The 288,358-nt window shown below is 39.3% G+C and overlaps 6 protein-coding genes across 15 annotated transcripts; 4 read left to right on the plus strand and 2 right to left on the minus strand.

The window, feature by feature from the left end:
* The first annotated feature begins 2,827 nt into the window (after positions 1-2,827).
* KRR1 (KRR1 small subunit processome component homolog) lies at positions 2,828-7,557 on the plus strand. Of its 2 annotated transcripts, none has more exons than XM_058805174.1 (10): positions 2,828-2,937; positions 3,339-3,514; positions 3,988-4,122; positions 4,392-4,517; positions 4,612-4,695; positions 5,278-5,334; positions 5,811-5,981; positions 6,150-6,227; positions 6,357-6,450; positions 6,933-7,557. In XM_058805174.1, the coding sequence occupies exons 1-10, from the start codon at positions 2,844-2,846 to the stop codon at positions 7,073-7,075; spliced, it is 1,158 nt and encodes a 385-aa protein (XP_058661157.1). In that variant the 5' UTR covers positions 2,828-2,843; the 3' UTR covers positions 7,076-7,557. The 2 variants fall into 2 exon arrangements, with proteins under 2 accessions (XP_058661157.1, XP_058661156.1); XM_058805173.1 differs by having other exon boundaries at positions 2,832-2,937; positions 3,336-3,514.
* Positions 7,558-9,336: 1,779 nt separating this feature from the next.
* Positions 9,337-19,792, minus strand: LOC131558143 (glioma pathogenesis-related protein 1-like). Its single transcript, XM_058805757.1, has 6 exons — positions 19,428-19,792; positions 14,764-15,009; positions 13,252-13,361; positions 11,447-11,529; positions 10,289-10,315; positions 9,337-10,208 (listed from the first exon to the last, which is right to left on the minus strand). The coding sequence occupies exons 1-6, from the start codon at positions 19,605-19,607 to the stop codon at positions 10,057-10,059; spliced, it is 798 nt and encodes a 265-aa protein (XP_058661740.1). The 5' UTR covers positions 19,608-19,792; the 3' UTR covers positions 9,337-10,056.
* Positions 19,793-21,382: 1,590 nt separating this feature from the next.
* LOC131558215 (glioma pathogenesis-related protein 1-like) lies at positions 21,383-27,739 on the minus strand. The gene is made up of 6 exons (XM_058805843.1): positions 27,528-27,739; positions 25,158-25,403; positions 24,617-24,729; positions 23,821-23,903; positions 22,054-22,080; positions 21,383-21,969 (listed from the first exon to the last, which is right to left on the minus strand). The coding sequence occupies exons 1-6, from the start codon at positions 27,705-27,707 to the stop codon at positions 21,743-21,745; spliced, it is 876 nt and encodes a 291-aa protein (XP_058661826.1). The 5' UTR covers positions 27,708-27,739; the 3' UTR covers positions 21,383-21,742.
* A 5,866-nt stretch (positions 27,740-33,605) lies between these two features.
* CCDC107 (coiled-coil domain containing 107) lies at positions 33,606-41,561 on the plus strand. Its single transcript, XM_058805815.1, has 6 exons — positions 33,606-33,806; positions 36,239-36,444; positions 37,614-37,680; positions 38,805-38,895; positions 40,017-40,126; positions 40,730-41,561. The coding sequence occupies exons 1-6, from the start codon at positions 33,638-33,640 to the stop codon at positions 41,014-41,016; spliced, it is 930 nt and encodes a 309-aa protein (XP_058661798.1). The 5' UTR covers positions 33,606-33,637; the 3' UTR covers positions 41,017-41,561.
* Positions 41,562-44,086: 2,525 nt separating this feature from the next.
* On the plus strand, positions 44,087-70,929 carry CAPS2 (calcyphosine 2). The gene is given in 20 exon segments (XM_058805758.1): positions 44,087-44,164; positions 46,465-46,511; positions 48,032-48,077; positions 48,191-48,301; positions 50,951-51,067; positions 51,069-51,107; positions 53,387-53,506; positions 57,988-58,055; positions 60,428-60,547; positions 61,644-61,718; positions 63,252-63,347; positions 63,462-63,555; positions 64,803-64,918; positions 66,955-67,031; positions 67,509-67,663; positions 68,200-68,296; positions 68,299-68,321; positions 69,403-69,499; positions 70,755-70,820; positions 70,823-70,929. Coding segments are annotated over 20 exon segments (1,749 nt in total).
* An 18,378-nt stretch (positions 70,930-89,307) lies between these two features.
* On the plus strand, positions 89,308-190,297 carry KCNC2 (potassium voltage-gated channel subfamily C member 2). 9 transcript variants are annotated; one of them, XM_058805190.1, is made up of 6 exons: positions 89,308-89,524; positions 90,193-90,950; positions 179,930-180,860; positions 181,188-181,319; positions 183,251-183,418; positions 187,248-190,297. In XM_058805190.1, exons 2-6 carry the CDS (start codon positions 90,318-90,320, stop codon positions 187,382-187,384), a joined length of 2,001 nt encoding a protein of 666 aa, XP_058661173.1. In that variant the 5' UTR covers positions 89,308-89,524; positions 90,193-90,317; the 3' UTR covers positions 187,385-190,297. The 9 variants fall into 9 exon arrangements, 8 of the variants coding, with proteins under 8 accessions (XP_058661173.1, XP_058661169.1, XP_058661166.1 ...); XM_058805186.1 differs by lacking the exon at positions 181,188-181,319 and having other exon boundaries at positions 188,073-188,167; positions 189,192-190,297; XR_009274756.1 differs by having other exon boundaries at positions 181,188-183,418; positions 189,192-189,237.
* The last annotated feature ends 98,061 nt before the right edge of the window (positions 190,298-288,358 follow it).

A 288,358-nucleotide genomic window follows, 5' to 3' on the forward strand; every position in this document is an offset into this window, starting at 1 on the left:
TGAATTATCACAAAATCCCAAGTCGCTCTTTTGGATTGGAAAATGGCACGTAAGAAAGTGCCAAGTGGCTGGAGTCCTATCTACTGACTGGGAAATAATTACTTTGCTGCATAATAAAGAGGCACCTTCCTTCTAACAGCAGTGCTCTGCCTATTTATCGTATCATATAAATGTCTGTAAGGGAGGCTGTGCTGCTTCGTTCCTTCACTTTATTTTTAAGAGGAAAAAACCACTTGCACATAGACACACACACCCACACACAGAGCTGAGCCAGGTCCCCCCAAGCACAGCAATGGCTCCAGCAAGTGTAGGGGTCCTGCTAAACTAGGATCTGTACTACTCAGACAAAGTCTTTGAAGGAGCCCTGTGCACCTGGGTCTCTCCATCCCACACTGCATTGGGTAGAACACTGAACATGGTATGTGCTGCCAGTGAAAGGTGATTTTGGAAAACGTGTTGTTCCTGGAAGAGCTGGGAGGGCATGCACACCCTGGGGGAAGGGGTGGTGCAGTGATTTACAGCATGCAGCAGCACTGCATCCCCACCTGTGGTAACTGTGCCCCACCACTGCGGGGGCACTCACACTGTCCCTCCTGCCTGGGAGCTCAGCTTCAAACCACTGTGCAGAGGACCCTGCTCCTGTGGGGTTGCAGAATCCCTGTCCCAGTCACCTGGACAGCAGTGCCAGTCCCTCTCCCCTCAGTAGCCATTGTCCCTGTAGCTAGCTGTCATCAGCTTCCTAACCCCTCTGAGTGAGCAGTAGCTGGTTATTGCATTTGAGCTGAGATTAGTAAAAATTATATACACGTACTGCTGGCTGGAAAAGCAGAGAAGGTCTGTGGGAGCATCCTGATCCTATTAGGAATTTAGAGAAGTGGCTTCCTTGGATCCAGCCAGTCTGCAGATACTGAGGTAAGAGAAAGATGAGAAACTACTGTCTCCTTCAAAGAATCAGACAGGAGGGGCCTGAGGACCCCTCTCAAATCACATCTTCTGTTAGTCTGTTAGCATTACTGCCTCTATTTTCTGTTATTTTCAGTGTATCTGTCTTGATCAGGCAAAGAGACATTTCAGTGCAGCACCGGATCACAGAGGGTTGCCCATCGTTAAAAAAGAAGTCACAAGGCCCCTGTCCCTTGCCCCTTACCCCACACACCGTTCTCTTCTCCTCCAGCACAGAGGCTGGGGGCTCGGTGACCCCCCTGGAGCAGCAGCTGGCAGAGGGGCTGGGATGCAGGAGAGGACAGGGCACATGGGTAGGCTGTCACTGCCACTCAGAGGCGTGGGATGTACACACAAGCAAGCAAGCACACTAAATTGGACGTTGGCAGGCTGGAGGCTGCAGCCTGTAATTTCTCTTCTATGGATTGCAGCCCCTCTAACTCTCTCATCCCACCAGGAGCCTTACTCCACTCACCAGCGCTGAGGACATGCCCCTTCCACAGCCCACTCCCGTGATTTTTTCAGTGAGCTGCACCACAGGAGTCATCAGACACTAAACAAGAGCAGAACTAAACTAATTATCATCCTTCAAGCTCTTTCCAAATCTGTTTTGCTGTGCTTTCACGACACGTGTGCAGGATTCAGGTGAGAGACGCGCACCGTGCTCTTCATGCGCTCCACCGCGCCGCCTCCCCAGGCAGGAGCCGCAGCGCTCCCTTCGCATCCACCGGGTGCCTGTAGCGGGGCAGGAGCCCGTCCTGAGCTCAGAGGCTTTGCAGCGCTGAGGAGTGCCAGCCCGGCAAGCAGCCCCAGGAAGCTTCCGGGCCCAAGAGCTGAGAGAGGCAAATCTGCCTCCTTGTGTTTGTCCAGCGGCACGGAACCTTTCAATGTCAATGGTATTCGGCATCCCAAGCCCGGTGCCGGGCGGGGCAGGGCTGCGTGGGCGGAGGGGGAGCACATTCCCCACGGCCTCCATCCCTCCGGGTCCTGTCCCTCCGGCGGGCGGCAGCTCCGTCCGGGCGCTGGGCTCAGCGCGGCGGGCAGCGCCCTCTAGCGGGGCCGGCATGGGTAACCAGCCTCCCCAAGCGCCGCCAGCACCCTCTGCCAGGGGCCCCCGGGCTCCCCTTCCCGCTGCTTTCCCTTCTCCGGGAACCGCTCCCGGCCCCTGCCTGCAGGATGCTGGCAGACAGAAATTAACACGAATGGCTAAAAGCTTGCATCAGCTCGATGTCAGGCTCGCAGACAGAAAGGACTGGGAAGTCCTGTTCGTTGTGGGAGATGCGGGTGAGCAAAGGGCTGGCACACTGAGCTGGCGAGGAAAAACAGGAAGGAAGGTCCGAAGGAAAGGTTTTAGGAGGGTCAAAACTGATTTTTAAATTAGTATTTTATTCAGGTGTAGATCAGGTGATAGAAGTCTCTTCCTCATCATTTAGGTAATTAAAAATCGTAGATTGCAGGTTTTTATGAACAAATGCATTGAACACCTGCCAAAGACAACACTGTCCTGCCTCAGAGTGCTTTTGCTCTTAAAGGTCTCCTCCAGTTTTTCACACCACTGGCTTTTCATGGTCTTCATAGAAGACAGCGGAGGAGCCACACTCCTGCTCTTTCATTGAAGGAAACACTCAGGTACCGGTACAGGAAGGGGCAGGGAAGAGGATGAAGAGCATCCCCCAGAAAACCTTAAATTCCTTATTTACTATCCAGATTCATCAACTGAACAGTAGGTAATTCAGCCGAAGAACCGGGTCTCGCCAGGAGCCCGTTTCCTGTAGTTACGAGCTCCGCAGCACCCGGGTGTTTCGGCACGCGTTTGGGGCGCAGGCTCCGGCCGGGCGGTCCCACAGAGCGCGGGGGAAGCTCCGCGCGGCCCGGCCCCGCCCCTTCCGGCGCGCGCGGACATGGCGGCCGTGCCCGAGGAGCAGGCCGGGCCCGAGTCCGGCCCGAAGCACAGAGAAAAGCACAAGAACAAGAACAAGAAGAAAGCGGCGCCAGGTGAGGGCGGGATGCGGGACTGGCGGCTGGCCGGGAGGGCCGCGGGCTGAGGGGGGCTCCGGGGGCGCTGGGGAGGGCACAGGCGGCTGGTGGTGCTTGGGCCGCCAGCGGCGGTGCCGTGTTGTGGTGTGCCCGCTCTCGGCTTCCTCGCCTCACTTTGTGCCTTGTTCCTGTGTAATATACTTGAATAATCATCTTGTGTATACCAGATCAACAGCGCATATCTCAGCTGCGGATTTCTTCTTTTTTTGGTTCTTCTTTTTTTTTTTAATATATATATATATAAAGGATTTAAAGCAGTAATATTTCTAAGGTCAGAAGAGATGCAAACCGCACTCAACAGTGTATTAAATCAATCTTCTTATAACAATAGTTTTGTTTTTTTTTCTTTTTAATAGCAGTTGATGAATCTGAACTTCTCACTGTGCCAGATGGGTGGAAAGAGCCAGCCTTTACAAGAGAGGATAATCCCAGAGGGCTGCTGGAAGAAAGCAGTTTTGCAACGTTGTTCCCGAAGTATAGAGAAGCATACTTGAAAGAATGCTGGCCACTTGTCCAGAAAGCCTTGGGGGAACATGTATGAACTTTTAACCATTTTGATACTACACTTTACCTTTTGGGACATATAGGTCGTAATTAAGCTAATGAAAACAGTGCAAGTTGCTCTTCTAATACCATGTTCATGAATTTCTACTGTGCTTGCCTTTTGAATTAGCAGTGTCATTTTTTGTCATCAAAATCGGTGAAGAACTGTGTAGCCAGACTTGCGGTTCTTTGTAAATGCTGTCAGCACTGTATTTGTAGCAGCAAATATCTCATCATCCAAGCACTGACAGCTTTGCTGTGCTTGAATTCAGGGAGATGAGAGAGGTGGTGCTTTGGGCCTTGGACACATATTCAGGCTGGGTTTTGTCTCTGTGTATATGAATTTTCTTAAGCTAAAAGTCACTCAAGAAATTTTGCAAAATAGGTCTACCTTCTGTTAGTTAACTGCTTACTGCCAAAGCAGAATTATGATATTGATCTGGTGTTTCTTTTCAAATACTGCAGTATGTGAACGCAGCGCTGGATCTCATTGAGGGAAGCATGACTGTCACTACCACTAAGAAGACTTTTGATCCGTATGCAATCATTAGGGCTAGAGACTTAATAAAACTTCTGGCAAGAAGCGTTCCATTTGAGCAGGTCTGTAATAAATCCTGAAAATTTTTATCTATCATAATGCCTATCTTTTGTCTTAAATTCTATCACAATATTATACTTAAATTCAGTCATAATACTCATAAAATACTATATTTTAAAAATGTGGGAATTTCAAGTGAGTCAAGTAAAAGAAAATATATATTTAAAGTAAATATATCTGAAAGCAAAGGAAGAAGAATAAATTGAAGTATTCTCTTGATTGCTATGAGTAATACATTTGAATTCAGATGACATTGTCTGCATCTCTTTAGGCAGTTCGTATCCTTCAGGATGATGTTGCGTGTGACATCATTAAGATAGGCTCTCTGGTGAGGAAGAGAGAGACTTTTATAAAAAGAAGAGCACGGCTTCTTGGGCCAAAAGGATCTACTCTGAAGGTATTTCCTAGAGGCATAGTAACCACACAATACTGAGACCCAAATTTGTGTCATGTCTTCATATTATACTAATTTCTTTTCATTTTTGGTGTAGGCCCTGGAACTGTTAACAAACTGTTATATTATGGTGCAAGGCAACACTGTTTCAGCTCTTGGACCCTTTAGTGGCCTAAAAGAGGTAAGATGAGGTAGATGAGCCATTTGTGTAGCAAACAAATTTCTGTGCCCAGCTCGAGGGTGGGTGATACACAAAATCTGGCAACCTCGGCAGTATCTCACTGACTTTTCAGCTGTGTGTTAGTAAGCTACATTTGCAGGAATGTCCACAGTATTATCATCTTAGCTGCTGAATTTTGTTTAGACTCCAAGATCTTTCTGTCTTGGAAGAAAAATTATCTGTATATATTTTAATAACTATGTGGGAGAAGAATGCTTGTCAAAAGCAAGTTCCTCATGACACCATAAGATTCATGGTAACATGAAAATAATGTTTATGGGGCCTGCTGGAGTCTAATAGAAGCATGACAATAGTATTGGCATTTTTGAAGTGCTGTTCCTTCCAATTAACCCTGTGCTTTAGCTTCTTAAAGACTGGAATCAATGATCTTGGAGATCTTCTCCATCTTTAATGTTTCTGTAATTTTAAATGTTACTACTTTGGGGTGGCAGAGGAAGCACAGTATGTTATAGCTGATATTTTAATTGATTAGCATATGAAGTGCTTGATGAGCTTTCTGTTCTTCTTTTGTACTCAATACAGGTTAGAAAAGTTGTTCTGGACACAATGAAGAATATACATCCCATATATAACATCAAGGTTAGCATGGTCCACTGCATGTTTGTTTACAAGAAAATGCGATTTCTTCCCAGAGAGTTGTATATTAAAAAGTTACATGTTTCTGTGTGGTAATCTATTTTGAGAATTTCTGTAGTGTGCTGCTTTATAAAAACCACTGACTTTAATATCCTTTATTTTACTAGGATACGTTGCCATAACACCATAATGGCAGTATCTGCAAAATCAAAGGAAACTTTCTCTTTGATTGTTGGCTTGATACTTGCTCATTTAAACTGAAGGACCTTCTCCTGTGCATTCTGTCCCTGTTTTGAGACATCTTTCTGGTTCTGTTCATAATTAAGCCCCTCTGCTCTTACTGAAGTGAGATGTGCAAGGTTTGAATGTAGCATATTCCCTCTAAGAAAGTCTAGTAAACTTCTGTTTTGGATCTCTTGGCTTCTACTGTAATACTCTTTTTTTAATAACTTCTTTGTGATGTTCTGAAACTACTGAAGACTTTGATGATCAAAAGGGAATTAGCAAAAGATCCTGAACTGAGGACACAAAGTTGGGAAAGATTTTTGCCTAAATTCAAGCGGAAGAACTTGAAAAAACGCAAGGAGCCCAAGAAGAAAAATACTAAGAAGGAGTACACACCGTTCCCACCTCCACAGCCAGAAAGCCAGGTCAGTTGAATCTTTATTTGGTTATGCAGGAATATAGCACACCTGAAATTGTGTTCTTTGTAAAAAGAGGTGGGGAGGCCTTTTCTGTCACGTTCTGATTCCCTGATACTACAGGTCTGGCTTATAATGCCTAATTAATTAAGGCTTCTTGCTGCTTATCTTACACAGATTGATAAAGAATTGGCAAGTGGTGAATACTTCTTGAAAGAAAGACAGAAGAAACGCAAGCAAATGGAAGAGATAAAGGTAAAGTTGTATCAATCCAGGGTCCAGTTAAAAAGCATTTGATTGCTGACTTGGAATCTGATTATTTTTTTTTTTGTCCTTTTTTGCCCTCCTCTTTTGCTGCCTGACCTTTTTTATTGGTAACTTCAGGCAAAGCAAGCAGATGCAGTCAAGAGAAGACAAGAAGAAAGAAATAAAGCTTTTATCCCACCAAAGGAAAAGCCAGCTGTGAAAACAAAGAAAGGTAACCAATTTTTTCCTGTTGTAAAATCTTCTGTTGTCAATTTCTAAGCTGAGTGATTTTGCAAATACAGCCTAGGAAAAAGAGAGATCGTCCAAAAAGTCCTGGTGTTAAGATCCATGCCCAGAGATTGCCAGGGACAGTAGAAAGATCGTCTAGCCAATAATTTTATACCTATAAAATTCTCCATTGAAGAGTCAGTCTCTATTGGTTGTTTGAGCTTCATCAATTTTTGCCTTTCAGTTTTAAAGTGATGCTGCCATAACTTTTACATTCAAGTAAACAGAAAGCAATACTTAGTTGAAAAACTTACATCACAACTTTGGTACAAGATAGAGTAAATAGTTCTAACCTTTTCTAATAGTTCTAACTTTTTCTAAAGGTTATAGTAAAACCACACTATGTGCAGAGTAAGAGCTTATGTTCTCAAATGTTTTATTTTTTTAACTGGAGAAACAACAATCTTTGTATTTCTTACTGTGTAGCCTCCACTGAGAAAAAGATTGATATTGAAGCAATCAAAGAAAAGGTAAAGAATGCGAAGAAGAAGAAATTAGGAGCACTTCCTGAGGAAGAAGTAAAGTTAAAAATGGCAGCAGATGAAAAGAAAAAAAAGAAAAAGAAGTAATTCACCACCCAAGATGTTTACTTGTCACCTCTGATAATGAACATTTTTACACTGAAGATGGGAGATTTTTTGCTGTCAGTATAATGTGGACAAGAAAAGACTAAGTAAACGATCATTCTCTTTTCCTAAGTACAGTTTAATTAGAGGACCTACAATAGCTGTACAAGCTTGGCGAGGTTGGTGAAGAAAATCTGTGCTACTGTGTTGTTTGATGTAGTAAGAGAATGTATTTGGATAAAATCCATCTGTCTAAAGGAGGAGTTTAATGTGGAGTGTTAAACATTTGGGCCAGATAACTCTGGGAAGGTTAAAGCTCAAGGTAATTCTGTAAAAGACTACCAGACAATATGCAGCCTCAAATTGTGGTGATAACTTTTGCTAAGCAGGCAAGATTTATTACTATATAATGCTTTTATTTTTGTAAAAGCTGATTTTTTTTTCTGTGTGTCTTGTCTCAACGTTAATAAACTATTTTAATACAATGTTCTGAAACCGTAGTTAATCTACTGCACAACCTTCATTGTGTTGTCCAGGAAACCACTGATAACCTGTCATTTATTAGCATTATCGTGATGGATTTTTACACAGAATATGGTACAAAGCAAGTGTCTTTACACAGAGATTGTGCTGCAGGGAAAGCAAAAAGTTGTGTTATTTACCTTTAAATATATTCTTAGTTTAGTTCCTTCTTGCAAGAATATCTTAAAAAATTGTGTTCCTATTTTTTGTTTTTTTGGCACTTGCCCTGTTTTAAAGGAAGTTTAGAGGTTTTTCAATTTGCTGAAACTGTGAAATGTGATGAAATAAAGTGCACCAGCAGAGCATATATTGCTTATTTCATAGGTCTGGGATTAAAGAAACAAATGTATTGAGGGGGAGATAGAGCCACACTAATGTTATGATTCTGAGTGCCTTTGCTAGGGTTTGGAATTTTGATCACTGCACATGCAGTGGAAATGGTTCTAGAAGGATGCAGCTCTATGCCTTTTAGTGACCTTTTATTTGAAACTAGTAGGTGAAAACACTTTTTTTTTTTTGTTTGATAGATGCCACATTGTAAAGTTCGGGCATTTAATCCCCCTATGCCCGCAGGTTTTTAAGGGAAGGTCTTTCTTAGGATTTCTTAAGAGCTGCCTAAGTATATAGTTAAATGAAACTGTTAACATTTTGAACTTTCAGGGCTCTGCATTGCTTCTGTTTCTTCTCCTGGAGACCACACCTTAATTAAGCAGGAGAGAACTGCTGAGCTCATTTTAAGCTCCCCGGACACAGCAGTTTATCTTGTTCTCTTTCCTGCCTTCCTCTTTTCAGTAGTAGGACACTACCCCACATGGGGGACAGAGATTGTCCTGCAAGGTCTGCTGTGGAGCCCTGTGCAGGAGGAGTACCCACACATTGCGTCCTGCTGCCCAGGTGCCCCTTGTCAGCTGATTTTTAGTTGGGACTTTGCAGTACATGGAACTTGAGGCCTGGGTTTCACACAAGAAAGGAGCTGAGTGTGCTGTCTTGGCTATGGAGGCTCCAGCAGTCACCAAAGATGTGTATATATATAAAGATATTTCAAGCATGAAATTTGTAATTTTGTCCCCAGACATATTTGCATTTTGAAAAATTATTTATTCAAGGAATGTTGTGATATTGAAATGATTCTAGTATAAGAGTACTAGCAGATAATGATCTGGAAGTGTAATGTGAGAAATGTTGGGTCCCAGTTCCAGTATTTTCAGTTAAAATCCATGCCAGTAGTAAGGTCAGGGTCAGGAGTAGGCATGCAGAAACAGTGACAGGTATTGTGGTGACAGTACTGCAGAAATGAAGGGGAGAGAGGAACTTCCCCCACAGCAGTGTGTGCAGAGGGACAGGGTGCAGAAGCTTCTAAAAGTGTAGACAGGGATTGCTGTGGTCCAGCTGTGAGTTTGTGCAGCTCTGCTGCTTCCAGACTCAGCTGGAGCTGGGTGACTGTGGTTGGTAGAGGACATACCGAGCTGAAGGCAGCAGCTGTCCCCACAGCCTTCTGCCTGCTCCAGATGTGCAGGTTTCAGGAGATTTGTTCTTTGGCAGCTGTTGAACCAAACTAGTAACTATGGGCACAGCGTGATTTTATTTGGAGTTCCATGTTTCCCAGTATTGTTTCTAGTGTTGTGCAAGTTGGAGCTCAATCTGGATTTATTTTGTGCAACAGCAGTTAAGATTTAAGTCATGTTGCAAATTCATGACTGCCATACACAGGAATCAGGAAATAACAATTTATTGTTTGAAACAGCAGTAAAACCCCTATACTGAAAAAAATAAAAAACCACAACAGGAAAGATTGCAGTGATAGATAACCATGTAAACACAGGTGAAACTGTTTAGACACAGATGCCATGAGTTTAAAAACAATTTCTGAGCAAAGCAAAGTGCCAATGGCAAGTGCTCTGTGAGACTGGGAAGTGCGCTGCCTGCCCCAGGATGCAAATGCCAGAGGTTCACAGGGATCCAAAAATTCCTTTAAAAAAATTAAATTATACAGGCCACTCTGCATCTTGCTGTAGGAGTGCCCAAGGTAAGAGTGCAATAGGAATGAGACAGGTGCATACTCTGCCTGTGCTTTGGCTGTGGGCTGGGCCCTGACTCTGGGGCTGGACACTCTCCAGCCCTTCCTAAAGTGTGTTGGGCAGCTGCCCGCACCTTAGTGTGCTGCCTGGACAATGTGCCCCCATACCCACCAGATCACATGCACACTGCTCCACTTTAAAAATATTTTAACTTTTTAACTTTTAAAACAATTTTAACTAATTTTTTTTAACTTTTAACTGGTTCTGAGCAATGAGAAAGCTGCTTATCAGTGCTTGTAACTATGACCTGCAATGAAGATGTTACTTCTGTACTTGTAAATCACATTGCAAACAATGTCTCTACCGATGTTTGTGCTGCCTGTAACTTATGTGAATGGAAGAGATGAGTTGAGCCAAGTGCTCTTGTGGTCTTCTACATGTGTGCTACCCACTGGCAGGTACTAGAGACCAATATTTTGGTAAGAGCCAGGCGGCCACAAATGTCAGTATAAGGAGTATTAATCTTAAAGCAATAATGGAGATGCAGAACTCGTCACACGCAGGCCTGTCCCACTCCGGGTGCCACCTGGTATTCTCTGTAAACAAAACAATTCACTTGTTTTCAAGTATAACTGCAACAAGGGCAACAAAAGGAAACAATTCCAATGATACTTACCAACTACTTTGTCACGCTCTTCATTTTCTGGAGAGAGAAAAGAAGTAAACAGAAGCACACATAATTTAGAAACAATTTGACTCTAATGAAAAGGGAATGAAATGTGAGCATCACAATGGGCTTATAAATACAGCTGATGTGTTTCTTCTCAGGAAAAAGCAAAGACCTGCTGACTCTGGGAGAGCCCTGCAGTGACTCTCAGAACTCGGAAGAGGAGTGGTTTATCACACTTTTTTGACTTCTATCACCAGTGGCTGGTATAGAAAGAACTCCCCCCCGGGTGTGCTTCCCAAGATCACTGACTTTTGCCTTGTGGCCTGTGTTTTGAGAGCCTGCAACTAACATTAAACAGCTCTGTGAATCCAAGACTCCCTTAAATTCCTTAGGTACTGATGTTTTAACAGCATCTTCCCACTCCTTTTAGTTCATCAATAGTTAGAGTGCTGGGGAAAAGTGTGACCATACCCTCAGCTCCCCACAGGCCAATGGCTACAGCACAGTGCCTTGTCTTTATGGAAATTTCAGTTCTCCTTCCCTCCTGACTCCATACAGCCATTAAAAAGACAAGTGCAGGCATATCAGGAAGGCTGTCAGACTTGAGTTGAGCACTGCATCTCCATGAATGCACTTGCATGTCAGCCTTGTTCTCTCCCAGTGCTTAGGGGAAAGCAGATGGCCTGGCTGATGGTCATTGGAGTGAGCAGCTTTGGCAGTGCCATGGCTGCTCTCCCCACCCGCAGAGGCATGGCAGGGGCAAAGCTTGCTTGGAACTGCACCAGCTCAAGCCACAGCTCACACATCAGGTGTGGATAACCTGGAGCCCCCAGGACAGGTATCCCATTCTCTGCTTTCAGTTTCTGCAAGCAGTAATTTCTGGCAGGGGTAATAACACTTTAAACTGCAGCCACCATATCTCCTGTAACACAGCCTCCAGCACCTGAAGAGCAGACCCCTCCCATCACTCCCCAGGGTAGAAAACAGGCTCCTGCCTTCATCCCTTCTCTTTATGTACCACTACCCACTTGGCTTCTGACTGCAGGTTTTCAGCCTATATTTAGGAACAGGAGAGTTCTGTGCCTGCCTCCTGCCACTATCTTTTGTGGGCTCTTTCCCTTTCTACACATGCTTGGGGAGGATGTCTGGTTGTCTTCTACTTACGACACATTGTCATGGTACACGTCTCACCACCGCACTCACTGCATGCTGCTCCCGTCTTGTATGGTTTTACTGGGTAATTCCCACTGCAAAGGAAAACACCACTGCTCTCAAACAGCCCAAGGAAGATGGCAATACCTACTGCTAATTAGGTTTTAACCTGAGTTCTGCTTCACTTGTGTTGATAGAATGATGGGTTTTTTCAAGAGTCCCATCTGAGTGCCCTGTGCCCAAGACATGAAGAGACAGAAGAGATTAGGTGTACTGGGACACCCTGTTTAGGAATTTGGAGACAGCAGCTTTGCAAACCTGGGAATTAAAGCACTCTCAGAGCTGGGTAATTTGTGCATGGAGACTCTGGAACCTCACAGCTGGCTCTGGCTATGGAAGCAAGAGCAGGTTCAGTTACTGTGTATGTATGTGTGTATTCAGCCTTGAAGACGAAAGCTCTGGTGTTGGAGAACCATAGGTGGTGATTTCATCCATTTGTTGTTTAATATTTTGGGAGTGATGTAAGACTCTCTCCTGCTACCTCCCTCTACCTGTGGTGTGAGTGGGACCAACTACCTCTGCTCAGGCTGATACTGCACCAAACACAGCTTCAGTGCTTTGAGCAAAGTACGGCCAAAGCAAGACTTACAGCATGCCTCAAACTGCCCGTGAACACAGAGAGGGATTTTGTAAGCATGAAATCGCAGCAGTGAGATGAAACTTCATGGTAAAACCTCATTACTTTCAGCAAGGCAAGGCTTTCATTGCTTGGTCTAAGCTGAAGAGTACATTCACTTGAGGCAACTGTGTGTGAATCTTGCCTGGGCCCTTGGCAGAGCTGAAGCAAAGCAATGAAGCTGCTGCTTCTCAAAATCAACAGCTGGATGTGACATTCCTCCACTTGTTAGCATGCAACTGACCATTTGTGGTGTCCTCACCCAGCAGGGAAGGGCCCAGCTTTAAAGCCCTCTCTAGAGCACCTTGTCTCTCCAGAGAGTGCCCTGTCTGCTTTGCTGGATGCTGGTGAAGGGACCACTCCTCTTCCTCATGCCAACACAGGGCAAGAAATCCAGTGGGATTTTGGCCCTCTGCACATTTGGGTGTGGGGCTTCTGGGGAGAGCAGCAGCTGTGTCATTTCAAGATATTTACTCAGGGGTACATATTCTTCCAAGGATGAGACGTGGGCAAAAGGAATGCCAAATTTGCTTGAGCTCAAGGGCTGCCTGGCTTTGGCCCAACATGGCTTTGCCAAAGGCTTTTAAAGCTGCATTTATACTGAAGTAGTATTAATTAGCTGGAGAAGAGAATAATACATCTATCCTAGCTGGATATCCTACTGACTATGCACATGAAGGACCTCTGGATCAAATTTTGTCTTAAGCAGCCTCAGCCTCCTAAGCAGCCCTCAGCTGCTAAAACTGCAGGCTGCCAGCACTGCACACTTCAATGTTTATCCAAGCCATTGACTTAGGGCTTAATTCCTCAGGCACATGTGGGAATATCTTCAGACTTGGCAACTGTCTGGGGCCATCTTGGCATTTAGGAGCAAGGGATTAACTTTCAGATGATCATTTCAGTATTTGCATGTCAACATCTTATATTTAATCCTTTCTTCCAGTCCAGCTGCTTTTTGTCTCCAATATACAGCCCTCATCTAGCAAACAAAAAACAGCGGTTGGACAAAGGTGTACCTCTTCTCTATTTTGGAGACTATTTCCTCCCACAAAAAAAAAGTACTAAATGGACTGATCTAATAAATGTGTATGCTGTGGAAGGGAAGGGGTAGGACCCAAATACCCATAACAAAAAACCTTACGGTGGCCCATAGTTGCAGATGAAGTGTGCTGCATTGCGTATGGAGATGTGTTTCACCGTGGGACAGAAGTGCACAGCACAACCAACCTTGTAGCTTGTAGCCCAAACTACCTGCAAAGACAGATGGATACACTGGTGAGAAGGCTTTGATTCAGCACCTGAAGAGTTAGGAGAAGACATGCTCTCCCTTGTTTTATCACATACAAATGGAATGAGGAGGACTCGTTTGGCAGGCTTCACAGGGAAAAGCAGCAATAATGGATCTCATAAATCATAGTTTTTTCTGAAAAAAGATTGATTATTTTACCCAATTCACCATATATTTGTTAAAACTGTGCAGAAATGTCGCAGACATTTTTTTACAGAAATACTTTCTTTCAGATTTGTCTATCTTCTGAGAAGCAGAGGCTCCAGAAGAGAATGTAAACAATGATTATCAGCTGCTGTGGAATGCAATAGAATGCACCTGTGATTGGTTCGTGTTCTATGTGTACAGTTGAGAGCCAATCACAGGGCAAGCTTTCTGGAACACAAAGACACAGAATTCTCTTGTTTTTAGATTTTATTCTATTCTTAGCTTAGCTTAGCAAGCCTCTGCAACTTCTCTCTTTATTCCTATTATTATAGTTATAATGTATTATATATCATATATCAATAAATCCAGCCTTCTGATCAAGAAACAAAATTCTCATCTTTCTCTCACCCCAAGCGACCTCCTCAGGTCGCTGTAATACAGAAAGAAGACACAACTGGCTGTAACAGGTTGTTTTCCTTTCTTGCAAAGGAGAAAGGTGAAATTCACCTCCTTTGTTTCAACCTAATCCATTAGCATTCTTTCTTGCTGGTGGGAGCTGAGTTCACACCTGTGCAGAAAAGGCTGCACACAAGTTCAGAAAGCCCACCAGCTTCGCCTCATCTACTCAAGTCCTAAAAGCACATGTGTATCTCTGCAAAAAATATTAAACAGCCTCAGGTCAAAATTTAAGCCTAGAATTGCTGTTGCAAGCTGTCCTGCTATCCTATAGCTGTGGGTAGTGACTGCAGGGTTGCATAGCAGCTGCAGTCCGTTTCCTCCCTTTGCCTGCTTGCTTTGGGAATAGCAGTTGGACAAAGTGCGCACATGATGTTTGCAGACACCTCTTTTCATTATGGTACTTCTCCAGCCATTGGCATTTGAAGTCTGCCTGACAGAGCTGGGACCTCATTCTACTCATGCACTGCAGCTCACAGCCACTGCTGTTGTTTGTTTTTCAGCCACCTCTTGGCTAATCTGACTGCTTGATAGCTGCACTGTTTCCTTCCAAAAAAACCCATAAACTGCCACATTTTAAGTAATAACACAGTGACTCTTTTCCTCCCATAATTTGGAACGTAAGAACATCTTGTGCACACAGACATATAGTAAGACCACAGAACCTGGAAAGATTCACTGAATCTTCAACAGAAATGTAGAGGGTTTGTATCAAAATGGCAAAGCTGGTTCATGGTTTAGATGGAGAAATGCAATGCCTACCTGTGTATAGTGGCCACATACTCTAGAGCACTTATTGGTGTCATAATCGTAGAATTCAACCTCGCTGTACCAAGCGGAGAGGGCTCCTTTCACGGTAAAGGCAGAAGCTGAGCCAGTCCAGATGTTTTCTCCAGCAAAGGCAAATTTGGGGTGAACTTTCCCTCGCTCTTTCAGGTATATATTATGTTTAAATAAGCATTTCTTTGCCCAAGCTTTTGCAGTCTTTGCCAAATCTGGATCCCAACTCTGCAAAATAAAGACAATTAAAAATCACTTTGCTATTCTGGCAGTGCAGTAATTCAGAGCAGCTCTCAGGAAAAGCTGTGTCTCAATTGTGTAGATGCTTTTGGTTCATTCATTTTTTACTTCTGTGGAGACTTACAGAGCTACATGGTAAATCAGCTTATAGATTTGTTTCTGATTTGAACTTAAATTGCTGATTAAGCTTGAAGAAATTTTTTTTGGGTGGTGAATGATCTTGGCTGACTGGCTTGTTGGACACCAAGAGCTGTACATCAGCCAAACACAGTGTTTGTGGCACAATGAGCATTTCAAGGCTGTGCTGGCCATGACTGAACATTAATGTAAATTAAAATGAATTTACATGGAAACTGGAAAATGAGGGTTATGCCTACCATATCAATAATGCAAAAGTCTTGTGTAGCCTCATATTTGCTTAAGGCCATGGCTGGCAGGTCAGTTCACAAGCACACTGCGATGTTGGGGACAGTTTAAACTCAACCCTTGGGTGAGCATCATTGTGTTTGGTGGCTTGAAACCTGAGTGCTGAATTCATATTTGTGGAATGACTCATTCACTTGCTATTCAGTTTTAGAGAAAGTGGCTATTTAAGCAACTGAGTTATGTAAATGTCTTTTGTTTGCACTGGAGGTGGTGTCTGCTCTTGCTGGGTTTTCTTGTGCCCACACCTTGAGTAATTACAACATTGTACCTCCTGGTAGATACAGTACCACAAATGTATGCTTGTAGTCCTAGTTATACTTTGTGTTATGTAAATGAAGTTGTCCAGCACAGAACTAGTTTGTACTGAAGTTGTTTTTTTTTTTAAAATAAACTTTTTATTTTTCCTCTTCTGAATTAATTAAAATAGCTTACTTGCTTCTGCAAATGATGGAAATGCTAAGGAAATTGTTTTGAATGGATCAGAAATTATGAAGGAAAAGGTGCATTTTAAAATCTTTTTTGTAGATTTTTTGGTAGAATCTAACAAAGATAGGTTGTTGGATTTTATGTCTATGTTTTACCTAAGTAACTTTTTTTGTACCATAGCTAAGTCTGAAACAATGTGTATTGTTTACACTACCAATTGGTAATTAAAAACCACAAGACCATGCCAAAATGCATCTATGGAGATTTAAAAATATTTTTTAACCTATGTCTTACATTTCTTCCTTTGCCTAATGTTTGTGGAGGGTGTATTTTCCCAATGTGGCGGGGTGGACACTGGCTAGGTGCCCACCAAAGCCACCCTATCACTGCCCTTCTCACCTGGGGAGGGGAGAGAAAATGCAACCAAAAGGTCCCTGGATTGAGATAAGACAGAGAGAGAGATCATCCATCAGTTACTGTCATGGGCAAAACAGATTCAGCTTGGGGAAATTAATTGTATTTATTACAATTTTAAACATCTTCCCCGCACCTCTTCTTTCTCCCAGGACATAACTTCAGTCCTGATTTTCCACTTCCCCCCCCAGCAGCACAAGGGGACATGAATTGGGGGTTATGCTCTGTTCATCAAACACTCCCTCCTGCTCCTTCCTCCTCAGGGGGAGGACTCCTCACACTCTTCTCCAGCTCCTGTGTGGGGTCCCTCCAACAGCAGACAGTCTCCACAAACTTTCCAAATGTAAGTCCTTCCCAGGGTTTCAGCTCTTCTGCTCCAGCAGGGTCCCTCCCTCAGGGTGCAGTCCTTCAGGAGCACACTGCTCCAGAGTGGGTTCTCCATGGGGTCACCACTCCTGCCAGCAAACCTGCTCACTGTGGGCTCCTCTCTCCACGGGGCCACAGCTCCTGCCAGGTCCCTGCTCCAGCACAGGTTTCCCACAGGGTCACAGCCTCCTTCAGGCCTCCACCTGCCCCAGTGTGGGCCCTCCCCAGGCTGCAGGTGGATCTCTGTTCCTCCATGGGCCTCCATGGACTGCAGGGTCCCATCCTGCCTTACCATGGCCTGCACCACGGGCTGCAGGGGAATCTCTGCTCCAGTGCCTGGGGCACCTCCTCCCCTCCTTCTGCACCGACCTTGGTGTCTGCAGAGCTGCTCCTTTCACATGTTCTTACTCTTCTCTGGCTGCAATTGCTTGTGCACAGCCTTTCCCCTCCTTGAATGGAATATCCTAGAGGCACTGCCACTGTGGCTGAAGGATTTGGCCTTGGCCAGCAGCGGGAAATGACTCTGTGGGACATTCAGGAAGCTTCTGGCAGCTTCTCAGAGAAGCCACCCCAGTATGACCCCTCTGCTTTCAAAACCTGTTTGTGCAAACCAAATACACCCACAAAACTAGGACATAAATAATTTAGATAGGAACTCAGTACATCAAGTATGAAATTTGGGGCAGGGAGTCTTATTTCAAGTAAGTAGTTGGTATTTCCTTAGACACTTTTAAGAACAATGGATAAAATCTGTCATTGTACAGAACTTGTCTTCCAGTCCTGGAAGATAACTCAGACAGTTAAGACAGAAGCTTCATTTTACATCTTGTCAAGGCTCTGGGATGATCATTATGAAAGAAGTACAACAGTGGGGGATGCACCTTTGCATTTCATGGTCTTTTTTTTCACATTCTGCTTTTTAAGAGTCCATGCACCTCCTCCCCTCATCCTATAGTAGTAATAGGTTTAAACTTTGATAAAGGTATGAATAATACTAAGTTTAAAGTTGCATAGTAAGTTTAAATATACTTTCCATTTTGTGTGAATACTTGATCTGGCTGACAGATGAAAAGCAGTGTACAGAAATGTTCACAATGATTTTTAGTTTAACTGCAGTTACACTCCATATTTGCTTATAATAGTGCACTTAAAACAGAAAGATTGGACTGAATGGCATGCAAAGAAAATGCACAGGACAGGGAGATTTGCATATAGATATCACTGCTATTTAAGGAAACAATACTTACCTTTTTTTCTCCCTCATTAACTGCTTCTCAGTTTTCATTTTCATAACAAATTGCTTGGTGACTTAAGGAGGAAAAATTTAATGCATAATATGTGAAAAATGATGTAAGGCAGTACTAATTCAAAGGAGACTGTTATGAAGCCCTGATGAAACTGGTGAGACTGCTGTTTTTGAGGAGCCTTAGAACAGAACTAAGTAGTGCTTTGGGTGGATGAGAAAGGGCTCACATTTGTCAGGTAAAAAAATTTTAGATCAACATTCTCATTTTATAATACATGTATTACAAATGCCAATGGTTGTGCTTTGTTACTTGCAATTAAAGGAGTTTCTATTTTGCATTTTCTTTTAAAAACTACTTTTCCAATTATGAGAATGCCCTGAATTCAATCTTAATTTTTACATATCTAGGTGGAGAATTACTTCCAGCAAAAAAGAAGCTCCTTGTGAAATAAAAGCACCATTTTATTTTCTGCCTTTTGGAAGTGCAAAAGGCCACTCAAAATACTCTTTTCAGTTCTAATGCTTTTAGTTTTGTAATAGATTTTATCATGTATTGCACTGCTATCTCCACATTAAATAGTTCCTGGAAGAGGTCATATTTAAGACTAGGGATTTTGTGGTATTTTCAAAGAAACTTGCCATGATTCAGCTTCTGGTTTAGATGCAATTTATTTGTCTCTTTCTTATGCTTCCTTTTTTTTTTTCAGATTTCAGTTATTTACTTTTTCAAATGAAGAAATTAAGCACAATTTAAAAATACAAACACTGCACTTTTAACACATCCTAACAATATTTTGTTTGTTTAGGGCCAGTAAAGCAATGTAAAAAATAGAGAGTCCAAGGAACATGTTCTGAAGGCCAGGATGCACAGCTGAGGAGAGCTGATCTAAAAGATGCATCTAGAAGCGAAACTAAATATGTTTCCTGTCATGTTTGCAATTCAAGTTTTATTACTGTGCGGTTACGCCTCCTAAGTGGGGCACTTACCTTTTAGTGTCTGACAACCAGACACGGAAAATGAACTTGGTGCTTTCTGGCTTTCCCCGCAGGCCCAGCCCCTCGGAGCTGCCGCCCTGCTGGCTCAGGGTGAGAGCCCTGCAGGGAATGCCCAGGGAAAGCTCTCCGGCGCTGTTTGGCAACAGGATCTGCCCTCGCCGACCGAAGCAGGAAAGTTGTGCTTAGATGAGCACAAACCCCGCAGCCCCGGCTGCCGAGCTGCGTGCGGCGCCTCGCAACCAGAGGCTCCTCACACAACCCAGCACAGCAACCCCGCTGGGCCGAGGGCGGGCAGCCCTCGAGGGAGGGCTGCGGCTGCGGGGGAGGAACTGCAGTCACCCCTAAACTGCACATATCCCACCCGATAATTACAGCCTTCTTCTCTGCTTTGAAAAGCGGTCAGTCTTACGACCCCAGGTTTTTTGGGGTTGTTTACTGATTTTTTGCATTTGATAACAAAAGCAATCTTTGAGAATCATAAACAGCATCACAATGCTACAGATTTGTATGTAAGTCATGAAGATTCCCTTACCATCCAGAGCATGTTGCTGGCTGGTGGATTCACACTGGACCGCAATGTGTTGTGGGTTTCCACACATAGCTTAATAAACTCCGGATCCCGAGGATCAGGCAATTTCGACGGATCAAAAGAATCAGAGGAACAACAAAAGAGTAGTAAAGCCAGCGCACAGGTAGAAAATCTGCCTGTCATTGAGAAAGGGAGAAGGAGGGAGATGGTGCAAGCAGAAAGTCACCACGGTGGATCTAAGGGCATCCCTGGACGTCCCGAGCTGTGGTGCTGAAAGCCGGCAGGCTCTGTGCCCGGTTGCCGGTATTTACAGAGCTCCTGAGGGCGGCTGGGCGTGGCCTGGCCCTCAGCGCGGCCGCTGCGCACGCCGGGGGTGGCGGGGCGCGGGCCGCGGCTGCTGCGGGCCGGACGGGGCGAACCCCACAAAGTCCGGTGTCCTTTGGAGAGCCCGCCGCCTGTGCTTGTGCTGCCACTCGCTCTCTGTACAACACACTGCAATGGAACGCCGCCGGGAAAAAGCATCGGTGTCGGTCCTGCCCCCAGTCCCAAAGTCTGTTCATCTCTGCGGTTTGTGCACAGGCATCAAGGAAGTTTTCTTCAACCAGTTCCGTCACCGAGCACTTGCTTAAGGCATGCACTGCAAATGTCATTAGTCCTTCCCTTGCAGTCATACTTCTCAACGTCTGGTCTTTGAGCTTTAAAAGAAGACTGTTTCAGCTGAACGAAGTGGTTTTAGCTCAACCAGCAGCATTTTGCTCGGAAGATTTGAGGGCTGGACTTACCTTAGCCGTGGTAATTGAATACAAAGCTAGTCACAGGAAACTAGTCATATTTCAAAAACACTGTTATGAGAATAAGGAAGTTGAACTGTAAGATCACATTAGAGCTGTAGCAGCCTTGTCCCTTTCTTTTTTCTTCTTTCTTTAATTGTGGTGGGCAAATGTCTCTCCTGTCCTTTAGGCTTCTTTGTTACTATTTGTTTGGCCCCTGTAATTCTATTCATAGCAATCACTATGTATTGCAGAAAAGTTTTGGATAAATTTTCTTCTTTTGATGAAACTAGATGCTGTTAAAGCTGTTGCTTTTTCTCTTCCTTATATGTTTTCTTCCTTTCCACTACAACCAAACTGTTATAAAATAAAGCTGCCTTATTTGTTTATTTATTTAATTTATATACTAGTCATTCAGTGTCATTTCACTCTAATCCACATTTATTTATTTATCTATTTATTTACTGGTCATTCAGTGTCATTTCACTCTAATCCACCCCAAGAGATCTATTAACAAGAGCCTCAGTTGGGGCCCATTTTTATTCTGTGGGATGGCATGCTGCAATGTGGCTCAGAATTTGAGTCTGTGTTCTTAAAACATTAGAACAAAGACAAAAGAGAAAAAAAACAGCTTTAAATACTGATAGCACAGTTATGCATTGCTAATATCAGTCAGTATCTCCTGGCTTGAAAGATTCCACTCACTAACAAACTTATACTGGAAGAGTGGGGGTCAGGTTGAGGACTAAATGTCTAATAAAACAAACTGAATCCATCAGAGGCTTGGGCTTTTTAAATGAGGCTGAGATGTTCCGAAACCAGAATCCGTCCTGGGCCCATTTCATCTTCTGTCTGTTTCCTGCTACCCGAAAAGTCACGATGGCTGCCATCTACTCTCATTTTAGATATTTTCACTATCTCACATCCTAAAATTAAGGTTTCCCCATTGACACCCCACCTTAATCCTTACTCTGGCAACTTTCCCTTGTATTCTTCTTATGGAGAACAAGGATTAATCCTGAGAGGAGAAGAATGGACTAGTACAACTGACAATAGAGTAATGGACACTGAAACACATAGGCTAAATAAAGCAAAGGGCAAGCTTTACTCTTGTTGATAAAAAGTAATTTATACGGTTAAATCTCCATTACTTGGGGGAAATTGTGTCTGGGATAACTGAAGGTTAATGAAGATGAATTACTGCTTCTTTGGATATAGTATGCCACTGTAGACATGTCTTTGTGATGCCCCAGGCTTCCAGGAGGATTGTTAGCACATGGAGGAATATCTAGTCTCTGTGGTCCCTCTAGCAAATACCCCTAGAGCTAAGAGCCTCATACAGACATAGGAGCATGTTGCAGCTACTGCCAATAAATTATATTACCTCTATGCACAGCCATTTTTATCTTGCCTTGAGTAAAGAAGCACCTTTCCCATGCTGGATTGCAGGGATAATGAAAGATGATAAAATGTTTTTGTTTTTAAACATGTACCCAATGTGTGAGAGTAATACAACAGTAGGATCACAATCAGTCTCTTAATTGACCATTACTTATAAAAAAAAGTGTGCGGAAATTGCAGTTGTACTAGAAGTACAGCACCAACACTCAATACAAGAAGCAGTGGCCTTAAAATTAAAACACTAAGGCAGTATTGGTCACAAGAGGGTCGTGGATGCTCAGCAGGTGGGACGTGTGATGGCATGGGAGGCCTGGGGGGACGGGGCTGTGGTGGCTGGGGCTGTGTATCCCAGTCTGGATGCCAGCTGGCATAACCTAAAAGGCAGTGAAGAAACAGGTGTTAAGACCTAGTCTTAGCCATACTTACAGGAAAGCCATTAAGAACAATTTGATACGTACTTAGCAGCTTCTCACGTTCTGTATTTTCTGCAAAGAGATCAGAAGAGGAAAGTAATGTGAGTACCATGGAATGGTGGTTCTTGATGTAAAGAGGCAAGCCTTTGCACTGATTATGCCAGTTAATGCCTAGAACATCCTGCAAGGGGGAAGCAGGCCAGCAAGAGCAGGCTCCTAACTGGTGTAGAGTTCATATTTTTTATTGGATTGAAAAAGAAATGGAAAAAACCAGCTGTATCAGGAAGCATTTGTGTTATGGAGATGAGGGAATAAAAAATAACAAAACATGGAATTTATTTAAAATAGTTATATATATCAAATTTAAGTAGTTACAGACAGACAAATATAACTACTTATTTATCACAGAATTATGCCTTTACTAAAATTTTGATGCATTTGCAGGATTGCCTATGTGCATCCTATTGAAATTCCTCATTTGATCTATAGGAGAAAATGGTAAAAGCAAGTGGTAGGATCTAGCACTTAACTTTAAAATTCTCTGTTCCTCCTGTCCCTGTTCCCCCTAGTCATTGAGATATTTCTAGTTTTCCTGTGATGTGTCAGTCTGAGACTTTCAGATGAGTCAGCCAGGATATTACAGTAGGAAATAAGAGCACCAAATGCTCAATAATTTCTACAGCTGAATATGTCTAGAGCCTGGCTAGTAAAAACCATCCCCATTAAACCTCTGTATAAAATTCATATTTGATTTAAGACATTGCTGCACCTCCTTTAATTACTAAGTCCCAAACTAGGCAATGTTTTTAATAAGGTGAATTGACATAAAGGTGAATTGACTGGAAGGTCCACTGCTGTTTGGAGCAGACTCCGTGATGGGGTACAGGCTGTGTGTTTCCCTGCTGCGCCCACACCCTGACACAGAGACAGAGCCAGCACAGAGTCACTCTGCCTCTTTAGAGGGGAGGCAAGGAGGAGGGAGCAGGCTGAGCCCCTCACCATCACCCACTTCTCTCCCAGACCCAGGCAGCATGTTTGCAGGAACACCTCCTCCCCAGACAGGTTTTTACTCCAACCACACTCCTTTCATTGTTGCATCTGTGCAGGGTTTGGGAGTGGGCTGTGCTGGCTCTGCGCTGGCTCCCAGCACTGGCCAAAGATCCCACAGCTGCCACAGGCCTGCTCCAAGGGGGTTACCAGTCCTTTATTAATTGCTCCTCGAGATTTGATTAAAATCCCCTCATCCCCTGAGCCTTCCAAGCTCTGTTACAACTGTTCATTTAATTATTTTCCACCAGCACTCTGATAACACTGAGCATAGTAGGAGAAAGATTTACAAAAAAGCTCTTACTGCTGTTTTTCAGAAAACTGTGGAAGTTAGAAATAACTGTGGTTTTTGGTACAGTCTTATTATTAGCTCTGAAATACAGTTGTCTGGAAAATGTGTTAGGACACACTATCAAGCAAAAAAGCAGAAGATACATTTCCTGTTTCTGCTGAGAGAGAAGAAATAGTGAATATTTCCTGGGGCTAAAATTTTGGATTTGACTTACTGACCAGATAAAAGGGAGAAAATAGTCTCACTGGTACTTCCCTGCATCAGAAACTCTGGCTTCTTCCTCTGAGAGCTTTCAAATGCAAATTATTTCAATGATTTCCTTCTTACGGTATTCCTCCCAGAGTTTGGTACTGTTGTTGTATGGTGTGCTACAGACCCACTATGTGCTTAGTGCAAATTGACTCGTCTTTCCACTGCTATTTATGCCACTTTTGTTTCTGTGCAATTTTCTCACATGATCACTTTGGTCTTACCACAGAGCCTGTCTACACACTTCTCGTTACTGCATCTACTGCATGGTTGTCCTTCTTTATATGGTTTTCTTGGGTAATTCCCCCTGCAAAACAGGAACAGTATTTTTTTAGCTGTCATTGAAAAGCTGTCAAGGGGAGGGAATATCCTAATCAAAAAAATGGTCATTGCAATTTTTTGAAATTCCTTTTAAATCACATTAGAACTCTCACTGGCATGGGGAACAGTTGACTCCTGCTGCTGGAAACTAATGAGACTTCTCAGGCAATACTGTTTTATTGTAAGCATACAAGAATTTTACTTTAGCCCATCATTACCCATCTGATTATAAAAAACAAACCTGTAAAAAGTAAGTAAAAATACTGCAAGGTACCAGATCAGCTACGGGACTGTCTTCCTTTTACTTCTTAAATTGCAATGTCTTGTTTGAAATTTGTATAGGGCCAGAGAAAGATGTAATCTTTCTGAAACAGAAAGATTGCATCTTTCCCAATTTTCCTGCAGAGACTGAACTCATATTTTCTTCCACCATCTGCATTATGGTGAGTGGTGTCAGCTATGATCGTCTCTTCTGCTTTTTTTTTAGAATGGGATTTTCTGCAGTCCCAGCTATGTCCAGTAGGTTCTGTTCCCAATTGTCAGGGGAAGTTTCCCTTGTATAAGTGACATGAGGATGTAGCTTATTTTGAAATTTGTTAAAACTGCACCCATCTTTGTTGGCATCTGATCAAATATGTTGGGATATTTAAAGAAAAAAAAAACAAACTAAACAAAACCCAAATGCCACAATCAACTTACGCTGGCCCATAGTCACAAACAAAATGTGCTGCTTTGAACAGTCCTGGAAAATTTTCAACTGTACTGCAGAAGTGAACTGCACAGCCAACTTTGTAGCTCTCTGCCCAGACCACCTGCAGGACAAAGGGAAGTACAAAATGCACTTCAAATACTGCCAAAGCAACAGCATTAAGAGAAGGAGAAGGGAAGTAGCTCAGGGAAATTTAAATCAGCTCACACAGGAGTAACTTAACCTGAAGGGCAGCTGGGACAAATGACAGATTGACAGCCATTTTTTCACTTATCTGGCTACCCTTTAAATGTGAAATTGCCAGGGGATAATCCCTTTCCACCATTACTGGAAGTAGAACTTGAGATCCTTGGGGCTCATATTTATTTCCAATCTCATTCAACAATAAACTGTGGGCTGCAAAGCCCTGCTGTAATTCCTGTCCCAAAGCAATCTGTTCCAAGTCTGTGCTCAGATCTTCAGTGAAATTAGACTATATCTATATATTAGAATATATGTTAGACTATAAAGCACTGGGCATGAGAGACTCACCTGAGTGTAGTGACCACACATGTCAGTACATGTGTTGGTGCTGAAATCGTAGGTGCTGACTTCATTAAACCAGGACCTGAGGGCTGCCCCCACGGAGAAGATGTGGGCTGTGCCAGTCCAGATGTTCTCTCCGACAAAGCGAAAGGTGGGGTGCATTTTTCCTGGCATTTTAAGGTAGGGATTGTGCTTAAACTTGCACTTCTTTGCCCATGCTTTGGCACTCTTAGCTAAAGCAGCATCCCAGGACTGTAGAAAAGGAAGAAAGCGTACTATAACCTGCACTGCAGTGACTTAGCTGAATTCAGACATCTTTAAACAGAAACTTGTTAAACGAGTTCATTTCCCCTTTTCTGCTTCCCCATCACTGCCTTCAGTTTCTCTCACTTGACATTTCTACTCTCATAACACATTTCTGTCTTCTTTCTTCCTCATGCATGATCTATCCACTGTCCTGTTGTATCTGACTTGTTAATATATTTACAGCTGGAGTGCAATCTTTAAGCTGCTACACCTGGAGGGGGTAACTGTGTGAAATTTGCAGCTGTAGAGGGGCTTGGGGAACTTTGTGCCTAGGAGATGTTGGCTGTCCAGGGATTTGCACTTGGCAATTATTACCAGACCAGATAGGAATTCTGTTCTGCTGGCCAGGACAGAAGGAAGAGTCACAGCTGCTCCCTTCCTCAGCTCCTTCTGCCTCTTTTTCCTTCTCAGCAGATGGACAAAGCAAATAAAAGACTCACTCATCTCTGCTAGGCTGAGAAGGAAACACTCTCATACAAACCAGTCTGGCAGACTTGCAGATTTTAGGTTGACAGGTAAAGTTCAGTACAGGGAAATTCAAGTTAAGGGATGTGAAAAAAAAATGAGTTCATGTTCCTAATAACAGGTTTGCAGATGGCTATTACCACTTGAAAGTAGTAGACTAAAAAAAGCAAACAAGGCATTAGAAACTCTTTGCAAAGGAATGGAGAATAAAACCACATATCTAATCACACTTCTGCAGAAGTCCTGTTAAATGCTGGGTGCAGCACAGCACCCCACCACAGGAAACTAGAACTAGAAAGGCCAGAGAGAACTCGGAGCAGGATGATCATCTTCAAGTTCAGAGAGCTTTCACATAGCAACAGAGAGTGCTCTGCAGCTTCAGAGACACCTGGACATCTTGTGTGAAATAGGTAAATAAAAATCATCAACTTGAGTCTTCCAATACAAAGACCAGACAATATTAAGTGAAGCTAGGCATTAACAGGCCCAAATCAAACACAAGAAAACAGCTTCACACAACCTGTGGTTAGTCTCTGCAGCCCTTTGCCATGAGATGATAGAAATTATTAAAACTTTTTTGACCTCAAGGCTGAAAAAAAAATTTAAAAATTCCATTAAGAGCTTGTAAGTACCATGATTGGTACACCTTGCAAGTACACCTTTGATTCAAGAGGTTTAAATATATTTGTCCAGCTGTTATTCCAGAATTGCTGGGTCTTTGTTCTGAGCAGGTAAGTTTACTCTTTTGCACTAGCTTTTTAAAATTAAACATTGTTTTTAACATGGCAGGAAATTAAAGTCACTGGTACTCTGAATCTCATTCCTTTACTGTGAGTTTCCATTCCTAGAAATTATTCATACTCTGCATGTTGTTATGCATTTAACTTCCTTTCCAGCTATGCAGCACTGCTGGAGGGCTCAGAGGAGTGACATGCACTGCCTGGGGTTACCTCCCTCAGCCAGCTATACACATCTTTCCTTATGTATTCCACTGAACAACATGTGACTTACCCATAACCTGTTCTGATATTCGCTGTATTTGTGGCAAGCTCTGCTTTTCAGCCTAGATATTACTGTCCCTAGTCTTCAAACCCTGCTACAGCAAATGAAGATCAGGTATCTAAATGGCTGTCCTGGAAAATCCCTTTATTCAACACATGTTCTAAATTAGAAGAAACAAGAAGAGGTGATGGATTTTCAACAAATCCTGTTGCAGACTGTCTCCTCAGAAACCTTTTAAAAAGTCAAACAGCTTCCATGTATGAAACCTGACCTGATATAAACCAGATTACTACCTCTCTTAGAAAGAGGTAGATGACATACTGAGAACTGAACTTTATTTTTTGCAATACAGCCCTTTGCTCTGGCTGAAGTTGAGAGTAGCTAAATCTTGTGCTAAAAAAAGAAATTCCCTTCAAATTATTAAAAATTGAACAATACTGTGCTAATTAATGTATTTTCTATTTCATACAAAGAACCAACATATATGTTACAGAAATCATTAACTGAAGTGGAAAGAACATCACAGTAGAAATGAGAATAAGGTGGGCTAAATCAGCAGCCCAATCTATAAAAATTTCAAAAAGGTCCCAAACACCACCTTACCATGCGAAACATATTGCTGGCTGGTGGATTCACTTTGGATCGAAAGGTGTTGTGAGCTCTCACACAATCTTCAATGAACTTTGCATCTTCTATGTCAGGCATGGGATATTGCAGATAAGCATGAATGCAACTGAAGAAATCCAGTAAGAGCAATGCAGCAAAGAAAAATGTGATGTTCATAATTCACCAGTGTTTTTTCGTTTTAAAATGAAAAATCCCTTAGGTGGAGGTGGTACCGGCAAGCAGTTTTTCGGAGGTTGTCCCTGGGTGTAGAAGCGCTTGAAAGTGTCAAACAGGAAGGAAGAGCAATTGCTTAATCAGGTACGACTCTATCTGACATCACAGCTGGCAGTAAAGGGTAAAGTGTGAAACCTGCCATGCATATCAGCAAGGAGCAACACTCCAAGCATACCTCTGTCTTTTCTTTGGGTGTGCTCCATCCTGGGTGACTGCCAAACCACTCTGTGATTTTTTGTCTTATCTGAAGAGATGCTGCTGAACAGCTTTCTTAAAACCTGCATCAATCATAAAAAATGCAGCTTTGACAAAACAGAAATCTGCTATTTCAGCTGATTTTCCAATAGTGTTGCTTAGTCATACCAGCTTAGTTACAATTATGCTGCAGAACATCACTTCCATATTAGAATTACTCAAGAAATAAACAGAATTAGGATATCTGTGCTTAAGCAGGAGGAAAAAAATGGTTCCTGAACAGCACCTTGCTGCAGAACAGACATTCTAGCCTGGTTTGGTGTGTAACAAAAAATAAAATTTGGAAATCCCAGGCTCGAGTATGTGTTGATTCTCTCCTCCTTAGTTATTTGCTATTACCTGCTAGCCTGAAATCACTGGAGCAGCTTCCTGTGCTCCTAGAGAACAGCTACAAGATTAGCTCTCCTGGCATAACATTCCAAGTCTGAGCACTTCTCAGGGCAGTAGGATGGCATGTGTTGGCATTTATATTGTCTCCCCAACTGTTCTACAAGCTGGCTGAATTTTTTTTTCAAACCTAAGCCAAATTGTACAAATATGCAAGAGCATAAGAAGAACCATATGTTTTAAGAGCTATGGTCTTGTAACCCAGTTTTAGGTAGGTTTACAGGGAAAATTTGTTGCAAATAATTGCAAAATATGTTAATGGGTCTCATTCTCTGCTTAGTTTTGCTGGTCAGGTTTAATGTAAAACCATGATTATATTACAACTACATGCAATTTGCACAAAAACACCCATCACACTAAAACTGCACCATTTAACAGTACAGCGATCTTGCACTGATATATGCATGCAGTTGAAATTCTGTGTTTGGAAATGAATGGAGATTTTATGCAGTAGGAAATTTTGATCGGTCCAGGATAGTCCAGGTTATAAAATGCTTTCTTGCATTTCTGGCTCCATCTAGTGACTCTATCTATAATTAAAGCAGAAGTTCAGCTATGATATTTTCCCAATAAGAGAGTTTTAGACTTTTGCCAGCATTAATCAGTGGATCTTGACAATTAAGTTTTGGGATTTGGATAGCAAATTATAGCATTATAGCACATTTGGATAGCACAGTCTGGACAATACAAGCCATTGCCTATCCACAGATCTCAAGTGAAATTTAGCACCATGAGCTGGGTACATGCCAGAAGATTTACAGCCTCATGATTTTGAGAAATTCCCCATGCTTACATCCCACTTTTGCACTTCTGACCTGCTTTTAGTTCAAAATGGCTGGAAGAATAAAACCTCAGATTTTTAATTTTTCCCTAATGTTCTATTCAGTCAGAAGACTAAAAACTGGTGAATTACAGCCGATTACAGATATCCACGACGCCTGGGAATCTGTGAAATTACATTTAATCTTGTTCTCATCAACTTCCCCACAGCATTGTTCCTTTTGTTGGGGAGGTCTGACCTTGACTTACTAGGTTCATTTGGACAAATGGGGTGGATCTGCTGGGTTTTCTTATTCTAGCCATAGGATTAGGCAGCTGCAAGATCACTTGGTGCCTTCCAGACCTTTGAATAAACAAATATCCTGACATGCATTGCTGCTGCTATTACACAATGGCACCTCAGGGCACAAAACAGATTACGGGACAGGACAGTGGTGGTACTGAATTTCCACAAGAATTATTCTGTAAGAAACCATTTTGTGTTCATTAAAAGCTAAACAATCCTAAAATTATTTTGTAATAATGAGGCTGTAAACACTTTCACAATTAACAGAGGAGGCCATTAGTATGTGGCTGGACTGCAGATAGTTTTACTGTAATTTTAAAGTGATCTGGACGATTACTCCTGTAAATTTAAGTATGAAAGCTTTGGCACTGCAAAATTTTAGGCCAAAGAGCCTAACTTGCCAAACTTAAAGAGAAACAAGCATTACAGTTTAGACATCTGCTTTTTCTTAGGATATTCTTCCAATACCTTCTGCACATGACTAATCAAACTGTATTGAATTCAGGTAAAAATGTTTAATACTATACGTAGAACATCTGGATGATCATACGTTCCATTTCTGGAAGCCATGCAGACGTGGTAGCTTTAGTCAGTATGGGAGTATCTGTCCAGTAGGAAGGGTACAGGCCTCGGGCGGACACACTGACTCAAACATTCCCACAAGTTTATCTCTTCAATTATAAATGAAAGAAGCTGTTGCCTTCATCAAACATAACCATTTTTTAAAAAAGGATCTTAATTTTTAAAGTGGTGTTACCTGAATACTGCATTAAGGACTTAGCATTTCAGAGGCCTTTATGTAACAGCCTCACATACATTTTTGAGATTTCTACCATCTTGAGATTCCAGTGTTGTGGGTCTCTTAACAGGTCTACACAGCCCACCCATTTATGGGTCATAAATTTTACCCATTTTCAATTTTGTGTCTGTGTCTTCAAAAACACAACTGCTCTTGGATCATGCATGGTCTTTGATTATCAACTCTGATGACACAGGTATTTTTACATGTTCACAGTGTTTAACCCATTTACACTGCTTGTTCTTTCCAGTGATTAGTTTCCTTTGTAATTTTCCCTGAAATGTTGCCTGAAATGCATAAACATTTTGATATGACTTAACTGTGTATGACAGGAAAGGAGTAAACAATCAAGGGAAAGAAAGTTCAGATGTGAACATCACTCTAAGAGAAATGTGTAAAACCCTCCAGAATTCTATGCAGACAAGGTTGAATTGCAATTATTTAAATGTAATAACTACCTTTCTAGGTTACTTTTCATAATTTATTGTGTCACAGAAAAAATGAAAAATACTTCCCTATGATACTGTCTACTTCTAGCCTTCTAAAAAATCTACTGCCAAATAAACAGCAAAACTTAAATCCTCCAGCCTTGTTTTTGGTTTTGTTATAGGCAGAACCAGGGGCAGAAAACAAGAATTAACACTTTTAGAGAAATAAGCGAGAAAAGACAAAAAGAACTGAAAAGAAAATGCTCCATAAATGATTCTGGCAACTACTGGTATTTTCATTTCACAATCCAAAGCTTACTAAAAAAGAATCTCACAGACACCATTGTGTCTGGTAACACAGTGGTAGGCACAGTATTTTCAGCTGTAATTTACAGGGAGAGCAGTCTAAGCATCTTTGAACACTGAGATAAGAAATTTAAAAGCTACTTTTACTAGATAAGATCTACTTGACATTAAAATTATCATCTGTTTTAGATTAGTGAAATATCATGTATTTGCTCATAGATAAAACTGATTCTACTGCAAAGCTTATTTTTTTCAAGAATGAATAACTACACTTAAAATATTAAGTGTTCAAAAGAAACCTTTACGTTCTCAGCAGCATTAAGCTTCTGTGAATTACCACTGAGAAATTGGAATAGAATAAATTTTGTTGTTGATTTTTTTATTTTCTTTTTTATGAGAATTATAAATTTATTATTTAAAATAATTATTTAATATTTAAATATTTATTATTTATTTTAAAGAATTATTTAAATAAGGAAAAAAATTACTTTGGCTGGGCTTTATCCTTCTATCGACATTTTTACTAAGTAATACCCACAGATATTCTGCAATTACTGTGAATACTTTGAATAGCATCTCCAGAATTATAGGATACTGAACTGTGTGGCTTGGTAACTAGAGAACTGGAAGTTATTGTTTTATAAAGTTCATGTAGCAATCATGCAGTGAAATGAGAAGTGAGGCTTTCAGTGAGGTCGATGTGTGGACAAGAAGAGAGAATTATTGTACAAGGTACTGAGGTGAGCCAGTGCAGGGGTAAGGCAGTACAGTCATTGCTTGATGTTAAAAAAGACAGTGAGGTGCCAGTGGCACCCATATGGACACCTCTGTGTTATTTACAGATGGTACTGATTTACATGGTAGGCACTACCCAGGACACTTTACCACAGACAACTCTTACTTGAATGTAACAACCACAAACCTTAGTACAGTTCCACGCTACACAAATTAAAAATCTGACCTCACCATACCAATTTAATCAGCAACATCAAAAACTTCATAACCTCCAATACAAATATTCTCTCCAATGTGAAATTAGGATGGTACAGATGTTTCTTACTTAAGTATATGTTATCTTCAAAAATGCATCCATTTGTCTATGTCCTTGCAGTCTGTGCCAAAGCTGCATCTCAAGTCTACAAAGCACAAAAGGTGAAATAGTTGTGCAATATTGAGTTAGAACAAAATCTTAATCAGATAAAACCAGTCAGCAATAAGCAGATAAATATAAAACACTGGAGTTTCATAAAGAAATAGTTTCCCTTATTTAGGCAAGTACCTGTGGTTTACTTTAATTGACTTTTTCTATTGCAGCACAGAAATATAAACTAATTCAATTAGGCAAGTTTTTCCTCCTTTAACTATTGAAAATTAACTTTGTAAGAGCAATTGCTAGCAACTGAAAAGATATTTTAAATGCAGTTTTGTCTTCAGGCAAGGAATAGCTGGCATGCTAATTAAATAAAACTTTTTGGGTTTTATTGTTGAATAGGTCATTAAGGATTTTGAACTAATGCATAAAAATTAATTCAAAGTAAAAGGCACAGATATTTTAGATTCAATGGTACAAATATTTGAAGTATTTTTAAGAGAGTCTCTGGAAACAAATATTTACTCTTGCTACGGTATGGCTTTAAATACACATCAGGGCATTTTGCAATGAGGTAGAGGTACCAATTCCTGGCCAGTAACTCATCCTACTCCCTCTTCCTTCTTTGCAGCTGGTTCCCAAACATGAATGATCTTCTCTATCTGCCTTCCATTCATGACTGTTTCGGGAAGTTTACCATTAAAGTACCCAGTTTCATATATTAATAGAAGATGCTGTGATTTATTGCTTAGATTTACTGCTGCTTATACATTTCACTTCACTCTTAGTTTCTTTACAATTTACAATTGTAAAACTTTACAATTTACTCCGCTGGCTGCTGATACTCTTTCCTCCCTAAGGCCTTTGTTTTTTTTCAAGCCATGCTTTCCGTCATAACTTTTTCTGGGTTTCCTATTCCTGAGCATTTAAAACCGTGTGTGGTGTCCTTTGCAAACTTCATCACTTCCCAAATCGCCACCCCTCCCCTTATCTGCCAATCCAGCCTAAAACCCATCCAAGCAAAGGACGTTCTTTGCTGGATAAATGCGTGCTCCAAGTGCGCTCGGGATGCTCATCATTTAGCTGCCCGTTGCTAACATGTTCCTCTTGGGGCACTAGGCGGGCTAAACATCAAACAGCTGCTTTTTCTGCATCTTCTTCACTTTTGTTTAACCCTTTCCAGCAAAAATTTTCATTTGCCAGCGGAAATGCCCTTCAGCACTAGGAGTGCAGTCACACCTTTGCCCCTGAAGGAGTGCCCGGCAGCCGGGGCCGCGGGCGGCGCTTGGGGCTGTGCCGTGCCGTGCCGGGCCGTGCCGTGCCGCGCCGTGCTTCGGCCGCGCCGTGCCGCGCCGTGGGACGCCGTGCCGTGCCGTGCCGTGCCGTGCCGTGCCGTGCCGTGCCGCGCCGTGCCGTGCCGTGCCGTGCCGTGCCGTGCCGTGCCGTGCCGTGCCGTGCCGTGCCGTGGCGCGGGGCGCCGCCGGGGGCGCTGTGGCGCGGGGCGCGGCGCGGCCGCGGGAAGGCGGCGGGCAGGCGGCGGCCATGGCGCTGTCGGCCGTGCAGCAGGTGCTGGTCTCGGCCGTGCTGGTGCTCTGCGTCTTCGCCGTCATGCCCAGGATGTTCGGGGGAGGAGGCGGCGGGCGGCCCGGCCGGTCCCCGCGGGGCGGCAAGGCCGGCCCCGGCCACTACGATCCCCGTCAGCACGGCAGAGGTAGGAGCCGGGGCGGTGCCGCGGCCGGGGTTCCGTGCGGGAGCCGCCGCGGGCTCGAAGGGAACCCCAGGATCCAAGGGGGATGTGCCCTCGTCCGGCGGGGAGCTCCCGGTGTACGGGGGCTGCGGACGGAGAGGCCTGGTCAGAGCGCTTCGAGCTGGCCTGTGTGCGCCTGGAACACCCCCACCTCCTGCAGTGTTTTGCTGCTCTGCTTCGCCGGGGCTTTGGGCTCTGTCTGTGTTGTCTTACCGAAACTGCTCTTAAGTGCAGGAAGCGCCCGGTAATTGTTAGTGCCGAGCGGTGTGACCAGCAATGCCCGCAGGGCCGCAATCGAGCAAATGAACCGAGAGGTGTCACTGGGAAAAATCAATTGCAATCAGGAAGACGAGTGTTACTGTTAGTAAATACACGCACAGACATACAAAATCTGTCCGGCAGTATATTAGAAAAGAGTCCAAGATGCTTGTTTAGAAAATCAATGAATGGGTTACAGAGTTTACTACTTGTAGGAGCTGTAGTGGTATCCATGTATGTTAAGCCATGACAGTGCATGTCATGATTTAGCTCAAGGTCGAAGGGTACACCTTAGTTTTTGACAATCACTAAAGGCCCGCTTTTGTAAGGTAGCTCTGTGATTCATTGGTGATGCCTTCCGAGGTGTAATCCCCCAAATGTGTCTGTGCTTTTCCCTGCTGGCACAAAAATAGAGGCTTGAGCTGCTACCATGTTCTTCCCACCTCATATCAAGCTTACAGTGCTTCATAAGCTCTTGCCTGGCCTGTTTCGCCTGATTAGTTTTTATTTATATGGAAGCTGTACATTACCTATAGATCAAATTATTTTAAAACCAAATCCTAAAAAAGAAAATAAACACGTCACATGCCTGTGATTCTACTGAAGTACTGGCCCAGCACTGAATAAAATAAATTTCAGACAAATCTCCTATTTTCACCTCTCTGGGCGGTTCTTTTTCCTGGTTGGCTAGTAACTCCTGTTTCTTCTGTGGGATAAACTTGGTGCGGGACACTCGATCTCCACTAGGATTCAACATTCCTCCTCTCCACCCTGGCGGTGTTTCCCTTGCCATATTCTTATTTGTATGATCTGTAGAAAATTTGTTCATCTGTGATAGTAACTATTTTAGTAAAGCTACTCATTTACTGTAAAAACAAATAGAACTTAAAATAGGGGGAAAGGTGAGTGTAAATGTAAAACTATGAATCAATATGAAACATTCTGAAAGGTAGAAAAATATATATAATATAAAATGTGATTTCCAGATTAGTTAATGCAAGTTTAGTTAGTTTAGCAAGTCTAAATCTACTTGTCCTGAAAGGACGATGCCTGCCTGAATTTGCACTGAATGATGAAGGTAGCTTGAGTTCTGATTGTATCAGCTAGAGCATTGAGGTTTTGTGTAACATTAATTTTTTCTTTATCTGATCATGGCTGTACTTTGCGCACTTGAGTTACGTTACTGTGAGTTCCTGAAATGCCACTGTTACAGTATTAATTGATAAGCAGTGATTTGCATAATGGGCTTTTGTTTGGGAGTTTTTATAGAAAGTGAACCTTGCCATACCCATTCTCAGTTCTGATACATTAAGTTTTAATACTAGGCACTCATTTGAGACATCAGTGTAAAACTCCACAATCCCCCCTTCCCTGCTGTCTGTCTCTGCAAGCATCTGCATTCTTTAGCTGATGGTACTGTTCCATATGTGCATGCCCCATGAACCTTGATTTAACTACCAAATAACCTGTTTCCTGAGTTGAACAATGACATTGGCTGTTTTCTCATCTGCTCCCTGTTCTGGTAGGCAAATTACATGCAAAAATACTTCTGACTTCCAAGGTTGCATCTCTTGGGTATTGTATAATCTTCTTCTGCTAAATATTTGATTTGCAGAGGTACAGTACTTCTAAGCCTGTGGGAATATCCATGTAAAACTGAGTTTACTGTCAAAATAATGAAAGCAGTGTATTTCAACAAAACCTTTTTTTTCTGTCACCAGACAATTCAATTTCTAATTAACTCAGTTCCTTTGGTACAAAGAAAAAATAACTACTGTTTTCAGCATAATCAATAGTTTCTCTGAATATGCTTTAATTTCAAAATTTAAATTGTTTATTGTTACGTCTATCTTTCTGTGATTTGCTGAGGGTTTGCCAGTGTTGCTGTGAAGAAGCTTAAAAATTGTACATTAAAGAAACCAAGCTTGGCTTGAGAGTTTTTGCTGCTTAGATTTAACTGTGCATCCTGTTAATGTAAGAATAATTCTTACTTTTTAAGTGGATACAAGGCTGCCCACACTGTCTTAGAAGAGTGATGAACAAAGATGATTACACAACAAGAAAACAATTTCATTCCAGTTGTGGACTCCTGATTTTATTTCTTACTTTGTTGTCTTTCCCTCAATTTTATTTTTAAGGTAGTCCTCAGACAGTTTATCAAGTTCACCGGACTCCAGGAAATTCTGACAGTAATACTTACCAGAGTTTTCAACAGATGAGAAATGCAATGGAGAAAGAGATCAAAAGCGAGAGAACGAGAGGAAACGGTCGAGAGTTAGCATTCACCCTCATGCCATTGTATGCTCTTGGAGTGGGAGCGTTTGCAGCATACAAACTTCTTAAGGTAAGCCACAGGAAAAAGCGTTAAATTATTGTAGTTAGGGGGAAATGTAAATTCTTGGCTTGTCTGTTTTTCTAATTCTGAGCCCATGTATAGGGTTGTCCAAAAGCCATTTCTTGCTCTGTTTGACTTTGAATGTGAAGTCCAAAGTTAAAATGTTAGCATATCTAATTCTTCTGTATGAAGGCTTCTGGCTTAGGTATTATTAGGTGCTTGAAAAAGTGAGAATCTTACTCACCCTGCAGCCTCAAATGAGAATCTGAGAACCTGAACAGTGCTGCTACCTGAGTCTGTAACCTAAGTCTCATCAGTGTTCCACTTCCTTTTCATTCTTCAGAATGAGATTGAGCATGGGAAGGGGGCAGACAATTCCTGCAGAGCAGTGATCTTAGATAAGCAGTTAGGTGGAACAGTGAGTAGACTTGACCTTTTGTTTGGACTTCTCATGTGATCGTGCAGTTGCAACATGCAGGTTTATTCATGTTGTGGGATACCTTTTCTACTGTTTGTAAATTCAAAAAGGAGAGCACGTGATCGGTTGTTTTTTAAAAGGAATCAGTCTTGAAATGTATTATTTATAGTAAGAGATACACAAAGCTGAGAGTAGACCTGGAATATCATTGCGTGCCCTCAGGGAAAATACAAATAACCAGGAGTAACACTGGAGACAACATGCTCATTTCTGGAGTCAGTTCACATTAATCTTGTGTATGAGAAAAATATCACAGCTTAGGAAAATGAGTATAGAGGTTGCCCAGTTTAGTACAAGATTTAAAAATCACGAAAACCATATTTTGGGTGTTACAATTCTTTACACTTGGGCGTGTGGGATTAAAATGTAAATATTTTTATGATTGTATCTTTATTACTTTAAGAAATAAATTTTATATTGTAATTAATGATAGGAGACTGGATCAAATAACCTAGAAGGTTTCTTCTGTTTCTTTTTGAAATAGCAACTGCTTTCTTTTAGAGCTTTTGCCAGTCATGTTGTGTTTGCTTAAAATCAGAAATGTTAGTTTAAGACTAGGTGAGGCATCACTGGAGAAAAGTTTCATTAATGTAGCACATTTTTATGGTTGCTGTTTACTTTCACTAAAGTTCTAAATGCAGTTTTGCTTTTAGTACACAAGTAGTGATGAGGCTGTTTATCTTGATTGTATTTTTTAAAGATGAAGTCACATGAAGAAAGTAACTCCAAAAAGGAAAAAAGTACAGAAGACAAGGCAAAGGAAACAGGTAAGACCCATTCAGAATGCACATGTTCAACAAAAATGCTTATTTCCTACTGGAACAAAACATGTTTTCATTGATGCAATCCAGCTAAATGAAGGCAATCTCTCAAATTACTGAGAGCACTTAGGAATCTACAAATACCCACTTCATTATTCTATGTGTTTGAAATGCTTGTTTGAGGTTTGTTTTAATTCTCCAGATGTAATGCTCTTTAAAACAACTGTAGTAATGCAGTATGATTCTCTGCCTCTAAAATGTCTGATGTTTTTCTCACTTAAGATCTGTTCAGTTTTCTTCAGTTTAAATGGGATATAATTAAATAAAAATAAATAGGGTATTTAAAAATAAGATAATGATCTTGTTTAGAACTGAACCATATTGATAGTGGAACAGTGTGGCTAAACAATTAAGAGACCAGTTGTCATTTCTAGACCAAATGGCAAACCTATCACAAACATTCAAAGTTGATGCTGTTTTCATACCTTTTCCTCCTTGTAAAGACACATTTTTAGTGAATTAAACAACTAGCAGCATCTTTTGGTGTCTGTGTACACCAAGTCTGTAATGAGACTCAGCAGTGATTTGCTACACTGCCTACTCATCATCCCTGTGTGTTGCATTCTTCTTTCTTCTAAGTTTAATTGTATTTTCAGAGGAATGACTCCTCTTGATTCTAGTGCATTAAGCATTAAATATATTTGTAAGGTGTGAATAGGAAAACACATGAAACCATATTATGTATAAATACAGTACTTAGATCTCAGGAAGTCTTGCAGCTGCATAGTTATTGAGACTAGGAAGGTGAGCTGCACATTCTTGCTCAGTTTCTACAAAGTGCCCTCTGTTTGGGCACTATTGGGGATAGGTTTCTGGGTGGATGGGATTTCTGTTCACACATAATAAGGCTTCTGTTCTTACCCCCACCACTCCCTTTTCATATTGTCAAATGTTTTTGATGAAAGAAGCTTTCTGGTTTTTAATATGTCCAGTGAAAAATACAAATTAATATCCTATTGATATTGTAAAGACATTTTTACAATGCTCTTTCTCTCCTCATCCCTCTCTCCCTCCCCTCACACCTCCCTCTTTTTTTGTTGTGTTGTTTTGTCTGTGTTTGTTTTTGTTAGAGCATCAGCTTTTAGAACTGGAGCAACATCTAGCACAGACAGAGAAAATGTTAAATTCTTTATTGACTCAGTTGGATCCACTTTCAAACTGGTGAGTGTTTCTAAAAAAATCTCACTGTTGTTTCCTGTATATTGAAATTTGCCAAAATGTTAACGAAGAGTTCTTAAGATGATGCTTATATATAGGTAAGGAAAGTTTTAGGAACCTTCTTTGATTGCTTACTGTTTCTGTAGCTTTTTACAGGTGGTACCAATTCTGTCATTTGTGAACTTTTTCACAGACACCTCCCATCTCTTGTTCACCAAACATAAATGCAGAAGACATGATCGTGTTACTGTTGCTTAACAAGATGAACTTTAATATTGAACCAAGGAGACTAATAGTGAAAATATACTTAAACTCAGTAACATTTGAAAGCTCTTGTGGGAAATAGATTTCGGTAGTAGAGTGAGTTTCTTCTTTTAGATGTAATTATAAGTAAAAATAGTTATCAAGGTACAGCTGCTTATTTTTTGTGTTTTAAAATATATCTGTGAAGTGTGTGTATTCCAGTGAAATAGAACTTGTCTATTTTACTAGGACAAAGGAATCAGTAATATAAAAACTCCTTATAGTTTTAGAGAAGTTCTGTTCTTAAGAAGCCTTAAGAACTAGAACCTTACTGATCTACTAGAAATAAAAGTATCCTTGCAGTTAATTTCTAGACTGACATCCTTCACGATACACAGGTTAAAACATGCAGAATTTCCTGATGCCTTCTGCAGTGTGCTTCTGAACTGGATATGTGCTGAAACTATTAAACAGAAAAGTCACTGGCCAGTCTGCCTAACAAATTTCTAGTTGTGGTGGGGTGGAAAGTTAAAAAACCTTAAATTGGAAAAGCCTTCAAACTCTGAAGTTCTACATTGGGCATTGTTGTATTATTATGGATAGTAGTACAACTTTGCATAATTGTTACTTTCAGTAGTCATTACTCGACCTTGGCCATTGGGGCTCCCAAGCCAGAGGTCAGTGACATTCAGTAGTTGTGTGATGTAATGGCCTCCCCACTGCTCAGGAGACAGTTCTCAAAGGAAAGCTTGACCTAAACATTTCACAAACTTCACTATGGTACTTATACAAAGAAAGAAATATTGCAATGAGTGTATTATTATCAAACACTCCCTTCCAAGATAATCTTTCAGCTGTTAACATTTGTCTTATTTTTCTAGTGTCAATGCTTTAGCTTGTGAGCAGAAAGATGAAATAATGACACAGCTCCAATCAATTAGACGACTGATGAAAGAAAGTGGATTGGATAAATCAGAAAATAAGATGAAAGGTAATTTAATTTTCAGACAGATAGATAATGAAATAGTTTATATTTTAAAAGAATAAATAGATCTTACTATAATAATGTTCAGCTTCTGAATCTTGGGTAATTTGTGTGGAATTAGTTTTATTCTGGAGGAATACCATTCTTCTTATTTGAGATGTATCCAATTTCAAATTTTTGATACATCATGATTTATTTAAGAATAGCTGCTCAAGACATTGAACTGGGATGGACCACACAGTCACATTCTCTTTTGATAAAACAGGCTTTTGGAACATCAGTTCCTAAGTAGTCTGTTAGTACTGGAGTAACTTTAGGCAAAGGATTTCCAATTGGGGACCACAGAGGCTGTGACTAATGCTTACAATAAAACACTAAACAGCAAATTGTATGTTAGTTTCAACTGGAGACTTCAAGAGCTGCATGGTAGCCCAAGAGAAGTCTTAAATGTTAAGAATGGTCCATTAGAAATTTGGTGATTTTTTTGCGTTATTCGAGTCTTAATAAAAGAGAAAAAAGAATTTAAAAATACTCGACTTCTAACCTGACCCTGAAATTCAGAGCCTTACTGGTAAACTTTAATTTTGATTTTTTTTTTTGAATTTTAAGATCTTGGACACATTTGTGATGAGAAACTTGAAGATCTCATTCAGTCGTTTGCCGAACATTCTCAAGAGAAAGAAATGGACAACAGAGAAGATGACTGTAATGGAGATTTGGTTGAGGATATTGATAATGATTACAAAATAGAAGAGCATGAATTACATAGTGAATGTGAAATACATCAGTTGGAGCCAGATGTAGAAGATGAAGAAATGATAAGCAAAGATGCCATTGAATCAGAAGAGATGGGACTGAGGAGACGCAACAGATGTGAATGGAATCTGCATATGTAAAGCTTCCAAAAGCTTATGAATTCTTCTTATAATGTTGTATGCACTTTAAACTGAAATGAAGTTATGTGCACTGCTATATGCTTTAAAAAGAGGGGTGAAATACTGCCTTTGCTCCTATCTATGACAATTCTGTAACTGACTTCAGTGGCAGGAGAATTTTACTCAGGATGTTTACATATTTTTTCTATTTATTTTTTCCCTATAAAAATATTTCTGTACTCTGTATATAATGCACTGTAATTATATCTGATGCTTCACTAAAATATTAGAATATCTTCTAGTTGAGACTATAAAGAATAGATGTTTCATAAATGTTTTGTAACTAGAAAGCATTATGCCACTTGAACTGTGACTTTCTGGAGTTCATTAAAGAGCATGCACTGATGAATTCAGCTCTTGGTGGAAAAATTTTCTCTGGGAGTGTGAAAAGCAGTATGCATTAAGTCTTAAGTCTTCGATACTCATGCATAGTTAAGTTTCTTTATTTGGAGAAAGAAATTCATGGGCATTATATGAAAATAATGATGTCTAAATTTGCAGTCTCCTGATTAATGATGTTTAGTTTTGTTTGTCAACTTAATACCAAATGTATTACACTGGATCACCTAATTTCTTCCCCACTTGTCACTTGTTAAACTCAGGAGCTGTCTAATAACTGATTGATACCCATTAGTACTGTATCTCTGTTTCACATTTATTTTAATACCATAGAATGTGACCTTTTGATTAATTTCGATACCCTTTTTTTTTTTTTACATCAGAATTAACAGATGTGTTGCTATGTACCATTCAAGAACTGAGGGGTGTGGGATCTTTTTTCAATACATTATGCCAACTTGATAGCTGCCTTTTTAGGTCAGTATTAGGAAAAGCATTATTTTCCTTTGCCAGAATAATTTTTTTCCACCCTTTCAATATTTAATAACTTTTTTGTTCACTTAATACACACACCTATGGTACTGCCCGCCTTTAATGACAGGAATTGCCTTAGAGGTAGGTCTGATAGTATGGCACTGTTACATTTTCTGTTTTATAATTGCATCGCTTTTAACTAGGCCAGTTATGATGCCTGAACTCTTCTGGCATCCTTATTCTTACAGGAAAATAGCATGTGAATTTGTTTTTATGGAGGAAATGTACTGTACTTAAAGGGACTAAATTTATTATCATGTCACTCACTGAAATGGAATGAATTGTTCATTCTGGTGTAGACACATGGTATGTGTTTTGTTCTAAAACTGGATCACACAGGCTTGGAAGTAGCAGCTCATCCAGAAATACATCCTTAGCATCAGTGTGTTAGTAGTTTTGCACCAAGTGAGATTTTGCCTAACTTTGGAAAACTGATTGACTACAGAGCCAGGGTTTCTCAAGAAGTGGCAGATTTTTTCCCCAAGACAGAAGCGGTTAATCTGGTACTTTCTAAAATCAAACTCTATCCAAGTACCAAGATCCGGTACTTGGATGCAGTTCGATTTTAGAAAATAACTGCTGTTGCTCTGGGCATTCAGGACAAATGAAACTGAAAAAAAAAAATCAGTTTCACTGAGGCTTTTCTTTGAAATAGCTAATGTATTAAAGTGAGCTAATGTCAAAGCCATTGGTCTGCGGGAGCGATGGAATGGGAGCCAGGTGTGCTGGCTGCCGAGGTGTGTGCAGGGTACAGGTCAGTCCCGCTCCTTCCAGACACTGGCACCGGTGTCCTTGGCCGCGGCGGGCCCTTCCCCGCCTGGGGCAGTGTTTGGATCATCACTGCTGTGCCTTTCACCCCCGCCAGTCTTCGGAGGCTGCTGCCGCTCGAAGGAAGTCCTTGTCCGAAAGGCTCCGAGCTGCCTCGGGCTGATCGCTGTATTTCGGCCCCAGGCTACAGGCACGCAGCGTGCGCTCTCTCGCCGCAGTTCGGAGGTCTCGATTCCAGCTGCCGGGGTTTGCCGGGGGCAGAGCCCGCGCGCTGTGTAAGCGCCCGCCTGACCTGGCGGGGCTGCGGGGCCGCGGGGCGGGCAGAGCCGCCGGTGGGCGCGGGGAGGGAGGCACGGCCGTGCTCCGGGCGGGGATTTCCGCAGGAGCAGTCGGGAATTGCGGTTCCCGCTTCGCCGGGGCGCACCTTGCGCATCTCCGGTGCGAGGCCTGGCTGGGATTGGCCCCTCCGCGCTGCTGTAGCGGCAGCCCCGGGCCGGGCACCGTGGAGACGGTGCGGGGATGCGGGACGGGGCCGGCAGCCGTGAGCCTGGGACCGCTCCGGTGAGACACTGCCCCTGCCCGCCGGCGTCCCGCGCCTCTCCCGGGAAAATGCATAATTTCCGTGGAGCGGCTGAGCTCATAGTGTTTATTCCGCCTTTTGCGGCATGGGTGTTCGGTAAAAGTAATCTCGGCGTGTGCGCCATAAAGTACAACAGCGCTGTCTGCCCCCGGGTGGGAGGATGCTCCGTTCCCGGAGAGCCTCCTGGCCGTGCGCGGGCATTCTCCGTGCCCTGGGGAAGGGCTCGGCCGGAGGGCTGTGCGGGGCTCCAGCAGGCCCCGCTCCTGCTCGGGAAGGGAAAGGTGCCTGGGGAATGGGAACTGCTCAGTGCCGTCCGAATGATGGGCTTTTCGTTCGAACCTGGCTGCGTGGAGGGAGAGCCAGCCGAGCAGCAATGCTTGGTGGCACGGCAGCCTGGAGCTCTCAGGCTGGCAGCCCTGAAATGTTCCCAGGGCACTGAGCGATGGGGAGCCAGGCCGCGGTGTGAGCAGAGTAACAAAGGTTGGATGTTGCCAAGGGGTAACAAATTAGTAATACTGGGATGAGAATGTATCAATAAGTATAAGGGAAAGGAGGGAGTTAGGCTTGAGGCAAAAACATAAATTTGAACACAATATGATTAAGCGCTAGTAATAAAAGGCTGAAATTAAGAGGCTGTGAAAAAGAGAAACCAACAGCATTTCATAGCTTGCTTAAGACAATACCAAAATTCTTTCTAATGCAGTAACTTTTTTCCCCCCAGAAGTACTTAGATAAAAGAATACATGCTTTTCTGAATAGTATTTTCTGTTTTTCAGTTTATTTCTGAAAGCTGCCAGCCATTGAATTTGCATGGATTTGGAAGTTAAGGGAGTTGCTGCATCCCCTCGAAGAAAGGCTGAGTTGTCACTGAGGGGGAAGAAATGTCAGGTAGTCAATGGAAGGCTTGTGATTGTTTTTCTTCCTTACTTTGACATTTTAAAAATATTTTAATCATACTTCACGAGCTTCTTAGTTTGAGGTTAAAATCCATTCTATAGACGCCTTTTAAAATAATTATTTTTGTTGGAAAGGGATAGTTTAGTATGACAGCTTCTCAAATGAGGGTGAGAAATTCCAATATAAACAGCTGTCCAAGAATAACTGCTACTCTGAGTACTTAATTGGAATGTGGGGGATTTAAGAATGAGCTAGTACTTGCAGTTAAGAGCAACCGAGGCTTGAACATGTACTGTGTGTGCTGTCTCTGGCTGTTGGTGAAACTGGCAACAGGTGTGTCTGTGGTTTTGTTTTGCAAGACAGCAGTAAAGTAAAGCAGCCCCCATAATATAATTTGAAAAGGCATGATTTTATGTTGACATGAAAAATGAGTCTCAGTGCTCTGTGTTCAGTATAGAGGGAAATTATGTTTTCCGGGAATTCCTAATAGTCTATGCTTTAAAATAAGATAGGTGTGCAACCCTCACAGGTTCACTGTAGTAGAAGCTTTAGGGCTAGCTTTTGATAGTCCCTAGGAATATAATCTTGGATCCTGAGGGCCATTATTTTCCTTACTGCTCATGTAAATACTAATATTGTTAGTAGCAGTTGATTGTTCTCACAGATACTGTGTACTTTATGTCCATGAAAGAAAGTTAATTGCTAATCCTCCCTCAGCCCCCAAGCACCCATTTTACTTCCTTATTTGTTGTACGACCCCATTAGGAATTCTTGGAATTTGCCAAGTTGCTGGTCTTCTTTTCAGTTTGATTTGGAATGAAAAAAGACCTTTTGTGAACATTAATACACCAATGTTATAATGTTACTGTTAATGTTTTAACCAGATTTTTGAAAATTAAATACCTGTGGACAACAAGAACATTTGGGGCATTTAGTATAGGTTGTAAAAGGAAATAGTTTTGATTTTTTCCTCTAATCCCTCATCCCTTTTTTCTTTCTTTCTTGTGCAACTAAGTTTCCAAATTTAGACTCTTTAGTCCACATGATTTTTGGTGGTTTGCAAAAGTAAATTTTAAATTAAAATTATGCTGAAATCACGTGCTTCACCCCAGTGTTCACAATGTTTTTTGTTTGCTTTCTTCCTGATTTGTTGACTTCCAGAAAACGAATTATGTTAAGGCTTTAGCATCTAGGATTAGCTGTGTTCTTTGCCTCACCACAGTGAGAGGTACATGAAATATGTACAGAAACAAGAGAAATGTGGGATGTGATGCCTTGTTTTTGATGCCCTGATGGTGTTAGGTAGGTGACTACAGGGTGGGGTGCTCATTGCGTGCGGAGAGCTCTCACACCTGGGCACCCGGGCTCCTGCTGGAGTCACTAGAGGGTGGTGTTGCCGAGCTTGTGCTTCGGGAGCAGCCAAAGGCTGCGTGGCAAGGGAGGAGTTACAGCTTTGTGCTCGCTCTCAGATCGTGAAGGATGTTCGAGCACAGCTGGAAATAGGATTCTGCTCGGTTTAGGCTGTGATGCTGACAAGTGTGAAAACAAAAATGTTAGCCCTGGTTCTGAGTGTTCCCAAACAAATTTTTTTCAGACTGGGAGGCCAGTTAGGTGAATTGTTACTTTGTGCTTGCCCCAAGCAGCCTTCCCTACGGATTTGCTGCTAGCTGTTTTCAAAAGCCATAGGGGGATGGTGATGCTTTGGCTCGAGTCTTTTCTCCTGCTGTGTTCTTGCTCAGTTGAGTTTGGCGATCTGTGTGGTATTCAGCCTCGCAAAATAAATAAAGTGAACTGCCTGATGATCATCAGGACTGCTATAGTAAAGCTGAGATGAAACAGTTACACCAAATATCAGGGGTTCTTTGGGGTCTGAGCCTGCCCCTTGTGAGCCAGCTGCCTGTCAGTCTTGTGGTTTTGGTTTAAGGGCTGGTTCCCACCCAACAAGGACAATGTGACCTAAAGCCTTGTGAGCAGTGATGGTACAAAGCCTCAGGAGCACACATTATTTTTAATGTATTATTAATAGCTGGTGTGGATGCTGTCTAGATTCTTAATGGCTGGAAGTCCTACTGTCATGATGAATATTCAGTCTGCTAGTCTCATAATGTGTAAGAATTAGCTTTCAATGAGAAGTTTTTGTTTTTTTCCCCTTGTAAGTAGTGTCTTAGTCACGTATGTTGGACAGATACATTAAGCCTCTAATTTTAAATATTTAAGGAGAACTTGAAAAGGGAGAACTATGTATTTTAATCTGGATCCCCTAGGTATGTAATAATGTGTCATTCTTTTAGGGTTGGAGACCAAATAGACAGGCTACACACAGTCCTCACCCACCAGAGTAAGTCTGCTTCTATTTCTGATCAGCTTGTTTAATTGTGTGTATTATTAACACAATGCATTTGCATTTATAGTGACATGCAACTTAGTATCCCATGAAATTTATCATCATAGGTTTGTTTCCTGTGATTTATATTTGGGGTAGAATATTTGATGTATTATTTACTTTGGAATTAAGTTGATTTATGTTTGGCTGAGTGGAGGTTTAATTACAGAATGGGTAAAGATGGAAGAGACCACATTGGGTCTAACCCACTGGTCCGTCTGGTCCAACCTCCCTGCTCAGGCAGGGTCATCCCAGACCACATTGCTCAGGATTGCATCCAGATGGTTTTTGAGAGGGAGACTCCACAACCTCTCTAGGCAACCTGTTCCAGGGCTCAGTCACCTGTGGTGAAGGAGGTTTTTTCGGGTGGAACTTCTTGTGCAGCAGTTTCTGCCCTTTGCCTCTTGTCCTATTGCTGGGCACCACCAAGAAGAACTTGGCTCCATCATCTTCAGAGGGTGTCACTCAGAGCAAATATTTATGCATTGTTTTGCTTGAATATTTTTAAAGTCAAAAGGAGAAAAATGGTATTTTAGCTATTGACTGCTTTTACAGGTATTACAGTAAAAAATACAGAAAAACTGTTGTGAAGGGTTTTTACAAGCAATGGGAAATTTTGTTTGTGCTTTTAAATTTTAAATCCTTATAACGACTTTGGCACATAAGGAGTATCTACTCTTCCAAGGACCATGATTGATAGTTTAGCCAGTTTTGTTTACTGAAATGCCTTAGAGCCAATGCATGTAATTATTTTATAAGTGTTTCTGACTATGACCTTTGATTCTTCCAACCAAAGTCAAAACATTCAAATTTCTGTGTACTGTCTGTCATTATCTAATAAAAAAAGCCTGTAAGATAAGGAACTCTCTTATTCCGAGAAGATATAACAGAGTTACTTGCAAATCTTGGTGGTAAAATATAAAAAAAGTATGTATTCATGATGCTCTGTAATGTACCTGAAATAAAGGCAGAAGGCACAGAGATGCTTTGATGAATTGGAGATGTTTTCATTTCTTCAAGCAGAACAAGATACTGAGATATGGTTGCCTTCTACTGTGCTAATCTCCTATGGAAAGTTCACAAGATTTTCATCCCAAGTAGCAATTGCTTCCCTTTTGCTCTCTGTTGACTGATTACAGAGGGATGTTGACATGGATGTGCTGTGGAAGGCAAGAGTAGGGCACCCCTCATTTATGATCATGTTGCAGGAGCTCCTGTTGGGGAGTGAAGAGAAGCCAATGTGGGAGTCAAGAGGATCCTTTTCAGCTGACAGGACACTCTGCTGCTGGGGAAGAGAAGGTCAGTGGCACTTGCTGAGCTGAAGCAAGAGGGGCTAATAGAGATTTGCTGAGTAGCCCATATCCAGTTGCATGGATATTTTTGTGAAGGACCTAATAATAACTAATAGGCAGTGCTTTTATTGTAGTTAAAAAGTAAGGAAGTATTGCTGTTAAAATTGTTTTAACTCCTTGCAGGGTGCCGTGCCTAGATCTAGGGAGGCTGGGAGATTCTGATGAAGAGGTAATTGTAAATTAATTTTGTCTCAAAAAGGTTTTAGAATTCACGTTTTTCAGGATATCACTCTGAATATAAAACAATTGTGATTGCTTGTCCTTTTCTTCGTGTGATTTTAGGATGGGGACTCTCACATGCCGTACACTGCAAGTTCTTCTCATATGTGCCAGCAAGATTCATCTTCAGAGTGGAGAATGTCATTACAGACTCCATATGCACAGCATCAACATGTCAGTCTGTCACTACAGATATCTTTACAATATAGCCCTTTAGCAGTAATTTAGAAAAGCTTGTATATATATTTTTTTATCCAAGTTCTTTTGGTTGAGCTCATAAATACTTTTAGCAAAGTCCTTTTACTGAGATTCGTTAGAATATTTGGAAAAAATATTTTATTACATAGCTTAGCTCTTTGTTGATTGATGCACTTACCCTTTTGTTGTACTTATTTTTTAAGAGCTATATTAACAGTAGAAATAACAAAGATTAGTAGTAGTAAGTGTAAGATTGAAGACAAAATCCGTGTTTAAAAACACTAAGTATTATTTCTATGGAGAAGTAGTTACTTCTGGTGAAAAGAAAAATTTTGGAGTTACTTGCAGCCATTTAATGTTTTTTTTTTTTCCTTAGGGCTGTTGTCTTTAAAACAGAACTGGGACATAAACTTTGGAATTGTGTCTAATTTGTTGATGCACTTTTTATTGTTAAAATTTCCTCATCATGTCAGCTTTCCCCCGCCCCCAGATGACTGAGAAACCCAATCACCACTAGTCTTAGGTGCTTTTTAAGGAAAATCAGGAGCCCAGATGCTAATATTATGATTTACAGTACAGTGCAACATTGTTCATTATCAATATCCACTATAAAATTTTTAGAGTTAATTTAATTACTCAGTTATTGTACTTCCCTGAATGCAGGAAAAGAGTTCTTTTGAATCCTTATATCTGAATTAAGTATGAACAAAATAAATGTGACAATTTTTTATTTGATCATGATACATCTTATTTCCTGCTTTCCTTTAAACAGGTGTCAAGAAAATTGTGTCAGAACAAAATGGAGGTAAAGATGTTAAAAAAATACAGACTGACAAAAAGTCTTATCAGTTCAGTACTGTGGTATATGGTGTGAAAATGTAATATGTTATAATTTCTTTTATTGGAGAAACTATTAGCTTATTGGAGAAACTATTAAAATTAAATTGATTAAAATTATTTCAAAATATTTAACTTACGTACTCCTTGAAATAAATAATATAGTAACTTGAAGGGGAGAACTCCAGATTGGCTGGAGTTCAAGGTGAATCTGCCAAGATCACTATTTTGTATGTTCCTCTACATAACCAAATGGTTTCTCTACTTGAAAAACAATTTTATTTAAGTAAAAACTGAAATGGTGGGGTTTTTTTTGTCTTTTTAAAATAATGTACTAAGAATATACTAATTTTTAGAATACGTGCCCAACATAGGTATTTATACACGTCTCAAGATGTAACTGTAAACATTTAACTACAGATAGGTTATTTTCCTTTCTACTGCCTTGTACATGTGCAGTGCAAACTTGCTTCAGTTGTTATGGCCTTTTTGGGTCTGGATGCTTATGATTACACTGTTTGCTTTACCATTTTTTTAAAACAAAGTTTCTGTGTATAAACTCTGTCAAGCTGCAGGAGTGCTAGTAGAAGGTTGGTGGGGTTTTGTTTCTCAAGGTCTTTCTCCCTTTCTTTTCTGCTTTCCTTTGTCTTGTTGCTTCCTTTCTGCCTTAATTATGTCTTAAATACTGAATGCTCAAAGAATTGGAATGCATCTTCTGTTTATTTACCTTTTATGTCTCTCTTTCTCCCTCTTTCTCTCTCCCTTTTTTGCCTGACTTCCTACCCATCTTTTTTTTTTTTTTTTGTGGAGAAGATTTTTAAGGTGTTTTAAAATATTTTAATGTATTCCTCTGAGAGGCCTTTACTTCTGCATTTCTTGCTTCTGGGGCCCTGACCAAGCTTTCTCTGAGCCAGATAGATTCCAGCTTCTTCAGTAACTGTGTAAGTAAATCTTCCTAAAATAGGTCACTTTTGGAAGAAAAATTTAAATATACTCTTATAATTCAGGAATTAACCAGGGAAGGGATGTGAATCCTCCTTTGAAGGAGAAAGTTGGCTCTTCAAAAACATAAATCTTTTTGGGTTTTGTGAAATGGTTTTCTAGAGCAGGACTGTAACACTGTTGTTGCAAGATGAGTTGCAAGTGTTGAGTAGAGATGCTAGAGAAGGCCACCTTACTTTTCTTTTACTAGCACCAAGGGAATAGAAGTTAAATATTGAAGGTGTTAGTAACTCAGGGAGACAGAAGAAAATGGAATCTTGAACTTCTGTCATTGCTGCCCTTTCTACTGGTGCCAGCCTCTGTTGTGCAGAGCCCTGGAATGGATGTAAGGTTAGAAAGGTACTCAGCTGTGCAGCTGATGTTGTTCTAAGGAACAGTGTCCCAGTTCTCATTGGCCATACAAGAGTATTAGAACTTCCGACCAAAAAACATCCATCCATCTATTTTCAGCCTTCCAAAAATCAAATGTCAGAATTTCCATTTTAGTGATTTTATGAGACAGAACCACTGAATCTGACTTCTTTCTTTAAAAGTGATGCAAAACCATGTGACTGTGTATGTTTTAGATTAAAAAATGGTAGAATTTGAAGAACTCAATGAAAATTAAGCCTGAATGTGCAGTCCTGTTTGCATTTTTTCTTAATTTGAAGCATTGTGTCAAGAGGTTTTAGACATTAGACATTAGACATTTTTATAGGAACTAAAAAAATACTGTTCACATTCAATAGACCAGACAGAGGCTTTTATGTTAATTACTAATTGCTTTACCATTCTGTTTTGGAGCAGAGGACAAGACCAGAAAATCTGCCATCCCTCAGAGACAGATCCAAGTTGAAGCATGGTCAGTATGAAGCAGGTATGAAGGAAGAATATAAGCAGCATCCTCAGAGAATTGCAGAAAAGAAAAAAAGACCACCTCCAGTGTCCAGATACTTCAATAAAGGTAGCTGGAAATTAGAAATTGCATTTTTAAATAGCAGATATACATCAGTATTTCATTATACTGTTTGGAAAGGTTTGCACATGTATGTAATTAATTTCGTGTTTTTATTGTAAATTTAAACATCTGATGTTGAGGAGGAAATAAACTGTAGGAAGGTTGTTTCAGTTGTTGCAGAGAGAGAAACTGAAGTGCTCTGAGAATTTATGTATGGTTGTGTTCTCTGGTAAAAAGGTAACACTGGCCTTCCTAGTGCACGTCTAGCCTGAGCCTGAGGGTTAGCATGATTGGTAAGGGAGAACTTAAAGCCTATCAGAAGAGGAGAGACAGCAGAAAGATCTTAATAAAGTGTTATTTCCAAAACAAGAAGTTCATTCAAACTTTTTTAAGTCTAGAAGTACTTTAATTACTAATCTGTATATTGGGACTTAAAAAAGGAGAAATTAAAGATTTAATCTGTTCCTTAGAGGACTATTAACACTGAAAATGCAAAAGGACATGGGGTTAAAATAATGAAAGATATTATCTGTACTTTTTGCTTTGATATGGTATAAGATTCAGTACAGTTGGACTGTAAGCTGTACTAATTCTGCCAGGTTTCTTTTGTGTTTTCAGATTAAGGTGGAAAGAAGGTTAGATCAGTGGAGAGAAACTGGAAAACAGAGGGGTGAAAAACCCCAACTTTAATAGTGTTTGGATGAGATAGTAGAGGAGAGTGTTTGAACAGGGAAAGATGCATCATTGTAGGTGTAAGGAGGCAGGAAACCTAAGTAACAACAGCTGTGAGGACTGGTTCAGTGCTGGATTCTGCTGAGGGTAGATGACCATTTAAGAACCTTAATAGAAATTTAAGTATGCAAATGTTGATAGAACATACTGTGCTCATTGCTTTTCAGAGAAAAGGTTTGTGATGAATAACAATGAGTTTACTGAATTTACTTTCTTAACATTCAGTAGAATGAAAAGGGAAGGTTTTTCTGAAGAAAGATTGTTTCACATACTTGAGATAACTTTAAAAGAGCTTTCTCTTCAAATTGTGCCTCTAGTGATCAGATAAAGGAGGATCTGAAAAAACCTATTAATAAACATTCTGTGAATAAGAGGTGAATGAAAAAAAAGTTGTGGAGTTTTGTGGTTTAGTTTAATGTTTAGTGGCAGATAAGGTTTTCTGTTCTGTAGTTTGGAGGGTTTTTTTTTTGTTTTTGTTTTTTTTTTTTCCTTTTCTAATGATTCCACTCTAATGTACTGGTCTGATACCCATATCATCTGTTTTTCAAGGAGTGACTCCTTTATATGCACTACTGCAAGCCCATCAAAAGGGTATTTACAGGAACAGCAAAGTTATCTAAAAATGAAGAAATAGATGGCAAATGTATGCTAGGAGAGAAAAAGCAGGACTGTCTTTTTTTTTTTTTCCTGGTGATTTTGTGTTCCATAAAGATACTTGTTAAGTGCTAGAAGCATGTGTGTTAATTCTTCTCACAGATTTTAATATAATGTCTATCAGAACAATTTTTTTGTGTTAGATATTATCACTACCTGATTGGATGAATAAACAAAAAGATTTCAATGCACTTGTTTTGCTTGATTAGTGGAACTTGTAACAACTTCTCTTTTCTGTCAAGAAGGTGCTCATAGAGGAGATTCCTAAATCTGTTTCTGTCAAAACTTCCTGCATCCTTTTTTTTCACATCATCCCTGTAGGAAATATTTCTGTAATGCTCTGGGACTGGTTTACAAGTCTGTTGGAACCAGTAGCATGCTTTGGCTTTTCGCTGTCTAGGCTATATTTAACTTCTTCACTGGTCACAAAGCAGTATCTCTACAGTGAGCTTTGAGCTTTATACCTAACAGCAAATCCTCTGCTTCCACTTGGGTGTTCCTGTGCCGAACAGAAAAAGGATGAGTTCTTTGCTTCTCCTCAGAGATACTAAAGTCTGCTTTCTCTGACTTGCTGCTGTTTTTTCACAAAGCTTGTAGGAACACAGTATTTTTGAGATTTAAAAAATTTGTTATTTATTTCAGTATGAATGAAAACTGGTAAGTATTCAAAAGATACAAATCTTGCTCTCTAGTCTTTCCTTGTAAGTTCAGTAAAAAGCTAGGCTTAAAAAAAATTCTCTTTTAGTTAGCATGAAGTGGAAGAAGTAGACACATTAAAAAGTAAAGAAGAAAGTAGTATTTTTAAATAAATTCTTGAGGAAAACATATGTGGATTTTTTTAGTTTGTTTTTATTTAAATTCATTACATTTGAGTTATAAAAGAATGTATTTTTGTGTAGGGTACACAGCTTGAAGACGGACACGATGATTTTTTAACCCTTGATAAGAAAGCTCTCCTGCAACAATGCTATACAAACAAACCTTATAATATGCAGCACAACATAAGAAAATCAGAAGCTGTAAGTATTTGGACTGGTATTATGCTGGTATTATTGGTATGTATGCTATTAATCTCCACTTAGATGTGGAGAATGGCTTCCCAAAAGTTCAACAGAAGTTATGCCTTTGGAGATTTGGGTCTAGTATGTAATTGCATCCATTGAAATCATGTGAGTTTAAACATTTCTTTCAATGGGAGCTGAACTGAGCAATCCAGTGAGCATTTTAATATCTTATCTGCAGTGCTTGTATTTTATGCAGTCATCTATATAAATGAGAACACAAATTATGAGTAATATGTACAGATACCTTCATACAACTAAGAGAAACTGAGGTAGTTGAGTGAACCTAAACATAATGTTACATTCAGTGTCAGAAGTTGGACTTTGATGATCCCTGTAGATCTCTCCCTGCTCAGGATAATCTATGATTCTAGGATTTCCTCTGATCTGTAGCTTTTATCTGAGCCTCTATTCAATGGATTCCATAATTCCATCAGCTAGTATTAGATTGAGTCAGCAACAACTTCAGCTCTGTCTTCAAGCTCTAGGGATGGAGCTTCTACAGTGTCTCTAAGCAACATCTTCATGTACCTGCTACTCTCTGTGTGAGGAAGCTCTTCCTATTGTCCACACCAGTCCTGCCAAGGCTCAGTGTGCAGCCTTTACCTTCTGTTATACTCTGGGCTTCTGTCAAAAAAGTTTGGTTCTCTTTTCTCTGTAACTTCTCCTCAGAATGCCTTATAGCTGCTGGTCTGCAAATTAAACAAACCCAAGCTCCCTTAGCTGCTCCTTTCAGTTGCTTTTGCTCTGGTCTTTAGTCAGGTCCTTTCTGAGGGAAGGAGGGAGCCCTGAAGTCTGGAAACCACCATGGACTCAGTAGCATGCAGAGAGGGGAATTAAAACTTTCCTCACATGAATGTACCCAATACACTTCTTTGATTTATTACATAGATGTGAATTTTACTTTTTTTTGGGACTGAACAATAGGAGTCTTGCCCATCTGAGGCAGGCCTTGAATTTAGGATCATTTACAGGGATGAAGAACCTTGATTTGATATTGCATGATTCAGTATTTGCATATGCAGAGTGATGGCTTTTAAAACTGGTTTTTGAAGGGATTGCTGAAAAGGGTTATGCATTCTAACTTTCTCATGGAATAATAAGCCATGGGAAATGTTATGATTTTTTTAAAGTAAATAGTAATTAATTAATTTTATTTGCTCGTCACTATGCATTGAATTTTGCATCATTGCAACCATTTATTTGATTTCTATTCCTGTTGAAATGAATGCAGATATTGCTCTGCTGAGGTCACTGTTAATTTTCATGACAAGAAAATCTTTTGAGGAAGTACTTAAGCTTTTATTTTTAGAATAAATTAAAAAATCTATACTACTGGCTAAAGATAATGGAAAAAAATCTTGAAGTATCCCTAGAGTAATTACATAGTGCTAAAGCAAGTACAGTGAAAGCCCTGAGAAAGGGAGCAGTGCAAAACTACAAAATACAAGATATTCTGTAGCTGTCGTACATTAAAATTAAGCCAGCAGGTGTCTGAGCAAGATGTTACTGAAGCTCTTCAGAACCCTTTTGTTATTTGTTAGCACTCATGGTCAGCACAGGCTGACTCACTCTCTTTTGAGAACCATCTCAGGCTCTCCTAGGTCCAGCTTCTGGTAGTGGTAGAATACTGGAAAAAAATGGCAGTAGTAACTTCATGTGTATTTATTCCATTTTGTATATGTTACCTCGATGGTTGGCATTTCATTTTATCTTCCTGAAAATTTTGCTCAAGCCTACACAATGTTAACATGTCCTTTTACTGTAATCATTACCAAAAAGTCAAATGTTAAAGTAGAACTTCTCTTGATTTTTCTGCAATTTGGGATGAAAGTTTGCTAGTGGGGTTCTGCAGGGCTCCATCTTTGGCCTTGTGCTCTTCAACATCTTAAATGACTTGGGAGCAGGACAGGAAGGGATACTGAACAAGTTCACATATGATACAAAACTGGGAGGAGCTGCTGACTCCTTTGAAGGCAGAGAGACCTCAACAATCTGAGGGCTGGGCAATCACCAGACACATGAAGTTCAACACAAAGTGCCAAATTCTGTACCTGGGACAGGACAACCCTGGATGTAAGGACAGACTGGGGAACAAGATGCTGGAGAGCAGTGCCATGGAAAGGGACCTGAGGGTCCTGGCAAGTTGAACATGAGCCAGCAGTGCCCTGGCAGCCAGGAGAACCAGCCCTGTCCTGGGGTGCATCAGGCCCAGCATCACAGCCGGGCAAGGGAGGGGACTGTCCTGCTCTGCTCTGCACTGGGGCAGCCCCACCTCAAGTGCTGGGGGCAGTTCTGGGTGCCACAATATAAAAAAGACATGAAGCTATTAGAGAGTGTCCAAAGGAGGGCAACAAAGATGGGGAAGGTCCTAGAGTGGAAGCTGTATGGGGAGCAGATGATCTCCTCACTTGTTCTGTTCAGCTTGGACGAGACTGAGGGGAGACCTCAGTGTGGTCTTCAACATCCTTATGAGGGGAGCAGGAGTGACAGGTACCAATCTCTTCATTCTTATGACCAGTGACAGGACCCAAGGGAATGGCCTGAAGATGTGTCAGTGGAGGTTTAGGTTGGATATCAGGAAAAGATTCTTCTCCCAGAGGGTGGTTGGGCACCAGAACAGGCTCCCCAGGGAAGTGCTAACGGTACCAAACCTGACAGAGTTCAAGAAGTGTTTGGACAATGTTCTTGGGTACATGGTGTGATTCAGGGATGGTCCTGTATGGTGCCAAGAGTTGGATTCGATGTTCTTTGTAGGTCCTTTCCAGTTCAGTTTGTTCTGTGACTTTGAGATTCACAGTCCATGGCCAATAGGTGTCATATATAACCTCTGAAGGAGGTTGGTTTCCTCTGAATGCTCATATTTAAGGAACAACAGTAACTTCTTTTGCAGTGAGAGCTGCTACAAATTCAATGTTTGCCTCTGCCCTTGGCATTTTTGTAATTTCATAGCAGAGCTTTTGTCTAAGAACAGAATGGAAGATGTTTCATGAAAGATTACATTCAGTGACCTAATTCAACTGAAACAGGGTGTAAGGTTTTCTTTGTTTATTTTTTTAAAAACCAGATTCTTTTCAGCATGCTATCTGGTTTGGATTTGTAAGCTGGGTCTATGGAAAATGTTATAACAAATACTGCCCTATACCATCACCATGTCCTCCTTTAAATAATTCTTTTTGATACATCTGTTGCAACAGTTAATGGGTAAAGAATCAGTAACTCAGAATAAAGCACCCTGTGGTTTTTGCACCTGATAGGTGCAAAAATGAAACATGAAATCAAATGAAAAAGCCTCCTACCTCTTACAATTCCATATCTGCATGTATGTATGTATGTATCTGCATGTAACATTCCAAACTTAAAATCAGTTTGGAATAACCAACAGCTGGTCTGATGTTGCATTAGTCATTTGGACTTTTTTGATTTGGCTTTTTTTTTTTGACTAGTGCCAGTCAGTATTTATTTGAAGATTGTGAATTCTGCCCTTAACATCTCCATGCAATTAGGAATTCTCTTATAGGTACCTGGGAACTTTTCAGTTCTTCATCCACACAAATGCTAGATCTCTAGGATTTGCTTTGCACACAAGACCAATTAGAAAATTATCTTAATTCTTTAGTTTCAGAATATCTAAAAAAAAAGTTTGCATAAACCCCCTCAGTAACAATAATCTCTATTTTCTCATATATAAAATTAATTTTTTGGAATAAAAGGCATAATAAATGCAGTAAAAAACTTCAAGAATGTGGAAGATTAAGAGAGGTGCTGAGGCCTGGTTATTGCTGGTAGCCTCCATGCTATCCTGGATCATCCTCGTGTGCTTTGGTTTCTCTGTGTAACAGGTTATGATCAATGCTTGCACACTTTACAGTGAATGGCACAAAGTTATGGTTCAGTGTTACTTTAATAAAAATAAAAAAAGACCATGTTCAATCCCCTTTCCCCTTTAGGATGATATTTCCTGAAAGGTTTTTCAGATTGACCTGTCTCAGCAAAAAATTACTGTGGCATGCAGGAAAGAAAAATCTTGCAACTGAGACAAAGTCTTAAAAGATTTTTTTTTACTAAATATTGCTGGAGGTAAAGTTTTATTCTCTTAGTTGGAATCTGTGTCACCTGAAAAACCTGGCTCCTCCTCAGGCTCTATTGTACTTACAGAATGTATTAGAAACAATACAGAAATAAGGATTTTGTCTGTAAACTTAAATACTAGAATTCTCATATTTATTAAAACTAATATGCATAGAAAAATTGAGTGTGTAGCAGAGAATATTATATGTCTCTTTTTTATGCAAATAGACTCTATTAAAAATTTAAAAAATATTCACTGTGGCATGGGTAAGTTTGTGAGCTCTGAATGCTGTCTTAAAGGGTAACTTCTTATTTGAAGTGCCTGCTATTATATATTTCACTTGTTCTTAGCCAGTTTTTCATTGCAGGAGGATGTTGCTGCAGAGAGGAGAAAACAGGCTGTTGTAGAACAAGTTATAGTGGATCAATTATGTAGGTAAATGAATTTATAATGTAAATTTTCAAATTTCCCTACAGAAGAATTTAGATCCATTAGTGTTTGGCTTTTCTTGCTTAAGAGGTGTTTTGATCATCTTGTTCCAAATCTTACAAAGTCTTATGTAGTAGTATTATTTGCAAAAAATTCTTTAAGTGAAAGGCTTTTTAATGCAACTTAAAATATCAGTTTAAAGTGCCATGTGTGGTTTTTTTTTTCTGGAAGTAATTCCTAATTTTATGCTTGAACCTATTTTAAGGTCTTTACAATAGCACTAGCTCTCAAAAATAACCCTCTTGCACCTCAAGAAAATACATGGATTCCTGATCTTATAAATTACATGTACTTTCTACATTTATTGTACTTTCAATATTTATTCAATATTTATTGTACTTTCTAAAAATCTTAGCTTTATTAATATTTATTAATCCTTTATTAATACTGAAACAGCACCTCTCAGGCATAAAGGAGTATTATACCAATGCTGGGCATGTAGGAAAAAAAGGCACTATTATAAATGAGTTGGTCCAGGTTGTACAGTAACATCTCCTGCCTTCATTGCTATCCCTTTAGCTTGAAGAAAGCATTGCTTCTGTGCAGAAAGATCCCTCTATTTTAACACGCTTTAATAATTCAGGGCTTTATGCAAGCTGTCTGGTTATGACAATATAAGAAGATGCAAGCTAGTTTAATATAGTTTCATCTTACTTTATACTTACAAAAAATGATCTGTGGGTATGTCTAGATTATTTTGCATTCTGTGCATAGTTTACAGTCTCTGGAGTCATCTGCAGTGGTGTTCCAGCCCCTCAAATCCTGAGAATTTTAGGTTGAAATGTTGTTGCACTTCACCATTTTAGTTTTTATTTGTTTCTGTTACAGTGGCACTATATTGTTTGAAAGTCTATTAACACTTTTGCACTGTTTAAAAGCTGACATGACAAGAAGGTTGCCTGAGGGAAACAAGACTGTCATGAAACACAATATTAAATTCCAATTTTAATCCTCAGGATTAAAATTATGGAACTATGCAGGGTTGAAACCCCCAGTTTTCAGATAAGTGCTTGGCTTGTGTCATATCCCTTTAAAGATTATTACAGAGGTGATCTTAAAAGTATGCTGGTTATGTTGAAGTGTTGTAGTTCTACTGATGTTGCATTAAAAGTACAGCCTTGTCCATCTTGGATCATGGATGCCCGTTCTGTGTTTTTCCTCCTTCTGCAGCTTTGCCTTATTTTTTCCATGTCTTCCTTCTCCTACTCTGAGCCCTTCTGTTGATAATGTCAAAACAATATTCAGTAGTGCTGCAGCTGCATCAGGATGAAGTTTTAATATAAAGAATCTCTCTGTTTATGTTCCAAATATAACTCTGCCAGTACTTCTAAACAAATTGGAATCAGATATCAGGATGTTAATCGGAAAAGATTAGTTCAAAACTGTTGCATGAATAAAAGCTATTTAAGGAAATTCAAAGGTATTTTGAATATTTTTTTAGTAGAGCAAATCTTGCAATTAAATCAGTGTAACTGATGTGTACAAAGATGTATCTGTATAGATCAGAGAGCAAGTTTAGAAAACTATAATAGCCATGCAAAATTATTTTTTCCCTTCTGATAACCATTTCAATAGCATAATGAGCATCTAATTTATTTTTAAAGGTTCTCTTCTTTTGTTTACTTGTTGAACTGATACAGAGAATATAAAAATGTTCAAAACCCAGTTAGTCCATTCCTATTTGCTTGTTGGGACTTTGAGATCCTCTCAGCTGTGTAGTTAACACTTTGGGGGAGGAAGTGCCAATGTTTTTGTTGGATGACAGATTGGATGGGGCTCTGAGCAACCTGGTCTAGTGAAAGGTGTCCTGCCCTCAGCATGGCTTAGAACTAGATGATCTTTAAGGTCCCTTCCAACCTAGGCAATACTGTGATTCTGAGGAGATGTCACTGGCCAGTGCTAGTAAACTGATATCACTGATATTGGAGGGAGCCATGCTTAAAGAATATCACTGATGAAATATTACAGAAGTAGTAGAAATTATGAAAAACCCCACAAGCCTTCATAATAATAAGATTTATTTTATATGAAGATATATAAAATATACTTTAAATAATATGTATCTGCACTTAACATTACTACATAGCAGTGCATGGCCAGAATATTATTGCATATGTTTGATTTTGTGAAATAGACTTAAGAATTTGTAAAAATAAACAAAAAATTAGACCCACAAATTTATGCAATCTTAATGGATCACTCCAAGATTGTATTGCTGTATTATTCTTGGGTGTTTTATTTCCTGCATAAAAATATGTAGGACGTGAAATCCAGCCATACTATCAGTCAGAGGGTTTCTCACTGCTCTTTGTGGTCAGAGCTGTTATAAGTGATCCAGAGCAGTCCACACATTCTGATGCTTGCAAGGAAGCTCCAGGACTTTTGGGATTTGGGATGGCACCAATGCGTTTTAGAAAAAGGACCCTCCATGAAACAAAGTAAGTTTATAAAAGTAAATTTTCTGCTATATATTTTTTTTTAACTCTGTAAATTCTGTTTGCTTTTCCAAATGTTCTGTTTTTGGTTTGGATCCACCAGCTTCATGTGAGGCCTTTTTTGTAGCTTTCCTGTGATTGTTATTGCCTAGTGAGGTAATAGGGACCTTTTTCTGTGAATTCTCTGTGAATTATGATTGATTCATAGAATTTATAAAAACTGGGAGAACATTGTTAAGCTTATGTTGATATGATTCATCACAAGGATTTGCCAGCCTTTTCTAAGTGGTTGGATGCTTGCAATCCTTTCAGAGATTCCTATCCTTAGGCGCATAAATTGCATAAATATGCATCTGTAAATGCTAATGTAGACCTTCACAATAATCATACTTTTCTTTCATGTTTGATTTCTGCTGCAATAATTAACTCTATTGGCATTTAAATGACATTCCTGGACTGCCAGCATTGAACTAGTAGCTTCAAGGACTTAAAAAAACCTGAGGAAACACTGTGATCCATAAAATTAAATGAATCTGCAGGTCTGAGTTTTGTTCTATTTTTCTCAACATTCAGGCAAGAATTTCTGCTTTGTGCATTTTAACATCCTGCTCTTAAGTCTTCCTTGTCAAATGTCATCTTTGTATTTTTAAAGAAAGGAAAAAAAGACACAAATAACAGTCTCAATTTCTTACATCCATCACATAGACAAATCTTCATTTCTGGAACAAGTAATAGGGCCAATATAAAATATTTATGTGGGTAAAAATGCCCCCACCTGGATATTTTTGCAAGAGAATGCATTGTTTCATGGAACTGTGGTGGGTGGTAGAGGTAAAGGTTAATTCTTTATGTAAGTGTATGTAAACAAAATTTCCCATTCATATCTATGTTCTCTGTGAATGTACTCTCATATTATATAATAACAGAACACTTTAGAGCTCTGAGTTGCTTTCTAATTCAACTACAAAGGATCATCTCCTCAGCCAGTTGCCAAGGATACTGTATTTCATGGTTTTTGCTGTTGGAAAATGGTTGAGTTTTATGTAACAATTATCTGGGAGCATATAGGTATCATTAACATGCTGCATTATTTTCACAGAATAAGGACCAAATCAGGACTAACTGAGAACATGCTCTCCAGCAAGCTACGCCTCGATAGTAGGATTATATCGAGGTAATCACAAATTTTGTGAAGCTTTTCAATGCTCTCAATTTGTGAATGAGGATCACTATCTTGAACTGATTAATTGCACTGAATATTTCTGCTCTCTATGTTGAAGGAAAAAAATATGTGTGGGTGTCCATGTGTAGTACAAATTTTGACGTGGCTATTGGATAGTGGCTTTACAGTCCCGCTGTACAATGTTAAGATCTGTTAGTTGTGTTATGTTACCATCATACCCATAGCTCTACTCAGGACAGTTACCACAGGGGCTGTCTAAAATAGTGCTTTTAGCTGTTGCATCTCAGTTGTTTAAAATTATTTTAGCCTTATCTTAGATGTGACAACTACTATAAGTAGCAGTGGCTTTGCAACTTGTTCATAGCTGCTTATGTATTAAATTTTAGAACATTCTGATTTGAGTAGTGGTAGTATAAACATATTTTTCAGTTTTGAAAGAGATGCTTTTCTGCAGCTGTGAGCTGTATACTTGTTAGACACAGCTGAATATTCAGCAACATACTTTCATATACCTCAATGAATGCAGTAGTCCTGGTGTATGTAATCCTTTAGTTAATCAGTGAAAATTATATTGGCATACTAAAACATGAAGCCTTGAGAGGTGTTTTAGCATTATGGAGAATGGAATATTGAATTAAAACACATGACCGTATCCACAACTTGAATTTCATGGTGGGTTAGAGAAAATAGTCAAAGAGCTCTTTAAAAAAATCAATTGTACAGCATGCAACATTGGAAATAAAATGGATACTGAGAGCAGCCTTGAGGAGAAGAACTTGGGGGTGCTAGTGAATGAGAATCTCATCATGATCTGGCAGTGTGCACTTGCACCCAGGAAACCAACCATGTCCTGGGCTGCACCAAAAGAAACATGGCCAGCAAGGCAAGGGAGGGGATGTTTCCACTCCGCTTCTCTCCTGTCAGACCCCACCTGCAGCGCTCTGTCCACCTCTGGGGTCCCCAGCACGAGAAGGACCCGTTGGAGTGACCCACAGGAAGGTCACCAAGATCATCAGAAGGATGGAACACCTCTCTTAGGAGGACAGGTTTAGAGAGTTGAATTATCCAGTCGGGAGAAGGGAAGGCTCCAGGGAGACCCTCTTGCCTTCGACCCTTCCAGTGCCCACAAAAGGCTGCAGGGAAATTGGAGAGGGTATTTTTTTAAAGGGTGTGGAGTAATAGGACAAGGGGGAATGACTTCAAACTAAAAGCAGGCAGGTTTAGATGAGCTATTAGGAAGAAATTCTTTACTGTGAGGGTGGTGAGGCCCTGGAACAGGTTGCACAGAGAAGCTGTGGATGCTCCATGCATACAAGTGTTCAAGGCCAGACTGGATGGAGCTCTGAGCAGAGTGGTCTAGTGAAAGGTGTCCCAGCCCACACCGAGGGTTTTGGAACTTAATCATCTTTAAGGTCCCTTCTAACTCAAACCATTCTGATTCCAAAATAAACGTTACTTATGTTTGGGTTGAATTGGATTTATGTAGATGAAAAACATAAAGGTGCTTTTCAATTTTCCTTCTAGAAATGGTCATGATGCTTGTAGGGAGTTGATTGGATTTTTTTTCATGTGTGACAAATCCCTTACTGTGTATGAATTTTGACAGTTTGGAAAAAACAGGTAGGATTAATTACTTTTTAAAAGGGTTTTAGAAAACATATTTCACTTGTCCAAGCATCCAAGGAGCTTAAATAAATATAATTGTTTTAGTACCAGTTTTGAATTATTTCACAGGACAAATGCCTTGCCTTTCATTCAGAAGGGAGTTTATCATCATCAGCGTGGACAAAGAAAGAGAAAGGCTTATGATCTTAATGACTTCTACGTTGTAAGTATTCTTCTGCTGAATGTAATATTATTTCTTTGGTGGTAATATTTGTATATTTGAATTGTAAATTGTGATCTAGCCTTCCAGGAAGACCAAAGTCTTCCCCTTAAGTGACATTTTTTGAATTAAAGACTTTCAGAAGTCTGGATTGTTTTGTTGTCCCACGTTTTAGAGGTTCCAAAGTTAGGTTTCAGATGAAGCTGTACTTTGCAGTTCTCCCCCTAGAGGGCACAAGACTTCTGACAGTCTGGACCTTTTTTGGACGAAGTGATCCACTTCTCTCGGGAAGGAGAATCCTGAAAGAGACCCAAGTACTTGCTGAAAGTAAATAATCTTTGCAAGGTATGCTGGCAAACTCGAAGCAATGATTAAATATTTTTTAAACATGGAGAAATTGCAGATTAATTGTTTTTAATCTACCGGTTGAAATGTAAACAACAGCTGTTTAGAGCAAGTGTATGAAACAATGTTAAGCTTTGTCTGCCATCTAATCTGGTGGCTGATTAAAAATCATATTGCACCTTCTGTATTGCTGTACTTCTGTAATGGGTAAAGGGTTCATGGTTTATAAATACTTGAGAAAGTTTTCAAGTACAGACTGTTTTCACCAAATTCTTCAAATGCTCCTGCAAATCTGAAGTTTGGAGGAAAAATCATGTTTGTGAGAAATGTAGAAAGTAAATGATGTCAACATGAGTTTTAGTGTGTTTTGTCTAATCAAATGGCTATCCTAACTGCTTACACAACCACCTAAGAATTTAGAAGATGAAATAGATGAGTTATGATATGGAAGATAAAGTTACTTGTTGGGGTTTTCATGTTTTATTGTCATGTGTATTTCTGCAGCCTGCAGATGGAAGTGTGTTCTGAATAAAGACGCATCCTAAAGTCATCCATAAAATGTACTGAACTGAGTTCAGTACCTCTTTGGGTTGATGCTGTGTCTGTGAATCTCCATATCTGCTATCATGCTTCCTGGGCTGACATTAAGACATGCAGATCTCTCACAAAGTCCAAGTGGTTGAGACGCTTGCACAGGAACAGTGTCTCTGTCTCCTCCTTCCAAAGTCATGAGTTTTGGAGACTTTATAAACGAAGCCTGCCCAGATATTACAGTTAGAGCTACTGCAATTTTTATTCTTCTCGGTCTTCTTTGCTTTTAGTTTGCTGCTTTTCTTTATTTCCCCTTCCCCTCTATGTATGAAATACACAACCTATTTTTAAGTCATTGTGTGCTTTTCCAACAGGGAGCCAATCTGACTTTTCGAAGTGTCGATCATAACCTTCCAGAAAGTGTTAAGCAGAACCCTTTCTTCACCCTTCGTGTGATCAGTATTGATGAAGCAGCTATGGATTATCTAAAGTAAGTGCTCATAACTGCTTTTCAAATTTCATTTCCTTCCTTAAGCAAAAAAAAAAAAAAATTAGCTCCTAATACCTTATTGTTTATACTGCTTAAAGCAGAATCTATATTTAGGCTGTTGTTAAGGTAAATTAGTAATTGATATTAGAAGATTTTGCATAGTCCAGTATCTTCCTAGAATGGTAAGGAGTAATTTTAAAGAAAGGATGGAAATGTGAATCTGTTCTTTTGCTTTTTTTGAGGTCATTTATATACAAATCATATACCTCCTTTGTTTTAGTCTGGGCACTCTGCCTCTTGTCTTGTCAAGAGGCACGACTGAGCAGAGCCTGTCTCAGTTTTCTTTACTCCTTTCTGTCAGGTACTCACGTGTGCTTGAGGCTAAGACCCCTCAAGGCTTCAGGCTTCAGGCTAAACAGTTCCAGCTCTCCCACGCTCTCCTCATATATCTTATACTTTGATCCCTTCCTGATTAGGAAGAGAATAATTTTAATTTCAATTAAATATTCTCAGTATCTAAAGACTACTTTGTTAGCAGAACTTGACTATTATTTTCTTTCTGCAATTGTTTAGACACCTGAAGCTTGTTCTCAGATATGGTAATATTCACTTAAAGTCCCTTTAGACTGAAAGCTTTGCAAAGGAGCCATAGTAAGCTAACAGTGCATAGAACAGTAAATTCAAATTTAATTGGTTCTAGAACTGTATAGTTGTGTGATGCTTAGTGCTAATTGTTCCCTCTTGGCTAGGTTTCAGTGAAATAAAACACAATATAGTTTAATTTCAGCTAGTTTATGTAAGACATTTTACATCTCAGAAGCCTATAATTCAAGTAAAGCAGCTTTTTCTATCATTTGTGGCTGATCTTATACATGTGAAATTTGGAGTTGAATCAATGTTATCTCTGAATAGAAGAACCATAAAGAAGAGCAGCTCAATGGGTTGTAATTTTGGATTTTTTACTACCTGCGGTGGAATTGATTATTATTTCCTTTTTTATACTCTCTCTGTATTCTTTCCATTGGTGACTAAGTTTCAGTATATCTTTTTCTTCTGTATGAGGATGTTATTGAGCTCTCTATTCTCTGGTGCATAAGTCTTGAATTGAGTCCTCTTACCTTCATTACTCTACTGACAGAAAATCCTGTTCAGCTGCAGTCCAAAGTGTCTACTGCAGGTTCCCAGGAGCAGCTATGCCCTTCTGTCACAAACCATGAATCTTTTGGTTTACATATGTTCTAGAGGGAGTATTTGGTCCTCTGCAGGTGCTTGTTCACTTTCCAGTTTAGGTGATTTGATGTAGGTAAGCTTTTAGGGGCTTCATAATGGAAGGTACCCGAAGTGGAGATGAAAAGTCCTACTAGATAGCAGAGGATAAGTCTTTGGCCTCAGAAAGAAGTTTGTCATGCCAAAACACTGGTGAACAAGCAGCTCAGAGTTGACAGTAATGATTTTCCATTTTTTAAAATATTCTGATTAAAATAATTGTAGGACTTTGTTGGTTTGTTTTTTTGTTTTTTCTTCCAGTGGGTTCTTCCAAAATATTTTTTTATCAACCTCTCTAGTAATTTTTGATGAAGGCTTGTGGGAAACCCTTCTCAGAAAGGAACTTAGCAGAAAAAACTCCACAAAATTTAATCATAATTTCTAGATATACTTTTGGTCTACACCTTTGCTATTTGTGTTCTAAAGAGAGATTTGAAAAGTATTACATGTTATTTTCTTGTTGGTGATTAAATGTAATTGCTTCAACAAACTCTTCCTGTGGTATATGAGATTAGGATTGAACTAAACTTCTGGAGATTTTATGCATGGGAGGAATTATCCATGGTTAATGAATTAGTAGAGGCAGTTTGGTTAATATTGTTAGAAGAGAATTTCTGCATATCTGCAGCTGGTCAGCAAAAACTTTTGTGAGTGCCCTCTCAAACTTAAGCAATTGGATATTGTGTTTACAAGGGTAGTATATGAATTAAATAAAAAGTTGAGTATGTTGGCATTTTTTTACCAATCAACATTAATTTTGACTTCTGTAGAGCTTCCTCTGTGGAACTCAAGGAAGAGTGTTCCAGGCAAGTGGTTGATAGCAGTGAAGTTTTCAAGAAAATTCAAGGTTTGTATCTACCAGAACTCATTCAATTTTAGTTTCTCTATCTTTGTAGAATAAAGAAGCAGCTCTGTGTCTCATAATGGAATTTCTTTATTCTTCTGAAGCAGTTGTTCCAAAGTTGCTTTGTATGGTAATCATGGCATGTAATCAGTTCTCACAGAAGTAGGCAGTTTTACAGTCTGAACATATTGAGGGCAATAGCCATTTTTTCTTTCCTTATGTGGTCTGTTTGAAAAAAGTTTATTAGATATTGCCTATTAGACCTACTTTATATGGTTGTCACTCAAATGTTAAATAACTGGTGATTTACTTTTGGACTGGCATTTTTTCATCAAAGACAAGGGAGCCTGAATGCACGGGTATGTCTTTCTAACCAGCACCATCACATATAGATGTGGTGTTCTTTACTTCTCTATTGTCTCCATGGCAAGTGGACAACTTCAGGTAAATGTTGTGTCCTTTATTTCTCTAAATTCTCAGGTATATTCAGAGAAACACTAAGTAAAAGAGGAGTTCAGGTTATAACAGGATTAGGAAAGTATTTCCGACAAATGGACAAGAACAGAAATGGTTTTCTCTCTTGGGCAGCCTTGAAAGAAGCTCTAAAAGTTTTCCATTTGGAAATGCCTGAAGGGGTGAGTCTAGCTGGAACTAAATGTGGGTATTATCTTTCTTAATTTATGGAATTGCTCATTTTCTTTGCTTAAATCAACCTGGGTTCTGCATGTTTTCTTTAGGTGGTATTTTTTTTCCCTTATGATATATTGGCATTTCTGCACTCAGTACTATGAGAAGTTCTTAAAAATGGAAAATGATATATTTCAAAAGATGCAATCTTTTTTTACATCAGGACATGAAGAAGCAACTGTGATTGCAACCCATTTTTTCTCTTTAGGCTTTTAAAAATAATTTAGTTTATGCTCTCTACTTAGCTTTTTTCTTTGTTTTATATATTATGTTGTAAAAGTAGCTCACAGCTATCAGGACTGTGAATAATGTGAATTATGGTCATCAGTGACCACTGACGACATGCGTTATTTTAACAAATCTCTGAGTGAGTATGGATCTAGAAGTTTGGGGGTTTTGTGAGAATACTGTAATGTCCTATTATAGCAATTGTTCTATTTCAAGATATAGTGAAGAACTCTGGCAAAATATTTTTAAATTGCAGGACTTTGAATGAAACTTATGGCTTGTTCTTGATGACAGCAAGAATGATAAGGTCGACTATGGAGAATTTACTCATGCCATATTTGGAGAAATGAATGAATAAGGAAAACATTTGTAAGAAAAGTAAGTTTTATTGCAGATATTTTAAGTGTAGATATTTTGCAGTCTAAATTTGGAGCTAGTCACTCATCATATTCTAGTTGTTGGGTTTTGTTGTTATTTTTCTTAAGTTCTATACCTGGAAATTTACTTATTGAAGTTTCAGATCAGTTTATCAACAGAAAGGTAGATTAGTGGACTGCATGCTGTTCCATTGTTAAATTAGTTCATTTTAAATTCTAGAATTAATTCCTTTATTATTTTGAGTTTTCATGCATATGTGTTGTTCTTACAGTTCAGTCCCATGTATAAAGTGTCTGGCACCCTGAGACAATCTCTTCCAGAAGCCTGTTTCCTTATTCTGGCAAATGACAAATTTTGGCAAATCTGCATATGTAGACTTTCTTCCTGAAGTGCCTGAAATAGGATGCAGCAATACCTGTCTCCTTTGAGACCAACAGTAAGAGTCATTGTATTTGTGAGACATGTTGTATGTGAAATGCCACTTGTTATTTGGCTATAATGTAATGTGCAGCTGTTTGCAGTATCAGACACTGATCACAAACCAGCCAAAGGAGTAGCAACTGGATATCAAGATCAAGAAAAGTGACAAATACTTTCATGCTTTCTATCATGGAAGATGTGACTCTCCTAGCTTTATGTATGGAGCATGTGTATTTGAGTAAACAGAAATGCAAATGAAGCTGCTGTTAGCAGTGCTGGAGAGGCTGTGGGGAGGCTTCTGCCAGAATGATGCGGAATCTTAATAATTGGAGGAGGCAGAAGGGAAGCAACTGAACTTCTGGTTCTAAAGATGAGCTAGAAATTAGGGAGAGGAGACAATTTTTTTTTTTTTTTTTGTGTTGACCAGGGGACACACATTTGATTTGATGTGAAAACTGTTGAGGTAAAATAATCATGAAACTGCATGATCTAGAAGGATTTTCTAGTATCTGATGCCTTACATAAAACAGGTGAATTGACATCATCCATTGCACAAGATCTAAAAGTATGTGCTAGGTAGTTAAGTGTATTTGATCTTTTTATCTTTTCACTTTTTTATTTTCCTGAGATGCTAATATGAAAGTCTCTTTTTCCCCTGTAGGCCTATATGAAACTGGATTTCAACAAAACTGGGAGTGTGCCTATGGTAGATGTCAGAAAATGTTACTGTGCAAAGAAACATCCTCTAGTATTGGCAGGTAATTCACATGAACAAACAAACAAAAATCTGTAACTACAGAAATCTTCTTGTTAGCAGATATAGCAGATCCAGAAATTGGTTGGAAATATAAACTGTTTTCATATTTACTTAGACTTGAGCTGTTAGAGGGGAACTTTCTTCATCTGAATTGAGTCTCTCCAAACATAACTATAAGTAGTAATGTGTTCATATACACAATTTTAATACTTGCCCTTTATCAAGCTGCTAATACTGCCTGGATGCAGAGTACTTCTTTTTCCTACCTCTGTAAGCAGTTATTTCACAGCTTTCATCTGTAAGTTATCAGTGGCAAATATGATATTATCTTTCACTTAGTAGGATACTCTCATTTTCACATTACTGTTTTCCATCAAAATGTGCAAGGATTCTAACTGACATGGAATGCACTCAGCACCTGAATAATTTATTCAGAAGGAACTTTATTTCTGGGACAGGTTTGTCATCCTCTGCAGAGGAAATGCTGGTTTCTTCATTATTTTTTACAGGATTCTCAAAAATGTTTAAAGTCTGATATTGAAAAAATAGGAATTTAAATACTTGTATGTCTGTTTTAGAAAACAATACCTCTATGTAACAAACTAGTCACTGTGAAAGTCTCCATGATGTCATGACCTTTCTTTTTTACCTGTAGAAGAGAGGGGCTTTTTTATATTGCTAGTGATTTTAATGATAACACATGAAGCCACAGGGGGTATAGGGATAGAATATATGATTTTTTTTCTAATGCTGTAATGCCATATTTTTTGTACTTGTTTCCTCAAAGAAATAATCTTGATTATTATCTTTATAAAATTTCTAAGACACAGATGTAAATTGCAGAACACTTTTCAAATGCCAATTTCCATCTTAAAGTTTTCCCAGACCTTTGAAGGTTTATTACAGTAAACATGCACTTTCTTACAGGATAACTTGAGAATTTTAGTTTACAAATGCATTATGCAGCTTTTGCAGTCATTTGACAAAAAACATTTTCAAGCTCTCATAATTCATTGTGATTGGCTGACCCTGTGTTTTCTGTGGATACTTAATTCTATCATGCTATTAAAGTAAGGTAATTTCTACAGGTGGTAATAAGTGAACCAATGACTTAATTCTGAAATCAGAATATTGAATTTATTAATGAAAAAAATATTTGCACGCTAAAATTTGGAAGTTTCTTGCCTGAAATATATTAAATACTACATATTCACTCTTCTTTAAAATGTATTTAATAGAAAAATATACTTTCACAGGCAAAACTGCAGAAGAAGAAATTAAATCATCATTTCTAGAAGCATTAGGAGATTCCTGCAGCAACCCAGTGAAGTGTCCTATTCTGAGTTTGAAGATTACTATGAAGGATTAAGTTTTGGAATTGTGGGTGATGATGATTTTGTTAATATCCTAAGGAATTCATGGGGAATTTAGAGTGGAATATGACAAAAAAGAAGAAGGGACACTTTCTAAACAAGGAGTGACTAAGTAAGAGAGGATTTAATCTTGATGGGCATTACTTTATAATTGGTGTCTTAAACTGATATCAGGGACAGAAAACTTCAGACGCTTTCAGAATAATACATGGCAAATTTCATGGAGTGTCTGGTGAGTTCTGCTAGCCATTTTTCTAATAAAAATGCTCTTCATGTATTTTCACTGGAAATTATTAAGGCTGTTCCGCATACAAAAAGCCATTTAAAAAAATATTAAAATAAAGTTTCCTATTTTAAAATAAGAGGGAATTAGAATGCTAAAATGCCTGAAGGGGTATGCGCAAGAGAAAATTTTGTTTTCTGATGCATTGTGAAAAGCTTCGCATTTGACTGCGGAAATGTGAATGGTAGCTTTGCTTCAGAAATTTTCTTTTAACATTCTTTGTCTTGTTTATTTTTTCTCATGCTGGTACTTAGCTTGAAAGAGAGCAGGTCATCCTTTTCCAGTTTTGAGGATGTCTGCTGTACTGAAAGTGCAGAGATGTTCACAGCATTTTCCCCTTGGCCTGTGCACCCTCTTGACTGATCTTGCTTTGTCATTTTGATCAGGCATCTGAAGCTGAGCATTGGATCTCAAAGGTTTTAGTAATCACGCATTTATTTTATAATGCATATTTTTCTTTCCTGTATATTGCTAAATGGTTTAAAAAATAATTTATATTTAAATATCTGTTATCTTTATATTGCTGGGATTTTTAAGCTAAAACATAGCAATTATATATTTTGTCAAACTGATATATAGCATCCCCTATCTATTCTGAAAGTATAAAACAAAAAATATTTTTAAAAGGCCCAAAACAACCACCTCTGCAACCACAAAAATTAAATTATAAATTAAAATATTCTTTTCTATTTCAAATAGTTCTGACAGGTACGCTTTTCAATGTAATACATCTTGCTAATTCTGTAAAATTCTTTGTGTTAAGAAATAAAAATACACAGTTAATGAGAGAGAGACGTTGATTTTCATATGCCTGTCACTGAAATTAACTGTATGTTGAACTGCATTTCTTAAGCTTATGCAATTAAAATATATAACTTTCCTCTAAGCTTGTCTGCCTGGTTTTGAATTTATGGTCTGTTGTTAAAGCAATCTTCCTCTGAGACAGAATTTGTGTTTCATAGAATTAAAGGGCAGTCCTGGAATGGATGCTGAAATAAGGGGCTTTGGTCCCCTGTGGCTGGCTAGCATATTCGAGATTTAGTACTTCCTTGACATAAAAACTTGTGTGTTTTTATGTCTGGATTGTTTGACCATTGTATGGCCTCAAATGTAACAAGTATTGGAGGTTCTATTCTAAATCCTCAAATGAGGGATCTTGGGTGGGTTCTTTTAGGGCTGCAAAAGTCTGTACATGTTTTTTTACAGAGAAAAGCAGATTTTGTCAATGCATATTCTGAGCAAGAATTCTGACTCATGATTTTCTTGTTCCCCATTCTTGCTGGAATTTCTCTCACTGGAAAGGTTTTGTTAATTAGTATTCTTGGAACTGGTGATTCTGAGAAGGGCAGGTAATTCTGAGAAGGGAAACTTTAGCTGGTTGTAGAGGTTGTCTGTTCGTTAATGAGCAGACATTCAAATATCTGAAAAAATGCCAAGTCATATTTTTTTTAGTTTTTTAAAGAATTGTGCTCTATTTAGACTTTTTCACTTAGGCGAATTGTACCAACAGATAAAACTGTAGCTCAATTTAATGAATGAGAGTGATTGTGAAATGTGGTACTGACATATTTCTTTATGCAATGTTTAATTTTATTGTGAAGCTTTTAGGAAAATTGTTCCACATTTTCCTATGGAATAGAAAAATTCAAGACAAATAGATGTATGCTAAGTGGGCCCGTTTGTCAGAAGAAGCTGTATAAGTCATGTCTACTACAAATTTATTTTGTTGTTATCATGGAAATGAGGTGCTGTTATAAGAACATAGCTTTCATAGTCCTGTGGTTTTTTTTTTGTTTTTTTTTTTTTTTTTTTTTGAAGAAAGATCCTTAACAGGATAATCTAAGATAGATACTAAAGGCCAGAATTTTCCTGAAAATGAAAGCATTACTGTAATTATGTGAAACCTGCTAGCTATGTAATTTCTATTAACTACAAGGTCATTTACACAGGCGCTGCTTGACCAACTTTCTCTCCTTTTATGATCAAGTGACCTGCCTAGTGGATGAGGGAAGGGCTTTGGGAGTTGTCTGACTGGACTTGAGTAAAGTCTTTGGTGCCATTTCCCCCAGCATTCTCCTGGAGAGGCTGGATGCTCATGGCTTGGACAGATGCACTCTTTGCTGGGTAAAAAACTGGCTGGATGGCTGGGTCCAAGAGGGTGGAGGTGAATGGAGCCACATCCAGCTGTTGAACAGTCACTGGTGGTTTTCCCTGGGCTCGTAGTGGGGATAGTCCTGTTTAATACTTTTATTGATGATCTGTATGAGAGAATCAAGTGCCCCCTAAGTAAGTTTGCAGACTGTGTGGGAGTATTGTTCTGCTGGAGGGGAGGAAGGCTCTGCAGAGGGATCTGGGCTGGATCAATGGGCTGAGACCAATTGTGTGGGGTCCTACACTTGGGCAACAAGGCCAAATGCCAGGTCCTAAATTTGGGTCACAACAATTCCATGCAGCACTACAGGCTGGGGAGAGAGTGGCTGGAAAGTGGCCTGCTGGAAAAGGGCCTGGGGGTGCTGGTTGGCAGCAACCAAACAGGAACCATTGTGTGCCCAGGTGGCCAAGAAGGTCAGTGGCATTCTGGCCTGTGTCAGCAATAGTGTGGCCAGCAGGAGCAGAGCAGTGACTGTTCCCCTGTACTGGGTGCCAGTGAGGCCACACCTCACCAGTTGTGGGCCCCTCACTACAAGAAGGAGCTGGAGCATGTCCAGAGATGGGCAACAGTGCTGGTGAAGAGTCTAAAGAATAAGTCACATGAGGGGCAGCTGAGGGGGCTGGGGTTGTTTAGCCTGGAGAAAAGGAGGCTCAGAAGAGACCTTATTGCTCTCTACACCCACCTGAAAGGAGGCTGTAGCCAGGTGGGGGTTGGCCTCTTCTACTGGGTAACCAGCAACAGCACAAGAAGAAATGTGAGTTGTGAAAGCTGCAGTGAGGGGAGGTTAAGATTGGACATGAGGAAAAAAAATTCCACTGAAAGGGTGATCAAGCATTGGAACAGGCTACCCAGAGAGGATGGAGTAAGAAATGACTTAGCACACGGTGTTTAGTCAAAGGTTGGACTCTGCGATCTTTTACTGTCTTTTCCAACCTTACTGATTCTGTGATCAGTTGTTGCCTCATTAGATGTGATGTCTATGATGAATTTTTAATGGCATTCACAAAAGTCAATCTTATTTTGCCCACAGTTTCTCATTGTCTAAACTTCAGATGGTGGCAAAGAATTCAAACCAAATTCTTCCCAAGGGTTGCCCACCATGCTTACTGTGAGTAGAAAAACACAGTAACTATTCAGACCAAGGTCTGTGGTATCTGATTTTTTATTAAGAGTTGTCTCAATGGCCTGAATAATTGTGTTCTGACTTGCTCTTATGTACTTGTGAACATTTAATGAACTGAATTCTTTCCTTTAATCAATGCTTTGTAGCTTTAAAACCATCTGGGTTTACTGGGTTTAAAAACTACTGGGTTTACTGCCTTTAAATGCATTTCAATTAAAGCTTTCTACATTTGCTATCTTTTTAAGAATTGCCCATGTTTTCCAAATTAGAATGTGTTCTTACTTAAAGTGGGGTTCTCAAAGAAGATTCTTCACTGAAATTCACTGCTTAATAAACAGTTGTTGTCTTCATGCCACCATGATTTACATTTCTGCTAAAAAGTTATAGCAATTTGCTGTAGTTGAGAACATCAGAAGTGCATTATGGTGTGAATGTATTTTGTCGTATTAGATGTGCAGGCTCCCAGAAGACAAGCAGAAATTAGTTAAGTGATTTAACTCCTTATTCCTAAGGTCTAACTACTTCATTAAGTGAATATGCACTGGCACTGTAAGGTGGAATGTTTAAGAGCACTTTGAAAAATCGAAGCACAGGCACACAAAGAGCAAACCTGCAGTAGCTTCACTTTGTCTGCTAATGGAAATACAGCATCCTCACCATGTTTGGCTTTGTTGCTGAGAGGAGGCATTTTTACTGATTCACACTCAAAAACTCATTTCTCTTCCATAGGTTACTGCCAGGTGATCAAATTGTGTGCATGTTTGTGGCCAGAACAACAAAAAGATTAAAAACATATCTACCACTGTGCGTTTGTAGGGACGTGCTGCTTACTTTTGGAGTTTGGGTTTTTGTTTTTATGTGCATTGGTTATTTTGTTTGTTGGTTGGGATTTTTTGTTTACGCGTTTTTTTTTTTATTGTGTGAGAGTGTTTTTTGTGTTTTTGTTTTTTGTTTATTTGGTTTTGTGGTTTTATTTTTGGTTTGGTTTGGTTTAAAGCATGATATCTCTGCATAGTAAAAAAGCCTAGAACTGATTTCTGATATGTTGAAGAAAACAGGTAAGTTTCTGTGCCAGAAAAAAGGAAGGTAGAAAAATCACATGCTTTTTTTTCCTTGATACTCTAATAGTTTATCCTTCTTCTTTATACTTAGCAATTCAGAGAGCAAGTTAGTTCAGTACTTGCTTTTCATGTTGTTAACCATCTTGTCTTTGACAAGTTGAGTCAGAACTATTCAGTTGTAACCATCAGCTGTCTCCACTGATGCAAGAGGTCTGTTTAGGTATTTGTTTCACAGGGGACATTACATAATATTAACCAGATTGGAAGATACTTAGGAAAGAAATTTGCTAAGACATTATTTGTGTGATGACCCAAGGAAATATCTTTATTTTGTGACTCCTGTACTTTTGTGGTGTCCCTTTTTGACTGTGAGGAACTTGAGGCCTAAAGTTGATAAAAAATACCTTTGAGCAAAAAAAAACCCCCCGAAATAAAGAGATGCTTATCACAGGTTTCTTAATGTTTATTAGATCATCTGTTGTGTTTATCTGGAATTTGTAGTGTCTGACTACCTCTTTTCTGGGTATTTTTTTCCTCCTCTCTCATTTGTTACATATTGGGTGGAATTAATTGGATATGTGCACAGAAACTTCAGTATCAGCATTTGCTGCCAATGTCAGAACTTAGTGTGTCCAGTCTCCCCAGAGAAGCAGCTCCGAGATAAGAAAAGTAATAGTAATTTCTTTGTGGTTTGATTTTTTGCTCCATTCTCATGAAAGATGTTTAATATTTTAACAGCTTTTGTATGCTTTTTCTAAGTCCTGTCTTCTGACCTTCTACTGTAATTTCCACTCCCAGTTTTATAAGAAAAGAGGAACCTTATAAATTCTGAAAAATGAAGGAAAACTGGTTTTTAAGAAGGTGTGCTGGGTATTTAATTAATGAGAATTTAATTTAGGTATCTAATTAATGAGAATTCTCCCTCTAGACACTCAGCACGGCTTTCAAACTGCCCTTTTGAGTCATCTCAAAGGATCTCTTTCCCAGTGGAGCAAGACCTGCAAGGTTCTCCCCTGGGACAGCTGAGGCCAGCAGGCACAAGCCCTGGTGAGAAGGGCTGCCCTGGTGGGGGCAGGGGCAGACCTGCCTGCCTGTCTTTGGGGTTACATTCTTCTCCCTCAGCCTTGTTCACTTCTGCCTAGACCTGAGATAATAGTGTCACCTTTATCTTACCCCGATTTCCCTAAGCTTGCTTAACTCACACTCCAAAGTTCAGTGGTCAGAGCTTCTTTATACAGTTTTGTCAGAAAGGGCAAAAAGTGCTTCATAACAATGTTGAAGCCATCAGCTATAACATTTCAGTCTCTCACACCTTGGGCAGGGACACTTTCCACCAGACCTGGTTGCTCAAAGACTGATCCAGCCTGGCTTGAACACTTCATCCCCTACTTTTCCTCGTATTTCTGTTCTATGCCATGTCTTATATAAATCTCTCCATTGAGGAAGATCCATAGCCTCTCTGGCAGTCTGTTCCAGTGCAGCCAACCATAGTCAACCCTAACCATAGTGGCAGCTTGGGGTTGAGCCTGAGGACCCCAGGAAAGTGGGAGGCCCAAATTGGGAAGGTGTGAAAGGAGCAATGCTGATGCTAAGCCGTGCTCCCCTTGGCATGCTTTTTCCAGCCCAGGTATCCCTGGAGCTGTAGGCTCTGTAACTCTCTAAACCCTAGCACTAACCCTAATGGTGGCTGGGGGCTGAGGTGACATCCTCAGCACCCTGGGGGGCCCACATGAGGGCACAAACCTGCTTTGGGATGAGCATGCCTTAAATGATAACTGCTTTACACTGCTGTATACTTCACACGGGGAAACCCCATTCTGCTATAGCAAAGCACAGGTTAATATCAGTGAAAGCTAAAATAACAGCTTTGGAGATGTATCTTAAAGCAACCTTCCTTTTTTTCTTACAACTTGTGTTGAGTAAGTGAACACTTAATCACTCCTGTGTCTAATTCTGGGATCCTATGATTTGTCTTGGCATGAATTAAATCCTGCACTCACAGTGGTAAAATTATTCCCCTGAAGTAATTTCTTTTGACAATAGCATTTGCCTTGCAGATGCAGTGATTAACTGCAGGCTTCAGTTGTGAATACTGCAGTTGTTTTCATCCTCTACACATTCTTGAATTCTTCTCCGTTCTCAATGTTTCATGACCAAAGGAAATAGCAACAAAAGTTAAACCAGTGCTTTTATTTTTCCCTTAGAACAATAATTTTGCAAGTGCCTGATGTAGCAACACAGTTTAAACCAAGATATTCTGCTTTTTATGGGCTCAATATGCTTTTGAGAGGTATCTGTTCTAGATATTATTGTTGCATAGATCAAAGTAACCACAGGAAATAGGCACTCTAAAAATTCAGTTATTTATTTATTCAAACCAGTACAGTTAGAAGGGAATCAGTTGTCAGTGCCAGATAATTAACTTTCCATATTCTTCATGTTTATTTTTTGATACTTTTCCCCTTGTTTGAGACTATGTGATTTCTAAGTTCTCTTTCCAGTTTTATCTTGGTATGCCTCCAAACTTTTCTTTTGGGAGCATCCTTCTTGGAAATGAGCTTCTTCAGTAACACCCATAATGCTAAAATATGTTCAGAAATAATTCAAAATATGAACTAACATCCAGGAAGAAAAGTCCCTGGGGAAAAGGATAGGAGACAGGGCAGATAAAAGCCAATAGTAGCTGCAATGGCATTCCAAGTCTTTAATATTTTTTGTTCATTCATATCTTTCGACTTTCCTCTTCCTTCTGGAACTCCAGTCATAAAGAAAAGCCTACCCTGTAGTATTGGTGCATGTAAATACTCTTCCTTCGCATTAAGTCAGAAGAGATCTGCCTGGAAGAGATTTTACAAGGCTGTCTACTCCATTCTTCTGTATTATCTGAAAAACCCCCACTTGTGCTGCTTTCTCACTTGTGATGGAGACTCCACCACATTCCCAGGTAATATGTTCTGTTGCTGGTACAAGTTGCCTGTTGATTGACCTGAATATTTCTTGCTATGGTTTAAGCTGATTACAGTTACTGCTAGCCCATCCTTCCCTTATGTAACAGCTTTGAAAACTATTATTACATCCCCTTTGATCTGAAGTCTGCTAAATGTGGCTGTTTAGGAAAATTGCATTAACAGGACAGATTGAAGACCATTCTCATTTTCCCCCCATAAGTGCCAATGGTTACTTTCCTTGTGTTGAATTCAATGTTCTACACGAGGTGCGGTGCTCTGGTTAAGGTCCTGCCACTGAGGTACTTGCATTATGTAGCTTACTTTTATATCATATGTCTTTCCTCCCTCTCTCTTTCCTTTCACAACCTGGTTTTATTAAGTCTTGCTGACATTGTGGCTTTAACTCACAAATTTTCTTCTCAAGAACTGCTTTCTTCTAGCATTATTTCAGTTGAAGTGAAAGGGTGAATGCTACCATGCTTTGAGATATGAGGAGATGTTCTTGCTGGAAAATCTGGTGTGTGTGTCTCAGTTTTGTGGGAGCTTTGTGCTTATGCTTCTTTTCAGGCTCCTAACAGGTTTGCATCAGCTTTACCTCACTAGAAGTATTATTTCTCCTTCCCAGTTTAGCTTCATAGGATACATGTTAGTGAAATCCACAGCATAAACATGGAATCTTTAATGGAAAATAAAGAAGAACTGAACAGTTTTATTTTTTTCAATCCTTACTTTTTTAAGAGCAGGGCTAAGGGTAAAAGGAAGCCAGACCAAAATGTAAGGTGTTTAATAGCAGCTTTTGTCAGGTGCTGTATGTAAATAGTCTCTTATGCATTTAATAAATGTAATATAATTATGTGTGCAGGAATTTATTAGAATAGGTTTTACCATTGCTTATTTTTGATACCATATGGAAACGGAATCTATGGAAAATACTTTGTGTCAGCTGAAAATATCTTTATTAGACTTTGAGACGTGTAGTAATTCCTGTTGCAGTCTGATGCATAGAAATGCAGGTAAGACAAGCCAAAGCTTGCTTCTCTACAACCATGTTTAAGATGTAGGACGTCTATTTCCTGCTCCTCTCTTTTCTTTTTTTACTTAAGTTAGGCTGCCTCTAACTGGGTGAAGTGAAAGGTTTAATTCAGTGAACATAGTGGAGGACTGCTGTTTTCAGGTGAGATTTTTCTTCAGCCCCCTTGTCAACTTGCTACTGTATTAATGTCTGCAGTGCCTTCCTCCTCCCTGTGAAGTTACTACCATAAATAATACATAAATCTGTGAACTGCCTTTCACCCTGAAGGAGCAATCCACAAGGTTGCTTTAGACACTAGTCAGGATTATGTCAAGATTACTAACATTTTAGCCTTCTTTTTGGCTTAATTGCATTTTTCTCTCACTAAAATAAAAGGAGTACTAAAAACTCTAGCTGTATTAGTTCCAAATAACATGGACTAGAAACTGTTCCTTTGCATTTCTACTTCAAAGAGTCTACTTCAGTCTTTTTGATAATTTGTTAGATTGAATTGTACTCTTGGGCTGTAGAGACTATTTGATAGCAGCATGAATGTAGGTTGTGAATTCTTAACATATCTATGAGCAATTTAAATGTGGAAAAATATGTTTTTTAAAAAATCAATGCAGAATGAGGACAACATCAGTTTAGACTGAGTTTTAATTGCTGGTTTCTAATATCTGTCTTGACAAAAAGTGTTCAGAAGCATCAAACAAGAATTGGTATGATAGGTGTCAGTTTAGGGATCTAATAAAATATAAATGGAGGCTGGTGTCGTATCTGTGCTTCTGGAAATGCCTTATGTCCTCTCTGTAGCAGGAAGCTGATTGTCCTGTCACCAAAACAGGATGTGGACATGCTTTTCCCTTTAGAAGAGATGATGAACCAGAGGACTTCTTGCCCAGCTTGAATGCATTTTGCCTATGGGAAGGGCTGGGTGGCTGTAGGGTGGGAGATGGCACATGGAACTTCCCCAAGAAATTTTCAAAATTAGTATTAAAAGCTTAAGCCAAGGAGTTATTAAAGCATGTAAATGAACCTGATAAGCAGTGCTCCTTTTCCCCTCCCCCAGGATTTGCATAATATTCACATTAATTATGATACTGCTAGATTTTAAATTAGAGCTTCCTTTTATGGAGGAGGAGTACAAATCTTTTAGTCACAGTAGTGGGAGAAATTTAAAGGTATATTTAAGTCAGCAGCTCTGCTCTCAGAGCATCTTTTTGCATTTTTTCTTCTATTCTGCCTCCCCTTTTGCTGCTGAATCTCTTTGAGCTGGGACATCAGTGACTGTTTCATTAATGTGCTTTCTAGCTTTGAAGAGCCTAAAAGATGTGTCACAGCCTGAGCAAGACACAATGCACACCACTACATTGGGATATAATCCTTGCTTCAGAAAATTTAAAATATGAGTTGGAAAAAAATATGAGACCTGGAAGACATGAGGATGGGAGACAGGGATACTATGTTAATGATGCAAACAGCCCACTTTTAATGTAATAGCAAGCATCTCAAATTGCATCTTGCTTAACAAGTACCTATGGCAGCAATTTATAGTTGAAAAGATTACTGAAGAGTCAGAGCCAATCTTCAACTCCGCACAGTCTAGCAGAAACACTAAGATACGTCACTAGATAGGTAGGGGTTAAAAATATTACAAGGATTTTCTTTGTTTAGGCAATTTTCAAGCAGATATTTAGAAGCCATTATTTTTTAGAGAGGGCCTTTGAATCTCCCATGTGATATTTCCTGGCTGCATAAAATTCTATAAAAAAACAATTATTACATGATATGAGAATACTTTTTGTTACATGATATGAGAATACTTCTTCCATTTGAATACTGAATGCATGAGAATACTTCTTCCACTTTGACAGTGACATTTGTAAAAAAATCTAATAGGAAAGATTTTGCTGGCTTTGTGTATGTGTTGTTGTGAACCTTGATCTTGAGAAAAAGCAGATGAGGACCTGAGTGGAACACAATGACAGCAAGGGGCTTCCCTGTGCACAACTTGCAAGCAGCTGTCTTGCACATTTAAGTGGTGTTCCCAACTACAGCTGATTGACCTCTCTCTCTCTGCCAGTCTTCTTAAAGGCCAAATTGCAAGCTAAGTAGAAGGGTGAAAGTTACAGAACTGGCACCTTGAATTCCCACCAGAAGCTGGTAGGAAGTTTGTACCCATGCTGCATATGAGCTGGCATCTTGAAGTGAAAATGTCTTCTTAAAAAGGGGTATTAAACTTTCAGGACATTTTAGCCTGCGTGCTTTCAAGCTGGAGGGAAATGGAGGTTTTACAGCAATCCATTCTCAAGAAAAGGTGTCATGAGAGTTGTGACAGAGTCTCAGTTAGTCCCTGGCAGGAGTGTGCTGATTTAGGCAGCTGTTTTAGGGTACCTCTGTTGTCACACTCTTTAGGGTGCCTGCTTATTCCAAAGAAAAAGCAGAGCCTTCCAGAACTTTAAGGCACGTATTGTTCTCTTTCTGAATATGAAAAAGTTTATGGAAATCACCGCAGCGATAGTGACCAGCAAAAGTGAAGTGAGTATTTACTCTTTCTATCTGACACAGATTTAGAGGTTGATCCCCATTTCCCTGTTTCTATGGCTGAACGGATCAGATCAGTCTAGGACCTGTCTCCTACTGCAGGAGGTGTGCAGGGTCTCAGATAAGACTGTTTATGCCCTGCTGGCCCCATTCCTTCAGTCCAGGCACATCCCTCCACATCTCCACTTACGCCCAGGACAGGTAGGTGGCTGTGGCTGGTGTTTTGCTGGTTGTGTTGTACCTCCTGTCCCCAGGAGGTGTGCTCAACAGTATTTGCTGCAACAGCAGCCCTTCAGCCTGCACCTACTCCACCTTGGTCCAAACCAGCTCTTTTTTTTTTTATTTTAAGGAAGGCATACTTCTTCTAGAGCACTGCAGTTCAAAACAAATTGGGAAAAGATCTCAAGGGTATCAAATGTTGCTGAAATGTTTACAGGATCAGTATGGACATGGCAGGTCCTCTGACAGCTAAGTGTAACAGTCAGTGTGACCAATGTGGTTTTACTCTGTGACTAACTATATAACCTGACTTGTTGAAAGACATAGAGAAACTGCAGTTTTACAACCTTGTATTATTTTCCTACTACTAAGAAGGGCTACTAACTCACGGTTAGTTAGGCTGTTTCTGGCAAGTCTTCCCACCTCAGCATGACCTTGCACAGCTGTTTAAGGCTCACTGGCACCTTGTCTCTGAGGAGGAAATGCTGATGATGCTGTCTGCAGTGGATCTGGTGATTCCTATCTGGACTCCCCTGTCTGGTAGGGTAATGGTTCCAGTTTATGGGTCATAGCAGAAATCTGTAGCAGCACCTCTAACTTTGGCAGGCAAGACCTCAGCACAAGCAGAGGAGATGCTGTGTTTATCTCTTGAGAATGCTGTTCTGTTTCCATGGCAGTAGACAGCTCAGTCCAGATTTGGGCAATCTTGTCTGCAAAGTAGCACAAAAAAAATTGGAGAGGAAAAACTTGACTGCAGCTGAATGGAGGCAGTCAAAATTAATCAAGCTTGCATGCACTGAGATTGGGTCTGCCATGAGAGACTGCAGAAACTAAGAAGAAACCTCTTTGCTTCCCATACTGCTCAGGCATCTGATTTCAAATCTGCCTGCCTCGGTCAGTGATGCTCTGTGGGAGACTTCTGTGCCTCAAACTCTTGGAGTTGCCTTTCTAACAGGTAAACTATAGCTATTCACAGTGGGAAGACAAAAGTGTTGCAAAACAGAATTATTAAACTTTGCATCAATAGTAGAAAATTATTATTACAAAGTATCCTCTATACACTGATAATCAATTAAATCACTGCTGCTCCAGGGTTGCCTCAATGATCATCACTGCAAATATCTTCAGAAGATGATGTATTAAAGCACATGCCTGCATTCTTGAGGCATTTGTGTTATGGTCTCTTCCTAAAAATTAACAAAAAGAATGGAGATTGCTAGTCATGGGAAGGAGGAAGATGACAGATGAGGTTTCCAGTTGAACTTTGGTGAAACACAGAAACTAGGTGTAACAATGCCAGTCACCTGAAAACCTCTGTACTCCTTATAGTGTGTTTCCATTGCTTTTGGTAGCATGTGAGGGAGGGTGTGCTGACTTCCTCAAATAAATCACTGTCATATGTAGATTATGTCTCAGATTTGAACTGATTTTAGAAGATTAGTAAAAGTTAGAATTAGCTGAAAGTTAGAATTAGCTGATCATAAGACTCCTTCCAGAATATTTTATTGAATGGACCTAATCTTTTAAAAACACACACTAGCTGTTCAATAATTGCTTGGATATCAATTAGGTAGTAGATAGAGTGTATGCTGTATGATAGATAATTTAATTTACCAAAATACAAATTTAAAGGTCTCTTTTTCATTTTTTCCCCTACAAAATACATCCAAGTCAGTTCAATCACTTCAAAGACTTAGAAACTAAATATCACTTTAAATTTCTTTGCAAGGTTGTTTGGTGGTACATATACAGTCCTCTATAAACTGGGTGTTTCTTGATACAGTCTTTGCCAGTGAAATGAAACTGACAGATGTTTCAGAGCAAAGTGTGTTACAGATGTTCTTGTTTTGTTTAGGGTTGTTGTGGTTGTGGTTAGTTTGGGATGTTTTGGTCTCTGTTCTGATGAGACTTCTAAAATTAGTTAATAAGGCACTTCTGTTTAAACAAGTTTAGTTCTTTCTGAGCACGCTCTTCTGTAGCTGAAGAAACCTAATTGTCCTGCAATCTAGGTGATTGTTTATTATTTATATTATATGAATGCTTAAGACTTGCAACCAGATGAGGACCTCATTATAATGACACGAAGTTTTATTATTTATGTGTTGCCCAAAAACTTCAGTTAAAATTAATGAGAGGGATAATAAATGGAAAATCACAGAAATTTTAGAAGCAGAATTCCCCAAAATTTTCACGAGACTGACAGTAAACAGAAACTCCTCAAAGTTGGTGGAGGCTACCTTGGGTCTGCTGGCCATGCTATAAGACAAGATACACGGCTTTGGCATTTCCCCATTTTCCATCTGTCTGCACTTTCCAGATAGAAACAGAAAGCTTTATTCCTTTTGAATGAGGAAAGCTTGTACCTCAGAGCTGTTGGAGGTACTGCATTCATTTTCCTGTCTCTTGGGTCTCTGTATGCTTGACGACCACAATCCAAGACCTGTTTCTTTCAGTCTCCTTAAGTACTAAGAGCACCTGGAAGAAGCTCAGTCCATGTATTTACACTTGAACTAAGGAGTAAATGGCTGTGGAGGAGCTCAGTACTGCTCTCACTGCCTAATGAGTCTTTACAAAGACACTGTCTCGCTGAGAGGTGCCAGACCCTTAGAAGTGGCTTCATGTGCTGGCTAGTTACAAATGAGAAAAACACATCACTGACCTTTCCCTGAAATTGAAGGAAATATTCAGGATAGATAAAAAATTCATTTCAACTATTTTAGCACTGGACACTAAAAAATGTAAGTGTGGACAGAGCCTGAGGCAATATCTCCTTTTATAAGCAGAATGTAATATCCTAAAGCTCTTGAGAAAATCTGCATCCCACAAACATGAATCAGCACTGACGAAGACACTTGAATCACAGCAGAAGCAGGTGAGTAATCTTGCCTTCCACCATCTTGCATTGCTAATGCCTCTGGCATTGGTACTGGGCAGGAAAGGACACCCCAGGGTCATGAAGGAAAAAGGCAGTGACTTGAAGATTCTGGTGAGGACTGGGCAAAGCCCAGGTGCTATTTACCCCTGATCTAAAGGAACAGTGGAGTGGTGACAGTTTGTAAGGGAGAGTTTCACCAGGTGAGAGCAGGTACCTGTGAGAAGAGGCACCTTGGACCTGAACCTTTGTGAGCCTGGAGGAGGTGATCTATTGGAAAGGCTGCACTTGTCCATGTCTGTTCATGTAGCATCCCAGGGAAAACAATCCTGAGGTGGGGGATTTTCACCCTTGGACACCAACCTCTGCCTTTCTTTTGAAGAGAGAAACCCAAAGCCAGTTTAAATGTACACACACTTTAGAATTCCATCCCCACCACTGGGGGGGGGGATTATTAGGCAATGCAATTAGTGCTCATCTGTACTTTTTTCTACTGCGTCATCTCTTCTCAGAGGACCCCAGTCTTGTGTTCACTATTTTTAATTTCCTTGATAAGTGTAATATACAAGAACTTTTTCCAGGTTTTCATTTTTTAATGAGAGATACCACATTCCCCAGAATTTCACAGGGAGCTGAAATGTAAGAGAAAGCATATGAAGCACACCTGTCTGTATAAAGCCACTCATATGGAGAGCTCTTGTGTGCTAGTGAGGGACTAAGAGTAGGCTGACTTCATCCCAGCTTCCATATTTTGTACGTCTGTCTTGTCCAATCTTACTTTTATTCATATTTCTCTACAATAAGAAGTTTTTCAATAATTATGTGTTATTGATCAAAACAAGCTTCTGTCTCAACTGCCTTAAAAAATGCAATCCTATACTGGAATTTAAAAACAATAATAATGATCTTTCTGCTAGTTTTGTTTTGAGCTTCATCCAATTTAACTACACCATGGCTCCTTACAGTTTTATTTCAGAGATGTTTCCTTAATCAATTAATTCAGGGTTTTTTGCAGTTTCAGAGTAAGATTCTGACTGATCATCAGTGTACTTCAGTATAATGTGGCTGCCATGTTCTGCAAGATGTATAATGAATTAGTACATGTAATTGTAAAGAGTAGAGATGATTATAAATAATAAGGGAAAATAACAAAATACATGAAAGAAACAAGTAGAGGCTTAATAAAATGTTAATGACAGTGGATACTTAAAATTATTTACTTAATGATTGATATAAATAGATCATATTTTATCTTTTCACTGTCTTCAGTTATAATTTTTGATTGTAAAATTGATTATTTTTTGTTTCCCAATTCAACATCGTATGAATAACACAAAATAGTGATCTGCACTAGAAAAACTTGGTGGCTTCAACCCCTCATGTCCTCATCAGGATGGCAGATGTTATCTGGCCAGGTTATCCTTCCCAGGGACCCGCTAGTTAACAGGGACACATCTCCTCCAGAAGGTGATTCAGAGCGTGACTTTAGCTGAGGTAAACTGTGTTTGTCCTCAAATTTGCTTTTCTTTTGTGCAAATCCCTACTTCCATTTACTCTTGTTGTTAGACAGCTGGTAACCCAATGAGTTTGCATTACAGTACTCAAGCTTGCACAAAGAATGATTGCTCCTAGTAAATAAAATGCTCATTTGCCCGGGTTTTCTCACAGTGATCATTACATCTCATTTTATTGCTTTGCTGGTGAAAACCATAACATAGGACCTTTCCCTTTGTAAATGAATTATTAGCCAGCAGGAAAAATCAGTTGTCCACAGCTCAGTATCACTCAGTTCCTCAAATAAAGCCCCAAATTCTGAGCTACAGAAATGTTTTTACTTATATTTTAAATGAATATGTTTGAGCATGTGTGTAAATAGTTTTTGGGTTTGTTGGGGTTTTTTTCCCCTTTGTAGGCATATTTCATGGTAAGGCTCACTCCACAGACACATTTCTCTCTCTTACATATGTCTCATGCTTTCACTCTTACTGGAAGCACTGAGGAGTGCAAAAATTCAGGTCAAACTCTTGTAAGGAGGAAATTAATTCATAAATGTCACTATGTCTATGTAGGATATTGTGATTCAAGAAAATTTCAGCTCTGGAAAGTCAACATCTAACATAATTTCATCCTTCATTGAGAAGTCTGCCACATTATGAAACTACAAGGAAGAATGACACACAGAGAAATTAACAGCATTATATTTAGTAACAGACAAGTTATAGAATGTGAAATTTTTTATATGACTGAAGGACTATTATATTCTGGAAGAGACCATTCCTTTTCTTACCAACTGGAAAAATTCTTTCTATTGCTTATTCCCACCATGCAATAAAACCCCCTGCATTCTTCATAAGTCTGAAGTGTCAACCAGTTGCTCATAAAAAAATGCCTTTTTCATGGCAATGGCATTACAGGTATGACTGTAAAGATATTGTTTATGAGATGCAATCCTTGTTAGTCTCAAGTTTCTTAGGATTTTGGGTGGATTGTGAGGAGTTTTTTGCGGGGGTGGTTAGTGGGGCTGGGTTTGGGATGGGGTTGTTGATTTTGGTATTGTTGGGGCTTTTGATTTGTTTTTTGTTTTGTGTGGGTTTTTTTCTGGAGGGGTCAGCTTCTTAACTTGGGCACAGATGTGGGACCTGAGCAGATGGTGACGGTTCAGAAGGAAGTCCTGGTACTCTGTGATGATACAGTTTGTGTAGTGTTTTGGCAGCTACTGCCACCCTATGGTTTTCCATAATGGATGAATGCTGCAGAGCTTTAATGTGTTGCATTTCTCCAGAAACCTCTTATAGGTCAGAGAGAAGACAAAGGATATTCCTTTTGTCTTACTCACTCCTTCTCTATGTCCCCTTTTCAGAAAAATCCCATCTGCAAAGAAAATCAAGTACGGCATGAGAGGCCATAGGTGGCATTAGGATGGTAGAATCTTTTCCACTGCATTTACAACTATGTAATTGAATATTAATTTTGGTTCCAAGGGTTTTCTCTAACTGATTATATCTGCTTTGGCAGGATAGATTTTACTCTTTTTATTTAAGGAACTTCAAAACGCACATCTGGAGAAAGCTTCCAAAACCCATTTCTTAAAGTTACTGCTGCTTTGGGAGCCTGTGTTTACATCATGGATGCCACATATAGACAGATCTGGGTTAAAGCAATCTGGTCTAAGCAGAGTGTCCTCAGAGCATAGCTTCCAGCAGAGCTCTGCCCTCCAGACACCAGCAAGTGCCCAGCCACAGGCTCTGATGCGGAAGGAGGACATCTCACACACCATTATTCCACTCATTGCCTTCCTTCAGGCCAGGAAATACCCTTTGCGTGGAGAAAGACTTTTTTATTCTTTTGAGGAAGCAGCAAGAGGGATCACTTCTCATGTTGTATATCTTCTCTTTGGGACTGGAAGCTTCTTTCCCTTTTACCAACCCGGCTGAAACCAGGCAGCAGTGTAGGCTGTAGAAAATAACTCAGCTGGCTTGGAGGCAGAGATATGGACTCTCTCATATATTATAAGTGCACAGGCATCGGTTTCCCTCCCATATTATTGAGGACTCTCAAGTTCCATCCCCTCTGCCACGCCCAACCTCACACCTATGGAGCGCACGAACTCTGAAGTGCACCCACGGCTCTTTATCTTTCTTAGCCGACATGGGAACTGGATGTCCTCTCCTCAAGCCGGATCCCCAAACCCCGCGGCCGGCCGGCTCCAGAGCCGGTTCTGGGGCTCCCCGGAATCGGGGCACTCACTGCCCGCCGCAGCCGCGGTGCCGGTACCCCCCGGCATCCCTGCCCGCCCGCCGGGCTCTGCGGGCGCTCCTGGGGCCGGGCAGCTCTGCGGGCCTCCTGGGGCCGGGCAGCTCCTCTCCAAAGCCACCTGTAGCTACGGCTCATTTCCCCGCATCTCTCCGAAAAAGAGCTCTTCTCAGCCTCGCTCCCTTCCCGCGTGCTTTACTTGAGTGAACCAAATGTCCATGTATCAGGAGCGGAGGTGGTGCCTTTTGGGAAATATGCAGCGTTTGTGTTCGCCGTCGCCTCCGTGCGCCCCCCCGGCGGGCAGTGCGGGACCGGAGGGGTGTGTAGGGCCGGCTCGGCCGCCCTGCCCCCGCCCCGGGGCGGAGCTGCGGCCCCAAATGAGGTGCGATTTCACCTTTGGGCTCGTCTTCCCGGAGCGCCACTGGAATCACGGCCGTCCCGGTCCCCGCTCATGGCTCTGCGCTCCGCCGGTGGTCCCCGCTGCCAGCCCCGACGTGGAACGGCCGCATGCCCCCTGTAAAATGCGGGGAGCGGGATCTCCGCGCGGGCAGCGGGAGCCGCTGTTACGCCTGTCGGAGTTGAGCACGGAGGGAGGTGAAACAGCCACCTGAACGCGGAGAAACACCCGAACCCACAACAAGTAGTCTCGCCTGGCAGAAGCCGCTGTCGCTGCTCCGGCAAAGGTAGCGGCGGGGCGGCGGGAGGAGCGCGGGGCTGGCGGGGAGCGGGAGGCTGATCCCACCTGCCCTTCCCCGAGATGCGCGCTCGCCTTCGTGATTTGTCTGAGAAAGTAGCGAGCCGAGCTCCACACAGATAGCTTTTCCCAGAGTATGCCTGCTGCCTGCGCTGGTGGGGTGTTCTGTATTTCTTCCCAAAAAGCAGCCCTTTCCTCCCTCCCACGGTGGGGGTGGGGAGGAAGAGAAAAATATCTAAGCCTTCTTTTTTCCCCCTGGTTAAGCTGTTAGGACAATAAAAGATAGATGCCCATTAAATAATTAACCGTACACTTTCTGTTCCATCAGCTCGGTTCACACAGCCCCGCGAGGGAGAAGGGGGTGGGGACGGTGGCGGATCCATAGGCGGTCGAAGCAGCGGCAGTGCCATTTCGGTAGCCTGCTTCCAGGGGAAGCGGGAGGCAGCCCGGAGCTGTGCCCGGAGCGGGCAGGCGGCACAGCCCTTCGCGGCAGAGCGAGCGGAGCTGGCCGGCGGTGGGTGCCGGGCCGGGCCGGGAGGGCTCTCCCGGAGTGCGGGTCCGCGGGAGGGGTCTGGGACAGGCCGTGACCGCGGGGAACGGTCCTCCTGCGGTGGTGCTTGTGGGGCTTCTCCTCGATTTCTTCTGTTTGCGTTTAAGGCAGAGGCTCGTTCCCCGCGGACCTGCCGGCGACCGGCTGCCCCCCGCCCAGCGACCGGCGCGCCCCCCTCCCGATCCGCGCCGCCGCCTCCCGCGCTCTCCCCAGTCATGTCCCACCCGGAGCGATGGGGAAGCTCGAGGACAACGAGAGGGTGATCCTCAACGTGGGGGGCACGCGGCACGAGACCTACCGCAGCACCCTGAAGACCCTGCCGGGGACCCGCCTGGCCCTGCTCGCCTGCGAGTCCCAGAGCGAGTCCCCGGGCGGCGAGGAGCCGCCGCCGCCCCCCAACCCGCCGCTGCCTCCGGCGGGCGGCTGCCCGGAGCCCGGCAGCGGCTGCAGCCCCCGGGGCAGCGGCGGCGCCAGCGAGTTTTTCTTCGACCGGCACCCGGGGGTCTTCGCCTATGTGCTCAACTACTACCGTACCGGCAAGCTGCACTGCCCCGCCGACGTCTGCGGGCCGCTCTTCGAGGAGGAGCTGGCCTTCTGGGGCATCGACGAGACCGACGTGGAGCCCTGCTGCTGGATGACCTACCGTCAGCACCGCGACGCCGAGGAGGCCCTCGACATCTTCGAGGCACCCGACCTGCTGACGGGCGAGCCGCCCCCCGACGGCGACGACGACGACTTGGCCGCCAAGAGACTGGGCATCGAGGACGTGGGGGCGGCCGCCGAAGGCAAGGGCGGGCGCTGGCGGCGGCTGCAGCCCCGCGTGTGGGCGCTCTTCGAGGACCCCTACTCGTCCCGCGCCGCCAGGGTAAGCGCCGCCGGCCGGCGCTCCCAGCGGGCGCTGGGGAGGCCGCGGGGCTGCTGGGGCCCCCGAGCGGGAGCCGGCATGGCGGGGAGGCTGCCCCTCTCCGGGCGTGACTGCAGAAGGGATGCTTTGGTGGGCCGCTGCAAGGGGGACATCGGCCCGCGTGGGGTGGTGATGCTTGAACCCGGTACAGCTGCAGGCAATGTCAGGCAGCACGGGGCTCCCGCTGTGCCAGCATCCTTCCCATGGGAGTGTGTGGGGCTGAGGAGGGAGCTGTGCCCCGAGAAGCCTGCAGGGGAGCCCAGAGTCACCCCCTGGCCTGTGTGGGGTGTGGAGGGGGTGACTCACTCACTGGTGGACCTGTTTGTGTGTGGGTGTGAGCAGGAGCAGCCCCAAGGCATCCTCATCCTCCCTGAGCGCCTGCGTGAACGTGCCTTTGGGGCCGGGGCAGTGGCCTGAGGTCTCGGGTTTGGGGTCAGGTGGTGACAGTGACACCGGAGAGCGACCTCAGTCCGTTCTGAGCTTTGCTCTGTCTGCACTGGTAGGTGATCCTGGTTCAACAAAGCAAATGTGACAGGGGGTCACCCTGGCTCTTCCTCCATTGATTTCTCAGGGTGACCCTGACTGGCTCAGTGACTGAGGGACTGGGGAGAAGAGAGTAAGTGATCATACTGACTTTCTTCTACTTAGATAGGGGTTTTAGTTTTATGCTCACTACTTCATACTTCGATGAGTTGGATTTTAGTTCTGTCTTTTCATTGCAGTTGTCAGGGGTGATGAGGGTTTGCTTTCTAACTCAGGGCTTTGTAGCAAACAAATGGTTGTAATTCCTTTGAGAGAAATATGCAGTGGTGTCTCTAATTTAACCAGAACAGCAACCACCAGCAAATCCTCTCTCCAATACAAGACAAAGGACTTGTAACAGGAAATGCTTGATTATAAAATGGCAATAAGTATTTTGTGGCGTATTTATCAGGATTTCCATGAAGTATTCAGAGCTAAACCTCATTTTGCAGAAAGTGTAGTTATGGTGGGTGTAATCTCCTAATCAGTTCCACTTATGCTGCTGGCAGTCTCATAGATGTGCACTTAAGTTTGTGGTTTAGTGATTTCTGGAATTGTACCCCATGGCATGATGCAGTTTCTGCCCGCTCACCCTATGAGCTTATTGAGGTAAGTTAAACTGAAAGTAAAGGTCCTCACACTTACTATTGTCACTTACAGAGTGCCAACGTTGTTTATGTTTTTGAAGGTTGCGTACCAGTATGTTTTCCCTCAACAGCTGGCTCCAGTTGATTCTTAAAGTATGTTTTTAATAAAGAATGGGTTCTGAAAAAAAGTTACCAGAAGTGTCTATCTTTGCTCCTAAGTGCATACCCACATCTCAGCTGTCGGGATCCTAAAGAAAACATAGCTGTCACTTACCTGACAGACTGTAGTGTGAGCAGTGATTGCCCTGCAGGTTTTCTTTCACCTACTGTCTTGTGGAAAGTTGCTGACAGTGTCAAAACTGCAGCTTTTATGACAGAGAATCTTCCTGCTCAACTTTTCTGGAGAACTGAGGAGTACGGAGTAAGTGTTAAATGGAAGATACCAGGAGAAGTAGGAAGGTAGGCATGCTGTTGTGCCTTGGAGTTGAAGTTGGCTTTTCAGTCAGGAGCTATAGGCACTTGCTTTCCAAATTTTCCATCTGTACTAGGTCATCCTGAGCCATTAGTGGCTTGGGTGAAGATATTTCAAGTTTACAAAATGAAAACTGTAATTAATACTATAGTAGGAAATTGCAGCACTGCAATATTAATCTCTTCGAAGACAAGAGTATTTACCTTTTTATAACTTAACTGGTTTTAAAGATTTTATTGTGATTTCAAACCCAGGCAGCCAGAATAAGGCAGTGTCAGAGCCATAATAACAGCGCGTCTAAGTCTATAATTTCATTTTCTGAAGATCTACACTTGATCTTTCAGGTAGGGAGATAATTTCGAGAATTTCTGGTGAGTTTTAAAGCATTAAAGTGAATTTGTACTTAAGGACTCGCATGCACTTAGTAAGCACTCTTGAGCACAGTAATTTAAGGTGATGGTAACCTTAGTTTGGAATGAGACATTATGTTTTTCCACACCTGAAACGAGAGCCCTTCTTTTCCCAGTATTCTGGCAAATACACTCTTGTTTTATGTCAGCTGAGATGATGACTAACTCTGAAAACATTTGAGTGAAATCCTGGGCTTACTGAAATCAAGACAAAACTCTGTGAACATCAGTCTTTGCCTCACAGTGTTAGTTACTGACTCATACACCGCTGAGATTATGGTGGGGCTGCTTAGTGGTAAACTTTCCTAAGAACTGTGATAATTATTTTCTTTTAGCATTACTGATTTAGGTTCACTAGTGTCTTTTTTTGGGAATTATGATGCTGATAAAAATAGGATATTTTCTGTTAATGAAATGGTACTTAATATTTGTGATTTTCTTTATTTGAAACTGTGATCTCTAAAAATAGAAATTTATAGAAATTCAAATATAAGTTGCCATGGTAACCTCTTTGGGGATAGTGCACGCACAAGATTATTCTAGCAAGACCATCCAGTGATGTTATATAAATAGTGGAACTAGTTTGTTGACAAGAAGGTTTAGTTTAGTCGAGATTCTAAAAAAATTCAACTTTTAGTGCATGCAGTTTGGTAGTCAGATAGTGACATCTACTAAACATGGGGTTTGTAAATATGAAATACAATCCATGTATATATGATTGCTTTGAAACCTGCAACACTTCCCTTTGTTTCCCAAGTTTAGCAGTTAGGTCTGAATATTATTTCCATTCTCATATTATCGTTTTGGATTTCACAGACCGTGAAATGAAATTAGAGTGCAGCCGTACTCCTTTCACTCCACACATAATGGAACGATCATTCACAAAAGGCTGTTTGACACAATGTTGTTAATATAGATGTGGAAATCTACTGGCATAAGGTGCTCTCACAGGAGGAGGAGTGCTGGGTGACTGAATCTTTGTGTGTTGGTTTAAACCTGTCTGAAACAGACAGGTTTATCTGACTAAAACCTGTGCACTGTTTTGTTGGTTAATATCTGTAAGTGATTTTGGTGTCCAGTGGCTCCTAGGTGCCAGGCACTTGTTTGCTTTAGTAAAGTGCAAAGAAACATCTAAGTAGTTTGTAAGAAAGCACAAGAGGCAATATTAAGTGCTGAGTTCAAAAAGTGTCTGCAGGTGTCCAGCGGGGACTGGAATGCCAGTGCTCATCTCAAATATCATATTTCAAAGTAATTACCTCTAAAGCCTTTTTACTTTTGAATAATAGCTGTAAAATGATGCTATTTAAAGATGTAATTAGTATTTGTCATTGATTTTTCCTAAGAATTATAGATTACTCCTGTACTGGGTGCAGGAATGCAAAAATGGCCCTGAAATGCACCAGGTCTGTAGCTATATATCCTTAATGTTTTGGGAAGACTGTGAATCTCTTAGTGGATGAGGGGCCAGTGGGGTGGTTAAGCAGTTTGGGAGTCAGCATGGCCCAGGGCACTTGAGCTGGCACTGCTGTTTGCAGCAGCTGAAGGCAGCTTACACAGCCCCTTTGATATGGTTTTTATCTCTAGGAAAGATCATCATTACTTGGTGTACAAGGAAATACAAATCCTAATTAGCAAGTATTTGTCAAGTTTGCTGTAAGTAAAATATTCACTGCAATGCAAATAAACCCACAATAGTCTTGCAGTCTAGGCATCAAGATATATCTTGAAAGTGTTCTTAAAGATACTGATGCTGCTTCATAGTGACATGGGGAGCTGTATTTGAGCAGTGGGTGGTATTTTTGGAGGGAAAAAATACCACCCCCTCTACTGCTTTATATGATATATAGTTGTCAGAGATTCCTTTCAGTGACCCATTGCATCTCCACCAGCTTTGGACATTTGGTGAGGTGAAGAATCAGCTGAAATGAGTGGAGTGGGAGAGGGGAAAATGTGGTTTTATAGATTCCCTCGAGGCTAAAGATACAGAAATTATGTTGGAGAACATTCTTAACAAAGATAACTTAGGTCTTTATGTGGTGGCTTGCTTATGTTTTCTCCAGGTACCTAGATACCTGTTTTGATACCTGTCAAGAAAGCCTTGATTTAGGAAGCCTGTCATGTACTATGGTGAATGATTGAAGTGAGTTATATTTTTAGGGCTTTGCCTGTTCTGATGAAAGACAGGTTTTATTTTTGGTGGAAATAACACTGCTGCATCAGTCTGAAATACTGTGAATGGAGTGGTGGAGGTACATTGATCTCAGAATATATGTTTGTAGATTAATAGTGAATAGCAAAGGTTTGCTATCTTAACTGATAGGAAGCCCTTTAATACATAAATGGAAATCTTTACTCTGTCTTTTATTCAATGAGGAAAGCAGGTATATTTTAGATTTTACCATTCAATTATTAGTTAGGCAGATATCTGTCTAATAATGGCTCAAGGGAATTAGTTAAGGTTGACACCTCAAAGAGTGTATTCCTTTTGTTGGTAATGAAAACACTGGATTTATTTACATGTGAGAAAATATTCAATTACATTAAATTAGTGAGAAATAGTCATTCTGCTTGAAGCATTTATGCTATGGGAGCTGTCTTTTTTAAAGACACATCTAGATATGTTCCTAATGACAAAAATCATACTGCATTAGTGTTACAGATATTCATACACTCTGTAGCTTCATGCATACAATGCCTGCCCAAATCACATTGTAAGTAATTTTTATTAATTTACTTCTGGCATGCTGGCTTTTAAAATTTTGACTGGAAATTTAAGCTTAATACATGATGTATAATCAACAAGCTTGATCTGCCCTAAGTGTAAATGGTTTCTGATGGTACTGACATCAGAGAGGTAAAATCAGCAAGATTTCTGCCTTCCTAACTTGTGCCTCTTCCTCTACAGCTGTTCTGCCTGATGCTGCTAGTGTTTCCATGGAAACAAGCCAGCTCTTCTCTTCCTCTTCCCATTGAAAACAGCCTTCTCACTGTCACTTATTCATCTGGGAAACGGATTTTGTCATGGCTCTGACATAAATGACACAGAGATGATCTGTCCTATCATTTCAGAAATAGATGCTATTAGATATGTGCATACAGCCAGATTGTCCTTCAGTGACTCTAAAATAATTTGGTTAATGGACTCAGGTTGAATTTGCTTTGGTGTAACTGGGAGTGGAAATCAGCTAATTAGACATAGCCCAATATAGTAACGGTGTGAGAAATATTTTAAATTGAGAAATCTGGCAGACAATGTTCTCTTATTTAATGTAGTTATTATAGATAGTAGTATTTGTCATGTTTGTTTACAGTGATAAAATTCTCAAATGCTTTACTTGGAGGATGAGAATTTATTCTCAAACTGATTAAGATGGTGGTGGGAGGAATAGCTCACAACTTGGGATGAATATTGTATAGGTTTCAGTGCTACTGTCAGATGAGGAATCAGTTATCATGCACATCATGTGATGCAGTCAGAATATGAAATAAGTGATGCAAGAAAACTGGTATCTTCAAGGTCCTTTTAAGGTGTTTGGTACTTAGTCCAAAGTAAATATACCAATCAATACCCTGTGAAGAAAACAGCATTTTTGCTTGATTTGGAAAATTTGTGTTAAGTCATAATTGAAAAAGTTCAGAACTGAGACAACTTCCATATCCTTGATTAATATCCTTCACTGTAGGGACTTTAATATACTATAAGAGAAGTATGTAGAAAATTTGCCTATCCTTCTCTCCCTCAGTGATCATTGGCAGAATATTATTCTTTTCCTATGAAGGTGTCTTGCAACTGGGGTAGAAGAATAAGAGAAGAGGAAAGGCTCCCTCTGTAAATTTTTAATGTTTTAGTAATCTGTTATAAAAGTGGTGTCCAGTAGTTTTAAGATGGAAGAAACAAGTTCTTCTCATGATCAAGTGCTGTTTCAGCACTGTTCATTTCTCCAGAGATGGTTCCTGCTTGTCCTGTGATTCAGATTCGTGGCTCGTCTTAGGGAAGGAAAGTTTCCTTCAGCCATGACTGGAAAGAGAGGGTTTATGCTCTTTATATTTAGCATCCAATGGAGGTAGTGTGGTCCCTTTTAATTTTAAACTTATCTTGAGACCTCACTTCTGTCAGCATGGTTTACGTAAACTTACTGATTCAGTGTAAAAATTTGTGGGGATTTCTGCAGAGTTTCAGTGGTGGATTTTTTTTTTTTTAATTGTGAGTAAATTAGTTCGGCAAATTAAATATGGGTATAGTAATTTAGAATATCAAGCTATCAGCTGTCAGTCTACTTAGTGTATTTCTTATAGTTATACAGTTCCTTTACATACTCTCGTTCTTTCACAAGTGCACACTTTTCCAGTATAAATCACTAATTACACAGGAATAAAAATTTTATTTTAAAGAAATGTTAAGCAAGACTATTCAATGATTTTATGTGGAGAGGAAATAGGGGAACTATGTCCACTCTTACGTGTGATCTTGCTTCCAAAGAGCCTTCTCCCTGACGTGAGGGCTGAAACACCAGGATATTTCACACGTCAGAAATAATTTATTCTGGTGAACAAAATATTCAGTTGGGGTAATGTGCAAGGACATAGTGGTATAAATTTAGCTTGGTGATATTTATCAACGTGATCAAAGGGATTCAAGTTGTACTGATGACCTGGTACATTTTTTCCCTGTAGTGGTATACATGTGTATATGTTGATACAACTAAATGGTAATTTTGTCAGATGCTGTAGAAATAGCTGTAGAGAATGAGCATGAATCACACGTTTTTGGGGTTTTTTTTGTTTTGTTTTACTAATTTGTTTAATTAACATCTTTGTTGGTACTTTATGATGACTAAAGCAGTTTGGAAAGAAAAACTCCACTTCCATCTGTTAATCGGAAGTGTTAAAAATAGAATGCCATCTAATCACATGAAATACAATGTCTTGTGATTTGTCATTTGCTTTACAGATTTCCTGGCTGAAGTGGTGGCTTGAAGCTTAAAAATCAAATCATCTAATTATGTATTATAGTAGTGTGTTGTTATTCCCCCTGCTGCTTTTAAGTCGAAAATTCTGAGGTGTTGCTGTGGTTTTGGTCTTTTTACCAGTAGGTTAATTATTACAGTAATGTGATAATTCAGTTCTTTCTTGTTACAGACAGCCTTTTGTAGTTTCTTAGTGTTTCTAGGTGAAACTTAGATATTGGTTCTTTGATATATTCCAGCAAAAGGCTGTAAACAGGGAAAAGTCTCTTAGCCCAATGCAAAATAGTGTGGTAGAGTTCATTAATATGCATGATGTATGACACTCAATATGATCTAAGCTTGTTTCTGAAAAAAAGTGTAGTTTTAAATAAGTATAGTTTAAAGTGTTTACATTTTCATTAGTGTATAGCATAGAGAATTACATTTTTCCACTCTGCCTAGTCTTTATAAAAGGGTAAATATCCCTTGAAGGTTGTGCATTTGGCTTGGATAATTTTTAGAGTACTAAAGATATAGTAGATATATAGCAGTAAACTTCTTTTTAATTCTTATCCTAAGATAAATAATTCTTCTTTGGCAATGACTTTGACCCTGCTACAATGCTTGTTTTGATAAAAGCACAAGGCTGTTCCAACATTAGGGATCTGGTAGTACCTGGGATTTTAGAGCAACAGAAATCAAATGCTGAAACTCAGTTAATGGCAGAGAAAATTGCATTGGAGAAGATGAAATGTAGTGGAGTTGAGAGAGGGGGCTGTGGAACAGTGCTGTGACGTGCTGGGTACATGTTGTTGCCATAGTGCAGAGCACAGGCTGAGCCCCTGAGAGGTTTGCAAGGGGAACGTGTTGGTGCCTGCTGCAGCCCTGGGCGAGAGTTTAACCATCCCCAGCAGCACCCTGCTGCTGCTGCTGCTGCTGGGCACTCTTGAGGGGTGTCACATTCCTGTTGGCCTAAGTAATTTCTCAGATTGTGGATATTCACAGAATATATTAGGCTTTTGTATGCTGTGAACTAAAAGATTGAGGATAATCAAGTATGTAGTAGTTAATATTTTATATAAAGCCTGTGCAGTAGCAAAACTTTAATGTACAGGAAAATGTAAAAATGTTTTTGAAGTATACAAATGTCTTACTATAAATTTTCTTTAGTTCTTAGATAATATCAAAGGAGATGTCCTCAATAGTCCTTATTTTTACATAGGTATTTAAAAATTCTCTGAACTTTTCAAGTGAGCAATAGTCTTTATTGGCAGTTGGTAATCCTACTAATATGAATGGCAATTATGTTTAATAATTGGTTTCAGGAGTATCTTCATTTTCCCAGGATTAAGTGCTAAAAGCTGGAAGAGGTAATTTTGATATTTTTTATTAGTAGCATCAAAAGTGTTACACAGGTCTTTTTTGTGATAGGAATTTTTCAGTATTCTAACTTTAATCCAGATATGGTTTGGAGAAGAGCCTTATTTGTCCTCCTGGTTTCTGGTCTCATTTGAAAAATAAATTTTCTTGCATTTGCAGTTCTAGATCTGACACCTACTGTCAGATTTTCATTTGAATTTTAGAATGTAATTGATGCACAAGCACCTCTGAATTTCACCTTGAACATTCTTCTCCTGGTCTGAAAAATTAATTTAAAAAATGGTAAATAACTCAGTTGGGATGGAGTTATGCCTTTCTATAGCTTTCTGAGAAGAGAAAGTGGAGAAGGAGGTGCTGATCTCCTGATATTCAGTAACAGGATGTTGGAATGATGCAAAGCTGTGTCAGAAGTTTAGGCTGGACACTAGGAACCGTTTCTTTACCGAGGGGGTAGTCTCACCCACTGGAAAGGGCTTCCTAGAGAGGTGGTCAATGTCCCAAGCCTGTCAGCATTACAGAGGAATTTGGGCAGTGCCTTTAAAACCATGCTTTAACTGTGGATTCAGCTGTGAAATGGTCAAGCAGTTGGATTAGATGTTTGTTGTAGGACCCTTCCAACTGAAAGAATCTATCCTATTCTAAAGAAGTAAGTTCTGGTTTTCCAACCTTACCTTCTTTCCCTTACAATGGAAAATCAAGTGCTTTTATCTAGTAATGATAGTGTTTCATATTTTCATAGTTTAAAAACAAAAGTGTATATAGTAAAAGACATATAATAAATGACATCAACTTTTTTTTAGGGTAAAAATCAAACAGGGTAGGATTTCAGTGTAGGTATTCAACATCAGCTTTGCTGTATAACTCATTATCTCTTCATTATATGGTAATACTGTATGTTAAATTGATTTAAATTCTTAAGGCATCTTAACCCTTTGCCCAGTGAATTTTATTGCTGGCTGTATTAGAGATGGTTTGAATCTAGTTCAAATTTGACAATTGAGACTCTTGACAGCAAGACAGAGTTATTTTCCTGATTGCCTAGGTGATGTACCTATGCAGCTTGGAGAAGAAATGGCTGTGGTTGTCATTTGTCTCCAAAACAGGCATGTGAAACTAATAGTGCAGTGACCTGTGAATGGTCAATGAAACTGGTTTGATGCATTGCAGCTACAAGGTCTCCTTGGTTAGTCATTGCATTTTTAAAATTGGTGCTTTGATGGCAGAAAAAATGAAATGGGAGGAATTAAAAATGAAAATAAATATTTAATAACAGGGAAAATTGTGTCTTGGGAAAAAAAAGAGCTGCTACGGACTGAAGCAAAGTGTTTTCATTGTCTTGGTTTGTCAAATATAGCCAGCCAAACCTTAAAACTGGCAAAGATATTTATTTCAGGTTGCATGTGTGTTTCTTTTGACTGTGTTCAATGATTTCTTTTGACTATGTTCACTGTTTTAAGGATGGAAGATGCAGAGTTTTTGTGAACTGCAGGTTTATCTACTTAAACTTCTTGCTTCAATTGCCATTTCTCTTATGGCAGTTGTGAGATGGGAGCTTTGATCTTTCTGTCTTTTCAAAATTACTTCCCTAATGACTCGATTATGACATTTTTGAAACAGCTATGGTAAGTAGGTAGAGTCTGCACCTCCATTCAGGAGCTGTGACAGCAGTGAGTGTCTCTTAGAACTATCATTGAAGGCTCTCAGAATTGGTTCTTACTTGCTTCTTCACTCTTCAGCTGCACTGCATTGCATTCAGCATCTTGCACTGTCACCGAGCCAATGACTAGCTATTCTAGTACTTCTGAGTCAGTGTCCTTTCCAATGCTTTTATATTAAAATTTACCATTTTGCTATGGCTTGAAGTGCAATGATAGCTGTAGATACCTATCAACTTTAGTAGCTGTGTTAGGAGTTTTTCTTTGAAAGTGTGATAGCTTGTCTCACTTACTGAAATGAAAACTCTGCAAAATTCCAATGACTTTGTATTCTCAACAATTGAAAGACATTTAAATTTAGTATTTGGTAGCAGAAATGTACCCATTAGTTTCTAGAGAAGTGAAGATGTAGTTTATGTTGGGTTTGTATTTCATTAGAGCAACCTCTCTTGCAATGCAGTCCTGACAGATGTGTGAGATGAAGGCATTACTCTTTGAAAAGATATCTGCTTTCTTCAAATATCAAGAGCTAATTTTCAAAAAAGTGAAGAAATATTAAAATCTGATTTTGTACTGCTGCTGTTTGTATGCTCCTTGAAAATAAGGATCAGGAGGTGCCTGTTAGTAATTATAATGAACAAACTTTGCAAATCTTATTTTGTTTGTTTACTGGCAAAGCAATTTTAAAATAATAAGGTAATTGTTACAGTTTCCTAATCACAATATATGAGTAATATGTTGCCTCCAGAAACCCAAGCCTTGTCTGTGGTTGGGAAAGTCTTTGAAAAAGTGGAGGCTAAAGGAAAGTGTGTGACCTAAATTTTTCATTGCAATTCTACTGTTCAGACAAGTAGTGTGACAATTGTGTGCACTGAAGAAATGTGAAAATGTGGTGAAATGCAAGTGTCAGACAGGAGGGAGAATGTTTGGGATCCTAGTGCTTTCAGACTTCAGGTGATCTTATCCATATATATACAAATGTGAATGCAAGTATTTTCTGTGTGTGTATAGATGTATGTACATGCACAGGCGCACACATACGTTTATAAACAAATACATAGGTGTTTCTAACCTGTAATTATGATAGTCAGTAAGATTTTCTTTTAAATTTTTTTTATTTTCTAACTTGTCCTTGAAGATTTTAATGAAGGCTGCATCCTCTATTTTATTATTTATTCAATGTTCTTGCTTTTACATGTTTAATTCAGTTCCTGGCTGTAAGTTTGAGTGGAGTTTTGTGGACTGTATGAGTATCTTGCTTTTTTAGGCTATGATGAGTCAATCTTACTAGATATGCATCTGTATTACAATATTGGCATACAGTAATTAATCATGTTTGATAACAGGAGTAGTGTTCCATTTGTTATAAATGTTATCTCACTGAATGTGGGAGAAACCTGAAGGAGTTACATAACTTAAGACATCTTATTTTCTGTGAACTGCTATCTCATTGGTGACTCTCAGGGCTCAAAAAAGTTATTCTTGTTTGTTAAAACGTACGTTCATTATGATATTTTATAAGACATTTTAAGAAAGTCATGTCTCCCAGTGATGCAGCTTTCCCTCCTTCAGCTTTAGTAGGGGGATATAAAATAAATAAAATCAGATTTGACAGTCATTTACATCAGGTCATGTTGATAACACACACAGTGATTTTTCATCTTTGAAGAATTACAGCTGGTTTTATTATTGATCTTTTTTTTCACTTAGTTCTTTTTTTTGAAAGGAATAGTGGATCAGTTCAAGTTAAGTTCATACATCTCTGCTTCTTGTGAGGATTATTGACTAATGAGAAGCATAAAACTACAAAACTGACATTTAAGCAGAAGATGCAGAATGTCATAATACAGTGAAAGCTGGGAATGCTGTCGGGATTATGTGACAATGAACTCATTTGGTCAGGCTTGGAGGCACATTGCGATTGAAGAGGGATTGGGAACTAAAGTGCTAGCAGGGAGTTCTGGAAATCCAGGTTTATGTCTCCTGAGTTTCACCCTTGACTGGAAACTGAGAAGATACAACCACTCTCTTACCTTACAAAAAAAAAAAAACAAAAAAACAAACAAAAAAAACCAACAAAACCCAATTAGTGCTCAAATAACAGTTTCTAAAAAAGAAGGATTTGAATTTTTGTTTGTGACTGTAAAATATAGTGCAATGAGAGCTAAGGTAATTTTCAAAGAAGGTTGGGGTTGTTCGCTGGTTTCTGTGCCTGAAAATGTAAGTGTACGTAATCATTTAACAGTCCCTTTTTTCCTTCTTTCTTTCTGTTGTTATTTTTTTCATTCAGTGGCTCTGTGGTAGAAGCAACGTGTGACTGTGTAGCAATTTGAATGTATGCAGTAATGAGTATGAGAGGAAATCCTCAATGTATTGATAATAGTGTTTGCAGAGCAGAGTTGGAGGATGTAGGTGTACTCAGAGAAGAAGGCTTATATCTTACACCTGAGGGATACAGAAAAAACCCAAACATTCTGACTTCCATAAGAAAACAGTGACAATTTTGAGGCAAAGTCTACATGGAAAAAAGCTCTTCAGTCATGTTAGTAGTAGTTGCTTTGTTGGATGTAAACACAAGGAGACTGAATTAAAATCATGGAAGAGCAGAAAAGACCTTTAAAATCATGAGTTAAGGAGGAGGTTGGTACATACTGGTCTGCCATGATTTTTCTTCCACAATTTTAGTAAATAAAAGTTTGCAGAATTTGATACTGTTCACTGAATGTCTGCAAAGACCTTTGGTATTCAGCCTGTGCAGTGAGATTCTAGCACAACATAATGTAAAGTCTCAAAGTGAAAAATGTTGTTCAGTCTTTACAGTTGGCTCTGCTGTCAATTTGATCTGCAGTTTATTAGAATGATGAATATGTTGAATGAACTCATGTTGATTGTTGATTGTGTTCTGTAGCTGCTTTCTAGGGGATGTATTTCATCGGGCTTTAAAAAAAAAAAAGGGTAAGATTCCAAGGGCATTGTCAGTGTCATCAGTACTTACAGTAGCACCTAATTTTGTATTTTAGGAGCATTTGTATTAGTGACTGAAAGCTAGTTGCTATTCTTTGCTGCATTTTAATAGGTTAATAGTTTGTACTTAATTATATAGATCAACATTGGTTAAGCTTACAGCACTGTTATAATTGAGTTACTGTAAATTTTAGTATAAGAGTTTTTCAACAGAATTTAATCCTTAATTCTGAAATAAGACCCATCTTTGTATCCTGCTTTTCATGTATAAGAGCTGTAGCTGTAAGTTTTCTCCATAGAGATGGATTAATTTGTCCTATATATGGTGAATGCATTTTTATGAGCAAGATGTGTAATATGTTGCTTAACAGTTTATTGTAAAACAATGCCAAACATTTTGCTTATTGATCAGAAATGTGAAACATTATCTAATGTGAAAGCCATGAAGAGGAAGAGCATTGCCATCAAAATTGAAGTGGTGTTTTGAAGATTCCTGGGGGCACTTATACTTTGATATTTTATTTCTCTTTTCCCTCACAAGGGGAAACTATACTGAGTTACTATATCAGGAAATACATTTTAAGGAAGCTCTACTGAGTTATTACAGGAAATTCATTAATGGTTTAACTGTGATGTTTTCTGCTGGGGAGCAACGAAGCAAAACAAAACTAACATTGAGTTATGTCTGGCCAAGATTTGAGGATGTGCTGAAAGCATGTGACAGTATTGGCTGAATGAATTCCAGGAGACGGCAGTTGGCAAGCCCTGAGTCTGCTATGATCGTGGACAGGCAAGCAATTTCTTCATTCAGTTGATTGCTTTGGAACAAACAAGATGCAGGATAAACAAGTGAGCCCAGTGTTTTGTTCTACCTGAAATGATGGCTGCCTATACTTTTGACAGAGAATGGCTGTATTGTGGGGGTTTCTTCTGGGGCTTTTGAGGTTTGAAAACTCTTTTCTAGTGTGTTGTTAATAGCTGTGTAATACAGGGCTGGATTTCAGCATTGATGCCCAGTACAGAGTAATGCCAAAACTTAAACCAACATACAACATTTTACACTTAGAAATCAATGCACATTCCCAGTCAGTAAACCAGCTGTAAAGTATTTGTCAAGAAAAAATTTATGGCGCTATAACTTCATGTCTGTCACATGCACTTTCTATTTTGTTCATATACTGTGCTGATGTTGTGTGTTGTTCTGAATTTGGCAAAGCTGTTCTGAACCAGGAGTTTAAGGACAGATCTGGTTTCATGTTCATTGTGTATCTTAAAAATCCCCAAACCTTCCATAATAGGAGTTTAATGTGAAAAAATAGTTCTGTGTATTTCTAGTTGTCGTTGCAAATTTCTGGCATGAGTGACTAGTTTGACCCTGAAAAAGCTACGAGCTGGTAGCCACGATAATAATTTGTAGTGCGTTTTAAACTGAGGTTGCCACTAGTTGTTAAGAAATCTCTCTTTCACTCCTCTGATACTTATTAGAGTGAAAACCCTAATGGATGGATCTTCAAGGCTTACCTAGGTAAATACTCACCTTGCTTTTTGTGAAGAGTGGAGTTAATAGTACTGTTCTGTTGAGTCAAGCTTTTTGTGCTTAAAAGAAGTACACTGCTTCCTGCATTAGCCTGGCAATCTCTGGGTCAGGAAAGGATTTCCTAGAGTGTGCAGGGAATACTGGACAAAGTGAGCATTGTCCAATTGGTAAATTAAACATGCTAGAGGATGGAAGTGTGCCTATAAATAGGAAACCAATGTGCAAAAAATACATAAAGATCTGGAGGAGACATAATCTTAGAGGAGAAATCTAATTGGGGAATACCGAAGAAAAGTGATGCATTTGAAATGGCAGTTAAATAAAAAGAAAGGTCAAGAGTGAGAAAAGGAAAGGCCTGTTGGAGAGTGGTGTTTTGTTTGAAGACTATAAATTAAGTATAGCTCCAGAAACTAGGAACTGGTGATGCCCTGAAATGTAGGTTGTGTTGGTTATAGTTGCTTCTGGATTTGTTTTATTCTGCTGCCTAGGGAAGAAATAATTTTGTAGGGTGAAATATTTGCATTTATCACAATCCTTGGGAATTCTTCAGCTGATTAAAGTATTGGCAGGGGAAGAGAAAGGAGGAGGGCAGGGAGAAGCCTCAGTGTCCATTTGTACAAAGCTACAGTCTTAGGTTTTATTAAACAGTTGTTTTTTTACTTTTGAAAAGCAATATATTAAATCTTTGCATTTACCATGTATCTCTCTGAAAATATATCTGAATGGCAAAACTTCTGTGCACCACTGTAATGGGATCCTGTACGTGCATTTGCTTTTTATTTTCTGGAGAGTCCATAGCTCACAATCCTGATGCTGTGCTTAACAGCTCTCTATTAAACATGGTACCTGTTGTGCAGTATCTGTCACTTTTTAGATAAGACATTTTGAAGTTAAATATATAACATATGTAGCATTGAGGTCTGACTATATTAGATAAACTATGTAAGTGTGTACCTGTATGTAGCCACATTAAGAATACTGTTTAAGTGGTGAATTTCAAGAAATTGGAACATTGAGTTATTTTTTATTTCAGTTCAAAGGAAAGTAAAAAATAGGTCATGTAGGAAGAAGAGAGGCTAATAAGATAAATGTTTAATATTTGAACTTCAGGAAAACCACTAAGTGGCATAGAGTTTTATTTTTAATTTCAAACTCATTAGTTTTTACAAAATGGCCTTGAATAAAATTATCCTAAAGGGATTGTCTTATACATTCTGAGCTGATATACTCAAATGAAGGCTTTTTCTACATCTCACAACCTATTTTAGGGCTCTTGTTGAAAGAACATTGATAGTAAGAATGATGATTCTATTTTTTGTGGCACTAATCCATAGCAGAAGCAGTTCACTCTGAAATTCCCCTTGAAAATAAATTAAGACTCCTACAGGCAAGCAAAGGACTTCCAGCTCCAGATCACTAAGAAGCATGACTTCTTTACACAATATCAGAATTAGAGGGGCATGCCAAGTGAACAGTGAAGCAAACTGCCTCTTCTGTGTTGCTCTGAGTATAAAAAGACATTAAAAATCATAAACACTGTATAGAAAAAAATTCTTACTGCCACATTTTAAGTTTACAAAAAAAAAAAAAAAAGGACTCTCTAGGATACATTTTTATAATTTTTATTTTTTGGTTTAGGAGACTTAAGTGTCCATTCAGTTAAGATGAAGAGCAGTAAAAATCAAAAATGTAGCTTGGAGATTTGTAGTACCCCTTTTCCTGAATTATAAGTGATGGCGATTAAAGTGTCAGACAGTCTTGGTAATCTGCTTTGTCTGCATTCATAATCAGACTACTTCATGAAAATTTGAATTATTTTGGAAAAAACAGGAAGAAGGGGAACAACCAAATGTTTGAAAGCTGGTATGTGTGAATGATGATTTTATGACACCTTTTGTCAGAGGTTTGCTTTAGAATGCCTTACTGATAATTCTGTGGAAATGACAATTCTGCCCAGATGTGCAGAGTCAGAGACAGTTCTACTTCTCCACTAAATTTAGATTTTACTTAATTTTTTTTTAATTAATGCATATGAATCATCATGATTATATTTCATGAATTTGTTACATTTTGGAACAAACTAATTTTCTTCAAGCTGTTTTCTACTTTTTCTAATTCACTTATTTTTCTGCTTGGTTTTTTCAGTTTTTTCCCCTCCCTGTTATTTGAGGACTCTCTAAATTTAGGTAACCTTTTGCTCCTCTGGAGGAAGATTCATCAGCAAGGCTTCTTCCTGTAAGTGTGGGTTTTATATCTGTAGAGCAGTGGTGTATCTCATGAGTTCAGATATCTGATCCTGTAATACAGAATAAATGGGCAAAGTCCATACCCCATTCTTTTTCCATTTTATTGAGTATTGTTAAAAAAAGCCATAAATCTCTGCAGATAGGCTCACTGTTAAGTATAATGAACAATATTATTTTCTTTTCAAACACAGACTTAACAATCTTAAAACTGCAGAGAGGACTGCATCAAGTTTTTAATTCTCTCTGCAGATCTTTTATGTCCCTGTTACAGAATCCTCTACACAAAGTCTCCCTGAAAAGCTCTCAGATGTTGTGGTATATAATTTCTCAGTTGCATGGCCTGGAGGTGTAATTCAGTGCATCTAATATTAGGAATCTAAGTTCCCCATCTTTGTGATGATTTGAGGTACAGGCCTAGATGATTGAAAATAGCTGAGAGAGATGCATTCATTTGGACACAGTAAACTCTTTTGAGTGTTTTAAATATAATCCTGCTATATGTGTGACTGAAATGGGCAATTGAGCTCTCTGCTTCACTGGACTGCATTTGTTTTCCCATAGGCTCTACTAGTGTGAACTAAACAATGTGCAAAGTGAAAATTGCATTTGTGGCCTAAATGTAGAATTGGCACTGATCTAACTAAATTGTAGCTAAAGCTGATTTGCCTAAATCCATGTAGCAAGCTTCTATGACTATGCTTCAATCAGTTAAAGAGTGCCCAGTACTCATTCAACTTAGTTTGGCTTCCAAACCCATTTTCCCATACTTAACAGAGTGTACTGCAGGCTGTCTCTGATGTAAATAAGTTAGTTTGCAAATCAGTTTAGCTAAACTGGAGAAATTTCTCAGTGATTTCTGTAAAGGTCACTTGCAGTATTAAAGTGTTCTGACCCTTGTAAGAAATTCTAGAAAGCCACTGTTGCCTGCCTTGAACTATCAGTGTTGGTTCTGACTGCCTGAGATACAGACATGTCACCAGAAATGGTTTTCTTGAAGTTGGAGTATCTGAGTGAAATCAGGTTGAACTGACTCTTAGCTACTTCTGAGATACTTATTGCTTGTGTTTTGTACTTTTATTTTTCCAGCCCTTGCCATAGCCTCTTCCAGCTGTAGATTCCATGTACGTGCAGACTGATGTTGCCATATGTCTTCACATATTTGGCTTGTGTGTGTTTTGGATTGCACAGCATGAATCCTTGTAGGGAGAGTAATGAGTTCATAATGCAATTCACCGTCAAGTTTGTGACCTCATCAAAGTCTAGCATATTTTAGAGAGCTTGGATGTTCTTTTTTCAAGTCAGTAAAATCATCTTTATTCCATTCTTGCATATCTTCTTAATGTGGAGGAACTGTGACAGCTGCCAGCATGCTTTATTGCAATTTATAACATCACATAACCACCAATTGGTTTTTTTTTCACTCTTTGCATTCGTGCTGAATTCTGTCCTTGTTTGCCATGCCCTCCAAATGCCCAATAGAGCCATTGAATTATCTTGGGATGTGCTTTGGCTGCATGACCCCTGTTGGGGCAGACCTCTTAATCTACTGCTTTAATATTAGTGATTTCCATTCCCCTTGGCACACCCTGCATTCTGCATTTCCAAGCCAGGGAGCAGAGGCTGGGATGGCTGCATCATATGGGAGGATTTATATGAGGCTGGGATTTGTTCAGAATCAGCAGAGAAATTCCTGTAGTAAGTAGCAGGCTTGTGTTTTTGTGGTGGCTGGCAGCCAGGAGGATCACAGGGTGAGGGTCAATTTTCCTGAGGGGCAGTGAGAGCAGTACTGAGAGGGCTGCCATGGACAGCTGCCAAGGTAGACCTGTGGAAGTCCATGGCTTTGTTTTTCAGGCCTTTTTTGGTGACAGAGTAAGAGACAGACCAAAACACCAGCAACCATAAAAACTGTTTTTCTACATGAAGAAATAGCAGTCACAGTCAAAATGGACGACAGCACGTTTTGATTCTAAAGGGTATGTAAATAGTCTCTGTTCAAAGGGAAAGTAAAGCAGGGGCTCAGCAGGAAGCCTGGGAAGAGGCTGCAGTAGGCTCAACAGTGCTGAAGTGATGTTCAAGTGGAAGGCACAATGTGCTTATGCAACATCATGGTAGCTCAGTTTAGTTTCTTTTTATTTTATGAAGCTGGAATAATTCCCTAACTGTAAATTCTAGTTCTGCTGTTTCAATTTTTGGTACAAGAAACTATTGGGTAACTTTTTGATAGAGTAAACTATATTTTTGCCTATTGCCCTCTTCTTCATTAACTGTCTCCTTTGCAATGCTGTGTATTCCTGTTCATTTTGAGGAAATAAATGTGGCCCTCTGTGTTGAGTGGACTAGTAGGTTATACAATTGTAGCTTTTATATAATTTTCTGTGTCTTTCTCCCTGGGAAGCAGAAACACCAAGATCTTCAGAAGATCTTTTTGTTGTTGTAGGTAATGGACACGTACTTGTGGCTCTTGTGTATACTTACAATATATAGCCTTTAAATGTAGAAATTGCAGTAAAAGATACCTATTAAAATTGTACAGTTAGCACCCTGAATTAGGGTGCAGTATTAGTGAATTAGTGTTTAGCAGTAACACCATCCTATGTGTGTATTTAAGACACAAGATTGTAGTGCTGGGGATACTGTTCACTTAGACTATGAGGGCTGTTACTGCCTCTACAGTTTGTTCACCATACTCCATTGCATGATAAAGACATATTGGTAGGTAGTTACTAGTTTTTCATGTCCTTACATTTCCTTGAAAACTTTGCAATGGATTCAGTATGTGGTGTGAAAAGCAATGATCCCAGTGTGGACTTGGATTTGCTTTCATTTGGGAATACTGTGTTATTTTGTGTTAAAAGGGTTTCCCTTTCATTAGATTATATCTATTCTTTTTTTGTGGGAAGTGAAAATATTCTTGTAACTTTCAAAGCCATTGAGTAGATGAAAGGAACAGATTCAGTGATTAAATGAAGAACAAGGTGGTGCTGTAAAGATGACCTTGATTTTCTCATTATACATATTAAGCTGCCTTCTCAACACTGCTGTGGGCATCAGAATGATTTGTGTCCATCCCAGCTGACTTTTTGTTGGGGTTTACTAGTGTTCACACTGGTCTGCATGGACAGTTTGCTGCGTAGTGTTCAGCAGTGTCAGAGCAGAGTACAAATGCAGACTTTCTGCCAAAGACAGAGAGCTGCCCTCCAAATACTGCCAGAATAAATAAACAATCATGGAAAAACTGCTTCTGAAGAACTCAGCTCCCTATTGCAGCTTTGTTTTTCCAGAAGCTGGAAGCCAACACTTATTGTTTTAACTGCAGTTAATGACTTCACCCATTTCAGAGAAGACTGTCTCCTAGTTTTCTAGAAAGAGATTGCTTGTCTACATGTCATTGTAAATGCCAGAAATATGAAAAAAAACCCCTTGATTTAAATTTTAAAGCAACAGTTCTTGCCAGTGGGACCCTAACCTGGTCATGCAATGTGTGGCTGCTCATCATCACTTCAGCATCTTTTGTTTCCTATTTATATTATAGTTTCCAGCAAATAAGATGAATTGTGAGAACCAGGTTTGCTGCTTTACTGGATGGATGGTGGATGCTTATGTGGTACATTAACCTCATACTGATGTATTTCTTTAATTGTTTGTTCCCAAGTAAAGTAAAAATTATTACATTTTTAAATGTTTATGCTTACTGTAAGATCTGACCTAGAGAAATTGCTGTTTCATGATTTTGACCTGAGGACATACAAAATTCCAAGGTTTGGCTATTGCAGAGCTTATGTTTAATTCTGGGTCCAAAGTAATATTTTGTTTCAGGAGTCAGGCAGGGTAAACATTAATGTCAAGAGGCATGAACTATCTCATTTGCTTCAGTGATGCTGAAGCCCTGATAAGCATCAACATAATTAACCCTTTAACTGATTAACACATTAAAAGAAAAAAATCTTATTTTTCTAGTTATATAATCTTATAAAAAATGTAAGTCCATTAACTTCAAAAGATTGTAACTTAAGGACTTAGATTAAAACTAAATACTCAGATAGACTGATATCATAAAGAATAATGCATTCATTAATTAAATTGTGAAATTCTAGTATTATGAAGACAACACTACAGAACCTATGTGGCTTTTGTGTTGTGCTTTACAAAGTTTTGTTGTTTTTCTGTAAAACAGAATTGTCTTAGTATGCACAAAAACTGTATCTTGAATTGAACAGCTGTATAAATATTTCCTGATGACTTCCTTTCAACAGTAGGTGACAGACAAAAAAAAAAAAACCAATAAAACAACAAACCAAGACAAGAATAAAAAATACCTGTTTATATTACCCTGAGCTGTAAAAACACCACAGTATTCCCCTCTCCTGAGATTACACAAAGCTCTGTCCCTTGAGCTTTGCCTGTGCATTAGTGCTCTCTTCCTTCTGGTGAACCCCTTCTGGGTGGCTCTTCAGGGCCAGCAGCAAAGTTCCACCTCACAAGGACTTGGTGGCTGTCACCCAGGAACAGGAGTAGTTTGGTGATGCTGCTTTTCTTCCCAGGGCGTTTGTGTCATTGGGTGGGCCAGGCTCGTTGCATCTTCTGCATAAATCATTTGATCATTGCCTAAATTCCTGTTGAATATCTTTTCATCATAGCTTTTCCAGTGCCCATACCAAGGAGAGCAAAATTGGATTTAACTGGAGCTGGAAAGATTTAGTATCGGTTTAGTTTCATTTTAGTTCAGTGCTTTAGTCTAGGCAGAACAGATTCTAATGATACTGAGCTGAAGCCATAAGTAGGAAAGATCAAGACTTTGCTCCTGTCTCCTTGCATCTTTCCACATTCTGTGGAGTTGCCAACATACTTTAGGATTTAAAGTTCAAATTGCAGTTCTGTAGCCAGACAGTTATAGAATAAATAAATAATTGTTTTGGATAAGAAAATCCATGTTTCATTCCCATCCACGCTTGTTTCATGTTTAGTTCTTAATTGCAAGAGTATTTTGTCAGAGTTTTAAAAATGGTAGAAACTGTTAATAATTAGGAGATTATATATTTCTAGTCACAGAAATCTGAGAAATGTGCATTTGCATGGTATATGGAATAAGAGAGTGGTCTCAAATTATAGGTTAGGGTTTTGTGTTGTCTTGATTAATTTTTTTTAAAGCATTCTTGTCGATCTGTATAGCTGCTAAAACCACAAAGTGACAAAAGCAGCTCCCTGTGACTCCTGTGAGAGAATTGTTGTGAGCTAAGAGAATTATGGAGTCAGAATGGAGACTCAAGTTATTTGTGTTCATGTTTAAATAACTGTGTAAAAAGAGTGGTGTTGAAGAGAGCAATAGCTCACCAGGACGAGTTGGCTGGGAGGTTGGAACATTTTTGCTCTGCAGTCTCTATGGGCAGTCATGAATTCCTGCTCCTGGGTTTCTAGTCACGAAGCAAGCTTTAGGCTTTTTCACAAGTCTGAAAGGTGACTAAGGAGGTGCAGCATCCTATTGTTTTGGCCACATCAAATTCAGAATCATCATTTATGATTTCTGTCACACAAATAAAGATTTATAAGCCTGTTTGGCAAAAGAGAAGATACCAGCCAATTTGTACCTCTGTGTCTAGAATCCATATGAAAGACTTGCACTAGTTTATAAATAATCCAGTGAGGGATCTAAATAAGCACAGGGAAAATAGAAACATTTATAGTCTGTGCCTGTGCCAAAAATACTTCATCTTAATTGAGAGATCTGTCTTCTTATGGAAAATGGTAGCAAGATTTTTTACCTGAAATAAGATCTGAAAATAGATTCAGAAAGACTTGAAAATAATAACAGAAACCTTCTGAAATACCCTCCAAAAACCTTGACATCAACCAGACGTTATCTCCCATATATTTTATATTTGTTCAATTGTTTCTTCTTCTGAATTTGTCATGCCTTCTTATGTTGTGCCTTTTGTTGTTAGTGCTTATGCAGGAAAATGCCTTTTTTATGCTCTTAAATACTTTTCTAATCAGGGCTGTAATGCTAACAGTAATGAGTGTCTTTTATAGGTGGAAGTACATTCAAATGCATGAAAGGCAACTAAAATGCTGGGTAATTATTATTATTTGACTGGTAATAAGTTTGTCCAAACTGAAGCTTAGAGGAGATGGAATGTATTCATAAATTTTGTGTTGTTATTGTTGGATAATTTAGATCTGGGGAAAGAGAAACAATGGGAAGGGGCAGCATTTTAAATTTTTTTGAATCAGCTATAATTCTGAAATGTCATATTCAGTAGAAATCTCACTAAAAATCAGACAAAATTGTAAGATAGGTTTTAATATTTTGATATTGAAAAAAAACCCAACAAAAAACTCAACCCCAAATAAAACCAGAAAAATTTCCATTATGGACTGTTCTCTTTTAATGTTTAGGTTTTCTGTGTGCTCCTCAAACTGAGAAGCTCATTATTTTTGTTGTTGAAGTGACTGTCTCTGGTTAGGCATTTAAGGCTTTCTGGGGAACCAAGAAGAAAGCAGGCAGAATTTAGAGCTCTCTGGAGGACTTGTACAGTAGCAGCATTAAAAGGCAAACCACACTTGGATGTCATACACCCAAAGCAAAACCAACAGATTGCTCAGGTCAGAGAAGCTGGTGGTGTGGGTCCAGGCTGCCTGAAACGTGTACCAGGACGCCTGAGCCATGTGCACTTCAGACAACTTCTGTGTGGCTGTCAGGAGAAGGTTCATTAATTTCAGAATAATAGTTGTCCTGGGAAAGGAGAAGTGGAAATCTGGGCTAAGAATTTCAATACAAGTAAGAGATGTGAAAAGCATTTAAAAAAGAACCCAAAGCCTGGTATGGTTGGAGGTCTTAATGAGTTCATTAAATCTCAAGCTCAAGTAGAGGCAAATTTTAGAAAAATATAGATGAGATTTCTTTTATAAACATGAATATATTTCATTAAAAGCCTGTGTAGATAGATGTTGTGAGACTTTATGAACATCTGTTGACTTTTCCTCAGAGTTCATTATGCAGAAATATGCCTCTTCTGCTCATTTTGAAGTTTGGACATGAAACTTAATTGATTCATAAGAAGGCGACATGGATAATAGACTGCTATTAATGTGCATAACTTACTAAGGTGAGCTTTGTTCTGCTGAATTAATAAGTGAATTTTAGCAAAAATGGCCCAGTTGCCAACAGAAAGGGAATGGAATTCCTTTGTATAAATAAGATATAAACAAACTTTATCAATCCAGATTTTTCTCAGTGGAGGAGAATGACAGAAGTTTCAATATGAGAAATCACAACAGTTAATGTTGCTGTTAGAGCAGCTGTCCTGAATTAATGGAGTATGACTGCACACAGGCAAGGGAAGGGCTTTTTCTCTTAAAGAAGTAAATATTGTCGTTACAGACACCCCTGGGGAAAAACCCCACCGCAAACCAAAAAAAAAAATCCAGCTTTAGAGGGCATCTCTGCTATTTGGAATGCCTACACAAATTTTATTTTTATATGCTCCTGTAATTTGTGCCATGATGGATGTTCTTTACACTGAGAAGTTTGCATTAGTGCTGTTGTCCAGGTGTCACTGAGCTGTTGTACAGGTGTGCAGGCTTGTCCCTGCCCTGGCAATGGCAGCTGTCCTGCAGGGGCTGGGTTACCTGGTGCCGCTGGTGTGAGATTCTGCTGTTAAGTCCCACCTGGCTGGTGTGTTGGCAGCTTGCTGACCCATTTGAGTCTTTTTGCTTCTTGAGAACTTTGTAGACCTACAGTGAGGGATTTTCCTTTCCCTTTCACGGGAAAACTAGGAACTCCAGCCTATGTGCTCTCTCTTTACATGTGTTATGAAGTCTTTTACACAGCACTCCGTTTTGACTTGGCTTCTTTGGTGAAGCTCATCAGTCTCAGTTTCGTTTCCAAAGGTTGAATGACTATTTCACTTTAAAACTCAAAGCAGGAGAAGTACTATTTCAAGTAAATGGTATTTTCACCAAGGTGAAAAAGTTCTGATTGAGTCAGAAATTTAGACCAGAACTGTTCTTTGCAAGAGTAGTTACTGGTTGCAGGTAAATAAGCTTTTGAGGAGAAGGTTTGTACAACTTGCTGGCAGTTTCATACGAGAGGAATGTACTGCTATGTGTTCCCTGTGCAAGGAGCCTTTTACAAAAGTTTGACATAAAAGCTGTGTTGCGTGAAGGAATAACTACTAAAAAAATCCTAATCCTTAGGTACTTTAATTTTTTTTTATTATTAACAGAATTTTTCCCAGTCCTTTTGTTTGCTATACTGAGTGCTGTTTCTCAGTCACTGTAGTATGAGTTGAAATATGAGTTAACTCAGTTCAGTGATCTGTTTGACGGAGTAATGAAGATGGACAGAGTCTGAGGTGAAGGCCTCCTGTACAGGAACATCAGCAGGCACATATGCCCACCATGTAGGCTCATTTTGTTACTAATACTTCAGCTCACAGCACTGTCAAGGTTAACTGTCTTCAGCAGATGTTTTACCAGGAGTGCTACATTCCTGATGTTACTGAAAGGTTTTTGTTGGAGAGATACAACAGCATGTTTCCCTGGTACTCACAGTGTTGTAGAAAAATTCCTTTCAGAGCAATTCTGCTAAAGGGAGAGAGAAATGCTAAAGTGGAAGCATGTGTCTCGAATATTTAAGGTTAACAATGTCTTTGAATGATCAAAGCTGCAAATAATTCAATCCAAAGGGAAGGGGGAGGAAAGAAGCACTCAAGAAAATATCAAGTGGCCCCCGATACCTGTATGACCAGATATGTCATACAGATATATCTGTATGGGATAGATACCCCAGATGGGCTTTCTCAAATGAGCCCAGAGTTTGAGCAGCGGCAGGAATTTTTTGACAGCTATGCAGAAATAGGCAGTGTGATAATTCAGCTTGTGGTCTTTCTGCTTGGGAGTTTGAAACATGACCTTTATGTCCTGTTTTATTGGCTGATTTGGCTGCCTTACAAATTAATAATTGGCCAGATAAATCTGGATATTGAATACAATTGAACCAACAGTAGAGAGGGGGGTGAGCAGTGACCCACATAAGGATCTTTTTGAACTGACTCTACAGAATATACATTGTGGGGAGATTTTTAGAGCAAATTGACCCTCATGGTTGTTTTCTGTGTTAAGGAGACTTCCTCAGAGAAGGAAAAGCAGTAGGAAAAGCTGTGGTGAGGAAAGAGCACAAAGGCTAGTTGGAAATGTGTGTGGTTGAAAGGGCCAAATGCAGCATCTCTGCTCTTCCTTCTGGCCATCCCAGGAGTAGAAAGCCAGGCCAATTTTCTAGAGTGCTAGACAGAATCTGCTTCATAGCATTTCTAGTATGATTATAAACTGGCACTCTTTTTGGAAGAATGTTCTCTTGCACCAGTGAATTGCATTGGCTGCAATCAATAGCTTTTTTTACAATAGAATTGTATTAATTTTCTTAGTAGAAATGGGTGTTTTGCTCTCTGTTTCGTTTCAGGATATATCCAAGGCAGTCATTCTTTTGATCATGAGTTTCTGGCATTTAAAGAGTACCAAGCAGTCTAATGAGCAAGTGGGGAAAGCACTATAGAGCTCTTTCAATCCCAAGGAAACCAAGTTAATCATGGTAAACGATTTATTTGAAGAAGTCTGCCAAGGTAAAGGCACTTCTAGCTTATCTATTACTGATAGTAAATAGAACTTGAAAAAGCAGAGTTTTTATGTCCATCTATTCTATATGGAAACTACTTGTCATAAAATAATGGAAACTAGAATAAATGTTTAATTTTTCTTTATTTGGAACAGATAGAATAACAGAAGAACAAAAAGAGATGAAAAATGCATTTTTCTTAAATTCTCTCTGTTTATGTCTATCTGGGGTTTTATCAATAAAGTGTGTTAGTGTGAATAACAATTTACTAAGCCATATTTTTAGTGACTTCAAGAAAAGTTGGCTACTAATGATGGGAATAGAGGCTGGCAGATGACTACCCCAACTCCACAGTAACATTGGTTAAATCCGTCTTTTCTTGCTGTGTTAAATAGAGCTAATAATCTGAATATATTTTCTCTTCAATGAAGAGTGATAACTACTATAATTATTAATGCAATGCCAGTCACTTAAACATGTGGTATTTAGTATGAGTAATAGTCTTTCTTTTAAAACAATTTTTACTCCCACGGTCATAATTTCATTACTTCATGTCATGTTATTATTAAATGGAGTATATCTAAATGGTCTTTAAAAAAGATATTGCTGGCATTTCCAAATTAGTCTAGGTCTAATTAAACTTCCAGCATAACAGATCAGGTATTTGGGGTTTTCCAAGTTATCTTTTTTTTTTTTTTTTTTTTTTTAATAGCAGATGAAGTGCCAAGGGAACAGAGAGAGAGAGAGAGAAAGGCAAGTTGCTGTGACATTCTTTATTTGGTCAACCATGCCAGAGTCCTTTTCCCATGTGGTGGAAATATTAAATGCAAAGTGCCAAGTGTGTCAGGACACAAGAGAAAATTAAAACTGTTACATTTGAATGTCACTTGGGATGCCACAGAGCTTTATAAGGCAAAGTAAGTACATCTGATGTGTTGAAGCTGATGGGATTACTGGAATTGGTAAAAGTCTTGGAGAAGCCCGTTTTGTAAGTTAATGTTATTAATCACTATCTTCAAGCCTAGAGCCTGTTAGGTCTTCATTAGCAGACAAATAGTGAGGTTAGGTCCAAACATACGAGTACTGAATGTCCTCTTTTGATATACAAGAGCCAAATGGTCTGGTCCTCCCAATATCACAGTGGTAGAATGGCTTGTGTTGGAAGAGACCTTAAAGGTAATCTAGTACCAATGCTCTTGCCATGGACCAGGTTGCTCAGAGCTTCATCCAGCTGAAACACTTGCAGGGATGGGGCATTCACAACTTCTCTGGGCAACTTGTTCTGGGCCCTCACCACTCTTACAGTCAAGAATTTTTACGTCATTTCCAGCCTGAACATCTCTTCTTGTTTAAAACCATTGCACCTTGTCATTTTCCTGGTTAAAACCACTGCACTCCATCATTCGTGTGGGCTCCTTTCAGGTACTGGACGGCTGCATTTAGGTCACCTGGAAGTCTTTGCTTTGCAGGCTGAACAAACCCATTTCTCTTAGCCTTTCTTAATAGGAAAGGTGCTCCATCTCAAGTGCATCATCTAGAGCTTGGTTTTGTTGTACTGCATGAAATTCCTCTTGGCCCATTTTAAAAATTAGTTTTAGGCCTGTGAAACACGTCAAAAGAGTACTACCTCCAGTGAAATTGGAGGAGGGATTATTTACATGTTTTATTTGCTTGTGTCCTGAATGCAGCATGAGTTTCTGATTTGTGGTAGTTGTATTTTTTTTGGTCTGGATCAGATGCAAATATTGGGAATAGGTTTGAATTTTTCAGCACTAAAATGTTTGAGAATGAAACATTTGAGAAGGGAAATCATGGATCTTTTGCATACACAGTTCTGGAGTTAAGAGAAGCGTCACCTGATTGTCTTTATCTTGCATGCAACAAATAAAACTGCTGTCGCATGTGACTTTTATTCCAAAGGAAGAATTAAATGATATTCTGGCTTCTTTTTGCTGATGTTCTCCAAGGCTCAGAGTTGTAGTTTTCAAAGGAGAAAACCCAGAATTTGTGCCAAATTGTATTGAATGCCAATAATGTTTCAGCTTATTAAACTGCTCTGTCATTTCTGCTTGACAGAGGTCAATAGTCATTTATCACTCGTCTTATAAATTGCTGTAAACTGGGTGTAATGGATAGTTGTTAGTTTAGTGGAGAAACTCTTTGTTTACACCATAATAGAACCTGTCTTTTTTATTTACTGAATGTATCAGAAAGCTCTTATTACTTTAATTTATTTCAGGATTTTTTTCCTTCAGTATCATTATCCTTTATCAAGGAGGAAAAAAGTCTCAGTTTTGTATGCAAGAATTCCAAGGCTAAACTTTTGATAGAAATTCATGTTCTTAGGTTTTTGCTTATGGATCAGATGTTGAAAAATATTTATTCTTTTGACTATTCCGTTTAAAATTGGCTTGGGAGAATATTTTAGTTTTGTCAGTTTGAGGGGTCATGAAATGATTATTTTATATTAGTCCAAGTGCATGAGAGGCAGTTGCATAAGAGTTTGGCAAGGGGTTCTGCTGTGTATATCTGCAAACCTTTAAAAGTAAGTTAGTGTGGGATGGAAACCAAAATATGGTGCTATTTATGAGACAGAACAATTCTAGATGTAGTATCAACTTCTTGTTAAATATCACTGTCACAACCAATGGAGGTATTTCCTAGATCTGGTTAGGATTTTGATTGCATGCTCTTACTTGTTGATAGTTACTTGCATAATTTGATGATACAGTAATTTTTTTTTTTGCAATACTATTTATGTATTTATTTTCCTCTAACACTTGTAGGAGTTTGAGCCACATTTTTTTTTATTTTCCTCATGTAGCACAGCCGCGTTTGCAGTTCTGGCCCTGTTAAGATCATGAAGGTGCTTTTAAGTCAGAGTTGAGCCAGTAGGTTTGCTTATTGACTTCACTGTTCAGGCTAGCAGGAGGGCTGAGGTCATGGCACACATACTACAGTAATCAATGATCCAAATGAATTCCAGTGAAATCACAGAATGGTTGAGGTTGGAAGAGGCTTCTGGAGGTTGTCTAGTCCAAAACCATGCTTGAAGCAGGGCAGCCTGGAACTGGTTGCTCAGTAATGTATCCTGTTGAGGATATCAAAGGATGGGTGCTCCACAACCTCTCTGGGCTACATGTGCCAGTGCCTGACCATTCTTACAGTAAAATGCATTTTTCTTGCACTAAACATAGTTTCCTATATTCCAGTTTGTGCCAGCTTCTTTTGTGCTGTCTCTGGGCAGATATGAGAAGAGTCAGGCTTTTGTCATCATTCATTTTCACTGATGCATGACTGAGCTGGGACAGCCCTAAACTTGTCTTCAATCATTGTGATTACCTGCATCAAGTTTTTTGTATGGAGAGGCTTAAAGCATTAAGATGAAGATCTAGTTTTTTTCTAAGACCAGATGGGAAATCAGTATTCTTAATGTTCCATTTGGTGTGATTTACTAGTGTTGCATTTTGATGACTTTTCAGTGTTTGAAATAAATTATCACTTGTTTGATTAAAAATATATTATATTTATATATTTGGTATATTGGAAGAAAGGTAAATTTCTATTTCAGAGGAAGCAGTACCTTCTTATTGCACAAGCAGCTGGTTATAGTTTTCAGCTTGTGGAATACTGGGGTATTTTACTTTTAGCAAGGAAGAAATACAGCACGGAAAATAAAAAGTTCAGATGTCTACTTCACAACATGGGGAAGAACTTTACTAATCTTACCTGCCATACCAAAGGGTGAGAACATTTTTCTCTGTTAAAGCTTGTGTAGCCTTCATGAGTTTATAATTGCCTACTCTGAGCAATGCATGTGCAACCTCCTGTTTTACAGTGGAAAACATTTTAATAAATCCGCTTGAAGCATGAGCACAGCACACTAGCAATAAAAACCCATCTTGGATTAATAAAAAATGTTTTTGTTTATAGTTTCTGCCGTGCTGAGCCATTTCCCTGTTATGTAGAAAGCTTAAACAATTTGAAGCAGACTGGACTCAGAAACTGCAATTGCCTGTTCCCAAAGCCCAGGCCTTTTGATCTCTTGTATTTGGGGTCATCTGTGATCATCAGAAAAAAATCATATTGTCTGGACAACTTTTTTGGGTGGCATTAATAACTCTACCACTACTCTCTACCCTTGTTCCTAAGCTACTACAACAGTTCTTCAAAGCTTATTTAGCAATCACATTGCTACTTCTGTCCTCAAACAATTAAGGATATGTCAGTGCTTCTCTTATAAGTCATGGTTTTCAGGATGTCACAATGTTCTTTCTGCTCAGAAATATCATGGACAAGGTATATTAATAACAAGATTCGGTTTTAATTGATTTGTTCTGATGGAAAGCTCTTGATGACTTTGGCTTGGGTTCAAAGCTTGTGTGAATCCTGTGGGTTGCTGTGTTGCCTCACCCCAGCATGCAGTCCCAGCCTTCCATACATTGTCTTTCCTCTGGGAGGCTTTGCCTTAATGGTGAAATGATAAAAGGCTGCTGTGAGGGCTTTTCTCCTCTAAGTGCTTAGGTTAAGAGAAACAGCCACAGTTTCATTCCAACTAAATATTGAGGCCAGTTTAATGGAAAACAAACAGTTCTGTTACTAAGACATTCAAATGCATGGTTTGCTGATTTAACTAGTTCATGTTCTCTGTTAAAATAAAAATATTTATTTGTGGAATTGTTCTGCATCTCCAACAGCATTACAAATAAAATTTGTGTACTTGCTTTTCAGATAAGTAGAAAACATGGCTTGATAATTACTTAAAGAGGAAATAGCAGAATTAGATGGAAATATCATGGTCTGCTGGTTTTAAGCCTGCAGATTTGTATAGGGGCATGAGCCTTCATATAAATAATTTTTTGGTGCTCTAGTGGGACATACATGCTTTGAGACGATTCTTCCCTGAAAAGTAAATAAAAAAATAAATAAATATATATACACACACACACACACACTCAGACTGTCCCAGAGTTAAGGCAACAGGACGTTGCAGCTGTTGTACTGTAAGAAGTCTGCAGGCTTTGTGAAGGATAATTGCAGTTCTTTTGGGAAATAAAAATCCCCTCTCTTCAGAAGCTGCAGAATATATGATTAAATATCATGAAGCATTGCCTTGGATTATAACCAGTCTGATTGGTGAGCCTACAAATCTGGTCCTTTAAACTGCCTGCTGTTTGATTATAACTTTGTGTCAGGATTTGGGATTACAGCAAATGACTCCAAAGAGCAGAGTACCAGAAGTAGATAGAAAACAGCCCGTACACTTCAACATATTCCCTTGTGGCTGGTCAGGAGTGTACATGCATGTGTGTAAATGCTGAGAGGAGAGTGAGAACTTTGTTTTGAGGAAGACTAGGCATTCCTTGACTGTCTGCTCATCTGGGGGTAGTTGGGGATCTTTAAGGAAGAGGGCAGCCATGGGTGGCAGTGCTTAAAAGGGAGAAATGCTCAGATGCCAGGAGAATCTACATATCTTCGTCTTCCTTGTTTTGGTCACTGTTTTTATGCATTATGGCTTTTTTTATGGACTCTAGTGGCAAAATCATTGTTGGTTTAGGGTAGCTTAGGCTTTGCTGAAACTAGAACTCATTCTGTCCAACAACAAAGAAAAAAATTATTTAAGTTACAACTTGGTAAATTTATGGATGGATTTGGGTGATAACATTGCTGGAAATGGAAGCAGCTAGTCTGAGTTCATGGGTGTCCAGCTTGATAACCCCAAAGGAGATATGACTGGTATTGACAGTGTTTATCCTTTGTGTATGAGTCATTGCCCACAGCTTACTGGAATTGTCCCTGGGCCTTCTGGTGTATTTCCTGTCTTCTCAGGAATTTTCTCTTTTTTCCCTTTTTATTTTTTTTTATTTTTTTTCTTTTTTCCTTTATTTTTTCTTTTTTTCTTTTTTCTTTTTTTTTTTCCTTTTTTTTCCCCTTTTTTTTCCTTTTTTTTTTTCTTTTTTCTCTTTTTTTTTTTTTCTTTTTTTTCTTCTTTTTTTCCATTTCCTTTTTACAGGGTTTTTCTTTTTTGGTTTGTTTTTTTTTTTTTTTTTTTTTCTTCTCTTCTCTTTTTCCTTTTTTTTCTTTTTCTTTTTCTTTTTTCTCTTTTTTCTTTTTCCTATTTCCAGGGATTTTCTTTTTTGTTTGTGTTTTTTTGGTTCCTTTTCCTTTTTTACTTTTTTTAAGCATACAGGAGTGTCTGCAAGTAGGTAGATAGGAAAAACTGGTGGTATGTGTTGATGCTATGAGAAGTACGAGTATGTCATCGATCCCTGAACAGTTTGTCACGTTCACATGCTCAGACATGTCAGCACTGTTAAAGGTAGGGGAGTATTGTCACCCAGGTTTGAAAGTCAAGAGTGGGTCGGTCGGTCGGTCGGTCGGTTGGTTGATTGGTTGGTGTGTTATCATCTTAATTCCATTGTAGAATGGGGTCTGGGTCACTTCTTAATTTTTAGGTCTCTTCTAGGACAGAAGTGTGAGGTTTTTGGTTTGGAAAGGGTTTGTTTTCTTTTAAATCATATGGTAAAATGTTTGTTAGCAGCAGCATGGGGTCACATCTTAAAAAACATTAAATATCTGTTGTTTACTTGCCTGCAATACTAACACTTGCCTACTTGACCTCTGGGCTTAGGATCGATGGTGGTGGTAACATGTTCTGTTCCTGTGAATGGAGCTGGAGCAAGTGAGTCTGGCATTTCTGTCTTCTGAGTATTTGATTTTTATGATCTCATTAATATTGTTAATGCCTTTTTTTGTGAGTGGAGAATATAATGCAGAACATTGCTTTGTGCAAAACGTTATTATTGAAAAAATACAAATAGAAAAATCTCATTCTTTTCAGTTCTAAAAAACTACAACGTTCATGTGTAGGAAATACCTACAAAGGTCATTCAACATACTTTTTCCATCAGTTTGGAGTATTTGGTTTTTAAATGGTTTAATATTCAGTCCCTTTAAGCATTTGCTAATTTACTTTATGTTGACATAGTCCACAAATATTGTACCTTTTCATTCAGGAGGTGTTTTATTCAAACATATTAACGGATTCCCATGTTTAATGAGTTATTTTAAACTTCTCTTGCCATTATGTAGGCTGCAGCTGTTAAGAATTGACTAATATTACTCTTTTATGTACATCAGTGAAGGAATTGTTTACCTAAGTGGTATTGATCACCTGTCTGTGAGCTGTGGGAGTACTTATTATAGAAATTTTCTTTTGTCAAGACAAGTAAAAAACTGCTTCAAAACCTTCTGAATGGAGCACTGGTCCAGGCTGTGTTTGGAAATAAAGCTGCTGCCTTCAGAAGCTTTGCAGTATGCCACCATGCCATCTAACTATAAAAGCTGTGGTCCTGGAAGCTATCACCTCTCGCTCTGTTTGGGGTGTGGGAGGCAGCATCACAGGAGCTCTTGGGCTGAAAGAGAAGTGTGCTATGAGCTGGTGTGAACCTGCAGGGGTTGTGAAGGCCTCCACCCCAAGAGACATTACGAATTCAAGCAACATGGCTACTGACTGCTTTAACTCACTACAGAGCAGGCACAACCAACATGAAATCAATAGAGGATTTTTTCCACTTTCTTGAGCCTCACATTGGGCACCACTAGATGTGTTTGTTCTGGTTCAGGGCAAATTTTGGAGAGACCCCCCCCAAAGGGGCTCCTGTAGGAAAGCATATTCAATTGGCCCCTCCCCATCCGATCAGAAAAATACCTCCTTGGAGAGAAGTGGAAAAAACCCTGTTTATTAAACAATGAAACCTAAAAAAATATTAATCAGTAAAACCCATTGGTGCTCCAAAACAGATGACAAACTGAGAAAGTCCCCTCCCCGGGTTGCAGCTCAGCTCACTCAGTCTCTGATCAGTCCCTCCGGTGCTGGAAATGCCGCGGCCCAGGCCCGGCCCGGTGGGCCACAGGTGCAGCTGCCGGTGCTCTGCTGGGTGTTCAGTCCAGAGCAGGTTTGAACAGGTCCAAAGAAAAGGGAAAAAGAAAAATAACCCCACAGTCCAGGGAACTTCTTTGTCTCAGCTAGCTAAAACTAGAGAGCTCTGTCCTGCTGTCTGTCCATCTGCAGGCAACACAGTCAGGAGCAGGAATATGCAGGAGTGAGTGCAGTGTCTGAAGACGAACCGTGCGCTTCTTCTCTCCCCCCTTCACTCTCTGGAACAAGTCTTAAAGGTGCAAAACTTATTATTCAGCAGAACAGACGACTGGGGATAAAAGCATCACATAGTCAACCTAGGACAACATGCAGATGTCCTGGGAAGGGTCCCAAGGCTGGTCCTTCATTGGGGTCACAGGTGGGGCCAGGTCTTCTTGAGGCCTTCGTTGGGGCCAGAAATCAGTCTGGACATTGATAGGATAACCAGTTTAGAGTACTTATCATGGACGTCGTGTATGGCTAGATAATAGATAGTAATGGGAGAAGTGCAGATTTCTCCTGTATTCCTCATATGATTGAAATTCACATCTGAATTAGGATGAAGATATTTAACTCTGTAAGTTTTTCAAACTAAAGGTGTGCTAAAATTTTCTTCTCAGCTTACATTTCTTCATGTGGTTTTTATTTTTTACTTTACAATACTTGTTTTCCTCTAAATAAATGTTTTTTGCATTTTGCCCTGCTGTCTTACATAAATTCTGATGCTTTTAGCAGTATTTCTGCTTGAGTTGGAAAGACAGAGGAAATTCACCAGCCTTCTTTGTCTCTTTTCCATGTGATACAATGCCTTTTGTGACAGGCATTGGCGGAGAACCAAAGTGCAGAAAACTGTGAAATACATGAAAATCCTAAAGCCATCATATAAAAAATTGAATATCTAAGTGTATGAAGCTCACACAGCATATCATCCTGCTACATATTTAACAGTTTTTCCTGAGTAGTAGGCAGCTAGCTTTGGAAAGGCCATGAATATTTAATTCTGTGAGATTAAAAGTAACTATGTAGCAAACATATAAGACTTTTTGTTGTTTGTGGTTGTTGTTTATTGCTTTTATTTGTGTGTGCTTTGTTTTCATATGGATGAATCAGCATTTATCTCCCAAAACACTTCTAAAATTATTCCCATCAAGGTAGTAGTACTCACTGCTGAGGCAGACCTCATCAGCTGGAGCTTCCCTTTGTGCAGATGAGAGCTAAGATGCAGAGCATGACTGTTTCCTTAGTCTTGGGGCAGTTTGTAACAAATAAAAACAAAGGGAGTTCTGAAACTATAATGCTGAATTTCAGTATTAAAATACAGTTTGAACCCTTCCTGCTGCTGCAGACTGTAATCTTCTGTAACCTTCTGAACTGAGGGGAGAAGCAGAAACCTGGGATGTTGGCAAATGGTTTTTTTGACAGCAACTAGCTGGAGAGAAGTGAGCTGCCCTATATAAGCTGTTTGTCCTAGTTCTGGTGTTCAGACTGTTGTAGTTCTGCTAGAATATAGATGGAAGAGAAACATGATTTACAGGTAGAAATAAATATTTTGTGAAATCAGAAGGCACAGAGGGAAGAAATAAGAAAGGCTTTGGCTGTGTAAGCCCTTGACAGATGAGAAACAGTAACAACAGAGATAGTAGGTTGATAACAATTGCTCTGAATTTAATTATGTAGATCATCTAGACAAGTCAGAGAAAAGAATTCTTCCTACCTGTGGTGCAGAGTGCTGCTATGATGGATCATATTGTTTGATCTGGAGGAGGAGAGGCTTAGGCTGGTAAAATTTGCTGACATGCAGATTTTCCTTCAAGTCTATAGGTATGTTGGGGGAATACATACTCATTTTTGTCTGGGAAATTACTTTGTCACTATGCTAGAATTTATTCTGCTGCTTTTTGACAGAAATCTGATCAAATTATTGTAATGCAGTTTTAAAATACTGTTTTATGTCTTTTTTTTCTTCCCAAGGACTGTTGATTCTGTTGCACTCTGCCCTCATTTTTTTAAAAAAAAAGTTTTCTTTCTTCCCTCTGTCTCCCTCCCTCCCCCCCCCCACCCATCAATCTGCTTAGCTTACATCTCACTCTCATTTCTCTTTGTTAATCAGAGTTCTCTTTTCTGTGGCAAGATACCAGGGAAGGTAGCTGAACATGCCAGTACAAGTTCCCCTGATGTCAAGTCACATGCATGGTATCTAGAATGGAATGATTGCTCAGAAAAAATAGACATTATCTGAATGTAGTGTTGTTGGAGGCAGAGAAAAGGAAACCTTTCAGCAGCTGCCAACATTTATTTAGTACAGGTGCTGAAATCAGGCAATCAGTCTGCAGCTGTAGTTCTGAGGTGGCCAGGAGATCCCCTGTAAGGGGCCACCAACTTCCTGTCTTTTAAAAAGAATGGAAGAGATAGTAACTGGTATCAAATTCCAAAGTTGTCCCTTGGAGCAGAACACATGCAGTAGGACAGCCAAGGGCACCTGCACAATTCATGCCTGTTGAAGGGGGCATAAATCAGTGGAAAAGACAGTTTATACCAGCTGGAGAGTTGCCATCATTTGTTGTTTTCCTTCTGTAAGTCCTAAAATGTGCAGTAGTATTCTAAGTGTGTTATCCCTTAAAAGGAGTAAGCCAATACATGCAGAAGATACCTCCAATATCCATAGCTCCTCGTTTGAAACTGAGAATTTGGAACGCTGGTTAGTGTATGCTTGAGAGCACTTCAGGATAGTTTGTGCCTGTGCCTTGTGTGTAATAAAATGTGTTTGTTTACAGAGAGAGTAGTTGGAGGTGAGAAGAGGAGGTTTTGTGACAGCCTATTGAACAGGTAGTGTATTGAACTGTGTTTGGCAGAAGAAACTCCTGCTGCCTTTCTTCCAGTTTGTACAGTCTAAAGACGGCTGCACAAATGGGCCTGCACCTGCCTCCCTTGAAGGGACCTTTGCTTTGCAGATCTATCAGGAAAGATGAGAATTGCAATTAGAAATACACAAAGTGACTGCATTTTCCCATTTGCACTCTTGATTTTTCTTTGTTTATTTCCCTTCTGTATGTGTGCCTACCTTTCATGCAAGGGTGGTCATGAGGATTAAATGTACTGTCATGGTATTGCAAGCTGGGCAGGAACTCCTTGAGTCCTCCTGCAGTTTTTCAAGTCCTGATTGCTTTTCTTTTTGCACATAAGCTTGAAACTTTGCAGCTCTTCAAAGCCTTTAGGCTTTTTCCTCAGCATATGTTTATACCAGCAGAGTACCACTGAGTATTACTTCATTACTTTCATGCCCCCTAATCAACACTGTCTCTGAAGGTAAGACAGATGGAATTTGTTTGCTCATGAATTATGCAAAATTATAGTTTATCAAGTTCCTGCATTTTAATGGACAAATGAGCCAATGTCTTTTGTGGGTGAGCTGGGTACCACACAGTGTGTAGATGGACTACAATTGTTTCAATATGCCAACTGTGCTTTCAAGTACACCTGTTCTGCATTGTGGCTGTCAGCTGGAAAATCTAGAATCAGACGAGGTTTGGAATGAAAACAAACAAAAAAAACCCTCCAAACCAAAACAGAATGGCCATCAATTTAAGTCCAAAAACTTTTTTCTCAGCTGAAAGAAAGCACTTTTTCATGGAACTTGCTAACAGAAACAACTGTTTGTTGAGAAATATAAGTATAATTAGAAAGCAGAGTTTCATATTGCATGCTAATGGGTGATGAAAGAAGAAAATGAGAGAAATATGTGAAGTGTATTGGCACCACTTTAAATTTTGCAGACTGTATTGAGTCAGAACCCATTATGGCTTGAAATGGCAGTTTGTGGAAATTCCATTTTTTTAGTGTTCTGAGAGACAGAATATGAAGCTCTGATGCCTTTTTTTTTATTTAAAGGGAATGAACTGGAAAAGATAGGATGACAGGTGTGTTATTTGGCTGATGCCTGACTTTATTTGCTTTGCATACAGACAGGACATGGGCATCTTTTTTGTACCTGGACAAAGTTTGATGAAAGATTCTTTTAAAAATCATCATCAGTTTTGGTTTTGAGGGACACTGCACCAACCCAGTTTCAAAGTAGTAACCCTAAAGGTAGGAGGAATTGTATTACAGAGTCTCCAGTAGTGTAGTAAAAGGCAATAATTACTATGGCAGAATGAATCTTAAATTACTGTGAGTTTTCTTATAAACATGAAGAGTTAACAGCCATGTAAACTTAATGAAAAGAACCAGTACGTAAAGAGAAACAGGAAAAGTAGGTATTAGCAAATTAATGTTTAGTGGTTAGTTTTATAAATCCTCTTCTTCATGGTGCAGGAGAGTCAGAAACTGAAAAGATGAGCTAAGGTAAGCTTTTATATACACTAGTGTCAGTTCATTGACCTTGGTGTGATTGCAAAGCTGTAGCAAATGCTGAAATGTGGCTCTTAGAAGGGAGCCTGAGTGAAAAACCATTCCTGCACTGCTGAGGGCAAAGGCAGATGCCCTTTCCTGCAGGCATCAAAGACAATGTTAACAGTTACCTGTGTATTACCACCAGGATAGAGGTTATTATGACTGAAGAATAATAGTTGCAAGGAAGAATAATTTATCTATTTGTCATCCACAAGTTATAAAATGCTTTAGGAAGGTATTTAGAGCTAAGATGAAAAGCTTTGCTTTGAAATGAATGAAATGAAGATACTTAAAGGTTTTTTTTTCCTATGGGACTGATAAGCCATAGGAGAGGACAAGTAGTCCCAAAATAGTCAAGGATATCTTCTTCCTGGTTCTCCAGTCACTACTTTTTGGTGATTACTATTTCCAGTTGCTATTTTTATGCCAGAGAGAGTGATTTTAGGTGTTGATTTTGGGGATTTGAAATATTTTCCCCCCTTCGGAAGGGGAGTATTTTACTGCTGATACTGCAGGATGCATAAATGATGAGCACTGATGACAGCTGCTCACTCACATTTGTCATCATTATGTAAACTGCCATCTGCCAGAAATGGGCACTGTCCGAATAAAAAGCAGAGGAGCTCAGCTGAATATCAACCACTAGGCTGGGCTGAGCTTCAGCAGAGCTTGATCATAAAGATCATCTGGTCATAGATGCAGCTCCTCCTTCCTGTGGCTGGCTTTCAGACAGAGTTGGTGCACATTGTTTGGGCATTTTGAATGCCTTGCTTCTGGTGCTGTGCTCCCAAATGAACATTCCACAGTGAAGAACAAAGCTGATGATCTAAATTGTTTCCAACATTGCCACTGACCATGGTGGCCTTTATACCATGTTCACTGTGTACGTCAGTGCTATATTTGGGAGAAACATCGGATGACCTGGTTATTGCTTTTTGCAACAATAAAGCTCTGAAACCCTGCAAATAAATAATGAAAGCATTCTGTGGCCAGAAGAGAAGGAAAAGTAATGACTGATCTGAAACAGGACAATAGAACTGTTTTTTACTTTGCAAAATGGTGTAGCTTGGATACAAGATGGATCCATTTTTGTCCAGTTAGTAAGAGATTACACATGAGAAAATTCCAGTCAAATATATTTTTAAAAATCCCAATGACAGTTACAAATTTTTGGAGGATCAGCACAAGTTCGCAGCTGTGATGCCCATCTACAAGAGGGGCTGGAAGGATGATCTGAGGAATGACAAGCCTGTCAGCTTGACCTCAGTGCCAGGGAAGATCATGGAGCACATTGTCTTGAGTGCCATCACACAGCACGTGCGGGGCAAACAGGGTCAGGCCCAGCCAGCATGGGTGAATGAAAGGTAAGGTCCTGCTTGGCCAACACTATTTCCTTCCATGACAAAGTGACCCACTGAATGGATGAGGAAAAGGTTGTGGATGTTGTCAACTTGGACTTTAGTAAAGCCTTTGACAGGATTTCCCACAGCATCCTTCTGGAGAAAGGGATTCCTCGTGGCTTGGACAGGTGCTCTGTTTGCTGGGTATAAAACTGGCTGGATGGCCGAGGTCAGGGAGTGGTGGTGAATGGAGATACATCCAGCTGGTAACCCATCACTAGTGGAGCTGCCCAGGGCTCAGTGTTGGGGTCAGATCTGTTTAATATTTTTACTGATAGTCTGGGTGAGGGAATGGATGAAGTGCACCCTGAGTTACTTTGCAGATGATACCAGGTTGGGTGGGAGTGTTGATCTGCTGCAGTGTAGGGTCTGCAGATGGGGCAAGGCCAGTTGCATGAGGCTTGAGCAGGGGAAGTAGCAAGTCTTGCTCTTGGGTCACAACAACTGCATGCAGCAAACAGGCCTGGGCAAAGTGGCTGGAAACCTTTTCCAGTGGAAAAGGACTTGGGGGTGTTGGTGAACAGCAGCTGAACATGAACTAGTAACCAAGTAGCCCAAGTAACCAAGAAGCCCAGTGGTACTGGGGCTTGTGTTAGAAATGGTGTGGCCAGCAGGGCCATGGCAGTGATTTTCCCTTTGTGCTTGGCACTGTTGAAGCCACACCTTGAATCTGTGTCCAGTTTTGGGGATGCTTTTGTAAGAAAGACACTGAGGTGTTAGAGCGAGTCCAGAGAAGGGCAGCAGAATTGGGGAAGAGTCTGGAACACAAGTCTGATGAGGAGCAAGAGAGAAAGCTGGGGCTGTTTAACCTGGAGAAAAGGATATTCAGGAGAGATCTTACTGCTCTCTGCAACTACCTGAGAGGAGGTTGTAGCCAGGTAGGAGGTGGTCTCTTCTCTAGGCAACCAAGGATGGAATGAGAGGAAATGGCCTCAAGTTGTTCCAGGGGAGACTTAGATTGGATGTTAGGAAAAATTTCTTCACCAGAAGGGTTGTTAAGCATTGGAAACAACTGCCTGAGGAAGTGGTTGAGTCACCATCCCTGGAGGCATGTAAAACAGGTGTAGATGTGGCATTTAGGGACACGGTTTAGTGGTGAACTCCAGTGTTAGGCTAATGATTACATTCAATGATCTTAGAGATCTTTTCCAGCCTAAATGGTTCTATGATTATAACCTCTGTGCTGTTTAAGTGCTCTTTTGCAAGTTTATCTCCTTATTTTTAACTTGTAGCTACGTTAGCAGTAATCTAAACCCAGCAGGGAATATTCCACATTGGCCATTATACAGTAATACTGTGGTGATCAACAGCTGAGACATTTTTCTTCAGCAAGAGGATTTTGTTTTGTTCACGAGCATTAGGTTGCTGTAATGTTGAAAATTTTCAGTCAAAATTACTGATTGACTGTGAGTCTTGATTAAAAAATATTGCAACTTTGATTTTTCTCACATCCTGTGGGTAAGAGTCATCAGAGAGTAATGATGCCTGCCTCAACAATGCTGCAGCACAGTGCTTAAACAGGGCAGGAGACGAACAAGGGCTGAATTTTGTGTACTTGAGAGGTTTACTGCTCTGTGTTGACAGTGGCACAATATGGTAAATCCTTCTCTTCGTAACAGGCCATTTAAAATGTGATTAGTGCATTTAGTCAAAACCTAAATATAAATAGAAAATAACCATGCATATAGAAATGTTTGTTGTGTGTAGATTTTTCCCAGGAGCAACAAATTAGCCAGTAAGAGGTTTTGTGCAGTTTTGTGATGTTTATTAGTTACTGTGCCACATTGTACTTTAGGAAAAAAACACCTCTATTCAATTTGATGAAGCGGTAGAAGAACTTGTATTTGAACAGTTTGTGACTACATGTCCCAGATGATGTGTGCAGGGAACAGTAAATTTAATTTTTAGTTTAACTTTGCTTCATCAAATGCTTAATGCATTAGAAATAAAATAGATACATTAGAAATAAAAACGTTTTTTGTTGCAGTTTACACGTGGTCTCCCTTATCTGAGGGAGCAGATTTTGTACTAAGGAATTTGGAAATACAGGGACACCAGTTCAGGGTGCGTGGAGTTGGCCCTCTGGAGCTATGGACCACAGAGTCAGGTAGCACCAGTATCAACATCCGGTATGTCCAGTCTGTAGACTACAAACAGTTCTGTACACACACCAGCAAACAGCTGCAGATTTTCCCCTAAGCCTAGACTCCTCCTTAACCTCCTCTCTGTTTCCAGCAGTGACACGAAGTCTTCCTTGCTTACGCTTGCATTATTTATGTTTTGCTGCCAAGCCTTTCTCCTGGTTCTTCTTAATCCACCTTGAAAAATCTAGTTTTTTCCCCTCCTCTTTTGGCTTTGCTAGGAGGCAGAAAGCTACAAGTCAGCTATGTTTTCTTTTTCTGTATATAATGCAAATCTCTTTTACTGCTTTCCAAACTCAGTTAGCTTCAGGCATCAAGACTTGCCTGTATATTCTTCTGCTGGTGACTTGACTTTAATACTAAGTGTATCCACACCATCTTATTGGGTGTGATACATTTTTCAGTAGTCTGTGGCAGTCCATACTGTAATGCCTAAGCTTGGAAGTCTCTTTTGTCGTGTTAGCTTGGGGCTTAAGTTCATGCTCAGCCTCAAATTCTGTATTGTCTTATTTTATTCGGTTTGTTTCAAGGGATGTAGCCCTCTAATTGTGACATGTGAAAGGAGCCAAACTTCTGGTGGTTTTCCCTGGTTGGTACTGGTTGAAGGAGGACCTTCAACCAAAACATAGGCTTGGTGATTCAGACTTAAATCTTCCTAAAGTGAGCAGAGTATTTCAAAGCCTTTTTCACTTGCTATTTGCAAGGGATTTAGGATAAAAAGATGCATGAAACATCTGATATAGTAATTCTGCTAATGTAGTTCGCTGTCCTTGGGTGTCAGATACAGAAGTACCTTAATTCCAAGTGATTTTGCAACATTTATATTAGGAAAAATTTATATTTGCAGTACTTTTAGAACATTGAAAATAAACCTGTTCTCCTCCAACAGTTACAGTGGAACAGCTTCTTCTTTTGTGTTGAGTTTGGTTGTTTTCTTCTTATTCTTTTCCCTTTTAATTTTCACCTGAGAAATGATTAATAGGATTTGTTAAATCTTTCTGTAACATGAAACATTTGTTCTGATTCTAAGAAACTTTTAATTGTGCATTTGCTGTTGAGATAAAATAAGCAAGGGGAAAAATGGAAAACTGCTTTGCGGAAATGAACCTTATTACAGCTTTGAGGAAATGACACTGTAATTAAAGCTGAGACAGATATTCAAATCCCTTCTCTTCAGCTGTGCATAGCATGTTGAAAATAATCCTGTGATAATTTATCGTGTTGATGCTCTTTAATGGACAGTTTGTGGAGACAATTTGTACTTAATTCTGAGAGAGAAAATAGAGTATTTCTGTATATATTTAGACTTGAGTGGATGTTTGCAGAAAGTAAATTGGAAGCTGGCTTTAACTTCCTGTTTTGTCCCAAACTCTATGTATATTCTTTCCATGAATGCTCCTATAGAGTGGAATTCTGTCTTCTCTCAAGAGCCATAAAATCAGAGTTTGGGTTATAACATCAGTATATATGATATTTTCTAATGATGAATGATTACTTTGCCAGAGCAAAAGTGGAAAGGGAGCAAACAAAATAAAAACCCACCCCAAATAGATACAGTGGACTAGTTCTTGTGTTGCACACCTTACTGTACCATGATGAAACTTTCCATTTGGGATTTTGGGGGAAAAATAATTTTAAAAAAAGGATATGAGTAGTTACTAGCGTACTTGCTCTCATTTGCTCCCATCTCAGCCATGTTTACTATTGAGCTGAAAAAGCCATGAGATCAGACTTTTTTTTTACTTGGAAAGAAGAGTTGCTCTCTTCTGTCTTTCTTTTACAATTCAGTTCCAGTAAGTCAAGTAGATGTCAGTTCTCATTTTCACAGCCTTTCCATCCCTTTTTTAAAACCAGCAATATAATGCTGGTAATAATTTTTCCATTTAAGAAAAAAAAAATTAGAATAGACAGACAAAATATTGCAGAATTTATAACTTACTCAGACATGTTAGATAATTGGCTGTTCCCCTTGTTCTGGTTTACAATGCCTCATTTTCTCTTTTCAGTATTTTCTTATTGCAGCCTTTTTTTAATGCCTTCTTTTCATTTACCAACAAACACTATAGTTTTTCAGAGCACAAAGAATCATTTCAGGTTCTTTGAACACAATGAGAACCAAAACAACTCATAGCTGTAGCCTGCAGTTAGATTGTCTGTTATTTTTTTCATTGCAATTCCAGTTTTTTTTAGTTGCTTATATCTTTGTCAAAATCACTCCACACTGATAAGTACTAAACTAATTTGCACTGCAGAGAATGCAAATTTTATCAAGCACATTAATTTCCCTGGCAAAGGAGGGCTGTGCTTTAAAGGCTTTGTGCTTACATGAGGAACCCAGGTTATATACATGAAATATAACACATTTCATATATACATACAAAAATATACAGTAGTTGCAAAGATGGAAATATAAATATTTGAGGAATTTAGACATTTTTAAAAAGAAGTGTGAGTTTTGTGATAGTAAGTGAGAGGTTTCTGTTTTTAGACAGCAAGAGTAACAAATGCTATTTTCAGTTTTCTTTGCTGGTGTAGGGTCAGGGTTTCCAGCTATGAAAAGCATATAAGGTCTTCAAAGTGTCTTTTAAAAACTGTTTAAGTAGATAAGTGGTATCTCATATTAAGTTTGAAAACCTTTGATACCAGGTGTGCAGGCTAAACTAAAATCCTTTCAGGTGAGGGGAAGGGTGACTTTCTGGCCTGTGCTCTGAATTCATATAGAAAGTTTAACTACTAGCTTCTGACTGTGAAAATTCATGATATATTGTCAGATGCAGAGGTAAAGTAGAGAAGCAACTTTTTTTTTTCCTATTGCAAGCTTATGTTTAAAAAAAAATGTTATTTTTCTTAGCAACAGGAAAAATGAAAAAACAACTTATCATTAAATACTACATGGCTTAAGATCTTGACTGTGAGGAGCACTTACCAAAAAAAAAAAAAATCTACTCCTGCTTCAGCTTTAGTTATCTTTTGTGAGAATATTTTCACAAGTGCTTTTTGAGGAGAGCCTCCCCAGTACAGGTGCTGAGCTGGAGGGGAAGACCTGACCAGCCACTCTTAACAAGATGAGATTAGTAAAAGGGTAAGCTCCTGTCATCTTGATCTGTAAGATGAAATTTTTAAAGTTGTTCTAATAAAGTCTGTGAGTAGCAGCAGATAACTTATTTTCAGTTGTCAGTTTTGAAGTCACACTGAGATATGTAAGATTGTTCAGAAATAATTATCAATAGTGCCATGCACCAGAAAGGTCTGTGATGCTTCAAAGGGATGCACAAGCCCTGGAGGGATGCTCAGAGTTACTGCTGTGCGTGATTGCAGAAGAAAGTCATGAGGCTTGCACACTTCAAAAGTCAGGGCATGCAAAAGTTCAAGCAGCCCAAGCAAATTCTCCTCCTCCCTTCTGCTTGCTCATTATAGTGCATATAATTGCTCAATCAGTTTCATTTCTTTGGAGCATCTCCTTTAGCAATTAAGAGATTTGATGATCTAAGTATGAATGGAGTTCTTAAATTATATTTTTTGGTATTGAGGTTTTTGGCTAAGTAGAAATGCAGACTTTTTGTTTCATTACTGCTGCTTTGCCTTTACAATCAATTTTTTTTACTGTGATCTGATCTGTTAAAGATCTCTCCTGTGTATCAAAGCAAGATGCTGTTCTCAAATGTCTATATGGTGCATAATTTACTGGGTTTTTTTGGTCTATGGGGTAGCATTTTTATATGCTCCTATAGCTGAAAGAAAAAATACACATGAACAGTACCCTGTTTGCCAATGTTTAATCTCCTTACGGAAAAGATTTTTATTTCCACACAGAAAAGAAACACATTTCTTTGAAAAAGATAAGACTAATTTCTTCACGTGTCCAGAAAAATGACCCTAAGGAGATGCAGACACATAAAGGTTTAAGCCTGGCATAGTTTAAGCCCTCTCTGGAGTGTATAAAGGAAGCTGAAAATATGCTGATCAGTGTTACAGCTTTATAGTGTAAATAACCGTAAAAACAACAGCAAAAATGATAATAATGATGATGATACAACTGCTACTACTGTTGCTTTTTTGTTTTTAGTGAGAACACCCAGCTTTCTTTATTAGACAGACCAGTCTTTGCCTTTGGTTTCAGTGGTGTAAGGCCACATGTAGAAGTGTTCTGGACCTGGTCTTGTCTCTAGCAAAATAAAATCAATCCATTCTTAAATGTGACCTCAACAAAAACCCATGACTGCACTGCACTGTCTTCATCCCTGTAGAATCAAGTAGTTTCAATGTAATGGCTTCAAATAAGTGCTTTTTGACATTTCCATTTCTTGAAGAGCACTTTCCATAAAGATAAAGGCAATAAATGGGTTACAAATATTACCGTGAAGGATTTTTATGGTGAGGCAAAATAGTCTATATAAATTTTTATTGACTGATTATACTTTAGACAGAAGTGGTTGATGAAGTTTGATAGATTTGACATGTACTAATGACTCTAGATCTAGCTGTTGCTGACTTACTAGTTAGTAAAGATATACAGTAATGTCAAATCTGCAAATACAAGCTATATGAAAGTATTTATGTTCATAAAATATTCTATTCCCCTGCACACTGAGACAATTTACTTCCAATCACTGAATTGTGAGGTTTTGATGAGGCTGCTGCACTTAAGGCTCATATTTAAAAATCAAATAGTTGTGTTGGTTTTTACTCCCGTCTCCCTAAACAGAGAAATGTAAAACTGTGGTGAACTGGAATGTTAACAGTGAAAGAGAAGCAAGGCAGAACATTTTGAAAAAGCTGGTATTTATATTCATGAAAAATTATTTTAGAAGGAAAAGGAAATTGCTTATAAGAAAAACAAATAAGAATCAGGAATGATCTTTATTTGCAGCGCTAGCAGAAGATTTAAGAAGTCACTTGATATTTTTGCATGTTTTTGTTTCCATGTCTGTAAAATGGCATGATAAAGGTGTACAGGTAAGCTTAGTAAACTCAAGGCTGCAGAGCTTTTAGAGACCAGTGGATGTGTCAGATGAAAACAACTGCAATATCTTTCAACCTGAGAATTTACCTTATCTAAATTGAATTGATTACCATGCTACTTACTTTTTTATCTAGAGCATAAAGCTATAGAATGGCTCATTTTTGTAAGTCATAACTTTTATAAGTCATAAAAAAGGGGAAAAAACTAGAAATTAATGTCATTCTCATATCACATAAGACAGACCGCTTGGAAAGTCTATATTTAGTTCATTCCAACACTGATAGAATGTGGAATTCCTATCAGAAATGTGCAACAGCAACAATTTTCAGCCATTATCTAAAAATATAAAGTATTTTAGATTTTCAAAGAAAGTAAAACTTAAAATGCTGCTAGCTTTAACTCAAAAAGCTTATTTGGAGACCCTTGAATTAACTAACTTTCACAGATTTTTAATGGATGATCTGTTCTTCCTGGCTATCCTACCTGTTTGATTTTAGAAATGCTTTCAGGGTTCTCCAGACATCATTTGTTTGGGTTGATAGGGAGCTGAAGTTCTTTGGAAGTACTTTGGTTAAGATGATTGAAGAAAAGTGTTTGGCTTTGAAATTTGGATCTGGTTTAATTTCACATTAGAGCAGATGGTGAAAAGTAAATATCCTTCAATACAATTGTCTTCAATTAGTCATATTTTCTACTGGAAAGAAACATTATATTTTATAAAATAACTATCCCATTAGGACTGAGCATACCATTGGTTTTTATTTATTCTGGATTAGAACATTTATTGTCCCATGGTAAAATATTTAAGAGCCAGCCTGTGCAAATGAAACAAACAGCTAAAAATAAGTGAATAATGAATTAATCAGATGCATGTTACTTACTAAAGTGTCTCTAAGGATTTATTGCCTTAGTGAAAAGAAAATTAAATACCGTGTGTATTTTTCTGGTGGAAAATCATTCATCAGGAGATGCTGTCTTTGCCATGAGTAACCTCTCTGGGAACAAATACCAGCAAGAAAAATCTGAAGCCAAATTAGTTCTTCATCCAGGAAAAAATACTGAAAGTACCAGGATCAATCTTCTTTTAATTAAACGATACACTTTTACCAAGGTAGACAAGCACCTTATGTTTGAAAATTTTATCCCTAGCGTATTATTGTAGTTACTAATTTTGCTGTGCCAAGAAATATGGATTCATAAAACAAGTGAAAGGAGGAGGTTATTTGAGATCCAGAAAGGAATACTCTTCTAGTGTTTTCAAGTTTGCAAGAGCTCAAGGAACTTGTTTGCAGGGTGTTATATAAGAGAGAGGAATGAGCAACCTTTCAAAGCGCACGCCTTCCTAACACAAAATCAGTGTCTATTTCAAAACCAAGTAGTAACCAAATTCATTCCACCTTTTTCTCCTGTACTCAGCACTGGTGAGGCTGCATCTCGAGTCCTGTGCTCAGTTTTGGGCCCTTCTGCACACGAAAGTCATTGAGGTGCTGGAGCAGGTCCAGAGAAGGGCAGCAGAGCTGGTGAAGGGTCTGGAGCCCAAGTCTGATGAGGAGTGGCTGAGGGAGCTGGAGCTGTTTAGCCTGGAGAAAAGGAGGATCAGGGGAGACCTTATAGCTCTCTGCAGCTACTCGAAAGGAGGTTGTAGCCAAGTGGGAGCTGTTCTCTTCTGCAGCCAAGCAATGATGGAGCAAGGGGAAATGGCCTCAAGTTGTGCCAGAGGAGGTTTAGATGGATGTTAGGAAAAATTTTTTTCAATGAATGGATTGTCAAGCTCTGGGACAGGTGGCCCAGTGAGATGATTGTCACCATCCCTGGAGGCTTTTAAAAGAGGTGTGGATGTGGCACTTGAGGACGTGGTTTGTTTGTCGACTTGGGCCATACTGTGTTAATGGTTTCACTCAATGATCTCAATGATCTTAGAGGTCTTTTCTGACCTAAATGGTTCTAAGATTCTATATTGTACCTTTATGCCAAAAAGGATACCTTCCTCATTCCTGGCTGCAACTTTGAATGAGTTTTAGGTTATACAGTCCACATCTCTTCCAATGTATAAAATAAGAATGATAGGAATGAATCAGTCCAGTGAATTGACCCAGCCTCATGGTGGTAATCAAAGTGAATGTGCCGATTTTTTTTCTTTTTAATTTATTTTTTAATTTGAGGAGAGAAGCTGTGATTTTGATTGTTAGATCTGTTGACACGCTAATCTCAGTCCTTCAAAAGGCATCCCTAGACATCTGTAGTTTTGTATTTTTCCACATTGTCAACTCTTAAAAAAAAATTGATCAAGTGTGTCTGAGGCTTTTCCCTAGCTACTTGTCTTAACTGCTTTACTTGTTAGTTCTTACACTTTTTGCATGGCAACTTCAAAAGCTATTCCACAGTCCTGCCCAGATAAAAGTGGTTGTTTCATGGATGCAAAAAGCTGTCTTATCAGAGCTAAGTTGCTCACTGCAACTAAATCAGAATCAAGTATAAGAATTACATTGTAGGTAATAGGCTAAAGATGGTGTTATGAAGCTCTTTGACTTAATAAATTACAATCTCTGTTCCTTCCACTCTTAGAACTGTGGACATTTGATTCATTTATGTAAAAATTAGTTGAAGTAAATTATTTACTCTATTCTTACTTAAATCTAACCATGCAGAAGACAGAAATGTCTTAAAAGTTGAGACAAGAAAAAAATAAATTCCACAAACTTTGGCTTTAAAAATTTTTATTTCTGTCCTGTTTATTAGTGACTTTGGAAAATAACTGAACGAGTGAGCTTCAAGTTGGCTTTTCAAAATAAGAAAGCTATAGTTCCTGAAAAAAAAATATTATTTGCACATAAGCATCTTTGTCTTCACATAAAGGTCTGATTAGAGCAGTTTTTATTAGCTAGTCATATGTGGTTTCTTATATGAATTTTCTTTTGAAAGCAATGACTTACATTGAAAATCATGCAAATTAGAATGCTTTCTAGAGACCCTGTCCATAGAAATGGTAGTTATGAATTGTAGGTTAAACCATACTGATCTTATATTGTGTTACATAAAACTTTAGACGGCTATCCAGGCAGAAAGATTTGAAACACCATATGCATCATCTAGTGTGAATATGCATGGAAAATTAACTGAATGATAATCTAAGCTCATAGGCAATTGCCTGTAGTTACGTTTTTTGATGTATCCCTAGAGAAATTCAGAAGAAATTCATCAGGGGAAGATTTTCAGCTTTCTCATGAAGTTCTTTTTCTCCCCATTATTTAAATGCAAAAATGAGGAGGCAGATATCTGGGTGACAGCTATTGGAAATAGAAAATGAGAGCTTTTTATGAATGGGAGTAGGATTATTCTTGGCAATTTATGTCAGGCTTGTAAAACATCTTTCGCCTACTCTTTCAGAACTACAGTAGCAGATTCACACTGAGCTTGAAAGACATCTGGGCTTTCAATTATCTTTCTTCCTTTTTGTTCCTAATGGATTGAACAACATTTGGCGCTGTCTCAGGGTTGTTACCTATGCTGGAGAGCCACTGATTTCACCATGTTTCCGTTAACCTCATGGGGAATCAGGATGTGTCTGGTTTTTCTGAAGTTCCAGCAGCTTGGCTTCTGAAGGGAGTTACCAAGTCTCCTGTATTCTCCAGAGTGAAGATTAGGAAACAAATGGAATTGTTTATAGTACCTCTGAAATCTATGCAACCTTTCAGAAAAAAAAAAAAATAATACTGACTTTTGTCCTTTAGACCTTCTGATAGTTCATGTTCTACCCTCATTACAACTTCCAGGAGCTATTCCTGAAGCTTAACACTCATTTATTTGGCAGAGGCAGGTATATTCATTGGAATGTCACATGCATAAACCTCTTGTAAATCTCCTTGGTGATGATGATGATGTCATGATGATTCACATAGACACAGGTTAAAAATAAAACTAAGTGGAAATTGTAGATATTTGATTCCTAATTTCTCATATTACATGGCTTGTGGCTGGGGGCCATGCACAATTTTTTCCTGCAGTGGTATAAGTTGTCCAGTGATGTGCATGTGGGTCACTGACATGTGTTACTCTTCATACTGGTGGTAGAAATGGTCAATGAGCAAACCATGCTCTTTGCCTGGCGTAATCAATCTAAGCATTGTTTGTCTGTATTCCGTTAGTGTCTGCACTCTCACCACAGTCCATGGAAAGAGTTTCCAAAGGATATGAATCTCCTTCCTGAAATGCTGCCCCTCTCCAAAGACTGTGAAAGAGTAATTCTCCTCTTGGTTCCTCATCCAACACTCCCCATCCAGCATATCGCTTTCCTGAAGGCATCCCTAGTTCAGAATGATGTTTGACAAAAGTATTTGTGTTTCTCCTAACATACTGATTTTTTTTTTCCTTGTATTACGTGCAACCAAATTTATATTCAAACAGCCAAGGGTATATATTAGCCCTACCTGGATTTATACTATGAAAAATGCAACCCTTAGTATCTACTTTCTTCCTGCTGATTTGAGCTTGGCTGTTGTGGTACTTCAGGTTCTTTGACCCAAATCCATCCTGTTCCTTAGTACAATCCTACCTGCAGACCTACCCAGGCTAGAAGGTCAGTCACTTGGGTGTGTGCATGACTCCTTGGCTGGAAGTATTTGACATGTTTTACACTTGAGGTTTAGACTGTTCATTCAAAACTAAGTCTATTTGCAGCAATTAGGCTTTCCCCCATGGCTTCTCAGCAGCCTTTTGCATGTTGGTGATTCCAGCTGCTGGTAACCCTCTCTACAGTCACTCCCCTTCTTTGTTTCACACTGGCTTTCCTTCTTGAGGAAACCTTATGGAGGAGGAAAAAGGGAGAACCATTTTGTGTCTGGAAATGACAGTTTCAGGAAAAGTCAAAGCTAATTCCTGGACCCATTTTCAGAAAAATTCCCAGCTCCGCCTTCAGCCACATGGTGTGAAGGAATCTTTTATGCAGATGGGAAAGACTCTTTTAAAACACTGTTAAGCCTATAAACCAAACTGGATGATTTTTTTCTTTTGAACAAAGTTTTAGTTAGGATTTACTTTTATGAAGATTTCCTGAGGGCTGATATTTAGTTGAACTGTTGTCTACTGCAAAAGGGGACAACTGAGTGCTCTCTTGAAGTCCCTTAAGCAAATGTTAATTGTCTACACTACATAAGGACAGTAAGTGCTGGAGGAAAGATGCTGCCTGCAACCTTGTGTTAAATAATCAAAGATTGACTGGAACGCAAGGAAGGTAACCCTTGGCTAAAGTAAGACTCAAAGTGAGATGTTGCCTGTGAAAATCTGAGCTTAAAGCAAAAACACATGATGGTTGGGGATTTCTGCTAGCTAGAAAATCTTTCTAATAAGAAAACAAGGACAGGCAGGGTAGTGCTACTTTTAGCAGAAATTCTGCTCCGAGGCTCAGGCTTGGACTATACATGGAAGCTGTGACTTTCTGTCTCTTCTGTAAATTTTATTTAATGAGCTGTAAATGTTATGTGTGAATAACCATCTTAATGTTTCTGAGGCTGTCTGACACACCAAATACTTAGCTCACCCTCAGATAAGCCTATAGACTATGCAGATTCCATGACAGATTTCACATCTAAATATCTAAACATTGAAACTGAATTGAAAAGATCTGTAAAAGATGTATGAGTGTAGACTTCATAATTTTCATTTCAGCTGCTTTTATTCCTAAGAAAACACTTTAAAGACAAATTTCTAGGAATTATTTCAATGAGTATTTATTAGAATATGTGTCCATCTCTCTGCAGGCTGATACAGTTTCAAGGATTTTGAAAAATTAGCGGTGTTTTGGAGTGCAGTGCTAGTGCAAAACCAAGTATCAGTCAGACACCCTAAAGAGATGTAGGATTTAATGCAGCAAAAATATATACAATCAATGTGGAGAAATGGTTCAATGATAATTTTTCATAGCCCACGAAAATGTCTGTTTTGACTCTGCTGATATTTTTGGTAAGAATCATTAGGAACATGAGTTTGTATGGGTCCACCTATTTCACTGTCCAGGGAGAAAAAACACTAAGAAAATACACATAATCTGAGTAATCTTAGTTGAGCTTAGTGACTCTGTAGGAAAAATACTACAGGTATTAAGAAATAATTTCCTTTCCTTGCCAAAGTGCTGTGGAAAAAAATGGGTGTGTGAGCCCTTCCATGTTTTAACAAGTGTTTTATGTTTCTTTTTGAAATAGCCATGTGGTGTATCCAATCAGAAACTTAATTGAGTTGCTGAGCTTCCATGTGTACTTTCCCTCTTCTTAATGGCCTAAGAAAACTACTGACTTGCAGTCATTTGTTTGCAGACTAAAATAAATCAGTGTGGTAACCATTCCATGGTTACCTACTGATTTTGAGCATTTCATCTTGAATTGTAATGCACAATGTCTGCCTATGTTGGTCACGCTAAACTAATAAACTTAAAAGTTTCAGTAAATTAATTCTTAAGACTAGTGATTTATTAAAATGTCTATTGTTTTTTTCTTTCAACTCACATCAAGCAGAGAAGCTTCCAGATGAAAGCTGGTTAGCTCAGTGGTTGGGAGAAGTTCAAGGCCAGCACTGAAGTGTATGGCATGAGTCCCATGCCAAATGAGAACTCACAGAACTCACAAAAAAATTAAAGAACAGAAGTTGTAACCTTGGTGTACAAATTGCACAAGAGCATCTCTTAGCAACACAGCTCATAAAATAAGGAAGCTAATTTTTATATCAGCACCCAAAGTGCCTGTCACTCAGATATTGTGGCTGCATAGGGTAGTTCTGAGGCAGGACGAAAAGGCAAAATAGTTCCTGACTTCATTACTCGGCGGGAGGAGTGTTATGGAATCTCCTTCCTTATTTGGCTCATCTGGTCCTGTCTGGAACACAATAAGGCCCAAAATGTCAATCTACTAAGAAATGGAGGGAATGCTAATGGATCCAATTTCTTTATCATCCATAATCCTCAGTTCCTTCTAGCTGGTACATTGCCTGGTGGTTGCTGGTATTTGTATTGCATTTTCCTTTGAGGAGACACAGAAGAACCTCTGCAGCTGCTGAAGTTAAACCACCCTGGACTTAGTTTGTGGTGTTTCTACGGGTGTAAAATTTCTCCTGGAACTGATTTAGTTTGTTCCTTCACGTCAGCTTCTCCTTGCACTTGGCTTTGTTAACCTTTCACATAACAGAGAAAGGACATCTCCACCAAAGCTTCCCACTTCTCCCAGCTTTTCTCTGTAGAGCTCAATTAAGTTGTTCTGGGACCCTTCTGCAATGGCATAAAAAAATCTTTGAGATACTGCGTCTTCCATGAATGTATATTTCTCTCCACTGGTTATAAAGACAACCCAGATTTAGATATCTACAGATCAGGCATCTAAAATTAATCATTAATGCCTGCTGTATGCTGTGTGTGCTAATTGTCCTCTCTTTGGATTACACATAAAATTAGTTATAAGAATAAAGGAGAGAATAATCCTTCCAGATTTACTCTTCTAGTATCATTTCAGTGATGAGGTCTAAGGATGAAAAGGAAGAAACTGGTTGGCAGGCACAAATGCTGTGTTAGAGCACTGTCAAAGCCTTGCTTTACCTGACTGCAGAGAAAGCCTATTTTTAATAAGCTGGGAGGAAGGCAAGTTTCCATAGTGCCAACCTTCATGTGAACAGGTTCTAGGAATATGTTTTCAGAATGAGCATGGAGAATCCACATTCTAGTTTTTGAATATGTTAGCTCATTGAAAGTGCAAGGAATGTTGTCTTTATCAACGAGTTAGTGGTTGTGTATGTATAAATTCTATGTAATGCATATATTTCTCTATAAAAATGCATATATTTATTTATAACTCATAAATTATAACATATATGTAATTTTGGTGTATTTTAAAGAGAGAGAAAGAATCAGCTACTGTGTAGCTGTTTTAATTTCACATAATCCATGCAATCTCCTTCCATTCTGTTTAAGTAATAGATATGGTGTACCTTTTAAGCATAAAGCTACAGGGCTTAACAGATTAATTGCTGTAATGTAAAATGACTCCAATGTCACTGCAGATCACACTCTGTGAAAATTGCAACTAATTAAGGCTTGTTGGCTATCCAACTTGATGCAAGTAGAAATAGCTGTGCACAAAGCTCTATTTTTATAATGAATTAACTAAATAACATTTTCTCTAAGCTTTTTCAGAAATTTGTAACATGCTCCCATCAAATGGATATATTAATCTAAAATTTTGAAGCAATTAAGCCATTACTGCTTTCTTGGATTTGAATTATGCTAAAAACTCTTGGGGCAGAAACTTGTCACTTCAGAGTTTGTGAAATTCTGCTGTCATTGCAGTGAAAGCTCAGTACTACCACAAATGTTTTAATAGCAGAAGGTAGGAATCCTTGAATTTCATATATTTAGGATGTGTATTAAGAAATTTATTGAGGTTTTTACTTTGCTTTTTCTGAATAAGGCAAATTTTACAAGGACTTTCTTAAGGACTTTACAAGGACTTTCAACTTTTTATTTTCACAAGTACTTTACAAAAATGATATATTAATTTGCATCTTCCTATGTAGTAGAAGTCATAAAATCGTGAGATTTGTGCATTTGCATTTGAGATTTGTCTGAAGAAATTTCTCTTTGTACAGGCTTGTTTTCTTCTTTATGTAAAATATTTCATATTTTTCAGGGAAATAAAAAGCCCTTTAAAGTGCAAGGACAGTATAAATTAAAAAACAGAGAAACTGAATGTAAAGCCTAGAAACCATTTATGTAATGATCTGGGTGTGCACATCTTAACTTTTGAATGAGTCCTGGTAGTTACAGAGATAAAGAATTTAGTAGTAGTTGAATTGCAGGTTCTGAACACTTCTGTGCTGAATTGGTGGCAGTTCATGAAAATATTTAGAGAAACAGTTAACTGCAGTATTTGAGTATTTACAAATCCTTAATGTCTGCTTAGTAGCAGTCAGATAAAAAGATTATTAGATATGTGTCCCAAGCTTCTTAAAAAGATCTTAAGAAGAGTGGGATATGTCTTATTAAGCATAACTAATGCTGCACACACTACCTCTCTCTTCATCATATATTCAAATTTGCATGGTGTGGTGACATTTCAGTCTTGAATAAAGCAAACCTGTGCCTGATTGCATCCTGACTGTGGTACATTTATAGTGCTAACCCTTGGCATAATCTCTGTGATGTTTGCATGTTTAGGAGAGCTGCATGCATCTATTTTGTTTTCCAGCTTTCAGCTAACATTTTCAGGTTATTTGGGCATATGGAAAGGAGGCAAAACATACCCCAGCCTGATTGTTGTGAGGCTGCAGAGCATCAGGAACCTGGCAGAAATAAATTGCTGCTGCTTTCAGCATCTCACACATTGTTAAGGGGCTTGGGGTAGGTTTTCTCACTATCTTCAGCTCACCCTCTGCAGTCCAAGAAGCAAGGTGACTTTTGGGGACTCTCTCCTGACACCTATCCCAGTCATTATTTGCAGCTGAGTGACTTTTCCTAGCTGCTGATTCAGGCTGGTGATTGAAAAGCATTAGCTCAGAACATATAGTTTGTTCTAGAGGTTTATCTAGAGTAATTTGTACAATGCATAGTCATCCCTGTCTCATTTATCTAATATGGGTGGAAAGAAATTCAGATTATGAAAGTTGCAAGGAAATCTTGTGGCCACAACATTTTGAAAATAAAATACATTATTATTGTTTATGCTTTTGTTGTTCTTTATGCAAATTGGCTGATGAAAAATGAACGCAGTATATTTTTTTCTGTAGGCAAACTGAAATCCTTTACCCTTCATAACTCTAGCTCATCAGTAAACCTGAATGACTGTTTATATATTTGGTTTCTTTTCTGTGGTGTAGCATGGAGAATAGCAATGATAGTTACTGCTTTAATGAATATGTCACTACCTAATCACACTGCATCATATATGTTGAAGTAAAGTTAGAAGTACTTTGGATGTGGGTGCTCATACAGAGATTCCCATTTCTACCTTTCATTATATTTCACATCCAGGGAGCAATGTCCTGCACTGCCTCTCTGATTAATGCCATGATGGTATCCTCTTCTCTTTGCTGTACTTCTTCTGTCTTTAGATTTTCTGGTAAATCACATCTCCTCCCTTGCTGAACAAGCCTTTAAATTCTGATCTAGGAATCAGGAAACTCTGCAGCTGCCACATGGATAAGCTATGCTCAGTGCTGCAGCACATACCCTGTGTGCTCACTGCATGCACTTGGACTGTAATTCCTTGTCTGATTACCTGGCTCCCTTCACAGAGGAGCACTGGGCTCCTTCCCTTGGACTCAGACACATGTGAATCTCACCTCATCAAATGTTCTCTTTCTTATTGACCACAAACTCCTTTGCTGACAATTTTGGTGCTGTCAAGGAAACAATAGCAATAGTTTGCTTGTGTCTGTACTGTGTAGGCAGATCATCAACGAGAATACCAAATGCAGTCTGTTTAAAAATGATTTGTGGTATTAAGAATTGAACATGTCTATTTATCTATATTGACTAGATCAATATGTGATCAATATTATGTCATTTTATGAGTATAATTTCTGTCCTCATTTCCCCAAAAGTAACAAAAAATGAGTAAAAACAAAGCTGTTCAATGATTTGTCATCTATTCCATTTAATGCTACCAATAGATGTGTATCATACAGGCCATCTTTTGAATGTGTTAAGATTAAGTTTGTCATCTTGCAGGCTGTTCTGTTTCACCATAATGATGTATCATCTCATTGCTTTCACGTAGTAAGTGGTCATATTTCATAATGCTTTTGTTAATTTTTCTCAGACTTTGCCAGGCCAAAGTTAAAGCTCATTGATCTTCAAAAGTCACCTGGAAATGTGATGAGGACTTGTGTGTTTTTCAAAATTTCAGTAAGTCTAGAAATTAGATGCAATATTGTGCTTTTAAGGGCTTTGGTGGCTGGTAGAGCTCAGGAAGATGTAATGGGAACACTTAGGACCCTTTTCAGAAGAAATGCCTTTGCCTTTGGAGGAATTCTGACAATTTCAAGTGTTAATGCTACTGGGCATTTGAAAACACAATATTCTCTCATCTGTCAGATGACTGAATGAGGTACCTTTATTTCATAAGCACCTTACTCCTGTGCATTGGATAAAATTCATACTGTAGATAGTGTTGCTAAATCTTTGTCAAAGTTCTGACTAACTACCCACTTCCAGAAGGAATTATTACAGGGAAAGCCAGGTGTTACCACTCCTCATGTTGTCTATTTTTCAATTCCTTGTCCAGTAGATTCTGGTTCCTTTAAACTTTTCAGGGGAGTTGCAATGGAGGATGAGGGAAACAAAGAAGTAAAAGAATATAGTAAGGAGACAGTAGTCTTGTGAGAAGATATTAACTTTTTAACTATTATGCATGGATATATTACCCATACATCTGATTGGTTTGAAATAATATAATAGATATACAGAAACAAAACAATCACATTGCAAAAGCTGGAAAATATTGAGACAAAAAGTCACATGAGGTAGCAACTACAGGGGAGAAAGGAAAAGTCCTCCATCAATTTCTGAATTAGCAATCTGTTTTTCAAATAAAAATAATGGTATTTTTGGTAGAATCTAAACATTTTATTGCATTACATATGCCAATGTAATTTAGAAACAAAGTAGTTTAAACACCTCCCTCCAATTTTTCAGCTGCTGAGGAAGATCCCATATTTCTCTTAAAGGACTATTTAAATTATTTTAAAATTATAAGGGGAAGAAACTATAGCTGTTTTCTACCAAGGTTTGGCGATTGTGCTGAAGAAATCAGGCAGTGACACATGGAAAGAGAGCCCTGTATACAAATAAATCATTCTTGACATATCCCTTAGGCAGTTGGCTTTCTTATGCTCTGCAGTGCACTGGGATGCACTATTATTATTTCCCGTGTGATTATATGTGTGCATATGCTGTCACTTTCCATTGCTGGAATAAGCTGTTTGAGCTGGACTTTTTAAATATTCCCTCTTTATTCATCAATGAAAAGTCAGTTTGATGCAAATGAAGGCTTTACTGAATTTCATTAGCAAGAGAAAAAGTCTTTCTCTCCTCTGTCCCATCTCCAGTTGTACAGCTAAGGCAAGTCAACAACCTTTAAGGTGTTGCCTTAGATGCTGGAAGTGGTGTGAAGTAAAATTAAAAAGATGCAGCTTTAGCTATCCATCTCCCATTTGAAGGCCTCCAGTTTGAGTGTGTTGAGTTAACAGCTAGCACTGAAACCCAAAGGAGCTGTGTGAGTTTTCATTATCTCCCCACGTTTAGACCTAAGGAAAAATACCTTTCATGAAGCAGTGGGAAAGATAATTGTCTCTTGTAAATCACTGCATGATACCCTGTGCAGTTTTCAGGGTGATTTTGTTTGTGGCTTTCTGTCCTTCCAGCTCGTCTGCTTAGAGCCTGGTAAGATAACAATATTTTCACTGCATTAAATCAGGACTAAGACCTCTGTGACTCCTGGTCACAATCATCTCTGGTTTATTCTGGAGGGAAGAAGAGTCTGGTTACGTTTGTTTGTTTATGAATGCTGTTCTGTCATATTACTTTTGACAATTATAATTTCTCACTGGCTTTAAGTGCTTGTTGTAGGGGGCAACACTGTTTAGCATCCTTGTCAATACATGGAATATAACATGCTCAGTATTTTGCAAAACTAGTATTGATCATTCTGTGGCAGATTAATTATTCTGGTAAGCATTGCTGAAGGTTTTATTGCTGGAAATGGATCATTTTTTTGTTGATCACTGGGTGTTTCAGGATGTGTGTTGCTGTGGAAAGGCGCAGGCTGGCTACAGTGAGACAGGAGCAGCTTCTTAATGCAACAACTCTTGTTTGCCCTTAGGTTGCTCTTATTTTCCACCTCTAATCACAAAGTTGTGCGGGAAGAGAGGAGATTTCATCACCCAAATTCGGGCATTTCAATAACCAGCTCCAGCCAAGGGTTTATCAGACAAAGCCATATGTGATACTGGCCTGTGGCACTTCTGCTTTGTCATGGACCCATCATTTTCCCTCCGACTTTGCTCCCTTTGCAGTTTTGCCACAAAGCTTTGTGCAGCTGTGCTGTGAATTGGTTTTGGAAATGAATGACTTAAGAAGTGCGTGAGCTGGGAAAATTTAAGGCAGAAAAGCAATGTTTCTGATGAAAACACTGGCAAATTCAAAGGATCATCTGAGGAACCTTACGTTGTATGTGAAGAGAATGAGTGATTCCTTTATAATTCTCTTTTCTGTACAGAGGGAAGTGGCTGAAAGTTAACTGTGTTCACACGTTTTATAAAACAGCAGAGGAGCTGTAAGTATGAAAGCCCTGCTTTGTGGCTGTCATTATGGATTTTTTTTTAACAAGCCCTCCTTTGCTCAAAAAATATGTAGGATCATGTATCTTGTGCAAACCAAGTTGCTGCCAATGACCTGAGTACAAACGGGATGTTTTTCTTGCATTTATTTATTTTACCTTCAGTAGTTCACTGGTATCTGCTCTCTCTGTGCTTTGTGAGAGGAAATACTGTAACCTAAAGCTATTTTGTGTTTCTCCTTTAGCAATTCCTCATGCCGGAGACTTCTGAGGTTTTTCTTGTCCCTGGCTGTTGTGATGGCTTTTGCTGTTTGCAATTAATAGTCACTGTGCTTTGCTGCAGCTGCTTCAGAGCCTGCTCACTGAGCTGGTGCTTTGGGCAGAGGAGAAGTGAGAAGACGCAGCCTGAGGGGTTTGTCTTCAAAATGCACCTAGCACTTGGCTGGTGACTTCAATCAAGTTTATTTCAAAGTGTCTCTGACTAGCTGTGCAGGCCGTGTGAGTTATCGTGCCGTCAGATGTGCATGCTGGATCCGGCTCAGACCTCAGAAGGTTATTTCAGCCTTCTATTATTAAAGTGTTTAAAAATAAACTGTGGCTTTCAGCCGCTGTCCAAGGTGAGGGGATGGTCAATGCGCCCTTCCCTGCTGGAAGCACAGCTGAGAGCCAGGAGATTCAGCTCTTCCCAAATAGTCAGGAGGAGGTGAAGAAAACTATGCAGCTTCCTGTCTCTTCCCCATATTCAATATCAGACTTTGCATATTGGGATATCTCTTGCTAGGAAGGGAGACTGCTTTTGACTCTATGGGTCGCAGAGAGGTACATAGGAACTACTTGATACATGAAATTATGGGTCCATCTGGGTTAATATTCTTTCATAACTCAGATCAGCCAGCAGCATTTCTTCCTTCTCTGCTTTCTCCTTTTTTAACTGTGGGATCGGTCTTAAGACAGTAGAGGCATAGAGAGAAAATTGTTTCATATAGAAAGGGATACTGTTTTAGGATTGCAAATATTGTATTGGAACGTACAGAAGAAGCTTATTTGGAAGTGAGAAATATGCCTTTATGCATGTCTATACACAGATGGTAATTTGAAATTATTTAGTTTGAGATTGTATACATACTGTCACTTCAAATACATGTTCTATATTTTTACACAGAGAGGGTATGTGGAAAGTATGGTATATGGTATATGGAAAGTATAACTTTCTAATCCTTGTGGTTGTGTGTATGTCAAACAAATAATTCAGAAGAAAGTATTCAAGGCCAAGGCCTTCTAAACAGAAAGGTGATTTTATGGCTAGCCCCAAGCATGTGTCCTAAGAGAAATTGCAGAAATGAGTGTTTTCTATAACTCATTATTTCATAGTTTATTTCATAATGAGTATCATAGTGAGTCACCTGGAGTATGAAATTATGTAAAGCAACCATTTCAATACCAAAAAGAAAATGCAATCAAAGCAAGTATTTGAATATCTTCCTTCGTTTCTTGTTTAATGACAAATGGAACAATAGTTAAATGATATATCCACAATAGAGTCCAGTAAAATTGAAATTGTGCAAAAACCATCTGTTGTCTTTTGAAACTCTTTCTTAATGGTATCTTCATAGTCAATGGCAAAAACATTTCCCTGCCTCCTTTTAATTTTTTCTTTCACTTCTTTTGCCCATCTAACATCTTCAGTTTCAGCCCCTTAGTCAATTGGATGTTCTCAGAGTGGCAACGTCCTGACTTGCGTGGTCATTTGTGTAAGGCATTCCAGTTGGTGTCATGCCCATGTTCCTATGCTGTGAAAGACCTACTGTAAAGTGTAAACCTTACTGCTAAGCTATCTTACTCACCCATGGTAATGTACTCTGAGGGCCAGATGCTGACACATCATGGGCAATCATGTAGGTGTTCTGTGGGCTGAAGTGTGCCTTACCTCCTGTGTGCTTGTCTCATGGGACGTGCTTTTCACTACTCAAACTGCTGACTGCTCATAGCACGAACTTTCAAAATGACAGTCCTGGACTTGTACTGGTAGTTACACCATCTGACTCTGTGAGAGTGCCCCTTTTGCTGCATTTTCCCTTCTTACTGGCTTCTCCAACCTTTTTCCTCTTCACAGCTCCTTGACTATCAACAATCCCAATCTTGCATTGAGAAGATGTGCAAGAAAAATATAGTTCTGGAGAGGACTGTATAAAAACCAAGATTTTGTTGAATATTAGGAAAAATTTATTGTTTCATCTCTTCTACTCTCCCCTGCCTCCATATTTTAAGAGACAGATGCCTGAAGGTGAGGAGAAATTGCCTGTGAAGCAACAAATAAATTTGCCCTTTTAACTTGCAGAGGTGGAAAATACTGAGAAGGTTCAGGGAGGGCTTTGTCACGATTATCTTCTGAGCTTTGAACAGTGAAATATAGAGACTTCTCGGCCTTCTAACTGAGTGGTGGCAGATGAAACAAGGGAGGAATGCTGTTTTACATTATATGACAACATGCTTGATGGAATTCTTCCTTTCCATTGACTTTCTGCTGGTTTTGGTGGTGAGTCAACTTCAACCCCACAAACCCTGAGAAAGGTAATAATAAGTAAGCCAATGGAGCGTGCTGCAAATATCATAGCTCTTAATGTGAAATGTGAGCTGAACATTCTGATCTTTGTTCATTCAGCATGCTTGAAGAGCCTCTTTGATGTATAACATCTCAAGGGCAAGCACAATTTGATTATTCTTTTGATCTGCAAAAGGAAGACACCTGGTTTTATGTCTAGTTAATTACTGTTAAATATTTGTAAGCAGGGGGACACAGTCCATACAAGGGAGGTAAAATTAAGTCTTCTTGGAGAGAGAAAAAAAATTAATGGAATTATAAATGTATGGGAACTTTACAGTTAAAATGAAAATGTCACTGAAGAAATTTTCATTATCTGGAAGCAAATTTAAAAGTCAAACCAAACAATGTTGTGCCACCATTTACTTCCCTAAATTGAAGTTGCTTCTAGGTCTCTACAGCGTGTTGATAATTGATCCCTGTTTGGCATGTGAATAGCAAAAAATGAAAGCTGTAGCCGTTCAACTCACATGTAAACCTATCTGTTAGGACTCAGGCAGTTTTTTAACATTATGTGATGTCTAGGGATGAAGGACAAGGAGAGTAAGGCAACTAAATGCTTTAAGAATTCTGAGAACTCCCAAGGCGTTAGTTCATGAGTCAGACATCCTTTCCCCTTGGGAGGCTTACTGGTGGAATCAAATGAGAGCAGAGTGCTTGCTTTCTTTTGCACTATTGCTTCTGAAGCAATAGGGAAAGGAGTTAATCAGGTACTAAATTTTTGCTTTGATTTTCCTGTTAAACCAAGGAGGATTAGATTTTGGTTTTGCTTGCATTCATAATTCCATAGGAAGATGCAGTCTTTATATGTGTAGGCTAAGGAAGTAAAAATAAAAAGGGAAGTATCACAGATACTTTTTAATTATATGAAAACCATATTTATTTGTTAGAGAATGAAGAAATAATGCCTTCAAAGGCTGTCAAAATTTTTTTAGTTTTACTTAAATTTCGTTAATTTAAATGCTTCTAATTCCTAATTGCTAATAATTTCTAAGCTTTGAAGATTTAAAGAGCGCATTTTTGCTTCTTTTGAACTTTCATTATTATTATTTTTTTTCATATGTTCCAGAGCAAAAAAGAGAGCATAGAGGCTAGAGGTGCATCTGCCAGGCAAAAAATCAAAGTTTTCTCTTCATATGCTGAAAACCTAGGAGTATAAATAGATGTGTTTATCAGCAATTCCAAAGATCGGCAATGTGAAAACTTAACTTTTCAATCCAGAGGGACATTATTTCAGTTAATGCTTGCACTCAGTGCTTATAAATCTGCTTATGTTAGTTTATAACTGTTGCTATTTCTTACACAGGAAAAGTTCACCAAGCAACAAAATAATCATCTACCCGTTGTGGGTATATTGAAGTGGTTACTCTTTTCTATTCATCTGTTTATTTTTGCTGTAGTTGCATGTATATAAAATCCTGAAACAAGAAATACTAACTATACTACAGTAAAATATTTCTAATTTAGGAAAATGATTAACACATCTAGGAAACAGCACATTGGTTGTGAATATTCTTGACTAATTTTTTAGATATTTTGAAGGAGGCCGTTAATATTGGCCTCTGTGTATCCTGGCTGTGTATATGTATGTTGTGAAACAAGTTCATAAAACCATTCAAGAGGGCATTTTTTATAGAGCTAGAGTATTGTGGTATATATTTTTATTCTAAAATAGTTTTTCTATGATACCGTAATAGCTTATTTTTAGATACAATAATTGTAATAGCAGCTATGTAGCATTGCAAATCTTCAAAACATTGATACAATGGAGAAAACATGAAGAATATTTTTGAAAAATAAAGTGGGTTTTTTTTGTTTTTTCTCATCAAAGAAATTGTTTTGTCTGTAATCACTTTTCTCATCTTTGAATTCAGTGGCATTCTACCTTGGGAACATGAGGGAGAATTAGGCTTTGTTAGTAGTTCTGTAGTCAGAGTGGGAAGTAGCCAGATTAGGCTGGATTTGGGTAAACCAGAAAATATGTTGGGAGTTTTAGTGAGTTAGAGACATTCGTCTGAAAACTGATATAAGTGACTAGTGAGGGTACTACACCTGGCTGCATGGGATGGGAGGGAAACTCAGTCCAACCTCCTGTTTGTAAACTCATTTCACTTAATTGAGTGTCAGTTTCTTAATTTTTAAAACAAAGATGCAAAGGAGATGTGCTGTGATGGTTTTCGAATGTTTGTGGAAAATGTTTGTTGTGTCGCTCTTGCTCTCCGCAGCTCTCAGTGCCTCTGAAGAGCCCGCTCTGAGCCCTGAAGTCTTCTGAAAGGTTTCACGTGTGTGTGTGTGTGTGTGTGTGTGTGTGTGTTAAGACACCTTTGAATTTCCAATGATCTCTGAAAATCCAGTCTTGTTGGTGGTCTCTGGGGAGCCCTTCAGAACTCATGTTCTTTTAGTCATGATGTCTAGCTTGAACAGTAGCCAGGAAATCTCTGGCTTAATGGGTTTGCCCCTGTTAAATAGAATTTTGCTAGTGTAACAGGAAATGTCACTGGTCCCTGGGGTTATAAGCACTCCTTAAATCATACTGTACCAAAGATACTTTTCACTTAAACTTTCCTGTGTGCTGTTTCTCTAGAGCAAAATATTTCTCAATTTGTATTTAAAATAAGAATGTTTGTTCATTACAGTGCATTGTTGCCCTAAAATAGATGTTCATTTGTAGACTTATTAATAACTAATTGTTTCTCTACCCTAGGTTGTATAACTGCTTTTAAACAGAAAGAATTGGCCAGTCATTCAACCAAATAGACTGTATCTCAAGATCAAATTAAGATGTCACACTTTGTTTCCTGATGAAATTGCAATGTCATTCTATTGCTAAAAATTTCTTCTGATCTGGCTTTAACACTACATTGGGAAAAAGTATTTGAAAACCTGCTCTTATATTACAATTTCCTTTAATACCTAAGTTAGCAGAAATTTATTGGGACATAATTTTATTACAGTATTTAGCTACAGTATAACTATAGTCTGAGATACAACAAGCAGAATTTATTCTGTCGTGTTTCAGGATCTGAGGCAAATATTTAGATTTGAAATAAAAAAAATAATTAATGGACTTTCAGAGATATCTGAAGAATGTGATGCTGTCTGGTCATAATGAAATTATTTCCGAGGTAAAATAATCTCACTGATTTTTTTTGAATGAAAGTCTGTAAACATTTTGAATCTTCTCTCCATTATAAAATCTTGTATTCAGCGTTTCTGATTCTCCTCATGTTATGTAAACTTTACATCTGTACTCTCCCTCTCCTCAAAGCTAGGGTGACTGAAGCCTAAGAGCTCTAAGTACAGTTGCTGTCACTATCAGTATTTTGTCTTAAGAAATCTGCTCTCTGAAGTATCCTCAGGTTGTTTCAATGGTATTTGTATCCCAGATGCATTAGAAGTGAAGGTACATTTTCTCAAATGTTGGTGTGCGCAGATTTATTCAGACTGACTTACTTCCATAATCCCCAGTCAAATGTCCATTCCTGTGCCCTGGACAGGAGTTAGCATTCATCTGGCCCATAAAGGAGACCTCTTCATGGGCAGATGAATGCTAACTCAGAATTGCCCCACTCTCTCTGTTGACTATCAGGAGAGGCTAGAAGGTAGGAATTCTGTGCAGACTCATTGTAAATGTCAGAGAATATCTGTTTTTTGGAGCCCCAGTGAGCTTAAGGAGAACATAGACCTTAAAATTGCCCAAGTGGGGCAGCTCTTAATAAGGAGAACCTCTATGTTTCCTAGAAAATTATGAAGAACAATAAGGAGTCAGCTGGTAATTTTGTGCACCTCCAAGCTCAGAGGACAGATAAGAAGATTCTTTTATATCATAGCTTTGGTAATTTTCAGGACTGTAAGTCACATGGTCACATGTGACTATTACCTCTGAATTTGGCCTTATTAACCTAGGAACCTGAAAAAGATAGAGGTTTTTAGCTTGGAAGGAATTGGCACAGAGGTGCCAATTGAGAAAAATAGGCAAGTGCTAGATTTTCAATGCAAGCCTATTTTCCACTAACTTTGATGTGATTTATTATTTCAACAATAGCAGGAACTTACAAGATGTTAGAAAACATCCTTTAAAAACACCACTTTGAGATAACTTCCAGCCTGGTTAAGGATTTTTTAACATTTGCCACTCAAAGATGGTTTGTGCATGGACATTTTAGATACAGTAATTGTAATAGCAGTTATGTAGCACTTCATATTTTGAAAGAATTTCAAAGCACATTTTCATAGTATTATATGTGGTTTCAACTGCCCTATTTCAGCACTTAAGAAGCATACATCAAAGAGTTTTAAATCCCACCAATCCTACAAGCTCTGGTTCCCCCTTTCTACATAATTAAGTTAATCTTTCAAGGCAAGTTGACACATGTAGTCAATTGGTTACAGGGATTTTTAAGATCATATTTTGTATTCTTCTAACAGGCTAGTAACTATGGTGAAATCTAACTTGGGAAATTTTCAGCTTGCACTGACAGTTCTTCATTATTAAATTCAAAGGGCATATATGCTGATTGATTTCTGATTAAATCTGTGTCTTCTGGAATGCTGCATGTAGTTTATCTAGACAGTTTCTTTTACAGTCAAATATTAAGAGGGAATAATTCACTGTGTTATGTGCAATTATTTGAAATAATAGTGTTTTGAACAGTAATATTTCCAGAATTCCAGACATTGGCAATGTAGGCTGCAATAAAATGTTCATTATGGTTCATATTGTTATAATTTTCCTCCTATTTAGCAGCTTTCATGCATTATTAGTTGCTGTGAAATTTATAGGCAGCTAGAGAAGCAAACAGCTACCCAGTGTGGAGCATGAAACCTGCATTTAGTGACTGCTGGCATCTTGACTGATGTGCTATTATGCTGAAAACATGGTATATAAACAGTTTTCTGATGAAGGAAGAATCTTTAATTGGGAGTTTGACCAAGGTCAACTAGATATTAAGGAGAAGGTCATCAGCAGAAAATTGTTTTACCAATAAATGTCCTGGTAATCTGCAGAATGAAGTCAAGTACTTTACATGACTGATGGCCAAAAGGAAGAATGTAGTAGGGGCTACAAAGATAAAAGATTTAATATCATCACAGTGAGCTGATGGTGGGTCAGATGCTGCTGCTGACACACCACTTTCAATCTGGACTTCTGAAATTGCTAACCAACCTGGGTTTCTGTTGCCTTTGTTTTTCATTATTGCATAGTTATTTCCGCTCAGTGGTTTCTGGAGCACGTGTAGGTATCCATTTTTATCTCCGCTTGTTCCTGTATCCCTGTAGGAGCAGCATCCGAGGGAGGTGAGCCAGGAGGTGAGAGGGACTGGGAAGTCCCACTAGGGTCTAGGACCTTATGCCTGGGGCTGTTTGCTGCCCTTTGGCTTGCTGAACCACCATAACCAGCCTTTCTAGCTGGCACCAGGGGCACAGCTATGATGAAGGACTGAAGATACGGGACTGTTACATTCAGTGGAATTAGTCCAGGCTTGCAGTAGCTCAAGCGGCCTGTTGTTGACAATGGCACAGCTGTTGTTGCCATGGGAAATCAACTACATACTGGCAAGAGAGAAAGATTGCAGATTGAATGTTTATGGAATATTTATTTACCTTTCGTTAGGAAAGCAAACAAATTAATTGCCTATTGCATGATCAATCAGGTTAAAGACAAGATGATTTTTTAATGTTCCTGTTGAAAATATGGTCTCTCTTTAGATGTGCTCTAAAACTATCCTGAATTGAGCATCTAGAATGCTGAGGAACTTATAGAGCAGCCTGTAGCAATGGCATATTTTCAGTTATGTGCATTTGCCAGGAAGAGATCCTGTCCTCTAAGGACCAGCTCTTTCTCTCTGTCCTTTGTTACAAGAGCAATTCTCAAAACTGTTACACCAACAGAAGGAAACTCCTCTTTCATTCAGTGGTTTCCAGTTATTGTAATTGTGATCAGCTCTTTCCTCACGAATTTTCAGTGTTAATTCACCACCTGCAGACATGCCTGTGCAATACTAAAAGTGTCTGATCTCATCTACACACAGTTAGTAGTCTGAGTCTAAACGAAACATCTAAACCTTGTCTTTCTGTGGGAGGTGGTTGATGTTTATGGAAAGCTTGGTTTTGGTTGTGGCACAAATGACTGCCAAAACATGTGTGAAGGGCTAATTATGTTAAATAGGTACTAGTGATCAGAGCATGTGTTCTGTCCATGTCTCATTTTTCCTTAACCAGGCTGCCTACTTGAGGAATCAGGATACTTCTCCCAGGGCTAAAACTGTAAATAATCATCTAACTGAAGGTCAGCTCTAGGAAAAGAAGTTACAATTATTTGTGGTGCACTTTTATGCTTACTTAAAGGTACCCTCCAGCTCCTACTTGTTGATATGTTTCCTCAGGTAGACTGGCTCCTATTTTAATGTTTCATTCCAATATCTAGTGTTGCTTTAGGAGATCCTGGTGGGTTCTTTCTTCTTCTTTGCTTCTTCCTTGAGTCCACCAGGATGAGAAAATAAACTTTTGAAGCCTGGGATTTATTTCATCTTTCTGTGATTGTAAGAAAATATCTGACACAGTTGTCAAAACATGAAATGTGTTATTGCCTTTTCTTGGTTCTTACATTTTCTTCGTTTCTTAGAATTTTCTCCTTAGTAAGAATGTAGGCTGAAAATCTAAAATATGTTAGAACTGCATAGAATATTCAAGCACACACAAGAACACTTACACATGCAGAACAGGAAGACCTCCAGAAAATTTAAACCTTTGCCTCGCTGTGTTTTTTATGTGATTTAGACCAAATTACATGTATCTAAGAAACAGGAAATTCTGAAGAAGTGCTCCTTCAGTACTGCATGGTGGCAGCAAGCCTCTGAAGTAAATCGCCCTATTTGCATGTAACTTACTAAAAAATAAATAAGAGGACATTGAATTGAAAAAAGTTTTATTTTTCTGTATCAAGTATGCGAGCCTTCCTTCCTTTCCCTCCTAACTTGGCAATTCCTCCTGTCTCCTCCGTGAGCTAGTTAGCCCACATATGATAGCAGCTCTCAAGTCTAGCCTGAGGTTCAGAGTAAATTCATGCTTAAGATCAAAATGAAGCTTCTAATCAGCCTTTAATTCAAAACATTTCTGCTGGCATTTCATCAACTTCTGTTGCATCTAAGATAAGAATATCACCAGAGGTTGAATAAGGCTGTGTTTATTTTTTCATTTGTACTGAGCTACATTATGTGGCATAATTATTAGCACTATTCTTAGAAATTAGGACTCACTTTTTGAAAATAATGTTTGGAAATAGCATAAACTGTTTGTCTCCTACAAGTCATTCCAGCTAGTAATCTTTAAAAAGGCAGTGTCATAATCTTACAAGTAAAAGTGCATGTAAAAGTGCCTTGGGGACAGATAGGTAAGTTTTATTTTACTGTTTTCTGTTACACTCATGTCTGGGTTACAGTGACAACTGAGTACTTTAAATTTGGCTGGTTTGGTATGTAAAGATTCCAAAGGCTTGATGCATACTCATCATCCAGATTTAGTTCAATGAACACTTCTACCCTGCCATTAGCTTAGTGGAGATGTTTAATGGGACCTGGGAGAATTGGAGCTTTCTCACATACCCTGTCACATAGACCAGGATCTTGCTGTGTGTCTGCATATCTTACAAGATTGTACTGAATATATTTTTGGGTACTTCAAAATTACATGAGTTTTCCCAGATTTATTTGGAGTAAAAGAAAGATCCTGAAGTCCCTGTTCAGAGCAATGGATGTCAGATTTTTTTTATGGCTCCTCTATAACTTCATTGCCCCTCGTTGCTGCAGACCAGTACAGCAGCAGTCTGTGCACATTGAGTGAGCTTATGCATACGTAGGCACATGGAGTCAGTGTCACATTACCAAAATCTATGTGATTATTGCTACCTTAGCAAGATTCTTAAGTATGTGCCTCATTGCAAATTCTGAATTGCAGTCACTGTCACAGGTGGTCTGACATTGCCAGCCTAGGTTACTTTTTTGGCTTACTCTCTCATTTTCCCATTTTTATGAGATTTGGTTTGTTTCCGTTCTCCATTCAAACAGCATGGAACATCATTGTGTTGTACTGAGTTATTTTGTTATTGCACCAGTGCAGCTGCATTTGTAATCAGGTCTTGCATGGTGATTGTCAGGCACTAAGGGAAGTGATAAGCTGATTCACAAGCCTGAATCAGCTTATATTTTTGGAAAAGTGTCATTGATACTGGGAGCATTACAGGAAAGCCTGGATTTGAAGGAAACTAGGGAAAGGTGTCCTTGCCTGTGCATGCTGTTGCTGCACTATAATGTGGATGCATGTATACCACAGAGTCTCACCTGATAGTCTCCTGCCTCCCCAGTGAGCCTTGTAAATGCACATTCTGGTAACAGTTCTTTTGCTCTGGCATGTGACTTACCTTATTGCCTTCTATGTTCTTTCATAGGCCCACGTTTTCATTTTTGTGGTTTCTTTTTCAGCCAAGAAACCACAAAAGTGTTTTAATATTTGGTTCTATCTACACAGAATGTGACTCATTTTGTTTGGAAGTCTTCCACCTACCTTATATTCTTTCCTTGGAAAGTTCAAGAACCCTGTGGTCAAATCAGTTATAGCAAAGTCACACCAAGTGGCCTCTTCTGCCTCTTGCAAGGTACATATTTTGGTAACAGCAGCAGAAAACAAATATAATCCTGTCTTCAGACAGTACTATTATCAGATTAAGTAAAATAAAATAAAAAATACTTTAACTCAACCAGTATGGGTAGTGACTTTATGTTTTCCTGTTCTGGTTGTCCACTGTGGTCATGGATTGGGACAGTGGATATGGCAATATACCAGTGGTTGGTTCATCTAGAATGGGCTCAGGTCTATCTACAAGTGCACAAAAGCCTTCCTAGGCTTCATCCTCAGTTTCTAACATCTGAGTATTTGGGTTGTTAGCTAGTGGTACATGGAAAGGAATTTAAAAATAGACAGTTGAATACTTTTCCTGGTCATATCTTGCATAATTTTTCATGTGTTAGAAATAAACTGTTAATATGAGGTTTTGAAACATAGATTTTCAGACTTCATATCTGAAGCATTATATGACTTGATAGCATTTGGTAGCCAAAATTTTGGATGAAATCCCTACATGTGACATGGGAAATAAGGCTTTCTTTATTTTAAAATGTAGATCTATACTCAGTGATCAAAACTCCATCTTAGCTGTCCTGACATATATTTCAGTTGGGGTTATAACCCTGTTTTTCCAAAAGTAATCTCATAGCCTCTTCCATATTGGTAGTTTGCTAAGAGAGGCAATATTTCTTGCTTCCCAAGCTCTTGTTATCCATAATTTTATAGCTTTTAGAATATTTTACCAGGCTATGTTGTTTATGTCTTCCCCAGGATGCCTATTAATATTGAGATTCAGCTGAAATTTTATGGCTGAAATCTAAAAGAAAAAACCCAAACAAAAAACAACCTCCCCCCCCCCGCCCATGAATAACAATCTGCTCTTTGCACCACAATTATCTGTGCCTGAAGGATTAGCTGTTTCCTGCTCATTTACCGTATGAATAAACTACAGTGAACTGAGGAACAAGAAAGACCCCACAATAAGGAGACTTGTGTAATGGCCACATTCAGCAAACTCTCTTAATCTTGGTAGTAATGTAACCTCATGTAACATAAAGAATTTTCTGAATCCGAGAAAGTGTTTACAGATTGGACCAAAAGAGAAAGCTGTGTATGTTAATGTGGGTAACAGTGAAAGCTGTTTCCACAGCAGGAGGTGCTCAGTATTTCATAGTGTTGAGCCTAAATAGCTACATATATTTGGTTCCATTTGAGTTCCAGATAGTTGTTTTTTTTTTTTTTTTTTCTTTTTAATCAATAGAAATAGTATTGGTGCCAGCTGTGCAAAATGGAAAATAAAACCCCCAAACCCATACAAAAGGCTCATCCTTGCTTTGTCTGATTTCTTCTGGAGCAAAGCTCTGGTATTGAGTTGAGTGCCTGGCCAGGCCATTTGTCTGGAGGCCAGATTTTGTTCTGGACTGGCAGTACAGTATTTTGTGAGCTCCCCCCTGCTATCACTGCAGCTGCACCTGGCAAGGGAAACAACCCACAATCTAAAAAGCTCATCAGAACAATAATGTCTGCTTCTCTCTTGACAGGTTAATTAATTGCTTGCTATTATATTTTGTGTGTGGTTTTGGATGGTTTTGATACTTCTCTTTCACATGTGCTTCCCAGCAGGATTTGAAAAGGCTGGTGCATTGTCTGCCTGTCTGTCACTTCAGATGGTGCTTGATGAAGAAAGAAGAGATGGAGAGTAAAAGAATGAGAGAGAATATGTTGGGGTGTTACAGTTAGAAAATCTTGCTCACTGGAAGCTGGGATAAAGTAATGGTTATGGTCGACTGGAAAACAAAAGCTTTTTTAAAATAAATTTTGGGGTTTGAAGTTTGTTCAGCCCTTTGGAAGGCAGGGAAGGGAGGACTTCTCATCTGGATGGACTTCTCACTTTGGAAGGCTGTAGTTTGGGCACACATTGGCTCCTGAGAGACTCTAACATGGTCTTTCATGAGCATTTGGATCCCTGGATACTGGATTTTTTTTGGTGGTGCACCTCTTTTGTGGGGGGTGAGACAGGGGAGAGAAGAAATTAAATTCTCTCCTGAGGAGACTGGAATCCCCAATGAAAATGTCATGAAAAGTTCTTGTCTTAATAATAGCAGCTTTTTACCTCTTGGATTACATTATTCTAGAAATTGAAGTAGCAATGTGCAGATGATGTGCTAGAACTAAGGGAGTTGACCAGACATTATGATTTTTCAAGCTGGAGCATTTCCAGATATTGTATAACACTTCTTTATGTCCTCCCACCCAGAAATATATTGAGACTTATGGGAGGAAGAAGTTTGGCAGTTTTCAATGTTCTTGGAAGATCCACTGCGACAGAAAGTTTTGAAATATTTAAGTGCCTTATTGATGCATTGTCTGTATCAATATCCACATTCAGCATAAAGAAAGATATTACTAGAAGAGTGTTATTCATGTCTGTAGGTTTGGAGGGCATCTATTGTATTGCCTGAGACAGAAGCTTTGTCTCCACACAAGAACTTGGCAGTGAAAGATCCTACATGCCATGCAGAGTGCTGTCCTTCCAAACGTTCACAGTAAGCTGGAAATGTACTGGAATTGCTCATGGCTTTCACCAGGCGCTGCTTTTGTGTCCACTCTGTGTGTGGTCCTGATGCAGAAACAGGGTTCAACTTCACATGAATGAAGGTGAAGGACCAAGAGAAAAAAAAATCAACTGAAGCACAGTGTCTTATGCAAACACCCTCACTTATAACTAGATGCCATTCACATTTTAGGGAGTTTTCATTTCTAGATTAAATGAATGCAGTGACAGAGAAGTGAGAGGCCTGAAGGTCTCGGAAGCAACCAGACTGCATAGATGTGGGAGACAGGTTATTTTTATCTGAACTTTGATGGTTTTCATCTCTGCTCTATATGAGGAAGCTGGAAATAGTCCTTTTTTTTTGGTACTTGTACAATCTGTAATAGTGTTGTGGCCTGAGAGCTGCCTGCTCTTTCTCCAGTGGAGTGGAATTGAGCTCAGAATCAGGAGGAACTATGGGCACATGGGATTCAAAATGCAATCCCACACAGTAAAAGTGGTATCAGGAGTACTTGAGCTGGGGAGGATGAAAAATATTCAGTATAGGTGACTCTTTATGTACTAATTTAGAAAGTAACTTCTCTTTTCATTGTTTTCCTCTAGAGAAGACTGGGTTCACAGATGGGGATCACTATGGCTTGGTGCAATCAGATGAATGTATTTATTGCAGTGCTAAAAATTCCCTTAGTCACAAGATTCTTACATTTATTGCATGGAGATGCTACTCTCAACCTTGGTACCTCGGTAACCTGGCACCACCCCTGTCTCCCCCCAGGGGCCAAATTCATAATTGAACTGAGAGACATGTCCCAGAGCAGCCTGATGTAAAACTGCAGGTCAAACACAGTGATGTATAAGTAACCTGTACTGCAAATATAATTGTAAACATAGAATACTTGGTAAATCTTGCACACGAAATCTTGAATGATTTTGTTCTGAGCTATTCATCTGTTGAGGGTGGGGGAAATATCTGACAGGCTGGGCTAACATTTATATTGCAGCATCTCTTTTAGTAAAGGAAGAATCAGCCTTTTATTCCTAAAAATGAATGCTGTCTCCTATGTGCTGCAAACTAGAAAGAATCATTTCATGCATTTAAGTTTTCTTCTGTTTCCCACAGTCTTCCTGGTTTGTTATATGCAGTCTATTAATGTGTCTCTGCTCTTGCTTGGCAAAGTAATCCTGAACACTGCAAGTGATAAGCTTTAAACTATTTTAATGATCATCATCTGTCCAAGTAGTTTCAGTCCAAAAACAACTCCCCCCCTTCAGAAGAAACCCACAGCTGATGTTTTAATGCAGTTTTGTTGCAGTTCTGAAGGGACATCTTAAGGAACAAAGAAACTTCGTGGTCAATAAATGGATTTAGGAGGCTGGTAAGTACACTGGCATCCTGCTAAGTTTTTGGTTTGCCTTATAAACACCACCAGTGACCACCTTCTGCTGGTATGTCACATGCATATTTCATCAGGGACAACACTTCTAATTCCATGTACAAGTAACCTGCTCTATTTTAAAAGAGAAGTATGCAGGCAGATGTAACTAGTCTTGAAAGGAAAGTGCCAGCAGTAAATATGCCATGTAGAACTTAAACTGGAAATAGAAGCTGCAGAGTGTGCCTCAGTGCAGCATTGCGTGCCACTCCTTCTGTAGATTACAGTCACAAAAGGTCTCTAGCGAGCATAATCTGCCTGGTAGTGGCAGCAGTGGCAATTCATTCTCCCATGGTCCCCTTTGTGCATAATCATCAACAAGATCGCCTGACATGTCAAAGATCTCCTAACTCTGGTTTCACCACAAAAATGCTCTCTGGAGAATTCCCTTAATGCAAAGTTTCCACTGAATGCTGCAAATGTTGCCTTTCATTGCTGTGAGAATCTTTGGAAAGACACCAACCCAAATGACAAATAAAATAAAATAAAAATAAAAAAATCAGCCTATTGTAAAGATAGCCAGTGCAGAGTTCTTTGCCTTTAGCTTGCCCAAAGCCCTAGTTGCATAGAAAAACATCTCCCCCAGCAAACTCAATGGCGTGTTCACTCCGACACATACATGATAATTGGAGTACTTCTTACTGGTGGCTGCTTTACTGTAGGTGAATTTTGGACATCCAGAGCATCCAATTTTTTTTATTAGATTTAATTTATATTTCTTCCCACACTGCTTTGTGCGGAGAATGTAATTAAAAGATGCTGGAATGGGTCCGCTGTGTTTATTTCAGTATTGATTTTTTCCTAAGTAAGCTAATAATGTAAATTAAAAAATAAGTGGCATTTGGAATCACAAGGAAAATGATAAGGCTGTTTATTTTCTGAGTAGCTGTAATACCTCTGAAAGAGATGAGTTGTCATAAGCAGTAGACAAACAGTAGCTTTCCCTGGCATTTTGGGAAGGCTTCTTCTGAAGCCTCCTGGATTGGGATGAGTTCTCTTGTCCATATCAGCACCTGGTTGTGAAGAAATATATATACCATAGTGGCTTGACAGGTCTGACACAGGAATTCAGTTCCGGGTTTTCCTGAAGTCACAAAGCAAGTCCTCTATGTTTCCCCTCTGCTGTTAGCAAGCTTCTGCTCGTCAACAGCAAGCTCTTGAATAAGGGAATCTTCAGCAGGATGATGCACAGCGTTGCGTGTATTTGTCCTTGTGCTGATTAGTCCAGCCCTGAGTGTAAGTTTTAGTGTCAGTCCCTTGGGCAAACTGGTGATGAAGCTCTAAGAGAATGTTTAAGCTAAATAATAGGAATACATTTGAAATGGTGCTGTTCACAGAGTCGGGGCTAATGCTGGCAATGGCAGTAGCTTAGAACATAATCTGTGTATTAAATAGATGTGTAAAGTGGATTTGGAAATATTCATGGGGGCAAGGGGCTGGGGGAACCTCTTGGGTCTTTGATTCCAATCCTCCCTTATCACAGGCCCAGTGTCGTATAATCCCTCTCATAAACTTGTGTAATCTCTTTGCTGTGCTTCTCTCAGGTTCTAGAGGAGAGCCTTGAACTATCGTTCATCTCAGTTCAAGTATCTGCTTTGAACAGAGGATGAAATCTGAATGTCACAGTTGTCTGAGTATCCTAAAAGCTGTTGCACTGGTGGCTTTTCTCTTTCTTACATTTGCTTTCTCTGCTCAATTGAGCTGTCACTTCTGCATTCCTGGAGACAAGTTTAAATGGAATTTTAATGTATTAAAAAATGGAAGTAAGCTACATATAGTTATTTACCTATCTTTCAAAAAACCTTCAACAAGATTCTGGGTAACTGTTTGACCCATGCAATTTTTTTGCACTGTGGAGCCAAAAGATAGGTCTGAAAAAATATGTGAACTAGTGTTGTCTGGGGTGATATGCTTGGTTCCTCAGGGTTCAGGTAAGCCTAGCTGTCTACAGTTGCAATGAATAATTCACAGTCTCTAAATTTAGCTTTGATCTATGTGATTGTGTTGTGAACTTGAAACATACTCACATACATCAGGCTCAGGAGTTTCAGCAGTCTTACCCTTCCCTCTCTCATAAAAACACCCTTCTGACCTGAAATTCTTCTTCAAGTACTTCTTATGGTATTCTTTCAGCTGTACCATAGTGTGAAGGTGCATTGATTTAGGTATCTAAAGTATTTATTTTTAAAAAAATATTGAGACTTTTCAGAGGGTCATGTGAGACCATGGAGGAGCTGCAAGGACACTGTCCTCTCTGGCCTAGGAAAAGAGTAAAGATGAGATACTGCTTCTATTTTATACATTGTTCAGTGATTTAACTATAGAAAGATGTAAATATTTCTCTGAAGAGGAGCTGATCTAATTTTATTAGAAGGTAGATTTTTAAAATTAGAGTCAGTATATGCTCCTTGCCATTTCCCTGGAATCTCAGTGATGCAGGGGAGGAAGCTTTGATCTCAAAGTCAAACCAGGTTTGAAAGAAAAAAATATCTTTCATTAGACCAGTAATTCAGTTGGAAAAATCAGATGATTTTCCAGGCACATGTGCCCTTCAGATACAAATATAAAAGTCACAGAAACTGCACAGGGAGTGTAGGCTGGCATAAAAATCCTGATGAGGTTGCAAGATGAGGAGAAAAGATACATGACAGTGGGTGGCTGGACCAGGGGACCATGGAGTGGTATTCAGCACTGGAGCAGAAGGAAGATCTCTTACTTTTGGAGATGGAAAACAGGAAAGTGGTGGTGATTTATGCCAAAGGACAAGGGCTTGAAGGTCCTGAAATGTGGAGCGAGGTGGAAAGATAAAGAGATTGAGACTAACAAGCTGAGCAAACAGCCTGGGACAAGCAGCCAGGTAGCAGGTGAGGTGAAGCTGAATCTGGGGCCTGGAAGAGCAGAGGCATATCAGCTCTGGAAAGAGAGCTGCATATGGCAATATAGAATCATTATTATTAGAGATATAGGACATGGATATACAAATAAGGTAAGAACAGGTTGCTCAGTAGAAGAGAGGAAGGAAGCCTGGGATCCAGCAGTGAACCTGAGGAACAGAGCTGGGGCTGAGGAGGAAGGGAAGGACAGGAGGAGAAAGTACCAGGGTAGGGACAAATTGGAGTTGGAAATGCACAAAGGGTCAAACTCTTGACATCTGAGGGTGGGGAGGAAAGATCTGTACTTCCTAGAGGATTTTCAAGGTAGAACCAGGGAGCTGGAGACTGCTGAGCCTTGGGACTGTGTGCTCTGCCATGAGTCAGTTAAATATTCCTGCTGTTGGCTACCCTGCTGGTGCAAGTGGCAGAGAGGTTTTCTCTGTGGGATTGCAACTGTGGCAGTTCTGTAGGAAACCACAGGCTGAAGTTTCTATGTTCATGATTTGCTTTTATTAAGCCTAGATTGCTCCACAAAGCCTGCTCCACTGGAAGCTCATCATTAGGACTGTCTTACCAAGCAACTAAGGGTTAGGCAATGCCACAGTCTGGACATCCTCTTCCTTATGGTTTTGCTTTCCCATAACTACGCTGCAATCATGAAGCAAAGGTACTAGTTAGTATCAAATCTATTTTTTTACTGTGGTGCAGGTATGAAAAACTAACCCAGTGCTACTTGAATAGGGTATGGAAGGAAAAGCTTCCAGTCAAATGAGTCCTGTTAATCAGCAGTTTGAGGACTTTGCATACACTTTTGAGTAGCTAGAAAATGGTTCCATCCCTTCAATTTTTAAAAAGTAGTTTGTAATTTTCATTCCAGCGCTGGCAGTAGGAGTCTTATTATGTTGTACAGGAAAGAGACAGGCCTGGAAAACTAGTGAGTAGTTCCAGAATGTTTTGATTAGCTTCAGGATAACAAAAAGAGGTTACATGAGTTAGTGAAAAGGCTTCTCTAGTGAAATCTGGGATGGGCTCTATGACAAATCTTAATGGATAAGTCAAGCCTCAAAATCTCTTCTGAATTCACCCAAGTGTAATTTTAAATTAGGCCATCAGACTTGTTTTCAGGGAGAGGAAACATAGACATAAATGATCCTGAGAGCTTAAGTGAGATGGAAATGATACAGATGAAAATGTTTCTGTAATTTTAATGGATGTGAGATTTATGTACTAGGCAAAGTACATTATAATAGAATTTTCATTAATTAATATTAAGAATGTCTCTATTTTCTCCATTTGTCTGCATGGGTGTAAAAGCCTATTAATAATAAATAGTATTATACTGAAGATTTTTTTTTCCAGTTTTGACCCTTTGAGGCAAATGGGAACTTCTCATGATAAATCAAGTGCAGAAAGAAAGATAGTGCCTGTGTAGTATTTCAGGTTGCCAGGTCCCAGAGCCTAATCTTTCCTGTAATGATGTGAACAGCGGGTAGCCTAGAGAAGGGCAACAAAGCAAACAGAGAGGCGTATTTGACACATTATGTAAATTTGAGATTGGCTGAAATGCACGCTACAAAATCTGCATTCTTCTTCCCTTCAGACAGTTTTAGCTCATTTTGGAATATGCTCTTTAATAATAAGAAAGCTCTGAATGTCTTATACCAGACCAGAATACAAGCTGTGAATTCCTCTTTTTCTCGCCTTTGCTTTGACTCAGGGAAGAACATTCATTGCATTTTTGCAGCTGCTATAAATATTTTGCCTGTTTGATTTATAGCAATGTTTAATGAATGAGTGGCAGTGGTTTGCTTATCAAGCCACATAGCCATGCAGACCTTTTCAGTAAGACAAGGGCAAAGTGAGCCTTGCTGTGCCTTTTTATAAAATGATTGCTAGAATATAAATGCCAAGTCTAGTTAAAATAATGCACACAGCTAGCTGTTAAACCAAAAACATTGCTGCAACAGTCACAGCTCAGAAAAATCACAAGTGAAGCAAGCTTCATAAATTCAAGTGAAAGGAAACGGAAGCTTCTGGAGGCAGTGTAATTGCTGTTCAAGGACTTCTGCTGAGTTTCCAAGAGGCAGTAAGATGCAGTGGAATGTATGCTGTGTGTTGGTGTGACATGTTTTACTGAGCTGCTCCATGGGACAACAAAGTCAGATGATTTTGATTTGCCTAGTGGGAAACAACAGTGGTCATTTAGGAAATTAGTAATCTTCTTGGATGGTAGGCAGTTAGGGATGGAGTATGAGGGAATGCCCTGGGAAGCAGATCAGTCCTGTCCCCAGGAATCCCACTGCATGAGGTGTGGTCCTGCTACAAAATTCATGCTCAAGTCTTCTTTCCAGTTACTTGGCAGGGGAAAAAGTTTTCCATGCTGAGCAGGAGAGCATATGCCTAAATCAGGGTCGCTTTGTAAATCAGTTTTGAATTCCTTAGAAAGATATATATCAATTAAATGCAATTGAAATGCAGAATGGTTTTCATTATGATCTGCTTTAAAATGTAGATGTGACTAGGATTTGTTGAGTCAGACATGTATCTGGGTCAAACTGGTGTTAGACTGCTGATTTACCTAACAGCTTCATTAGAGTGACTTACTTTTGTGCCTGGATTTCTAAATATGAAAAGATGCATTAATAACCTTTTTATTTGTGCTCCAGCTGGTAATAAAAAACACAAGGTTTTAAAACTATAACAAATGAGAAAAGAATGAGTGAGCAAACAAGAGAACATTTATGTTCTCACTACTACATACAGACAGTAGCCACTCTCAGCTGTAAATACTGCTGCACTATAAATCTAACATTGGACATTAGCTATAAGCTGTTCTTAGACAGTATATCAATAAATGTATTGCCATACTGGTTTTTTTTCATTCACTTATGACTATGTGTAGAATTGTAACAGCAGCAGTTTAATTGCTAAATTGAATGCCAGATATTGTTAGCAGGAGAGGATATAAATGAGGTAGAACTGTACTGGGGATTTGAAAAGAGTAGACCAAAGGATGAACACAAAAATATTGGCAGGAACTGTTCTAAATGTGGCTTGATGTTGGTTGAGATATTATGGTGGCCAGTTTCCCAATTAGGATGATAAGGTTGGGGTGTTAAATCTTTATATAGACATAAAAAAAAAAAAACACTTTAATGCTGACATTCCACATTATTCCCCAGAGGGAGGATGCTCTACAGATTTTTAGAGACATAAAATTGGCCTTAGTGCCTGATACTTTATGTACCCTGTTTTTGTTTGCCCTTTGATGGTTTATTTAAAATGCTATGTCTGTACCAATTCCTTAATCTTTGGAGACAAATTATGTGAGAGAATATTATTTATGAGTGGTGAAGTAAATTGATAGTATGTTTGCCTTGAGCTTATAGTTTAAATGCCAGTCGTTTGGTTAGTAGATTTTGATGGTATTTGTTTTCTTACTAAGTATATCCTAGTACTTCTTACTAAGTATATTCAGATACAGTGCACTGAAAATGCATCATGCCATAAAAACTTGTGACTTTGCCTTCTTTTTAATTTTTCTTGAAATGATAGTTTTTTATAGGCAACTGACAGCTAAGGAAGAATAGCAGCTTTGAGAAAAAGAGTTGTGAAGAGGCTGATGGTATGTTTGGTGAGGTATTTGGGTTTATGTAAAAGGCCCATTAATGTTCAAGTTGTGCCACACAGAACATTAAACTACATAGAGAGGGAAGTTCATCACAAGAGCTCATTCTGAAATCACATTATGATTTTAACAGTCTCCTGATAGCCAGATGGAATCAAACAGAGGGAAAAAAATCTATCATGTTGAAATCAGAAATGAGGACAATCTGTCAAATCTAAACAAAAGGAACTCTCTTTAGAGCTGGAAGTTGTATCTAATTCTGTGATTTCATTGCCAAGGTTAGTTGCTACTTTGAGTGAAGCATGCCATGTACTTTACAAATGCAGCTTCTTTTTCTGCATAAGTAACATTCACAGTTGAGTCATATTCTCATTGAATGCCCAAATTTATTGCATTTTTTATGGGATTTTTTTGAGACTTTGGTTTTATATGACTAAGCAGCTATAAAGCTAGATTAAAAAATCAGCATTGCAAGTTAGATAGGACTGATTAGAAACAGTATGTGATTTTGGCTCTATTCCCTGTTTGACTGGGTCTCATTCAGTCTCCCTGCAGAGCGAGGGGGATTTCAGAAACTGACAGTTTGAATTCCTGAAAGAATAAAAAAGACTTCTGGAAAATATGACAAGAAAAATTTATGGAAGATTTACAGGAAAAAATACTTTTCTTTCCTGAACCTTGACAGAGACAAAAAGAAGTTAATATAAGCATATTATGTTTATGATGGGAGTATATAATTTTGGTATAACAACTGTTAACTATTTCAGCCTAAGCAATAGCTCTATGAGTCTAAAAATACGTGTGAAGAAAATCTGTAAAATAAAATGTTGTAATGCATAAATATGACGAACTTCTTGCAGTCAGTGAGAGTGGGTGCATGTAATGCATAGATCAGCTTACTTTTTGTGGTCAGAGGGTTGGTATGAGGAAGAAACTGAATCCATTATTTTTTTCAAATAATTTGTTTTATATTCTGAACTATGAAAAGGTGAGGCTTTTCTAACAAATGCGAACAGACATCACTGGGTATAATTTTTAAATCTCCAGAGTTTGGACTTTTTTTTATTTATCAAAATGAGTATGGTACTACAAAAAAATACGGCTTTCCATTTAAGTTTTCTGTTGTCCAACAGAATTTACCCAGTTTTGAGGGTTCTGGTTAGCATCAATGATCTGGGAAAGCAAAGAACCTATGAGTGGAAACTCCTCTACTCTTGTTTTGGTCAGAAAAAATAAGTTGTTCAGTAATCTCTTACCTTTTTTAATGAAAGTAGGATTTTGGTTATAATAGTGATCAAGCCATCAGAGTTAGTTTCTTTAGAAAAAAATCATCACAGTCTCTTTTCTTGGATGCTTTATAGTTATATTTTTAGTCTGTGAGTGTGGTGGGGAGTAATACTGATTTTTAAAAATCATTTTAAGTTCTAGCAACACACATGTATTAAATCTCATAATGTGCCTGTGAAGAAATTTATTTAAAGAAATGTTTTGATCTTAGTTCTTTAAAGGCAATTCTGTACCTGCATTAGAGAATATTAAGTGTTGTATTTTCAAGGGCTTATTAAATATTTAGTAATTTTCTTTTTCCATTGTCAAATATGTCAAGGGCAAACCTTCTGTGTCCTGGAATGTAACTCAAACTAAATGATTCTTGAAAGCTGCTACTAAGTGCTCATGATACAAAATATACATTACATTACAGAGAGGGGAGTTGAAAGAGGAGGTGTTGAGAATCCAACCCCAGAACAAGTTGCATCCAGACAAGATACATATATTTTTTTGGGATTTTTTTTTTGGAAAACACTGAAATATCGTGAGAGATTTTATTCAAAACATAAATATGAAGCAAGAAGTTGACTGTGGCAATTAACACTTTGCTGTGCATTAACCTCTTCACTGACTATGACCTGTCCATTTTGGAACATTAAACATTAAATAACTGTGTAGAAATAATTGTCTATTTAGGGGCATGGGATGGACAGAAGAAACATATTTTAAATATGGATTAGGGTCAGTCTGATTTTATGAATATGTACAATGCACCTAAGTGCAAGAGTCAGTTTCCAGCTCCACTATTGCTTTGTTTGGGCTCTATCTAAGCTGTTGAGCCTTAGAATGGCTCAGCAAGGCCCTGGCTCCATCCCAGGACAATGACATGTCTGGGTTTGCTTGAAAATTAAGCATATATTTGTGGGTCAGATGTGAGCCACAGCTTCCTCAGACCTTGTGCCTTCTCCTACTGGGAAATCCAGACATAGCCTCTGAGCTAAGACTGTTGTCAGGTCATTTGCAGCCACAATTTTTAGTGACCTTAATTTTTCTAGGCACTTAAGGAGCTATGTGCAAGGTAAAACATGACTTTGGACTCGTAAAAGTTCTGCTAATCCACAGACTGCTCAATTTGGTGTTCTAGAATTGGTTGTCAATTTTGAAATTGCTTTAAACTCTGAGCTACTCAGTCCCCCATGAAACACTGAGTTCAAAGTAAGAATCATACAGTTTTCTTTATAATTTCTAACAAGTTATCTGCAGGCACCTCACACTCTAGATTTATGTGCTTCATTGAAAATTGAGGTATATATGATTAATCCACTTACTGTGAATGTTAGTAGAACTTAGCAACAGAGCTTGGCTGGTGATCCTGTCAACTAGACAAGCTGGGAGATGGAATCTCTACTGTCTGAACGTGTGATGCTGACACACAAGAACAAAATTGGGTGCACACTGCCTTCAAACTGTGAGCAGAGGGAATCAGCAATCTCCTGAGAGCTTTAACTGCTTAATGAGGAATGCTCTACATGCTGTGTATTACATACTGAACATTTTTGTAACTTTTAACTGCTCTCTTCTGGAAAAAATGGACTGAACTTTTTATTAATTCAATTTGCGCTAATTTGAATTTCAAACGGTGGCCGCAGAGTGTGCCTACAACCATTCTGTCAATTAGAAAGATGTTCCTTCAGGAGGGAAAAAGGAAACCTAAATGAAGAAAGTTAATTTTATCACATCCATTGAAGCAAACAAGAAGCAATTACTTAAAAAAAAACCAACACCCCCTTTTTAAGAAATGAGGAAAAGATCATGATTATGTGGATATTATTTGAAAATTTTTCTTCAGCTTTTTTTTGAAGACTGTCAAAAAATGTGCTAGGGCTGCAATGTTTGGTTTTAAAAAGGGGGTGAATAAGATGTTTTGCTTTATACCAAGGCTGAACTTGTCTTGCAACTAGTCAAAACCAAAGTTTTCAGAACTTCTCACAGTGAAAGGCTGCTAATGATTCAAACAGAAAATTGTCTCCTGCTGTAACCTTTCTGAAATAATGATCAGGCTAACTCCTTTTAGATTTTTGTGCTTCATAAAAGTAAAAAGGAAAAAAAACTAGAAAGTTGTGTGTGCTACCCTGGCTATTGTGGACTGAGGAACTATTGCAGGACTGAGGAATAGAACTTGGCTGGGTACATCCACCAGAGAATCTCTGACTTCAAATCTGTACTGGCTTTTTTTGAAATGTGGTGCTTGCTCACATGACAAAAATGGATGTATTTTTAGAGACTAATTACTTTAGAGAAGCTGGAATTAGGATGAAGGAGAAGGAAAGCATAAAATGGGGATAACACATGACTTCATTTAGTTTCTATCATTGCAGCTGTTTATGAAAAGCTTTTCAACACATTGCCTGATAGGTAATATAATACTAACAAAGCATCTTTGTTAATATAACATTAATCCCTAAGCATTTTTTGTTTGACTGATAAAATGCTCCTGCTTTCATTGGTCCTTGCATTTGCTTCTTGCATGCTCTCTGAATCCTCTAATTATTGCAGTAACAGTGTAGGTCTCGTGTATGAGGCTTCATCTTGCTAGATGCTATGCAAGCTCCCTCCTCATCCTAGGAGCTGGCAGTTTTAAACCAAATGCAATGAGAGATAAAAGGAATGTGTGTCTTTGCTCAAAATCAGTGATGGCATGCATTTGCATGGAAAAATGTGTACAACTTATTGTTTTACATTTCTATGAATGCTTATTGCAGGCTTACCAAGAAATCTGTCACCAGATTGATAGTGTTTTCTTGTCTTTGTTCTAACCTCTGGAACATGACTATCTTTAGGATAGATTTTGGGCATGACTGAATGTCTTTTTCCTTTAGGGATAACAAAACACTGAATGTAGGCGCCCAGCTAAAAATTTCAATCTGCCTTGCCAAGTGCAATGTCCGTGCAGTGTCAATGTTAAGCAAAACAGTAATAAATAGCTTGTCAGGCAGTTCTACCTGTAGTTACTCTCGTGGTATTTGGCATTTTTTAGAAGGTTTCTGAACCTGAATGGACTCTGAAATACAGTCCAGAAAACAGTGGTAATTATTTACATACTGTTGGCTTCACTGCACTGTTGAATGCACAGTTAATCCTTGTCATATCTGAGTTGTTGGTAAATTATTCAGTTGTTGGTAAATTTTACTTTGGTTATGCTGAATGTAGTTTTCTTTTATTTTCAGACAAAAAAAGTTTCACAGTTGTCTGAAATCACCAGTGTTGCTGTTGAAGAGGTTGCCCAATATTTTATCTGTCAAAAGTTCCTTCCCAAACTACAGTGCTGACTTAGCTTCAGTGACTCAGCCTCCAAAGATTTGTTTGCTTTTTCCATGCTTGACTGTGTAGAAGGATTCTGGAGGATGCTCTAGGAGACACCCAAGGGTCATTCTTAGCCCACCAGTGGCTTAGAGTCTGATACACATTCTCTGTCTCTCTTGTGGAGAAGTTTTGCAAAGATCTGCTGAGATTAATTCACTTAGGTTTTATAAATCTGGTTGTATTTGCTGACTCTCACAAGTTGTCCCACACAAGACTGAGGCTTTTTTGTGTATGTTGGTGTCAGGTGCTGTGAGCTATGAGCATGCAGCAAATACTTAAGGCAAGGGCAGAAAAGCCTGTTCAGTAAAAATCAGGCAGTGTAAGATTGTTTGCTTAGCTTGTGGCTAGAAGTCCAGACTGGATGATAAGTGTTCAGTTCAGTCTCTGAGTCAGTACTTTTTGAAAGGTAACAGATTTAGTGTGTTTGCAATTGTAGGGCATGGTGTAATAACTTTTGTTTCCTTGACTGGGGAAAGGAAGCCATAAATAACCTGCAAATATCTGATATAGGTAGTTATATGGGTTTTTTCATAGATCCATTTCATGAATCTGAATGTAATAAATTTGCCAGACCTGCACTGCAAATTTAAACTTGTTTCCGGAATAAAAGGAATTATCTTTACAGGTTGTGGCGACAATATTTTATTGTCTAACAAGTGTTCTGTGTTAGAAAAATACCAGCATTCAGTATTGTGCAAGCCTGAAGGAGTTCCTGTGATACATAGCACTAAATATGAATCCTAATACTAAATTCAGTCATTGATATCTGAAGTACACAAAATCAGTTTTGCCACAATGCTGTATCTTGGATTGAAGTGGCAGAACAAAGGCATTCCCGCTTATGGCTGTTATTTTGTCTGCCTTGCATCTAGATTTTTCCAACTACATTCAAGATTTCAGTGTGGTAACTAGATACTAGGTATTCTTAACCTGGTTTGGCAACTTTTTGCCTCCTTGGGCCCCTAACACTTTCAAAAGTCTTCATGTTTCCAGAAGGCTTTTTTCCCCAGAATAATATTGGCTATAAAATATTTATTAAGATGCAAATTCAAAACAAAAACTGTTGTTATTTATATACTACACCACTGCTGCTGAATGCTAGCTAAACTGGTTGTAATGTCGTTAAAAATAAGTTGACTATTGTAGCAAAGGAGCAGGTGACCTCAAAACACCTTTTCATTTGGTGTATATTCCTCAGTGTAAGAAAATCTCCTGCTCTAGCTGTTTGGCTCAGTGTTAATTTTTGAGATCCCGTCCTTGATTTTCTCTGTTATTCATCTGTGATGGCTGAATTGAAGATCAGGCAGTCTGTGCTTTTTAAGTCCTAAATAATCTTTTGTGATGGCTGTTTCCAGATTATTTACCTGTATTTTATTAATTCGCATGCCTCTACTAGAACTGAATTTGTTTTTCCCTTTTTGTTTGTATTGCCCTGAATTTGTAACCTGGTTAGCAGGATTGTGGATCCTAAGAATGTGACAAAACTCTGCCACCACAGTGTGTGAGGTTCTGGAAGGGTTGCTTATAGTGTTGCCCAAGAGAATCCGTGATGGATGACTACAAACACAGTAGGCTATGCAACCAACTCTACCTGTAACACAGAAGGCATTTTCTATCAGTCAATATCCTGTATTTGTGAATCATTGAAAATCTAAAGGAAACCCAGACTTTGGATCTGCTCCTAGATCCCTGTGAGGTGCTCTTCAAGACAGGTGTGAGTTCTGAGCCATAATCTCAAGACTGTTAGGGTCAGCCTCCACGTTTCACTGTGTGAGAGCTGGACGTGTGTAAATACTGCTGTGGTTGGTGTGTATGGGGACTGCTTGAAAGGAACCTTGACAACTGAATCAAGTTCAGACAATTTAGTACAGATTAAAGAAATTGTTGGCACTTTCCTAATGAGTTGCATTTTGTCAAGATTGACAAAATCCATTGCCAAGGCTTTTCCTGCTCCTGGACTCCTGACCTGCATGTGAGAGCTGTCTGCTACTCTTCTCTGGCCTAGATGGAAATTTTTATGTGTATGAATTTGTCTGCCATTTGGGGAAGAATGAGTAAAAGTTTTACTATAAACAGACATCATTTGTGTTAATGTGAAGGCCTGTGTGGTTCTGATGTCTCTTTTTATCTCTTTGTGTTGCAGTTCATCGCTTTTGCCTCTTTATTCTTCATCTTAGTTTCAATCACAACCTTCTGCCTGGAAACACATGAGGCTTTCAACACTATTATAAACAAAACTGAGCAGGTCATCAACGGGACAGAAGCTGTGTTACAGTATGAGATTGAGACAGATCCTGCACTGACATACGTGGAAGGAGTCTGCGTGGTATGGTTTACATTTGAATTTTTAGTACGTGTTATTTTTTCTCCCAACAAACTTGAATTTGTCAAAAACCTCTTGAATATCATTGACTTTGTGGCCATCCTGCCCTTTTACCTAGAAGTGGGCCTGAGTGGGCTCTCCTCCAAAGCTGCTAAGGACGTGCTTGGTTTCCTCAGGGTGGTAAGGTTCGTCAGGATCCTCCGGATTTTCAAGCTCACCCGGCACTTTGTGGGCCTCAGGGTGCTGGGCCACACTCTGCGAGCCAGCACCAATGAATTTCTGCTGCTGATAATATTCCTGGCACTTGGTGTTTTGATATTTGCCACTATGATCTACTACGCAGAGCGGGTGGGAGCCCAGCCTAATGACCCATCAGCGAGTGAACACACACAGTTCAAAAACATCCCCATCGGCTTCTGGTGGGCTGTAGTCACCATGACCACCCTGGGATATGGGGATATGTATCCACGGACTTGGTCAGGCATGCTGGTGGGAGCCCTGTGTGCCCTGGCGGGAGTGCTCACCATAGCCATGCCCGTGCCTGTGATAGTTAACAATTTTGGGATGTACTACTCCCTGGCCATGGCAAAGCAGAAACTTCCAAGGAAGCGAAAGAAGCACATCCCTCCTGCTCCTCAAGCCAGCTCACCCACCTTCTGCAAGACAGACTTGAACATGGCCTGCAATAGCACGCAGGGTGACATCTGCCTGGGCAAGGACAACCAGCTGATGGAACACAACAGATCATCAGGTAGGACCCCACTGGAAATGCATGTCCTCTGAAAACACTTTATAGACCAGTATGTTTGGTAGGGGTCAGAAAGCAGCCAGTCTTTCTGCCAGGAGAAGATGTAGCTCCCACCCTTCTCCCCTCCAACATTTGCGTGTGTCAGTCTCATAGAGGACAAAAATAGGTATAGTGATGTTCCCAAACCTCTATGTAGCTGGTCTATACAGTTTTGCTTGCTCTGTTGAGAATGCTTTCCTGCTGATGATATCAACCTTTTCTTTTGCCTGTTGTTTGTTGCGTTGTATGGATGTTTCTTGTTTTTCTGCATGACTGTGACTATTTGAGCAGCCACCGTGTCCCACCCTGTTGGACTCCATGGTGTTTTGCCTCAGTGTCTGTCTCTTGTGTCAGCTTTGCCTGTGCCACATCGTGGCCTGTTAAGCAAGATCCTACAAAGAAGCAGTCATTTAAAAGGAGCAGGTGCTTTACATCCAAAGCCCAGCACTCAAAGGAAATAGGAAGAAAATTTCTTTCTAGTTTTCTTTCCATTTGGCATTCTGCTTCCCTGGCTAAAAGATTCTCCTTCATCTGTGTTAGATGAAACATTGCATGATATTTACTATTCATTAAATTATACTTAGCATAGCTGATGTAAATCTTGTCAAGAAAAAAGAAAATGACAGCCCTTAGCACCATCATCGCTATTACAGCTGATTTTTGTGATTTCTATTACATTATTTGTTAGAGTTCCAAATGATGAATCAGGAGTATTTTTTGCTTTACTCAGTGAAATTGCCTATCAAATGACAGCCTCAGTCCCTCCAAGCCACTGCTCCATGTTCCAAATCTGTTGCAATTAAAAAGTAAATTTTACCTCTCAGTATAATTAAATAGTTTAGCAGCAAGAATATTTTCTTGTTTTTTAAGTTTATTTATTCTTAAGCCAAATACAATCTGTTTAAAAGCTCACATACCAGTCATGAGATTCCAGCTGTAAAGCTGCTAAAGCATAATAAGAACAAAACCATTCATGACTGGTGTAATTCAGTAATTGAAATATAGATTTTAAAAAGAAGAGTCCAGAAAATCCATCTCTGAGCAATATCCTTCTTTGGTCTGTTGCTCTGTTAGTGAAGAGCGTTTCTGTTCAAAGAAGCTCGATTTCACTCTCTGAGTTACTGTTCACAAATTAACACAGTTTTCTGAACATCCTAAATGTATTTAAAAGGATGGAAACACTTGAAAAGACTCAGACTGACAGTAAAATATGGTTAGTTTTTCAGTGCTTTGACTGACAACCTTTGAGGTAGCATCTTTAAATTGTGAATGATAACAGCTTTTTCATGCCATCAGGTCCTACCGAAGGTATTCTGAATGGAGACGGCTCAGTGTGATCACTGTGTCTCTCATTAAGAGACACTTTTTTTGTGTCTACAGCTTTATTTACAAGGGGTTGTAATCCTTGAAGTTAGAGAGAAAGCAGACATGCAAGAAGGAGCCATTTTAAAGTGTTATCTTCCTTTTCAGTAGTACCACCACTCACATCATGCACTGTAGCTTTATTTCTAGTAGAGAATGTTATTAGAGTCACTATGAATTATGTGCAAAACTTAAAGGCTGAATTCTGCCCTTTGCATTCCCAGTTCAGAAAAAAACCATGTGCAGGTTTACATGCAAAGGTAAAGCTGAAGTTATGTGCTGTACTGAGAAGAGATTTTTTTCCTGAAGTGTGGCCTGAATTTGAAACAGTAGATAATTTTAAAAGAGAGTCCTTTGGGAGTGACAAATCAGGAGAGGTACAAGTTTTGCCGTTTTACAAAATAAAGTACAGAGACCAAGGCAGCGTTTAATGTTGGGTACTTATGATGACAAGCAGTGCAAGTGTAATAAATATGGAAATGAAAGCTAAGTGTGTTAATAAACAGTGTATAGTGCCAAATATTGAAAATATAGTCCTTCTGGGTGAGGGCTTGTCTTTAAAACATTAAACTATATATTTTAAACAAAAATGCCTAACATGACTGACCTCTTGTTTAGCAAAAATGATAGCCAAAATAATAGATACCTGTTTGAAATATCCAAGGCTGACTGTATTCTGACAAGTTACAGCCCAGAGTAGGTGAATAACTGAGCCCTGGTTTGATTATTTCTTCATGTTAGTTTAGTCTAATTTTATTCAAATTTTAGAAGAAGAACAGGAAAGTCAAAAGATCATTTATTCTTGAACAAAACGTATATCTTTTGCCATTTTGTACTGATTAATGATGAATTGCAATCTTGTTTTCTTCTAATGATTTACTTTATATCTACTTTTTGAGTGATGGGAATATCTGGCATTCAGCGTAAGCTCTTTGTGATGTCTCATTTCCTCATTCATTATTGTCTGTAAATGGGCATGGTGCTTTAACCAGTGTTATCAGGTGAAGACAGTGCAGGAAGTGAGCAGCCACTCTCACCTGGTGAAAGGCTCCCTCCCATCAGACGTTCTAGTACAAGAGACAAAAACAGAAGAGGGGGAACATGTTTCCTACTGACAACAGGTGATTACACGTGTGCTACTGATGGAGGGATCAGGAAAGGTATGGACTTCTTTCATTAGATCATAAAAGGTTACTCAGCAATGTGCTTGTGAAAAACAATCTTAGAGTAAATGATGTGCACAATGCTCTAAGAGGAAAGACTGTACTCACAATGTACCTTTTTTTCTTTACTCCTAGTCATTCTTTTCCTTTTAGAAACACTCATCCCCTTTAGTCTTCAAAAAATGTGCTTGATGTTGGACACTCATTTCACTTGTGTCTTCATTTGCCCGTAATCTCTAGTAGAAAAGCCTGCAATTCAGATCTTGCTCATTCAACCACTCATCACTCAATATAACTTGTCATTCTAAAAGACAAATTAATCATATTATAACTGTAGTCTGCTCTTTATAAAATTTACAGCTGAATAAACTTCTAAGGTTGACATGTCAGAAGTAAGCAACATTTCTGAACACAAAAAAGCATATCCTGAGATGCTAGTTAGATTTCTTTCAAACAAAATTTTGAGCTGATAATGCCAAAAACTATTTTTTCCCTTGGCAATACTAACCACTGATACTAAAATATTACTGTCTACCCCATCCATAATTCAGCTATGTAGTAAAACAATGCTTAACCCTTCAAGGTGTTAAAAAGGCCTTTCTAGTTATTTAGCCTCTTCAAATCTGATTACTTCCTGCTCAGTAGGATGGGAGTTTGCAAAACTGTTTTGTGCTTGAATCTCCGACGTGACTGATTATTTCTACCCCAGCAGGCCATATCTGGCTGTGGCTGCAAACCTAAGATCAGGACAGAGCCCTAAGATCAGCATGCCAGTGGTAATATTCCCATTTCCTTAAATAGGAACTGCTTTTGTTTCTTGGCAAATTATATTCCTCTGACCTTGGATCATTCAGACAGATTTTGCATTCCTGAGTGCTGAAGTGTAGTTGTTCACCTCAGAGTTCATCTGAAGTAGCCATGTGGCACTGGACAAACATTTTTGCCTGAGATTTTTCTGGCTTTTTTTTATTTTTCCCAAACTTGCTTGGTGTATAGCAAACATAGCTGTCCCAGCCAGCCATATATCTAAGGGAGTTCTCTTGGGTTGTTCTGCCAATGCTCTTTTTGCACTTCAGAGCATAAGCTCAATAGTTTAAACCTGTGAAGGCAGATGTGCAACCAGTTCCACGTGTATGGCATTTGCAGAGTATGACTCTATGCTCGGGCATTTTATGTACTCCTGTATTTAATGTTTAGCTTAAATGAAAAATCATTGCAAGCATGTTTTTGCACGAATTTACTACATTTTTCACTGAGCATATATTTCACTGTCTTCTCAACAACTAGGATTATTTAAAATATCTATAATGCTAAGAGTCTTTGAGGAGGTCAAGAACACCTGGATAAGGTAGAGTACCGTGGCATCTTGCATGATCAGCTTTTTGACTTCACTCAGCAAGTTATGGTAGTAACCATGACTAGAGCAGATCAGAAATAATAAAAGAAGTTACCCATCAGCTACTAAAGACGTATTTATATAACGGTAAAACCTATTTTGTCCTGGAACATTTTGATTTGTAAATCTAGATTTAAAATAAATTTTTTTGGTAATTTTTTTTAGGTTTTGTAGTTTTTACTAGAAAAACTGGGGCTTGAGTTCAGAATGGGTAGTTTTTTGATGAGAAATATGCTCTTTGCCTGGCTCTGATGATAATCTTAATTGGGGCTGAAATGTTTTAGTCATTGGCTTTGGAGTGTATTTTATACAGAGTGGAGAAGCTAGCCCATAAGCAGAAAATATCTTCAAATAATATACAAATAGGTTTGAATGCTTGAATGTCATTCACACATCAAGTCTACTACTTTCACATTTTATTTTTACCCTTTCCTTCTTTCCTTCTTTTGGTACATTCTTCTTGTTTGGTTTGTTCCTCGGTTGATTCTTGGTTGTTCAATTATATTTTATTCTGAGCTTTTTGCATCTCCATCTCCAAGATGATACTGATTCAGACCTGATCCATTAATATACCTGAAAAGTACTGATTTTGGATCAAGCATCTCTCACTATTCATCTTGTGTATCTGGTTTTCATTTTTTAGGAGTTTCTACTTTCTTTATAATCATTACCATCTTCTTCTCTCAGTTCTTTCCTTTTATCATTAGAAGAGTAGCAAGAAAATAATCTTAAAAACTACTTTCCTATTTTTATGCAAAAAATCTACCTGATTATTTTGATTTTTTTTAATAAGCTTTATGTTTACAGGGAGTTTAAATATATACACTAGCATTGTGCTTCTCTTTAATTCCCTTTTCAAACAAAATTCTTTCTAGTCTGTTTAAATACTGATAAAAACTCAGAAACTGGAGGCTGTTTCAGAAATGTATCTGAATTCTGTGTAGTATCACAGTCTAGCCTGCCCTTGCCATCTGGAGGGAACATTGCACAATGTTTTAGTAGACATGAGGTTATACATTTGCGTTAAGTATAGCTTTACAGTGTGCAGATTTCAGGGTAAGAAATATGTTAATTGTCGTAAAGGGAGAGCTTAAGATATGATTTTTCCTAAAGATGCCATTAACTGTCTGTTACCTAGAGACCTGGAATTTGAGCCAGTAACTGTTTCAGTCAGAAAGAAAAAAAAAATTTCTGACATTCCATGTGGTATTTAGCTTTACCGTCATTGGTATTTTAAGGTTTCTGGGGAAAAAAGTCTCATTATTTCCCTATAAGCAATTTTGACCTGAATACTTTAACCTGGCAAATGCTTAAATGCATACTTGTCTTCAAGGAAATAAGTAGTACCACTGAAATCAGTGAGACTTCTCATGGTTGCACTGAAGCATGTACCCATGTACTTCAGGAGCAAGGTCCTGCCTGGCTCAACCTTTGTTGTATTTCCTTGCTGATATCTTCAGGCTGACGAGCAGATCTGTTTCCTAACAAAAGGGGTTATTCAGCAGCTGCTGAAAATACTTGAATATGAAGATAGTGATGCAGTGAAAGCAATGCTTTTTTTTGGTTTACAGCATTGCCTCTACGCAGTGAAAACAATCCACACTAGCAAAAAGTAGGTAGCTAGAGCTCACAGTGTATGTGAACAGAAATATCTGCAAGTGCAATGTTCCCTTCAAATTGTGAAGCATTATGTGGTTGCCTCATTTAATGATTAATAATTTACTACTTGCTTGTATGAATTAATACTGTTGATTTTGTTCAAATCATCTGGAAAAGAAGCACAAATTCAATGTTTTAAGTTTGCCATTCAGGAGGCATTTACAAATACGTCAAGCTCTGCTGTCTTATTAGACTTCTAAATTAGAAGCAAAGCCTAAGAGTTAATATTTTTGAAGATAAAGCTTCTTATATTATCATTCAATCCTCTGCAGAACTGATTTACACATACTGTATAAAATTTATCTGGTTTCTGGTTTATTTATTTTAAAGAAAAAATTGTACTATATTAGGAATTGAATGTAGCAGACATTATGTAATTTTGACAGTTCCTGCAGTCTGTCTTTATGGGTTTTTGATTATGCTTAGCCAGATAGCTCAGTCACCCTGGTGGGATCCCTTATCTTGCTCTCTGTGACACCCTGCTGAAGCCCACAGTGTGATACTAAGTGCAAGATGGGATGTGGAAGAGCAGGTCAGACCTCTTGTGTGGTGGTCTGTTTAATTTTTTTGGGTAAAAGTGGATGCATTAATTTGTAAATAATTTTATTTATTAGTTTCCTTTGGTAGTAATGTGTCTCAGCACTGAGTTCTTTTGCAGGCAGATTCCCTCTGAGTCCCTGATAGCTCCTTGGATTACATTACATTGTACTGTTTGTCTTTGTCTATTTTTTGGCTGAATTCAACTGATGTCTGTGCATTTTCTCATACAAGGCTATGAAAAATCCCGAAGCCTAAACAACATAGCTGGCTTGACAGGCAATGCTCTGCGACTGTCTCCAGTAACATCACCCTACAGCTCACCTTGTCCTCTAAGGCGCTCTCGGTCTCCCATCCCTTCCATCTTGTAAACCAGATGGCGTCAATCGGCTACATAACATTAAATCAAATACTGTTTACCACATCTTGGAAATAAATGTAGCATTAAGCATAGGCTCCACAAATATGGTCTAAATCCTGCATGATACAACTGTCAGTAGTAAGAAAAGCCACTTGGGTACCTGAAGATTTTTGTCTTGGCTTTTAAAGATTACTTCAGGTAGCATTTCTCCTTTTATCTACTATATTGTCCTACTTTCCTGTGGCAATAAAAGGACAGTTAGTGGATGCTGTTTTCCATATATTCAATAAATAAGCATATTTTCAGGGAGATTTACTTAAAATAATGTGCTTCCAAGTAATTATCAGTCACTCCATTGAACCTCCATTTCTTGTGACTCTAATCCATTCTGAAGATGTCTGCTCTGAAGGGTCTGCTCATTTGCATGGACCATCCTGTCTCCATCACCTGACAAGCAGTGTTGCGGATCGTGGAGACCACAGAGGGCTCTGGATGTGTGTTCTCACATTGTTACCATCCTGCTGAAATGAAAGCACTGATAAACTGGTCTGCATGTGGGATTGTTTTTCTGTGTTTAACCTTTTCTTTTATTTTTTAACTATCTACTTGTTTATAAACGACTTGATTTTGTGATTAACTTATTTCGGTACTGGATTGCTGTATCAGAGTTCTGAATGTCTCCGGTTGTTTGCACACAGATAACTGCAAAGAGGTTGTCATTACTGGTTACACGCAAGCAGAAGCCAGATCTCTTTCTTAATGGCTTGGGGAAGGCACAAAACATGCAAGAAAGGTAAACGCCATCCAGACTTGCAATTTTAAGCTAGCAAGTGCTGCTTGGTACTGTAGTATTTTCTCTACTCCAGGGTTCTTCAACATTTTCAGAAGCTGAGTACCAAGTAAAATTGAAACAATTTTTGGGGGCTTTTTTTTACCATTGTGAGAGGGTAGTAGTTCTCAAGTCGGGTTTTTGACCAGCCTTATACCTCTGGCTAGTGGGCTTCAAAAATTTCTTCAGTCAATGTTTTTTGAGGTGATTTGTCCTATGTGTTGTTTGTCTGTCTGTTTTGCAACCTGTGTCCTTGTAGTCTCCATCTGTCTCCATAAAGCACAGAGATTCTGTTAAAATGCCCCCTTCTTTTAAGTTGAACTAAGAACACTTTTTTCTCCTTTTCTCTTTTTTCCATATGCACTATACATCCATGTATAGATAGAAATATACATATTTTTCAAGTGCAGTTAGTATCATCTAGACTAACGCGTGTGCACTCCTAAGGTTTTTTGAGCGGCTTTTCAGCACTGACCGGTTGCCTATTGCATCAATCTTCCTCCCAGCAACCAGCAGTCATTACAATTTTGAAGCTGTATCTCCTCTAGTGGCTTTTTCATTCAATACTAACCTCTGTTTATGCAACAGGACAAATGCAATGGCAAATTTGAGGTTCTGGGCTGGTGAGGAAAAATTACCCTTAAACTGTAGAGTTTTAGAAGACCATAATGACTGAAATCTTCTTAAGTGATCCTTGAAATTGTTGAATAATACCTGACTGTCATGTTTTACTTTTTTGTTAGGAAAAGAAATTAAATTTATTGTTGACCATGTAACATGTTCTTCTGTATATAGCCAAGCCCAATAGCATGACCTGCATGTCAGAATTCTTGTACAATAATGTAGTTATCAAAGTATACATTTCTGATATTTAGAGATGTACATTGATTTACTTTTGGTAAAATATTGTCAATAGAGAGATAATTGCAAACAGCTTTTAGCAAATGAATTAATATAATATCTGGTGCTGCTGTTATATTAACTACAGTGTTGTACAGAATTTATCATGGATTTTTGACTGCTGAAAAAGGGACAATGGAATTTAGCCATACCAAGGACTGTACTGGAAAGAGACTACTGCTGCTGAATGGGCCCTGATAAACGACTCACACCTTGAGGAGGTCACTGAGACTTTGCGTGCGAAGCAGAGCTTGTTAAAGAAGATGAAAGACCGCTCGTAATTACTGCTGCCAGAGGAAGGGGTGACTAGTCACTGTTGATGAGTCAGTGTAAATAAAACGTGTGTGCATGGAAAATCAGTTTTTATCTATATCAAGGAAAGCTGAATTCATGTCATCATTGCTAAGGTTCCATGCAAAGACCCCCACCCCTGTGTTTATTATTCCTGGTTCCTGCAGTAAGCTGTGCTGTGGATCATACAAAGACACACGCTTAATAATGATAGTGATGTAAACTACATCTGTCTTGACTTCTGTCATACTAATGGCATATATTGCAAAAGTCACAAATTTGAACAGAATAGGTTTGCATAAGTCCTTGCTTTCTCAGTTTGCCATGACCTAAATTGTTATGAATTGTAGTGTACATGCCAAGTCCTAAGTTTACTTTTCACTTTGATAACAAAAATGTGACTGCAGACAAACATCACTGACTTTGTTCACAGCACACAGTCTTCTTTCATTGTTACCTCAAACTATAAGTATTATCAGAAATAAAATTCTGGCAGCAAGAATATTTTGTGGTTTTTTTTTAATTCAAAGTGTTGCAAACCCAACATAATAAGTATAAAAATTGTATTAAAATTATATTCTACAAATGTATATTTTGCATAAAATATATATATTCTTTGATAAGTTATTTTCTGTGATTTTTGTGGTAAATGGATCTAGTCTATTCTATGTTTATGAGACATTGTAGTGCTACGATGTGGTAATTATGTTCTCTCCATCCTATTCAGTGGGAAATTCTCCAGAATCTGTTTTGTCACCCTGGTGTCCCAATTGTAGGGACCTGTCCCAGTTGTGAAACTCTGTATCGTGGAACTTCTGTGAACATGTCAAGGTGCATGCACAATCCTGGTGGAAACCAGTGGAAATGTAATACCTGAATTGGAGAATAAAAGGCAAAAGACCTGGGGAGGAATTTGGAACATATCTTCTGAACTGGCTCATGAGCTTTCTTTAGCTGTATCGGTCCCCTACCTGCTAGTGGCCATCCCAGTTCTCCATCCAGCCTCCTGGAATGCCTGAAGAGCTGATTCAAATGCTAGCATAAGGTGGCTTCTGCAACAATTGAAAATTTATCAGCTTGTTAATGACCCTGTGCCTCATGTGAAAGTTTCTGTCAGGCTGGGTATTTTAAGTTTTGATGGGAGTTTTGTTGCATCCTGGTGTGAAGTCAAACCTAAAAAAAGGAGGTGATAAATGGTTGCTTAAAGCTTCTAATATACTGTATTTGTGGCAACCAGAAATCCCCAAATACACAAGCAGATTGTCTGAGAGCAGCGAGGTAGCTAGTACAGTTTTACAAATGATCTGAGAGGCTGTAACACAGTGTTTTGGCATATGTGCTGTAATGTAAGAAAAGTTCCAGAAAACAGGATCAGAAAACAGGTGTTCAATTTTAGAAAATGTGCTATGATATGTCAGGAAAGCTCACTGTGCTGTTTGCCCGTGAATTAAGAGTTGCCTGTGATGTGATTGTGAGCAGTATCCAAGGGAAGAAGAGGTGTAGTGGTCAGGCAGCACAAGGCTCACAGCCAGCCCCAGTCACCCAGGGTGATGTCTGCCCCAAGACCTAGAGAGAGGTGTCTGGTTTCCCTCAGTGCTACACAGGGACAGTGATGATCCCCACATGGGATGCAGACAATGGAGGGCATTTTGTTGGTCAAGACTGTAGAAAACACTGATGGCCACATGGTGTCTGACATCTACTGTCTGGATGGTAAGGAGCCTGGATGGATCTCCACCAACACTGGACTTTGAGTCCAGAATATCCTGGACTCAGTATTATTTTTCTGCTAGAGAGCCAAGCCCATGTTTAAATGCTTTCTTTTAAAACACACCTGGAGGACAAGCTGATGGTGAGTCTGGTAACTGTTCATGTGTTTTGAAACTACAACCCAACTCTGACTATTCTAAGAGGAAAAAGGTGCCTTCACCACCAGCCCCTTCCTGTTCCTCACCTGTGTCTGGGCACCGGAAGGGGTGAAAGGGCATTTTTATGAGAGGTGGGACACCAAGGTTTAACTTTCTCAGGCTGAGGAGGTCTTTAAACCTAAACCTCACTCTTCAGGGTACTGCAGTGTCTCAGATACGATGTTAAGATTGGGCTGCACATTCTCATTCACTTCTGGTTTCGGCCATCTTTTAAAGGAAAGCAGATGAATGATGAGAAGCAAAATTGCACCAGGAGAGAGGAGTTTTGGTGCTAGCAGGAAGATTCTGTGTGGGTATTCTGGGGATCAAATACCCACCAAAGGATGCTTGTGGCCATCTCTAGGCTTGACTTAGGAGTCTGAAAACTTACTCAATCCTTGTTTAAGTATTACTTAAGGGTTAGAAGTCCAAACTAGAAAACAGCTGTGAATTTACAAGCCATGCATCTGCTAAAACAATTTAGGAGAAGCTGTTACTCATTTGCCTTTTAAAATTGTGAAGTCAAGATATCAAAAATGAGCATCCTTTTGAAAGATGAGCTAATACAACAGCAGGGTTTGTGCAGAGATCAAAAGCTGTGATATATTTTGGAGATGAGCAGATTATGGGATGTTTGGACTTTGAAGGCAGTTATTGTTCAGAACTCAAAAAATGTTCCAGCAAATTTTGAGACATTGCATTATGAGTTTTTATAGGTGTTTACTGCAAACTGGTGCCAGAATTGCTAAGAAGCACGCAGCTAATAATAATTAATATAATCCTGTATAATAAGGGGGCTTTCTCATGTGTGAAAAAATTGATATTCATGAAGTTCTCTTACAAAAGGTCTGGATTGAATTAAAACTTCTAAAAGAGAGGGAAATTTAAGGAATCTCTTCCGATGGATAACTGAAAACTACAGGGAAGAGGGATCATTTTAATGTGAGCAAACTTGCCAGCATAGTTATGTGAAATATGAATTTTAAAAGCCTTGAATGAATGAACTATATGAAAGAGAGCATTTTATAATCTAAAAAACCCATGCAGAAGTCAGATAAAGGAAATTGGAATGGAAAACTGCTATTAGAAAAAGAAAATTAATTTATTAATATGCTGTATTACAAGCAATGGCTTGAACAATTCCATAATAGAGCCTTAGAATACTGAGTGAGAAGAAATTACAGAAAAGCAGAAAGGTTTCTACCAGGTCAAATTTATCAGAATTATTAATATTTTTATAATACATTATCTTCCTCTTGGAAATAAACTTTATTTATTTAATTTCCCAAGAGAAAAGTTATTTTAACAGTGGTGGGGTTTAAAAGTCAAAAGTTGTCTTGAGGGCAAATACTGAGCTGTTAGTGCTGGGTGTTGGGTACCTAGCTGGTGTGCCATTTCTCTCCTACTTCAGTGAATATCCCTGGGACATGTTGGAATTGCAGAGGTGCCTGATTTCTAGCCCCAGAGACAGGGTTCTTTTGCATGCTGTCCCCATGGGAAGGCTGGGGTGCTCTCCAGCCAGGCTCCTGGCTCTGCAGCACAGCCTGCAGAAGCATCCCGAGTTTGGTCTAGGTGCAGCTTCTCATTGCCTTCTGGCAAAATAGGCACCATTCCCTCACCCTCTGCAACCTCCTCCCCAAAACCCAACCTTCTGTCACTTGCATTTTTTTATTACCAGCATGTTGATGAACAGCTGACAGATTTCAGATTCATGCTTTCACAGCTTCACATTCGCAGATGGCAATATTCTAGCATATTTTTAAAAAATGAAGTTGGAGGTGGACACTTTTTGAAAATTTGGCACAAAAATGTTATGCATTTCATTTAACATCTCCTGTATTATTTGCAGGTGGAAGACTGGAAATCAGTTTAAACCCAGGGCACAACTAGACTATTCTGAAACTTTTAGGATGTGTTCCTTTTATGTTCTGCATCTGGTTAGAGCATTGCTACATTTTCCTATCACATGAAGCTCTCAGTTTTCTCCCCAAATGGGATTTTGAGATGAGATACCAGAGCAAATCAGAGAATACTATTTTAAATTGGAATTGGAACTGGCTTCCCAGGGAAGGGATGGGATCACCACCATCCCTGGAGGTATTTAAAAGATGTAGATGTAGATGTGGCACTGGTGGATATGGTGAGCAAGGCAGGGCTGGATTAGCAGTTGGACTTGATGATCTTAGATGTCTTTTTCAAACGTAGTAATTCTGATTCTTATAGGATTGTAAACGTGAATTGTACTATGCAGAAAGAGATAGTCCCTGGGAAATACTGAAGCTGTAAAAGATGACTGTAGCTTAACAACTCTTTGTTTTTGAGAATGGTATGGGCACCTTTTTAAAACATGAAAAGCAGAAAATTCTGTGTTGGCCTCCTCAGAGCAGTATTAGACTTTCATAAGACTATGAACTACTAAAGAGGAAAGTGGAAGTTGTTCTCCTTGACCTTAAGACTGCTAATTTGCAAAAGTAGCAAGATCAGACTTCTTGAAGAAGCCTGGCCTTTTTAGTGAAACAATGCAAAACTCCATCAATCTGAAGAATACTAAACTGTAGCCACATTATCCTATTAAGCTGATGCTAAATATAGAAAGGATTTTCAGTTTCTTACAGGGATTTCCTTACTTGTGACTAAATGCAGCACCATGGTTTTATGAAAATCTTATTTTCTTCATGCCTTTGAATGTTTTTGGTGCAATGAAGTTTGGCAGTCTGATTGTCTTCAGATGATGCCATTGTCTAGATGCATTTTTTTGCATTTTTCTAGCATAAAAAATAAGTTTTTTTTCTGAACTGGAACACTGGAAAGGGGGGTAGAGGGAGCACTGAACAACATGGTTTTCTTAAATTCTTATGAAATCTGCCACGTGAAGCTGTGATCACATAGAAATAAAAATAAACAGCTTTCCCTGTTATGTCAGTGTCATAACATTGACTGTAACTCTTACATTTCTGAAACTCCTCTTAGTTTTGTTTGGAAATCACAGCAATAAAATTTATTTAGTTACTGCTGTTTATAACCTCTACTTAAACTTTGAGAACTGTGCTTTATACCTCTGAATAATGGAGCAATTAGAGACCTTAAGAGCATGAGGACTGTGCTCAGAGAAGAACACATGCACAAATTTAATAGCTCCATCTGTAATTACTGAAGTGTTTCCTCAATACAGGACATTATCTGAACAAGGTCCCAGTGTCAAATAACCTCTCTAACATGAATTGCAAAACTGTCCTTGGCTTACTTAAGCAAGACTAGGTCTTGGGAAGCAACTGGCTTATGGCATGGGCATTTCCAAGACATTTATCACCAACATCATAGAATCATACAATAGATTGGAAAAGATCTTAAGATAATTGAATCCAACTGATTACACAACAAGTCCAAGTCCAGCACTAGACCAGCTTTAAGTGCCACATCTGCACATCTGAAACTGCAGAACTTTTGGCAGCATCTCTGCTCTGTGCAAACTCCAGGCAGGCTGCTTGGGCTTTTTTCTCCAGAGATAAAGAAGATGGATGGTTCATGTCTAGAAACTGATGTTACCTTTGTCTTAGATGCCTCTTTCATTAAGGGTCAAATTGATAAATTGATCTTTGTGAGTGTCTGTTGACAGAAAAATATCCAGATCTGTCTGTCTCCTCATTCAGGAACTGTAACATGAAGTAACATGGCTCTGCTGCAGTGCCTCTCACAGTGTTTTGCTTGCTCTTGCAGATGTGCAGGCCAAGACATGGACATTTGCCCTCCACTGCCTCAGAAACAGTTTTATTTTCAGCACTTGGGCTCTTCTGAGAAAGGAGTGTGCCACCAGAGCCTGCCTGGGAGGCAGCTCCTGCTCAGGTGTCCATGGGATGAACATGTTCCCACACTGACTCCTGAAATTGCTTCTCATTTTTGGTGTTGCGGGAAATCCCTGGTGAAACCATCCTGTCATGTGAGCTCCAGGTGTACTTCAAGAACTCTTAGTGGAAGAGCATTTGGCTATGTTAGAAGCTTTAAGCAGCATTCATATTACCAGTTTGCTTTTATTTTTTTCATTCTGCAGGCTACTGAATGCACTATGTAGATTATTCCCTTGTTTTCTTTGCATGTGCCTTCACTGCTGTCTGTCTTCTGCAGTTTTCCTAGCTTCAACGCTGCCCATCCTGTATTCAGGACTTACCCCCTGGCTCCTTTGCCTGTCTCCTCATTACAGTGCAGCTGTAGCCTGCATGAGAACTGCTGGGAAGAGAAAAGGTAAGTGAACTTGGACCCAAATCACGAGGACAGAGAAGCACAAGACTGAGACTTCTTTTTAAGCCAACTAAAACTTGTTGGAGATGTTGTCTTTTGCAGTTAGATCCAGCCCAGCTTGGAATGAATGCAGTTCTCTGCAACATCTTTTGTATAGCTGCCACAGTTGGGAACATTAAATTCTGGAACCACAAAATGCTGTCTAAAAAGCAGCACAGCTGTCAATGAAAAGCAGTTTGCAACTGGAATATGTCCAGTGCCTGAGCCACTGCAGAGGGACATGCCAAAAAACCAGAAAGAGATGATTGCTTAGAAACCAAATTCAGAAATTAGGTTTTCCAACCACATATTTACTGAACTATTCATTTACTAATCAATATGATAGTACTGAGCAGAATTATTGGAATGCTGAATATATATCATAAGCTATCAAAAATAATGACAAATACTGACATGATTCTGTCCTTTTTAAGACTTATTGTAATAGTGAATTTCCTTCAGATCCAAAGATAAATATAACAAAAATAGGTGCATTAGCCAAATTAATGTCAGGAATTAAACATTCCTCAGAGGTAGCTACAAGAAGTTACTTAAACAAAAGTTTTTATATTCTTGTCCTAGACAGAAGCTCTGAAATAAGTTTTATCCATAATCCTCAGTACTCTTTAACTAGAGAATAATTTCTAGAGCTCTGTTGTCTTTATTACTAGGAAGCCTGTTTCACTTGTCTGTGTTTAAATCTTTAGGCGTAACAGGTAATTTTTTTATTTAATCATTCCTGCATTGTCTGTGTCTTTTTAAAAATACTAAACAAACTATGTTATATGCTTATCCAAGTTTTCAAATGAGATGTTTTGTAACAGCTGGCAGGGCAGGCAGGCATACGCTTAGCAACAGATGTGCACCAGGTCATGGTCTGTAGTTCACTGTAGATCCCTGGGGAAATTTGTGGGCATGGCTTTGTCTCAGTGGGGCTGTTACTGCCATGTCTGAGCCAAAGGAAGGGGTTGGAACTGCAGCTGTCTGATTCCCTGTAGAAGCTTCAGCACACAGAGCAGAGAGGTGCAAGCATCTGTCTATGGCCAGCACTGGAATTTAATTCACTGCCTTCCTACAAAGCCCAGCCCAGCCCCCTGGGCAGTGTGGCTGTCTTCTGCAGGGCACACCTCTGGTGTTCCAGCTGCACTGCCAGCAGCACTGCCAACACCCTTTTGGGTTCTGAATCTGATTTCAGCCCTGCAGCCAGCTGCCTTGGTTGGGACCCAGCAGTGGTGTAAGTGTAGAGTATCCAAAGCTTGATACTAAGCTGTGAAATTCCTGACAAAAGTTTTAGGGAGTCAGATGGAACACGCTGCCTGTCCAAGAAGCAGTATTGTGTGACAGCCACCATGCTGCTGTGCTGCAGCATGTGTCTGTGTCCCCTTCTCCTGAGGATTTCACAAGGATGTTTTCTCCCTTTGTGGTGGGCTTCACTCACAGGGCTGCTGGCAGGGAAGCACAGCTGTGCAGTCAGTGCCACACATATCACAGCCCCCTCCTCATTCCTTTTTGCCTCCATGGCTTTGCAGAGTAGTCACATCATGACAGAAATATTTGTATCATGCACATCTCGGTGTTTAACAATATCATGTGCTTGGTATAAGCTGCAAGTGGTACCACGTGGCACAAGGCAGTGGGAGGCAGGGGATCTGCTCCAGTCTCTCTGTGGGAGCTCAGCTGTAGGTGATTTTATTTTCAGAGATAGAGGAGTTCGTGTTTTTGCCCACTGTGTAGGTGGATGGATTTGGATTATTCAGGTCCCAGTGGGAGGAGAACAGAAGTGGACTGGATGGTCCCTGAGTCTGTGCACTGGGCTGTCTGCACCAAGACCCCAGGGATCTGTTGGATGGAGACTGTGCTGTGAGGGCTTGAAACAGTCTACCCCAAATCAGTCTCAGTGGCCAAATCCTGCTGGTCCTCCTATGCTGGGGCTCAGGGAGTGAGTGGGCTGGAGGGAGGAGCCGTGCTGCACAGGGAGGCAGACACTGCAGAGGGGCAGGTCAGTGGGGAGAGCTGTGCCAGGGCCTGGGCACAAGTATGGGACACCTTGGTGGGGTGCAGCATCCCCACTGCGTGTCCTCTCCTGCTCACAGCCAGAGACATTGGCCCCTTTGCCACAACATTCTACCTCACTCCTCCCCAGTCCCCTTGTTTTCTCTTTTAGGGCTTGGCTTGGCTCCTACACACTGAGGGACTGCACAGAGCATCCCCCAGGATGCATGCACAGAAAAGCATTTGCTCCCTGGGTGCTCTAGTTATAAGATCCTCCTTTCCTAGGCATCACTACAGCCACCAGCTTATCTTCTTCCTGAGCCATCTTGTCCCCCATGCATCCCCTGCAGCTGGAAACTGGGAGACAACTCTGCATTTCTGGTCCTAATGCAGTTTTCTTCCTGGTGCCCTATGTACTGCATTGTCACAATGAAGGTGGTGCCAATATGTTTGTCAGCAGAACCAGCCCAACATGGTGTGGCCAAGGTTTGTCTGATGGCTCTGTGGGCTTGGTGTGGACTCTAGAGGCCTAGCTGTCAGAGATACAGTTGTCATTATGCATTTTGCTTAAGAGATTGTGTTCATTTTCTTCATAGCAGCTCATGTGGGATATTTTTTGGATCTTCAAAACAAACTGTTTTGATGATACACCCACGTTTTAGCCCTTGCTGAGCGGTGCTGATACAAGATTCAAGGCCATTTCTGCTTCCCAGCTACCTTGCCAGTGACCAGGATGAGTGTGCACAAAAAGCTGTGGGGGGACACAGCTGGGACAGCTGATCCCAGCTGACCAAAGGAATGTCCAAGACTACCATATGACATGATGCTCAGCTGTAAAAGCTTGTGAGGGAGGGAACTCTCCAGGGCTGCTGTTGCTTGGAGTCTGTCAGCATTGATCAGCTGGTGATGAGCAACATTTTGGGGTTTTTTTTCCATGACATTTTTTTCTGGGCTTTGTTTTTCTAATTTTGTTAGTTTTAATTTTACTTATTAAACTCTCTTTATCTCATGAGTTTTTCCAATTTACATATACTCCCAGAACCTGCTTATGGTCGCATTTAAGGTGATAAGAGGGCTTGTTTGTTTTGCTTGGATGTTTTTACATCCAATTAGGCTTAATTATTGAATTTAGCGTATACATAGAAAATGAATTTTTTTTCCTTTTCTTGCAACACTATTTTCTCTTTCAAGACCAACTTAAGGCAGTTTTAAGGAAACATCAAAAGCACAGCAGCTGATATTGAAATGCAAGTACTGGCTTCACATAACTGCATGTGGTCTTTAGCCTCATTGGATTACAAGGCCACCAGTGTTTCTGAATAAATTTTGCATAGCATCAAATAAGTTACAATACAAAATAATACAAATTACCACCTTCCCCCCCGAAAGGATTTTAAGGAAAACTAAAAGGAGAATTCTATTCTTTCACTGGCATGCTGGAGCTTCATGGACAGCAGACATTGCTAAATACTCAAGGAAGGATCCCAGGAGCTTTTGAAAGGGGCTTTGTGTTTAAGGTTCTCTGCAGGGGGAAGCTGAGACATTACTCTCAGCCTTGGAAAATGCCCTTCCTTGTAGGAACCTGTGCTGTGAAGAAGCAGCTCATCTCTTTGGTCACAGGTGGCTCAGGAGGGTGCCCGATAACTGGGAAGGGTGACTGATGACTGGGAAGGGTGTCTGATAACCTCTCTGAGGCTCCACACACTGAGCTGCAGATGAGAAATCTGCACAGGGCCTGTGAGTGCTGAGGCACTGCTAGAGACCACTAATTCCCAGTCATGCTATACTAGCACGGAAAGAAAACCAAATCTGTGTCATCATCCTCTCCTCCCCCTGCAAGAAAGGGAATGTTATCTTTCTCATCAGATGCTGCTGCAGGTAATGCTTGTGAGCATGCTTGCAGTGAGCAGTATGTGTGCAGATGGACTGCACATTTCAGAGCTCAGCACTGAATTTTTAGGGCTGTCTGGGGTGGTGTGTTGTTCCACTGGCCACCATCACATCATACAGAGCTGCCTGGAAAGCACAGAGAAGACACAACTCTGTCTGGAAGCTTGAATGTGGGTTTGTGCCTCGAGTCAGCAAAGCTGTGGCAGGCTGGCTTTCACCTCTGGGGACAGGAGTTTGGTGGTCAGGACATGCTCTCATCGCGCTGTCTCTTGGGCAGCATCCCCACAGGCTCCTTTCCCTCAGTGTATGGGCACTTCACAGCCTTCCCCTGGCTTTAATTCAGGCACACTCATCATGCACTTGTCTGGATCTGGATTACAAATTTATTTACCAGCACTCTCTTTATACGTTTTTCCTGGAGATAAGGAGCAAGGATTGATAAAAAAGTAAGAAAGATGAAAAATTATACTTACAAAGGAATACCGTTATACTTACAAAGTAGTACTGTATATCTTTAGAACACTTCTTTAATATAATAGTTGTCCTAAAATAATGTTGTCTAGGAAATCACAGAAAAAAAAATACTTTGGAAAAATTAATATAGTTTAATGGATGTCCATTAGTGCACTTCCTTACTTTTTGCTTTCTCAGTCGTTAATCAAAAAAATTCATGTTTACGGTTTACAAACAATAAAACTAAACTAATAACCAAAGTAAATCTCTTAAATAATAATCTCAAATGACTGATACTGTGTTTTTGTGATCTTGATTGCTCTGGGTTAATTTTTTCCCATCTCAATAAAAACTAGAAATTTTTTTAAACTTTTCTTTAACACTATCAAAATATGATTTTCTCTTGTGGAGTGCAGAGACTGCTATATGCTGGAGACAGACAGTTTTCTCTAGAACTAACTTTGTACTTCTAGCATGTGAAGAAGTGAAAGCATAATGTTTTTACTGGACAATAATAAAGAGATTATGGCAGCAGTTGTGTTGTGTGAGTCCTGTTTAGAGTTAAGGGTTCTTAACCTTTTGGCTTCCCCCCTTTTGTATCAAACACTTAATGAATGCCGTTGTAAGGCATGAACACCATGAACAACTGTTAACAAGTTATGATGGAAAGCTGAAAGAAGTACCTTGTGTAAAAAGTCTTTGTCAAATTTCTGTTTCAACAAAGTTACTTTCAGATTCCACATCTATTAGTCCTTTACATTGAGAACATGATCAGCTGTCCTTCAAAAAAATTTGCTGAATTTGCTTTAGTTTCTAGGTGAGCTGCTTCTGACATGGTAGCCTTTGCAATCATGTTCACATTCTCAAGAGGAACAGCACATCAGTCCTGTTTCAGCATGCAGAGGTTAAATGTCACTTGTCACACTGACCCTCCAAGCAGGATGGATCTGAGAGGACAATGAATGCTGCAGAGGGAGAAGTTATTCTGCTGCAAATATGCGACACACACAAATATGTTCATGTTCACAAGAACACCCCAGTAGTCATTAAAATATTCAGCCTAGCCCAAATGGAACAAAGACTATTCAAACACTCCTAATTGACATGAATACATAATTTATCTTATTTTCTTCTATTCATATCATAGCAAATCTCATTTTAGGGAAGATATTTCTTCCTGCCAAGTAGGACTGGGAGCACAGTTTTAAACTAAGAAATGGAATTTGCAGATGAAAGTGGAATGAGAACCATGAGAGCACACAGTGTGTGCCCACTGCTCAGTGACAGGAGGGGTGAAAGATGAGGGGAGCACTTGACAGGACAGAAGAAAAACCCCATATCAACCATAGGTGGAGTTGTTCCCATGGAATAATGTTAACAAACCTGTCATTGTTGTTTGGGGTCAAAAGAGAAAAAGGTAAACCCCAGCCTTCTATCTGGGGACCTGTGAAAAAGTTTAGAAATATTTGCTTTTCTGTTGATCTTATTCAAATCTCAGTGCAGCTTGTTCTCATAACTTTATGAAGATTATGTAATGTAAATTTACTACAGGAAGAGTTCATTTGCAGTTTGATGAAGGAGAAACCTGGTGACTCCTGGCCAGTGGAGAGAGTTGGCACTGACTAGAAAACTTGGAGACCACTTGCAACATACATCAGATTAAGGTCAATCCCTGCCTTTGACGTGGGATGTCCAAGGTTTCTTTCCTTCTTTGGCCTCTAATTGCAGGTGTGAGAAGACCCAGACTGTTGCATCATGCTCATGGGAAAGTTGAATTGCAGAAGGAAAAACTAAGAAATAAGAAAAAGGGGAAGTACAAGGACAATAATCTTTCTTCAGTTTATGTGGTTTTATGTCTCACTCTGCCTCTCAGCATGGAAGACACTTACAAATGTAGCTCTTTGGGCCACCAGAGGAAGGATATAAATGGTTTTGATAGAATCAGTCAGAGTGATGGGCTGCGAATGCTCCATATTGCTTTACATGCAGCCTTTGAGCTTCTGCCCACATTTCTTGTATGCCTCACCAGCAGCAAGATAAGTTTAGAAATATGACTTTTTCAGAAAACTCACATGAAAGTGCACACTGGTTTGCAGATTGGCCTGAAGCACATTTTTGTTCTTTTTCTCAAAAAAGCATCAAAATGGCATCTGCCTTCATATTTTCAAACCAGAGTGATCCTGTGAAATTGTATTTTGAAATTGCACAAGGATGAAGAGTACTAATGCAAGATGAAATAACTATCTATTCATTATAATGGAAGATTGAACCTTAAGATTAAGAATAATTGAATTAATGGAAAAAGCCTTAGTGAATGCCATCTTGTAAAGGCATCAGAAGCCACTGGTTAATATGTAGTGTGCCAAGAGTAGGCATTTTTAAAGTATTAAGGTGTCTTTGTGCAGACCAGGAAAAAACAGCAAAAATGCAAGAGAAAAATAACATGCTGAGTCTAAAATTTTTACTGCAATCCATTCATCCAAAGTCTGCCCCTGAAAAGATTAATGTGCTAGAAATCTAACTATGAAAGGAAATATAGATTATCTGCCCAACTCTGAAAGTGAAAAACAGTAAAGGAATAAATGGCAATGTAATAATTCAGGACTAAACTAGAAAGTTTAGTCTTTTTCTACTGCTTTTGATGATATAAGTAGATACAGAAAATGATTTCTGGGCATGGATCTGGAGGAAAAAAAATATATTCTTTTAGTGTATTTAAAGTCTTTGAATTAAAACTTAGGCATATGTTCTGGACATTATTATTTTTCTTCTCTTCTTGTAAGATTACTCCTCCTCCAAAAATGTCCATATTGATAGAATTTGGGAATACCGTCTAACATATGAAAGCATATCTGAATATGGCTTATTGTGAGTGTAGAGTCCATGGTGACTGTGAGTGATCCATGTTTCATCTGTCTGTGGTCATCTTTGATTGCTTATAACAATCATATCCCTTACTGGACTTGCATTTCTGTAATAAAAATTACTATGTGGGAATTGAAAGTTTGTTTTTCTACAGTCATGTACGTACACAACTTTTTCCATCAAAGACCAGTGCAGTAAATATTCACAGTTCTAAACCTGGCTTGTTCTTTTGTGATAATTAAAATAGTGCATTGAATTCATATCATAGTCTGTGCAGAGATGGGTTTAACTCAAATTAAACAGAGGTTCCAGTAATATTCAATGACAAAAGTGTTTGTCGATTCAAAAATGCTCATGGGTATGATTCTAATAAATGCATTAAAAATATGTGATGACTCATGCAAAATATGTCAAAGCATGTGTTCAGACTAGAAAGGAGTGTCTGCTAGTTTAGAAAAATATTTATAAATAAGAAACATTTTTTTCCACCAGATTAAACAAATTGATGTTTACTTTGCTTCAGGCAGCAAGTTTTTGCCTTCTCTGTACCACCAATATGGGTTATTTCACTTGTCTTGTCTTGTATTTTGCTACATTGAGAAACCTTTAGACATTCCATAATGCCACAGTTCATCTGAGGTCAACTGAGGTCAATCTAAAATGTGTCTGGTTCTCATCTGAAATTTTTCAATCCCTGAATGACCCTCACAGAGCCTTCTGAATGCTTTTTTTTTTTTTCCTGTAAGCTTTTAGAAAAGATGGACCATTCTGTTACTAGAAAAAAAATCAAAGAAATTCCACTACTGAGAACTCCGCCTCTCCCTGGTGCAAGGGGCTGAGAACACAGCCCAAGTGGCATTAAGGATGCAGTAAGCATGCTAATTGCTTCAGTTTCCTCCTGCCAAGCCTCACCCTTTTTATCTGAGCTCTGGCTCAGTTTTCATCAGGCAGTACAGAATCTTGTGCTGGTCCTTGTTTGCTGCATTTGAAGTACAGGTACAGAATCTTGTGCTGGTCCTTGTTTGCCGCACTTGAAGTGCAGTTACCTGTGACATCTGGGCCTTTCTTGCACTTTGAACTCTTCCCTGTCTGGAAGTGCAGGAGTCAGTACTGCCCTTTGGAAGTGGGAATGCTTCAGTCATTTCCTGGTAATTACACTCTGCTAGGAAGTGTCCCAGTATTTTTGACATGATTTGCAAAGGTCTTCATTATCTGTATGTTTAAGTATCCAGTAACATTCTGATCTCCAGTTTTCTTCACAGTGTTGTAACTGTTGTCCAGTTCTCCATGGAAAGCTGAGAGTTTATCTACAAAGCACATCCTGGTGTTTAAAGCACTATCTGACGTTTGCAAGATCTAATGAAATCAGTCAACATGGGTTGAGTAGCCTGTTCAGGAGACTGGCATAATGCAATGACGTGTTCTCCAGCACCTGATAGAATTTCTACAGCCTCTCACTATCACTTACTGTGTCATTGTCATTGTATTCTGCTGTCACTAAACTTCAGGACTTCTTCAGCTTCTGGAACTCTTGCTTAGATTTTCATCCCAAGTCCACTTAAAGCCTCTGCCTTGTAATTGAGCCCTAAATCCCTCACTTCTCTAATATTTAGAGTCTTTGGCATCCTTCCTGGGTGACACACACTCTAGTGAGGGCACCAGAATTTTATTCTTTTAACCTCTGCATTTTTCCACCATGGATTTCTTTTCTTCACAGTAGTCCTGACCCCAGTTATCAGTTTTTATCAGTTTTTTGCAGCCAATCTGGAAGCTGTCTGCTTTATCCTTTTTTTGTAAAGTTTTGGCATATCCATCATTTAACTCTCTCCAATATAAGGCAACCTGCTTCTGAGATGGAATATGTAAGTGCTTTTCACTGTGCATGTTTCTGCCAGAAACTCTTGGTCATGGCTGCAGACAACCGAGATGAATGTCAGGGCTAGTATCTAAACCTTCATGCTGAGAAATGATCCCTTCCTAGCAGAGTAGGTAGGCACACTTGAATGAATGCACTTATGCAAGATACATTGATTTCAGATGTACATAAACCATGTCTTAGTTTTGAGTGTCTTAGTGAAAAACCTTTGAGTGTCTTAGTGAATCACCTTTATGATCAAAATCCAGATTTCCAAGTAATGCCCTTTGAGGAGATAAAGATCTTGTAAGGTATTTCTGTGAGAAACTGCTTAAAGATTATTTTCTTTTCTAATTCTTCAGTAAGGTGACTCAGCTTCTTCTGATCATTAACAAATATCTGCTGGAAATCTTTAACCAGTTCAGGAAAATTCTGGCAGCTTCAGACTGAATCTGTCTTTCAAATGCAACTGTCACCTCTGCTTAGTGATAGTCAGAGAGCAGGAACAAAGTCCCAAACAACCAGCATAAATTAACCTGAAAATAGAAGCATTAAATATTGAATGGCTCTGGAGACTCTACATCTTTGGGTTATTCATTAACATAATTATATGTAAGGTTTTGTCCAACAAAATTTTTCTTTGGGAAATCTCATACCTTTATCCACAGTTTATGAAACCCACCGCCTCAGGGTGGTGGTCTCACCACGTTTCTGGTCTCACCAGTCTCAGGGACCTGAAAGGACTTAGGTACTCACCTGACTTGGCCCCTCCTCCATCAGCGCTTACATCCAAAACCCAGAGCCTCCAAGTCATCACTTAGTATTGCCTAATCCCAAAGGGGTCTTGTTTTCCAGCACTACAGAGCTAAATCTGTACAGCCTCCTGCACAGCTGCCTCGGGTGTGCCGGCTGCTTTCTTTGTCTTTGGCAGAGCAGCAACTGGGAGGCTGCAACCCTCATCCAGTTTTGCAATGAGGGCTTCATGTGCTCAGATTTGTGGATGGAGGTACCATTGTCAAATCTTGAGGCCCATAAATTGTGCACATGGAAGTGGGTCACCCATGTCCTTGAGTATCCATCCTTTCAGACTTTCCTGAGCTTCCTTGCCCCCACATTGTGCTCTCTAAAGAAAGACATTGCACTATCTATAAATTTTGATCTTAAGGGTGTGTATCATAGAGAAAAAGCTGATAAGGTAATATTTTGGAAGCTGCATTAATCAAATATTTATAAACTAAAATGCAACTCCTCAGAATATCATAGAGCTATTTCCCACAAATAGAACATTAGTAAATTTTTTAAAAACTCACACCATTTTGAACTACAAATTTAATAGGAACACCTGAGTGACAGCTGGCTTTCATGAACAGAAATTTAGCTTGGAGAAAAGAGGTGATCAGGCTGGCCTATTTTGGGGAATGGCTGGCTGGGCACAAGGGATTCACAGGCATGGAAAGCATGGAACTCTCAGACAGTCAGAAGGGAAACTCACAGGGTATCAGGCTTGCTGCTGTGATCACTGATTCATCTCTTTCCTTAGAAATGTTTTTACAGCAGCTAAGGAAGATCTGGTGCTGTGCTTTCTCTACCTTGTTCAGAGTGCAATTCTGAATTTAACCCTGTTAGTGGAATACAGCCTCTTAAAATTTACTCTGTATTCCATACTCATCAAATATCTGTTGCCCAAGACCTGCTTTTCTGTTTACCCATTCACAGTCCACTGTGGTAAATGCACTATTACCTTACTGGTAGTATGTTTTCCTTCTTTGTTTACTTCTTAGTTTGACTTCCTATATGTTCATGAACCCTTGGCCTCAGACGAGATCTTGGCTCAGTTGGCACAGACCTGATGAGGATGGGGCCTGGAAGGTGTCTGTCCTGCAGGTGGATATAACCTGGTTGCCCTTTGATGGGCTCACCTCTACAGAAAGCAATCAAACTCTTAGGGTGCAAACTGCTTTTCTCTCCTCTCCTTGGTTTCTGAGGCTTGCAGCCTGCTTTGTGACACCTAGTGCACATATATAGTGCAGAGATGGCAACACAGCTCTTTAAAAGGGGAGATGTAGCCTGATACACAAGAAACCTGCAAGTTAAGGATGCTTGAGTTGTCTTCCCAGGATTGCTTCTGACTTTCTGGGAGATGTTGGGCTTAGTCTGTTCCCCAGTCCTTATAGCTGCATTAGTATTGTAATATGTGCTGATGTCTTTAATAAAGTGAGTTTTATGAATGTCAGAATGATGATTATTTGGCTCAGACTCATTCTTCTGAAATGCTTACTCACATGAAATTTTTTTTCTTTTCAGAGGTTTGAAAGAAAATTTGGCTAGTTTGTTCGTTTCAAGTAAAGTAATCTCACATTTGTCATGGTTGGATGCAAAGTTGTTCAGCACTAGCTTGCCATTCATGTTCTCAAAGAACTTCAAAAGGGATGCTTTGATGTATTTTATGGACTTCTTCCAGCTGCTATATAGCTCATAGTGTCTGTGCTTCTGTAGCAAATTGTGACTTGTGGGATTTTTACTATTTTACTGACTGCCTGAGGAAGTAGTCTGAGGGGTGCCTTTTGAACAACACACAGGAGCTGGATATCAAGATTACAGTCATAAATGGAATATTTACATCAGCAGCAAAATATCCTGTGCTCCTGAAAAGAGATAACCATTTCTAAAATCTACAATTCCCTATAGCTCCTTAGATTCCTGCAAAGGGAAATAGTGTGTGGCATTGTGCTTGTTTCTTGGCTTCATTTCCCCCTGTTTCTCAGCTTCTGAAAAGAGTCCCACTGGCTCTGCATGTCCCGTGGCACAGCTGTTATCCTCTCCAGGTGGTAACTGGGCTATTAAGCCTCCTCTCTGTGGGAGCAAATGGGTAGTGCTGGGAAGGGACCAAAGAAGCTTTAGGAACCATTTTACATGGTGAGAATGCCTGGTGCAGCCTGGCAGTGGCTGTGTGTGCATGAGAGCGTGCACTGCTGTCTGTAAGAGGGACGCTGGTGATGTCCTAACAAAGCCCTGCTCTCTCCAGGGCGTGTGTATGGAGTGATCTGTGTTGTCACTGCAGGATCCCTCACCTGGGGATTTGCTGCAGTGTCCCCTGGCCGTGGGGTAGCCTAAGGATAAATGCAAACCTGTGAGCTGCACAGGCTGACTCAGAGCTCCGCAGCACTGCAGCCAGGCAGGGGTACCAGCCACAGCTCTGCGGGCACAGGAGCTTAGCTCTTAGGGCTTGTAGCTAATTGCTAGACTTTAATCTTTATTTTGAGCCTGTGCCCATCTACAAAGTGTCCTGAGATGCTGGGGTCAAGACCAAAGCTGTTACCTGCCAAGGGATGGCTGGTGCTGTATCACAGGGGTGAGGGCTGTCCGTCCTGGGGTGGGCCTGACTAAGCCAAAACTGCAGGAACTAAGGGCTGTCACTGACCATCACATACTCTGATGTTAAAAGCCATTGTTTTGAGTGGCTGAAATACGGATATTTTAAAAGAAAACATGCATCAGACCAAACCAAAAATCCCCTCAAAACTGAATGTTCCACATGGTCCAGACTTCTACCTCTGGGGCAAAGCTGAGAAGCTCAACAGTGTGTGACTGATTTTTAAGTCCATCACTTAATGCACTGTCTGTTGTTCAGATGCTATGATGAGGAACATGTTATAAGAGCTGACATGGAACAGAACGAGTTTGAAAAAAGTCAGACATCATGTTGAATTTGCGATTCAGATTGAAGTGCATTAATAATAAATTGAAAACATGTATTATACATGGAGGTTCCTATTGAAACATTTCTTGAGGGCAGATGAATTTTAGTGCCGTAGCAGAATGATAATAGTTTTAGAGGAAATGTAGATTACTGTCATTTCTCTTGCAAATTGTGTTGAGAAAAAATTATGAACAATGACAGGGCTGCTTACAGAGGGTATATCATAGGGAACTCAACCTACTGCTAAGCTCTGCACTTCCACCTCCAGCCTCAGAATCAGATCTTGCTATTTCTTTGGTGATGGAAGAATAAAAAATATGCTGTGGGCTATAGGTCCAAAAGTCACCAGGAAAATGTCCAATGATTTTAAAGGAAAAACTGTTGATGCTGGAATTAAAGTCCTGTAACTGAAGTCACATTGTCCCCAGAAATCAAATCCACTCATTTTATAAAAAATAAATGAAGCAGTGGAAGCTTTCTGGATACTCATTTTTGAGATTAACCTTAAGGATTATGTGTTGAAAGTGGTATTCAGAGGGATTTCTTCAAATCTTCCCTCCTCCATTGGAAGGCAGGGAGAGGTAGACAAGGGGTTTAGTCACAACAGCACATGCTCTGATTCCCTCAGAGCCTGTAGATCTCTCTTTGCCCCAAACCTTCCATACAACCCTTTTCTTGTGCTAATGGGCTTGTGTGGCAAGGTACTGGTAGTGGTGGGGCTACAGGAGTGGCTTCTGTGAAAAGCTGCCAGAAACTTCCACTGACAGAGCCAGTGCCAACCAGCTCCAAGCTAGACCTGCCACAGAGTAAGGCCAAGCCAATCACCTCTGTGATTACATGTTTATGAGGGGGAAAAAGGAAGAAAAAAGCAGTTGTTGCTCAGAAATAATAGTGGCCAGAGAAGAGCAGAGTGAGAATATGTGAGAGAAACAACTGTGCAGAGACCAAGGTCGGTGAATAAGGACTCCTTTCCCTGGGGCAGAAGCAGTGGCAGAAAGAACATGTGATGAACTGATCATAGCCCCGTCCTCACCGTGTCCCTGTGCTGCTGCAGGGAGGACATTGAGAACCAAGAACAAACTTAAGCCCAGGAAGTAGGAGAGATGCTGGGGAAAGGTGTTCATAGGATTTGTTTTCATTCTCATTATCCTGCTCTGATTTTGATTAGTAATAAATTCAGCTAATTCCTCCAAGTCAAGGCCATTTTGCCCATTACAGTAATCAGTGAGTGATCTTTCCCTGTCCTTTTCTCAGCTCAAGAGTCTTTCATTACATTATCTCTCCCTTGTCCAACTGAGGAGGGCAGTGATAGAGCAGCTTTGGTGAGTAGCAAAGGTTTAGCCCACATCAGTGCATGTAAGGAGCATAAAGATGGTTTTAATGAGATCTGCCTGTGCCCTGGAAATAGGAGAAATGGCAGCAGGCAACATCTGGTGCTCAAGAGGGAAAAGGGAGATTTGCTTATGCTGGAGGGCAAGTACTGCTAAATTCTTGGTAAACTTCAAAATCCTCTGAGTACAAAGAATCTTTGCTCCTCCCCAGAGCTGTAACTCAGCTCAGGAGCCTGCTAAGTGGCCCTAGGGGCTCTGGCTAACAGAGCCTTACCAAGGTAACCTGCCCCTTACAGAGATAAAGGTGCCTGCTTCCCCCCTGAGAGTTGTAGTAGAGGTCTCACTGCAGAGAGAGTAGAGCAGCTTGGCAGTTCTGAACCCAAACTCTGCCCCTTGTCTTTCTACATGCAGATCTTTCTGCTGAGACATTGCTTGAGGACCCTCAAGCGTTGTGTTTGACCTTGTAACCTCCCTTCTGCCAAGCGTGAATACATCATGCTGGCAGGACACTCCTTTCCTGCTTCCTGCCTGAGCCATGTTGGTGGCTTTGGGCCCTTTGAAATGCCTGCCCACCATTCAGTGCCTTTCTATTTCCCTAAATCTAGGTCAGAGAGTGGCTAAGGCCAAGGAAATGGCAGCTTCCACATCACTCAGGGTCCTGTGACCTACCGACCATGGGGGAGCATCACCAGCCTCAAAAAAGACACCCTCATTCAGCTAAGTGTTTTCCTCCTTCAGCTGCTGCTGTTGCTAGGATAAGAAGTTTACTCTCTTTTTTGGACATTTCTTCCCTGCCTTAGTGTTTCTGGCCATTTTCACTTGGCTTTCACTTTGGATTTGAAAGGGTTGAGCAGGGAGAATGCTTTCCCAATTATGAGAGCCCATTTTTGTTTTCAGAAATGCTTATGCTCCCTTATGCTGGAACTGGATGCAGGAGAAGAGGCAGGGTTGTGCCTCTTCCTCTTCTTTTGGTACTCTCTTTAGCTGGAGGTTTGACCTGACTTTGCCTTCACTTGGATTTCTGCACTGAGTACATGGGGAATAACACCCATGTCAATAACACATTTTGCTTTCATGGTCATCTATTTCCAGGCCTTCTACTGCTAAAAGACAGTAAGAGCAGCCAGGGAAGACACTGCCTCCAAATTAAGGGAAATAAATGGCTTAAATGAAAAAAAACAAAGCAGAAAAAATGCTAACCTCTGCAGAGTTTATCAGGAAAAAAACTCAACACAGGGGTGGGAGAGACCATCAACAACTCAGGCTCTGCCTCAGCCCTGGATGTCCAACTGCAGTGACACAGTCCCAGTTCCTCTATTCAATACTCCACCATGGAGCTAATCCTTCAAGTCAGGATTGGCAGAAATGGTGACATGGGTCCCACACTGCATCTCCTTCAGTATTTCAAACAAGGATTTAGGCACTGGTGTAGGCAGTAGCATCCTGGCCCAGAAGCAGGGGATGAAAAGGACCCACACAAACTTAGTGATTGCAAAACACAAAAAATCCAGCCTCCTATAGGCACTATGAAGATTTTTCATCTTTTAATTTGAAGAGAAAAGGTGGGAGTTAAGAGTATTAAGACTGAAAAGCAGACTTTTATAGCTCAGCAGAACATGCAGACCTCTTGAACTAAGACACTGAGACAGAACCTTTATCTGAGAAGAAAATGTGGAGGCTTTGCAAGTGAAGTCCTAGCAAGCTATTGGCACAGCTTCTAACAGCTTCTAGGGGCCCTATTACTCTTTGGAAGAAATATTTGTGAGAAGCCTGCAACTCATTTAAAAATAAAGCAGCCATACTCGACTGCTAATTGGCAGAACAGTAGAATAAATTAAGCAAAGTCCAAGTAGGTGTCTCAGGAAAGATAACAGAGCAGTGAGAGTTAGACAGGCAGCAGGAACCTGGGTTTCATGTGACATTTGCATATGAGTGGGGTGCTGGAACTCCCACGCTGGTGGATTTAGAACTAGTCAGCAGTCAGTGGAGCCTAGAGAATGATTCAGTTCTCTCCAAAGAAAACACAAGGCATGATTCAGATGTCATTTACAATGCCTTTGAGGAATCGAGACATCTCCATTGTCAGATATGTCACAGGATCTACAGGGGACCCCAGGTCACCTGTAGTGACTGCTGGAGGCAAGGCAGATACCCAAGGCCATCTCAAATGGCACCAGAAGGCTAAGTTGAAGAAGTTAAATCCATTTCAAAGTGTACCCTGCAGCCTAGGCACCACTGTTTGTCTTTTCTTCACTGGCTATGTTGGGAAATAAGATAATTTGGCACCCAGCTTGCATGTAGATAACCTGCATTTATGTGTCCAGAGCTGAATCTCGGCAGAAAAGCCTGGCTAGGAAAGGAAGGACATTTGTCCTTATTCAGGAGGTTGGCAGCAACCTAAAATATGCACCAGAACTTGCAGTGTTAATAAAAAGAAAGGGGCCTGGTGATGCACTGTGCTATCCATGGCAGGGCAGAGGTGGGAGCAGAGCATGTTCTTTTTATTAACACTGCAAGTTCTGGTGCATATTTTAGGTTGCAGTACTCTGAGTGCTGAAACCACAGTGCATCTGGAGCACAGGAAGACCAGGAAGCCCCAAGCCATGAAGATATTGCCTTTAATTGAGCTTCTGCCTCTTCAGCTGGTAGTACTGACCCTCCCAGCCCCAGCGCCCTCAGAGCCAGCCAGTTAAGTTGTTTTATTGAGCATGGCAATGGGCTGTGCACAGATTATGGGCAGATACTCTGCCTCAGGTGAGAGGTCTGGTTTCCAGAGCTGGGGTCATAACTTGTAACACTGCTAACTCTGTTTTTCAGGTTTGGTCAATCAGATGTCAAATGCTCAGGAAGCTTGTGTCAGCCTTCAGCTGTTCAGTTGCACAGTCCAAGTAACTTGTGCCTTAATTTTCCATATCTGTGAAAACAGAGATATTGGTTCAGGTCTTCTTTGTAAATTGCCTTAAGGTATCATTAGCAAAACTTTTATGTGAATTTCAGAGACAAAAGAAAGCTCTAATAGCAGTTACTGCTAGATCAAATGCAAACTTACAGAAAATCAGCAAAAAATTGGTCATCTACTCTTTTGTGAAACCTCTGAGTCCTCAGCTTTGCTATTTCCCTGATGTCAACATGGACATACCTTAGAGAGCAACTTCTGTAGCCAGTTGATTTAGGAATTCAGAAACTAATGCTATTTGAATTTCTTAACCATTGGGAAAAGTTGGACTTAAAGTTGAGCCTCTTACTAGATCTACTGTTTCTAATTTTACAGGGAGAGTATTTGGGCCACTTAAAGATGCAAAGCCACAGAAAAACCTCATTTTTCATGTCTAGATGAGGACTTCTCACTCATCTGGGTGCTTTTAGGCAGAAGACCGACTGTAATGGTAAACAGTCCATGTTACAATTTTGTTATGAAGGAGGAGTGTCACACATTATTTCTTTAGTAAATCACAACAAACCAGCATGTTTTGAAAGAAAAGTTGTGGTATCTGGTTGTAAAAAAATTAGCTGAACTTTTCAAAGCTTATACCTTCCAAGAAAGAATCATAAGTAAGAAACAAAGTAGGGAAAACTAGACTTAGTAAAATGTATAGCTTCTAAATTAACTGAAAAATTCATCAAATTTTATTCTATAGCTGAAAGCAATTATTGGTTTGCAAGCACACATAATAGAAGGTACTCTTGGAGAGGTCTCAAACAATACTTCAGGAGATTTCAGGAGGTTGTTTGTCTACCAAGCTTTTCTGTCCAGTGAAACTGTGAAATTCCAGTTGAGAGAATTGGTTCTCTTGCATCAAACTCCACGTGTGTGCCCAGGTACCATAACCACGAGGTCTTTTAGCACGGAGAGAAGGCAACCCACCGCCTGTCTGGGCTGAGCTTTGCAGGACAGAACACCCACGAGAGCCACAAGGCAAGGAGAACCACGATCCCTGATGGTCACTGCACAGGACAACTGCCCTGGCCAGAAGGGCTGCTTCCCACTTGGGGTCTGCAGGGCCTTCTCACACCCTTCTTCATATGGTAGACATGGCATCATGTCTGCAGATCTTCACTCGTACTCACACCCCCTTTTGCACAGCATTTATTAACAACAGTGTTTTTGTCCAGCTGCTGACCTTTTTGCCATGTTTGCTGAACATATACATAAATTGTTGCAATTTATCTGGAAGAGGAAATCCCAAGTTTGCTAGGGTGAAAAGAAGCATTTACAAAGACTAAGGAGAAGGTGAGGAGGAAGTTGGGGATGTTTCTTGTATAGCCTATATTTGTAACCAACTTGCATATATGTTTGGGGAATGTACTAAGTGAAGTCCAAATTGGAGTAGGTACAAAGTAAATCTTCCCCTTCATTGTTCTTCAAAAATTCCTCATGCTTATGAGGTTATAGCAAAAATATTTGTGACAAGATGAAATACGACAGATTACTTCTGTGGTTTACCAAAATTTCAAGTCATGCTGTGAAACAATGACTCTGCATTTTAATCCCAGCAGAAACTAGGGCAGGTTTTCCTGAATAAGTTCTTGAAATATGTGTTGCAGACAAACAAATTAACAAAACTAAATAAAACTCAAAACAAGTCATCAAGCTTAAACATTCAAAACTAAGCAAGTAAAACAGTCTTTAATCATGAACTAAATAATACTAAAATGAGAATGGCCCCTTATCAAGATGCTCCTTAGAAGCAATGGAGAGACAAAAGCATTCGTGCCATCCCTAAGAAAGGAATTGAAAGCTAAATGGGATAACTTGCTTTCAGATGTCATATTACTGAATTTAAAGAACAGAAATGTGTACATTAGACCAGATGTCTGACTTTAAGATGGTGACAGCTAGGTGTCCAACCTTATCAACCATCATTATCATTAATTACCATCATGGAAAACACTTCACAGCAGTCAGACACTGTTTATGGCAGCAGTGCTGAAGGCATGAAGGTAATGCAGAGCCTCCCATGCCCACTATATGTAACTGTTTGGGTGCCAATCTGTCTCTGCTGGTGGACTCTGCATGCCTTTCAGTGTCTCATTTTCACCTTTTACATAGAATGTTACTCGAGTAAAATGCCACTTGTCTTGATGCACTGGGAAATCAGTCTTACCCAGCTGACTGAAAATAATATAAAGATGTGTTAAATGTTTTCTAATAAACAGTTTTTGAATCATCCAGTCAATGACTGTTCGGAACTAGAAGAGAAAGATGTTTTTCTTATAGCAGAAGAGGCTTTCTTGTCCAACACTGAAGTGCATCTTGGAACAGGACATTGCTCAGAACAGATTCAGATGCAAAAAATTCCACTGCTTTCTTTATCAGTATTCAGAAATGCAGCCTTGTTTACTACCGTGTAGTTATGATGGTACACTACAGAGTATTAAACTGGGATCTCATTAACTGGAGGATCATATTTTACCACATTATTTTCACAAACAAACTGCCTTCTGAATATTGTTTTCTGTGTCCTTCCCCAGCCTAATGGCAGAGAGGCCAGCACTGGGATAAACAAACCTTATGCAAATTCTGGTATCCTGCTTTTATTTCTTTGCATGCTTTTGTGCTTCTCTTTGGGCTTACAACTGCACCAATACAGCCAGGGGAAGAGGTGCTTTCTGAGCCTGGCACACACTGGCTGCTTGTTCCAGTCTCCCCGATGGCACTTCTTGTGCCTGCAGTGCAGTCTGTGGCCATGTGAGCACATGACAATCATTTCTGTGAAGTCTGGTGGCCTGACCTGGCCTCCGAGATGTCTGACTTTGCCAAAACAGTGATCACATATCTATTCTACTGCTTATTCTGGAATAAAGCACATGGTAGAGAGAATAATGACATTTGGAGTCATTGCCCGTTGCTACATGAAAGAATGTCTAAGCCCTGGGGTTAGCTTAGCCAAATATTCAGAATTCATTAATCAGAATCCAAACCATTTGAATGATATTTTAAAAATGAGGACTTAAAAATAATAAATGCGCTAATTCTTCCCCATTATGCACCTGTGGATTTTCCAGTCTTTCTTTGCAGCTAGGTATTAAATAGACAGAGGGGTAGGTATTAAATAGACAGTGTGTTTAGGTTATGATTTCAGAAGAGGAAGTTACCAGAAAACACCCAAAATATTAAGATGTCATACTACAATGCAACCAAGAGAGACGGTCTCTATATTTATCCATATATTTCAGTTAATAAGTAGTTACTGATGATATAACAGATTTTTTTAGACTGAGCTGAAGTGTGTTTTCTTACAAGATTAGTTTGGATGCCTGAAATAAAGCATTTTCTCACACCTTTTATATTCCAGTCAGGAAAACTCAGCAGGGTTGTATGTATTTTTCCTGTAGTTCATTAAGTTCCAGCATTATCTGCAAATATTTATCTGTTGGTTGCCTTGTATTTTATTGAAGATGCTTCTGAAAGATGCCTTAGTGAAATTAGTCTTTTATTCAAGGAGATCTAAAATCTTGAGATTGTGGAAGAACATTTCTTGGTAAGTCCATCTTTTCCCAAAAAGAGATTTGAACAGTTTGTCTCACACTGTTCTAAGTGCAAGAGTGTCACTGCCCCAGGGCTCAGCCTCTATCTTCTTTCTCTCTTCTGAAACCCATGTATCCAACCAGAGTGCTCTCCAGCAAGTGAGCTGTCTTCACGGCCAACATCAAAATTATTTGTAACAACATAAGAGCTTTCTGATATGTCTCATCTGTCAGAAACAAGATGAGTGACAACCACAGCAGAAGTCACTAGAGGAATCACTCCAAAAGCCATCACTGAATCTGTTTTAAACTCACACATATATATACACACATAAAGTAATGAGTCACGATATTTAAGTTAATGTTTTTCCTGTGTTCATAACTGATTAGTCTTTCTTATAAGTACAAATTCCTTTCTTACTCCTTTAGCTCAAAACACTTCTGTACTGGCTGTACCACCACATGTGAGAAGATTTTCACTGGATTGTACAAAGGCATCTTTATAAGGTAGGTCTTGGCTGTGGTGCAAAAGACCAAGCTGTAGGCGCAGAATTTTTAAATGCAGTGTAGGCCCAACACAAATGATATATATTTTTTTTTTTCTGGGTGACATGTGGACTGGTGAAACTGAGAACCAATGAGATTTTCCTCAATCTGAGGTATAGGGAATTCCTACAGTGTTCCAGGTTTATCAGTGTTCAAGCAGAGGAATAGATGGCTGTAGTGGGTTGACCCTGGCTGGATGCCAGGCACCCACCAATGCCACTCTTGCCCTCTCCTCTGCAGCTTGGCAAGGAAGAGAAAATAGGACGGAATAAGGGTTCATGGATTGAGATGAGGCCGGGAGAGGTCACTCATCAAGTACAGTCATGGGCAAAACAGGCTTGAATTAAAGATATAAACTGAATTTATTGCTAACAAAATCCGAGCAGGGTAATGAGAAGTAAAAAAAACCACACTTTCCCCCTGCCTGTCCCTCCTTCCCAGCTCTACCTCCTTCCCCAGTGGCACAGGGAGAATTGAGTGGGGGTTATGGCCTGTGGTTTTTCCTGCTGCTCAGGGAGGAGCCATTGCCCTGTTCCACTGTGGGGTACCTCCCATGGAGCACAGTTCTCCGTGTCCGGCTGCAGCAGGAGTCCATCCCATGGGCTGCAGTCCTCCCCACACTGCAGCAGCGTGGGTCACGCTTCCACAGGGTGCAGTTCTGCAAGGAAAGGCTTCTCCAGCTAAGGATCCTCTCTCCAGGGGCCTCCCACAGGGTGACAGCCTCTTCTCAGGCATCCGCCTGCTCTGGTGTGGGTCTCCTCCACAGGCTGCAGGTGGATCTCTGCATCCCTGTGGATCCCCATGGGCTGCAGGGGCACAGCTGCCTCACCATGGGCTGCACCATTGGCTGCAGAGGAATCCCAGCTCTGGTGCCTGGAGCACCTCCTGCCCCTCCTTCTCCACTGACCTTGGTGTCTGCAGGGTTGTTCCTCTCACATGTTCTCACCCTGCTCTTCTCTAGCCACAACTACAACTGTGCAATAACTTTCTTCTTTTTTCTTAAATCTGTTATCACAAAGGTGTTATCACCATGTGTAATTGGTTCAATCATGACCAGTGGCACATCTGTCTTTGGAGCTGCCAGGATGGGCTCTGCTGGACACAGAAGAACCTTCTGGTAGCTTCTCACTGAAGCCACCACTGTAGCCCAAGTGCTACCAAAACTTGGCCATGCAAACCCAATCCAATGGTACATAATAGGCTGCAGATATTATTGTATTACTAATCGCAGTATCCTAAAACAAATTTTAAAAGTTAGTCTATATACTTAATCCATTTGAGGAAAATAAAAAACTAACGTGTCCTTCCTGATGGTGAATTGAAGCCTAAGACTCTTAACACAAGGCTGGTGTCTGGTGTTCATATACATCCATCAAATTCATTTAATTGCAACTACTCTGAAAGGATTTTTCAATTTTAGCCTACATGTTTTGATCTCATTGGGTCGTGAGTCAGTTTCTGTTATGGTGCTGTATTTTTTCCACTATTTTCCTTTCACCCTTGGCTCATTTGTATGACAAGCTGGAAATGTGCATTCCACAGTGAGTGACAGCACTAGTCTTAATGGATGGAAATTGACTGTGGGCCACCCTTGCAAAATAGCACATATGAACACTACTGTATTTTTGGGGAATAACATACTCTCTAGTGTTGAAACAAATGGCAAAAGCAACTCTTAAAGTAAAGCCACAGGCTGTAGGGCTTCTAAATGCAAATGCTTGTTTTCGATCCTAGGTGATGAGCAGAACTGAGGAAGGAGCAACTTAGATCACCCAACACTGTTTTTCCTCTTGAGCCAACTATATTTTCTGATCTTTCTGTCTAGACTGCTCAAGGGTGCTATAGTCCTCAGAAGGTGGATCAGAGAGAACTCTCCATTTGGATTCATCTTGGACTATGTTGACTTTTGTCCTTGCTTGAGAATTGAAGTTGTCTACAGAAATTCTTGAACCTTCCCAAAACATCCACAGGGCAGGAAAATAGACCTGCAGGGTGCCTGCTCTTTAAAATAGGCAGTAAAAGTGAATGAGTAATTTCTAGTACTTTTTTTTTTTAAATCTGTCTGGTTTTTCCCATTCAAAGCAACAATACTCTGCTTTTGTAATAGGGGATATCAATGTTCAGCCAGTCCTCAAAAGCATATCTGGTATAGTACTTGGAGTTGGTGTTGGCAGGAGAACCTCCAAAATGGCCTACATGGCCATCTTAGTCGAAATGTTTTAACCAAAGTAAAGCCTCACGAATTCCAAACTCTCGATTCAGATGTTGTAGGTGCCCAGTCTGGTGGAATGTTGCACTTAATATAACCAGCTGTGTTGTCAGACTCTGACTATTCTGAGGGTAAACACTTCAAAATAGAAAACATTCCTCACGGTAAAATAAGGCAATTCTACACAACATTGACAACTTACTTTACTACTCAGCAACCTGGCCATTGGCAATAAAAAAAATCATATCATTAAATTAGATTTGACATGCATCTTTTGATATTTTGAAACATGTTCATAAATATTTTTCCTTTTCAAAAAGAGTGAACAGAATTACATCACCTCTATGCAGGCAGACCAAATTTCTTTACCAAGATAGGAGCTCACGTTTATTTTACTAAACGAGATGATCCTAGAGTAAATTGGGAAAATGTTTTTTTTGGAATAATGGAATAAAATTATGGAATAAATAATGGATTGGTATAAAATTATTTTGATCTAATGAAGAAATGTCATTTAATTGTTTGATCTAGGCTTTTTCCCTCCATCATGTTAAGTATGTTGTCATGAATGTAATTAATTGTAACTGAAATAAAATGCTTTGATTTGTAAAGTTCTTAATTGAACTTGCCAGGTAACCAAGCTTTTAAAACCATATAAAATAACCCATAAATTAAACAATAATTGACATGGAAGTTGTTGGTATTGCTCATTAGAATTCTACTGCCAAAAATCTTTGGTTGGTTAGTTTTAAGTGGTTTTAAGTACGTAAAATGCAATGAGAAAAAAATTGTGATGTCTCATTGAAGATAATGTTATTAAAAGCTTTAGGTTTAGTGCTTTTATTTAAAGGGAGGAGGCAATCAAGTACTTCTGAAGTGTCTGAAGCAGGTTGTTGGCACCAGTTTACAAAACCCAAGCTGCATTGCCAAGGAAGAGGTACTTAAATCTGTGTATGTGATTTGTCTATACTTCCTAAATGTTCATGAATCTATTTGAATTGAAAGTTTCTCCCTATAAATCCAATACAAAAAACCCCTTAGCTGATGCCTGCAGTATTTATTTTCAGTGCTAGAACAGAGTTAAAAGTGCAAGAGGAAGCCTATTGTGAAGGATTTATCACTTTTTTCTGTCTTCAGTGAGTGAATTAAATCAGTCTGTAGTGTCAGCTTTCCTTAAGATGGACAGGACTGTGTCTGAGTATTAATGGAGCACCAGCTGTGATGGATGCACTCAACCCCTTGACCAAACCTGCAGTACTTTGGTACAAGCTCCAAAGGAGGTAAAGCCGTGTTCTGTAGCTGGGCCAAGAACCTCTCTAGGAAACCCACAAAGTGGAGTAACACAGAGTGGACATTGAAGCTTTTGCAGCTTTGTTCTCTGTGTAAATCATTCTAGCTTGATTATGATTTTCATTTGTATGTTTCTTCCATGTTGCAGGTAATGGAGTGAACCTTGCCATCAGAGTTTGTTAAATCATGATTTTGCAGAGTGATCTTAAAAAGACTTTTGCTAATCTCTTTGAAAGAGATTCTTTCAGTGATCTAGATCACTCACCTAATACAATTTTACATAGTCACCAGGATCCTAAATCCAGCAGACATGGGCGATATAAATGATGATGAGAAGGAAAATTCAAATTTGCAAGGCAGATTGATGCAACACTGCATGTTGCATTTCTACACCTCTACACTGCTGTTCCTGCTCCTGGAAATTAAGGTCACCATCTAACACGCCCCAATAGTAATTGTTCTGGAGGACTTCAGAGGGAAGCTGTTTGATTCCAGTCATATTTTCTAACTGTGAAGGAAGTGCTTTCTTCTCCCAGAAGTATCAAACATCAGAACAGATTAAAAGTTTGTTTTGATATTCCTGTTCTTCTGCAAGCAACCTGGAAAATTATGGTGTTTTACTTTGAGACCTTGAGCTGAGGCAGCAGCACCAGGGAGCTGGTGGACCAGAGCCCAGACTGGTAAGCTAAAACTGCAGTCATACTGCAAACCACGGCCCCACTTCTTTCTATTTCAAACCTCTGCCTTAATAGTTAATATCTCTGTCAAAATTATTAACTCCTTCAGATATTCATACCTGCCTCCCCTAGCTCTCTTCCCTGCAGATCTGGAAGCTTTTCAGTCAGACAATTCTATTTTTTTAAATAAAATGATAAGGGAAAAGTTGTTTTTTTTTTAAATTCCCAAAAGTAGCACTTTTGCTATTAGGAAATATGATGGGATTTGGGCAAAGCTGCTCAGTTGTCAGTTGTTTGTCATTCTGGAGTTGTCTTGCCTTTGTAGCTCATTACTGGGCTCTCTCCAGTAGATCCCTGTTTCTTGTGTACTGAGGAGGCAGGAATTGGACTGAGAACTCTAGGTTTGGCCTCACCAGTGCTGTGTAGGAGGGAACAATCACCTCTCTCAGCCTGCTTGCAGCACTTCCGCTAATGCAGTCCAAGACACTCTTAATCACCTTTTCAGAAACAGCAGGCTGCTGGCTCATGTTCAGCTTGGTGTGCACCGAGACCCCCAGGTCCTTTACAGCAAAGCTGCTTTCCACCTGGGTGATAAGAAGCACATTTTGCAGAAACATAAATACTTTCTTGGCAAAAAGACGTGGCTAGGTTATATTATTTCAGGGGAAAATGCTAACAGCCCACTGATGTCTTCTCTCAATGTCAGTGCCCTCCTGGAAAGAAAACCTTGCAGATGTCTGTGACAGCAGGGCAGAGTGCCATGAAGAGCTATTTCAGGTCTCTGTGCAATACATTCCCATGAAAATAGCAAGAACAAAAACTTTTCCTGCTGGTTAATTGTTACAGCCTTTTCCTGCTGTGTGAGTTTCTTCTGGCCTGTTCTTTGCTCAGTAGCAGCCCCTAGATCATGTTGAACACAGGTTTGCTTTTTCTTTAAGCTCATGATGGCTTTAAATATAATCTGCTTCCTTAGTAGACACCCTATGCTTTTTCACCAAGTTGCATAATCTCACTTTTGCTATACCTCATGGTTACACTCTGTGTAGCTCATAGAAATGAATACTATTTTACTTTAGATTCCTTTGAAGATGTTAGAACTATCAAAGCCCTTCAAAAATACCATAGACATATTTTTGTAAATTATTAGGTGTATTTAAGCCTTCCATCATCATGATAACCTGCTTGTATTAGTCAAAACAGGAAAGGAAGTAAAGGCCTTTTTTGCAGTTGTTACTCAGCTGGCACCCAGTACTTGGACTCTTCTCCTGACTGTATCTCCTCTTACCAGGTCATCAGAGTGTGGGGGTTTTTTTCATTATGCCTTCAAGCTGCTCATATTGTTGGCATCTAACAAACAGGACCAACAGCCACATATTTAAAAATATTTTACCCCTTGGCCTGTGATTCCAGGACATGCCTCTAAATTCTCACGTGGCATCTATACTGCCAAATTATTTTCAAAGGGGGGCAATCATTGCTGCCTCATTCTTGTGCAACACTGATATTCTGTTCTGCCTGCCTCACCACTTACTATTGAAATATATAGTGTTTACAAGCATCAAAAAGTGAAATCCTTACATAACAATGAGAAGGCCATTCAGTGAGAACCAAAAAGAAAAAAGGAAAGTTGAAAGATTTAACTGCGTGCGGGTTCAAAGGAAAAATACTGGATCCTATACCTCATCTTCTAAGAGGAGCTACAATTTTTGCCACCTTATTTAAATTGTTTTTTGGAAAAATTATTTGAGAAAAATCGCTTTGAGCTGCTTGAATGTGTTTTTCAATCATACAGACAATTTCTAAGTCCTTTTGCTCAAGCATCTACTTATGTTCAAAATAATCCCCCCAAAGAAATCTCTCTTGGAGATGAAATTCATGTGTTTCTTGCCTTGCCCCCAAACAAATGCTTTTGCATGAGTCATTTATTGTGGAACTATTAACCCTCATTGAAATGCACATCTAAACTGACACTTAACCCTGATTTTTTTTAGCAGCACATGAGGGTGTGGGTGATACTTATTTGGATAGCACCTTGCAGCCTGGAGGCTTTAAAAGTGTTTTATTTACATAATGTCTCATTTATTTTGTAAGAATTACACTCTCCCCATCACTGCTGTGATCTTTTTTGGCACAGAAAATATCCAGCAGCTGTTGCTCAGCCTACAGAAATGCTGTGTAATAAGAAGTAAAAAGAGATTGTGGATCTAACTGTAACCATGGAGAGTCAAGAGGGAGAACCATCACGAGAAAAGAAGGAAAAAAACCAGTCACTGGTCTTCCAACTTTCATTTGTACAGTCCCGCAGGTCGCTGGTAGACAGAGAATGAGATGGGGACAAAACCCATTCACTGTGTTTGCACCCATGATTTGTACAGCCCTGCTGGTCACTGGCAGGTCTGGTGCACAAAGGCACAGGAACCATCCTGGCCACTCTGTAGGGAGTAGTATTTTATATAACCTGAAAAAACAAATGCATAAGCCAGGATTTTGAGAAATGACACATTCTTTGGCTGTGGAATAGAAGATATTTTTAAATGGAGTAGAGCCTGTATGTTTTTTTTCAGAAGCGGATACCTACGAGGGAATGAACTCTAATTTCACCACTTGGTGCACCCAGTATCAACCACAAGAGAGTCCAAGGAATAAATTGCAGGACATAAATTGCACAACCCTTTAGAAATTTCACACCTGCTGAAGTAGTTTTCAGGTTTTTCATTGTTTAAAATATTCTTCTTCACCTTTGATTAGTATAACAGCACAGCAGAAACGTCAAAACTTCATTAGCCTTAGTTGCTGTGTGATCTTAGAGTTTAAACATATTAGATTACCTCAGATGTAAAGTGAGACATATTTATAGAGCAATAGGAAAAAAACACTGCTGTATCTTACAGGTAGGAGAGTATTTGTGCATAGAGAAATGCAAAAAAAAAAAAAAAAAAGAGTTGTGAAAATTGTAGCTCTTGCTAATTATAAGAGACAGAATTTATGAAGTGTGGTATTAAATCCTGGGAGGAATAACAGGAAATTTACAAAAAATAATACATTGTTCAACACACAGTGTAAATAAATATGTTGAAAACCGGTTCATGGAAACTTCCCTTGACGTACAGAAAAGAGTGAAAATTAACTGAGCAGACATTGGGATGTCAGACTTTGTGGATTTGTCTCTTCAGAAGGAACATTTGGTAACAAGTACTTTGCCATTTATCATTACCAACTATAATTGAAATTGGGGCAACTCAACACTTTGTTCTGAAAGTGTGAAAGCTGTGTCATCAGGTATTGGGCTAACACAACAGAGGGCCTTAATGTTCACTGACAAGAAAACTATGGAGTATTTAACATACTTCCTCATGAAAACTCTAGGTAGGTTATTAAATATGATGGTAGAATATCTGTGTAGAGGAAGAAAGCTCAGCTATAGATTTGGTATATTTTTTAGTAGTGCATCCCTTGCAAAGGTCTTCTGGGTGCTCTTGTCACAGATACACACCAATAATTCTATTTTGGGATTCAAGCATTAGTCAGACTTATTCAACTGATAACAGGAGAATGATAGCATATCTAAATTCTAGAGCACCAAATCAATTTTGCTGTTACACGTAAAGAGTAGTGATTAAGGAAAGACAGAGTTACTGTTTGTAAATTATTCTAGTTCTCCAGGATGAGGTTTTTTTGCTCAGTGGTTTGAAGAGTGGCTGCTCTCATCCTCATCTATCTTTCTTGCAGAAGGACATGATGGCTTACTGTGAGCCTACAGCCTGAAGAATACCAGCTCTTTAGCTGGCTTTCCATTTCTAATTTGGTTTCTACTAAATGCTTTTCTTCTTCACCTATCAGACTCTTGTGTTAATAACAACATTCAGATAAACTGCAAAGACTGGTATAGAATGAGAACTGCACATTAATTTCAGGATATGGTCTTGACATTTACGGACGCTGTATCTGATGAAGAGGTTGGTAGTCATCTCAGTCACCAAGATCCCCTCTACAGACAAGGGAAAGAGTTCATACTTCAGGAAGGTCATGCCTTCCATCTAAAGACAAGGGGTTAAAGTACCTTTCAAGGTGCCTGGCTCTCCTCCATCAACTGTAGAGGAGATCAGGTGACAAACTTTCACTATGTGTCTGGGCTTCTGATCACCACAAATAAGGTAATTCCCCAGATGAAATGAGACAATTCCCATCTTTGGAGTCCAGAACTGCTCTTTATATGTTCTCTCCTGGTGAGAAGGAGAGTTTGGAGAATTAGCTGTGCTGAGGGAGAGGATTCATCTCAACCAATACTGAAGAAAGGTGTGGCATCTGTGGTTTCCTCATTTCAAGATACAGAAACCTCCGAAGGATGAAATGAACAGAAAGATGGGGTGGATTGTTCTGTGAAGATGTCCTCCTTATCATAAAGAAAAATATCTTTTGTAGTCAAACCTCTAAATGGTGAAAGTTAAGTGAGCTGAATCTCATTAATATGACAGCTCAGCTTGAAATGAGTCACTCTGCTGGGTGTTAGTGTCAAAGTAGGGGGGCTGCAGAGGTGGCCTCTGTGAGGAGAGATCAGGGGCTACAGCCCATCCCTACAGACTCCAACCGACCCCCTGGCAAAACATGGCCAAGCTGTTGGTTCCTCTGGAAAAACATGTCTAAAAATGGGCAGAATGCCACAGGGAGAGGGGGAAGGAACAAAATTGTGAGAAAAAGCAGAGAGAACACAAAACATCATATGAGCAGGAGGAGGAGGAGATGCTCCAGGTGCCAGAGCAGATATCCCTTGCAGCCCATAAAGGATCCATACTGCAGCAAAGGAAAAATATGAGAAGGAGGGAACAGAGAGACCAAGTGCTGTGTACTGACCAAAATAACCCAGCCCTGTGATGCAGGGCTGCAGCAATGGAGAGGAGGGTGGAGAGAACCTAAGTCTGAGAAAAGGGGACAGAAAAGTGGTTTTTAAATGCTTGCATTTTTGTTTTCCATTACTAGAATTAACAATTATGTTTTGGGGTTTGATGGATTGTTTTTTGATTTTTTTTTCTTGGAATATTTCAGTTAATTTTCCCGAAGTTGAGTCTGTTTTGACAGTAACTGGTAAGTGAACTCCCTGTCTTTTAACTTCTGAGATTTTTTGCTTCTTCTTATTTTCTCCCCCACATCACCAAGGGGGTGGTGTGAGCAAGCATCTGGTGGGTGCTTGGGTGTTAGCCAAGGCTAACCCACCAAAGCAGCATTTACCTCTATTATTATAAATTAACTTCATGTGCCTTTTCTAGGGAAGAAAAAGAAAAAAATAATCCAAGTGTAAAATGTTGCTTTGAAAAATACAGTAGAATTCCACATATGTTATCTAATACATGGGAGAGATAGCTAAAATTCAGATAATGTCAATATTTCCTTTTCCCAGATATTTCATGAGAGAAGATTAGAATAGTCTACAAGAAGGTGAAACAGCTTTGGCAATATCAAAATATTTCCAGATGTATGTGCAGAATATGGGAAAACCTATGCTAATGTATGCACGAACTCAAGTGGCTGTCAGATTTGCATTGTAAGATGAATAATTGAATTGGGAATGTATTTTACATTCAAAATTCTAGTTTTCTGATTTTTCACTTCCTCTGAAGTAACAGAAGAGCAATAGCCTTTTCAAAAACTGCAATAAATCAACTGGATTTTTTGGTTTTGATTTGGGGAGACAAAACACTTAATTTCTGATTTCATCTTTTCCAGAAATATTATAATAATTTTCACTTTAAAACAGCTTCTCAAAAATGTTAAAACTGGGCTTTTCTATATCATTGCATTTCTTTCCTAAATGAAAGGCTGTCAGTACTGACATGTATTAAAAACATGTCATGAGGAGTGTGTATACCACTTCATCAGGAAAAAAGCTTCTGTTTAAAATATTCTGACTGACAGACCATTTATCTCAGGCCATCCTTTTAACCCTCTCTGCCATCGAGGACAGAGCAGGTTTTCTGTTCAGAAACAAGATGCAGTGGCCTTCTTGGTTGTTGTCACAGAAGTCTCCTCCTCGGTAGTCATGATGGCTACATGGCAAAAGCTGTAACCTTCTCTCAGCTGTGCCTGTTCCACTTTCTACCAGGACTCCCACCACACTGGCAGGGCTGCATTCCTTGTGAGTCTTCTTTGTCCTTTTCTCACTGAGAATGAGCAAAACCCCTTGTGCTGACTTTCCATTAAGTGTTAACCATGGCATGATGTTTTGAGAACAGGAGCACCTTGCAGGGAGTGCTCACCGACCTCTGTCAGGTACAAAGAAGGTATTCAAAACAAACTTTTGGGTGGCACTTCTGCCATGGCTTTTCATTCCTTGTTTTAGGCCAGGACCAACACAGCTATTCTGAAGTGCCTCAGCAAACATATGGTGCGTGTGCTGTTTCCATCATTAAGCAGCCAGGCGGCAGGGAACGAGCGCCTGCTTGAAAACATTGTGGGAATGGGATTCCTGGTTCTGGGAGTGCAGGCGTCTGTGACTGAGGCTGTGGGTTTGCCTCCTTGCCAGCTAATATCTGGACAGAGCCAGAAATTGTGCATTATAAGGCCTAAGTATAATTTTGACACACATCACCTGTTGATTCCCTTCACCACTGGTTATATTTTCTCTTGTTAGAGACACTACCCACAGAAACAAGCACTCATACTGGGCTTTTCCAACAGTGGTGCTGGTGTTACAGAGCTGACAATGTTGTGTGCACCCTGCCAGCTTGTTGACAAAAAGAGAGAAAAATGTAATTTAATACAGATGTTTGAGTGCAAAAAGCATCAGCAACACGTCAGCCTTCTTCTTTCAGTCCTGTCAATCAAACATATCCTCTCTACCAGATAAGTTAACATGCCCTGAAAAAATGTCTGGTTTTGACAGGCATGTGTGATTTTTTTCTCTGTTTTTATTCTCTGTTCCTTTGGCCTATTCATATGTCAATTTGTTCAGAAGACTACAGCCCTTCTCATTCACTCTTGTGATGAATTCAGATGAAGTTGTGGCCTCACTCCCAGGTCTTTGGGTGTAAATGAGTAATTTCAGCTGCACAGCAGGTCCCTATGTACATCTGAAATCAATTTTAAGTGTCAACATATCAGATAAATATATTTGCATTTTTGAAAGCTTGATCTCAAACCATTAGTTTATAGACTCTTTTTAAAAATGTATTTACACTTGAAGAGATGTGGTCTTCACAACAAGTTCTGATCTCACCACTACCTTTTCCATTTTCCTGTCTTTTTGATAACAAACCGTGCCTATTTGTACTTATTTCACCTCCTACCTTCTGTAAAACATTCCATTTAAAGTTGTAAATGAATCTGCCCTTGAATAGATGTTATACTTTGGTGTTCTGAACAGAAAACTGATGTAGGAATGCACATTATGTGGACCAACAGCAGTTTAGCTTTTTTTCACTGAACCTTTTTTTTTGTTATTTCCATATAGATAATTTATATTCTGTCATTCATATATTTTTAAAATAGGAAAAGAAATATATCTGGAGACTACCTGATGCTGCTGTGAGTTTCTAGCTGGTGTGATTTCTCTAGTACTAATTTCTGAATTCAATATAGCTAGGCCCCCTGTCAGCAGGTAAATAACATCTTTATGAGACTTTCAATCCAGTTTCTAATTTATAATGTTTTTCAAGAAAGAAACTGGCAGAGAGAGTCAGCTATATTTTGACCTTGCTTATACTGAATGTTTGTAACTATGGTGAATTTGAGATCATCCTGATGAGCAGGAAGATTTATTATCTGTTCAGTGAGAATTCCTAGGCTGAGCTTTCCCTGCCAATAAACCTCGATATTCTTCTTGCCTAATTCTTTGTGAAATTAATGCAGAAAATTCTTAAGGCAAAAAAGATCATTTGACTCACTGTAAGTTTATAATGAGTGATACAGGATGACGTAATTTGAAGGGGGTAGAAACCATTCTGTTCTCTGCTGGTTTTCCTGGATTCCATGACAAAGGAGTGAAGTAGAATGCTGGGCCCAGGATAGGTACATGGTTTTGGCAATGGCCAATGAAGTTTTCATTCTGCTTTAGACAGAGCTGTCCTGATGTGAAATTTTATTTTTTAGCAATGTATTACAGCATGAACAACAGTGCTAAAAATACAGCCACTGTTAAAAATATAGACACTGTTGTGTGCAGAAGCCTCATTAGGACAAAATTTTGTTAGCTAAGTGTGTCTGGAGAGGAGTCCCAGAGACTCTCTGAACCCCACAGGACTGTCCAGAAAAAGGAGCCATAAACCTGTCTTTAAAAGGATGTATTTGAAAAAGAGAAATAGAAGACAGAGATGTAACTGTCACTGGAAACCATGGCAACAGGTGGGGAAATCTCAAAAGAGCAGAGAATGCAGGAGCATGTTTTAAGACTAAAATGTATTAATCTCTTTTCTATGAACTCCATGTCATCTAGGGAACATCCTTCTGCAGCCTGCAAATGTTCACATTGTGGAATGTTTTGGAAACATTTTAATTTATTTGAAAGATTTCAGATATGTAATTATGAGGAGGTATCTACACAGAGCAGCTGCACTGGGGTGAAGATATACAGACAGAGCAAATGAGCCCCAAATGTGCTTTACAAAGCTCCATCCTAATAAATAATAAAAATGCCAGATGTGTCCCTGAAAGGGGAATACAGAATCCTCTGGGGTCAGGTAGCCCCTTCTGTCAGTCAGCTGTGGGAAGCCTGTCCGTGTGTCCATGCCAGGTTGGTGGGTGACAGGACACAAGGGCGCCCACTTTGTGCACACGGTGCCTTCTCCGCACTGCCCCTGACTCCAGCTGCAGGTGACAGTGTGGGGAAACTTAAGTGCCTCCCTGACATCTCTCAAGTTTAAGGAAATTGATTATTAATCATCCATTTAATTCTACTCATCTTCCTCATTATAAATTTGCAGGGCAAAATTATCATGTTTTAATTTATGGAGCTGTGTGTAACATTTGTCAGTGTCTTGCTGCTTTTACTCTCAGAAATATGACACCCCAAACTTTGCTGGTAATATTTTGAAACGATGTTACATATCAGAACTAAGCACAAAGTCTCTGTGCTTTTTAGTGGCATAAATGATCTCTCTTGGAATTTTTTTGTATAAGGAAGATGGGACATGTTTCTCAAAACATATGAACATCATAATCCTAGATCTCTGGTTTATATGCTTTTGAAAGATTTAATATGACACTGAAAACAGAAGCATTTAAAAGAGAATGAAGCAAAGTCAATATATGTACTTAAACATAATTTTCTTTTTTTCCCCCTATATTACAGAAAATCTCCAGTATTATTAAGAAATTATTTAACTTCTTAAATTGCCTCAAAATTATAGATTGATGGATGAAAAGTCCAAATATTTGGACAGAAAAAATTTCATTCAAAGAGTCTGAGAAATCATAGACATGAAATACAAAACAAAGAACATATTGCTGGTTTTCTTTTTTCTAGTAATATTCAAGCTGATAGATCATCCAAAGATTTTACCCAATTTAGGGGGGGCAAAAAATCATCATTATTCAAGAGATCATAAGTGTATTGTGGCATTTAAGCTTCCCTTTGGGTATTTTGCTCCTGATCCATGTAGATTCCTAAATATCTCAGTGACTCCATCCAGAAACCTGTGTTCATCCAAAAGAATAACTGATATCCTGATGCTGACCCATCATCATTCTAGAGGAATTGCTGTCCCCCAGATAATCTGAATGTATTCAGAATCAAGAAATGTAAAATGCATTGCAGTATGCATGCTTTCAGATTAGAGAGAAGTATTAATGTACTTTTATCTTTTTCATTTGTTTATTTGTTTCTTCTCACTGAAGAAATCTGACTGGAGGTTTTTGAACAGGTTGCCATTCTTGCTGACTGTAAATGTTTGTTCCTAGAGATTTTTGTAATGCTGCTGTCTCCCTCCAACCTAACTTTATTTCTTTACACAGATATCCTGTCGTTTGTCTTTGTGCTGATGGCAGCAAAACATGTCTATCAAGTAAAATCCTTTCCCTTAGCATTTAATTATCTTTAAATTTGTGTCATGATCATCAATTGTTCCATTGACTGTCTCCTCTAAAACTGACTGAGAAAATGACATGTCCCAGTTGACAGCCTATTTTCCAAAAATAACAACATTAAAAAGGAAGAAAGGCTGGTCCTAAACCGTGTTAAGAAGTCCTGCTTAGCCTGCAATTTAATAGAAATTCTGTCATGGGACATCTGGGAGCTCAGTTGAATGATATTTTTAAAACAGCAGGAGGCCAGTATGTTTTTCTGGTAAGTTTTGATGAAATAACAGATAAAATATTGGCTCCTTTTGAAATAATTGGGAGGTTCACAGTAGAGATCAGTGCTAGCTTTAAATCAAGGGAAAACTTAATATTGAGTGTTATGCCTTGTGTCTTTGGGACATAGTACTGATCCGTGCTGTGGATCACTCATGGTCACTTTTTAAAATTTTATTTTAGGAACTGGTCCACCTGCATAATACTCACAACAAATTCTGAACCTAGACCAATAATCTGGTGTTCTCCAGGCTCACCTAAGTCGGGAGATTTGTTTGCCACCGTGGCTGCAGCAAGTCCCAGTACCCGAGGTGTGCGGGTGCCAGCAGGTGTGTGTGTCCGTGGAGACCCCTCTCCAGGGCACAGCCCAGGGCACAGACCCCATAGCCCCCCAGCATTGCCAGGAGCCCAGTGCTGCAGGCTTCAGACAGGGGTTTCTGCCATCAGCGTGCCGCAGCATTGCTGGTGAAACACTCCCGGCATCTGACTAATTTATAAAACCCACTACAACTGATCAGGTGACCGATCCAACACCAAAAGAAAAACAACATTAAAAATTGGGAGAAAATTCCTAAAATAAAAAGTATGAGCACATGTCTGCATATAGCTCGACAGATGGCATCTCTTTAAACAGGGTTTGTCCATATGGCAAGCAAGTAGATTGAATCTGAGTGCTGTATAGGATCCCAATGGAGCAAAACCCAATTTTTTTTTTGTTGAAGAGTGTACGCTGTATATCTCACTTATGCTTCAGATGGCAACATAAGCAGTTTTATGCCATCAGCTTCTGGCTGTAGCTGCAAATAATCAGAGAGAGGGAAGAGATGAAGAAACATCAACTTATCAGCGCATTAAGAAACTCTCTGAGTGAGGGTTTGAATAAACATAAATGAAGAACAGGAAAAAAGAGACATTCAAAGGCTAAAGTAGTGTTCATAAACAGTTTAATAATTTAATAGTTGTCTAAGAGAAAATGCCATTACTGGAGCTGCTCGACCCCACAGTCATTAACAATGACAGGCAGCAGAGTCCTGCAGTACCAAAAAGCCCATGACACTTCAGAAAGGCTGCTGAGGACATGAAGTTTCTCTAATAGAGCAGGTGTGTGCCCAGGTAGAGAAGATTTCTGAATCACAATAAGAACATCCCTTGTCTATTGATCCCTCACAAGAGCTTAAGCATTCAGCTCACACACTGGTTGCTGCTCCTGAGCTGCAAACCCTTCTCAGCAGAGATACTCCAGGCACAGAGGAGAGGTTGTAGCCGAGGATGTGTTACCTGCTGTGGCACAGGGATTACACTGCTTACACAGGAGGGAGCCTATCTGGCAGCCTCACACTGCAGGAGAACTGGGAAGAAGCCAATTTTATCTAGGGAGAAAACTTTAAATGTAGTTTCACCATTCATTTCAAACCAGAAAGTTTCCATTCCCTTTGAAAGGAAGCATAGCAAGGCTATGATGCTTGAAAACAAAGAAAGAGTGTGTATCAATATGAAATATCTTTATTTCAATGGAATTTAATTGATGACAAGTTCACTTACTCATTGGCATACAAAGTATTGAAAAATATTTCTCTTTTTTAAGAAAAAAAATAGAGGTCAGTTTAAATATTTCTTAGCTGAATAAACATGTGTCTGTACATTTGGTGAAATGGCAAATTAAATATAAAAGGTTTATATATTAAAAGTTCTGCAGCTGTCTACGTTTTCAATTCTGTTTAACAAACACTTATTGTCCCCTTTTACAGACAATATAGTCTTTGGAACCAAGAAAAGAGAAAAGGTTGCATATTGGAACCTCTCTGGGAGAAAATATACCTGAACTCATCTGTGAAAAACCAAAAAGGCTGATGTCAAACTGTTGTGCTTTTACAGCTATACTTCATTACTGAATGTACCAGTTAAAGTAAGACTGGACTATCAAAGAAATTGAGAACAGAACTTTATTTTCAGGCTTAATTTTTTCCTTTCAAATGAAATATGAATCTGAGCACATTTCTGGTTATTTGTAACCACCTTGTGCCTGCAGTAAAGCCTGAATACACAGATTGCAGCACCTGCATGCTGTCTTGAAGACTTTGGAGGCATCTTGAGGGCAATAAGATGTCTATGCAAATTATGGTGGAAAACACTAATAAAAGCCTATTTTCAAAACATCATTAAATTATTTCTGAGTCTCTTGTTTCTGAGTCCCATACAAGGCTAGAATGCATGCAGTGAATGAGAATTCAGTCATTTACCATTCAGCTACCAAATCCCATAAAGTCTGATGAATTTCAGATTCCACCCATCCCAATTTTTATGATTCTCCACAAGTATATGAGGCATAATTTTATATTGTTTAGAAAGAGGCACCCCAGAACAATTAAGAGGCTAGTGAAAGATCTTGCCAATCACTTTCAATTACCAGCAGTCCTGGTTAAATGGATAAGCCCCAGTTGACTGGAAATTGGAACTGTGATGCCCATCTACAAGAAGGGTCAGAAGAACAACCTGAGGAACTCCAGGCCTGTCAACCTGACGTCTGTGCCAGGGAAGGTCAGGGAGATGGTCATTCTGAATGTCATTTTGTGGCATATGCAGGACAGTCAGATCAGGTCCAGCCAATGTGAGTCTGTAAAAGGCAGGTCCTGCTTGTCCAACCTGATCTCCCTCTATGATAAAGTGACCTCCTTATGAGATGAGGGAAAGGCTCAAGGTGGATGTTGTCTAACTAAACTTCATGAAGGCCTGACACTGTCTCCCACAATATTTTCCTGGAGAAACTGGAAGCACAAGGTTTGGACAGGTGTACCCTTTGCTGGGTGAAAAACTGTCGGCATGGCCAGGCCCAGAGAGTGGTAATGAATGGAACTAAGTCCAGCTGAAGACCAGCCACCAGGTGGGTTCCCCAAGGCTCAGTACTGGGGGCAGTCCTGTTTCATATAATATTTTTATCAGCTGCCTGGGTGAGGGGAGTGAGGGCACCCTCAGTCAGTTTGCAGTGCAGACACCGTGCAGGAGTGTTGTTCTGATGGATGGTGGGAAGGCTCTGCAGAGGGCAGAGCTGGATTGATGGGCTTGTCCAGCCCAGGACCGTTGTATGAGGGTCAGCAAGGTGAAGTGCCAGGTCCTGCACTCAGGTTGCAACAACCCCATGCAGCACTACTGGCTGGGGACAGAGTGGCTGGAAAGCTGCCTGAGGGAAAAGGGACCTGGGGGTGCTGTTTTACAGCTGCATATGAGCTTGCAGTGTGCCCAGGTGGCCAAGAAAGCCAATGGCATCCTGGCCTGTATCAAGAGTACTGTGGTCAGCAGGACCAGGACAGACATTGTCCCTCTTTACTTGGAACTGGTGAGGCCACAACTCAAATCCTGTGTTCAAGCTTGGGCCCTTCACTCCAAAAAGGACATTGATGTGCTGGAGTGTATCCAAAGAAGAGCAATGAAGCTGATGAAGGGTCTAGATCACTAATTTTTTTAGGAGAGTTGGAGGGAGCTGGGGTTCAACCTGGAGATGAGGAGGCTTGGAAGAACCTCTGCTCTCTGCAACTACTGTAAAGGAGATTGTAGTGAGGTGGGGGACAATCTATTTTGCCATGTCTCAGATGAAAGCATGGGAGGAAATGGCCTTAAGTTGCACCAGTGAAGGCTCAAATTAGATATTAGGAAACATTTTTTCACTGAAAGAAAATTTAGGCATTGCATTATGTTCTCAGGGAGGTGATGGAGTTGGAAGGCTCTGGAAGTATTCAAGAAGTGTCTGGATGTGGCTCTAGGGAAAATGGTTTAAGTGTGATTATGGTGGTGCTGGACTGATGGCTGGTCTAGATGATCTTGAAAGTCTCTTCCAATCTTGGGTATTCTGTGATTCTGCAAAGAATGGGTGCTATTGCTAACTATAACTACCATTAATTATCAAAATTAGTCATCAGCCTACTGTTACGTTTTTCTCAAATCTTTCCTGTTCATCGGACACAGAAAGTATATTTGACCTTTCAGACTAGAAAATGAGGCTCAGGAAACTGTTCATCTTTTCATCACAAAGAAGGCTGAGGACTGGTAATTCTATCCTTCTCTCCTTTATTATCTATAGAAAGAGGATGTAAACTTGGAAATATATAGCAGGCTGGTGAGTCATGCATATTAACAGATATTTAGCCAGGCTCATTTGCTTAACCTTAATGCTTGTCACATGTCTTGCTACAAACTTCACTGTGCATTATAAAGGATTTGACATCATAGAAGTAATTATTCCAAAATGATCCTGATAGATTAAAAAAAAAAAAAAGAAGGTAATTTGGTCCTAAACCCAACATTCTCTAATGAGACAGTTTCTGGGTCTGCAAATCCATAGTCATATTTTATTTATAGCCTGCCTATGATTCATCATTAGAGTTTCTTTCAGATTTTGAAAGAAAAATTGTTCTTCCATACACGAGTGTTTTTGGATAACCACAGCTGCTCCTCACTAGCTTCTCTTTCAATAGCAGAAAGCCTAACACTGGTATTCTTATGCATCTTTACTCCTATCTGCTGAAATTCAAACATATTTCAACACACACAATCAATCCTATTGTAAGGAATTCAGGCAGCAGCCACTGCAGCCAGCATTTGGCTTGTCAGCAAAACCCCTTTTCGTTCCAAAGAGGAACAGCTGATGGAATGAAACTTTGCTCTTGGCTAGAAAGCTTTGAAAGGATTGTGCTGTCCCAGCTCTGCCCTGGCTGTGCCAAAATGCCTCTGAAGATGTTTAAAGCAATTGTTAGAAACTCTTCTGGGTAGGCAGCAAAGAAAGGCAGGATACTGCTTAGCCCTTCTGCTGCTTTGGCATTGAGGGCTGCAATTTGAATTTTTCTGCATATTGCTTGCTGGGTGGTAAAAAGATGAATGGTCTAAAGTGATTTGTCATTGAGAAAATTATTTCTGGAGGTTTTGTGGTTGCAGTTAACATTTCTGCTCTCTTGATTTAAAAGCTTTCTCTGCAAATGGACAATTTTACAGGTTGTTTAAGGAACAGAGCTTGAGCTAAATATTTCTGGTAATCATGTCTCGAGGATAAATTTTGGTCATCTCTGCACACACATTTCTTCCTACATATACCCAGTAAGGTTTGTTTCCACTGGGATAAAACACTTAACTTAAAACCCTGCTCTTTCAGGATCTAATCAGACTTGAATTGAGAGAGACTCTGAGTTAATGACCAGCTTACCTACCCTGGCATTTCTTACTGTGCACCTTTACAGACAGTGCTGGAGAAGTGAGGCTACAGCTCCACACATGTGACTGGCACAGCCACATCAAATGGAATTGGTTTGCTCATCTCACTGTTGGAGATGGGTACAAATAAAACTTTGATCGATGCCAGTAGGGATGCAGAGGTGATTGAGTGACAATTTAGTTTTTACTGCACTTGCGGCATTTTGTGTGTTGAAAACAATTGAAACTCTGTGGCTGTAATCAGCACATCTGGGGAACTCATAAGATGAGTTTGTAATCTTGGCCTAAGGTTGTAACATGAATGCTCTTGTCACTTATACTACCAGCAGTCTGGCAGTCTGGCAGCTTGGAGAAGGCAGAAAAAGCTGTAGGGAGTAGTTAAGTGGATGACTTTTGACTCTCTGTAAATAGAAAAGGAAAAATTGAGGTTTTTGAGCAGTCCTATGACTCCAGTATTTGCAAGTCTGCTATTTCATTCCTGTGGGCTGCCAGAATACTTATCTCTTTCAAGAATATGTTCGTTCTTCTTTCAAGGGTATTATGATTGTATGGACCTACAAAGCAAAACATCCCAAACTGCATGGGTACTTTGTCTACTGCCCATAAAAATAACATATACACCCATGAAAGTAGAGCAGCTTCACATAAATTTTGCTTTTCTCATTTTGAACTACACGTTCATAATTACTCCCTAAATATACATCTGAAAAAAAAAGTCATCAAGAATAAGAGATTTCTTTCCAAGAGAGAAGGTATCACAGATGAAATACTCATACTGGGATCACTTTTCTGCTGTTGGTAATCCTATATTCAATGTGTTTGGAAGGCAGATCCATGCATTTTCTACTTGCTTTGCATGTTCACAGTGAAACACACATGTACATAATTTCTGCACCTCTTTTAATGTGTTTTCAGCATAAACTTGTTTTCTATAAATTTATTTCCTGCGCCATATTTGTATGGAGATTACCTCTTAAATATGCTAAGTGGAGAAGTCAGAGCTCTCTTTATTTGTTAAATGAATTAGTGTTAGAAGTTCTGTTCAATTCCAACACTGAAAACATGAGGGAGGGAGGGAGAGAAGAGTTAGAAACACCCAAAGAAAAGTATTTTGCATATCAAAAATCACAGGGTTGCTAACAAAACTCAGCTTTTCCAAAAAAATCCATGTGAAGGAGTTAACTTAGTTTAAGCTAAAATATAAACTCCTTTCTCACTGCCTCACTGACTGCAGAAAATAGATTAAGAATTTCTTTAAAATGTGACCTTAGAAATCTGAACCTGGGAATTGGTGGTAACTGGGGGAGCAACTGAAGGTCTTTGAGCTCTGATTGGGTTGGGTAAAGATCCGTGTGTATTTGGATACGTAGCTGAAACTGATCCCTTCTTTGCTTTGCTCTCTTCCCATTTCACAAGACAGACTTTGGTCTGTCCTGCTTCTCTGCACAGACAACTAAAGTTCAACATACAGACTGTCTCCCTCCCTCTCTCCCTCTATTCCCATTCATCTCCAGCCATGTTTAGCTCTTCCCTTCTGGATTCGTGCACCACTTTCATGACTGCTACTGCATGACTGAGCATATATCCAGGGCTTCATGAAAGCTCTGATCTGGATCTGATTTGCAAATGTGATACAAAAGTGTGTATCACATTTGTGTGATACACAGGGGTTTACAGCCAGGGGAGCTGTAAAGCTGTAAAGAGTGTCACCTGCAAATTTATGACTTTTAAAGAAAACCAGGTTGGGTACCTTTTGTGCATGAGGAAGGCTTACAGTAATCTTAAATTTAGATGAATAAGAGGAATGATGAAATAGGGATCAGTTTAATATAAAGAAATGGACTGTTTGAAAGAGATGGAAAAGATGAAGGATCGAGAGGCAAAGAATTGCTGATTGATCACCCATCATGACAGAAAATCAGGAAAGAAACAAAAAATAGAAGAAAGGACTAACAGTCCCTGTAGAGGGAATAGCAAATTTGAAAGAGAAAGAAAGACCAAAGGATAAAGATATAAGGCTTCTGATTGCTCTTTTGATGATGGTAGTCCTCTTGTTACAGGAATCAATAAAATAAGTCTACTTATCTAGCATCTGTGGTGATTTAAATCTTTACAGCCTGGGGACTGCTTTTTACCACCTTCTGTTGGAGGTTGCCCAGCCCAGCTGCCCCAGCAGAGCAGAGACAGCAGCATGGGCTCCTTCATCCCTTTGGCCGTCTGGCAGTCTGGGATTGATGGCCAGGAGTGATAAACTTGAGTTTACCACATGACTTCTCACTAAAGTAGATGGGATCCATGCACACAGTGAGTAAAGCAAAAATGGTTCATACACATGAAGAATAAACAGTCAGGGTCCATGCTCCATCACTAAGCCTGCAGGTCCAGCAGATAAGGTCCATGTCCAAAGTCCCCCCAGACAGCACGGTGGGAACCTCTGGCAGAAGATTGGTCGTGAACTGTTTTTGCAGGTACAACAGTTCAGAGGCTTTCGAGGGACTCGTATGTCTGTTAGGTGACATGAGGTACTTCAGTCAAATAAATAAGGCGTTTCTTCTCTGGGAGCAATTTTTAGGATGTTGCCATACTTAGTATCCATTTATTAAGAAAGAATTGAAAAAAGGCATAGTTTTTTTATCCTCAGTTTGTGAAGCATGGGAGAACCAAATGAAAATTGCACTGCAGCACAACTAACTCATTTACAGAAGGCTATCCCTGTTTCAGGGCCTTTATATGAAATCTCTGTGAAGCCACAGGGGTGAAGAAGAGGGCCTCAATAATTCAGTTAGATTATTGTATTAAAAATATTCTCTGAACTATAACACAATTAAGTCACTAGAGGAAAAAATAAAAGATGCATTAGACCAAGAACATGTATTACATTATGATTGGTACCATAATTCCTGGGAGCAATAAATCATAATCATATATTTTCTGTTTGAAAGCCAATGGATATGCTGTCTCTGCCTGGAGCTCTGGTCAAACTTGTATAGTACAGAAAATAAATTAAAATTTTCTGAAGTTAAACTTTGGACAAGAAAACTTCTGCATGCTGGATATTTTTTCCTTAATATAACCAGTGTATATGGTTTATTTGCATGCACTGGTTTGGAAGCTCCAGCTATTTTTAAAAGTCATCAAAGTGATATATGCAATCATTTGAGAACAAAATATAATTTCATCATTTGTTCATAATGTTCTAATTTTTTTCCTCAAAATTTTGCTGAAAGTGATGGAAAGTGAATTGGTATTGAATCTTAGGGTCAAAGTTTTGAAATTTGAGCACCTAAAATTAGGTTTCTAACTCCATATTTAAATAGCTAAATATAAGTAGCCTGATTTTCAGAGCTGCTGAGCAATCCCAGCTGCCACTGAAATCAGTGGGAGCTTTAGGTAAATACCAGATTGCCTATTTAGTCTCATTATCATGTAAAGACTAAATAGGGATTGATGCACTTTAGCCAGTGTTATTAAAGAAGGTTGTTGTGGTAGAGCAGGGATCTGTAGAAGGACACAGAAAACTCTTGGTGAGTTTCAGAGGCCAAGCTGCTGCTCATGTGGGCACAAACCCTGCACTCTCAGACTACAATTTGTGAGGTAGTGCCCTCTGATGTTGTTGGTTCTCCATAATGTCCTCAAGCCTCTTGCCCTACAATAAAGGTTGTATGATGTTTATCTTTACTCCTTATGGCTTTGGAAGCCTCCAAGGTTGTCTGAGCCCTCTGCAGAGCCCAGGAGGAGCAGGTGCCCGGCTGCTGGCCTTGCTCTCTCTCTCTGCTGAGCCCTGCAGCGACGGGATACTGCTGATTATGAAACAAAACAAAGGAGAAGCAGCTTCAATTCAACAAGCAATTGATGCAAAGATCAAAGAGGAAGCTAACAAAACACAGCTTGAAAGAGAACAATTCAAAGCATCAAGCAGATGCTTTATTTCCCCTGCCTCGTGGTACAGACACAGAGAAAAGCCTCAAGTCACCGAAGTCAACATCTAATCTGACAGGAGCCAGGATTCCACATCCAGTGTTTCAATCCCTGGTTATGTCAGAGGTGCTACATTCTTCACATGCTTTGGGTTGGTTTTGGTTTTTTTATTTTGTTTTTTTTGTTTGTTTTGTTTTTGTTTTGTTTTGTTTTGTTTTGTTTTTTTGTGTGTGTGTTTTTTTTGTCTCATTCCACTTTATTTTCACAACCAGGGGAAATCTGCTTTTTGACACAGTCTTTCCTAGGAGTAAGATGGATATTCTGTGTGCAAACCCTGGTTTCATCTGGCTTGTGGCCTTCAAGGGTTATATTTCTGTTTAGGTTCAGGAAGCTCATTTGGCTGTCGCAGTCTCAACTGAGGTTGCAACAGGATTCGACAAAATATAATTTATGCTTTAAGTTTCTAATATTCTATTTGATGATTAATAATTTCACTGGGCATCAGTTTGTAGACAAGTCTTCCATATAAAATATCTTCTCTAAAAAAATAAAGGAAATACTTATTAATTAATCTTTTTGGTAAAAATACAGAGAAGGACCATAAATATTTCATAAGGGAAAAAAAGTAAAAAGAAAAAAAATCTGTGTTTATGTTAAGAAAAAAAATCAAATGCATATTAATGAGAAGATTAAATGCCTCCATGCCTGGGAATAGGTGATCCTTGGGAGAAGTGGGAGGAGTAGACTCCTATTATCATATTAGTATAACTTTCTGTGATGAAAGGAAGTAAAATTTGTAATAAAAGTCAGTGGACAAATTGCTCAACTTAAAGACATTGAATACAAAGAAAGGAGAACAGAATGTTTTTGAAGGCATTTATAATCATCACAGCGTGAATATTGATGGAAAAAGATGAGGACATTAAGTTTTCTGAGGTGCCTGAGTGAATTATAAGCCAGAGAATCACTGAATTTGAATGATGATTTGAGACACCTGCCTGGTGGGACACAACACTGGGCAGTCACCCCTGTGCTCTTCACAGCTGGCCCTAAGGTATTTTGACAGGAAATTACTACAGAGAGTCAACACTGAATGGAATAATGTGGATTTCTGACAATAAGGGGGGGCAACTTTTAGAAGAATTTCATGAGACACTTAGAGAGATAAAAATGTCTGGAAGGAAGAAAATAGGGAGTAGATAAAAGAGGCTATATCAATAGTCTGTGGCAAGAAAGCTCTCAATACTTTTTGTTGGTAAACATCTCTGAACACGTTTTTGTGTCACATATCAGATATTCGAGTGAATTGCCTTCCACTGTTATTTCCAATAATCGTGATAGAGGTTATATTTTGATACAGTAAGTTATGAGCAAGTATCTTGTCTGAAAAGTGTTACTTCTTTTAGTTTTCATTGGCAATATTTCCATCATTGCTGCTAGACTGTATTGCCTCCCTCTCACACTACTCCACCATCTCTTAAAAAATGAGTCTTTAGCACAAGAGTTTCTGCCTCTCCCCATCCTTTTGCCTCATCCCCCACCATTAATTTCCCCTTTCCTGTCACATCCTGTCTCCAGTTCTGAGGTCTGTAGACTATTATCTGCCTCTCATCTCTTCAGTCCCTGCTATTTCAAGCTCTCTTTCCTCCTTTATTTCTGTTCTCATTATCTCAGCCTCACCTTCAACTCTGCTGGCTCCTGTCCCACTGCCTGCAAGCATGCTCTTGCATATTCTAGGTCAAAAGAAGGCTTCTTTATCCAGCTTGCCCAGTTACAATCCTATCTCCTTCCTCACCTTTGTTTTCAGCACTCTAAGCCCAGATCCTAGGATCTATTTAGGCTCCTAACTCGTCCTTGAATGCCTAAAAGTATTCTAAATGCAGTACTACCTCAGTTTTCTTTTCTTAGCTCTCATGATGACCTTTTAAATGTCCCTTGTGACAGCTGAATTACTTTTTTTGGGAAATAAGGTTTGCATGCTTTGGTTCCTTATGGAAGAGACACTGTAACAGTTGAGTAAGTTGTGTTTGTGCTCCTACATCCCCAGCATCATTCCCCTGGTATTAGCTACTTCCATGATGGGGCTGACAGGAAACTTTTTACTACATTCATATTGGACTGGTCATCACAAATTAGTTCTCAGAAATAAAAGGACAAATAAAGAGTAATTTCCAGGTTTATTATATTCTCTCTCCATCAACAAGAAGCCTTCCTGTTTTTTAACAAGGTGTATGGGCTATTCAACCCTTCTATAAAACTGCAGTCAAATAGGCTCCAAAGCTGAACTAATAGGACAATGACATACATGGCTTCTTCACAATAAGTACATCTTAAGTTTTCTAATAAGTTTAATTCTGTGGAAGAAGTGTTCAGGACAGAGAGGGAATGGGAACAGCTGGACACCAGGAACAGAGACAGGTGGAAGGAATTCAGCCAGCAAACATGGAGAGGAAGACATTTCTTCAAAGGGATTTTGGATTGCATGGGTAGAGCTGTTGAACCACTTGAAGGCTGTAACAAAAATTTCAGAGGCACCATAGAGAGGATCCGGGTGTTGCAATGTGTCAAATCACAGCATCTTTTAACGTTGTAACCACATAGCAGTATTCACAATGCAGCATTTAAAAACCCAGCTATCAGAGTCCATGAACTGGGATTCATGAAATCCAGCTGCTGGAGAAGGCAATTGGGAAGTGCTGTGCACATGTCAGAGCATTTGAGCACTTTTCTTGGTTATTAGTCTTTCAAGTCACAGGCACTTGCAGAAAATTATCCCATCCTGTTCATTCCTTTGGGACTAATGTTGCTGAACCATTTACTGGAATCAAGAAAATGATAAATCCAAGTCCTTAGTTTAAAAAAAAAATGACAAGATATTAGTTTTGCTTCCTAAAACTGGCTGTGAGGAACATGAAGACCCTTAGCAATACCAGGTAATTGGTGTTTTCCTTATTAGCTCCCTGGCTTGTCAGAAGCTGGCAGAAGTGCTATAAACATCTGAGCTCTGTGTTTACACCTCTGAGGTCAGCCAGCCAAAGTTCCTTCTTTGGATTCAGCTCACAGATGTTATTCTCTTAGTTGTGCCTGACAGTATTTTATGTTTCTTAACTTCGCAAATGGATAGTTAATGGCCTGGAACAAATTTTGGAAGGACACCTAAAAGAGAGCAAAACTGTAGAATGATGACTGCTCTTGGTGCAGGCAGCCGGACACTGCTTTTCTCATCTGGGCTTCAGGAGCTAAAATGTTCCCAGTACTGCCTTCCTATGGCTGCCCGTGGCAATGCTGTACACAGAGGTTAGCAGCAAATCTACCAGGACCTTTACAGTGTCCTGTCAGTATAACTTTAGTTTGATTGTTTCATTTTTGCCTCCACAGCTGGTTGCAAATTACCTACTGTACAAGTGGGGCAATCAGAAACCCTCATTGCTTTCATGTCAATCTACATACAGTGGTTGATGGTCATATTTTGGAGTTTCTTCACATTTTAGGGGAACAGAATGCTGTGCTAACTTTCTTCAGCAGAGCATAAAAATATCTTCCTCTCATAGAAATGAGACATAGCAGCAGATAACTATTTAAGTGATGTCAATAGCTACATTTTCCTTTTAATAATTTAGACACTATAATATGATTTGCTTAGCTAGATCACTTACTCCCTGTGTATCATCTCAGATCAACCACAGAACACCAGAATTTATTAATACAACAGAAGAACATAAAATACAATTTTCTTCTTAAAAAATCTATTATAGTGTCAATAGGTTCAGCTGACTTTGAGCATGTGAATATATTTAAACTCTGCTATTAAGGCATGATCAATCACTGAAATCCAGTGGTATACAGAGTAGGGATGGAAGAAGGGGCATCCCATGGTGATGTGACCTAAGACACAGCGGTCACAACAGAGGGCATGCTGGGATATTTTAAAAGGTCCAAAGGAAGCACTGAAGTTTTTGTTCACAAACTCCAACAAAATTCAATTAAATTTTGATGAGCTGTGCTCAATTATTATAAAAACCTGAACCAGCAGCCTTTCAGTGATGTAGCAATAAAAGCTGTCCACCTTGCATGTCATAGAAGTCTAGTCTGGGAAGTAAAAAGAAGAGAGGGAAAAAAAAGAGAAATAGATCTGAGATGAAAGAATGGAAAATTGTTCTGTGTTTTCCTTCCTTGCCTTCCCTCCTGGAGAGTTGCAAGGACCCACAGAAGGTGGAGTGTGGTGTCACACCTCACCCTATGGAGGTTGGGTTTGCAGCTGCCCTGGAAACATCCCTCTTGCTGCAGGGTGAGCAGTGCTGGGCTTGCTGCCAGTGAGAGGTCTTTGCTGTGACTGTGCACTTGTTTGAATTATGGGCTCAGCTCTTCCCTGTGCTTGGCTGCTGGGTAGGGCCCATGTGCAGAGACTTGGCACCTCTCTGCCCCTCTCCAGAGCTGTCCAGGAATGCTGAAGCAGCTGCCAGCTTTACAGATGTGCTGGGATTCCCACTGTGGTAGGGTCAGCAAGTCAGGCCTCAGCTGGGCACTTGTGAAAAACTGAGTCCCCGTGCCAGGTGTCTGGCAATACTCACTTTCTCCATTGATCTGAGCAAGTGACACCACCTTCACGTATATTTAGTAAACCAATTTTGGTAAAATCTGGAGAGCAAAATACTCTAATGAGACGTGTTTGCTTAACCTGGCATACAACCCTCCTGGCTATTGAAGGACAGGGAATGTTGCTCAGACCAAGCATAATTTCTTCTGCTTGTAAATACTGACTGATGTGTACTCAATGTGAGTATATTGTGTGCATTTATTACTTGAACATTAACAGTGTAATTATATATACAAGTATACAAAATATGTCTATGCATATATCTTAATATCTCTTCAGTCATTAATCTACTAAAGTCAGGAAAAAAAAAGATGTCTTTTAAAATAATATTCTTCTATAATTTTTTTCCCTGTGTTGTCTCCTAAAATCACATTAAAAACAATAATAAAAAGCTGAATATAATAAAAAAGTGATGGACAATGAGGTCATGGAAAGAAAACAGAATTTTGTCATTCAATATGATATTAAAGAAAAAATTGCCTCAAAATATGGGGTTTTTTGCTTTCTCTTATGATGGAAGGTGATAAATGTCAATGAGCTTTCAAAAAAACCACTAGATTCATTGGAGCCCATAATGTGAAAACTCTGTGCAACAATAAATTTGGAAAGTTATTTATTCTTGGGATTGAAGTCTTAGGCTGCAGGGGTAGCAGCACTTAAGGTTCTCACTTGGCTCATTTTCCCTGAAAATGGAAAATAAATAACTCTGTGACTAAGCCTTTTTGATCTCCATTTAAAATCCTAAAATAAAAGCTTTTGGATGCAAACCAGTTCCTCTGCAGTAGCAAGCTCCCACTATCACTTACTGTAGCCTCAACCCTTTTCTGTGGCACCCCAAATAAATAAGAGGTAAAGTACCTCCATTCCTGGGAAGAAATTCCCTCGCAGTTGCTGCACTATTGCCAGTGTTCTGAAGTACCTGAATTTTTAAGGTGATGAAATATCTGGGGATCTGGGATCTATGCCTGAGAGCTCTGTCCATTAAGAAGAATGGATGAGGCAATACTTTTTATTGTAACATCTTTATTTTAGGCGCTTGGCCCTGCATTTAGCACCCATTGCCCCTCAGAGCCAGGAGTGGCTGTACGGTTCCAAAGCTGGGGAGGAGCTCAGGGGAGCCAGCACAGGAGTACAGATTTGCATTAGCCAGAAAGGAGGAAAAGAGCAAAGAGAATTGGATCTAAGTATAATATTTGAGCCTTTATTCTAGCACATTTAAATCAGGATTTATAACACATCACGCAATGAGGTTCCTAGGCTTTTTTCTGGTAGTGCCTCTTTATGATCAGGTATGATAGAGGGATAGAGGAGATTGAATTTCCATTATTTTTTTCCTTCTGTATTAGTATTTACTTTCATGTTTACCACCTTGCAAAAGCATGATACAAATAGCAACATTATAACCCCCCCTCTCCTTCAGCTTAATTGCTTCATGTGTGGTTCATTACCATACATCATATGAATGGATGCAAAAAACAGGGGGCACAGTTCTTTATACCTGTGGTCGGGGCATTCATTAGGAAGTTATGAAACTTGGCCTTCAGTTGCCTGCTCCTGCTAATGTTTATGATCTTTATATTTAGTCATCATTGAATAAATGCATTGTTTCAGTGCTTCAGAGACAAAATTATCTAGTACTGAGTTGCTCATAGGAGTGCTTTGAGCCCCTAAATATTCCTTTTTTTTTTTTTTTTTTTTTTAAAGATAGATATCTAGAGTTCCCAAGTACCTTTTCAGTGAAGAGCAACATTTTTTGCTTTTGGAGATGATCTTTGACCTGCTGCCCCAAGAACAGAACTTGAATAATTTTCAGCTGACAATCTCATTATGTGAGTGTTTATATATTTTCCAGCAGGATAAAACCAAATAAATAAATACAGACAAAATAACTTTTAAACAGTAAGGACTCTCCTATGATACTGTTATTCAGTGCAGTTTATGGGTTCTGGATCAAAAGAAAAAGATAATTTATCAGAGGAAGTCAATGATCATTTATCAGAGGAACAAAAATTCTTAGCTGAGTTCAGTCCTTGGTAAACGCCCTCTCTGATTTGGGTTGTGCTATTTTTGGTGCTTTGTTATGTTATTTGATATACATAGCTTGTAAAGTACTTGGAAAAGGTGAAGCCTTCACAGAAGTACTCTCAGTCCTGTAGCATCCAAGGTCACAGGGCTTTCACAAATAGGAGAGTGCAGATAAAGAGAAGCTGGCATCTGTCCTGGAAAGATCCTAGCAGTCGATCAAAAGAACAGACTAAATCCCTCAGCAGTCTTTTTCCACAGTTCAGAAATCAGGGGTAAATTGAGGCTTGGGTTGGGGTTTTTGTTTGTTTTGTTTTGTTTGTCTTTGAATAGCTGAGACAGCAATTAATAATGAGATAGAGATGCTATCCTGTGTATCCAGTGGAGATGTATGGAGATGGAAAAATGAGAAAGAAAGAGTTGAAAAGCCTCATATCAAAGTATTCCTGTGTTTTCTTCTCCCAACATCTGCAATTCTGCAGACCTGGTCCTTCTCCTGGCCATCTCTGGGACCAAAGTAGCAGAACACAACACAAGGATTAGTGCCAAAACCAATTTGTGTACAGAGAGAGGCAGGACCTGCAACATCTGTGCCAGTCCCAGATTGCTACTATGGAAACAATCCACTGACTCGTGGCTGTGTCTGCTGGGGAATGCAGCAGCTGGAGCACCCTGGAGAACCTGTGGGGGTGGTGGTGTTTGCCCCAGCTGGGGGTGCTGCAATCTGCCCTTCTCTAAAGCATCCAATGCAAGTTGTAAGAAACCTGCAAAATATCCATGGATAATCTCAACCCATGATTTTAAAATTTTCTTACACATTGTCATAAATGAACCTCTGACAAAGCATTTGTTAAGGCATGTTCTGCCAGAAATGTAGGAAATAAAGGCTGTACAAGAGAGATTCTCCAATGCCCAAGTCTGAGTGAGGTTTTCATGTGAAGAGTCTGAACACTCTCCTAGGGAGAAAGTATTCACCGTTTTAGTAAAGGGAGAATTAAGAGGAACGTTTGGGTGTGTTAAAGTCCTTTGAAACAGAGTGCTTTACACATGGCATATCACCTGATTTCTCACCTGGAAAGGCCTTTAGTGTGCTTGTGGAAGCACCCACTGTTTGAAGCATAATTGTAATTGTGTCAGGCATCAAATTTCATAGGTGTTCTGTACAACAGCAGACTTCAAGCTCTCCTGCAGTGGTGGGAGGGACACACTCTACAGTGAAAGTGTTAATTTCTGCTGATACTAATGCTTTAGCAATTACTTGCTCCATTTCATTTTAATCACCTTAGCTTGTTTAACCTAGAACGATGTAAAAGGAGTAATGAAGGAATCCAATTACCACAGCTCTACTCAGGGAAGAAAAATAGAAATAAAAAAGAAATAGAATTCTGAGCATGTGTGGGTTTTTAAAATAGTTCTGTGATGACCTGCCTAAGCTAGAAAAACAGGAGTGACTCTCACTGTTTTCCTGCTAAATAAAAAAGCCACTCAGAATGTGTAAACATAACCTGGTATTAATTTTGGAGAACAGTTTATTTTTATCAACCATTTAATTGTGCTAATATTTTAATATAAGCATGGAACAGAATGTGAATAGGTTGCTTACTTTCTCTACATCAAAACTGATAATAGTTTAAATTCTTTTCATGATTCAAGCAAAAAACACTGAATGAGTACATCCAGAAGTAAGTTAAAATGCATTTTACTTTTCACACAAGACAGAACTTTCAAAAATTGCATTGTGAAGCCAGCTTGTTGTTCTAAAGAAAGTCCGAGAACAAAAAATGGCGTCAAATTCAAAGCTTAAGAGATAATAGTTAATTAAAGCTGAAATCACCGCTACCAAGAAATTCAGGTCCTAAGTCCTGTGCATCCTGATGCCGTGAGCAAAATCCCACACATGTAAAGTGAATTCCAATAAAATCAATACTGTCAATGTTTGTGTTCCGTAGTGAGACTGTTATCTGTCCATTAGTGCCCAGTCTCACAGTGCTGTTTACCAGCCTCCGGACCTAAGGTTCCTTCCAGCTGCCCCTTGATTGTGCCAGGACCCAGCACTTGCTCCTCTGTTTTGCAACTGGAGCTCCATTTTGGGTGGGCCTGCAGCCCTCACTGTTCTGAGTCTCTGTGAACTTCAGGAAAGACCCTCCTGTTTTTCACATTGTTATGAAGGTACATACTCAGTTTCTGAGCCAGACACAAATTCAGGTTTGCGATCTCTTTTCTTGCAGCAGTTCTTTGATACTTTTTGGTTCAGTTCTGCAAGTGCTGATGGGATAAATAACATTTGGTTGCTGACCTGGAGGTGCTCATATTGCCTACCTGGACTTCCCTCTTGCAGTCCCAAGGACACAAAGTATTTCATTAGGGGAATGATGAAGAAAACCAAGCTGTAACCATATAGTAAAGCAAAACAGAGTTAGCTGGTCATTAGCAACCTGCAGCTTCCTGAAATCAGCATTTTCCTACAGTCTGAATAGATAAGGGGACACATTTCCCTGACACCAGTGTTGAGGGCATCCCCAGACAATAAATTACAATCTATTAGAGCAGCCCTTTCAGTTATATCAAGAAAGTATTACAATTTTTTTTGGCCAGTGCAAAAAAAGAAAATCAAATATTTATTGATCCCAGTCAAATATGGGCATCAAATGAAATTACTGTTTTCTTCTTAACACTGTTGAAACCAAGGCTGTATAAAAGTAATTTCTCTAGTTGTCAAAACCTATTTGCTCTTTTTTTTTCCAAGATCTGCCTTTTCACAATCCAGGGAGCAGGACCATTAACCCACAGAGGTGAACTAACACTACAAATGTTTCTCCAGTTTGCTTTGATCTAGCAAAGCAAAGGAGGGGAACAGAGTATCAGCATATTGAGATCAGGTTCATTCCTGTTTTCTGTTTCAAGTTCTGGTTTCAAAGACATCAAGACTGCCTTCATGCCTGGTAAATACAACTCACATTTGCTGCGTGGTGATACAGCTTCCTTGTGCCCTGCACTTGAACACAGTATTTATTGTCCCATTAGCACTCAAGGCACACATCTGCTAGCCAAGCTGGCAACTGGTCTTGCTAATTAAATTCCCTTTTCAAATTATTTAAGCTTATATATAGTATCTATATTAGCATTATCCATGCTTAGCTCACGTCTCTTCTCTGTGGAATCAGGCTGCATAGATATCTTTGTGTTGTCAGAGGCAGAGTAACAATTCACTGTCTTAATGAAACATTTTCCACAGTGCTGTAGCCTGATAGAAAGTGAAATAATATTTGCTTAGAAAAGAAAGTTTTCTTTTTGCAAGGAGACAGCTTTTGTTCTGTCAGGAAGATATGTATCTAAATCTAGGTATGCCCTTTCTCCTGCCAGCAGCAAGCTGGAATTATGTGCTTCCTGATTCTCCATTAGGGACAAAGATATCATCAGCATTTGGGCCCCTGGCTGCCCTTGCAGAAGCTCTAGCAGCAGGTGTTATGCAAAGATTGGAAAAAGGTAATATTCCTCACAGAAATAAGAAAACCAGCAGCTTGTAGGTGTAAGTATACAGATGTGCTTTAACACTGTGCATGTTTCCTTAATGGCCTTAATTATAATCTAAATTATTTGTAGTGTTCTTGTTGTTATGTTAATGTTCTCATAAGAGACTAAATGCTGCCGAGGTTTGTTCACATTGATTTGAATTACTCTCTTTTAGTACTGTAATCCTTTTGCCTAGGGGTAAACTATGGCTGAACATATTCATGCAATTTTTCTGAGGGAAAAATAAAGCTATTGGTCGATTTAGTGCTAGAACACGCTACTTTGAAATGGGGCAGTTTCAGCTGGAGTAGAGGATGGGCACTGAAGGATGATATGGTGGTTTTTCCGTGGTATGACTCTCTCTGTCTCCTGCCCCTCACCATGTGCCTGGCTCGCAGGGTGTGCAGCCTGTTTGGTGTAGCCCCACTGGGCACAGGGTCCCTGGTGCTCAAAGGACATCCACCAGCAGGCCTTGAAAAGCAGCAGCCTCTATGTAATCATGACACTGCTTTGAGGCAGTGGAGAAGAAGATCACAAAGATGGTGAAGGAAAAATACAGTGACAAAGGAAAGGCGAAAGATGGAGCAATAGTGTATTTTATATTCGCGTTTGCACATTTAACAATTCAGAAATTTCTCTGACTTCTTGGTTTCTGCATAACGTTTTCTTTTCAATTAATTTAGAAGTTTGAATACTTCATTACAAGATTCAGTGGCAGGACAACTTTCCAGCAGCTTGATAATGACTGTTTCCCCCACTAATGAATCTCTCTGTTGTGCTTGCAGGGGCTCATTCCACTGATTCACATATTATCTTACAGGGAGCCAGGTAGCCTCAGGTTATCAATTAATAAAAGATGCTCTTTTTTGCTCTCCTCTACTGTTATGTTTTTGATTTAATTATGAAGTATTTCCTGATCAGCTTTTTAATTATCATTCCAGATTCAAATTTCCACCTAAAATGAACAGGGAAAAAAGAAACCCAGGAAAAAACCAGGCAGGTCTGATGGACCTTCACATTTATACAAACAGGGGCAACCGTGGGAACAGGATTCACTGGGACTCCTCCCAGCACTCCCACAGCTTGCTGTCATTATTCCTGCTTTCCTCTGCCTCCCCTCCAATTCGCTCTTATTCTTTCTCTGATGATAATATGAGCAGGGAGGCAAGAAGTAGTAAGCGGCACTGAGAAAATGGGAAGAAAGGGAAAGGAAATAATACGTTACAGCAAAAGCCACATTATTGAGGTTTGCTGCTTTCTGAGTTCAGCAAGGCCTCTCCTCTCCCTTCCTTAATGTGCCTTTGCTGCACACTTGAGGCAGTCACCCAAAAGCTCTGCCTGCTGCTGCCAGCTCCTGCTGCCAAGGTGTGAGGGCAGCTCTGGGGACCAGGGACTGCATGGTTCATGAACTCCAAGAAAAGAGTTCTGCTTGAACCTGTCTCAGGGTCACAGACACCAAGACAGAAAAATAGTTGACAAATCGCAGTTTTCATGCAGGTCAGGTGTTGTCAGCTCTGCTGGATGTCTGAGTTATATTTTGCTGTTTTATCATGAAATGTGTCCCAAAGGTGCGACCTCTATTGAGCCAGACACCACTCGATTTTTTTGTTAAAGTAATTGCTCTTGGCCACATGTTCATGTACTGGCCTGTGTCTCTCCTCCCCTTATGATGGAAGTGCATTACATAAGGCACTCAGAAGAACACAATTTACCACAAACCATCCTACACAAGCCCTGAATTTGTCCTTCTGCCACAGACAACTATGCAGCAGATGTTCGGACAAATGCTCCACAGAACCCCCCTTCCTCACATCCCTGCTCAGCACAGGACACAAAATGCTCACAGTAGCCTGGGAAAAACTCAGACTTCACATATAAGTTTAAAAGCCACAGCTATGCTGTTTTATGCGAACAAAAACAGAGGGAAGATCATGTGGCATTCATGGTGTAAAAAAACAAAAAAAGCTTAGAAACTGGTCATTCCTTTGCTTTTCTTCAGAGAAAGTCAAATATAAACCCTGGTAATCTCAATTGAGAGAAAATTGTCTTTCAATCTTAAATGTGACAATGGTAAACAAGACACACCAGGCAAACACTTCTGAGGCCTTTATACCAAGGACAAACTGTGAAATTTACTTACTTAGGGCTTCATGAAGGGGCAAAAACCTACCCAAAAGCAAGGTATTCAAGAAATATAGATCTAGTCTGGCTCCTTTCCATCATAATTACAGCAGCTTCATTAAGTAATTAATTAACCCAGCCTCAGTATGAGGCTCCTATCTGTAGCACGGTGCTAGTAACAAAAATGGAGATGTTAACGTTCACATAGGACCAGGGACCTGTGTGAAGCAGAAGTCCTGCAGCTTCTGATTTTCACTAGTCCCACAGCTGTAGCAAAATCTTCAGTTGCATATGACATAATATAATATGTATATTATTCAATTGTGAACAGTTAAGAGAAGCTTCTCCTCCTCACAGGAGTTCAGGACTGCAGAGCACGTTATGCGATAACAAGGGCCTATGTGAGCTCAGGGGTGATATCACATCCAAGAGTGCAAAAAAGCACTTACACATGTAACAAACCTGTGCAAAACATCTGTATCACTGACTTTTTTTCTATGTTATAACTTCCATGAAAATCAGCATAGGAGGTAAAACACTTTGCAAGGATTAGGGGTTTTAAACCAATTGGACTTTTTTTGTGACGTCATGTAGAGAAAAAAAAAGATTGTGACCCAATTAGAAAAATTTGCTCTAGTGAAAAGTCTTTATGTCCTTTTTGATGAGTTGATTAGGTTGTTTTAAAGCACTACTCATGCCTGCAGCCAGTTTTGATAATTAATCAGGAAACTCAAGTGTGCAATGCAAGAAATTAAAGCACCAGATGAGAACATGCAGCAATGAAGTCTGACACATGGGGTTTACCTGTGAACTTCATGGACTGAAAAGCTGTGTATGGTGTAGCAGAAGGAAAGCCTCACTTTGTGTCACCAAATATTTCGTGTAGTCCAGGAAACAGTAAGTTTTATGTAATTTCATGTAGAAATCATGAGAACTGGGGGGCTGTGGTCCTTGCAGTGTGTGCACAGGAACACCAATTTGCATGGATGGGATTGGCCATGGGTGCAGCACAAATAGGAATCCTGCTTCGAAGTGGGTTTTATGTGGCCATGCTGTAATGTTTCCCCTGAACACAGGGCCATTATTTCTGTATGGTGCCTGCATGCAACAAAGCATTTCACCTGTGTGGCTGTTGGCTGTTTATGGCTATCAGTGAAAATAATGGGAAGGCATGATGGCCTCAGCCATAATCTTTAAATGGAGTATAATTCTGCCAGCAAATGTGTCTAAATAGTAGCACAGATAAGCAGCACCATCATTTCCTTAATCTCTTAACCCAGGTTATTTCCATCTTAGGACCTGGAAACACTAAATTCAACTCAGAGAAGCTTTGCAGGTCCTGTTCTTTTGAATACATTATTTTATTCCTACTGCACTTCAAGACTTGTTTTATTTACAACATATTCCCCTCAGCTGCCGTCTCTCCTGTGTTTTTTATTCTTTTCTCATTCTCTTTATTTCCTTTTTCATTTTATTCCTTTTCTTGCTTTGACCTTTTACTTTTTTTTCACACTCATCTCAACCCTTCCTCTCAGGCAGTGTCCCATTTTCTTCCTTCCTTTACTTGTCAGTCATAATCTCCTCACTCCTAACTAAACTGTTGTGCTTCACCACAGCCTTGTTACATCTAGTCACTCAGTCCTCAAAACATCCTGCAATTGGAAGAATTTCCTGTAGGAAGTAAAGCAAATCTGCACATCAGCATTAGGTAGAGGGGAAGTTTATTATCTAAACCAGAGAGCAAATTATTTTGTTGCATTGATATGGATGGTATATAGGCTGTGTTTAGTGCAATGAAATTGGGATAAAGTATGGACAAGCACTGGTCTATGATTATTTAGTAGATATTGAGCTCTCTGAAACTGTTTTGGACCATTCCAAAGATTTCTTATCTGGCTCTTGCCTGGCACATCCTGAGGGTTGGCAGCCCACAGGCAGCTCTGCTGCTGATATCTTGCCTTGGGGAGGATCCTGTGCTTGGTAGAAGAACTGAAGAGTAAGTCCTCCCTACAGGAGCTGATCCCCTGCTAGCCAGTGCCATTATAGTCAGAGTCCTGTGGGTCTAATTTATTTCATTGAAAAAAAAAAAAAAAGGTTATTGATCAACCTGTTCTAGTGGAGGGTCCATCAGTCATGGCAAGTGGCTTGAATCCAGATGATCTTTAAAGATCCTTTCCAATACAAAGTATTCTGTGATTCTATTATTCTTTGAAAATATACGTGTTTCTCAAAACTTAAAGGTGCAGGGACCTCTTCAGCAGCTGTTACACGTCTTTCAGCAGAGGCTCAGGGTAAGAATCTGTTCCACAAAAACTTTATATTGGGAAAAGATGATCATGCTGAGCAATCTTCATCTGTGAAAAGGAAAATAAGCATTCCCATGAATAGCTACATTTGCTTGATCATTTGATTTGGAACGGAAACAGTACTAAAAATATACAGGACACATTATAAACTGCACACAATGCTCATCTGTGTTTGATGTGCTATCTTGAACTTACAAACAGGTGTTAGTCTGGGCCAGGTAAAACACAAGCTCTGTAGTTTACATTACATTTGGGTAGTCTCAGAGGCATGCTACCTATCACATATTTTAAAGCTGGGAATTGAGAGAAAAAGAATTTGGTGTTTGGAATTTTTTCTTGCCATTGACTGTTATAGGACAGTGGCTAGGAATCCTAGCTTCTAAACTTGTGTTTGGAAAGTAATTGGTGTTGCCTTTGGATATGAAGAATGAAGAGATTCGGCTGAGAATATGATCTCTTTTTTGCTAGAGAAATATTATGGAGATATTGTTTTGGTATCTTGATTCTTCTCACAGGAAATGGCATTGCATGCAGTATCCTGGTTCTCACACATTAAATATCTTCTAGTTTCACAGAATCACAGAATGGGTAAGGCTGGAGGGGACCACAGCGGGTCAGCTGCTCTAGCAAGGTCACCCTAGAGCACACTGCACAGGACTGGATCCAGATAGTTCTTGAATATCCTGAATATCCTGAACATCCACGACCTTGCTGGACAATCTGCCCCAGTGTGCAGTCTCTGGCTCTTGGCCTTCATGGGCACGAGGGCACTGCTGGCTCATGGGCAGCTTGTTGCCCACCAGGACCCACAGGTCCTTCTCCTCAGAGCATTGAGCCTGAGACTGGCTCCCAGCCTGTGCTGGTGCATGGAGTTATCCTTCTCCAGGGGAAGGACCCTGAATTTGCCGGTTTTGGATTTCAGAAAGTTCTTTTCTGCCCATCTATTCAAAGTGTCAAGGTCTTTCTGAAGAGCTCACAGCCCTGTGGGGTATTGGCCAGTCATTCCAGCTCTGTGTTGTCAGTGAACTTGCTGAAGAGGCATCTGCTCCTTCATCCAAGTCATTGGTGAATAAGTTAAACAATGTTTGATCCGGTATTGAACCTTGGAGGCCACCACTAGTGACAAGCCTCCAACTAGAACCCGTGTCACTGATTATGGCCCTCTGGGATCTTCCAGTTCTCAATCCAGAACCTCCTGAGTTTGTTTATGAGGATAAACATATCAGAACCTCATGAGTTTGTTTAAGAGGATATTATGATATGGTGTTTCACTGACATTTTTGTTTATCTATATGACTTACAACTACATGGTTGTTCAAAGGTGTATTTTTTATGATACTGATGGTAACAGCCTGATCAAAAATGGGGTGGTAGAGATGGTCTGATGGAGTGGTGATTATCATGTCTGTGGTGGGAATCACTGGGAAAATGTTTTGAGTGATGGAGGTGTTTGCTGTGCTAGATGTTCACTGAAGGACCATTAGTTCATGTTATTTGCAATATAGACTTGAGTGTTTGGCTGAGGAATACTTTGCATGTTAAGGATCAGCTGAAGATGATGTAAAGAGGATCAGATGTAAAGTACAGCACAGAAACACCTGAGCTTATAGGGAAGAGAAATTAGTGGCAAAATTGGGTAAAAATTTCCACACAAAGGTGATTTTCCTCTGACTCCTGGTATTCAAGAGATATAAAACACCTTCAAAATGTGTTAATGGTAATTAGAATTATAAGTGTCTGGACTTCTGAGAGGAAGTCCAGGAGTCATGAGATTAATAATGGTGCAGGTTTTATGGCACATAAGAGTTTCTCAGTCTCAGTTAGACTCTTGATGTTTCATAATTAAATTTTTGTTGTTCTTTTAAGGACAACTCCAATGGGGATAAAGGAGAGATACTAAATGACTGAATATTGCATACAGTTATATTCACTAAGAGCTGTTCCTCTATATTGCTTTCTTAAGAATAGAACAATCTCTGCTGAAGCTTCTGATGTTAAATGATAAAATGTAAAAAATACATTTTTAATAATAAATTTAGGTCTTATATGAAAAAAATCATAATAAAATAGAAAATATAGAAAAGTTTTTCATTAATTACTGAACATTTATATCTCCTACATCTCTATCTACATTTGATTTGAGCAAACAGAGTTAATTTAACCTAATTCAGCTATTCCTCTGAGTTTCAGAAAGTAATGAAAGTTGAAAAAAGGCTAGACATGACTTTTTTTATGAGGCATCTTATGTAATGTAAGATTCAGTACAGCATATTATTTTCATATGCTTCAGTGCGTTATATTAGGAAACAGTCTAATGTTCTGCCATTAAATGGGTTTTTTTCCTAATTATTTAAAAATAATGGAATATATTGAAAAGATTTAAAGATGCTCATCTCAGATGCGGCTATAGGAATATTTTCTCTCAGTATACAAATTAGAATGGATTTCAGAAACTTAAAATATTGATTTTTCATGCTTTCAAATTAGTTTTATCTGTAGATTTAACATGATTAATAAATTGGTGTTCAAAACCACCAGATGTAGTGAAATATACAAAACCTGATGCAAGTATTATTTCAACAAATAAATTGATTCATGATAATTGGGTTGCCTTTCAAGAGCACTAGAAATGGATTTTTGCAAGAAATGAGGAGAAAAAAAAATTTCTTAAAGGAAAAAGGTTTTCTGAAAAGATGAAACAAAACCTTTTCCCTTGTTTTTTTCCTGGAGATTATTCCTGAGGCCAGGGTATATAAAGGTGGTCTTTCTCTTACGTACACTTGTTTACTTATATTACCTTCAGAGTAGCTTTAGTTCCTGCAGAGCTGCTTAGTAAATCGAGCAAACCAAACCTTCTGTGGCTTTTTGTTTCTATAAATAGAAAAACATAATAAAGTAATTTATCTCCCTTTCATGGCTAATTTCACATTCAACTCATGTGCAAGATTTAGCACATCATTCCAATCTACGCTGTATAGAACGACTTTTGAGATCAGCCAGGGCGTTTGGTCTCAGATAACCAGATATAAATCTAGAGAACATGCTTTGGTTTGTAGTTCTTATGTCAGTGTGTATGTTGACAAAGCTTGTGCTGACCATGTGTTTGTCTTCCCGACATTTTGAAGCATGCACTTCCAGATTAAGTTTTCATATGCATGGGATTTAGAGTAGAATTAACAGCGCAACCTAAATAAAGTTGACACATTTTACTTTTATCTCATGAGCTGGAAAGCTTTGTGCTTTCTGCAGCACACAGTGGCATGAAGTCAGTGGAGCTCAGTAGTGCTGTGGAGCAAAATGATGGATCAACAACTTGCAGGGTGGTTTTTGCAGACCAGGAGTCACTAGGACAGAGAAATGCCTTGATTAACCCCCTGGTCTGTGGATATTGGGGGTGAGGAGGATTGGTAACGTACCAGCATCAAGGAATGCCTTGAGGAGCTCACAGAGAATCCTGCGTGGTGTGATGCACGATTTTGATGCGATGCTCTGGAAATCTGGTGCAGATCAGGCTTGTTAAGGTGCAGAGTCACAGCCACAGTGTCTGCTTTTCTTTGTGTTTTCTGGAATGGATTTGACTCTTGGTTGTGCTAGCACCAGCAGAGCTAATAGAAACCACAGTACAAAATGGGCTCTGGCACTGTTTCCCTGCTGCAGCAGGAAGTCAAATGACAGAATCATGAAACCTCCTCATAAAACATTTTGTGTTCAGTCGTGTTTCCTCCTGGTCTCTATCCTGTCAGTGAAACAAAAGGCTTAAAGTGTAGCAAAGGCCTGAAGAGATATCATCATGTTAAGAAATAGAGTTGCTTCCAAAATCTTAATAAAAATTATACTAACTAGTCTGGAAATACTTTGTGGCTTTTTTAAAGATGAGGAAATGTTGTGTTTGTCTTCTATTAAAATATGTATTTACTTAAGTAGAGGAAAAAAAGCCCAAAACAAACCACAAAATTTACTTGAATAATTTAATTAGATTTTGGTGAAGGGTCTTTCTAAAAATTATTCTTCCTTCTTTGTTGTCATATCAGATTTTGTTATTACAAAAACCAATGACAAACAGCAAAAAAAAGCAACTGAATAAAGGAATAAAATGACCTAAAGGAAAATTTTGTAGAGCCAAAGGTAAGCAATTTAAGACAAATAAAAGATATCTCATTTTACACAGTTTCATGGCTGATTGGTAAATCATAAAGATGAAAATGGCTCAGAAGTTAATGGGTAGCTCAAAATAACCCCCATGAAGCAATCTGAGGGAAGAACTGTCCGATATTTTTTTTCTCATAGCTTTTTCCAGAGAAAAAGAAACAATTTACTTGATGGTCAATACTTCCATTTTTTGCAAGGGTAAAGGAGCTTAAGAATCTGTGTTTCCAAGGGACCAGAGACTTTTGTGTTTCATTCAGTAGCAAAGCATATTTGCCAGAGCTCAACTCACAGGCCACGGGGTAATGTGGCAGCCAGGAACCAAGTCTGTCAGTCTTTTGCAGAAAGCTATTTTCTGATTTTATTGATGTACAATACAAAAAAAACCCAACTTTTTTTTCCAAATTACCTGCATTATTTCAATAGCTTTTGCAACTGTCAAATAGTTTCATAGACCTTGTTCATTTGGACCCAGTTGAGTGACAAATTACTGAATTCTGTTAATGCCATAAAAATTTATGACTGCTTTCAATACTTCAGCAGCTATCGATCCAATAAAATTTTTATAATGCTGCAGAAAGAAATTACCTTTGTAATGATCTTACTGCATAGCCAGTATGTATTGCACGGTATGTGAAAGGGGTGGGCAAAAAAGGCTCTTTTAAAGGAATTATCTTTATGCAATCCAGCAAGAAACCATCAATTTAGTGAAATGCTAATGATACTTAGATCTGCAGAAAGTTGGTAATAGAGTTTTTTTGCACCTTATTAACTCCTTAATTTCCGACAAAGACGAAAACCTGTGTAACTGCCTACAGTGCTTTTTTTTCTTTGCTGAAGGTCTGTAAAATCTTCTGTGACTTCAGGAGACTCAGCGGAGTTTCTGAAACGTGAAGTAACACGAGCAGGAAGCTATCAGTCCTGTTCTGACTGGATCTTTTCATGTATGCCCAGAGAGGTACTGATGAGCACATCATAAATCCCTGTATACACAGGAACAGAAATGCTGCTGTATAACCATCTGCTTTTTCACTCTGTTGTGAAAAAGAGAGTTATAAAACCGGATTTTTCTCTTTCTCCCTTTTGAACTTAAAGACTGTAAAAAAAAAAGGTAAATTGGATTGAAAAAACACCCAGCAAGTCTTAAGTGGTTTTATTTTTTCAAAAGTAATTTTTAGAGTGTTTTCTTCTTAATAGTTGTATGCTCAGGTATTATCACATTGAAATACTCTTGGAAAGCTGCATGCTATCCTAAATCTGAGATCTACCTATAGACTTCAGAAAACAAAACCTTGCAAGGTTTGTCCCTAAGGACCTTAGATAAATAGACATTTGGAATAATAAGACTGAGCTGCTATTTTCCTTTGATGTGGACTAAAATAATAGCAAGAAATACAATGGGACACTAGTAAATAGATTTGACATGCTCCCAAACTCGGGACAATGCAAAATTTGCTTTCTTCACTGTTTGAGGTCAGGAGATAAAGTTTGCAAGAGTTTCGTTATTCTGTGACTGCAGAGAGCAGAAATTGTGTTACTGGATACTTGGCAAAGGAAGGGCCAGCATGAACATTATATTAGCAGTCTCTCACTTCAGCCTGAATATTTCTTTTCCAACACATTACACTACTATAGGCTGAGACTATTTAATATAGATATGCCAAGTAGTGAATTTCTTGGACACAGTAGTCTTACTAATACCTTTCTTTGACTTTGCAAATTCATTTCTGTAACATTTTCCTTTGTGGCCTTCTTACTATAAATCCATAGAGTCCTTAAAAAAAGCTGGACACGCTGCAGGAAGAACTTTGTAGAAACACACTCATTGCATTCCCATTCTACAGCTTTTTGAACTCGCCATTTGTACAGTTGGAATTAATCTGTTTTCTTGTCTAGCTCGAACATAGCTGTGGCACAGCAATATTAGCAAAAAGGCCCTGTGGGCTCCCTATTATTAACTTCATCTTTTGTACCAATACCATTATTAGCTTTGCATCTGCCGTTAATGACACAGATAAAAAATGCAGTCATTTTTACAAAGCACTCTAATTTCACAGGCCCATGGGAATTTATTTCCTTATTATTGCTTTGGTTTCAGTTGTGTTTTCTGTCAGATCTGTGGATTTAGTGTGGGAAAATACCTTTGGCTGTCAATTGTTTGTCATTTGTGACTACATGAACCAAAAGACAAAGCTAGCTAATTTTCCTTAGGAAGCAACTGAAGGGGAAACGCTGTCAAATTCCATCTGTCTTCAGTTCAGTTGGAAAGAGCAGAAACACCTGCCTGGAGCGATGGAGCTGGGCAGCTTTCTGAAGCCACAGGACTGGAGTGCTCTTTCTCAGATGCCCAAAACCTGTCAGGTGTAATTGGAAGAGACCTTTTCAAGCCTTCAGAACATGACATCATGGTAGCATAGATGAAACTAGTGAAAATTCAGGTGATCTTGATGTAAAAAAAGAATTATGCCTAGAAATACCATAAAATAAAATTGTCTCATGTTTAAGCATGAATGTTGTCTGAATACAATTTTCCAGAGCAGGATGCCTCATTTTGAAGGGACTGCAACCTCATTTTGTAGGTGAGGTTATGACATTTGCCATTCCTTTCTGACTTTCACTGTTTCTGTAACAGATTGAATCTCTGCTTCTTGCATTTAAAATTTAATAAATATTTTTTTCAGCTAGGTGAATCAGAAGCAATGTATTCATATTCAATCAAAGCTTCATCTCACTGTCATCACACATCTATATATTTAGAACACATAATATTTCAAGAGGTAACAGCTGGGCTTTGTTTGTTTTGAGCTGTGGACCAGTTGTAAAGGTAGGAGCAGTCTTAAAATTCCCTTCATAGAAACCTCCTGTGGATCTCCCAGAGATGGGGGAGTCCCCAGAAAGTTACTCTGTGTCCCCCCCTCTCCCGCATCCAAGCGTAAGGGCCTGTCAAGAACAGAGGCAGGACATGTCCCAAGTCCAAGGCTGCATTTCCAGCTGGTCTCTTAATAGACACTAATGGTTCTTTTTCATCCCAGCAATTACATAAAGCATCAACACTATTTTCTTTCTGAACTCTGTCCATTGCAGAACTCTACTGCATTAGCTATTTCAAGGAGGTGAAAAAACTTATGGGGAGAAGAACTGAAGCCTCGTTTAGCTGGTTAGTGTCTGTGGCTGGCTTGCCCTGGGACTGTTCCACCAGTTCTTGACATGAATGCTGAGAGGCAAAAGACAAAAAGTGAAGGTACAATTAAAGGAAACAGTCACAAAACACTTAAAAAGTATATTTATAAAATAGGATATCCAGCAGTGGCTTCACAGGTGAAATATGAAAAAGTGATACAGAATTGAGAGAGTTTTCCTTCAAATTGAAGAGTTTGCACAGAATAAACAGGAATCTTCTGTCTCCCCCAAAGTGAGATATTCAGAAGAAACAGAAATCGATATTTAGGATGATAACAAACCAAATAATGTCTCCCCATACATGTCTGATAAGCACCTGGGATAGCTTGAAAAGCTGAATGAAATTATTCAACAGATTGCTATAGAAGTACAAACCTCTAACCCTTTCCTACAGCACGGATGGAAAGCAGAAAACCCAATCATCTTTATGTCTGTACTTAATAAAGTAGTGCTTAGATATTTCTCTATCCACAGTCCAGCAGCAGAGATGGGGTAATAGTCTGAGACAATATGGACAAAGTGTGCATTTCCTTCTAAACTACTGAAGACATTTGAAAAGTTCTCCGCATGTTTGTATCTCTCTTCTAATTCATTCTGAACTCAGACAGATCCATTAATTTTTCTTTGTGCAAAAAATATCATCAGTCTTCCCAGGAGCAAGTCAGAGTTTTCCATGATGAATCTCCTCATCCTTTTTTCTCTTAGGCACCAAATACTCTTGTACTTGGCCCTGGAGCACCCTTTCCCATTCTGAATGTGCCAAAAAGATATGCATTGCTATTGGTTTGGATTGAGGAAGATGGATTTCCCTGTCATGATTCAAAACTGTCATGAGATCCCATAATGTAAAAAATACTTGCTTTTGCACCTCTAATGCCAGGCTCAGATATTCATGTGCATCTGCACTTTCTTCCAGTAAGGTGCACCCCATAGCTAATAGAGCCACCTCTATCACCTCCAGATTTGGTAACAGCCCAGGAGAGAAGATGATGGTAGCTGTGATGGCCCAGATCTGCAGCCAGCTGATGTCCCAGGCTGTGGGAGAGCTCAGGAACCCGAATAAAGAGGCACACAAGACTGAGCCCCAGGTGAAAGGAGAGACAATTTCTTCACCCTCCTCAGGTGGAGGTGGCATATGCAGCAGCACAGCTATGGGCCAAAGGCATCCCTTCCCTTGGATCAGGCTGTGCATTATTGCTTTCCCTCCATCTGAAGGAGAACTCCTGCTCAGACAGCAAGCTCAGCAAGATGGAGCACTTTTTACTCCTATAGGTTTAAATTCAAGTGGGGTAGATCTGCCATCACAGGTTTATGCCACAGAAAGTGGGCATGGTCAGGAAACAGCTGTTCCACACTGGGATACACACACCATCCCTTGTGGGGCACAGCTGCTGTTTTCCTCTCCCTTGTGGAAGACAATTGAAAGTGTGTGCAGCTCTGTAATAGAGAGGTCAGGACTGCAATTTCTGTGCTGGCAGAAATGCCAGGATGAGCACATTCCTGCAGAAAGGACACCACCATTGCTCTGCTTGTCTAATATCAATCCTCTTCAGTCAGAAGACAGCAAATTCTCACCTACAGTGGGTGGGCACTGCAATACTCAAGGAAGCAAAACAGAAGGGCAGGGAATTCAGGAAGGAACAGGGCTACAATAGTAAGAATATCCCACTGTATGACAAAGCTGGGCTTTTTGAAGTAAGCTACTGAAAATTTCTGGAAGGAGAGGGAAAATATAAGGACTCTATCATTTATTCTTTACTTGAGTAAAGTCTCTGAGGAAACGCATTATTATCATTTGAAATTATGAGAGTATTATAAATTACATTTTAAATCATTCATTTAAGTCAATATATTTATTTTACATCTCTGTGCAGATACATAGGAAGGTATTTTGAACAGCACTAAAAATAAGTAAGGGAGAAGGAGCAAGAAAGTGAAATGAATGTAATTCTACCACTGACATGGTCAATATTTTATTATGGCTTCATAAATCTAACTGTCCCAAGCTGTCCTTGGTAAAAAAGTGAAACAAATTACTGTCGTCTAACTCCCTGTATGTGTTAATGTGTGACATTACTGTGGTCCCCACTCTGCAGAGTATTGAATCATTCAACTGGAAACACAATATTACTTTCTTACTTTGCAGCTGACAGGGATTATTGTTTGCCCAGTCAGAATCTGGTAAAATAAAGGGGCTAGAGGAACATCATGTCTTAGTGCTGTTTCTGAAACAAAATTCTGTAGCCACCAGACCAAACCTGCTATGTTAGAAAATCTTAGCCTTAACTTACTGATGTAAAGATTTTGTTTGCTTTTCCAATTGCATTATAGAAGCATACCTAATTGTTTGGTTTTTTTTAAAACAAAATTTTCTCTCTTCCTAAACTAAGAATTTATACCCTTAACAAAACAGTTGAGAGCCACAACTTGGAAAGCACTTGGCTTATTTTTGACAGTGTCCTTCTGGATGGTAGTTCATTTTTCAGAGAGATATCTTAGTTTGTAAAATCAATTAAGTATGAGACCAATTTATTGTGATTAAAGATGAGTGAACATTTGGGGACATTTTTACAGGAGCAGAAAGTACCTGATGGAACATGATGACAAGTGCTAGCTGGAACAAATGCCAAACTCTTGAGGGGATTGCAGTTTAAAAAAAGCCTATAAGAGATTTGCTCACTTGCATTCACAAAAACACAAATAAAGTTCTTGGGCTTACAGCAAGGTTCAGAGTTTTCTGCCTGGCTGCAGCTCTGGAATGTCAAGGAGACAAACTACTCTCTTTTCCAAAAGCAGTGAGATCTTTTGTCAAGTCCATGTAATGTGTAATGAGAAACCTGTTTAGAAAGTGCATCAGTCTTAAATAGCATAATGAGAAATTACCCAAATCCTGAAAAAATAAATCATAATTAGTTTAAAAATATTCATGAATGACACTAATGTAAATAGTCTCTTTCACTTGTTTCCTTAATTCAGTGGTCATACCAGTCTGTTCAGGACAAATGCCTGTACTCATGGATTTACATCACGTAAATGCTGTAGACATGGGCTGGTTACTACCCATTACTGATAGTCACCACAATGAGGAAAAAAAATTGAATCTTTGCATGATGATCCACATCTCCAGTCCTAGTCCTGGTGCCACTTTCTCTGGTTAGTCCAGTGAAGGTTAAGCCAAGTGGTGAGGGGGGCTGCAGAACTGTGTACTGCTGTATCAGTGGCTATAAGAGAAGATAAGCATCAGAGAAAAAATCCTCAGATCTATTAATAAAATTTATTGAATATTCTGAAAATATATTTTCCTTAAAAATTTCCTGACATAGAAGTAAAGAGTAAGAAAACATTTTGATGAGTCACCTAAATAATAGACAGACTATTTTTCTCTCATGACACAGCCACATTAAGACCAGCCTGATCTGGAATGTTTTGTCTTTTAATTAAAAGGGGCATCAGTTGTGAGTTCTTCCTTGCTGAATACGATTTAGCCAAAATTCTCTCTACAGCGAGTAAATTTATCTTGTTAAATGCCACTGTAGCTAAGACCTTTGTGTATAGCAGCCATACTATAACAAAAGCCAGTGTAACTCTTACTGTTGTTATAATGCCAGTATATGCAACAGCTTTCAAAAGAGAATGAAGGACTTTCATTTAGCTGCAAAGAAAAAATGTTCCAGCTTGGTAGAGACTGAGTAGAAAAGTGTCTTCAATTCATTAAGCTGTGCTGAATATTAAAGCTATTTTTCACTTAATTCTTAAAAAATCGTTTATTTGTTCTCAGATGATTGCATGTTCTCCTTCCATTTTTAGCAGTTATTCACTGAAGTCCTGCAACAATGAAGGGAGGATGAGGATTATATTGGATTATGCTACTTGCTTTGTAGATTTTACATACACACATGGAAATGTGCATTTATAGAAAATATTCCATGGACCCCATGTATCTGGCAGAAGGAAAACTCCTACTTCTAGTTCTGTTCTGAGAGTGCTCACTCACCCCTTACTGGCCATCTATTGAAGCAGAGGATCTCTGAGCTCATTGTAGGACAGAAGAGATGATGATGATAATGCTTTTTTTTTTATTTAAATGCTCAATAATTGGAGGTTACTTGCAGCACTTCAGCATCTGAATCAAGAGCAGGTGAAAGGAAAAAACAAATAAAAATTCTTAAGTATTAAGAAATTTCAAAACACTTCTGTAATCAAGTGTTCTTTCTGCATGGATTCTGTAAAATGTTGCATGCTCATGCCTTCATCACCATGCATTCCTGGTCTATTTATATATTCTCTGATAGATTCCAAACCCACCACTTTGCAGTAACTATAATGAGGAATGATGATCCACTGGTGAAAATAGCCTTGATTCAGTCTGCGCTGCAATAGGTAAGAACATGTCAAGGGCAAGTCATCAGTATGCTGTTTACTAAGATCTTTGGAGTCAATTTCTGCAATGTACTCCGTGATTTTGGACATATTATTGAATTTCAGTTGTCCTCTCACCAAACAGCTAAGAATAGCTTTTGCTATAAAAAGATAGGATTTTGCCATTCAGTATTCTTAGCTTGCTCCAATATGGAAAGTTACCAAAAAAAAAAAAAAAAAAAAAAAAAAAAAAAAAAAAGTAGGAGAAAAAACCTATTGCTATTTCTTACAACAAACACTAAAAGAGATTGCCCAGACTGACCTGAAAACCAGTGGTCCCAGCTTCCTTTGGGAGAGTTGAGTGCTAGCCATGTCTTGAGTTGGGATGGCGTGCCAGCCCCCTGATGGCAGAGGCTTAGCTCCCCTGTGCTTAGGCAGCAGAAAAGAGCAGATATTTGTGCCAGTCACTCCCAGAGACCTGGGTTCTGTTTTAATGCTGTGCAGCAGAGCTCAGTGGGGACTTGCCTGTAGTCATACCATCACAGAGCCTTAAAATTCCCCAGACCCACTGAAACTTTTCAAAGCCAGACAGCAAGTGTGTGCCCAACATCAGAAATCAGAATTTGATCTCAGAGCTTTGAATTCATAGGGCTTTTTGCAGCAAATTTAACGTTACATGAACCAAGTGCACTGCTCTCCAGTTTTGATATGTTCTTTTGAAGATATCTGATAGTGCAGGGAAATGTAAATCATTCATGAGGAACCAAAAATATTGATGATATGTTGTGATGTTTCCCCCTTGGTCTCAGATGTTTATCAGCTATCAAGTTCTCTTGGCTCATCTTGAGGATTTTCAATTTAAAATAATCAAGTGAAATCCAGTCAAAACTTCCTTAAGGACATACCTGCTTTTCCCAAAAGAAAAGGTAACCTCCAAAGCATGAATAATCTCTTTTACTAAATTAATATGCAGCAATGAGCTTTAGGTTTGGGCTTTGACTTCAGCTTAATTATCTGGTAGCATTTCAGAGATCATTTATTCCACCAGAATCTGTTCTCCAGACATTATATAACTGCATTTCAAGGGCTGTGCTCTGTTTTCAGCTTAATACGAGTGTATCTGAGAGCAATTTTCTTCACTGGGCTGACTTCTGATTTACCTCACTATAACACCAAAAATAGAATGTAGCCTCTATGTACCTGAGACTTATGTCTTTTCTTTCTCATATTTTGGTAATATAACTCTTAAAGGTACACCAAGTAGATATCCTGGGAATAGCTGGAGAGCTGTACTGCCTGGGAAATAGATATATATATTTTATAAATTGCAAGTGCCTTTTTCTGCTGCATAGAACTTGATGGCAAATACATTTATTTCATTCTAATCTACTCTTGTCCCAGAACAGTTCATAAAATAATTTCATTTCAATGAGAAAATAATAATTTCAATGACAATGCATACTAGAACTTTATACCACAGGGTGGCTCACTTGGTCAGAAAAGAAAATTCATGTGGCTTTACAAAGCACCTCCTCTGCTTTTATATCTGCCCAACAGCCTGTGGCAGAGGAGTGGCAGGAGGGTTCTCAGCTTTTGCAAGCTCCTCAGCTCCTGATGATAACCACCAACATGGCGATGTGTGCAGCTCTCCCTAAACTTTGCTTCAGGAGATGATTTCCAAGGGACATTGGCACTGCTGCAGTGAATTGTTCAGTGCTGCTCCCAGACAGAGGGACAGCTGTCTGTCTGATGGATCTCTGTGGTTTGAGCAGTGAGTGGCCTATGATCACAGCATTCATGTGACCCAGCTCTGGGTGCAGCCCAACCTTTTAATGCTCAAACCGAAGTCCTACAGTATTGTGTCCTTATACTCCTGCAGTGGAGTTGCACCCTGCTGTTCAAAAGCACCTTTATGCACCATTTCCCTCTTCTATAAATTTAGGTATCTTGTCTGGCAATTTTACTTCCGGAACTCAGTTTTCCTAAGCAACAGAAAAATTATGTGGCACTGAGGAAGTACCACATAATTTGAAGTACCATGTTTGAATTCTTCACAACCTTCTGTAAACATTCCCAGGGCAGTACCTGACAAACCATCACATGAGACTGGACTCATGCATCAGTTTTAAAATAGATCATAGAGTCATGTCATAGAACAGCCTGGGTTGGAAGAGAGACTTTTCCCAAACTCCCTGTCAAGGACAGGGACACCCTCCACTAGACCAAGTTACTCAGAGCTTCATCTGACCTGGCCTTAAACACTTCCGGGGATGGGGCATCCATTACTTCTATTGAAAACATTTTCCAGTGCCTCATCATAATATTAACTTTTGAAAAAGGCATGTTTTCCGATTAAAAATATCCATGTCTACCAGGTTCTTCTCCAGCATGATCCAGACTATGTTTCTGAAAGAAACTTTAATCTTTCTCCTTCCAGCTGGTTCCTGTTTTGGTTCTGCGCTCTGACATAACTTCAAAACTTTCTCTATCTCCTGATTTACCTGTGGTGCTGGTCTAGCCCAGGGATGAATGGTTTCCTGAAGCTATTTACAAAAGTTTTATGTGTATCTCCATAAGAAAGGAAGAGAAAACGAAGATGAAAAATGAAGGGGAATGACAAAATAGAGAACACAATGTTTTTTTCTTCCATCCTCTGTAAGAACTTTCTCTTTCCAAATGACATTTCCTCCTGCAGGTTTGTGTTTCAATATACTCAGAAAAGACAGAGAATAACAAACAGAACAGCTTCACTTTAGCAAAATGAATGGAGAATCATTCAACATTTATAAGAAGTGGAAGAGAGAAGGGGGAACAAAGGGTGGTGAAGCCAAAATATCCAAAATACCAAAAATATAAATGTTCTGCAGTAGTTTGTGACTAAATCTTGTTTTGTTGATCTAATTAAACATAATCAAAGTCCTCCCAAGCCTGCACACATGAATCAAAGTGCCATTTTTCCTTCCTAAAGGGAAGTACTTTAGTCCAGCTAATCGAATTCCTCTGAAACTCTTGAAACACATCAGCTGCTCATGGTTCCAGTGTCAGGATTTTTTAATCCTAGGTCTAGCACGTGGTGGGTAGGAGCTTGTCTGAGTCACTGACCTGCCTTTTGGAGCTCTTGGAGTCACAGCAGTGAGATTAGGGCCTGCAAGAGGAGCTCAGCAAAGCTCCAACGCTAGCTACCCTGTACATGATGGGAGACAACTACTTATTGAATTCAGCGATAATTTCTACTCTTATGTTCATAATGGATGGGTCAGCATTCATGCTCAGATTAGAGAAATGACAACCAGAAAAGCATACTGTACAAAAATGAATGATTTTATTGGAAGTCAAACTTTAAGAAAAGCCCATCACTTCAGCTTATGGAAATTTGCCCCAGTTTTTAGTTGTCTTTTTGATGGCCATTTCTTACACGTAAAGATTAGGCTTTCACCATATATTCTGCATGTCACTGCTTTATGACTAATGTGTCATAAAAGAGCATGTGATTTAATCTGTGCCATCTGGACTGAAAGTCTAAGCAGAGTGGGCTTTAAATTTTTTTGTTACATATGGAAGATATTCAGCAGTGTGAACAGTATTTCTAGTGTAATATTCATGCAATATTCATAGGTAATAGCCACAATGGTTTATTAAGTTTCTGGGAGAGGAAGAAGAAGCAGTACATGTAAATAATCTGGTCATGTTATCATGGTCATTTGTTGTATTTGCTGATAAACTCAGGACAGCACCCTGTAAAGAAAACTGCCAGTTGTTCTTAAAGATAAACAGACACCTAGAAGAGGCAAATGATCCTGGCCTACAGGTTCACAACCCAGTCAAAATAGTATGCAGTAGGAGAAGAGTGAAGCTTTGCCATGTGTGCTTTTTTAGCTACAGGAGATTTTGAAATCCAACTTTAAACTCATGCCTGCTCAGCTTGCTTCCTGGGATTGAGTCATGATTCATCATAACTGTAACACTTCCAATCAACAAAAGAGTGGTTTCATAGTTGAGGGAACAGCATTTTGTTATCTCTATCCATCTGTGCTTTAACTACAGGATTCTTTCTGCTTTGGCTTCCCAATTTTATATTCCATCTGTATTATATTCCATCTATTCCATCCACTGAAGGATGAGCCAATATTTCTTGTGATGTTGAAAATCTCAAGCAATATTTTTTTTTTTTCCCAAAGAAGATGTATTATAGAAACTGTTTTGTTAGGGCATTGGTTTTGGTTGTTGTACTGAAAGTGTCATGTTTTGAAAAGAGTCCTGTTTTATAAAGTCTGAATTGATCAGTCACCTTTATCAAGGTGCCTTTACATCCAAAATCTCTTTGCTGTTCAAGCTGATAAAATGTGGTCAGATAGGGATGCTAGCCTCTGTGTATTTATTTTTATCTGGATATGATCCGTGAAACTGCGCTTTATCCCATTGGACTTCTTCTAAAACTGATTGAAAGACTATCTTGAAATAGCTTATCAGGCCAATGGGCAGAAATAAGCAGAGTAGCTTGTTTAAGTTTTCTTCTCAACTTTTTAAAGTTCATTCCTTTTTATATATATATAAGAATGAACAGAAGAAATCTGATGAAGTAAGACAATAGTGTGTTGCTTTTTAAAAAAATAAAATGCAATGAAATCATGAATAACATTCTTCTGTTTTGATGTTGTATGGTATTGAAAGTCTCCAAAGTCATCCTTTGAGACCTGAAGTCACTCCAAATAAATAAAATAAACCCACTTTCTATTTTGTGATTTTTTTTTTTTGAGTAAGACACAAATGGAATAAATGTATTAGTTTTGTACAGGTTGTACAATCTTAATTTATTAAGAGAAAGGTTTTACTCACAGACAATTATTTTTAAGAGACCAATGACTGCTTTTGGCATAATTTTGGAGCTGAGTAATTTCCAGACTAAGATGAGACTGGACCTTGTTTTCATTTTAGAGATTTTCAGTATTTTCAGAAATTAGATTCCAAAATGTTAGTTTCTATGTGGAAAAAATTGGTCTTTTCAAATGGTAGATGAAAATTTAGTATTTCATTCTTATTATTCTTTTTTTTTCCAATTGTTTTAAATTTTTTTCCAGATCTCTCTCTATGTCTGATGCTATTGAACAGTCTGAAAGCAGGTTTACCTGTAAGGCAGTTTTGATTCAAGCTAAGAGGAATCTGTTACATGTATGAACATGAAAACATCTAATTTTAACATATCATAGAATCATATAATGGTTTGAGTTGGAAGAGATCTTAATGATTTTCAAGGTCCAGATCCCTGCAGAGACACCAGCTGTGCCTTGATAGCTGTACTATTAAACACTTCCAGGGATGGGGCTTCTCTGGGCTGAACTGGACTGAAATATAGATCACACTGGTTTTCCATTCTTTTATACAAGTTCTGTGAATTGAGATGGTGTTCTGCATTATCATAAACAAAATGTTTTTCAAAGTTTTCCTCTTTCATTTAACTCAGAATCTGATGAGTGGTCACTGTAAAAGATCTATGTGAAAAACACTGTAAAGGAAGAAACCAAATGTGGCATAGTGTTGGGAGGTGAAACTTGCCTTCTGTCTTGGACAATGCTGCTAAAAAGAAGGGAGTTACCTGTTGAACCAGTTCTTTTTTTCTGTGTGATTTCTGTGGCAGTAGGGAAAGGATCCCAAAATGACACAGGAGTAGGATGCTTGGCATTGTGGTCCCCATTGACTATGATGAATTGGTTTGGAATAGCAGGGTGAAAAACCCAAGATTAGATTAAGAGTTAAAAATTAGATTAAGAGTTGCTGCGTATTTCAGAAGAAACCTGAAGAAATCTAAGCAGAAATAATTAGAGTTCTGTTAAGAGCTAATGGTTAATTATGACTGACAAGAATTTAATTATTTAATCAAATAAGGTTTTGTTACTAATGCATCTGTCTTTAGAGTAACATGACAAAAGCAGAAGATTTTCAAAGATGTTTGTACAAGAATGCAGGCTGACAGGTTCCAAATATGATAACACAAGAAGCTTGATGTAAGCTGTTGACATTTTTTATTTACCTCAGAAGGATTTGCTCCTGAAGCAGTTGGTGATCAGCACAACCTTTTACTATATCAACTTAAACTCTGTCTTCACTTTTCTTGTTAAGGGTAGTTTAGGAAAAAAATAGCCATGATATTGTATGAGGAGTAATGAGCGGGCAAATGGAGTCTGCAAATGTGACAATGGAAGAAAAATAGTTTGAGGAATTTAAGAAATAGAACTTAAAGAATGTTATCTGACAGAGAAAATGAAGGGGTTAGTAATATATATACTTTGAAACGTCCATTAGCATAATAAGAATGATGTGCTTATATCAAATGAAGAAATGACAATACATTTCTTTTAGGAAAAAAGACCAGCCTTGAACAGCCATAAAATAGCTGGTGATATCATGCTTCCAGTGAAAGTGTAATGAAAAAAATTGGTATTGCACTGAAATAAAATTATGAGTGCGTACAGAATCCTTTCTCTAAGCAAAAGTGCTACGTAAGCAGTGAGTGGAGAGGAATTTTACCTGTGCCTGTGATCTGTCCTTGAGGCACTAAGGAATCAGAATTCTGAAAGAGTTGAATTGTTTTGCAAATTCACAGGAAAAATATCTAAAGTAAACTCACAAATCAATGACTGGCAACTGCCCCAAAACTCTTATGATTAATTAGGTTTCAAATAGGCGAGACAGTGACTTACACCTTCTGAGGATTCAAGTAAGGACATCCAGTTGTGTGTAAGTTGTTCTGCTGAATGATCAGGAAGGAATCAACTGCAGACGGTGCTGATGGGCTTTTTGCTCAGATTAATTTGTGTCTTTTTTCCTCTGTACAGTGAATCTCTCAATTATGCTTCTGAAATACCAAGGTTAGAAATGAGAAGTTAGGAAATATTTCCAGGATCTACAAAATGTCATTTCCGTAAAATAAGCAATCAGCTCACCTGCTAACATGGAACTCAAGCACATAAACAAACTTATATCAAGCTTTGCTGCAAACGCCGAACTACTTGAAATTCTTGAAACTCAAATACCTTGAGTTTCCTTGAAGGAAACACAGGGTAACTTAAAGGCTGAAAGTTCTCAGACAGAAAATAGTGACTTCAGTAGAGCCTCTCCCATGTGTGTTGGTGCCAATGGGAAGATTGAAACTGGGCACTCAAGATGCTGTGTACAAGAGCAGAGAGGCATGGGATGGTAGCTGGAGGGGCATAGCATGACACTGGCAAAAGCATTTTCGAAGCTGACAACCAGAACCAGGCAGTTAGTACATGTAAAACAAAACACAAATAGTAAACACAGATATAATGTGGAATTACAAACCAATTAAGAAAAAGCAAGGTGCACATTGTGTTAGCAAGTAGATAAAAGAAGTGCCAACTGGCCTCAAGAATGATCAGGAAATAATCATCATTATCATACTCATGGCAAAAGACTGGGGCCACTGATGACTCACCACAGCATCTCTGCCCCAAGTCCTTACCTACCATACTATTGTAACTTTTCTACTTTCAAACTTTACAGCTCTAAGTTCTCCACTCTCTCTATTTCTGAGGCCTGCTTCCACAACTTCCTAGAAGTCTTCTTACCTTTACTATGCTTCCCACATTTAGCCACCATAAATTGGTCTGACCTGCTCAGAGAACAAAAATAATATTGTAACACTTAGAAGAGTTGCACTGAAACTGAAATGTGGAAGAGGAGTGGCAGGCACTACCAGGACCAGATCAAGAAGGTGCTTGCTAAGTAGAGGAGGAATCTGAAGACCTTGAGAGATATTAAATGCTTCAGTCACACTGTACATGTAAAATGAATATACAGAAAAGATTTTAAGACCAAAACAAGGTGCAATTTTCAGGCCCAGTTAGGTTCATAAAATAGCATGTATAATCATGATGGTTTTCAGCCTGTCATATTTTTTTTTCTTTGAGCCTATTATATGGTATCTTTTTACTGCTCAAAGTCAAATGTAAAAATGCTTATATTATTTGTCATAACAGTTGTAACAGTTTAGTCTTTTTACTTGCATTTAATATTATCCCTGCAGTAATTGAAACTGGACAGTTTTGCACAAAAAATTGTGAAATGTGAAACTATCAAGCTCTTTGGAACTATCTTTCAAAAAGTATCAGTCAAGTGAATGTCTCTTACTCTGTGTCAGGCTGCAGAATACTCACTTGATGGTGCTTGCTTTCATCTCGTATGGAGCTCCTGGGCTCTGTCACACAAACATTTCTCATTTCATGATTCACTGGTCTGAGGCACCACAAAAGCCCCTTTGGAGACGTTACAGCTGATCATCTCCATCTGTCTCTCATACATGCACAAATTCCACAGCTGCCACTGCCTAGAATCTGTATGGTATTTTAGATATCAGCTTAATAATGCTATGGGAAAGGCATGTACTTTTATCCTTGTTTGTTATACAAGCTCTGTTGCTTTTGAACCCTACTGGGAAGCAAAGAACTATGACTTCTTTAAAAGTTTTTGTTTTTGTTCTGGTTAGTAGTAACTTCTGCTTACAGGCATTCATCAAGTACTGCATAATTGAAGTTACTGAAATAAATGAAAAATTTATCACCTTACATAATGTAAACATACTAGCTGATTTGCATTTTACAACACTTTTGTCAGTGACACATGTACATGATACACTATTTAATTCTTCTTTCACCTTGATCAGTTTTAAAAACAATGATATTATATTATTTATATATAGGGATCCTTTAATTTCACAGATGTCTTAATAAATTACAGATTCTAGTACCATTAATCAAACTAGTATTTTCACATCATTTTTACATACAGTTTTACAGTATTTTTGAGACCACCTATACTGTCTCTTTGCAGTTAGAATAACATTTATTTCTTAGAGAGACACAAAGAGCAAATGGCATTACATTTGATAATAAACAATGCCAGATTCTTATGGGACATCCAACCATAAGATCAGAAATTATCTGCATTAAATGCATCGATCTCTGTAGGTGAAAAATGGTAAAATTTCATGTCTAAACCATTTTGGAGAAGTGCTCTTCAGAGCAGAGATGGGATCCAGCCTGCTGCGTGGATCCCACATGAGTGATGTTGGAGCCAGGAGTTCAGCTTGCAACGTAGGCTTGTAGGATGACTTCTGAGTCCCATGCAGTTTGATCCCTCAGGATCCTTCTCTGGAAAGCAGGGTTCTCTGCCAGGTTACTGGGCCTTGAAGCTGCTGTTCAGAGCTAGTGAAAAAGAGGAAGGGTGCTCAGAATGTCTCCAGCTTGACCCGCTCCTCAGGACTGCTGTGGCACATGGGCAGCTCTGCAGTAGCCCAACCCTTTCTCTCACTCCTTTTCACAAGTCCACACTGCATTCCTTCAGACATAAGTATGGGTCATATTTTTTTAAATATTTATTTTAAATTTACATAGCTATAGTAATTTTAGTAATGTTTCTTCCCTTGCAACAAAATAATTGTCCCCATCTTCATCAGTGGTGTAGGAGACTAGGGGTCAGGTCTATCCATCAGAGGTTTGTTTAGTCTGCTTTGCTAACCCACCTGGCTCCTTGGGGACATTACCCATGGTACCTGCTGGGGTGTGCATGAAAGCATGAAAATCCTGGAAAGAGTTTACCCGTTTGCATGATTATGCAGTCAGAGCACTCCCAGGGGACAGGCAAAGACACAGGCTGGAGACATTCTTCCACGGTCTGTTTATATATTTCACATGCACCACTCCTAGCTGCAGTGCCCAGGCAGTCCTTGGAGCAGACACCACAGCTGAGGCCTCCTCCCACCCAGGAGAGTGACCTAAAAAACAGGCACAGGAAATGTGTTTCCTCTTGCACTCTGATTAGAAGCGGCACAGATGTTATTCAACTCCCAGATCTCAGTTAGGTGGAGCCGAGGGTCAGGGTTCTTCCTTATGATGTAGGTTTAAAAATTCTGAGGCAAAGGAGGACAAGGAACCTGGCTTCCTCAAACTGTGACTGAGCTGGCTGTTACCAGGATGGAATATGAGCAGCAGGTGTGGCAGTGACCTCTGCCAAGAGGCATAATCCACTCAGGCAGCCCTGAACCTCCTCAGAGACTGCTTAAAGAATTAAAACTCTTCGAGAATGAGCTGACGTTTTCAGGAGCAGAATTTTGGACAAAAGCAATTAAAGTAACACTTCTCCAGAAGAGAGTCTGGTTTGGATGCAGCTCCTGCATAATTCTTTGAATTTAAATATAATAACTGACTAGGAATTCTTCCTTGTCAAACTTCTAATACCTAAGTCCTAATGTGTCCCAAATGACATTTAGTTCAATACCGAACAGTGTGTATAGGAAGATTTATTGCAAAATACAGATACAGAGATGGATCAAGGACAGTGCTTGGAACACCCTGGATTTCTCTTGAGGCCCCCCTTTTACTGCTATACACAGGATTGGCCTTTCTCAAATTGTACAATATGACTTCATTTTAGACCAGCTGTTAAGGTTCCAGGACCCTTGAAGTGTTTAATTTCTTCTTCATATAGATTTATGCTAGTTAAATTCCTTGCTGGTTTCATAGGTAATGATGTTACTTCTCTTATACTAATAAATTTGAGGCATCTTTAAAAATTTCTTTATAAGAAAATGTGCATTTTTCTGCACCAGAGTATCTCCAGCTAGCAGCAGTTACTGTCAGGCATAATTGGAGGGTAAAAGTGTCTTTACTGAGGTCACACTGATGACAGATGAACACTTTGACTTAAAAAAAATGTAACAAAGACAATACAGAAACACATAAAGTGATAAATAAGTGCATAAATAACAAGAAAAAAATGTAGCTAAATTTGCATTGCCATACATGGATGTATTGCTTCTGAGAAAGTAGTTGTTTGCTTGAAGATGGATAAGGAGAGTCACAGTTTTGGTGACAGAGTCCTCAGAAGAATGGGCAGGTTCCTTGCAATCAGAGGGACCCCTCTTAAAGGATGCTGTGGCTGTTGAAAGGAAATGCAAGTTTGAAAAGGCAGAAGCTCCTAGAAGAGAAATCCAGTCAGAATCACTAAATACAATAGAGTTTGTGTGGATGGTCTGTGAGAATCACAGTCCCTGCTGAAAATCTTGGTTATACTGATTAATGTCAAACAGTCATGAAAATCTCCAGAACCTTCAGGGGTGGTATGATTTATAAATAACCTTAGGATATGTTTGCATTTTTCAGGGGCAATGGATAGTTCACTATGAGAATAACTTACATATTTGATCTTTAATATCTATATCTTTTGCCATGTTTACTTGAGGTTATTTTTTTCTGTGTTTTATATTTCACTTTTTGACATCAAATCTGGATGAATTATTAAAAAACTTTATGTCACATGGCAGATAATTATGATTTATGCATTAAGGATTTCTATTCACAAAGCAGAGGCTGAAGAGATAAAATCTGTATAATTTAGAAGATGGTGGTAATTATTCATATAAAGTGTGCAAAATACAGTGTACATTCCAATTCTGATTTCAAAGGGAATTCTGTTCCAGTTTATTACATGAAATGCAATTATTTATTTGTCTTGTTTTAGAGCTTTGGTATAGTGCCAGAGCTCTAGGAAAGGATGATTTCTGGAAAAGGTAAATTAAAATTGATAAGCAACAGTTAAGTCTATTCTCTTGACTGGACAGGAGCTATCTTTCACACCACCCTGTGCAATCTCAACAAAAGTGTTTAGGCAGTGAAATTGTATTCTCTGTATTCTCTGATTTTTTTAGCATTGTATAAAAACGAGGAGAACTGCTCCAGAATATGGAAGTCTGCAAACACAGGTTTACTCCTATTGGTTATTTTTTCCTGTACTGATGGGATACTTTACAAAGCAGTAGCATACCAGCAGACTTCACAAGCAGATTGAACTTCCCAGAGTCCTTTATTAGTACTCACCTCTTTCCACTTTAAAAGGCAATAGGAAATTTAGTTTAGAAAAACTCATCCAGTCCTCTTCCCAAACACAGGCACCTAAAAATGGGACATCCTCAAAACTGGAGCTGAGGTGCTCTGGATCTGGGCCAGAGCTTTTATGAACTTGTTTTTATTGAGGAGTGGGAAGGGAGGGGAGCATGACAGTACTCAGGGTTAAAATGTTCCAAATTAATATGTCGCACGGCACAGCATGAATGTTGTTGCTGTAAATTTGTTATTGCTGACAGCAAATGGGAGAAAAGAAAATCTCAGCTGTTTACTTTTATGACTGGCCTATTTATCTGAAACCTTACCTGTCTCACATGGAATTATGGATGACTGCTAAATAAGTAATATGTATGCATTGCACCTGAATAAAGTACTGCTTGAGAAAGAAGACATACTCAACTTCCCAGAAGCATAACAATCGCTCTTCAATCTTCCATTCTCAGATGGAAGGAGAAAATATATGAAATACACCTGGAGATACAGTGTTGATGCAAACACTGCTAGCAAAAGTATGTGATATATTACACCTTGCTGAGTGGCAGTGAATTTCTGAAACCTCTAAATCCATCAGGAAATAAATGACAACAGAGAAAGACAAAACAAGGTAAAATAGGACACGGCGAGAAATGAACCATTTTGTTGGTGGAACGAATTGATACTTTGCAGGAAATGCCCCCAGAGAAGGTGTGACCAATTCCTGCTGAGCTGTCTGATAGCGTCAGTGTACACCCTGCAGATGGTTGTAGGCCAAAGGCTAGAACAGAAAAAGAAATGACATTCACAAAGGAAGCAGATAGATTTAAGAGATAGAATAAAGTCATCTAGATATTTCTGGTAAGTTCACAGCCCACTGCTTGCTTTTTGAGACAAAACTGGTCAACAGCTCTGTGTTATTTTGAATCATTCTTCTGCCTTTGTTAGTACCCATGAGCCAAAGTGACGTTTTGAGGACTCTCAATTTAATAGAAATATCCTACCTAATGCATACAAAGTGAGACATTTTTCATATCCGTGTTGTTTGGTTTTTTTCATTGGCTACCAGAAATCACAAAGCAGGCTTGAGGTGGGGGTGTTTTTTTTGGGGAGGTTTTTTTTTGGTTTTTGGGTTTTTTGTTTTTTTTTTTTTTTTTTTTTTGTTTTTGTTTTTTTTTTTGTTTTTTTTTGTTTTGTTTTTGTTTGTTTGTTTGTTTTGGTTATTGCTTTGGGTGCATTTTTTTTTCCTCCTTTGTTTCTATAGGCATTAGGTTAGGTTCAGGAGAGAATTTGAAGTATCCCTTATTCAGCTTTTGATCAGCAGGAACAACTGTTGGACTGGAGGAGTATTCTGTGAAGTGTGGCCAGAAGTAAATCGTGCTCAGAAAGCAGAATCATCAATATAAAAGTGCAAAAACTGAAAATTATGCCCATTTCTGATATATATATATATATATATATATATATATATATATATATATATAAAGGATTATTTCTTTGTAGAAGCTCCTCTTGTTTATACACTGATCAGAACACACAAAGGGCAGAGGTAAGCAGAAGCTGGTCTAACATGGAGTTTGCCCTGGACGAACTGAAATTCTAAGAATTTTGATCAAAGTAAAAATGACATCTAATCTTGTTTCTTTATCTGATTTTAGTCATGATAAGCCAATTAAAATTTGAGCTCTGTACTTTTAGTCCTAATAGTCATGATTCCCATTTGGCTCATTAAAGCTTGACTGTGGGTTCATGCTTTAGGGCAGGGGGAATAAGTATGAATTCAGCTGGATTCAGCTCCTTGCCTTTTCCTTTTTACATTTTGCATTTGCTGCAAGGTCGAAGGGAAAAGATGTTCAATACAAATGATTCCCAAGGGTCCTTATTAGAAACACAGCTGTTCAATGATGTCAAAAGCTGTTTAGAATTACTCTAACACCAATTCAGTTAACTACATTGGAATCCTTCAAAAGTATGTGATGTTAACTTTTGTCATCTTTATATTTTAGTGAAAACACCACATAAAACAAAGTCAAAAGCTTTCTGAACAACACTAAGAAGACATTAACTGTATTAAATTAACAACAATGACAATCTCAGCTAAGCCTTAGAGTCCCAGCAAAAAAATGCAACCAAACAAAACATTCAGATTTTTTTGATAATTTTTCCTTAAATCAAAGATAATTTGATTTTTTCCTTTCCTTTCCTTGGATCTGTATCTGTCCATTTCTATACCACCTCTTCATTATTTGTCTGGATTTATACCAGCATGATTAAACTATACATACTTTAAAAGAGTTAATAGTGGGGTTTTTTTATTTTAGTCAAAAATTTTCTGTTATTCAAAGGTATTAAACCTCATAATTGGTGTTGACACATCTTCTCAGCTTAGTTTTTTAGGGCTTATCAATATAAGGTATTCAGGCATGCTTAGTTTTAAAATTATTAAAATTACTGCCTTCTGTTTTGGGTCCTTGGTTGTTATTGTTGGGAGCTCTAATACTCAATGATTTCCTTCAGCTGCAGATCAAGAACCTTTGTGGAATATAGTCTTTCCACATTACTGACCTATCATTTCTGTCAACTGCTGCTCACAGCTGGTGTTAGGGCTCCTGCTCCTGTCTCTGAGAAATCTTCTTGGTTTTGTGTATTTTTTAGTCTTTGACCTGCTCCTTCCTTCTTCTACCTGTCTTTTCCTGATTCCATATAACTTCTATTAATTATTCTCACCATCTAATGCTCTATCCTTTTCTGTTTTTACTGTCCTTCTAGATAAGGCTGTATTATTATGTGCTGTATGTACCCTTCTGTCCATGTGAGATCTTATAAACTTATTATGCATTTTTAACCTCATTTCAATTATCACTCTTTTTGTATCCTTATTGTAATTAGCTTTCCCAGCTGATTTAACTTATGATTAGTTTCAGATCATTGAAACTGAATCCTCTGAAGCACAAAAATTTCCTGCTGAGGGTTCATTCTTCCTGCAGATGACAAGTATAATAAAGTTATAGTCACTTAGCTCAGAAAGGTTGCTCTTCTTTAGTTAGTGAGATGAGATGTAACACAGAACTCCTTCAAGTTAGATCAGAAAATTGTCTAAAATATTTTTAGATATATCAAGGTCATTTCAGCCCTGGCAGAAAAAGACTTTCAGCTTTGCCTGATTTTAGTTGAACATACACAAGGTAATCCCGTTGGTTTTCAATATTTTATAGCAGGTAGAACTGGTCAAATGCTTTTCAATGAGAAAGCTTGGTTGGAAAATTTTTATTTAATAAATATGGTTTTTAAGCAGATTAATGAAAAGGGATTTAATGTTTTCTTAAGATTAAAAAAGCTCCTTTTCTTCTGTTTGGGTTGTAGCTTTTTGACAAACATGCGAAAGGAAAACAGGTTGACTTTTAAAGTGAAGCTATTAAATAATAACATTTAATAGAAATGTCATGTGCAAACACACCTTTGAAATCCTTCTGATGCTTGCCTACATGGACTTTTCTCCTTTGGCAGACCATGTTGGGGTAGGTGTAATAATCTGGGGTACAGAAGACATAGCAGCAAGGGGCCTCATCCAAGTGTTTGTCCTGCATGTAGGGCAGCTTTATTGAAGGGGGCTGTGGTCGGGATAATGGTTCTCTTGGTTAAAGGAACTAGGCGGAATTCCCTGGCTCTTCCCACCCATTAGCAGCTTCTGTTGTCACATAAGCACTGCTGCACATTTGGAGGCACATATGCCCTACTGCATATGAAGGAAAAGAAGGAAGGTGTGAGAAGGTTTTGGAAGGCTTTACTTTACCTTCCAGCCAAGTCTGCTTTCCCAGAGCTATCCAAAGCAATGACATGGAGCACGGCTGCTTCTGCTCCCTGAAAAATTCACTGAAAGGGCAGGGCAGGAAGCCGCCTCTGGGAAAGAGCAATCTCATTCCCATTCTGCTGGAGCAGGAGCACAAGGAACACTGCTGCAGGATTTCCTATTCCTGCTCATAGAGAGCAGCAGGAAGCTATTTTTAGGAGCCATTTGGTCTCCTGCAAATTGCCATGTTGTTGGTGTGGTAATCAATAGTAACAATATAATTCTGCAGCTGGGAAGTTACCTGGAGTGAGAGGGCAGAATTTGCAGCTTCCCTTTAGAAACTGCTTGCTAATTTTTAGTGGTTATGTGTGCACAGCCATGGTCTGTGTTTTCAGGTAATTTATTTTCAAGTGTTGCTTGAAAACAGACTGGATTAAGACAAGAATGGTATTATGATTCCAAATGTTTGTAATTTCTGGAAAACATTTTTCATTTGGATTTAAGTGATAGAGTAAAAATATATTTCCATGATAACACATAGGGTTTGATCCCATGGAGTTTAACATTCTAGCAATCTAAAGATAGGTGTCACATAAACCATAGTAAAAACAGAATATGTCACTGAATTATTTACTTCCCTGAAAGGGAATAGAAAGGTGTTGCTTTTTGTACATCCAAATTCAGTGGCACGCTCACCTCAGGAAATTCAACTTCTTTCTGCACAGGATGAAATTTATTAGTGCAGTGACATGAGGCACTTAACTCAGGAGATATTAATTACCAAACCCAGGAGGAACTCGTTACACTAAATCAACAACATAAACCTATCTCCATGCGCAAGGTCATGCGCTGGCGGTCACTTTTAAACAGAACCATTTTATATTTCTTTTAGTTTCATAAAATGATGTCAGTGACATCACCTCTCTGACAGATTGATCTAATTAAAATAACCACAACAGCACACATTTGGAAAATCCTTCTATTACTGGCTCATGGAAAGCTGAGTATTATGGAAACTATTATACTCTCTGGTCAAAAAAAACTATATCTGGGTAAAGATGAGGAAAAGTCTTGCCCTCCCTACTTATGTCTGTGATTCTGTTCCTGACAGTTAATGTACTCCTTTGCTATCCTTTTGCTAGTGTTGTGTGGCTGCTTCTGCAAAGTGCTAAAAACTCCAAATGTCTCCCAATATATTTAGAGGAATCAACAAGAGGGGAAAAGTAAGGAAGAAATGAAAAATTCCCGTTGAGACATAGCTTAATTTGTATTCATCATAGGAAGCATGTTTGTTTTAATTTGCTAACTAAAGTAATGCCATTTAGGATCACAGAGGCAATGGAAAGAGAACTGCTTTAAGCTCTAGTCCATGAGTAGATTCCTGCAAACATTTGGAGCATTGTTATTTAGGTTGCCAAAATTACTCAAAAGGAGTATGAATTGGCTGCTGAGAGTACAGGTTATATCAAATCAGTAGGTGGCACTTTATATACTGGCCTCATTCTAGTGATTTCAACATTCAACTTTTTATTTCTTCTTAAAATGTGTTTATAACCAAATGCAGAGTAATACTTCTCTATCTTCCAGTATATGTTACTTCACTCTGTTTCGTATTATTATTATGGTCACATGAGTTAAACACTTGTGTGTTATACAATGGGATGGTCATAAGTCAAATTTCAACAAGAATTATCTGCATCATTATAAACAAAATATTTCACTTTTTAATTATTAGAATGGCATGTCTGAAAATCATTAGTTCATAAAGTGCCATTTTTTTGACATCTCACAGTAATTTTAAATGTTTTTAAAAAACCCTTAAGCACCTATTTTTAACAAATGGGTACTGCCTGTAAAAGGAAGGTCATGTATTCCAACTTCAATATTTAATGAAACCTAAAACAATAACCTGAAAGACTTTAGTTTTCATGGGTGATGAATCAGAATCTAAAAATGTAGTTGGTGAAGGCTTTCAGAACTAAATTCCCAAGAAAAACACAAGGATGACTTGCAGAAAAACTAGGTGTCTAAATCATCTGAGGGGAAGCTCTCATCAGGTCATTATTCCTTTCTGCTCTCAAGATACTTTTTAAGGTTGAGCTTTTTCCTTCAGTTTTCCCTTGTGTTGGTTAGACATTAATGTATCCCAGTGTGGGAGACAATATCCACAGGTTATATATTAGAAATAACAGTTTTGCAAGGAAATCAGAAGTGTTTCTGTCCTCATATAACACCTTATATCACGTAATAGATCAATGTCTTCAGTTGATACTCCTCTCTTAGAGGAAGCAGATGACTACATTAGGAAATACCATTGTGACTGCAACACCTCACTGTGACACAGAAGGTGGTGCTAATGAACATGTTTTAATAGTGTCACTGGGGAGCAGAAAAGCTCCCATATCAATGTTTCAGGGACTGATATGTAAATGAATGGCTGCACTGAAAAGTCCTGATGTCCTTCATAAGGTATCTGCCTCGTTGGTGAAAGAGAACAAGAAAAATATTTCCTGGGGGTGGCAAAGACTTTTCAAAAAGAAATTTCAGTGAAGCACCACAAGAAACTACTTTAATACCATTTATAAATGGTAGTAAAGTAGTTTCTGGTTTTATTGCTTTTGTTGTCTTTTTAAAAGTAATCAAATTGGACAAAAAAAGAAATAAATGACTCAGAGCTCTCACTAGTTTTGAGCAGCACTTCTGTTCACACAACTTCAAAACATCTTTCTTCTCTTGTGGTGATGGTGAAAGAAGGATGTTGTTGTTTTGGTGGGGCTGCTGCAGTGAGAGTGTGAATTATGAATATAGTGTTACACCTGCTTTTTGTTTACGGAATCAAGAGCACAGCCTTGTCATTCCCAGCTTTGAAAACCATTTGTTTTTCTCCTGAAGTTTGAATTCCCTTAAGAGTGGGAAACACTGCATTATGTGTGTAAGTGCTTTTTCAACAAATGCTTTTATGTTTTTACTTTACAGTGTTACCAGATGCCACACTTCTCCACTGAGTATGATAAGTAATTTACAGAGCTATCAGGGAACATAGAATTCATGCACATATAGAGATTTCATGATCCTCCTGCAAGTTACGTAAAATTGTATTTTGTGAGGTCTTTTGGGAAGGTGGAAGTGTGAAAGGTTCATACTGATACCCAGAAGGTCGGCGGCAGGAAAGTGATCAAAGTCCTGGAAAGCTTTGATCCCTCTTCCATTGGATCCCCTAGGTTATGCTTGCTTTTCTTCCACATCACCTGGTCATCTTAAAAGCATCACCAGCATTACAAAGAACCAGCTGGCCTCTTTCTGCTTTGCTGCGTGCTGAGGAAGGGAAGCAAGACACAGGGTGCTTTTATAGCTAGGCACACTGATACCTACCAGAACATTCCCCCCTGCTGCAGTATGTGATGCTCCTCGAGGTGTTTAAACCTGTGGTATAAGTGGGTGATTTCAAAGCAGCACATCATTTGTGAGGCTGTTTCCCAGCCCTTTCCCTGCAGCAGTGGCCCCTGTCCTGTTTGTTGAAATGTGCCTGAATATGTGCCAGAACACATTTCCATATTTTATCACCAGCAGTTGTTGGTCAGGGTGTTTCAGGTCACAGTGTTTTAGGGATGTATTTGGCATAAAGTCTTTCTGTCAGTAGGTCAGCCCAGAATGAGACTTTCAACTCTTGAAGTCTGAAGCCTCAGTTGCTCTGTCTCATGAGGATGCAGATCACATACACAGTGTATACCCAAAGCACTAAATATTTATCATCTCTATGACGAAAGTGCTTCATAAGTTACACACCTAAAGTAAGCCCTTTTTAAACAGCTGCCCCTACCACATGCCTCTGTGCACAAGAGGATGTATTTGCTAAAGACAACAAAATGAATAATTTCTTTTTACTAAGGGAAACCTGACATAGAAATTCTGCTAAAATCTTATCAGCCCACAAGCAAACGCCTAAAGGTAAAATTTCCAGTACCCTCATTCAATCCGCTGTGCAGGGGGGTCTGGAATTGAGGTAATCAATTATCCCAGGCAATATTTTTTCTATAAAATGTTGTCTGAAACCCAGGAAATATGTACAGCATCCACACATGCTGAATGTAAGAGAAACCCGGAGGCAGACCATGAAATATGACTCAATCTCTTTCCAATTTGCTGATGGGACCATTGAGTTGCATATTTCCTATATGTGCAATTCCCAAAAAAATGTTGCAATTTTGGTTTTAAAGTACTGTTATGAAGGTTTCTGCTCTCCAACAGAGCACTGTGGATACAAAAGATGCCAAGCTGAATGTTGGCTGATACATACAATGACGGATCTTCATTTCAAAGAGATCACTACTAGTCATGAGCAAAGGGAAGAATAGGGCATACAAGGCAGAGTTGAAAAGAGAAAGAATAAAATGTGCATTATTTCAGTGTGTGGCAAACACAAAGAGGAAAAAAATGCTTGAGAAGCCTATTTATTTCTCTAAAGCTGTGTTAAAAGTACAGTGATTTATAGATTTGAAAGGATTCCAAACAAATATCACAGCCAGACATGCCAAGTGTTTCTGATTAGCAAATTAGTTAAATCCTATACAAAATATTATGGGATTGAATTTGGAAAAAAAGCAAATTGCATTTGGGAAGGTTAAATATAGTTCTTATGGTGTAAAAATTTTGGTAATGAGACAGAAAAAAACATCTGAGATTAAAATTACAATATTTTCTACACCCTAATAAATGGATTATCTGAGTACTGTATCTGCTCATACATCTGTTTTCTGCAGCTAACATAATCAGAGAATTCACCAGAGAATTGTAGTTAATACTTGAATTCAGAATATTTGAGGTGGCAATTTTAGCTCCTGGATTCTCTGAGAATTCCCAGGTACTTTTGCACAGATACTCAACTCCACCATTTACAAAAGTGCTTTTTCAAGGAAACGAGGACTAGAGCTGTACATCAATATGGGCAAAGATTTTTCTTTTCAGATACTACATGATGATCTGCTTTGACCTAAACACATTTATAATAATATACAATTATAATTATGTTGGATGTTCTTTAGAACAGGAATGCTATGAAATGCATTTACAGTGCAATGTATCCATCACACTTTTAATTAAGATAAAAAGTAATTAATAATTACACAGCAAGCTGATATGAATGCCAGTCTGGCCTTCATCACTGCATTTTCATAGTGACTTATTTTTCTCCCCTGAAAGTGAGACCTGCCAAGCTGTTTTTGTTTTGTAGCTGACTCTCAAATTGGGTGTCTTTTGGCTAGCAGAATTTAAATAATGAAAGCAGGCTTTTTGCTTCTGATAGATTCAGTCAGCGTTGTATATTGGCTTTTAGCTAGACCCTCACATTTTTCAGGAGCCCATGGTGTCTTGGTAACAGAGAACTTTTGCCATGCCTTAAACAAAGCAAATCTTGCCCTTGCCTCCAGATACCTGATAAATTCTGGAAGGTTATGTCAGTCATAAATGAGCACCCTTAGGACTGACCTGTCTGGGTGACTGCCCAGAGTTTGCAGTCTCTGCTCACACACGTGGGAAGTCACAAGTGTGACCCAATTGCAGGTGACCCTCACTAAGTCATGGATTGCGGCAAGCGGGTGAGTCTCACCCCTGCAAACACTGCTGAGTGAAATGGTGTCAGGAGCAGCTGGGAGCACAGCTTGCTTTGCATTCACTGATCTTTTACCCAGATTGGGATTCACAGAGCTGTTGCAGGTGGCCCAAGGCTCACCTTGGGAGCCCAAGGCACATCCAGATACCTCTAGTGGTATATAAACAACCCATTAAGCACTTGGTCACTCAGGGACCCTTCTCTTCCAGCTGATGCCCTGGAGTTCCCCAACTGGGATTTGTTTCCAGATTAGCTGTCAGTTTGAAAAAAAAGCTGATCTTGAGAAATGCCTCAAAGGGACAATTTAGAAATGCCCACCAGAGCCATTAGAAAGCTCTGGGAAAATCTGAAACTGTGAAACAGCATGAGTAAAACCCATCTACCCATTCTCTGAAACAAAATAGGAATTCAACACTATTTTCTTTAATGCCAATGATTGCAGTGAACTTTTAATTAAGAAAATATATGTGGAGCAACACAGTTCTCTGCTGAAGCATTTCACTTCTTCACTTGGTACAGTCCCCGGAAAATCCTCCTTTCAATTAATCTTGTAGGTGATAAGTTAATCAAACTAC

The sequence above is a fragment of the Ammospiza caudacuta genome, chromosome 5 (assembly GCF_027887145.1).
Source record: "Ammospiza caudacuta isolate bAmmCau1 chromosome 5, bAmmCau1.pri, whole genome shotgun sequence".
Taxonomy (NCBI): Eukaryota; Metazoa; Chordata; class Aves; order Passeriformes; family Passerellidae; genus Ammospiza; species Ammospiza caudacuta.

Coding starts and splice junctions, on each gene's coding strand:
- LOC131558215 (XM_058805843.1), bottom strand. CDS start 27,707: ATGAACATCACATTTTTCTTTGCTGCATTGCTCTTACTGGATTTCTTC. Junction 23,904..24,616: donor GTTTGTGACTATGGGCCAGC/GTAAGTTGATTG, acceptor CCTGTTTTGCAG/GGGGAATTACCCAAGAAAAC. Junction 21,970..22,053: donor AGAACGTGAGAAGCTGCTAA/GTACGTATCAAA, acceptor ACTGCCTTTTAG/GTTATGCCAGCTGGCATCCA.
- CCDC107 (XM_058805815.1), top strand. CDS start 33,638: ATGGCGCTGTCGGCCGTGCAGCAGGTGCTGGTCTCGGCCGTGCTGGTG. Junction 36,445..37,613: donor CAGCATACAAACTTCTTAAG/GTAAGCCACAGG, acceptor TATTTTTTAAAG/ATGAAGTCACATGAAGAAAG. Junction 37,681..38,804: donor AGACAAGGCAAAGGAAACAG/GTAAGACCCATT, acceptor TGTTTTTGTTAG/AGCATCAGCTTTTAGAACTG.
- KCNC2 (XM_058805190.1), top strand. CDS start 90,318: ATGGGGAAGCTCGAGGACAACGAGAGGGTGATCCTCAACGTGGGGGGC. Junction 180,861..181,187: donor GGAACACAACAGATCATCAG/GTAGGACCCCAC, acceptor CTATTTGAGCAG/CCACCGTGTCCCACCCTGTT. Junction 183,419..187,247: donor TGATGGAGGGATCAGGAAAG/GTATGGACTTCT, acceptor TTCTCATACAAG/GCTATGAAAAATCCCGAAGC.
- KRR1 (XM_058805173.1), top strand. CDS start 2,844: ATGGCGGCCGTGCCCGAGGAGCAGGCCGGGCCCGAGTCCGGCCCGAAG. Junction 4,123..4,391: donor GAAGCGTTCCATTTGAGCAG/GTCTGTAATAAA, acceptor GCATCTCTTTAG/GCAGTTCGTATCCTTCAGGA. Junction 4,696..5,277: donor CCTTTAGTGGCCTAAAAGAG/GTAAGATGAGGT, acceptor TACTCAATACAG/GTTAGAAAAGTTGTTCTGGA.
- LOC131558143 (XM_058805757.1), bottom strand. CDS start 19,607: ATGACAGGCAGATTTTCTACCTGTGCGCTGGCTTTACTACTCTTTTGT. Junction 15,010..19,427: donor CCAGCAACATGCTCTGGATG/GTAAGGGAATCT, acceptor TTTATTTTGCAG/AGTTGGGATCCAGATTTGGC. Junction 13,362..14,763: donor TATGTGGCCACTATACACAG/GTAGGCATTGCA, acceptor CTGTCTTTGCAG/GTAGTTTGGGCTACAAGCTA.